We start from the raw sequence: 217,543 nt of genomic DNA on the forward strand, positions 1-217,543 counted from the left end.
CTTCAATGAACGATGATGAAATCCTCATACTACAGGACAGGCTACAGTTTGGCATATAGTAAAAACAAAACCAATACATTTTGGTATGGTCAAAATGGGTGGATACAAACCAGTTCCTGGGTGTCAAATGGCGTCATTAGGCATATATGGTCTCTAAAATACAGTGACACCTGCCTGAACCTAACCCCTTTGTACTCTAAAATTAGTTAGGTTTAAGGAGGTGTCCGGTTTACCATGGTTAAAATACATTTAAACTGATAATGAAGGGACAAAACATTGGTTTTAGGTTCACCTGTAGTATCTGCAAGACAACAACCTCAACTGGAATGAAATTTAAAGTATTTTAACATGTACATGTACATAAATCAACAACAGTAAAATAACAAATATTCATTTTTCTAATGAAAGACATCTTAAATGAAAACGAAAAGGATGAGCATACGGTGAAGGAAAGGAATTCCCTGGTCATGAGGGTGATATATAGTAACTACCGATCATTTTTAGGGGGCGGAGCAAGAAAGGAATACGCTAAAATAACACATAATGCTTATCCAATAGAAATTAGATATTTTTGTATGACTATAGTATAGGATATAATTATGAAACGGGCCTAGGGGTGTGATATAGGGTTTCAACATTCATTATACTAATACAAAAAAAGCGTATATTTTAATCTCAATATATGATAATTAGGATTTTTTTTTAAATCAAAGATTCATAATAAACCAACTCAATAAACCAATAAAGACCTATTGATATGAGTTAAGCGGCATACCTCTAAAAATCCGTAACATTGGAAGTAATTTTTCAAGGTATTGACCCTTGTATTACAATGACACACAGGGTCAGCTTGAAAAAAAATTCAAGATGAATACAGCTACGAATTCTCAATGTCATTTTAATGTGGTTAAATTTTTGAGGATGCATTTGGTTTTGATCAATATCCAACACCGGAACTAAAGCTAGACTTTCTTTTGTAGTATGTAACTTTAGTGTTAAAACATTATTGACACAAATAGAGTAATAATTCGCGAAGAAATGGCCTACAAACTAACAACAATTACCATAAAGGTCTCTTAAATCACGAAATTAGGGAATACCCCCTTTCAAAAATAAGAAAATACTCAAAAAATGCTAAATAAATATTTTATTGAATAAATAATATCAACTAAAACAGTGGTTAATATACAAAATATACCGTACAGCAAATATGAACATGAGCGACACTAAAATCCATTGTATGGCTTGTATTACGTACCTACACGTCAGTAAACCATTACAGTCAAACCTGCCTTAACTCACCTTCTAAGGGAGGAAAAAACCTTGGTCACAATAAGGTCTTTATATACAAGTTTATTGTACAAAGACTGCACTAATTATCGATATATTAAAATGTATGAAGTTTTTTTAGGACAGGTGGTCTTTAAATACCTTACAAGTTAATTTGACAAAAACTTCACTAAATTTGGACAGTTTAACATATATATATATATATTTTAGGACAGGTGGTCTTTTCAAATAGGTTAATTTTACTAAGATTGCAATGAATAAGGCTGTTTCAACATACATGTATTTTTTTAGGACAGGTGGTCTTTAAATACAGGTAAGTTTTACAAAGATTGCACAAATATGAATAGATCAATATACATGTATTTTAAGGACAGGTGGTCTTTACATACAGGTTAATATTACAAAGATTGCACTGAATACTGATATTTCAACATACATGTATTTTTTAGGACATGTGTTCTTTATATACAGATTAGTTTTACAAAGATTTCACTAAATATGACTAGTTCAACATACATGTAGCGTTTTTGGACAGGCTGATGCTGGATATACAGGTGCTGGGTAAGATAGTTTTGACTGTAATAGAACTTACTGCCAGCTTCAGCATCACAGGGGTTTAAATATTGTACATGAATACATACAGGCTTTCCTTATAAAATCACTACCTAAAAAAAGACAATCTTTAAATAGTTTTTTCCCTAAGTATCAGTGGTTAACTATCTGTCCTTTATTTGAAAATTCAAATGCATAAATCTTTTCATCCATTCCAATTTTTTCCACTTGAAGCAGATTATTTTTATCTTGCAACTACTGAATCTAAACATTCTACACAGATAAGTTATCTCCATGAAAAATATCATAATTCTGGGATACCAACAGCGTTAATAAATTATATATCTGTATTCAACCTTTAAAATAATTCATTAACATTGATAAAATCATAAAATATATCCTGATTTAATTGAGCAATTATTACAACCTATAACAATGCATAGCAGTATTCAGAAACCACTTGATTTTCAAATTATTTATATTTATTCTTTTTCTTTTTCTTATGTACAAGGCCTAGTGTCATCTGAAATGAAGAACTTCTTCAGATCCTTTATCAACTTAAAAACTGGACAATTCAGATCTTCTGAAATCAATTCAAAACTTGAAAACTGTAATTTGACTTTTTATATATACCCAGGCTACGTCAGCATAGTAAATGTTAGACTGAGAAATTTTCCTCCAATTTGAGTGACAAACCAACTTATTTCGTTTCTGAAGATTGTTATCATACATGCTTTAAAATATGTAAACATTCAATTTTAAAACTCTTTATGTTCTCAGTAGAACTCTAGCAAAAAGTCAAAAGCATGGTCAGATCAGAATTCAAAGTAAACATGATATTTCATGCAGCTTCTCTCAACAACGTTTAGCAGTAAAAATAAAACCAGTTTTCATTGGCCTATAGTTATAAAATCTAGAACTATATCATCTCTATAACCTAAAAAAGCAATATCTACCATGTAACTTGATACTATGTCTATCTTTCCATATAAAAATAATCTCATGCAATTTCTTACAGTTAAGGAGGTAGACCTTGTATTCAGCATTTAACATCAATGTCATGTAAGCATCAAAGTAACTTAGATTAATTTCATTCCGTGTCAAATGAAAGTTCGATAGCCTTTGGTAAAATTGAATATGATACAAACATATCACTGACTTCATGAGTTATGTCCCTTACCCTAGGTCTACCTCCTTAAATTAATCCAGTATGTATGACCAAGTTTATCTTAGTTCGCAACTTTGGTTGTTTTTTGTTGTTGCTATTTTCACAGTCTTTGCTTACAAGGGTGGTCACAACTGTATAGTCTTTTCTAAATATTTTATGAAAAACTTGCAGTATTTTTCAGCAATAAATAGTATGAGTAAAAGAGAATCAATATATTTTATTTCTAAAATAGCTGACTCATTAACCTTTGCAGATCATTCGGTTAAATAAATGAATATTTTTTGTTATAATGTCATCTATTAAAATTACAGGTCAATTTTTCATTAAATATTTAGAATAGACTATAGAAAAGTAAGCACATGTATAAACAAAGCCTACTGTCAACAGTAAAACACCAAAGTTAGTTCACTGTGGTCATACAAACTCAATACTTTAAGCAGTAATACAAAATACATTTTTGTAGAATATAATATGTGCAGATAAACAACAGCTCAATTACACTGTAACAAATTACAATATTGTGTAAACTGTCCAGTTGTTCTTGTTCATCAAGTTTAATACAGTGAAACCTGTCTTATCAGTGTCATTTTAGAATACAATGTAGTAGTTTGGTTTGGTTTGGGCAGTATGTTGGTTTTGTTTGGGCAGTAGTTTGGTTTGGTTTGGGCAGTATGTTGGTTTGGTTTAAGCAGTAGTTTGATTAAAGCAAGTAAAGTATTAAATAGACACAAAGTGGTACTAGGAAACTTCAGAATATGATTGTTTAAGACAAAGTATGTGGTAAGTTTTCGGTTCAGTTTAAACAGTTTTCAGTTAAAACACTCTTCTTGGTGGTCCTTGTTTTGGTCTTTAGACTTTTCTAACCAGACCAATCTTAATATAGATATCCTACACAGAGGAAAAATGAAAAATCATAGTGAGCCCATATTATGTCATGACTATATGCTGCAGAACAATAAAATGCATAAGGTACTTTCACAAAATTATAACTTTTTTTCAAAATGAGATGATTCCAGCACAGTCAAACCTATCTGAAGGGACTATATATAGGACAGCAAAATCATGGTCACAAAGTACAGGTGGTTTTTATGTACAGGTAATTTTACAAACAATGCTATAAATTGAAATACTTCAATCAGTCTCTAAAGATAGGTTATTCCTAATACAAGTTTGACTGTATTTTGTACTCAGAAACAGAATGAGAGGAAAAGGCATAATTCGGGTATGATTTTACGAGGTCAACAAACAAAACGAAGACTGGCAAAATCAGGAGTAAAAAAAAGAATTGTAACAGTCAAATACGGATTTGAAATAGCAGAATTCTGCTAAAAGTGGGAAAAATCATCCCTGATAATTATAAACAGTAAAATAAAGGTGTTAATAAAGCTGCCATTGCTAAACTTTTCTCTTTAAGTTGAGTAGATTAAAGTAAAATTTAATAACACAAACAAAATTGTTCATTATTCATTTTGTTCTTTAAGAACAGCTCAAATCTGGTACATGATGAAAAAATAACACAACAGCATTTTTGGGGGCTTTTAAAACTTCCTTCAGAGCAAAACTAGTAAGTCAATTAAATCCCTCTCAGGTTTACAATGGTACATCATAAACAGATCACACAGGAAAAACGGCAACACATGTTTTCATATGTTTTACAGAAAATAAGGACCAAAGTGGAACTTTGTTTTTCAGATTTTTGTGCCTGGAAATCACGTTTTTAAAAATCATACAAAAAACTCTTTTTTTTTACATAAAAAACTATTGAAAACATAAAATAACCAAATGACTTGCATTTACAAGATTTTACTTTTACTCCCTAAACATATGTTATTATGTGTTTTCAAAAACATATGTTGCAATTTCTCCTCTGTAATCCCTCTGTACAAAGCTTGTATTTAATGCGATTGATAAAATTAATACAACCAACAAGTTAGATATGATATTCAGCACAACAAGGGCTAATTTACAGCAACACATGATATTAGCCAAACAAAACAATGTATAACCACTATTGCACATAGCCAAGGCAAGCATTGTTACAAGAGGATGTTTACGGTGTAGAAATGCTGGCCTACTATTAATTTGCTTTAAGGTACAGTGGCATACTGTAACACAGGAAATTTTTGCTGCAGTTTTGTTTTTGTGAGTTTAAGAATTAAAGTAATGAAACAGTCACATGTAAAATAAGGTTATAATATGATTATAACCAGCCGTCATGAATTTTAGACATTACACAAGTTGACTGATTGAAAACCCACCTAGCAAGACTTTGGTTTTAAATTTCCAAATTTTAACTCCATAGAAATACATGGACAGAGACTTAGAAGTGAATGCAATGAAATTATGAAGCATCGACAAAGATAAATAACTTTCTTTTTTTTTTTCAGACAAATTTGATGCAGAAAAAAAAACATAATCAAATTAAAAATTTGAATGTGGTTGAAAATACTGTAGTCATACTTATTTTCAGGAATTTCAAAATTGGTAATTATTTGCAAAAGAATGTACCGGCAATATGCATGTAAAGCAAACCACCATTCGCAAAAACAAGTTCAACTATAATAAAGGAAAAATGTATAGAAATTGGAAAACACAAATAAAGCATTAACAAAATATATGTTTTAAATATGGAAATGAATACAATGATAGATAAATAAATTACATTAATGTTACATTACAAGGATACACATTAAAATTGAAAAGAAAAGGAAAATTAAAATGTTTACTAGCAGTAAAGGTTAAAAAACAGAGAAATACCAAAGAAAGATGGAAAATAAAATTTACTTAATAATCCAGTTTTAAGGTACATCATATCTCATATTTTTAGCATATAGATTTTCCTAGTTCTTCTCAAAGACAACCTTCAGCTCTCATGACCTTGACCTTTGTAACCATTACTTTAAAATTTTAATACAAAAAAATACAGGACACAGAACTTGATTTTAACTTGAATTCTCAATACATTTCTATAGAACATTTCCTAGAAACTATTGCCACTTGTAATAGGCTTTTTACACTTAATGTTTGTAGTTTTACCATACAAAATTTATTGTAAAAAATTCTTTTAAAACAATTTAAACATATTACATTGATTCTAATACTAATATATTTCAGTTTGACTTCTCAAGATGACAGAAAAACTGCTCTGTGTGATAGATATGATCCATCTTAAATAACTTATAAGAACACATTAATATATATATAGTATTTTATAAGTCTTATATAAACATTATATTCTACATACATGAATAAAGAGCTGATTTTAATGAAAGATCTTGAAAGACATAAAATTGTAAAGTATCCAACATGTAAATTTATAAAGAAAAATAAAACAAAATGATAAATAATAAAATGAAATATACGAGTACATTCAACTGCTAACCCACATACATACTAAAAAATATACAATAATAGCAAGTAAAAAATAATTAAGAAAATGCCACTAATTAATGAGCTTAGACCAACATTTGATATTTTTATACATAGAATATAATAAATTCATATTATGAACAGCTATGGTTAACAAAAATGTAGTATGATACGCATAATAGTATTTTTTTTTGTGCTATGCCATTGGTGGAAATTGTGGAGGGGGGGGGTGAATTAGTACTGATAGCCACAATACAGGATAATTGTTCTAATTTAGTAATGAGCAAAGCAGTCCTAGTTTCACAAAAACAAAAACAAAAACAAAAAACAAAAACAAAAACAACCATCTTGTACATACCCAAGCCAAATATAAAGAGCATTATTATTTCTGTTTGAAAATTAGTGCTTACCTATTAATCTAGTGGACTATCTTTCATGCCAAGACAAGTAAAACTTTAAAACAAGTAAAGAAAACATACATTGAAAAGATAAAAATTGTAAAAAGAATTTTTTCACCACGAACAGCTTGACCACATGGAACTTCAATAATGACAAAACTATAATTTCTTTGCTGTAATATGTTAAGGCCATCCTTAAACTTTGATTTGCTGCTTTTCTTCAGCTAACAACCTCAGGATAATTGAACATGTGTAGATAAAAAGCTGAGAAGTAAAAGAACAGAGCTAGTTCAACTGGAAAACTAAGTAAAAATATATTTGCTTGTCAAATAATTAGGATTTATAATAAAGCAGGCCACTATTTTTTATATAACAGGCACTGTTTACTTGTACCAGTAAATGTTAACAGACGACTCTAAATGACAGTACCAATCATGACAATTGCATTACCTTTAAATACTGTGGACTCATTAGGAAAGTGCCTATTGGTCTTAATAGATTTCTACTTAATTTCTAAAGCAACTATCCAGTTAATTGAAAAGTTCACATGACACCCCTGAGGAAGTTGGTAAAAAGCAGCAAAACAAAACTTATTGGAGATTGGCCATAGAATTATATGAATACAGGCAGAAATCAAGGAATTTGATTGACAGGGAAGACTAGTGAGGTAAAGAAGTTATATAATTCAAGCCACAAGACTACCATCAATCACACTACCCTCTTATTATGCTCAATTTTAAAGCACCCTAGTGACTTAGACTTTGATCAAACACTCTGAAGATCTTGACTGCCGAAGCATCTTGGTGACTTAGATATTGATCACAAATACTCAGATGACCTAAATGGCATTGAAGTTCCTGCTCTGCGTGATCATGACAATCAGTTTTCCTGGCCGTTGTTGATCACCCTGTTTTCCACGACCTTTAAGATCTACGGTTTGAATACTGTCTCTCAAGTCCTCTGTGCCCATAAAAATATGTTTACCCATGTAGGTATCTTTTAAAATATTGTGATTCCAGATCTGTAAAAAGAAAAGCATAAATGATGAGTTTAATTTTCACACTAAAAGATAATATATTATTATTTCTGGTCTGATCAATCTATTTTATCCTGCTTATGACCAAACGGATGCTTCTATTTGTATACAATAGATTATGTAACATAAGATAAAGTGGTTTCATTATTTTGCTGTGAAGAAAGTGATTAAAAAATCTGATGTTATGATGAATCACTTGATATGACTAAAGTATGGAATAATCTGTACTTACAGCTTAGTAGTAATTATGTTATTTGATAGTAACAACATATATAGGATTATTTTGAAACATTCAGCTTATAATGGTTACTGTTTTTTTTTAATATATTGCATGCTGATGTAGACCTAGGGTAAAGGAAATAACTCTTGAAATCAGTGATATGTTTGTATCATATTAAATTTCACTACAGCCTATCAAGCTTCAATTTGAAACAGACTGAAATCAGTTATTTTGATGCTTACATGAGATTGATGTAAGTTGCTCCATACAAATGTTCCAATGATTTGTAAGAATTGTGTCCCTTTCCCTAGGTCTATTTCTTTAAATAACTGTTCAATGCGATTTTTTATTCTTTGACATTTTAAGTACAATTTTCATAAAGAGCTCTCCTAACAAAATTATGATTAGTGTTCTAGAATTTTAAAATTTTAGGATTCCACTGGGTAACTCCAAATGAAGATTAACTTAACCACACTAAATGTCTACTTTCCAAACTAAATAAATGTTTCAAAATTAAAGTTTTCTACTTTCAAAATTGTGCTTGACCCTGGAGATGGAAAGTGGCAACCCTAGAAAAACAAGCACTCTAAATCATACCTGTATTTTGAGTGGTTTATTTGGTGAAGTTCTAAAGAAGACTGCAGATTGATTCCATTCTGGTGATGTTGTATCAGAGGCAGTTTTTGTCCTCACTTTTTCTCCCTCACAGCTGACGATACAGTATGGATCAGCACCTGCAACATAGATAGATTGATTGGTTGTAAGCTAAACATACCATGCAAGATCTATAGCTGATAAAAGAACCAGTTTTTGAAGTGCTCATGTTTCAGTGAAACTAAAAAAATCCACTGAACCCATTCAGAAATTCAACTTCCCTCCTCATAAACATTGTTGTGCTGTCACAGTGTACTGGTAAAATATGTCTTGACCAATCAGTAACAAGCTTGCATTATGATATGGGTTTTGTCCATCATTGAAGACCGTGTGGTGACCTATAGAAGTTTAATTGTTTGTTGCCTGGCTTTTGGTGGATGACTGTCCCATTGGCAATCATCTAAATCTCCTGTTTTATATGAAAGATAGCAATCCCAGAATACCATACAATTTCAAAAAAATGTTAACCTCACACCTTGAAGGGCCTTAATTCTTTAACTCAAAATTTTGATCAGGCATTTTACACTGTTATACATGTATATATATATACCAGATCTTTCCTGTCTTTCTAGTCCTTCAGCTCTCATGACCTTGACCTTTGTAACCATTTGAGGGGTGCCTCCACAGCAGTTCCAGAAACTCTTCTGTGGTTTGTCATGTTGAAGTGGTCTATAAAAAGATCAACAAATCACAGTATCAACAGAATCAGCAGAGGTTCACCAAGGGTTCTCCATGGATAAAAATTTAACCATGAAGGAAAATTTAACAGCGTAATTTTTGCTGACATGGAAGCATTCAAGATATAACAATTGTTCATTTTTTGTTCTGGGGTTTTGTTAGAAGTATGATCTACTCATTTCATTAAGTCCATTCATAACTAACTTTTCAAGTTCACTAGTATTTGTTAATTTCATCTTTTAACATCTTAAAATATTATGTATATGTATTACTCCATCCTCCCAAGTCAGGGTTTTGAGTCCACCATCGCTCTCTCAAATCCCTGAGATCACTCATTCATATTTAGCGGGTATCGTCCAGTACCATCTAGTGAGTTACTTAAATTTACCTCGTATTATTGTTTAACTTTCCACAGACATTTTATGTTCAATCAATTTTCATTGGTGCTTCTCACCCGGAGAAGCAACCAATCGGAATTGGCTGGACGATACCCGCTAAATATGAATGACTGATGTCTGGAGTTTGAGGGAGCGAGAGTGGAGTCAAATCCCTGACTTGGAAGGATGGTATTACTCTGGCCTTTCAAAATATGTTGCCAGAAATAATTACCAATTTTCATAATGAAACAAGCATACCGGTACATTCAGGTGAAAAAAATACATTCATAACCATGTATGTGCATGAATCAGAGAAGTTGACATGGGGGAGGGTTTTTAATAAGAAGTTTACTATTGACAGAATCCCCATTTACAATCATATCTATTTTCCAAAAAATACACATGTTCTCCTGACATTAGAAAGATACACAACAGGACAACAGCATGGCAGTGTAAACAAAAGCAACCCATTTTGTTTTAACAAGTATAAAATGGAATAAAAATTGTTTAGGGGATACTATATGTTCCTTGATTAAGTAAATCAGTTTCTTTTGGTTGAAAATGCTTTAATATTCAACCTTCATTAAACTTTGCATTTAAAAATAGCCATGTGCATTTGGCCAAGATTGATTTACCTCTGAACTTAGTCACTTTCAATTGACTCACTATAAATATTTTCATCTGATTGACACTTTAAAATAACTAATTAAGAATCTTATTGGCAATCGCATAATTATTTTAAGATTTGCTTCAGTCGTAAATTTGTCATGATTAATTGATTTATACAATCTGAGTCAGTAACTGATGGGTTTCTCAGGCATTGTAGGCCAATAACGTTACATAATTAAGTTAATCATGGTGAATGACAATTTAATCGTGGTGGCTGTCTTGCTAAAACAGCTCATTGAGAATCCTGGGTTCACCACAGATTCATGCAGAGTCATAAGTCCTAAATTTTGTCAACTTTCTAAATAGTATAAAAGCATCCAGTATGTCACTTAAGTAATTTAAAACCCAATAAAAGTGATAAAGCAGGAAATGGAGAAAACAATAAATGGTTGTATACAAACATCAAGTGATTAAAATTTGGTCTAAGACAGCAATGGGTAGGTTGCTGTAAACAAAAAAAAGAAGTGTGACAGACCTGAAATTGCATCCAAAGATATGAGACCCATACTGAAGTTGCGTACCAAATATCAAGTGGCTGTAATTTACAGTTGCTGAGAAAAAACGAAAGAAATTATTTTCCTCACCTGCCCCACCAACATTGATCATTCTATAAGCCGTTTGCATGTGCTACCCCGTCAAAAAAGATAGAAAATATGTTTCACTAGATTTCATCTGAACTGTTGTGACTAATTCCATTATTTCCCTAACATTTGATACATCATAAAGGTGACTTTCTGAAAACATTTAGGATATTAAGAAAGTTGACATATTTTGATGTATGTATTACCCAGTACTGCCCTTTTCTTTAATTTACTTGATTCTTAAAAGAAACTGCTAATGTAAAAATTCAGTAATTTAGTGATTTTACAGAAAAAAAAGTAATTTTAACCAACAACCTCCCACATTTTTATGTGGGAGATTTTTAATTTTTCTTTGATTTTGTGGGAGTCCCCCCTAATGTGGGAGGGTTAACATGTATGAATTATCATATTCCATTTGCTAATTGTAGAAAAATGAAAGCAAGCTGGCAAGATTTTTTCTCTCGAGTTGGTTTTTACATTATTTTCTCTTCATATCATTGTTCACATTTGAATTTGAGTTTTTTTAGTATTTCTATCCATTATAAGATATTGCTTTGTTTGCTCACTTGTCAGGTACTAAATTTTGATGCTACATACACAAAATTGTTTGCACTACCCGAGTACATTCTGAACAGGAAGTTTTCCTCGAGTCCTGGATCAAACGTACAGGTGATGGCCACATATCTTCCCTGTTTTAGGCTATGTTTAAGGAAAATAGAACGCTGGTTCTTAAACACAGTAGAAGTAATGATGTTGTGCTGCGTTAAATCATGGATTCTGTATCGACGATTCTCCTCGACCTGAAATAGAAAGTTAGACACAAGTTAAAACAGACACACCACACTTTAAAATGACCAAAGGAGGAAATCTCAGTATTGGCAAATTTTTTCACATGGATATTCTGTATTCAAGGCCATCCTCATTATTTTAACATGGATTAACTTATGTATTTATTCTACAAATGGTATAATCGATAATGAAAAATGAAGTAAATTATTTCATGTCTACTTGTATTACTGTAAAACAAATAATGAGATACTTGTTTTCTACATGTTTTGTGGTAAAACATATAGTGAGATTCTAATTGCCTTTCTGTTTTATGGTAAAACCAATAGTGAGATTCTTGTTCTCTAGGCAACTTGGCAGGTGATTCTATAACAAAGGATGCTGCACATGGTCCATGCTCCCAGCTTTTGTTACTTTGTATGTATTATTTTAGTTACTTTTTGTCCTTTGTTGTGTTTGTCTGTTTTCAGTGCCCTGGTCTTTGTCTCTGGATTTTTGTCCCTTGATTACTCTTCTACATTTTTTGTGGTAAAACCAATAGCAAGATTCTCATTGCCTACTATATAATGGTAAAACCAACCGTGATATTCTCATTGCCTACCTGTATAATGGTAATACCAACAGTGAGATTCTCATTGCCTACCTGTATTATGGTAAAACCAACAGTGAGATTCTCATTGCCTACCAGTATTATGGTAAAACCAACAGTGAGATTCTCATTGCCTACCTATATTGTGGTAATTGTGAGATTCTCATTGCCTTCTTATATTATGGTAAAACCAAAAGTGAGATTCTCATTGCCTACCTGTATTATGGTAAAACCAATGGTTAGATTCTCACTTCCCCCTTGAGCTCTGGTAGTTTTCTGTAAAAGGTGGAACATGACATCATCTTCTGTGTCAGTCACATCAAACAGGAACTAAAAATATAAAGTATGGCGTGGTAAATAGAATGGAAATACTGTGCATTATAAAATGAGCAGTCAATTCACATATTACTAGCCAGTATTAGGGAAAATGTCAGCAATGCCATACATACATGTATGTAGAGGATCTGAAATATGAATGGCTCAAAATCATTCTGTCAGAAATCATGTACATATAAATTAAGATAAAAATTGTTTGAACTTTTTAAACAGGTGCTGAGAGGGGGTACTACAAAGTCTTGCATATTACCATAGGTTGAGCCATCATTCAAAGTAACATGGGGCTGCATTAGAAACAAAGGTGCTATTTGAGTATACAAATAGTTCTGTCCCCAATTGGCAAAGCCTAAAATCACATTAACATGGGATGAACAGACCACTACGAGTCTCATTTCCTGTTACCTTCTATCCCAAGGATAGTTACATTTGTAAGCTTTGCCAGTTGATTTTTGTTTATATTGGAAGACAATTTCCTTCATAATCTTTCACAAGGATAGTAGAAAATAAAGTTCTGGAGGAAAGGATGACCATCTACAGTCAAACCTCATGAAGCTGAAGTCAAATGGACCATGCAAAAATGTTTGAGTTATTAGAGATTTCGATTCATCCAAGTTCAAGTCATCAGAGGTAAATTGTATTGGAGTAAGGGGAGTTTTGATGGGACTATCAATTTAGTTAGAGTTATCCAAGATTTTGACTCTTCCGAGTCAGACACATTGAGGTTCGACTGTATATCTAAACAGCACAGTGACTTGTTCCCTTCTTGTTTTTCTTGTATTTTGAACATTTAACAGGTTGTCTTTGTCAAATGATGGCTGTATTTTTACAGGTTAAGTTTGCTTTTGTTTTTGTTTTGTCAACAACCAGACCATCATTTTACCATGCCATTTAAATAGTGGAAATTAACAAAATCAGAAGGAAACATGTGGTAAAATTAGAAACACCATGGTAAAATAAGAAACACCATGGTAAAATTAGAAACACCATGGTAAAATCATAATTGAAATAGCAGAATTCTGTTTTAAAGCAGAAGAAAATCATGTCTGAACTGAAATTAGTTACCTGTGGATTCTGTAAAAAGGTGTCCCTGTTATTGGCACAACCTCCAGCTCTGTCTGGTTTCTTCCATGCCCCGTGAGAGCTGCCTTCATGCCAGGTTTTATTGATAGTAAAAATAGAAGTATTGACAACTCTACAGACAGCAGTATGTACAAAGTTCTGACAATAGTCATCAAAGGACATCCTGAAATGAGAAAATTTGTTCTGAACACAAACTCAGAACATGCCAACTATTTTACTTACTACACCCAGTTGCTATTTTTTATTCTGATTTGTCACTACTCAAACGGAAAGAGCTACAAAAGCAATATAATAAACAATCATGTTAAGTTTGAATCAATCAGAAAAACAAGACATGAACACAAGACATTGAAGTGATCTCTATCTGTATTGGGTCCATGCTCCCAGCTTTTGTTACTTTGTATGTATGATTTTAGTTACTTTATGTTCTTTGTTGGGTGCGTCTGTTTTCCATGTCTGGTCTTTGTCCCTGGATTACATTCTTTTGATTACCACATAACCTTGGTTCCCTTGATTACTCTTTTCACTCCATATTCTTACCAAAATTCTCCATCTTCTTCAAAAGTCAATCCTACACGTTTTTTCTCATCCTCAGGTATTTTGTTCCATTCAGGTGAACTGCAACAAAACACCGTATCATTATTCTGGATGCACTTAATGCAAAAATAAGGAACTGGCAGAGAATATCATTTTAAAAATATAAGTATATGAAGTAAAGTCAAAGAAAAGTTCATTTCCAATACTCTGGAAATCTTGCCATAATTTTTTTTCTTCAAAATCATGATTCCCTGATTTTTTTTTTATTTCAAAGGGTTATAACTGACAACACAATTTTCAAAACTATGCAGATACAGAAAAACATATCCTGAAACAAGTGGACAATAATTTACCTGCATAGTAATTTTTTTATAAAAGCCCCACTTCTCATTCTTCAATTCACACTATCCTAAAATCAGATCATCCAATTAAAGCCTTATTCAATCATCACTGAAAGAACCCTTCCATTCAAACTTTCCCCGAAGGTTCCTCAAATCAACCATTTGGAGCCCCAACTGACCTATCACTAAAGGCCCCCTTGCATGCACAATGTCCCCATGGGTTCCTCAAATCACCCATTGAGAGCTACAACTTACCCATCACTAAAAGCCCCCTTCCATTCACACTGTCCCCATGGGTTCCTCAGTCTGATCATTGGTATTTTGTTGTCAGATTTGAATAGTTTGCTAAAGAAGCCCTGGTTTTCAAGGTGTATGTTTAGGACGGCAGTAATTCCATAAGCATGACCTTTGACCAAACCGGAGTTCGTGGCAGCCTCCATCTCATCACTGCTCAAAGCCTAGAATAAAACAAGATCAAATTTGAAAACTGCTAAAACATGAACAAGAAATTTGCTTAAGGTATCACTATGTATACTCTACAATTATATAAACTTATTCAAATACATTATACAAGGCAATGCACAGATAACATATTTAACTACTCATAACATGAAACATAATTACCAACTTGAAACCAAAATAGAAAATTATTTTTTTTGTAAGCAGTGTTCTAGAATTCCCATTACCCGTTACCCGTGGTAAGTGAGTTTTCAGGTTGGGAACGTCCTTTGGGAACCTTTGGTTACCCATAGGTAAGTCAGTCATAAAGTTTGGGTATGATGAAAACGAGTCCTTACTTTCCTGACCAGTGGCAATTATTTCTGAATTTATTTCAGCAGAATTTAAGTTTTATTCTTTAGAAAACATGATTGTTTTGTTTTGCTTCTTTATGCATCATGATCCTATCGCTGCTTGTAATTGGTCTCTTTTTTTTCCCATTGAACGTCTAATGCGATCGCGATGCGAGAACAATAATTTTTCAATACGAAAACGGTAAAATAAGAATATCTGGATTTCAAAATTCATAATTTTGAATAGATGGATAGTTTCTTTCGTTATTATATATTTGTTTGCAAATAAATATGAAATGTATTGGGGGTAGAGGGGGCACCTGAGTCAGAGAAAGGTAACTATAGGATCAAAAGCCATAAAAATGTGGAAGTTCCCATACAAGTTTTTATCATAGTTATGCCCAACAATGTTTTTTTTAATACAAAACTAAATGTTTGAATGGTGGGAAATTCAAAATGAAAATGGACCTCCATAGTTTCAATGTGGGTAAGTTGATTTAAAGTCTGGGTGAGTCATTTTTTTGGAGGCCACTTACCCATGGTAAGTCAAGTTGACCTAAAAATCCTGGAACACTGGTAAGGCGTCTTAATTCTAGGTTTTTTTGTAGGCAGTTCATTAGACTGTAACAGTTTGAACAGTTCAAGTACACTATGTTTACTTCACACTACATGACCTCTATTGTAAACCCAGAAGAAACATAAATTCAGAATGACTAATCCCCCAACCAGGCATATTGGTCACATTTGTTTTCATTTGGAATTTCCACATACTTAATGGGGATTACAGTGTAGTGTTTTATCTGTTCAATTATATAACATTTCTGGTACAAACTAAATACAGGAACATACAGGAATAGATGCAGCCATCAATGAGTTTCTCTCAATTTCTTTGGCTAGTTTTTTAAACAGAACAGCTCGCTCCTCAGGGTTGTCAGCCACGCCAAGTTTGACAAGGTCAATCTGTTCAGACACACCTCCTGTGAAATCCTCTAGAGCCTCACCAAGGTCACCCCCATCAAGAGCCTCATAACATCCAAACAGTCTGAAAAATTATGTACAAAACTTAAGCTGACAATTTTCATCCTTGTGGTTTTTTTTATACTAACTCAACATATCCATTCTCATTATATTAACTAATAAAATATTTAAGTAAAGTAACTATAAAAAACAAGGAAATGTGCTTATCCAAGACTGACATTGCAGTAAGCACTTCTCAAACCATAATATGGCACAATTTTTGTCTTAAGTTTAATTTTATATAGTATTACTTCCATTCATATGTGTACAAAGTTTCATGATGATTGTGATCCTTTACAAGGAAAATAAAATTAAGTATTGTATAACTTCCAACTATTAGCAGACAGAAATAATGATAAAAAAATCTATACATGTAGATCTACCAAGTTAACTTCATATTCAAAAAAAAGATTTTGTTTTTTTATTAATTAAAATGTTAGATGCAATGTAAATGTCAGAAATAACCAGGGATGATTTATGACGAACATAAGGAAAGTGGAAAAGTGGGTAAAAGACAGAGAGACCTGTACTTGATACTGGATACCTAATATCAAGAGACTGCGATTAGTAGTTGCTGAGAAAAGTGTTACAAAAATAATTTTCCCCGCCCACCCAACCAACATTCACCATTATATAACCGATTTTCACTATGTCAAATTCGGCAAAAATCGGAAATAAATTACATTAAAAAAGAAAGAAATGTTACGATAAATTTTTGACTTGAAAGCAGTAAAAATCCACGAACTGTGGAAAAATCACATCAATGTGCATTTACAACATACTTAGCATAAGCTTTTTCAAGTAAGGCACTCCAGAATTCATTCTTGGACTGTGAATGTATGAAGATCAATTCATCATTCACTGTAGGTAGGAAATCATCAATAACAATCTCAAGCCATTCACCATATCTCCAGAAACGGAAATAAAATATTCCTTGGTAATCATCTGGCTTTTCTTCATTCCATTCCTGTTCCTTTACATTAGGTATGACCTGTAATTACATAATTGGAAATATAGGTACAAGCTGGATTACCAGTCTGTATATACTAGCTTATCACCAAGTCTGAAAATACTAGCTTGATCACCAGTCTAAAGATACTACCTTGATCAACACCAGTCCATCTGAAAATACTAGCTTGTTCGCCAGTTTGGAAATACTAGCTTAAATCGCCAGTCTGAAAATACTAGCTTGATTACCATTTGGGGAAGGACTGATTAAAACTTAGAAAATTTCATTATTACTTCAGGAAAAGTGTGAAATTTCTCAGCTTACAGCAGGTTAAATTTTAAGTGTAATAATTCAAAAAGCACTTAAGACACCAAGCATTATTTTTCCTTTCTTAGGGAATGCAGAAAAAAATACAAGGCCTTAGCCAAATGTGGATATGAGACCATGCCTGCAATCAAAGGTTATAGACCCTTTCATGCTTAACTTCTGAGTAGGTGCAGGCTCATTTGGTACTTTCATGAGGAAGGTGCAACACTTTCCTGTAATAGTTTGGTTGGAAAACTGTTTTTATTGGAAAGTGTAGCAATTACAATGTACCTCACAAAAGTACCAACCAAGCCTGCTCAGAAAACTAGCACAAAATGGTCTATTGGTTCAGTTAGTTCAAGTACAAGAAATAAAATAAAAAAAAGTTTATAGATAACTAAAAACATGAGGATGCACACGTTGTCCTACCGTGCATACCCACACTTGTACAGGAAGTTGATATTGTAGAGCAACTAAAACTGCTTACAACATATACCGGGTAACCCCATCTATATGAAGCCCCACACATCAATCCATCCATCCATTGGGAGCTGAGATAATTGCAACAAAAATTCGGTTGGACCAACAGACAGACAAGTTGATTCCAATAATAATTTATCAGGCCCTTCCTCATCTCTTTTAAGGATACCATACCTCATTTCCCATTTTTATTGCTATACATGTATATTGTACATCAAAAAGCAAAAATTTCACAATTTTTTTCTACAGTCAACACAGTAAAAAGCTCTTGGTACAATGAAAAAGTAAAAAGATATGACTTCCTTAATGATTTCCTCAGAACCAAAAAATTATAATTGAATTGCCTAAGATTTACATTTATGCATGCATATGCAAATTTAAGATTTGAAGGATTAACAGTGTAGGATACTACTATATATCAAACAAAAGTATCAGGGTAAAAAATAACTACAATTGATAGGCAATTAATTCTGTACAAATGTCATTTCAGAAATACAATATGCATCACATCAAAGGCAATCCTAAACAATAAGACAGTATTGTAACACCTGGTGCTACAACACTTCAACACTTTCATTGATCTGTGAAACCTGATTCAAAATTGTAATTGCCAGTTTCACCAGTTTTTTTTTCGGAATCTTTAGACAAAATGATAGTTTATCAATTTTAACTGAACTAAGGTTGAACACTGGCTCTGTTAACTTTCAAAAAAGATATTTCACTAGGTCTTTTTGTGCTTCTTGTGATACAGTGCACTTCATGGTGAAACGAGATGTTCATGAGACAAAATCTCTTGTTACAATTGAGTTTTCTTCAGCACAGGGGTTCAAATTAGTGGTGTTGTCAGGTCCAGGCCCTTGATTTCAAACCTTAGAAAGACTTTGATATCAACTCATTTTAATGACACTTGATTGAGGACTAATGATTTTAATAGATGCTTTCTCTTTTAGTGAACTTAACACTTTCTTGTAAAGGACCTTTCATTTAGGATGCAATAAAGTCCTGGGTATTTTACTCTTGATAGTAAATCTGAACTCTGGTAGAGTGGTAAGTTGAAAAAGCCATTTGTAAAAGTAATCTTGAATTTAATTGAACCAACAGAAAAGCTTTTCTCTCATTTAAAGTATGTGATTAAAACTACATATGCCCTTTAACTCTCATAGACTAAATTTCTGCAAAAGGTTTGCTAGCATTTTACAATTTCCAAGTTTTCTACACATTTTATGAGAGAAACCAAAACTCCTTCAGCCTATTCTTAATTTAAAGAATTCTCAACTCTGTATAGCCAAATTAAAATTTAAACATACTTACTGAAGCTCACTTGTTGAAAATCTTTATATCACCATCATGAGTAGAGAAATAATTTGCACTAATTACTGAAGAAGAATCTATATGTCAGTATTTTAAGTACTTACTCTATGCCAAACTTCTTTATTTTGAGCTAAACAGGAAGCTGCTGACACAAACCAGCAATTACCAATGCGACCTTGAGTGACATCACCAGCACTGGCACCCTCTACAAATAACTTAGGGTTTTCACAAATTTGCTGAAAAAAAATTACATGTATATTAAAAATAGATTTATATGCAATTCAATCCAATTTTAATAGCTGCTACCTCGCTCTATAGGAAAACCTGTCAAGCTAAACTTAACTAGAAAAAATGCGTGCAATGCTTACTAAATTGAAACCTTCAACACCCCGATATTTAATTATCTTCATATTGACTTGGATCAAAAACCATAAAAAAGGTGCACCATGGAAAAATGTAATAAATATTCAGTACGTTTTATTAAATTCAGGCAAATATTTTAAGTCCATGGCCTCAAAAATCTTCATTTTAAAAATTTGAAATAGAAGGAAACATATTCAATACTAAATAAAGATTCTGTGAAAGTTTCATGAAATTCTATTCAGTGGTGTAGGAGGAATAACGGATAAGAGATGAATCTCCCTTGTAATAAATGACAAGGTCCATGTTTTGCTATGTGAAACCCCCAAATTTATTTGGATCAAGGTGCACAAAGGAAATATGGTAATAAAGATTCTGTGAAAGTTTCATTAAATTATATCGAGTGGCGTAGGAGGAGTAACTAACAAGAGTTGGCTATCCCTTTTTGCTACAGAGGGAAGAAAGGATGGACACCCCTATCACTATACACCCCAACAATATTTCTGTTTGTCATAGCCTGAGCACTCATATAAACACTAGAGTAGTAGCCCATTGAGGTATATGCCAAACAGCCATGCGTATTATATTTTGGGTGAAATATTGATAATACTATTTTACAAATATCGGAAAAAGAAATTACGAGGCATCAGCAGTGGGATGACTCAAATATGTCGAAATCCCAAAACATGGCCTAAATGTGAACTGATGAAACAGAGACAATCTATATACACAATGTAGTGAACAGAATAAATAAAAATACACATAAAAACTAAAGATAAGGTAAACAAGACATCACACAAAAAACTTAATCATTAGCAATATGAACCTGCACAAAAAAAAACAAGAAAAAAAAACAGTCTTAACAGGAGTGAGATCATGTGCTCTGGAAGGGTAAACATGCCCTGCTCTGCTAGTGGCACCCGCCATATTGCAAGTGAGTATAATCTGGTAATAACCTACAGATAGCAACAATAATGAAGCTCCCCTACACATGTCAAACACTTTTTCCTTCACTATTTCTTAGTTTTTAACATTATGTCAATGTATATGCAATCCGCCTACATTGACATTAAGGTGAGGTTTATTGACCAGTTAGTTTCTAATCTTCAGAGTCGTTTCCCATCACAGGACATTTTCAATGCTCTTTCTATCTTTGATCCCAAGTTGATTCCAGAGAAGGGTAGTCAGGAGCTTGTTTCCTATGGCAGTGTTCATGTGGATTTTCTTTGTAGGCATTTTGGACAGGACAAGGGTGAGTACAGTGCTTTGATCAGTGAGGTGCATTTTAGAGAGGAATGGTCTATGATGAGGCATGTTCTTGTAGGGTATAGAGGTTTGAGTATGACAGATACTCTGTCTTCTTTGTTATCCAAGGGCAGTTTTTCTGATGACTATCCTAATGTTTCGAAGTTGCTCTCTGTTAGTCTTCTTTCTGCTGTATCTTATGTGGACTGTGAGAGGGGCTTTAGAAGGTACAATCTGATCAAGACCAGTCTGAGGAATAGGTTGAAGGTGGAATCAGTGAACACTCTTCTTAAGGTTTGTCTCCATCCTTCTCATATGGGTTCCTTTGATTTTAAGAGGGCTTTCACTTTGTGGTGCATGGCTAAGGACAGGAGGTTTATGCATTACTGATCAAGTAAACAGTGCTTTACATTCTTAGACACATGCCAACAATAGTAGCTGATGTATATAATTTTTAGATTTTTACACACTTGATATGTTTGACACAGTAACAAAGTATTTTTTTGCATTTTTTATTCATGAATAGTTGCTAATGTAGAAACTGTATGTTGTTATAGATTTTTTATTAATATGAATTATCTGTTATTTATATACCAGTGCTGACATAGAAATAAATATGTTATTATTTATAATATAGTTGTCATAAGTATATGTATATACATGCATGCTGATAAATTTGCGACGCGAAAAGAAAAAAACAGTTTTGAGATTTAGTCTTACGCAAAAGTGACTAATGGGTTGAAAATCCTGGCTAAATCCCTGTGAGGTGGTTGCTATACATAACCAAGAATCTATGAAAGTTTATGATAAGACAAAATATATATAATTCTTAATCCATTATCCTTATAAATATAGTTACACATCAAACTGTAGGAGGGGCTTGGGCAATACATCCCTGTATTAAAGGGTAGTTTGACCATTTTTCTATAAGCATATTTCTTAAACTATCACTCTTTGCAAGTGAGGGGTATAATAAGGTGTTAGAAAACAGTTTATAAAATCTCATTGTCCGACTGGATCTGAAGTCGTTTGATTTTGAAGACATGCTGCAAATATTTCTGTGATAATGTTCCCCTTAAATTATATCCTCAGAAAAAGTCTGTTTATTTCCCCTAGTAAAAGTTTCCCAATTTGTCCAAAACATGGCTAAATAATTAATCTCAAATACGACAAATTAAATCTTAATTAAAAAGCTAAGACCAGACTTATGTTGTCTCTGTTCAAATTTACGCTTATTTGTAGTATACATGTACGAGTTGTCTTTTCCTTCTTATCCTCAATAAGATTAAGAGGCTGTCCATGTAAAAATCAGGCAGATCCTATGATATGGGTGGCACAGGGTGCATTTTGAAATTTCATCCCACTGATTTTTTTTGTTTCAATTTAATGTGTATATCATACATTCATGTATGTCAAAAAGTATAAAGTTTTTTTTTTTATTAAATCGACAATGGATGGCTCAGAAAATGCTTTTAAACTTCCCCAACATAACATCAAAATTTTGCTCAAATTAAAAAATTATCTCCCTTTTTGTAACGAATTTCAATTTCTATGCGATTTATTTCCCTTTAATTGTTGTAGTTAATCAAAAATCAACATTTGACTTTGAAAAAGAATACATTTGTGATATGATATAGGTGGAAATTTGTTTAAAAACAATTTTGTCATGTGCCACCCACTGCCTGGTTTTTGCATGGACACCCTCTAAATGTTTTAAATACAAATTTAAGGTTCCGCACTATTATTCAAAATTTCCCAATTTACAAAAAGATGCATATTTACATAATAATAAAGATGGGGCATTTTTTAAGAAAAAAAAACACAATATCACTGTTCTTGATCACTGTTACAAGTACTGCTTAAATTTCCCCTTATCAGTATAACTGTTTAAGCATGATTTAACTTTTTAACTAACCAAATATCTAACGGAAGGGAAGTTTTTGACAACATGCACCTGTTCAAATGGGAAATATTTATCTGATTCACTCTTTGTTAACAAGAGATTTAATTCTCAAATTTCTGAACTTTCCAACAATTAGAATGAACAGTCTAAGTAAAATTTGATGTGTGGATATTTACAGATTTTCATTAAATGCCAAATTTTTTGTTCTTCCTAAATTTCCACAGAAACTGAGGTGCTACATGTATACCAGCTACATTTAACAGGGTTTCAAAAGGGTATTTCACATAGTACAAAAAAGGGGACCCCTAAGGTCTTATTGCATATTTTGTGTACTTTTATATGAGATTTCATAATCATTTCCAGAGTTTTCAACAATTCGAATTTTTTTTTAAAATCAATTCCTTTATACATTTATGTACATGTACTTCCATACAAAGTTTCACATAGAAATTCAAATTAATTCCTTATGTGACCCTCTCATTATTGTGCTATTCAATTCATATCTTTAATTTAAATGGGATCATCTTTTAGAGTTTTTTTCTTCACTTTTTTCATTTCAAACAGTTGTATTGCCAATATAGAAAGAGGAACTAGCTAAAACCTATAGTATGAATACAGACAGCTTTCAAATTATAGAAAACTATTTCCAATTGTGTTCCCTACATGAAATACTTTAGTTTCAATTCTAATACAATTTGCTTCAAAACTGATAGAAGTTTTCGCACTTCAGTCATGGTGAAATGATGATAATCATATGAATCAGAAAAGATTTTACGAGGTCTACAAACAAAGCAAAAATTGTGAAAATCAGAAGTAAATATACAGTAAAAAAAGATTTGTAATGGTGAAAGCCGGATTTGAAATAGCAAATTCCGCTAAAAAGCGAAATGTTAAAGCCAAATGAGAACTTATTTACATCATAGATAAGTTTTGCTAATTTTTCCGACATCACTGTAGAATTTTGTTCTATAATGGTTGTTATCTAATGCGAAACGCAGGCTGCATAGACACGAAGGAACGGGGTTAAATAAGACAACATAAATGGCCAGCCCACAGTAAAACAATGATAAATTAGAGTCACTGTGGATAATTTCTTTATTCTATTTCCTTCTCATGTTCATAAGTGAAATGTACAGCTTAAGTTATTCTGTCCAGCAAACCATTTTAGTTTTTTTTATTTTAAAAATAAGAAACTGGTGCTATACACTTACAAAATAACTATAAAGTGAAGTATTGCTGAAGGAAACAGCTTTTTACTATCAATAAAAATTGGAAGTACAATACAATACTTAAGAATCAATAATCCACAGGTGAGAAAAATACCTGTGGTTGAATCGCTCATGCATGAACAAATATTTTTATTTAGGATTACTGAATTATATTAATACATGTACTTTATCACTTTGCTACCATTTAATCTCCCACATAAAAATGTAAGATTATAAATATACCATATTTTCTGCAAAAAGTACTAAAATTTGATTCAACATTAAATTCTCCAGTGTTAAAGCGGGAGAATCATCGACATGAACTGTTTTAAATTTAACAGGTACAATGTATGACCTCTTTACATCACAGCTTTCTCTCATGTCTTACAACGATTTTTTTTAATTTCATTTTCATGCATATTCATATTCATGTATTGTATTTTGTAGATTTAACTTCCAAAAAGGCTAATATGGTGTAAAAAGGTATTAAACACAAGAAATATAAATATACATGATCACATGTTTTATAAAATTTTCTATATTTTGTTGGTCCTAACAACTTCTTGTCAAAACCAATCTTTTTCGCGAACAAAGAAATGATAAAGACCAAACATCTAAAATTAACAAAACAGAGGTATCCAGAATTTAAAATATTCTTCATAAAAATAACACTTCTGACAGGTTTAAGTTAATTTGATCCACAACCATAACTGACTTTTAAAATATTGAATAACTGATTTGTACAGCATATGTAGACAGTATGAGAATGTCACTAAGTATACATGTAACACATTTTACTACAAATGAGGTTATTTAGTATATTATTCTAAGAACAGATCATCTTTACAGTCTGTGCAAATTACATTCTCAGCTTTAAATATTTTTATTATTTGTTTCAACAAAGTTTTGTTTTCTTGAAACGACGGTATCAAATTTTCATCCACAATATCAGGAGTATTTTTTTAATCACAGGCTTATGACCTAAGACTAACATTATTTATACTACAGTATCTAATTTAAGTTCTAGTAAAACATCTTGAATTGTTGAAATGCTTGTTACGCTGAAAAGATTTTAATTTGTAAAACACTTAAGTTGGATTATCTCCCATAACAGTCATCAGTTCTTCATGCATATTTATAATAGGACAATTACATGGAAAGATTGAATAACCAAATTATGATCACGAATGCCAAAGAACTCTTTGATTTAATGCACGAGTTAAATCTTTTTGCATTCTTGGAACGAGTGATCATATGTTGGTTATTCACAACAACCATCTGATTATCCCACTTGTTATATAGATTTCCTCCATTATTCATTTCTATTTTCAACATAAATTTAAAATTTTGTGAACGAATGGCAGATTAATATTCGTGTTATGATGTTTTGGAGAGAGTGAAATCACTTAATTTATTTCACAGAGTGAATTCTCGATTTTTTTTTACACTGGGAACATTCCGCAAATCACTAATATCTATGATGTATATAATAATCTACATTGCAGCAATATCACCTTAACATTAAATTGCATCAAAGTCCCTTCATCTGAGAAAAGCTCCTTGTTTTAGACCTATTTACAGAATACACTGATTTACAATATAGATTTCAGGCTTCTATGGAAGGGCCGAGAGGATGACTTTGTTTGTTATCAGGGATATAATTAAATATAAATGTATTACAGGCCAACATTCACATAATATATAACTTTCATCAAAAGTATTGACGGTCTGCAAACCATAAAATGAAGTGAATACATGCAGTAGCAGATTTATGCTATATGTAAATAAATATGTAATTCCATATTGGCCCTGTTATAGGTTTGAGATCTGTCATATTGGTCGAGGCGGTCGTACTAGTCACGAGGTATTGTGGAGGGCCAATACGACTGTTGAGGCCAATATGATTGACTGAAACCTACAATGTATAACAGGGCCAATATGAAATTACATATTTATTGACAATTTTATTAACCAAATAAACTATATGATTTGTAGAACAATTGTTTTCGTGTTTTACCAAGAACATGTAGATTTATTTGCATTAATCAGTCTTAAATATCCTTTTTGTATAAAATGGAAGATTTTTTGTGTTTCTGCAGCTTTTAGTCATGTGATCAAAGTTCATAAAATCCAATTCTAAGTGAAAATGACGGTGTCATACGACCAGAAGTTATAATGCCATATTGGCCCTCTTTTTTCAAATTGGCCCCCTATAGATGCCCAATTTGAATTCATATCAATTGGTCAGTTTTTGACATATTTTAACATATTTTGGGTAGTTGGTTAATAAAGAATCATACATGTACAGTAAATCCCACTATTACTTAACAATATACAAACCTTTGGTCTTTTCCACACAACATTTGCCATTTTCCCCTGGGAATAGAACACTGATCTATCATCTGGGGGAAATTCTGTGTCAATAAACAAATTTCCTTTCTTTTTACATTCATCTTTCAAGCTGCTGTAGTTCTGACCTTTGAACTTTCTTGTAGAATTGAAGAATGGCAGTGGCATCTTGAAAGACAGTCAGCTACATTGTAAAAAACAAATTTTATTTATAAACATGAAAATTTAACTCAACCAATGATAAACTTTATTCTAAGTGGAGTACATCATTAGTAATGGGGAATTAGTCTACAAAACCAAGTACATTTAAATAAAATACCAAGATTTGATTTTAAAACAGCTGAGGTTATTTGCTTGGCCATTTTTCCAAATTAAATCTTTGTAGTAATAATAATAATAATAATAATAGTACTTTATTTCAAGGGGGTAACACAGTTAGTAAATACACTAGTCTTCACTGAGGCCCTCAACAGTAAACAAATACAAAAGATCAATATTACATATTTTTTTTTAAATACACACTAACATAAAGTCACACAAAAACATCAACTCTGTTTGCTGAGTAAATAGCATCTTAATCTGTTTTTAAAAATTTGGCAGTTTTTGGAATTTCTAACTATTGTTGGTAGGTTGTTCCACAGAGTTGGACCAGAGTAATTATCACAGTGATTTTCCAACCCTAATTTTAGGTCCGAATTTTTGGCCCCATTCCAAATGAGAAAAAGGCTCTAAAAATCCAAATTGTGGGTTGTAAAATTCCCTTTTGTCAATAGACGTCTGGTCGCCTCGAGACCGTGATTGTGTTATTTTTTTTCTTCTGTATCATACTTTGTTTAGGTCTCACTAACCACTTCCGGGTCAAATGGCCACCCCCCTATGTAGTACCAAAAACACACTGAACCTAGACATATGCATTGTAAGTGCATTATTTGTGTGTATTATGATTAAAAGTAGTCAAAATGAAGCTGAGAATGTGTACTTTAAAATTATATATGTAATTAACTACAAAAGTGTATGAATATTGTTTACATGTGTGAGTAATTTGCCTCCATGCTGTCAGTTAGCAGAACAGGTAAAAATGTGGATTTTCAGTATTATTTATTCAAGTAAATTTTGTGAAGAATTTCTACTATCATCATACCATTAGCATAATGATTTTGGAAGCCTTATTTTCCAAGCTTCGCAACGGTATGCAACTTTAAGATGTCATTTGTCCTGGGAATTCACAGTGAGACTTTGAAAATTACTTTTTTAACATGTAAAGTAATGGAAACGTTAGAAATGGTTAGTGAGGTCTCACTAACCACTTCCGGGTCAAATGGCCACCCATGTAGTACCAAAAACACACTGAACCTAGACATATGCATTGTAAGTGCATTATTTGTGTGTATTATGATTAAAAGTAGTCAAAATAAAGCTGAGAATGCGTACTTTAAAATCATATATGTAATTAACTACAAAAGTGTATGAATATTGTTTACATGTGTGAGTAATTTGCCTCCATGCTGTCAGTTAGCAGGACAGGTAAAAATGTGGACTTTCAGTATTATTTATTCAAGTAAATTTTGTGAAGAATTTCTATTATCATCGTACCATTAGCATACTGATTTTGGAAGCCTTATTTTCCAAGCTTCGCAACAGTATGCAGCTTTAAGATGTCATTTGTCCTGGGAATTCACAGTGAGACTTTGAAAATTACTTTTTTAACATGTAAAGTAATGGAAACGTTAGAAGTGGTTAGTAAGACCTGAGACCTTATTTACATTTGGATTGTCTTTCTGGGTGTTTTGTTAGTTTTCCTTATACTATCAATGCCATTATGATTGCATTGCAATGTATTTGATTCTATGTCATTGTGCGCTTGAAGGGAACTAAACAAAATTAAAAAGACAAGTCGAAAAATGACCCATACCATATGTCAACAGAATATTTCTGACTGGGCAATTCTATGGATGGCACAGCGATGTCTCATAATTCCAAGTTCTATTAAAAAAACAGAGCTCAGCTGATAGTGCTAAATGTCAAAAATTAGATTCATTTGGCTTAAAAAAATCAACATGAAAGAAAACTTGAATGTTAATATACTATTAAATGATTTAAATGACAAATGTTTTATTTATGTTTGAAACTAATGAAAAAAGAAAACAATATGCATTATGAAGATGAATTTTTGAAGAGAGATGTACATGTACATGTACAAACTTTTCTTCAGTCTCTGTTGTATCCAAATTGTCTTCCAAAGGAGATCTGCACTCTTCAGTACTGAGGGAACTGTGGTGTTTCTCATTTACATGTATATATCATTTCCATAAATTAGTGATTTTACACATTTTTCCCATTTGCATGGGCCCCAGGCCCCTTCCCAAAAACAGTAGGAAAATCAATGTAAAAGATCTATTGTAGAGTTAAGTTTTCGTTCTAGAAATTGATAAGTTACCCTTGATTGTGTCTCGTAATGAGTAAGAATTGTTATCAGACATATTCTTTATCTTATTAAAGAGATAAGATGGAGCTTCATTTCTTATACTTTTAAAAATTATAACACATTTGTGATATAACATCCTATTTTCAACCATCAACCATTCTAGTTGTTTGAACAAAGGCACAGATCGTGCAAGGAAATCTGTATCAAGGATTTGTCGTGCAGCCCTTTTTTTTTGTTAAATGCAGCTCAGATTTTCAAGACTACAATTTCCCCAAATGACTATATAATAACCAACAAGATTTAAAAATTTCTTTATCTTAGATAGCAGATAAATATGACTGTACATTTTCAGACATACATCTTCTATCTGCTTTGACCAGCCTAACTGAGGATCTATCATAACACCAAGTAACTTCTTACAATTGGAGTTTTGAATATATTAGAGTTTATTGTAAATGATGATATCTGTAAGTCATTTCTAAACATTCCACTTAGCAACTTGAATAGTATATGGATGGTCAAATTAAATATAATGTATGTAGTTTGAAAATATAAAATTCAAATAACATTCCCATGAAAATTCTTTACAATTGTTTCAAAAAAGTACATTCAAATGAAATGTTTCACAAATGCTTTTTTTTTAAATGAATCACTAATTTATGGACATCTGATATGGAACAAGCATACTGTCCATTACCGGTTGGTAGAATTTTTTTTATGTATATTAAAGGTATATGCACATTTGAACTCAGCATAGATAAAAACTGATTCAGCAATAAAAGGAAACTATAAGCAGATTACTCAATGAGATTAGTTTTAATGCAACAAAATTACATGTAGATTAATTTTCAAGAACATTTTAAAACAGGAGATGCACTAAATTGTAAAAAATGTACATGTGTAAAATTAGTATCAATAAAAATCCAGATGTACATGTAGTTTCACATTACTTGGATGTAAAACCATTACACATGTAATTAGGACCATTACGGCTATACCTTGATTTTATGCCTATCCAGTGCCTTCAATGAAATCTCAGTTGACTTGAATTACAAAGGCAGTGCTAGCAAATAAATGCAATGATGTATACATGTAATGATATATTAAACAGATAAAGCTTCAAGTTATGCTTAAATGCTTACTATGCCGGCAAAGATTTTTTGTTTTATCAGTTAACAGTACATAGTTCACTATAGTCTGAATTTCCTCTGACCCAGCAACCCTCAACTTTTTTATTTGGATATTGATATGTCAGGTTGGGGTCAGAACGAAGTGCCATACAAAAAGTTGGTTTGTTTGTTTGTTGGGGTTTAACGTCCGAGCAGCAATATTTCAGCTATATTCAGACGATGAACATGAAATTGATGATAAAATGAACATGAAATGATGATGAAATGAAAAAGGGATGGGACACAAGGACAATGGGGTTGACAAATTTTGATTGCCACTGGAGGTTACAGACCACCAATTCAACCAATGAGCATTTGGAACGTACGCAAAAATAGTCCTACGCAGAAATTACCCCTGTTCCTCATAGTGCTGTGAAAAAAGTTCTCATCTTATTTAAAAAAAATTAAACAGTTTCTGACAGGAAAAACATTTCTGTACATTTTATAGGTGCATTTTGCTTCTTGTGATGTGAAGCCTAATCTCCATAATGATTTTTAAATATACCCTTATCTTGTGAAAACACTGGGATTTCCCATGCTATTTATAGACCCTTCACTTCCGGTGACCAGTACTGCACTGCAAGTCTGCTAACCCCACATGCCATTCTGAGGATTGTGAGCTGACATATGTAGAATCATGCTGATATATAGTCCTCTGCAGGTTAAAGTTAAGGTAGAGTCCAGAGAAGTCATTGAATATTGTGAAATTAGCATAGAAGCCTATGGAAAGTGGAATTAGTGGTTTTTAGCCTGGAAATAGGGAGAGGTGGGTAGGGTGGGGCAATTTAGCCTCCTGTGGCGGAGCCCTATGGTTCCTACTCTGGGAGAATACCACAATAGGGTTCTTTAACGTGCAAGGAACGTGGCATCTTTCCCAACACGGTGCATCACAATGGTTTGCGGTCAGGTTTTCCGTATTATAGCCTGACAACCCCAGCATGTAACACGCCTGGGGTACCCCATTCCATCACCTGGGGCACACATTCCAGTTGCTCTCTATTTTTTTAACACCCGGACCTGCACAGGGCTCAAAAAGTTGGAGATTCAGCGGTAAAGCGGAGTACCACCCTTCAACTGCTTGTAACGATTTTCAAGTTGAAATTGTGCATGTCACACCTACCTAGTTCGATTCTGGAATCATTTTCCTGTATGCTGATACCTAAGTTTTGATCATTTTCAACAAGAGACCCTGTTTTGTTGACATGAACCGTAATAGAGAGTAGGCGGAGCTTGTCACGGGAAATTCGGACTAAGTTCACTATGGTTATCGGTGGTTCGGGTTACACTAAATACAACTTTCCAGAAATAAAAATTATCTTTGACAAGACACTCCTTTCTAAGTCTGGGTACTCACTCTGAAAAGTAAAACGTGCGAGTTCCATTTAAACCCGCTAAGTTACTGCTAAGAAGCGAATTTAAAAGCACATAAGTTTCTAAGATATTTTGTGAGTTTTATGGTTACCGCATTTTTAAACAAATAATTTGAAATTAACATCGCAATTAACTTTACCTGCCTACTTGACGGGATTACTCAGGGTAAACAAGAATTTAGTGTTGATCGATCAGTGACCCCGCCTTTTTCAACACGTCTTTCGGAAGTCATCGGGACTTGTCAACAAACACGAAACAATCTATGCAAATCGTCAAAATGGTTTTCCATGACTCGAAATTTCCATGCGACTCGCGTTTTCCTTCCTAGTTGAGTGAGTGGGGTATGTCCTTTTACCTTGTGATAAATTGTTTGTGACAACCTATTTTTCACAAAATTCTCACAATACTTTAAAAGATTATCCTATTACATCAGTTGAAGTAAAGTAAATGTTTTCCGTTTCGTTTTATATTTTTAATTTATATATATTGTATCGTTCTTGTTTTTTTTATATAAGGCCACTAAGAATTTTCAAGTGAACGTGTTTGGTATTTGTTTATTATCTTCGCTGATATTATTCACTATTTGAGTGACTGCAGGGCATGAAACAGATACCAAAGCAGATTGACTTAGCACAAGTGATTCGTGTTGAACAGATCCAATAAGAAGACCGTGACTGAGGGGGGAGGGGCATATACGCATAAAATGGATACAGAATTGATATGTGCTTTGTAGGTGATGCTAATGCAGCTGCATACCAAATATGACTGACCTAGCTCAAAGGTTTATTTAAAGCTGACCTTATAAGAATTTGAAATTTCTGTCAAATTTTTATTTGTTTACTTTCTTAGACGTAGAAAATAATAGCAGTGATAAGACCTATACTGCTACCACACTCTCCAAAGAAGAGATTGTGGAAACCATAAATCTGTGCTATCCTCTTTTGATCTCTCTACTAAGGACGATGATTGTGGCCCCGTGCAGGTCCGGGTGTCAAAAGAATAGGCCTGAAGCAGCGCTAAGCTTGTCGTAAAAGGCGACTAAATAGTGCTCAGAACCCTAGCCGGGGGCTAGGGCGCTCTGCCCACAGAGCAACTGGATTGTGTGCCCCAGGTGGTGGAATGGGGTACCCCTGGTGTGTTTACATGCTGGGGTTGTCAGGCTAAAATACGGAAAACCTGACCGCAAACCATAGCGGTGCACGGTGTTGGGAAAGATGCCACGTTCCTCGCACGTTATAAAGAACCCTACTGTGGTATTCTTCCGGATTAGGAACCATAGGGCTCCGCCACATGAGGCTAAATTGCCCCACCCTACCCACCTCACCCTATTTCCAGTGCCAATCAAATATGTAGACCCCATTGTCCTTGTGTTCCATCCCATTTTTCATTTCATCATCATTTCATGTTCATTTTATCATCCACTTCATGTTCATCGCCTGAATATAGCCGAGATATTGCTGCTCGGGCGTTAAACCCCAACAAACAAACAAACAAACAAACAAACGATGATTGTGATTTACCGTCTATGTACTAGATTCCTAAACTCCACAAGAATCCATACAAACAACGTTACATAGCGGGATCTGCAAAATGTACCACCAAACCTCTTTCAAAAATTTCAACTTCTATACTCGCAGCTGTCAAAAAGGGTTCAATGTAGGTCCTAAACAATTCGAAAAATCTTTTGGAGACAATCAGTTCAGGACTATTATCAGAATATAATAGTATTAAAATCTTTGATTTTTTAACACTGTATACTTCTATTCCCCACACTCGATTTAGAAACATTATACATCGTTGTCTTTTTTTCGAAAAAAGATGGTACACCTAGAGATTCCTCATACCTGGGTCAAATGGCAATATATGGACCGATTGGTCGCCTTAAGTATAGGCAATACATTCTCGAGGCGTCTAGACCCTTCATAAATCACACTTCACATACCGGTTGGTCGCCCCCACAAATATAATAGACCTCAGCTACGCTTCGGTCTATATAATTTTTTGGGGCGACCAATCGTTCCATATATTGCCATATGACCCTTAGCATCATGCTAAATAGACCGAGAACGCGGAAACTATGCATAATACGATACACAACTGACCTTGTCAGAATCCTGACGTGGACGCCGCCTTCTGCGACTTCTGTTGCAGGCAAGCCAAAAAATAAAATCTCAAAAAAGTTATTGTCTCTTAATTATAGTTTGACACTGAGGTCGATGCATGGATTTAATTTTTTTAAAGTTTCAACGGTGCAAATTTTACTAATACAACGTACAACTCATTTCTTCAAGTCGTGGATATTTTTACTATAGTCTGGGACAGGACAAAATGACAGGTAGTCTTACATCTTACAACCGACACACTTACATTATTTTTTGTTATTTTCTTGAACGAATGCATGCTGGTTCTGATTTCACTTCTACGTCCCCTCAATTGGAAACCTAGATAACAATTAAATGAAAAAAAATGCCTAATACAAATACTGCATAATTACAAGGGTTAAAGTTGTGAACTAGTTGTCAATGCAGTAAAAGTGGTGTTTTTTACTGAATATAGAGTCCTTAATCGGAGTTTCGCATCAGGATTATGTGGATTCCTTTTCGATTACGCATCCCATTTAAATAAGGATAATTATTAAGGATTTTTTTAGGTAGGACCGTTTTGAATTGAAAATAATGGTTTCTACTTATTAAAGTAAAATAAAGTGTACGCACATCCACAGAGACGAGTCCAGGATTTCAGGATAGGAAGGGCCGTCTATATGAATCCACGAATCTTTTAAAATCAGAAAATGCATGCATGAAGGATCGATTTTCACCAAGAATTTTTAGGGCTTTTATTTTAGGATTTACAGGCTTTATAGGAAAATAGGAAAGTCGAAAGAAAAACAAATAATTAGGAAAATAAGGTGTCACCCTTTGGATCGAAATTTTGAGTTTCAATAATCACTTGAAGACTGCAGGGCAAAACAAGGATTTAAGACTTGGTCGATACCAAAAACCCGTATTGACTTTTCGACAAGAAAACCCAAATAGCATGCTTTAAGTTTAATATAAATAATGAATCAACGAGATCGTTCTTACTTCAAAATTCACCAGGACAATATTTCCTGAAATTTGAGGCGATGATTATAACTAACTATACAGTATTTCAACCAGGAAGCAATCACCATATATATTCCTTAATTTGGATATGTAGAAAGTTTAGCAGATGCAATTCAATTTAAATTTTCTCATTTAAGAAAACTGTTTGGCTACAGAAATTTACAAGAAACGAATCTCACGAGATAGTTATTTGAATGAAGATTTGCCTAAAAAAGATGATTAAAGGTTGACATTTAGCCTTTACTTCGTTTGGTCTCGTGTTGTTCTAGACTAGTTTTCATACCTTGAAGTATGTGAAGTGTGATTTATGAAGGGTCTAGACGCCTCGAGAATGTATTGCCTATACTTTAGCTCGTACTCTCTGGAGAGTAAAATTTGTTATATAGATAGCTATTGATTAATGAATGACCGGTTAACACAGCGTCTTGACTCCATTCAAATTCGATTAACTTATCAAAAATCATTTCATTTAAAAAATTCTTTCAACATCAACTAATCGACCAGATTAATCAATCGATTAATACACCATTCCATTTGTCACCGATCAGTTATGATGCAATATCAACTTAAATACTTCAACTTTTACTGAAGTGAGGGTTTCGATAAAATCACGACTCAACTTTCATTTTCCCCAAATATCAATATCCTTAGTCTGTAACGACTCCACAAAGACTTAGAAAATGCTCCGCAAGCTTGGTTCCCAAGAAGGTAGTACAACTCACGTTTTCATGTTGGCGCCTGGAACGTTTGGTCTAGGACTATGCAAAAAAGTTATACATGTATTTGATAAAACCGTTCTTCTCCGTGCGTTAACTAGGACTTTCAGAAGCAGACGGCTGTGGTAGATTTTTGTGCGCATATATAAGCACCATATTGATATATACTGTATTGTTGACGACTGTAGACGATAGAAATTTGTGGTATACTTCTCTTCGATTTTGATATAGAATTTCAAGACTTTTGTGTGGCTGTGTTATATAAAATATAATGTCATATTTAGATTAAACTAAACATTGGATTAACAGGACTTCTACACACCGGCAGTCTGTAGAACCCTGTACATCTGAGGACCAATATGGACAGGACACAATTTTTATGGTGGATAGACTACGCCCTTTTGCCACCAAAGTTGCTGATATTCTAAAATACCCAAATGAAAACAGCAGGCAGTTCTATTTTTAGTTAACAACACAATAACAGAATGACTTATTCCCAACAATATTCTCATCTCCATTGAGTTTTGTAACAATCCTGCAAGTCTACACGTCAGACTAAATGTTGCTAAAAAATGCTGAAGTTCAAACGGTTATCATGTCAACTATTTTTGCCAAAACAAATTCCACACAATAAGTACATCTCCATATGGTAATCTAATACCCCATCAAGTTTCATTTAAGTGGGGAAGAGCTGCAGACAACCCATTAGACGAAGTTTTGCTGAAAAATGCCTAAGTTTCCACAATATTTGTCCAACAGTATGCAAATCTCCATTCAGTTTTATTACATTATCCTTTAACAGGGGGAATAACTACAGTACTAGACCTATATTTTAGTTCAACGAATACTGTGCAAGTTGTATTTTTTTTTCAGTTAAGCTCAAATAGTACCAGCAAAATCGATATTTCACTGTACAAGGCTAATCATTATTTCATAAATGCCAGTCTGCAAATCTGATCCCTTGACAGAATCCACAAAAATTTTTAGGATGGCAGTACTTGAATTGCCCAAAAATCACCAAGAAACATGCCTGTGTTCTTTGTATATCAAAATTTTAACAATGGTGCTGCCTGCAATTACATTATAGCAATCAATGAACATGATAGAAGAGTTGCTGCAAGGTTCCAGTAACCTTCCCCATTATTTTTCTGGTTAAAATGACCTTGACCTCAAAATTGTGTGTTAAGATTACATGCATACTTAAATTCTGCTAGAAGAGACAACAATTGAATCAGTTTTAACACATTTCTTTAAAGGCCCCTAAAGGTCATATCTCAGTATAAAGTTTAGACATAATATACTAACTGAATGTATAGAAACAATCTGGTAGTGGTAACTTATTAAAAAAAATCCTGAGTCAATCATTGTTTATCCTAGACCCACATTCTGCTGAAGACATACTTGTACAATCAGATATTAAACCTATAATCATCCAATTCACTACTTGAAAAACCTCAAATAACTGACATATTTTATAATCCTAAAGCATGTAAGCTGCATGGAGTGTAATTATGGTTAACTTCCTATCAATACTTATTCAAAATATTTTCCCATTAGGATAACTGATCACAGTCAGCCATAGAAAGTACTTGTATCTGTACAGTCATATTCATTAAATGATTGTATGCAACAGAATCTATAAAAATGTGGGTTCAATGGGAATATTTTTTACATTTATTCTGCATTTTATTCTAGCTGAACTTGAAAGGCAAACAATTCAATAATTTTTGGTATTTCTTTTTTTTTAATTTATTGTATTCAGTCCCATTTTATTCCTTGTCTCCACCTTTAGCAACAACTTTCTTTGTACCACGGATTCTTCCTGTACGACGGGCAGCAATCAAACCGACCTGTAAGAAAAAGGAGTGGTTAATATAATACACAGAAAATAATCATCAACACAAACGTTTACTCTAAATCAAGAAGGAGAACTGAAACAGTACACGATTTCCAAACTATATTAATAATAAATCTATACCTGAAGTTGTGAACCAGAGATTATATGAATTTACAGAAAAGGAGAATGTAAAGCAACAGAAATTATCGGTTAATAAATAGCCATTTTAGCATAACTGCTTTTAATTTTTTCAAAAAGTACTTCAATAAGGATTTGATCACAATGCCATTTAAAATTTCAAGAATATAAATAAGGTATAAAGCATGGTGCAGATTTAATCATCAGGACATGTTTTCATCAGACCTGTTTTTACAGAAACAAAACATGTATAACTTGTGAACATACCTTTCTACCAGCTGAGGTGTCTCTTCTGACAGTTGAGGCTTTACCAATATGTTGATGGTTACCACCACCATGAGGATGTTCTACTGGCTGTAAAACACAACAAAAATTTTTCAATATATAATGAATTGCTGAACCACAACCAACTTTCAGGAAGTGTAACCAATTATACTATATGTAATACAATACATGCAATAAGTGGTTAATTTCATGTTGTTAGAATTATGATGAGCCACTATGGTATACGATACAATTAAAATAGCTTTGTCCAGGTTTTTTAGATCTTGCCTCATGGGTTAATTTCCAACTTTTTTTTGTTATCATTGTCCATACATTTATGCTTTAAAAAACAAGAGGCTCCCGGGAGCCTTAATCGCTCACCTTGTTGAATTTTGCCTTTCAGAATAAATTAAACAAGTTGTCCAACAATTTTGACTCAAGCAGTCTTTGGAAGTACTATTACAAGATCTTTTCAACAATTAAAAGTTTCTTTTAATTTATCATAGTTTTAAAGGTATTGAGTGAAAACTGTAACAGTTTAGGAGATATATGTGAAAAACTACTGTCTGACCCCTATGTTCTATTTTTAGTAACGACGGCCATGTTTTTTGACGAATCAAAAATCCCCATATCAGTTATATGCAGGATACTCCAAGGAACATTCATATCAAGTTTGGTTCTAATTAGTCAAGCAGTTTCAGAGGAGAAGAGTTTTGTATAATTGTTGACGAGGACGAGACGAAGACGGACGCCAAGTGATGGCAATAGCTCACGTGGCCTAAGGCCAGGGAGCTTAAAATTGGTAAATTAAGATGGCAGTTTATAAGCATTTGATAAGATCATAAGATGTATATTTTCTTTTTGTGTAACCCTTAATGTTCTACCTTTATTATGATCTTTATTTGTATTAAAAGTTGTTTTTTTTAAATCAAAAATATACATGATTCCCTTGGTCTCACTTTCAATCAATAACAAGTGGAAAGATTATAAACTCCTACTCAATGTTAAAAAGAATTTACAGGTGAAACATGTATACATACATTCATAGCAACACCACGAACTTTAGGCCAGCAGTTCCTCTTTGCTTTGTATTTGAAATATGCTCTACCTGCTTTAAGCATAGGTTTGTCTATTCTTCCACCACCAGCAACAATACCTACAATATGAAATAGATATACTTGTCTTTTTAATTCATGTTCTGTGAAATAACTAAGCAAAGATATCCATGATATTTGATCAATGTCTTAGAAATTTGTGATCATATTTTTCTTACAAGACATCACTTCAGACTTTAGAACATTGTCATCAACTTTGATCAGGTCAAAGTGAAGAAATTATGATTAATCATCATCAGTAATGCCCTAAACCATTGTTATTGTTCACATTTTGATTTCAAGATAAGTCATTTTAAGACAATTTAGACATTCCAACATCAAAATCTGTCTTAGAATTCCAATTTCAAGCATATCAGCTCAAGTACAGCACTAAGGGATAGGTCTAAGAATTACAATACTACCGTTTTTTGGTGTGTATCATGCGCGCATTCTTACATAGAAATTATTTGCAGAACATGGAGTGCCTATTACACACCAATATACAAGAATTGGCCATGAAATAAAAGATTTTGGTACGAGAAAAGACATTGCATAACATAAACAAACCAACTGGAAGTGAAATGTTACTGAAATAAATTATTTAATCATCAAATACATATGAAAGTAATGAATTTTTAGTGATATTTCCTTCAAATCATGTTCAAATGTCTTAATAACATGTTTCAAACGAAAGTTGTACAATATTTCCTTCTTATAAAACATGGTTAGAGATTGAAATGCAACAACTAAAAACCAAAATGTAAGAAAGGGCTTTTTTGTCAAACCCTCCTTATCAAATGCTTTTGCAGCTGAAAATGATTATTTTGATTGTTTCTTACAATTTTATTTCTTAAAAGTATGTTTTTAAATGCAAATTTGTGAAATTTTAGTTACAACCAAAACTGGAAATGTCTGATTTTCCCAACTTTCAATTTTGTTTTATAAGCCATTACATACATCCTGTGTCAAATTTATCAAGCTTCAAAATTAAAATTATTCAATTTATGTAGCTACTGATCTTTACATGGTGTTTTAGTCTGCATATCAGTTTCTTTCCTTCACATTTATGTAGGAAATACCGCATTAAGGTAAATAAATTAACCGATCAAGTGCAAAAAATCAATCTTTTGTCTTACAAAATTTTAATGCAATCAAAGTCTACAAAACTTTTTTTCACACATTCAGACCCTCAAAATTGCACTGCACACAATACATAATTGCATATTATTCAAACCAAAATAGTTAACAGTTAATAGTACCAAAATAGGAAGTTGTACTACGGGTTCTTTTATAAAATGATTAATGATATACTCCAATGTGATACCAATATTTGTTTTTTCCAGACGTAAGAAGTATTTTCTACTTCAAACCAGGTGTAAATCAAATCTTTGATATTCTTTAATTTGTATTATGAACATCATCTAAGAAACAATTTCCATGACCATGTCTTCATAGGTTGAACTGGTGTTAAACAAGCAAAACATTGAAGAGTGTTCAGATTCCAAAAAACTTTTTGAACTCATAAAAATGTTTACTGAAATGCAAAGTCCCATGTAAATAAGATGAGTAGCATCTTCTCATGTTTCTTTTAAAATTATCACAAGCACCTGATCCTATGCAACATTTAGCAAACTCAATTCATCCTCTCCTTTTACAAATCATTAAAGACATTTTTTCAGATACTTTAAAGGTTGTCATCAACTTAGATCAGGTCAAAGTGAAGAAATTTTCAACTCATCATCAATAATGTCAATAATGCCAGGTTTATTCATAAGAAGTAATACATTTCAATTTGTGATTATAAGAAGTGTTACCAATAAAGCATAATATCAACCAATAATAATTACAGAAATCCCCTTCTTACAGAAAGTTTGACCCTTGAATCGTGGACATCATGTAACCATTATGAGGCTGCTCAACAGAGGTAAATTCAAGGTTTTCAAGAACAAAACTCATCATTTTTTTTAAATCCCCATAATATTTGCCTGTTATAAGTTCTTTACAGCCACATAAACAAATAGGTAGCCAACATTTTTACCTCTACAAATATGTAAGTACATGTCAGGGTAGGAAACTCACTCAAAATTCTAGCCAGTCCAGAATACAATTTTTCAATATGTTTACTATATAGCTATATAGATTTTTGCTTAAATTAGCCAGCCCTGCCATAAAATAGCCAGTCTCAGGCTGGTGGGCAGCCTACTATTTCTAACTCTGGTACATGTATGCAGACATGCATCCCTTCAACACTTACCAACCATAGCTCTATTGGCTGATGGGATAACTTTTTTGGATCCTGATGGCAATTTTACTCTTGACTTCCTTGTGTCAGGGTTATGGGAGATGACAGTGGCATACCCTCCAGAAGCTTTAGCTATCCTTCCTCTATCGCCTGTTTTCTCCTCTAGTGAGCAGATAATTGTACCTTCTGGCATCACACCAACTGGTAAAATGTTTCCAATTTGGAGAGCGGCTGTAATAAAGGTTAATAGTTGCATATCATCCTCAGAGGTTTCATTATTTTTTTACAATGCAGGTTTTGTAGGTGGCACTTGTCACCATTATGTTTAATAAAAATGTACAAAATTTTAAAATTCTGGAGGTACAGTTGAGAAGGGTAAAAGTACCTGGTACTGCCTCTTAATGAAAGGCCTGCATCCTGAAGTTGTACAAATTACAATGTTTTATGAATTCAAAAACACAATTAGAAATATAATTGGTTCTTTTCTTTCACTTTAATATAATAGTTAGAAAACAGCCAAGGGGTTGAAGGCAAAAAAATAATGGTCTCAGTAACCACTTCTAAATTTCCATTACTTTACATGTTAAAAAAAAGGTATTTTCAAAGTTTCACTGTGAATTCCAAGGACAAAGGACATCTGAAAGTTGCATACCACTGTGAAGCTACGAAAATATGGCTATCAAAATCATTATGCTACAATGTAATGGTAAGATGAAAGAAGAAACTTTTCACAAAATTTACTAGAGTAATACTTAAAATCCACAAATTTACCTATACTGCTAATTGACAGCATGGAGTTAAATTACCCACACATGTTAAAAATATTCATACCTTTTAGTAGTTAACTATAAATATGACATTCAGACCAGCATACAAACAAATTATGCACTTAAATGCATAAATCTAGCTTCAATGTGTTTTTGGTGCTACATAGAAGGGTGGTAAGTGAGACCACAAGTATTTCTGATTTCCCTACCATTAACATTTCAATAACCAGTTTGCATATGCTGTGATGTTAACAAAATGATTGCAACATAGACACATGGTAAAAATTTTCAGCATTAAAAAATTATTTCCTACCATAATTTTAGAAAAATTAAATTCCAAGCAAACATTTTGTTTTCCTCTAAAAATGTACTTAAACATTCATACAAACCCAGAAAAGGAATTGCAACATTTGTTTTCTTCTTCTGTATAAAGAAAGAATCATCCATAATTATAATTATAATAATAATTTGATAATTTTCCTAGATACTTTTTTTCATGTTACCTTTTTTGCCACAGTATACGAACTGTCCTGTGTACATTCCTTCGGCAGCAACGAATGTCTCTGTTCTTTGTTTAAATCTGTATGGGTCTCTGAATACAACTTTAGCTAAAGGTGCACCACGACCAGAATCGTGGATAATGTCCTTAAAATAACCAATCAAATATTTGCGAATAATTTCACAAGTAAAAGCATTAATGCAAGTTGAAACCAATTTCCCCTTCTGTTATGTTCAGAGGTGTTTGCATTCTTTACTACTGCAAACATTTCTTAGTTTTTTTGTCATGCGTTCTTGGGTCTGTTTCTATTGTTTGTTGTAAAGGTTCCCCTCCTTTGAACCTACAGTACTGTTACTTATTGCATAAAATCACCAAAAATGAACAGCTTTTGAGATACTACTTTAACTTGAACATCAATGAATGCAGTCTTTCTTGTACATTATGAAACATGAAAATAAAAGCACATTCACCTTAATACATCCTTTGATGTAACCATGACGTTCAGCAAAGTCTACAGGTCTCAATGCAGCTCTACCCTTCCTGTTTCTTGTATGGGCTTTGAAGACACTTCCAGGTCCTTTTCTCTGGGACCTAATTACTCTTCCCATGACCTGAAACAATCATAGAATATTAAAAACTAATAGATGCAAAAATTCTCACTTTTTCAGCCTTGAACAGATAACACATCTACATACTTGAAGTGTTAACTTTTTTTCTACTACAACAGCAAAATAGATAAATCAAGATCTATGTACCAAGTGGCATAGACCGAGACAGGGAAAATACGCAAAATAAAAACTTACAAATAAGAAGTTAACAGCTAACAACGTCCATGAATATACTTATGTAGTAGCCCATGCATTTAACAGTATATTAAAACAATGTACATGATTTATCTCTTCCACTATACCTCACAAACCGTGATGCTATCCAAAACTCATAGGTAAACAGTAGTACGTTGTAGGTAGGACCTCCACTCCGATCAACTGATACATTAAATATATTGGTAATCATGGTTTAAAAAGCAATTAAAATAGTAAATATAACTATGAACAATTTATTAAAAATAATTATTTCATTAAAATATGGCTAATTTCGGGGGATTGTGGCCGATTCTGACAAAATAATCGACAACTCACGAGTAATGGATGGCAATTTACCGGAAAAGGAAGTTGTTGCCGTTTGCTGGTTCCAATAAACCAGAAATTTGGAGTCATTTCGTACCAGAACGATTTCGCACTATAAAATTTCCATTCACTTAATTCTACCATGTTCATGTAAGGCACAATTTCTTTACCGTTATAGGGGCGTGGCATAAAAAACTATTAGACAATCCAACATAAAATTTCTTAACTATTTTTTTTACATATCATAATGTGAGATTAACATATATTATTAACTTATTTCGCACTATAAAATTTCCATTCACTTATTTCTACCATGTTCATGTAAGGCACAATTTCTTTACCGTTATAGGGGCGTGGCATAAAAAACTATTAGACAATCCAACATAAAATTTATTAACTATTTTTTTTTTTTTTTTTTTTTTTTTTTTTTTTACATATCAAAATGTGAGATTAACATATATTATTAACTTATAGTCGCCCCGTGCAGGTCCGGGTGTTAAAAGAATAGGCCTGCAGCAGCGCTAAGCTTGTCGTAAAAGGCGACTAAATAGTGCTCAGAAACCTAGCCGGGGGCTAGGCGCTTTGCCCACAGAGCAACTGGGATGTGTGCCCCAGGTGGTGGAATGGGGTACCCCTGGCGTGTTACATGCTGGGGTTATCAGGCTATAATACGGAAAACCTGACCGCAAACCAAAGTGGTGCACCGTGTTGGGAAAGATGCCACGTTCCTCGCACGTTAAAGAACCCTGCTGTGGTATTCGATAGGAGTAGGAACCTTTGCGCTCCGCCACAGGAGGCTAAATTGCCCGACCTTACCCATCCCTCCCTTTTGCTAGTGGCAATCAAAATTTGTCGACCCTACTGTCCTTGTGTCCCATCATGTTTTTCATTTCATCATCATTTCATGTTCATTTTATCATCCATTTCATTATCATTGTCTGAATATAGCTGAAATATTGCTGCTCGGACGTTAAACCCCAACAAACAAACAAACAAATTAACTTATAGTCAATAATACTACACCCATTTTTATTATTAAATGTTATTTTTGCACTGTCCTCTAAAAATCTACCATTGCATATTCTTAACCCAGTTGATGTACGTAACTGTAAAACAGCAAAAAGAAAAGGTGACAATTTTTCTCCTTGCCTGAAGCCTACATGTCAATCAAAATGGTCAGAATACCTGGAGTTCTGTCTTACTCAAGACTTGATATTTGAAAGCATCTTAAATATTTTACCACTTATTCTACATTGTATAAGTTTTGGTTTTGCAATAATCCTACACGTCAGATATATAGTATGAAAGGCTTTACGGAAATCTACAAATGTACAGAGTAATTTCTGACCCGACATTAAACAGATTTGTATTACACCGTAAAAAAACAAAATATATTGTCAGTTGTTGAATAACCTTTTCGGAAATCTGCTTGCGATTTCGTTATGAGCTCTATTGTATCGGCAAAAGTGTTTAGCTGCTCGTTCAAAATAGCTGTGTACACTTTGCCTAGACAGGATATCAAAGTAATTCCTCTGTATTAGTCGGGATTCATTGAGTCATCTTTATTCTTGTACTTAGGATAAACAAAAACCGAAGGACCATATTTCTGGGAATATTTCACTGTCTATAACAAAGGGTTAAAGAGTTTGACATATGATTTCATACAGATGTGGATTGTGTTTTTACCATACTCATTTATTATATGGCCAAAATGTTTGGTGTTTTGCCTCGTTTTGGTTTGTTTGTTTTGTTTTGTAATATTATGTTTTGATTTTTGTTTTTGTTTGTTTCGTATATTAAGTTGATATGATTTTAGGCTATGAATATTATTGACGGAGCTCATTCTTTGTTTATGGTGCACCGTCATGATGTATGGGTGAAGTCTCACTCGGGGAGGAGATTCCTCTACAATAACCAACATTAACATTGGGGTGAAATCATTCATTTCTAACCAAGTATAACGAGCTTTAATTAGCGCTCCAGCTAAGAATCACGCAAAATGTGATTCATGGCTTAAAAGCCTACATATTTTTTATTTTTGATATTTTGTATGAATTGCCATAGTAAATAGAAATAAACATTCAATTTTTCATATAACCCGTGTTCTTAGGAGTTAAAAATTATATGCAATGTACTGTATATTTCAAGATTAAGGGAGATAACTCTGTAAATGACACTCAAATACAATAGAATCTATTGGATTTTCAATATTGATTATCTTCTAAGAGCATGCAGGCAGATTTGAATGAATAATTACACATTTCGTAGTATACAGACCCATAAAACAACTTTATTACAAAAATAAAAAATATGTAGCCTCTTTGGGGTGTATCATATTTTTCAGATTTTGCATGACTCTTACTAAGACAGCTACTCTTTAAAAGAAAAAGAAGTATGATGTTGAATAAAGTCATTGTTAAATGGAGTACATCCCAATAAAACAATAAACAAGCCTGTGAAGAATAATTAATTAAATCACTTATTGATTAGGAGACAAAAGAACAACCGAAGAAAATATTTGTTTTTTTTTTCAACATATTACATACTACAATTGACAAGATAAAATAAACAATGAATAAAGATGGTGCCCTTGTCATTAAAATAACATCGCAAACGTGCAAAAACTTAAAATTTAAAAATGTGTATTTGAACCCATCATAAAACATTAAGATAATTCGAACGTCCTATACAACAAAAATATACATGATTTTTTTCATAAAAAACCATCTTGTTGAATAATATATCACTGACTCCTCCGTTGTTTTGTAGTATCATGTTCATTTTTAAAATGAAAGCCATTGCTTTTCTACAATTCACTCGGCATTTGGGTTGAATGACTAGCATGAAGTCAGACTAATATGCTCGAGTCGGTAAAAAGGCTAACATGCATGCTGTTGCTTTCGTGAATTTACACAAAAAAATCCGCTTAAGAGGTCGGTCTAGTACAAATCAGGGGTTGTCCGAAGTTTTTTTTTCGCATTGCATGAAAATCTGTCATACCAAGTAAAACTACAATCAATAAAAAAAGCAAACAAACAAAAACAAAAACACTATCAAATCAAAAGTAGAACATAGTTAAAACGTTTACAAAATCAATTGAAAAACTCTTGTATTAATATAAAAAAAAACCTTAATAAACACACGCCCACACAAACACACACACACGCATTTTCTAGGGTAACTAAGAAATAGCAACTATTATATATGATTTAGATTCAATAGACCAAAGTAGGCCAAATAGAGTTATACATCTGTTTCTTGTTACCCGACCAACTGATGCCTGGATGTTTTGTACGAAATTGGGAAAAAAATAAGTTAAAAGAATTAGATAAAATCCCGATTTACCGATCCATTTTTTTCTGTCATGTAGCAAAATCGACATATTGAATATTGTAATGCTTGTATAGTATAAGAATAAGTAGCTGTGATTGTAAATTAACTTTACGACTGCATATGCACCAACAATGTTGTGTGACACATAAGCAAACGTCATTATATTTATTTTTGTCAGTTATTGAACTTTTTGTTTAAATCTAACAAATTTACAAACTATTAAAACCCTTCATTCCGTTTCTTTCATTTTGTGGGATTTTTTTTCTTTGGTTTGAGTATAATCGGGAAGAAATGATTCAAAACATATATTATAGTATAACTTTGAAACTTTTGAATTTGATATCTGGAAACGAGCACTAAAATATCACGAGGCCCAGTATAATCCCTTGAGCGAAAGAGTAATCAAAGGAGCCAAGAGTCTAGCTGAAATCAAAAGAATGCAATCCAGGGATAAAGACTAGACAAGGAAAACAGACACACACAACACAGAACATGCAATTACCAAAATAACACTTACAATGAACAGAAGTAAATGAGCAACCCGAATGGAGGAAGCTCTGGCATAATGTATGAGTGGTGACATGAAAACTCCATTCGCTGGTGCTGGAGGGATGCTGCCTCAGATGAATGCAAAGTTGACAAAACGGAATGAAAAGTCATTGCATTTATCACATAGTGTGGCCAATATTTCTCCTTTTTCATCGATCGCAAAGTGTAGGTCAATATATGAGGCTGACTTCGCAGTGTCTGTAATATATTTTACCTAAAGTACTTTGAGGTAGATGCGATGAAGAAAATCCCCGAAACTAGGATTGTTTAACGATAGTACTTTATCTGTTTAACGGAAACTGAGCTCAAGTGATCTGGCTAAACGATGTTCCTTCTTTTTCGCTCAGATCAGCTAGAAAGTCAGCCTTATAAGAGTAAAGGAATAGGTCAGCGAGAAAAGGAGCATATTTTTTCCCATTGGAATGCCGACCGTTTTTTTAAACGCGTTCTCCACAGTGCACACATGCTTTTCGATCAAGCATTTTAGCATTTTTGAAAACATCTTCGGCATATTTTGAAGACGATATAGAATTTTTTTTAAGTATCTCTAGGAATCTCTACCAAGTACTTGTTTATCTTTATCTAGGTGTACTGTCTTTTTTGAAGCAACAACTATGCATAATGTTTTGAGTCGAGATTTTAACTAAGTATATTATTTTTCTCTGAAAAGGAATAAAGATAAGATACTGTATTATTTTCCCCCGAGAACTCATACTTCTTATGGCGTAAGGGTAAAGGTTAGATTTTCTGAAAAGTCGAGAAAAAAAATATAGCAAACCATTGTTTTATTTTTTGGTCACTTTTATACCTCGTTTAGGCATAAATCACAAGTTTTGACGTTAGATTTCTAAAATTTTCAGAGTTCAAAAACTTTTTAACTTATGTACATTTTTTCAAGTTTATGATGCAACGCAAGTGCCATTTTTATTGTCTTAATGAACTGAAATATTATTTTTCCCTGAATATATACTTCTACTTTTTATGGGATACTGGTATATTGTCTGACGAGTCAAAACAAATTCAGAGCATTCTGAAAATCCCCTTTGCGATTATGGAACCCCACACAGAAAACTGAGTGTCTAAATATAGGATATATATCTTGTAATCTTAATTCCTAATGCCTACAATGTGCGTTTTACAGTGTACGTATGTTGTAAATGAATTTATTACTTCATACGGAGGCCTTTTACATTGATGTAGGGATGATGTTTTTGATTTTTGTAGATATACTTTGGGTTACTTTTTTCGTAGGTTGCCTATCAAACGATACCGAATTCGAGACGCTTTCGTTTTGCAATAACTTTATGAGTCAAAGTGATGAGAAAATCTGATCTTCAGCAATTTTTGATAAATTCCTGCTAGGAATATCGCCAGAAACCAACGAAAGAACCCAAAAAGTGTAAGTTATTATATAAATGTACTACTAAACAGGACATATTGTACTGATGCATATATACTCTGAGGATTTGACATTGAAATAATTATATGTCAATTCATACGATTTTTGTCGGTATAAGGTACATTTGGTATAAGATATAGGGTAACCGCAACTTTGTTGATATCATTCGAAGCCATAACAAAATTAAAACAAGAGGTTCCCAGGAACCTGAATCGCTCACCTTGTTAAATTTTTGCCTTTCAAGGGTAATAACTCTTAACAAGGAGTTGCCCGACAATTCTGACTCCATGAAGTCTTTGGTAGAACTTATCATAAGGATCATTTCATCATCAGAAACTTTCATTGTATCTATTATAATTTTCAAGATATTGGCTGAAAACTGCTAGAAACATTTTTTTTTTGCCTTTCAATGGCAATAACTCTTACATGGAGCCTATCATAGTTTTCAAGATATTAGCAGAAAACTGGGAAAAAGGCGATCATTATTCTCCTCTTATGGGCAGTAACTCTTAAATGGAGTCGTCTGACAACTTTGACCCCTAAAGACTTTTGTAGGCCCTATAATAAAGATCATTTCAGCAATTGAAAGATATAAGCTAAACCTAAAGGTTTAGGGAATATATGCACAAAACTACTGTCCGACCCCTATGCTCTATTTTTTTGTAACGATGGCCATGTTTTTTTTTACAATTAAAAAATCCAAACAAATATTTGTTAAGGATACCCTAAAAAACAAGAATACCAGCTTTCATTGAATTCTGTATAGTAGTTTCTGAGGAGAAGAGTTTTGAATGTAATAACAGCAAAAACAGCAAAAAAACTCCAACATGGATCAAAGATTTTCACAAAAATTTGACCACAGATAGATCTCATCATACTAAATACTTTTTACCCATGCCCGACTTTAGTTAAATCTAACGGTTTTGGAGATATATGCAAAAAAACTACTGTCTGACTCCTATGTTCTATTTTCAATAACGACGACCATGTTTTTTAACCGATCAAACTGTCATTTTGTTTAAGATCCCTTAAAAACAAGATTACTAGCTTTCATTGAATTCTGTATATTAGTTTCTGGGGAGAAGATATTTTAATGCAATAACATCAAAAAACGGCAAAAAACGTCCAAAAAGGGCAACAACTCCAACAGATTTTCACCAAAATCTGTTGGCAGATAGATCTCATCATGCTGGATGCTTTTACTCTCTGTCAGAATTTGGCTAAACCTAACGGTATTGGAGATATATGCTAAAATCTGCTGTCTGACCACTATGTTCTATTTGTAGTAACGGCTGTCAAATTTTTTAACCGATCAAAAATCCAAACGGTCATTTTGTGCAGGATACACTAAGGAACAACCATTATAAGTTTCATGCAAATCTATTCAGTAGTTTCAGAGGAGATGTTTGAAGAAATTGTTAAAGACGACGACGACGGACGCCAAGTGATGGCAATAGTTCACCTGGCCTACTGCGAGTTAACGAGCCATAGGGACACTTGGTGATCCCATGATTTACTTCATTTGGTATGTCAAAGGGCGACGTCGACGTAGACATTCGAACAACTCTGTCAGATCCAGGCTTTAGTCGATGTATTCCGAAGATATAGACTAAACAGCGAAAACAAACACACACAATAAAGGACATAAAATAACCAAAATAACTTATACAGAAGTAAATGAGCAAACTGGACGCGACTTAAAACAGGAGCATGGAACCGGTGTAGCGGTGGAGGAAGCGTCCTTTGCTTATCTAGAAACACCTGGAGAGTTAGTTACATGTACCCATAAAACGTCACGTCCGGCGTAGACGAAAGAAAAATGAAAAACTTTGACATAGTGAGAATATTCAATGGCAACAAATTGATTCGAATTTGAAGTTACCTGAAAATCATAATGAAGTTGGTGAATGAGGGGGTGGAAGGTGGACCATGATCCTCCCAGACCATGGTCTATAAAAGTGTTTGTTATACATTTTAATTACCATGACAAACAAAAGCGATATATTTCACTGAAATAAAACACTTTATTTCATTTTGTACAAACAACACAAGTAAATTCTCGATTGTTTACATATGGTGGACATGGCAACGAGCCACATTGAGCCTCCACCATGTACAAAAGTTTTCCATTGTGATTAGTTGAATAGCCAACTTTCTTAGCGTTCCTATCCACACATATATATTCGGTGGCAGACTGATGGGTGTAATGACCAGACATAAGATAACCATTGTACTCTATTGTCCAACCTTTCTGGCACTTCTTCTTACCTTTATACAGTAAAACAAAACATCAATGTGCAGATCGGTAAAGATATTTTTTATTTTCAATCAAGGATAACAATATGGTACATGCTATATCTTAAATTCACAAGTCAAGAATAATGAATATAAGCAACAACTGAGACAAATATTGAGAAAAAAAATAAACATCATTTAAAGTTCATGTGATACCAAAACTTAAAATAAATATTTTCAATGTATCACTAAAATTCATCATCTGAGCAAACTTAACATGATTAGTTAGAATTTATGAACATTATTTGATTATGAATTTAAATATGGAATCAATCACAATAAATGCTGAATCAATCAAGCTGTTACTATAAACACGTTTACAGTATTGTTCAGTCGTACAATTTCTGAGAAAACTTCCAAAAATTAAAATTGAACGTGCCATCTATAAAAATTTTAAGATTCTACAAATCGTACCTGGTATCATGATATATCTTGTTCGTCCAGTGACATCACACACAGCACATGGGACTTCTTGCTCGTTGAGTGATTGATGAAAAAATGAGTTTTGATTTGGTTGATACTCAGCACCATATATTAGCCCACCTCCTTGCATTCCTTTCAAATACAGACCTAAATCTGGTTTTTTGGGGAGACATATAAACTCAGCAGCTCCGCCATAATGTGAATAATGGGAACCTCCAGTATAACCTACAAATTTCCGTTTTTTTAGTAAATGCATGAAATATAATATGATGAAGGTGAAACCTTTTAACGCTGCCGAAGAAACATTAATAGAAACAAATTTTTTGTCAGCTCTTATTTGATATGTTATACCTTCAAGTATGGTAATTTTTGTAATGATATATATTTGCCCTAAAGCATTATACTAATTGTCATGGTCTGATATGTCTATTGGCCGAAATGTCCGGCATTCATAAGGACTCACTGGTTTTCGTGGTCCGAAATGTGTTTGGATCGAATTGTCCGGCACTGGTTAACAATATGGTTCTTTAAAGTTGCGAAACGTCTTAAAGATTTCTTTTATTGCATTTAGTTTCGCTGCATTCTGTTTCATTTGGTATAATTTAATTATGTTTTTATTACGATTTGATTCATTTTATCGAATTGTTTAGTTTCAATTCTTTCTTTTATCGATAATTTTCGTTCCGTTTTGGTTCGTTTTCGTTTCTATGACCCGTTTCTATTATTTTTATGACCCGAGAATTATGGGTCATATTGATGGCATAATTTTCGTAAACATCCGGGAACCATACTGCAGACTATAAGGCCAACCCTATTTTGGAAAAACTATGATTCGATATGTATTTAATTATCGAAACTAGCAAATATTTTCCGAGACTGGTTTGGCGCTCAATCGCACATACGCAGGCATACGCAAATGAAGCTACCATTATGCTGTTTTTCAGCTCCTGAAAATGCAGGTTCAAACCGGATATTGATGCTTTGCCAGCACTCCACAGTTTAGTTTAGTTTCGCACTTTTGGCTAGGTGAAAAATGACATAAATGGAAACCGGTGGTTGCTATAGTTATTAAAAATGAAGAATCTATTGTTGATAAAACATTTTCTGAAAAAAGGTGACTTTTAAAAGTATTTTGCAATGTTTTATATATTTTCAATGTTGAAGGGGCTATTTTCAATGACAATTTGACTTCATTGTGAAAGTGAAAGTAAGTCAATTTTTTACCATGCTAAATTTAAAAGTTTATTACAAAGTGAAATAGCTCAAAATCTAACCGGCGATGCCCATATGAGGAAGGGGTTTTCGAAGGAAAAAGTTTGAACAGTTTCAGGGCATGAAATAAGAATTTCAGATATTTTGAGAGAAATTTGATATTTTTAAACCTGATTTTATTAACTTTTTTGCAAATTTTTGCACATTTTTCATATTTTTGCATGGTTTCTATGGTAACCCTATATGCTGTGGGTAATTTTTTTTCAGAAAATTTTTACTGCATTCTGAAGGCCTTGGCTTGAGCTGTTACTAGATCTATAGATTTACAGATGCTTGACAATTTTTTAAAGTGATAAATGTTACAAAGCATCAGATTACAAGACCTAAATTAGGCAGTTCTACAATACTATTGAGTGCTGGCTTTTTCTTGCCATAAGTATACAGAACCAAGTTGATAATACAACCATAAAAAAAAACAGCAAAGAATATCGTATGAAATTTGAAAGTACTCTTGTGGCCTTTTAAAAAACACGAATCGCAATAGTAGAGACTTGAAATGATTTCAACATTTTTTTTTACAAATAACAAAATATAATTTAGCTTCGTCGCTTGTTTCGTCGTATTTATACATGAAATGGACAAGAAGGGAGACGTCCTTTCACTTGTCAATGATTACAAAGTTTTTTGATTTTTTGTTTGATAATTTGTTTGTTTGGTTTTTTTTTATATTAAATTCAATGAACAGCCACTTAAAAGCAAATGTATGAAGAAACAAATTAATAGATATTGTACGTAATACGGAAACCTGCGTAAACAAGTCTGGCTTCTTTGGTTCCACATGATGAACGACCCCACCTAACATAAGTTGTTCCAGGAATAGTGGTGCCCGTTTGTCCTAAAAATAAAGTTCGGTATCGGGTAAACAATAAGTATACAGATTTCATCTTGTCTCATTGACAAAGAAAAAAGACAAGGCTGATACAAATTGATTGATTGATTGTTTGGGGTTTAACGCCCGAGCAGCAATATTTCAGCTATATTCAGGCGATGAACATGAAGTGGATGCTGATACAAATAAGGAGTTCGTGCCAAATAGTTATGTTTAAATAAATAATGTAACTTTTTGTCAATTGGAAATGTTGCGTCGTGAACATGAATAAAACTATCCAATTAAATACATCATTACCGTGGGTAGGATATCCGTTGCATTTCCTGCTATCTATGGATTTTTCTAGTTTGGTCAGTCTCTGTCTGATGTCTTGAAAAATGTCTTTCTCCTTCTTCAGCAGTTCTCGCTCCATCCGTTCTTTCCCAATATCTTCTACGCTTGAAACCCCTCGTATTACAAGTATCCAAAGGATAAGCATGGTTGCCTTGATTCTTCTCTTCCATAATTTATCGCACAATACATACCAATTTTTAAAATATTTTGAATGTCTCCGTGTTTAAGCATGCAATGGAATCGTTATCAAGCAAATGATATCTGATGAAATGTGATAACCACATCTGTCGCATTGCTACATACAAAACAAATGTATTTCTGATTGACGGCATTTGTAGATAATGTACTGAGGAAATTTAACATTTTGAAGGGAGAGGAAGTTATGGGCGGAAGATAGGGCAAAAAGACATCAAAACGAAACAAAAAGATTAATTTAGAAACATATTAAAATGCAAATCAAAGATCAAGTACCGTGAACCACGCTCCATATATTTGATTTATAACTTTAAAATTCTTATGAATGCCATGAAGGACCACGCAAGAGAATGGATAAAACGAGAACAAGAAGACATTGATTCGCTGTCAGAGTGAGTGGAAGACGTGAAGTCTTTAATTTTGAAATGTATCAAAGTTTTAAGTAGGTCAATGAGTGTCAGTGCTACATCAGTTTTCAAAAACCCCGATGTAGCAAAACATTGTCTACTATACTCGATAATTATGTTGTCGTTCTAGCAGTCAAAGCTCAAAACAACATTGTATTTGTCTGCAAAACGCAATGCAAATAGTCTTTTGGAACAAGGTTATATTGCTACAAGATTGAAGTCATCACTATAGAAGTTTTATGGTCGTCATCATGAACTTGTGGGTCGTTACGGTGTATTCATCTGCGCCACGAAAACTGATTTGTTCAACGTGTCATTGTTTCCCTTTCCTCTTTCGTCTACCCCGGACTTGACTTTTTTATGAGCAAAATGGTGGGTGTCTTGAACAATATTGCTTTCAGTAGGAGATTCCTTTCCGAAATTGCGGTGTGCCCACTGTATGCCATAAAACGCAACAGATACGGGACTCGCAGTGCGGAAACTGAACCAATGTACAGAAAAGAAGAGGACGCTTACCCTACCGATGCACCCGGTCCATGTTCCCACTTTTTAGTGGAGTCCGAGTTCCTCATTTGCTTTTGTTGCTTGTTATGTGTTATTTTAGTTACTTAATGTTCTTTGTTGTGTATGTCTGTTTTCCATGTCTGGTCTTTGTCCCTGGATTACATTCTTTTGATTACCGCTATAACCTCGGTTTCCTTGATTATTCTTTGATTACTGCTATAACCTTGGTTCCCTTGAGTATTCTGAAATGATATACTATGATCTAGCGACCATCTCTTCCAACCCATATATAAAAGCAGAATAATAGGATTTTAGAGAAGAATCACCTCTGGATTGATTCAAATAATAAATCGGGCATTAGTTCAACTGAGTCCAACAATGCTGGCGGTAGGTTAAAGACCTGTTATGAAATCATGCAGTTCCCTTTTGATGATGTTGGCTGTGGCATGTTGTTTGGTAAAGGACAGATGGACCTTCAGTGTTCGAAAGAGCCGCAGTTATGACATGCACCTCTCCGGTGTCTGCCAGCTGTCCGTCCTTCTTGCATAACTGGTGGGTTGGATACCATGGCAGCTGGTCATAGTAAAGAGTGGTTGTGGATCATAAGGATTCTCAGGGACTAGATAAAAGTTCTAACGTTTAGAAAACTTTTTAGTCTTTTTCTCGCGCAAAGCCGTGTTATCAGCCCTAACTATTTTGGAATCATCATCTGTATCACACACTGACGAGCAGTGTCCCAACCTCCATCAGAAATATCAACTATGCTGTGAGTTTGTTTCTATGCTTCAAAAGTTCAATGCATCCAATAATCACAAATCATGCACGAGCGTAATCCAATTTAGAATTATCTAACGCCCACAAACACTGTCTTAAACCCTCCAGATTTTCTAAATTTCCAGTGTACTGAATCTTGTTACCTTCAGACCGCCACTTCAATTGTGAATTCGTTAATTTTCAACGTTTTAACTTGTGACTTCATTGACTAACTAATACCGTTAATTTCTAAGAATGCCAATTTTTTCCGATTTTTTTTGCATCAACTCTACATTCAACATCATTGGCTCGACGGAACTGTTAGTAAAAAAATAGCCTCAGGGTATTGAACAGACGCCATGAAACCGGAGATTTAAAAACATGTATGGACTTCGTCGTGCTGAATGAATATCCGTGACCCAAGTAGCTATGGGAGATAAACCAAAAGAAATCAAATCCGTGGCTCCTCCTACAACTGAATTTAGAATTTAGGAATTTAATAAAACTTACCCAGAATCTTCATTACGTATTCCAAATGTGCATTTTCTATCTTTATATTTTGAAATCGGTTTGGAGGTTAAAATAGTGCAAGCCATCAAATGGGGGGGTTGGTTTATCAAGTTAGTGTGTTTGTTTGTTTGATCATGCTTGCCTTGATAATCACCAGAAATTTCAATTTCAATCTTATTCAGTACCTTCAAACGATTGAAATTACATGAATACTTCTATTTCATGTCATTAGAATCACTTGGTGTATGAATAGGATTAATGAATTGATAAGTATACTAAGTGGTATAACTCTAATTTAATGTAAGCTACCCCCATTATTAAATCAAGTTATACGTGTATAAGCTGAAAATGAGTTGTTACCATTATGTCATGTCGTTCTCTGCTATGGGCAGTACTATATACGCAGTCTTAATTTGCAATTGTTACTTACAGTAATCACAATTGCAATGACAGTAAAGTATCTAAATTTATCGACAGCAAGCTTCCAGTACTATAAAACAAAAACTGTTGGCATTGCTATATAAAAACTCCGTCATGTTTATAAAAACTTAAGTGAGATTGAAATAACCGATTACCGCAAATATTTTACCTACTACTTTGAGTGGGGATTATATAGTAATAGGAGTGTGTCTGTATACTTCCGTCCGTACTTCCTACTTTCCGTTACGCAATGGGGTACACCCGCCCACCTCTTATCCGTGGCTCCTTCTACATGTACAACTGAATAGAATTAAAGAATTTAATCAAACTTTCCCACAATCTTCATTACATATTCAAAGTGTGCACCTCCTATCTTATATTTTGATTCAAATCGATTTGGAGTTCAGGAAAGGGGGTGGGGAGGGGGGTTGTGGGGGGTTGGTTTATCAAGTTAGTGTGTTTGTTAATTGTTTGATTATGCTTTTCTTGATAATCATTAGAAACTTGTTTTGGATTATCAATAAATACAATTAAGAACTTTAAAAAAAGTATAGTTTTTTTTATAGTTGCAAACATCTCTCATATATATATATATATATATATATATATATATATATATATATATATATTTGTCGCCGGGTAATTTCTGGCATTAAGAAAAATGTCGTCCTATATATTTTGTTATTCTGAAAATACAATTAATCAACTTTGTAATATAAACTTACAATAGCGAGCTGAACATTTCTCGTATTGAACTATTCAATAATTCCGAACATTTTTATATTTATAATTGACTAACCTGAAAATACAGGGAACTGTTGCAAAACAGTCAAATCTGTTCCACGTATGTCCATACAATCAATGTAATGACTACAGGTGTGACATATGGAGGCTTATTTCTGCCATCAAGATGTTGAGCTGTCGAGATAATTATCGAAACATGTCGACATAATTATTTCGACAAGTCGACTTAATTTTCTTGGAAAGTCGACTTAACGCCATTTTTATGTCGATTTGTCACGAAAAATATCTAAACAAGTCGACATCAAATATCTCAAATTCTCATCCTGAGGTCGAGATGTTGCTCGTAGCTGCCACCGTGAAGTTGCGTTGTCCAGATAATCATGTTAACTTTTCGGGATTAAGAAGTCGGATTGTCGAGATAATGATCTGAAAAAGTCGATTTCAATCTCTATTTTCACAACATGTCTACATAGCTATCTCGACAAGTCGACCAGCTCAATTATTTATTATCAAGACATGTTTACATTTTAAGTGTACATTTTAACTTTGAGTGTGCAATTTCAAATTTTGAGTGTTGAATTTCATTTTTGAGTGTGTAATTAGATTGTTGTCATACGTTTGACTGAAATGGCGTGCCATAGTATATATATGGGATAATCACTTTATGTTGAATGTTTTTGAGAAAAAAAATATGATTGAGATTCGTCATAAGTGATTAGTTATGATACAAGAGACTCCCAGGAGTCTGAATCGCTCACCTGACTTTAATAGCTATATTTAATATGTAAATGATAATGGTCATTTCCCACCTTTAGAGTTGTTGTAGAGCTCACACAGCTGTGCATTAAGCAAACTAAAGCTTTACCTACCTTTTATGCTTCACAATCTACCATAAAATGGCTGATTTTTTATGGTTAACGAGCCATAACTCGTGTTAGCGGTCATCTGACAATTTCGAATAAATGGTAAAAAGAGTTATTTTTATATGTTTAAGGGGCCACAACACCAATAAGAAGTGATCTGACAAAGCCGAACAATAGACAATTCTGCAATCTAATTAAAATTAGATCCCACACTCAGCTCCCACTTTTTCTCTGTCACTACGTGGGTCATCTAACGACATCTCATTAGGGGTCATGTTCTATTACTTTTGGCCAATAAAAAAGAGCGTACATGATTGCACTGGCGGTATGGATGTATTAGAAGTGTTCCGAATTTGACCTTAGACATAACCCCTAATAGGATGTTGTTAGATCTCCCAGGCAGCGACATAGAAAAAAGGGGGAGCGGAGTGAGAGATCTAATTTTAATTAGATTGATAATTTTGTAGAGTTCAATTAGCTGCATATTTCAGCAAGCAAAAGTTATTCCCTATCTTCTATGGTTCACAATGTACAAGGCAAAATGACTATTTTTGACTTTAGGGGGCCATAACTCCTATAAGGAGTCATCTAACAATTTTGAACCAAGGACAAATTTGTAGAGCTCAATTAGCTGAACATTTAAGCAAGGAAAATCTTTCTCTATCTTCTGTGGTTCTTTATCTATAAGGCAAAAACCACTATTTTTGACGTTTAAGAGGCTAAATCTCTATAAGGGTGTCATCTGAATTCGATTCAATTAAAATTTTGTATAACTCAAATAGCTGAACATTTAAGCAAGCAAAAGCTTTTAACCTTCTCCTATGGTTTAAAATCTATATGGCAGAAACAACTATTTTCGACGTTTAAGGGGTCATAACTCCTACAAGGTGTCATCTGACAACTTTGACCCAATGTAGACTTTTGTAGAGCTTTACGAGCTAATCATTTAAACAAGCAACAGCCTTTCTGTATGTTCAATAGCTTCCTTTTTTTCTTAAACCACGAAAAAACCGTATTTTTACCTTAAATGGCCATAACCCTGATAAGGGGTCATCTGACAACTTCGACCCAATGAAGACTTTTGTAGAGCTTAATGAGCTGGACATTTAAGCAAGCAACAGCTTTTCTGTATCTTCAATAGTTTTCATTTTATAGAGCAAAAACATACAAAAACGCTATTTTTGACTTTAAAGGGCCATAAACCCTATTAGGGGTCATTTGACAGCTTCGACCCAATGAAGACTTTTGTAGAGCTTTTGATGCCTAAGAAGAAAGATTGCATAAGATTTTCTCCATCTCTTAGCCATGGCTTGCATTTGGCCCAGCATTTTAAGCGGAAATTTTTGAAAAGTTGAACTGACGGATGGACAGACGATTGACACCAAGTGTGGACAATAGCTCACATGACTCTTTGGATCAGGTGAGCTAATAATCTACATTTATTTATAGCCGGCCATTTTTACTCGTTCCATTACTGAATCTAAAATGCATCATTTGAATATTGAAGAAAAATTATTTCTTTAAAAGGAAAAAAGCATGCAAAATCGTGTATGCTTTTTCCGTCGGTAATAATATGTTGATCAATCAAAAACTCTTCGTTATAACTGCACGCACTATACATCAATGGTCCCTGATTCTATTTTGGTACCAGAGGTGAAGAAAAGAAAGGATTTCTGTCATACAAAATAATGTTAAAAGTAAATAATTTTTTTTCGCGCTCTGCGCGAAAATAATTCTATCCAGACCAAAAAACAACCCCACTTTTCAAGTCATATAGTCGGCCCCTTAGAAACAGGTTTACCATCCTACCTTATATCATCATTTTTCATGCATTGATATTAATCACCCCTTTCATGTTAATCTACAAGATGTAGCCGAAATGCACTGTTTGGGAGTAAAGCAATAACTAAGCTTTGAATTCCTAATTGTTATTTCTTAAAATGTCGTAAATTTAACACTAATAGTTAAATACTTTAAGAATATTTATTAGAATAAACTAATCAACCAATCACGTTTTTTTCTGAAAACAAAGAATTATCAGACATGACAAAACAATATGCATTTGTAAACGCTTATATAATAACTCTGACAACGACATCATCTAAAATCAAGCAGCGATGCCATTGATAAATTCTTTTAATGAATATCATTTTGCGAATACAAGTAAAATAACAGTTCTTTGAAAATACGTTTTACTGAATGTTATCCCTTACGTAACTGATTATTTCATAATAAAGTAGAGCCGCTTCATCAATGGAATTCGGCGGGTATGACAGTCCTCGTTGACGAATGATATAATTTGCTAACCACTCAAATTCTTGACACACCCGTGCTCTCTGGGTCGTTGGCAATATTCATTCTGAAGTATGTCAACGTTTCCTTGAAGCATCATCTTCTGATCCACAGTTCCAAAAGTTTCAGGTTGAAAATATAGAACATCAGGTTTTCCAAAGGGGCCGTTGCTTCTAGGGTTGTATCTAATAGGCTGCTCATTCCACTGACGCACAACAGACACTAAATCTAGATTTATTAAATGCAAGAAACAATACCGGATGCACTCCAGGTGCAAATTATCTGATGTGTCTAAAGAACCATCATCTGTCATCAGTTTAAAAAAATCCATCCATGTGTCACCACACATCCTTCTAAAATCTCTCCAAAACCGCTCGATCCTGGTATTTCTTGTTGAAGAGCCATATCTATAACTTGACAAACCCTGATACTGGTCATTATGGTTCCATATAAGAGTGTATTGTAGATCCCTAGTAATTGAGTTTTCTGTTCCTCTGTCGCTATATACCAAAACTGGTACCCCATTTATTTCTCTGATGTAGTTTAAATAAAAGAATGCGACGTAATGAGGGTTTTTGTTCGAATCACAAGCTCTAAGCCAAATAATTCTTCTAGAAAATCCATCTATAGCGGCATGTATTGACACACCGTACGGTTTCAACTTGTCCCAGCCATCCATGTGAATTGCGAAATTCGGACCTGGATTACTATAAATACGACGTCGAATTGAACGACGACTTCTCAGCGCAACACCTTGCCTATCCAAGACACAAAGTACCTGACGTACAGTTTCGGCAGTGACTGTTAAATGGTGCGTTGATTGTAAACGCCTTCGCATCAGGCGATAACCAATATGTTGATCCTGACGAGCCAACTCGTGAGAAACAGCTAGAATAATATCTGCAAGAGGAGATTCATTGCCCCTCCGAAGTAGATTCATGCCGCGTAATATACGATGAACTTGTCTTTCGCTGATGGGACTATCATGTCGAAGAGTCATAAAACCTATTATTTCTCTTATTCCGTAACCATTCTGATAGTATATTCCAATCAACTCGTTTCTGCTTAACCTTTGGCTTGCAATTTGCTGGTCACTGAGGTTTGCAGGAGTATAAAGATCCATTCTGTAGATGAAATATGTTGTATAATCGACTATATCATTAATCTATGATGTACATATAAGTAATAAATTTCAAATATTCTCTCAGACTAATAAGATTTTGAACAAATAAAAAGAAATGTGTCCATAGTGACAATAAGTTACTGTCAAACGGATGTAAGAAAAAGTCGCTTAAAGTAGTTGCCACTTTTAAATCAAAGTAATGAGAATTTTATGAAAGTTTGATTTATTGATAGAATATAATGAAAGATTGAAATAAGCATGAAAAAATTATAGGTTAATGCGCTTGATATTGAGACATAAGCAGATAAAAATTTGGCGGGAAATATGCATTCTCTATATTTTCCATAGGCTTAATGTGTGTAGAGCTTTTCAGTCCGCCATAAATATATGAAAGTAACGTTATTTTTTTGAACAATTTTGTCTAACGTTTTAAGACACCTGCTTTCGGAATATGAAAAGAATACTGAGTAGATGTTCATGGGCAAAATATTTTACAGATTTTGGAATGGAAAAAGGCAGAGGAGCTGGCATATCCGTTTGACAATGTCTGAGAAATCAAAGATGGCAACTTTCTTAAGCATACAATACATTTAGAAAAAATGTGTAAAACTAAATCCTCCCAACCCAGGAAGATGAAGTGGCCATGGCAAATTAATATTTCAGGAAAATATATACTAGTATATCTGAATCATTACGTAATTTCCACAATAAACCTTACAATTTATTTTGCTAAAAATTAAATCAACATAACTGGAAAGTAATAGATAATAACGAGATGTGGAATAAATTTACATCACAACGAGAATTTAAAAAAAGCTGCCATGTAAAAAGCCAAAAGCCTACAACGTATATGTAGACCAGCGATCCCTTGCGTGCGGTTTTGAAGTTGTTCGAGTTAATTAAAATACATTTTACTTTTTAGTTCTATGGCCTTTTTTTCAAATCTATGGTTACAGTTGTTTTTCAGTGAAGTGTCAGCACACAATAAATCTTAAGCTTGAAATATCCATAAATTCTAATTCTTTTTAAGGATTTTTAGTACAAAATTAAAATCGAAATTGGCCAAAGTAACCAAATACCCGATATATTTATACTCCAGGGTAAGAAATGGAGATCACCAATGTAATACAGTTGAAGATAAGTATCAATTTTTATTGTTATGTAAATGTAACTCAACAATCAGAGATAATTTCTTAGAAAAATTCAAACAAGACATTTTCGAAGAATTGTTCACCTTATAGGTAAACTTGATGTAATATTATGCCCATCAACGCCATCACAAGTAAATAATCTAGTTCCTTCATTAAAAAGTCTTTAGCACTAAGGACAGGGGATTCGCAGACATTTACTTGTTAACACCGATTTACTATGTTAATACATGTAACTGAAATATTGTATATATTTTATGTATAGTACAATTTGAATGTATTTTTTGTCACAATCACTTTTTGTTTAATAAAGTTTTGATTGGTTGGATGAAAATGTATAGAAAATCCATATCATTCCTTAGGGCATGATGTGGATTTCTATTGAAAAAGTTTTGTACATCCATCTCTTACCGTCGTCGGGGTATATGCAAAAAATGCCAGTTTTGAGACTGATATTTTTTGCATATACCCCTCCATCACATTAGATATCTGTTCAATATACAAGAAAATTTTCCCTTGGTACCTTGAATTGCATTTAAGTGTGATATTACCCTCCGCCCACGTCGTTGGGCAATTTAACAAACATGCAATTCAAGGTACCTCTTGAAAATATTCATGTATATTGACAATAACATGGGATATTTGTATAATAAATATTTCAAAGAGCAATATACACCGTGTTTTAAGTCACCAATCAATAAATGACAGTAAAATCTAGCTACATTTGACACGCGGAAACTGATGATAGAAGAGTAAATTGCCTGCATACTTTCTTTTTTGGGGGAGGGGGGGGCGCAGCTTTAATATATTTGTTGCCGTTTTAATTTTCCACATCATTTCTTAGCTAAGCTTACCTGATTTGAAGCCCTCCAAATATTGTGCAGAGTGGTCCTATCTGGTTTATTAATATTATAAAATACAAAGAGCTCCATTTCTCCGACGCTAGTCCGTGTGCCTCCTCGGTCCACGTGTAGTATAAAATTACTTAAATGACTGGTTGGTCAAATGCCATGTTAACATGTGATAATTTTATAATAAATGATTTAGTTTGTCGACTTGTCCACATAATTATGTCGACATGTTTTGACAATACATGTATAAATCAATGAAGTCAACTTCTTTCGATTATTATCTCGATAATACAACTTGATGAAGTTGATATAATTATCTGGACAACGCAACTTCACGATGACAGCTACGAGCAACATCTCGACCTCAGGATGAGAATTTGAGATATTTGATGTCCACTTGTTTAGATATTTTTCGTGACAAATCGACATAAAAATGGCGTTAAGTCGACTTTCCAAGAAAATTAAGTCGACTTGTCGAAATAATTATGTCGACATGTTTCGATAATTATCTCGACAGCTCAACATCTTGATGGCAGAAATAAGCCTCCATATCAACGTCACATTTAAAAAAAAATAATGCTACGAGTTTTCGATTTTCAAATTTCTCTATAAACAAAAGCCTCCGATCAAAATTAACAAACCCCATATATTTTTTTGTTGTTATTATGTTACAATTGATGCAGCCATCGTTATCTAGCTCGACTTCATAAGATTGATAGATTATGGCCCTGGACAAGTCCTGTCATTATTTCTCTACCCTGTACTGACTTTACAGTCCCTATCCACATCCTAAAATCCAAGTTTTCATCCTCTCTTTCATATTTTTTCTTTTGGCCTTTTTGCGTTTTCTTTATTCCCTGGCTTCCAAGTCATAACAATTCTTGCATGGATGTGTGGTGTTATTTGTCCTTAGAAATGATCTCACCATTTTCTCGTTTTGATCTTCATTTGAAGACTGAGGTTTTAACTTTTGCCATTTCTCGCAGGTTTTCATTGATTTTCGCTGCCAGTAGATTTTAAATTTTCTTCTCAAACATTTGTTTTTGGATATGTTTAATAATTTTTCATCCCCCTTTGTCATCTTCCATGTTTATCAGCCGTATTTATAAGAGGATGGACGTTACGTTAGATTTGGAGAGTCTGATCTTGATCTTTCTGTTAATTCGGCTGCTGCTCAAGACAATCTTCAACTCACCTACACATTTTTTTTTATAATCTGAAGAGGTTTCAGAGGAATTTGCAGATGCATGTCATTTCTCGTTTCAATGAACTGGTGAATATAACTGAGCAATCTGAACTTAAATTTTTGAATTGATTGGTAATCAGGGACGTAGCTGCCTATACGCAAATACGCAGTTGCGTACTTTCGGAAAAAGTAAAAAAAAATAAAAACACACATTTTAAAGATGAAATAAAGGTTATTTATCACATATGCATACCATGAACGTAGTATAGGCTCTGAAAAACTGGCTTCAAAATCGTTAAAATTCAGGAGTTTCCTTCAGGGCTTTGCCTTGCCGGACTCACTGGGGGCCTTGAGCCACCCCACCCCCCAAGACCCCTCGCCGTAATTTTGCGTACAACTATGAAATATGAAAAGCACACAGCTCATTTGATTAGCATCCACCCTGTTTATCTAACAGCTAAAATGTGTAAGGGCATTGAGTGTTTTTCTATTCATTATGAATGTTCCTCGTTACAATGAAAACCTGGTAAAAGTATTGGTCTAATATTTTGCTTTGAAGGCTATTCCTTTTATGCTATACTTATCTGTAAATTCAAATTCACATTTTCAAATTGGATCTAGTAATGGTAATCTTTCAATCGACTTATTTCAATACACTTTGGGTTTTTTTTCTTTTTGTTTTATTGTTTGCTTTACGCCTGTGTGTTTATTAGATTTGTTAGGTTTTTTTTGTATCGTTTAGTTTCGTTTTTGTTTAATTGTTTTTTTTTTTGTTTTGTTTTGTTTTGTTTTTTTTTTTTGTTTTTGTTTTTGTTTTTTTGTTGTTTTTTTTTTTGTTGTTTTTTTTGTTTGTTTGGTTTTGTTTTGTTTGTTTGTTTTTTTTTGTATTTGTTTTGTAGAGTTCACTCGTGTGAACAATGTTTATATTGAAACTGATAGATATATTAAATAGAACCAAAAAGATAGCTTATCGTCAGTTAAGTGTCAGTTTGTGAGAATAAGGCAGTGGCCTGAGTTGGTGTAAATTACCCATCATTATGATAGTGTAATTTGACTATTTGCACCATCAGAATCAAGGAGAAATGATACTTTTTTCCTTATCACGTTGGCGCATTGAGTTATAATTTCATTGAAATGCACTGAAAATGAACATTTCAAGGGCAGATTGAGCAAAGCCAGTGATGCAGAGATCACATAATGGCATTTCCAAAAAGAGATTTCAAGCGTCCCTGAGTGATAATTCATTGTCAGATCGGTGGGGTTTTGACATACATGTACATGTTTCTGATTTTTTCCCTTTTGCTTGATTCTTACAAACACTTACACTTTAAAAGGTTGAAATATTTTCCCAGTTATTATTGTTCGTGGGTTTTTATATTTTTATCAAATTTTATTCGTTGATTTTGAGATGAATGTACTCCTTTCGATTTGCTTCACTTTATGTCGTTTCGTATTTCGTAGGTACCATAATAACATGATGCCTATAACTTATATTATAAGATAGGGTGACTTGCGTGAATATTGTTCCCCTGTTAGAGTCATAGGAAGATAAAATGGCATTGAATCGCTTTCTGAATAACGAACTTTTGCAAGATTTTGGGAGTGATCTTTGGCTAAATCCCTATGTTTGCCTTGGAGTCAGTAGCTGTAATGCACATAGATTTGCAAGTTTCTGCCAAGACATTGTGTAGATCTAATTTGTGATAGAGCTTGAATTTAAATCTAAACTTCAAAACATTGTCGGAAAATCACTGTGTGAAATCTTCAGAGGAACACTTGTTGAGTTGCTTAAGACAAAGATTAAAAACCGTGATATCGAAAGTAATTGTCAAAAGCTAGCAATAGAGTGTCTTGAAAACTAAATGATGGCCTGTGAAGGAGGTAATTTTACAGCAACCAGTAGCCAACTTTCCAATTCAATTTGAATTATCTTTTTTTATCAGGACTATCAGAGAGAACTTATTTTCCAGCACAACCACTTGTTTTTATCAATGCAGGGCTGGGACTATCCTTGTATATGATGAAAAAAAGAAGGTAGTCAACTTTTTCTGACTTCACATCCTGATTCACTTTGAACTATTTCTGCATAATTACTTTGTTTAATATTGTCAAAGCGTGTACACTCCAATACTTCTTTGATAGTTGGTGCAGTTTTATTTCTGTAACTCCACCCTATTTTTCTATTTTTCTTTTGAAAAAATGTAGACTTTTTCATATTTTGTCAGAAAAGAGCGAGCTAATCCCATGTACATGTATATATGGAGTATTCCCTTGATAATGATACACTAGGACATATAATAACAACATTCATCATGCAATCATTTTACAAATACAAAAATAATTACAACAGATGATAGGACAAGAATTTTTTTATTATCCATATATTTCGTAATGTAAACTTTATCGACTTAACATATAATTATGTTCATTATTTCCACCTATTTACTTACTTGCCAGCTGGAAAATGGCACCTATTCCATGTCCTATCACCTAATATATATGAAGTGGTATAGGAATGATTTTATCAGTTATCATTGATTTCTGTCCAATAATTTCCAAGGAGAAATTTTTTTAAAGTAATAAATATAGCATAATTATGTCGAAGAGTGGCAGTAACTCCAACATATTTGAACAGATTTACATGAAAATTTTTACCATAGACAGATCTTGTCATTCTGAACATTTTAATTGCTGTCAGAATTTCGCTTAACCTAATGGTTTAATGAGTTGGAATAATTCGTGTCTGATCCAAATTTGTTTATTTGCAGATAAAATATGTTTAAACTAAAACCTAATGGTTTGGGAGATAAATGCAGAAACAAGTTCCCATATTAGCTCTCGGATGTTTTTTTTTTGTTTTTGTTTCTTTTTTGTTCTTTTGATATTACAGCTTTAAATATTTTTTCCCCAAAAACTACTGAGCAAAATTCAGTGCAAGTTTGCATGATTGTTCCTTAGGGCACCCTTGCACAAAATTGTTGGGATTTTTTTTCCGTGAAAAACATGGCTGCCATTATTAAAAATAGAACATTTTTGGTGCAAATCCAATAACTGATGTTAGCATTATTATTCTTTTTGGATATTTTTGTTGCCTCTGAAAGGGCTGAAGATCTTATAGAGCAGGTGAGCGATTCAGGCTCTCTAGAGCCTCTAGTTTGGATTGTCAGTGCAAAAAAAAGACAAAAATGAGGATATGTCAGATTGGATACATGTTTGATTCATAAGAGTTTTGGTCGAATGTTCAGAATGATTTTTTTAATGTCCTTCATTTTTCAGGAATTGCCGATTTTCTATGTCTCAAAAACATGAAGAAAAACATGGATGAGCAAGTAAAAATGAAGGAATCTGAGATCCAGGCAGTTTTGGCTTGTCATCTGTTTTCTCCACTTGTAACTGATTGTGAAGTAATTTCTGACTTAATGAGTTACAGCAGCAAAACTTCATCTTCTGAAAAACAGTCAGGTGGTAGTGCAAAAGTTCATTGCCCATTTTGCAAAAAAGAAGTAGTTATAGGCAATACAAATTTTGGTAGGTTGAAGCAGTTTTCATAGCAGAGAAATAAGTTCAACCATACATTAACATTTACTGTATATATTTTTCAAAAGATTAGGGCATATTATACGATGTATTATGTTTGTCTGTCAAACCTTTCTAATTGAGATGATTGGAAAGCTTTGAATATTAAACTTCAATCTGGCAATTATAATAATTTTTTTGTGAGGAAAAAATGGAGGATAAAAATATTTTTAATGTGATTTTTTAGCTCAAGAGGCCCAAAGGACCATGTCAGCTATTAACATCATATGGTGTTCATTGTTGATAACAATTTGTCATCATTGCTGTCTTTTGCTAGAGTTAATAATTTTAATACACTGCCACAGGAAGTATTATATGATGGCCTTTGAAAAAAAAAGGTCTATCCTTCTTTCTGTCCCCTGACGGCTTCCAGATTATATCTTTATAGCATTTTGAAAGGATCTTTTTTTTTTTAACTTATACAAGCATTAAGTATCATAAAACACAGATCAAGTTCCAATTTTGTTTTGATCAGGTAATTTTAACTAACTTATGGCCACTGAAGTTGTTTTAAAATAGTTTCCAAATAACTTGAAAAGATATTGAAGGATCTCTTTTCAAACTTTGTAAATATTTTGAAATGCTAAATACAGAACAAGTTAAAATATAATTTCAATCAAAAAATATTTTTGCAAAGATTGTTATGGCCATTTTCAGTTATTTTTACCCCCCCCACCAAAAAAAAAAATAAAAATAAAAATAAAAAATAAATAAATAAAATAAAAAATGATGGTTACCTGATCATAACTTAAGAAGCTTTTGTAAAATATTTGAGTCTGTGTTCAGGTTTTTTGTATGATAAAATTCCGATCATATGTGTTTAATTGAATAAAACCCCACTCCCCCTAGAAAATAAAAACAGTTTCTAAATGATAACTTATAAAGTATAAAAGAATCTTTTTTCATGTTTAATACTGCTATTAATATTATACAAAACAGATCAAGTTTGGATTTCAATTTGATATTGCTTAATTGCTCTGAAGTTATTGGTATGATACCATGTGTCTGATATTGAATGTAACAAAATGTGGTCTGGTATCATTTGATGTCTCATTAACAGTCCTTTTTCTAAAATATTTTCTCTGAAACCGAAACTACTGGACCATTAAGGACCTCACTTGGTATAAATGTTTTTTAGGGTATCCTTTCTAGAACTGCTATTGTTACTAAAAACGAACTATTCTTTGCTTTCTAAATTTCAGACAACAAACCCCTAACCTTAATCTGAAAAAAAATTTATATACCAATACATACATTGGCTTGGAAGCAAAATTTCTGCAAGTCTGACACTTTTTATGAAAGTAGAAAAGCGTCATCTCTCACTTAATTAGAGAATGTAGAAAAAGTGTTGCTTCATACTTAGGCAATGCAGGAGAGCTTTTCAATGTTATATCAAAGTACTTATGTACTGAATCAATTTATAATTATTTTTTGAATTTTTACGCCGCAAATTATCGTCAAATTGCAAAAATTTGGCCGGATAAAATGAAAATATGGGGACAGAATTCAAATGTATCAAAGAATAAGCTTATTGTTGGAAATGGTTATTAATATTGAACTCTTTGATTTATTCTTAAATTCACCATTTCTGTTTGGATCCCCTTCCCCTTTTGTAAATATTTGGATCTGCCAGGGACTTCTTGAAATATCTGATGACAGCTTCACCATTCCTCTTTATATTTCATTTCTATGATCTAGGAATATTTATAGCCTTACAGGTTTTCGTTTCTAGCTGAACATTAAATAGTTTATTATGCGTCCAAAATAAATAGAGAACTTGAATATATATCGGTAGTGAACAACTGGTTGCTTAGAAATAAACAAGTACTAATAAAAGGTTGGAGGTTAACTATTTTTAATTGGATTATTGTTAATGCAAATGTACAGTCCTACTTAATCAGCATATTTAGTTCACAGTAAAAATTATTTATTGGATTTGTTTATTTGCGAAAAAAAAAACGTATAATTAAATTTGATATATTAGAAATACCTGTAAAATGGACCTAACTATCTGTATTTGAACCTAAATAGGGTATGCCAATGGGACTATTTTACTGCAGTAGCGTAGGATAATTCAGATGCCATCAAGCTTTACAAATCTAAAGGCTCTGGCAACTGCTATATATATATATATATCAGTTGAGTTCTTATCTTCGATCTAAATAGATTAAAATCAAATAAATTTTTAATAGGTTGTAAAAAGTTATGGCATGGAAGAGCAGATATAGTTATTAAGACCAAAGACCTTAAAAAGATACATGTAGTAACACTTGCTGCAGAAACTGAGGAAGAGGTTGGGCAAGGAGAACCTGCTGCAACGAAGACAAAGCAAGTTAGAGATGTTTCGTATAGTGAGGATTCTCAAGAAGGATCTACATCAACCTTGGTCAGATTTCAGAAAAACTTTGACTTATGGTATAGTTTTGCTGTTGCTGGAGGCATGGTAAACCAAATTCTAAGTGAAAAAGCAAACAAGCAAGCAATTAGCCAGACAATTGTAAACGCATTTCTAGCAGTAAAACAAAATGGAAGTTTTGAAGATCGTCTGATTCCCTCTTTTTTCACAACTGGTCAATGTATTTTTATCAATTTCTATAATGTGAAAAAAGATATTTTACTTGTACAAAGTAAACCTTTATTTTTCTTCAAGGTTGATGGTATAAATTTTCACACAATTATCACCCTGTGGATGGCCTTGAACTTTGAGAAGTTTCATAGTTATTTTGTTGACAGTGATGTTTACTACGAGAAGTCTGGATTTAAAGATCATTTAATAGAACTCAATGAGATGGAAGTAGAGTATGGATTTTCCTCTGTGTGTGAACCTGAGCAAACTCTGCATGATTTCTATGTTGACCCTGCTAACACTGTCAGACTGTTATCTGAATTAAAAAATCAAGCAGATATAGACTGATAGCTGATTTTAGTTACTGGATTCTTTTTAACATTTGTATAGTTTTAATTTTTGGTTTTTTTTTCTATGGAATCTCGTGGACAATCATACCATTTTTTAGCACACCTGGCCTTAAGGCCCTGTTAGCTATTGTCATCACTTTGCATCAGTCGTCGTCTTAAATTTTTTTGATATATGAATAAAAAATAGGACATAAGGGTCTTAATGCACATTTATACGGAAGAGAGCAAAGGGTCATTGTGAATGGGCAATATTCAGATTGGAAAAAGGTGGAAGCTTTGGTGCCCCAGGGATCAATATTAGGGCTTCTTTAATTTATTATCTTTATAATCGATATTGTGGAAGGCATCACTCCTTCTATTAAGCTCTTTGAAGATAACACGTGCCAATATTCAAATCGATGATCCTTGTGCCTCTGCAGAAATTCTTGAAAGTGACATGACAAAATTCATACATTGTCAGAATAATGGGTGGTGAAGTTTAATCTGTTAAAGACAAAAGTGATGGTCATGTCACCGAAAAGCATTAAACCTGTACACCCACCCCTTACTATGAGCCAACATGCTCCCAGTTTTTAGTGGAGTCCAAGTTGCTCATTTGTTTTGTTACTTTGTATGTATGATTTTAGTTACTTTATTCTTTGTTCTTTGTTATATATGTCTGTTTTCCATGTCTAGTCTTTGTCCCTGGATTACACTCTTTTGATTACTGCTAGAACCTTGGTTCCCTTGATTATTCTTTTAATACTCGCCAGACTCAAAATGTTATTGTAGGCTGTCCAGCGGCCCAAAAACTCTTAAAAATTTTTAATTTTTTCAGTTTGGCTAAAACTTTTTCTATAAAAGATTTGAAATTCAAAGGGAATTCATAAAAAAACCCATGTTTTTAATTTCTTGTCAATTTCTAAATTTTCATGTTGCTTCACTGCTGTCTTTTGTTTCTTTTTCTTCGGTTTGGCTTTTTTTTTGGGATATATATATATTTTCTTACCTAATTTCAGTTCTTTGATTGATAATTGTTTTTCATTACATTGTTGAATTCTTTTTTTGTGAAGTTGTTTTACTAAAATAAAATCACATTTATCTATCATTTTTTTATGGTATACTGTACAAGTTTTTAATTTATCGAGCATTGTACAATAAGATTGAGTCAGTACAACATGAAAGGGAGATGGCCTGTAAAAGCTCAAACAAGATTGTTGCCAAATCCTATTGATTTTTATGTAAATTGTATATTGTATTTTCAAAATGTATGTTATTTTCAATAAAAAAAAAAATTATTAGACATTTGGAAGATATTACATGTTTAGTTTTTAGGTAAGTAAAGTTTTTCACTCTCTAGAGTAATTGGAGATGTGAAACAACCTTCAATAGAACTTGTACAGTTAAACCTGTCTTATCTGAAGTCCTTGTGGACTTTAAAATTGGTTCCAAGTAGACAGGTGTTCGGTTGCTAAGGTTCAAGATACATTCTTAAATTGATATAAAGGGATTTAAAAAGTGTCTGGTTCAGGTAGGTTTTTGGATTGTTCTGGGTTCTGTTTTTTTGTAGTTTCATTGTATTTTTTGTATTAAATAGTACATGTACTCCAGCTAAGAATCATGCAAAGTGTGATTCATGGTTGGAAAGCCTACATATTTTTATTTTTGATATTTTGTTTAAAATGTTATAGTTAACAGAAATGAACATGTGGCTTTTCATATAACCCGTGTCCATAGGAAATATGAATTATAAAGAATGTACTGTATATTTCAAAATTAAGGGAGATAACTATATAAATGACACTGCAACACAATAGAAACTACAGATTATCTCCTTAAAGCAGACAGATTGGAATGAAATATCTTGATATTTAAAGAAAGACAGAGTCTTACAAGATTTCACATGTATGCTCATCCTGTATTCACAGAGAGAAGTAGATATAATATTACTCCCTGACATAGAAGGTTCTATCAAAAATATAGTAATGATGTTGAAGATGAAATACATTTTCTTTTTGACTGACCAACAAAAAGATTTTATAACATGTTGAATAATTATTGGAAAGGTTTAAAAAAAATCTATACCCTACTAAAAAATGATATGATTAATGCATAATTAAGATGAGAAATTATTATCAGAATTGTGCATATTCATCAAGAAAAAAGTATAGATGCCATTAGCCTTTTTTATCACTTGAACCTTATAATTTCCTCTTCATGAGTTCTAGGGAACTGCCCCTTGATAAATTTTGTACAGTAGCAATGGTAAATTCTTGCTGAATTGCATCATTCATGAGGAAAACCACTATTAGGAATAATCTTGTAATATTTGTAGCTGGTTCTGAATGGCCGCCCCATGACAGCCTCTGCATTGTGGTGATAAGTTCCTCGCTGCTGTGCACATATCATGAGGATTACTGCTAATGAGAAACAATATTTCTTGTTTCCTGTTAATATATTTTATATCTACATGTTTTTTTTATCTTGTTATAAAACCGACCTCATTACACTTAACACATCATAGCCCCGTGCAGGTCCGGGTGTCAAAAGAATAGGCCTGCAGCAGCGCTAAGCTTGTCGTAAAAGGCGACTTAATAATCATTTCATGTTCATTTTATCACCCATTTCATGTTCATCGCCTGAATATAGCTGAAATAGGGTGCGTATAAATTGAGAGACATTGTCTTTTCAGCGACTATCTTTTGAGCGACACTTTTTGAGTAATTGCGTATATCATTTGAGCGACATCAAATCAATACAAAATATAAAAACGGCATATAAATTCAGCGACATATTTTTTAATTGATTAAATACAGATGTACATAAAATTCACATAAACGGTCCACCAGTTCGCACTGGTCAAAACTAGCCCTTTCTCGAATGTATTAGTTCAACTTCAGTGAATCGACCAGTACTTTTTCCCTTCTGAATATCACTCAAAAGATTAAACGACAATAAATAAAGACAAAATATATTAGTGAAATACATTTAAAATAGAGATTGAGATGTACACAACGAATCGAGGGAAAGAAGGTATAGTTGTTGATGGATTTAAGTATAGGCTTGACAAATCAAATAGTGCCACACATCTTTGGAGAAGTATAAAAGCCAAATGCAAAGCCCGATGCAAGACAGATTTAACGGATTTGATGATATTGGATGGACGTAATGAGCATAACCATGAAAAGGAAGAAGAAAGAAAGATACAGAGACACAACATCAGACAAGCTTGCAAGAGAAAAGCTGAAGACAGCATAACAGAACGGCCACACAAGCTAATAGTACATGAAGTTGGGAAAACAGAGAACGCTAGTTTAGTCCCAGAAGATGTTGGCCTCATAAGACAAGCTGTTTATAGAGTAAGGTATGTTCAATAAAAGTATTATAATATGATCATGATTACTAAAAATGAAGAAAACAACAAAAGTGTTGTTCCATTGCTTATCTTATTATTAAACATATGTAATGATTTTGTGTCATGTAAATTTATTCCATATCCTATGAGTTCCTAATATTATTTATTTGTTTATATTTTCAGGAGAAAGACAACGCTAAAGCTACCAAAATCAAGAGAGGAAACCCACGAAAATCTTAAGGACTACGATTTGATGTCTACAAATTTAGAGAAAATGATGTACGTCAATGATGCTGAGACGGGTATTATTATGCTGACTACAAAAAGCAATATGGAATATTTTTGTGAGCCCATTGTGGAAATTTTTGGTGACGGGACATTCAAATATTGTCCAAAGTTTTTCTACCAACTTTACACATTGCTTGGATATAAACACGGACGCTACATACCATGTGCTTTCTTCCTGCTTCCTTCAAAATCAAAGGAGTGTTATATCAACATGTTTCGTCATCTTATTACAGTAGTAACAGATTTAGGATTGAACTTTACACTTACCTCTATCCACTTGGATTTTGAAGATGCTGTTTTTGAAGCTGCCAGAGAGTTTTGGCCAGAAGTTTTAATTAGAGGTAATTTTTTAAGCATAGTTTTTATTGTAAGATAAGACAGATACATGTAATTTAAAATATTAACGACAAATATATACTGATGTTATGTACGTATCAAATTTAAAACATGTACATCTAATTTCAGGTTGTCATTTCCATTTGTCCCAAGCTTGGTGGCGTAAAATACAAAGTCTTGGACTTGCTCAGTAATACAAATGTTCAGAGTTAAACGGACAACAAACGGATGCAAGTCTTTTCACAAGCAGTTTAGTGAAATGTTTTATAGCCATCAACCGAACATTTATGATTTTTTGGAGAAGGTCAAACTTATCCAGACATACAATAGTCTTAAGATAAGAGCTTCTATGCGACCAATGCTTTTGACTATTAACGAAAAGTCAAACGTGCAGCAGATGCGTGAATTCCAGGAACAGTACAGAGCAGGCGATATCTCAAGACTTGAGTTCGTTAAACTTATGGCATACAAGTCTCAGCCGGTCATCAATTTATAACGATTGTGTACATAGAAGTTTTTAATAGTACATTATTTTTAACAATTGTAAAGTATTTTATATAAACTATGTGGTTTCAGTGAACAATAAACAAACACTATATCCTGCTCAAAATCCTACTTCCACCTCCCCGTGGAGAGCAGGGGACACTGACTAACGGAAGAGGTAATAAGTATTTTTCTCAGGTAAATGTCGCTGAATTTAAAAAATAAAAAGTCGCTCAATTTATGTGTTTTGTCGCTGAAAAGATCATGTCGCTCAAATTAAAAAAATGCAAAATGTCGCTCAATTCATCATCTCCCCTGAAATATTGCTGCTCGGGCGTTAAACCCCAACAATCAATCAATCAATCAATCAAAGCTGTATTGCTCGCATTCTAATTTATTTCTTTGTGTATTGTACACTAAAAACTTGCATCTTTATCGTGATTATTGTATTACGATATCTATGTATCTTGTCTGACAAGGGCCCATGATTGGTAAAATAGAAAGATATATAATGTCCTGTGTCTTATTATGCATTTCTTTACCCTAATCTTAGGTTCTGATCTAAAACCCAGTATATGAAAGAGTAATCAAGGGAACCAAGGTTATAGCGGTAATGAAAAGAATGCAATCCAGGGACAAAGACCAGACATGGAAAACAGACACACACAACAAAGAACATAAAGTAACTAAAATCATGTATACAAAGTAACAAAAGTAAATGAGCAACTCGGACTCCACTAAAAACTGGGAGCATGGACCCGGTGCACCGGTAGGGTAAGCGTCCTCTGTTTTTTCTAGAAACACCCGCCGAGTTGCTCATAAAAAGTCAAGTCCGGGATAGACAAACGAGGAAAGGCAAACTATGACCCGTTGAATAAATCAGTTTTCATGGTGCTGATGGATACATCATAACGATCCACGAGTTCATGATGACGACCATAAAACTTCTGTAGTGATGACTTCAATCTTGTAGCAACATAACCCTGTTCCAGAAGCCTATTTGTTAGACTTCTAGCCGATACAAAAGGTCTGCGTAGTTTCGGCAAGCTCTGGCTCAAAATAGGGGGTTCAGGTCAATGCTAAGGTTTTCCAAATTGACTTAGCTATTGGTCCGAGGCTAGCCAATATGGAAAACCTTAAGCAATTATACCCATACCCTTACTGACTATCTAATCCAATACGTCTTTAATCAGGTCAGTATGACGTATTAATAAAACGGGTACAAGCCGTATTAGACGGCTAAATCCCGTAATGGCGCACTTTTGTATGTTGTATTGTTTTGGCAGTTTTGTATTTAGGCTGATATTCGAACATTAGTCAATAATTGTTCGTATTTGCCCGTGCACATTTTTCAGCATAAGGTACTGGTTCCAACCTTAGAGCTGCGTACTTATTTGCACCATGTACGTGCTGTTAAAATTGTTATGAAAGCAAAGTTCTACGGAAATCGGACATCCTCATACTGTTGGAGTGAAATTCAAATATCACAACCCAGGGAGCTATTACAAGAATAAGTAAAAACTTAAGCAATAAACTACTTAAGCAACAAACATATATGGTGAAAAGGTCTATTTAAATGGTTGAATGTCTCCTATTTTTAGTATTATGGAAATATTACTAATTTTAAAAAGTTTGCGTTTCGAAACGTGTGACATGTCACCTCCCGTACACACATTGCCTCGAAACAAAAAAAAAATCATCGGGTGATTCTTGAAAAGCAGAAGATGTTTACCCTACCGGTGCACCTGGTCCAGGCTCCCAGTTTTTAGTGGAGTCCGAGTTGCTTATTTATTTTTGTTTCTTTATAAGTGTTATTTTGGTTGGTTAATGTTTTTTTGTGTCTGTGTCAGTCTTCCCTGTCTTGTCTTAATCCCTTGGTTGCCTCCTTTTGATTTCCGCTAGAATCTTGGTTTCATTAATTACTCTCTTTCATGTAGTGGAAATATCAAAGTCTCGCGAAGCAGGAAGTTGATATCAGGGAACAACAAATATTGCTTACAACATATGCCCCATCTAGTAGTATATGGAGCCACACACCAAATTTGAAATAATCCATCGGGAGCTGAGATTTTTGTGACGAAAATCTTTTCTAATATTAGTGAAAATGGCCCACGAAACAGAAAATTGATATGAGGGGGGCAACAAAAAGTGTTTCAGTTTAACATATACCCCATCTATATGAAGTCCCATGTCAAATTTGAAATCATCCATTGGGAGCCGAGATTTTTGTGACGAAAACGGACAATGGTAATATTCCAATATAGGCTAAAAACCACTAATTCCACTTTCCATAGGCTTCTATGCTAATTTCACAATATTCAATGGCTTCTCTGGACTTTACCTTAACTTTAACCTGCAGAGGACTATATATCAGCATGATTCTACATATGTCAGCTCACAATCCTCAGAATGGCATGTGGGGTTAGCAGACTTGCAGTGCAGTACTGGTCACCGGAAGTGAAGGGTCTATAAATAGCATGGGAAATTCCAGTGTTTTCACAAGATAGGGGTATATTTAAAAATCATTATGGAGATTAGGCTTCACATCACAAGAAGCAAAATGCACCTATAAAATGTACAGAAATGTTTTTCCTTTCAGAAACTGTTTAAATTTTTTAAATAAGATGAGAACTTTTTTTCACAGCACTATGAGGAACAGGGGTAATTTCTGCGTAGGACTATTTTTGCCTACGTTCCAAATGCTCATTGGTTGAATTGGTGGTCTGTAACCTATACCGCCCATGCGTTGAGTGGGGTATAATAATATAGACATCTCTGCTAATGGTATATGTGGCTAGTGGCCATGTGTTATAATAATAGAAAATTTACAGCTGCTTCAGGGACCTAAATTCAAATCGGAAGATCGAGTTCAACATTAAAAAGTTACAACAAAAAACTTGTTTAGATTTATACGTTTGAAGTCGATCTTCGTATGAATATGCTCTTAGGTCAAATGAAACAAGCCTATTTCTAAATTTAAGACAAGAAAAGACAAGACAAGTTAATTGCAACTTAGGCACTTTACGTGCTACAGGAGGTGAATTTACAGACTTAATATAATGGTGCAGGTTAAGCAGGCAACAAAAACAATATAATCAGTTAAAGTATAAGAATATAACCATTCAACGGAAGATCAATTAAAATATAAGAATATACACAATCAATGGAAGATCAGTTAAAATATAAGAATATACATATTCAATGGAAAATCTATTCAGTTTGCAATTGTCTATGACACAAACATAATTTTATCAAAACAGTAATGTTACACAAAGATAAAAGCCTTTTCATTTTAAGAACTATATGGTGTTCTATTTATTAATACTTATATGTATATACTTTTTTCTAAGCCTCTAATATGCATGACAGCAAAATGCGTAACATTTCCCTCTAGTGGAATTTTTCATGTCTGCAAAAAGTCTCTGCAGGGCAGGCAGAATTAATCTTTGTTTTATTTGCGAATTTATTTCATTATAACTGATTGAGACTACTGGCAATGTCATAAATATATGGGAAACCTGTATTTTCTCCAGTATCTTTTTTTTAAATAATCTACAACCATTTAAATGTATATCTCTCGGAATCATTCAACCTTAATATTAACTGAAGTAATAATTCAGACAGCTTCTCTGTGCCACTTGCAATGATTCTAAAATCCTGGATCCGCCCCTGTTTATTGTTATTTGCAAAGGAAATATGCCTGTTTCTCCATATACTATAGCATTTGGCGTGGCTGTACTGACATTTAAGGATTTCTTCATAAAGTTTATATGTAGTTTTTCAACCAAATTCAATAGTTCATACACCTTGATCTTTGAAGCATAAAGAAGAACTGGAACAATCATACATTCAAACAACAGAAATTGTAAATCAATCAGAATGTGTAAATTTCTTACTTTATCATACAATGCATACAATGCCCTTTGCGATCGTTCTACAAAATTCTTGATCGACATACATGTATTTAAGTTACAACTGTATCTAAGCATTAACCTTGATTAATTGTAGCTATCAGTGAAATTAATGTTGTCTTCTCGAAAATTTACACTTTCGTTTTATTTATACTGACAGAAAATTTCCGCTTAGTTTATTATACTCGCCGAATTTTATTCAGCATTATTTACATTTGTGTTATTTAGCAGACTTTTGGTTGAAGTCATCCCATACCTCACAACTATATGTCAGATGCACAAAAAATGTATACCCAAATATTTATATGAACTGTCACAGTTTAGTTTTACACCATTTGAAATAGTATTGTATTAGGTAATCAATCCACCTGCCTGGTTAAATATAAGAACCTGACTTTTGTTTGTCTTCACACTCAGGGGCGTAGCTGCCTATACGCACATACGCAGTTGCGTACTTTCAGAAAAAGTAACAAAAATAAAAACACACATTTTAAAGATGAAATAAAGGTTAATTGCAATGACTCACTGGGGGCCTTGAGCACCCCCCCCCCCCCAAGACCCTCGCTGTAATTTTGCGTACAAATAAAACAGGCCTATCTACGCCCCTGACACTTATGCACCAGTCATTGCAGCAATTATGTTCATTTTTGCAAGCCGTTTGGAGATAATAAAATATACAATATCATCAGCATACATGTACATAAGACAGTGTAAATTCTCATTATTTTTCGAAACTGGGTCATCGAGTTTTTAAAATAGTTTGTCTAATCGTTAATAAAGATCTTGAAGAGGTTCTGACTAAGGTGGTCTCCTTGTAAATACCTCATGGTATATTGAAAATACACACGATTTGCTTACTTCATACATGTTTTTAGTGATTTAAATTAAGATCCCATCCCGTTGACCCCAATATATACATGTAGTAGATTCAGTAGATTGTAATATTGTCATTCCAAGGTGATTTGTTCCATTTTAACTTTGAGAAGGCTGTGATACGTAATTTCAGTATCAGTAATTACAAAATCTAATTCATTAAAACATTTTTGCATGGGATATATCAGCAGACCCTATCTATATAAAATTATCAATAACCTTAGTGATAAAGGCGGTCAGATGGTGATATTTGTCCTGTAACTTATTAATAAAGTTTAGGATTGTCCTCAGAGTTCCTAATTGTTCTAACATGTCCGCTTTAAACAGTTTTTAATAGTTTTCTGCATAATTTGCGATTGAATGATCAATATCTCCGTCTGTTCTGATAGAACCTAGTAGGCCATTACTTTAAGTGATATTCAGTGCCTATAGTTGAACTGTTTAATTTTGTAGAGTACATCAAATAAGTTAGCTTGTTATAGGTAGTCAAGAGATAATGCATAAATCATAATGTCTACTCTAATTTGCTCAGAATGCTCCATTCACTTGTAGCTGGAGCAATTTTTTTTTTTTTTTTTTTTTTTTTTTGGCATTGGCAGAATTCTAGTTTCGACATTAAACACTGACCTCCGTTCGTTTGTTGGAAAATGTTAACATCAGACACCCCCTTTTTACTTAAGTTTTTGGTCTTAGTCGAGCTGCACATTAATTTGATAATTGGAATAAGTCTCTAGAATTATAACTTTAATATTTTTTTTAAAACTATAAAGCTTTTAGAACTGTATACTAAATAATTTATAATTCTTTTTCGCAAGGGACTATATAAAAAAAGTAAGTATTGTCAAAAATAGTTCTGTATGTATTGTATAGTCCCTGACATTGAGTACTTTGTAATACTTTATATTATTTAAATTATATTAATTGATGCTACAATTATAATTGTAAATAGTATTTAATTTTTATAGCACTTTGATGATAGTATGATCGATCATCAAATGGGCACATGTCTTCCAGGCCGGCAAATTCCGGACTTACCCGATAATGTCGTACGGTGGAGTTATCATTATTTAATAACTGAATGAATTTCTAGGTCCTTACTTATGTTTCTCTTCATAGTATATAAATAAATAAAAGGATAATACAAATGAATTAAGAACTTGTTATTGTCGTATTTTGCCTAATAATGTGTGCTAATGTATGAAAGAAAATCTGATTATTTTTCAATAGCAAAGAACTTCTCCCAAGTCACGTGATTGTTCGGCACTTCTGCATGACCTTGTCCTTTTCCACAAGCAAGAGGCCTGTACACTGTCACGGAATAGAACATCTTAATTTTCTTATAATATGTCCAATGCTTCCAATCAAAATGGACAGGGTCTAGATCAGCAGGTAAAACAAACTTAGATGTGTCATTCTTTTCACAAAAATGTCCCTTTGGTGCTTGAAAATTCCCATCGTAGTCGTTTTAAAGTTCGAGCAATGAAACACCGGAAAAATGGCCGAAATAACGGAGACTAGCTCGCGCTCACAATTTTTTCGAAATGATGAAATGTGTCATTACGGCATGGGCGAAAACAAATTTCAGTTATTATTCTGTTTATGAAAAATGGCTGATAGCTTTTATCTGATACAGCCTAGTCTTTGAATAATACAAATTCGTTGAAAATTACAAAAAATTTTGTCTGTGAACTTCCACAGTAGATTGTTAGATGGTACAATGCTAGCCATGAAATGCAATAGCCAATATTCATTTCAGAAATTTAGGTAAGGTTCAACCATAGTTTAAAAGAATAACCATGCCCTTTTTTCTTGCATGTATTTTTACATATGTGTGATACATGAATTCACACTTGTCATTTTGCTCAGAATGAGCCCAGGTTGTCACCAAATAACTATTTGATGTCGATGAAACAATGTAATTTTAAATTTTGACATCTTTGATCTTTAAGTTGAAAGATAATTAAGTTAGAAAACTATAGGAAATAATATTTCCGTCAGTGGCATCTCACAGCTTTTTCTGCTTTTGGTTTATCGCTGAATGGCCTTATTCCCAATGACAAAAAGTCCTTTTTTCCCTAAATTTCTCATGAATTTCCCAACTGAAATAAGCAATATGAAAGTTATCAATTCATCTGTTGGTTGAATAAAAGTGACGTATTATTGACGTGTCTTCAAATCTTTATTGTTACACATTCTCAAGAACAATTTAAAGATTAGGGAAAAACAGCGTGTTCTTCAATTAACAATTCTTTAAGGCAGCCGATTTACGATAATAATTTTTACTTTTATCTTCCATCAGTTGTAAAATAAAAGGTGCCGAAGTAAAAATGGCATTGTTATGTCTCATAATAGTAAATGATTTTATTTGTTAATTTTTTTCCAAAATGATAAAAAATGTTATATCTTGGAGGCAGGGTCCTTATTTGAAAAAGGTAGAAAAAGCTCTGCGTCCGCAAGTCTAGATACATCTTATTTTTTTCCTATGTCCACTTTTTCCTTGATTCCATTTTTGGCTAAGCACTTGTTCAACACCATTTCATTTTCAGACTACGCTGATAGTATTTACTTATGCAACATTTCTGACAATAACTTCAAATTGTATTTTTATATTGTAGTTTGCTGGTCTAGGCTTAGGAGATAACAGTCGTCCATACAACAATTACAATAGTAAGTAATAATAAAAAAAGAGAATTTATATCTGTGTTGTCCCAACTGCATTCACTTTTGTTTTATTGACTTTGCTTTGTTCACTTAAAAGGCATGTAATTTGTGAAGAGATTTCAAATCATTGTATTTTTAAGGTGATAAATGAATGTATTATTTAAAATATGTGTGACTTGTGAAAAAGTATGAAGTTGTATTGGAATAAAGAATTAACTGGTTTTCAGTAAATGTTATTGATTTCTGTTACAGTATTTATAGTAGTACCAACCTTGTTAATCATAATTAGAAGCAGTGGTTTTGATTTTTGTATATTTCTGTGACACAAAGGTCATTGTCTCTGTTTGCCTGCTCTGACTCATTCATTAAAAGGAAATGTTCTCCAAAGGTATTTTCATTTACTGTTAAAGGAATGTGTAATTTCTTTTTTTTTTTATGACATTGTCACAATTTTTACTTAAAAAGAATGGCTTGTTCAGAGATGAGCTACTGTAAGAAGTCTTCATATTGCAGCCCAAAGCTAGGTGATAAATTACATGTATGGTTTCAGTTTATGAATGTTATCCTTGTTTCTCATTACATGTATATTATTTGTATACATTATTTGTTAGTTTTTTTCTGTGAAAAAATGCTTATTTTGAATATTGGTTTGGCATTATTTGATCTTTTAGTAAATGTTTGTTTTTTTTATTGACAAAAATATGCATCCAAAGACCATATTTAAGCATCATGATGATAATGCATGTATAAAAGCCATTGTGAAAGCACAAATCTGCTAAGGATTACTTGTACATATACCTTAGGTTTAACACCAAACTACGTTGTACATGTTTATCTCACTTAGCTAACTGGATTAATGGTACATTTTGTTACCTAACAGATTTTTTCCCGACTGCTTTGCAGAAGGGTCATAGAAATACTGATGTCTGTGGGTCCATCAGTCACAATTGACTTTGTGGATGCAATTCCTCAGAAACCGCTCAACACTTTTGTTATAAATTTGGTTGGATTGTTAGTCGCCATATGTAGTTTTTTCATATTGTGCTGCCATTTTGATTCAACAAATTTTGCAGGAGTTTTGGAATTTTTGCACTTTCATCTTTTTTTGGCAGCAGGGGACATGTGGCTATGCATAGCAATTTTGTTTTAATAGTAAATGTTCATTTCATTTTCTCTCCTTAACTGGGAGGATGTATAAGGAAAAAGTTTTTATTTAGACTGGCAGTATTCTCCCGAAGATTTACTGAGAGCATCCTGGTAACCCCTGAATTTCAATACTACATCTAGCCTCTTAAAATTGTTTGTTACATTTGTATTGGACCCTGTGTGAAGTTCTTTTCAGATAGCATCCTGGTAGAAAATACATTCAATAAAAGACTAAAATGATTACTTGTGGTTAGGTTAAGTACATATGTAACTGATGCGTTTGACACACACTTTCAGAGTTGTTTTGTAGCACAGTTTGAGTTTTACAGGGTATTGGAGACAGTAAGTATGATGGTAATAATAGTCCTGATATAACATTGGAGTGTTCATCTGGCCCATGAAAAATCAGGATGAGAATACTTTTGTTTCAAATGGCATTAAAGTGACATGATGCTAGAAACTACCAAGTAAATCTACATTTAGGGTGTTTGTAATGATTGCATCTTCTTTTGAAGTACACCAGCCCTTCCAGTGATAAAATATTCAGACAGAAAGAAAGTTATATTACCCTTGTACTAAATAAAACATTCTAAGGACAGTGGTATAGTCTTAATACACTACATAATGTTTTGTAGATGGACCAAAATATTGGCCTAACCAAGCCAACAGATATCAAGGACCACCTCCTAACTTTAAAGGTGGGATTATCAACATAGCATGCACATTGTTGTTATCATTCTCACAAGCTGCATACTAAGTCCCAAACTGGTGATCTCTCTGCCCTTAGTTGTGCTGTTCTATAGTAAACTTTTTAGGGGTATATTGTCTAAAAGAGGATGCATGTTATTATCACAAGCACCATGCTTAAGGTCTTATTCCTAAAATGTATGTATAGTTATTACTTGTACCATGCTTTAGCTTTATACATGTAGTAAATATTGAGCAGTAACATCCTTGATATAAAACTTACAGGTTTTTATGTAGGGTAATGAAGGTACATGTAGGAGGACCAATTCTAACCGGGGCCAAATGCTTTGTTACCAGGTACCCTGAAGGTCATTTGGTACTCATTCATTGAAAATGAAATCTTGGGTCACAAGTCCTTGCATATTATTATATGATCCCATCAAAGCATAGGTGCTCAATGCCTTCTTGATCAGTGCCATGGTCTCGATATATTTTATGGAGGTATTAGTAGGGTGTGTCTGATGTACATTTATAAATGCTTCCTTAACATGAAAGTATGCATTTATTATTTGTACACATACCAAGTTTAAATAAAGCATGCCCTTGTCAAATGCCAAATGTCTTCCAAAATTGAATTGTTGTCGAAAACTTATTAGGAGAACTTTGTAGAACACTTCAGTGAAGTTCATTGTGCGAAAAGGGATGTTGACATGATCTACTTACGTAGGTAGTTAAAATCGTAACAGATGTCTTGATTTAGAGCATGTATGTTCATAATTGTTGGTGGTGGGCAAATCTTGCTTCGAAAGTTAACGTCCATGATTGTTCTTTGCAGAACAAGGACAAGGTTCCTATGTCCCACCCCATATGAGAAATGCTGGACCACCGCCCAATGTCCCTCCCCCACAGAACGATCGTAGAGGTTTGTATCGCTGGTACATTCTGTGGAAATTTTCAGGCTAAAATTTGTTAAGAAATTTCTCAGGGTAAGAAAAAAGTTTACCTTGATTTTAAAGTGTTAGCAATCTGTACATGCTACATGTACGATCTGATATATTATGGCATGATAAAGGTGATACTTATGCAGTTTATTGAAAAAATAATGTGACGAAATGCTTGTAAGAAATTGTAGCATTTAACAGGAGAGTGAAGTTCTTGTGTCATTTACGAATGTAACTGCAATATTCATTGATATAAAAACAGAAACTTCACAAAGAGTATATACTAGTACATGTATGTTTCATCAATCATGTTAAAGAAATAAGATTAAATACATGTAATAAATGTCCAGCTAATGATGTTTTATTTATTTATTTTTTTTTTCAGAGGGTGGAAACAGAGGTGGATACAACAATTATAACAGAGGTGGAGGAAGAGGCGGTGGATATGCCATGAATGGAGGCCCTCCCCAAGGGGGATATAACTCTAACAGGAGTAAGTAAACAAAATAAAATTTAAGTGTAAATGAAAAAGTTATTTTAGGATATGGTAAGGACTTCAGGTGATATTATGTCAACTATTGAATAACTGAAAAGAAAGAATTTAAATGTGTTCATGGTTACCTGTATGTTATTGATTGTCTTTGAGCCCCACTCCCCTTAACATAATTATGTGCCAGACTCTGTCAGTGAAGAATGATAGTTCATGTATGTATATTGAAAGTATTGAAATAAATCATTATAAATTCATGCCGAGTACAGTACACACCTTAAAAAATTATGTTGATGTCGAGTTAATGTTTATTCATTTTATAGACATGGGAGGAGACCGAGGTGGTTACAACAACTATAATCGTGGCGACAGGGGAGGTTACTCTGGTGGTTATAACCAAAGTGGTTACCAAGGCAACCAAGGTGGTTATAATCAGGGCGGTTATAATCAAGGTGGATACAGCAACTACAACAGTCGTGGAGGTTACCAAGGTAACCAAGGAGGGTAAGTTAAATGAGTGGTAGGCTTGACTGATTAGTAACGATTTAGGCGTATAGCTGTTTTGGTATTGGATCTATAAATACTGTAAAGAAGGATCTAGGAGAGTCAAGTTGTTTTAAGAAGTTGATTAAAAGTGTAATTGTTTGGAATGATGTATATGTATTATGTCTTGAGCAATTTTTACATTTTATAGGTTTTGTTGTCAGGCTTTTCAGAGCTTACTTAAGGGTGTGTTTACACTTATTGAAGACCTTTTGGTGATCTCTGTAAGTATTTTCATAAAGGGTATCCCATGGTGCATTTGTTGCATTTTACCATATCTTTTCCTTTTTCTACTGTAGATATGGCCGTGGAGGCGGAGGTGACAGAATGAACAGACAAGGCAGTGCCCCACCTTTCTCAGGTGGTTATAGTGGTGGAAATTCTAGATGGGACGCCCTCCGTGAGGACAACAGAGGAGGATTTAATGATAACCGTGGTGGTGGTGGTGGTGGTTATAATAACTTTGATGGAAACAGAGGAGGTAGTGGTGGTGGTGGCTACAACAGCTACAACAACCGAGACCAAAACCGTGGAGGAAGTCAAGGACGGGACACATGGCAAGTGAACAACCGTTGGGACAACAGGACTGAATACAACAACCCAGAAGGAGGGTATCCTGAGGCTAACAAGGATAACTGGACCATACCTCTGCCTAGGAATGACCGCTTGGAGAAGTAAGTTCAGGTTTTATTTAAGGGAAATGATTTTTGTGTCTTTTTAGCTCACCTGGCCAAAAGCCATGTGAGCTATTGCCATCTCTTGGTGTCCGTCATCGTCGTTTACAATTATACAAAACTCTTCTCCTCTGAAGCTACTTGACTAATTAGAACCAAGTCACGATTTTTGATTAGTCAAAGACCATTGTCGCCGTCACTAAAAATAGAACATAGGGGTCAGACAGTAGTTTTTCACATATACATGTATCTTGTAAACCGTTAGATTTATCCAAATTCTTTCAATAGCTGAAATGATCCATATTATTAGTAACTACAAAAGTCTTCAGACTCCTTGTAAGAGTTAAACTATGGCTAACGACCATTTTGACGATTCCCTTTTCCCACGGTGGGCGTGGGCAATGGTGAACACGTGGTTGGTCGCTGTCCACGTTGCCCACGCATTCTGGTGGTCAATTTTAAATCTTGTTTCGTTTTAACAGGAATCGGAGTTAAAAACTCATTCTTACGTAATAATTATTACGGTTCTGTTGTATTATAAGAAGCATATCTAATTGTATGGACTATCGGTAACAATATTTCACAGGTGTCAATAGAGCTTCTTTATAATTGACAGTCATCAATTACCTGTGGGCAGGATTAAAGCAGAGAAGCATGAGCATTTGCCATCAAATGGAATAAATACAGGAAATCGTGGTAACCTTTGATAGGTGCCATTTGATTTCTTTAATTGACAGTTAAGGTCTCACTAACCACTTCCGGGTCAAATGGCCATCCCCCTATGTAGTACCAAAAACACACTGAACCTAGACATGTGCATTGTAAGTGCATTATTTGTGTGTATTATGATTTAAAGTAGTCAAAATGAAGCTGAGAATGTGTACTTTAAAGTCATATATGTAATTGACTACAAAAGTGTATGAATATTGTTTACATGTGTGAGTAATTTGCCTCCATGCTGTCAGTTAGCAGAACAGGTAAAAATGTGGATTTTCAGTATTATTTATTCAAGTAAATTTTGTGAAGAATTTCTACTATTATAGTACCATTAGCATAATGATTTTGGAAGCCTTATTTTCCAAGCTTCACAACAGTATGCAACTTTAAGATGTCATTTGTCCTGGGAATTCACAGTGAGACTTTGAAAATTACTTTTTTAACATGTAAAGTAATGGAAACATTAGAAGTGGTTAGTGGGACCTGATCAATTAACGGTAGCGGTAGGTTTTAATACAGTGCAGCACTATCACTTGTCAAAAAATAAATTGTGTTAAAGAAGAATTTTTTGATTTAATGTTATTCAAGTGTTACTTGTTGGATTAGAATATTTTCAGAAATACCGAATAGTTCAACATAACTTATATGAATTTGGAAACAACAACAAATCTTGTAAGATGAATTCATGGTCGAAAAATACTTTAACGACCATGTGATGGAAAAAGTGCAACCTCCTTTTGCTTATAATATTTAAAATTCTTAGAGAAAATCAGCTAAGATTAGATTTGCAGTCCCTTTGAAAAATGAATCTATTTACAACAGCATCCCCTTTTATGGCACTGCATTATTTTACTATGAATTTCTCACGGTGGCTAAAGATGCAGGTATTCTATCTCGGACCTTTGATTGACAGGTAATCAATTAATTAAATGTCAAGGGTGTGTGGTTTTAAGTAAAGATGCAGTAATGTTGATTGACAGGTAATAATTATAGGAATATTGAGGGTGTGGTTTAAAGTATTGTGAAATGAAACTGGACAATTAACCGGCACGTATTAGGTAACGACACTTACATATACCTTAGAAGACGTATTCATGTAGGTGATTTAATCATGCACATGTGTACTAAGATTGAGGAGTAATGATAATTATTAATTTTTTTTTGTCATCAACCGTAAAGGAAATAAACGAGATATACGATGAGTGCAACCTTCATGAAATTCGAAAATAAAATCGAAACGACTGTGGGCTGGTGTTACGAATTTTAAATATGTTAAAATTTGAATAATACTCTCTATAATGATTGATTTAATATGTATCCATTTCAATAACTACAGGTGGAAGGCAAAATAATGCAAAAATATGAATTTTCAAACTTAATTTTGTCCCGTTTTAGTATTGAAATATATTGGATATTTTCAGAAAAAAGGCCTACTAAGTCGGCACACCAGTGTAAATAAAGATACCAATTAGTTTAATTTATTCTATATATAGTTAGTCGTAAAATTCATACTAGAAGAATTTATCTTTTTTATCAGATTATATATATCTGGGGGATTCTAACGCTATTTTATACGGGATTTTTAATGGCGAAATTGTGATTTAAAAATATAATTTTGGATGTCCCCAATACGCTTCTGTAATTATAAAACATTAAATTCGGTTTCTTTTTATTCTTTAATCTAAATATTATTTAACGATTCCTTCTCGTTAATTAGCAGTTAATCCACCACTTCCTGTATATTGGCTGAGTGTGACACGCTCAGGTATTTAGGACTGACATTACACTAATAATACTGATTTGACTAATTAAGTTAACGTTGTAAACACGTTAATTAATTTTATTTCTAGGTGGCTATCATATGAAAATCACAAATGCTGTACAAGATTGTTACGTTTAGAAAAAGAAAAAAATGCTTGTATTGAGCATGATTTTACAAGAACACTGAACATTTAATTCTTGAAATAAAAATACGATTGCCCTTGTGTCATTCACCTATTTGTATATTCAATAACTAACAATGGATATTTTGAAAATGAAAGTAATAATGTTTTTGGAATAAAGTTTCAGAAGATTCTAAAAAATTATAAAATTAAAAATTCAAAATAAAACACTTTAAAAGAAATCCATTTTCGGGAATTACATGTAAATTAATTTTAATTAAAAAGTCTGACACATAAAATGAAAAGTTATGATTTAACATCAATGGTATGAAAAATTTAAGACAGCATAATTTTACATTTCTATATGTCTCTTAAAGTTACATGTTTTTTGAATGACGGTGTCGAATTTTAAATACTTTCAAGTATTATTACTCTTCTTATTATCTATGCAAGTAAGGCACGTTGTTCGTCGATCAATAATTGTCAAGGAAATGTTAATTTACCTCATGCGATGCTCAAAACACAGGGACACACCTTTTAATAAAACGTGAAACACATTGATTGGTCGACGATATTACAAAGGTGTTTATCCAATTTACATAAGAAATTGACACACTCAAAGCATTCTAATAGTTATTGGTCTAAAATACTTGGTTCTTTTTTTAGAATTATTACATAAGAAACCCGTCAGTAAAGTTCGCAAGTACTTGATTTTCTTGAACATTTTAATTTACAATTTATATGCTACTGTTATTATATAATATAATATAATATAATATTATATAATAACGGAACTAATCGTAGTCAAAATTGTTGAACGAAGAAAAAAAGAAACGGAAGAAATACGTCTTTCAATTGTCTATGGTGCGCTAAATCTAAAAGAACTAACTGCATATTCAACTTAAGAGGGGAAATTTTCACCCATCACTATAGTTGGCTAACTTGTGATCGGATAATATGCGGTTAAATCCGTTGCCATTTGAAAACTCATGAAGTACGCAGTTCAATAATTCTGGATCATATATTATCTTCCAATGATGCTTCCCGCTCACAAATTTTGTTGAAATGACACGATATCGAAATTGGTTATTTATAGACCGTAAGTTAAAGTTGCACATGTCTGCTTCAAATCCATTCTTTCACTTAGAAAATACGACTGCGTTAAATAGATTATAAGTAAAATAAGGAGTTCTTGAACATAGTAATTTACAATTCGTAACAATCTGGTGACAGGTCAGGTGTATAATATTATAACATGATACATGTAGCAACTGGAAATGATAAAATTAAGGCCTTATGAATTTTTTTAAAAATTATATCAACTTTGGTTTCCGATTTATCCAGGTTTTCATTTTGATGATACTAAATAATGGTAGACTTAAGTACGATGTGGGCCGTAAGAAATAGAAAAAAAAAAAACAAATACAAAACAAGACAAAAAGACAAGAGTTTAAAGCATTTAATTCATATAAATACCTAATTATATCAAATCCTAAGTAAACACCTGGTGCTGTCACAGTTTTGGCTTGAGGCCAATAATATGTGAAAGAAAATTGATTCTCACGGTCAAGGTAATGATTGACACATTGTTCATTTATTTGTCAACCGTTTGAACATTGTAATAAAATTGCCATTCATGGATTAAATCCAATCAAAAGGTTATCATGCATCCACTGGATACCGTGGGCGTGGACGCTATACTGTCCACCTGACACGATGGGCACATGGACATCTGTCCACCGTGGGCATTAAGGGTGGGCAAAGCATGGACAACTTGATTTGTCCACCGTGGGCGAGTGGTATCGTCAAAATGGTTGTTGGCTGTAGTGTATTGCCCTTGAAAGTTGAAAAATGACTTTTTTTTTTAAATAGTTTTCAGTCAATATCTTGAAAACTATGATAGATGAAAAGAAACTTTCAATTGTTGAAAAGTGATAGCCCTACCAAAGACTTCTTTAGTTGGACAACTTTTTGTTTAATTTATTGCCTTTGAAAGGCAAAATTCAAGAAGGTGAGCGATTCAGACTCCTGGGAGCCTCTTGTTAATGTTATTTCTTTAAAAAATCTTCTACTCTGACACTACTTGACCAATTGAAACCAAATTTGTTATGAATGTTCCTTGGGGTAGCCTGCATAGAACTGATGTGGGGATTTTTGATTCATTGAAAAACATGGCCTCCGTTACTAAAAATAGAACATAGGGGTCAGACAGCAGATTTTTGCATGTATCTCCAAAACCTTTAGGTTTAGCTAAATTCTGACACAGGTGAAAGTGTTCAGCATGATGAGATCTATAAATGGTCAAATTTTGGTTTTAATCCGTTAAGCCATGTTGGAGTAATTGCCCTTTCTCAAGGATTTTTGCTATTTTTAATGTAATTTCTTTAAAAAATCTTCTCCTCTGACACTATTTGACCAATTGAAACTAAACTTTGTATGAATGTTCCTTGGGGTATCCTACATAGAACTGTTGTGGGGATTTTTGATTCGTCGAGAAACATGACCGATGGCAAATTCTTTCAGTAGCTGAAATGATCTTTATTATTAGGACAGGTTTAGGCAAATTCTTTCAGTAGCAGAAATGATCCTTAATATTAGGACTACAAAAGCCTTCAGGGATAAAAGTTGTCTGATGACTCCTTGTGAGAGTTATTGCCCTTGAAGGGGGAAAAATGACTTTTTTTTAACAGTTTTCAGTCAATATCTTGAAAACTGATATATTAAAAGAAACTTTCAATTGTTGAAATGATTCTTATGAGAAGCTCTACCAAAGACTTCTTGAGTCAAAATTGTTGGACAACTTTTGTTAAATTTATTGCCTTTGAAAGGCAAAATTCAACCAGATGGGCGATTCAGGCTCCTGGGAGCTGCTTGTTTTTGCTAGTAAATGATGTTGTACAATGATGAATGTTTACTGTACATTTTCTGTGTATAATTTTAATTTGTGTACCTTTATAAATTTAAATTTCAAACATGAAGAAAGATGACTGGACCGCAAATGCAGTCAGTAATTACATTATAAGATTAAGTATTTTGTGTTGAATCTATGTTTACATATGTTTATTTTTATTGCATTGTACATATACTAATTAAAAGTGATGTTAAAATAATCCTGGAATAACATTTTTGATATTTTTTTTTATTTCAGCGAGTTGTTTGGTGGAAGCAACAGTGGTATTAACTTCGACAAATATGATGACATCCCAGTGGAGGCAACTGGAGAAAATGTTCCTAAATGTATATCTACAGTAAGTAGAAAAGCAAAGAATGATAGTTTTAAAAATGGAAAATTACAGAACAAAATTGATGCTCCCCTCTATTTGCACTGCAACAAAATATAGATCAGATTTTCGACTGATAAGATGGTATTGCAATAATTACTGTACGTGTAGTTAACAAAATTAATTTTTATCTTGCCTGGCCGAAGGCCAAGTGAGCTTATGCCATCACTTGGCGTCTGTCGTCGTCGTTATTGTGAACAAATTTTAAAAAATCTTCTCCTCTGAAACTACTGGACTGACAGGTTTTAAACTTGGCATAATTGTTCCTTAGGGTGTTCTGCACAAAATGACCGTTGGGATTTTTGATCCATGAAAAAACATGGGCACTGTTACTAAAAATAGAACATAGGGGTCAGATTGCAGTTTTTTGCAAATAACTCAAAAACTGTTGCCTTTAGCAAATTTCTGGTATAGTGTAATATTGTTCAGCATCATGAGACGGACCTCAGCCAAAATTTTCAAAATGATTGGTCAACTGATGTAGGAGTTGCGGCCACTGAAACAGTTTTTTTTTTGGCATTTTTTGCCTGTGCAACTTTGAAAATCTTCTCAAAATCCATTGCACAGAATTCAATGAAAGTTTGCATTTATGTTCCTTCGGGTATCCCACACAAAATGACCATAGGGATTGTTGATTCATGAAAAAACATGGCCACTGTTGTTGCCGTCAACAAATTTCTGGCATGTGGTAATATTGTTCAGCATCATGAGACGGACCTCTGCCAAAATTGCCAAAATTATCAAAACGATTGGTTAACTGATGTAGGAGTTGCGGCCCCTGAAACAGTTTTTTTTGCATTTTTTGCATGTGCAACTTTGAAAATCTTCTCAAAATCCATTGCACAGAATTCAATGAAAGTTTGCATTTATGTTCCTTCGGGTATCCCACACAAAATGACCATAGGGATTGTTGATTCATGAGAAAAACATGGCCGCTGTTATTAAGAATAGAACATAGGGGTCAGGTTGCAGTTTTTTGCAAATAACTCGAAAACCGTTGCCGTCAGCAAATTTCTGGCATATGGTAATATTGTTCAGCATCATGAGACGGACCTATGCCGAAATTTTCAAAACCATTCATTGACTAATGTAGGAGTTGCGACCCCTGAAGCAGTTTTTTTGTTGTTTTTTTTTTCATATGTACAACTTTGAAAATCTCTAAACTCATTTAAGATCATTGAATGAAAATAAGCATAATAGTTCTTTAGTGCTCAAAATGACTGTTGTGATTTTTAATCTGTGAGTAGATATGGCTGCCTATACTAAAAATGGAACTTAAGAGTCATAGACAGTTTGAAAAAAATTCAAAAATTGTTGCCTTTAGCAAAATTCTGGTTCAGGTCATGAAAATGCTATGAATAAATATACTTGATTTTAACTTAGCCTGTCTCATTCCTCAAGTTTTTCAAATAAGCAAATGGTTAAACAGGTGAGCGATTAAGGCTCTCTTGAGCTTCTAGTTTACATATTAAAAGCTTTTTCAGGACTTTCGTTCAAGAAGTAGGATAGATGCAACCCATTTTGTTATCAATTTTATTTTGCACTACTATTTGCAATGCAATTTTATTGCAAAGGGGACTATTGTAAAGAAAAATTTCTGAAAATAGCTGTCTTTTGTTATTAATCATTTCATTTGTAGTTTGAGGACACTAATCTTGGAGAGATTATCAGAAACAATATTGTTTTGAGCAAGTACGCCAAACCAACACCAGTGCAGAAATACTCTATCCCTATTGTATTGACGAAAAGAGATCTGATGGCCTGTGCACAGACTGGTAAGTTGTGCACATCTAGTGTTAAGTTCATTGTATTCGTCTGTTCTTTTAACCTAGGTCACCAACAATGATAGGTCTAGTAGCCACACAACTTTGTCCAACTGCCCATCACACTTAGGGGTACCTACTTCATGAATCTGTAACTCAACAAAAATTAAACCAATTATTTTTCAACATATATACATTGTTTATATACATATTGAAGATTTCCACCTCACATTATTGACAAATTTGACTAATATTTAACATGATTTTTTTAGTATAATTTGTCATTTTTTTATTTTTTAGGGTCTGGAAAGACAGCTGCTTTTTTGGTGCCAATTTTGAATCGTGTTTATGAAAATGGTCCTGCAGAACAGTCTCAGCAAGAGGTATGAGTCATAGTAACAGCAATTTTATGTATGAATTTGAAATGAGAACTACATTGTAATAACTAAAAGAATCATAACCACACATTTCATTACTACAACCCTCTATAGAAGTGAAATTGAAATTAACATGGATTTTGTTTTTTTTTATTAAGACAACAGACCATTGAATTGTTTAAATTTAAGGTTCTGTAAGAGCCCTAAACAATTTTGATGTTTTAAAAATTACTGTAGTCATGCATTCATACATGATTTTCTTCAAATCCAGATTTTACTTAACCCATTCTTATTTTACTGCAAGTTGGCTTTTATTAGCTCTGTAAAATTGTGTTTGTGCATTATTTGTAAATTTATACATAGAATAAAATGTATTAAACCTATTCCCCCCACTGTATTGTAATACCACATTTCTCAAGCTGTTTCAATGCCTAGTGAGATGTTATAATTTCTCTTTTCAATGTAGGGAAGGCAGTATGGTAGAAGGAAACAGTTCCCTCTAGCTTTAGTTCTGGCACCAACTAGAGAATTAGCCTCGCAGATTTATGACGAGGCCAGAAAGGTAATGATTGATTCATCCAGGTTTAATTAAGGGAAATATAATTTAGAACTGATACATGATACAGACTCTGTATGGCTCTGGCTTCATAGGCCTGTTTTTCTTAACGAAAAATTTCTCGCCTTTGATTTTGTTTTTTTTTTTGTATGTTTTTTGGTGGGGATACAGTATGTTGATTTCATAAACATTTTCATGTACTAGTTAACTAATTATATAAAGTTTTATTATTGGTCAAGGAGGTCATTTCAGAAGGGACTGCTGTAGTGGTATTTTTTCAATTTAACATATCAAATGGTATTGTCACCTGCGACGTGTCGCGAGGGGACATGGAAATGCTGGGCGTCAGTCCGTCGGTGTTTTCCTCACTTATTTGTAATGCTTTTTACCAGTTGATTTTATATTTTGTATGTAGTCTTACTATGAGACGTTACAGATTAAGCTTGACTCTGGTTATGGTTGAATGATTTTTACTAAAGGGACATAAAATTACATGGGAGACATTGGAACACTGTTCTTTTATTTGATTTGAAACACAGAAAAAAGAAGGAAAGTGTGTAATTGGATTAAACACTCCTGTTTATTCAATTTTAATTGCAAGCCCTTTAATCTGTTTTCAATCACTTCCTTTTAAAAAAAAACATGCATTCATATAAGCTAGTGTATACGTTTTAATTTTCACTGTTTTTGGTGGCAGACAGGAAGGAGTGGATAATAGTACCTGCTACTTGATTCATAACACTATTTCTTGAAAGTGCGAAATTTGACACCTGTGAATATGTTCACTTGACACAATCTGCAAAAATAAGAAACTGTCAAAATTAATATGTTAACAGTACTTGAAGAGCTAATGCTGTGTTAATCTTTGGTAAGGTGTACATTGTATTGAAATACTCCTGAATCCACTTCATATTTTTGTGAATTTATTTTTTTTGTAGTTTGCCTACCGTTCTAGAGTAAGACCCTGTGTTGTGTATGGTGGAGCTGACATAGGTGCACAAATGAGGGATTTGGATAAGGGATGCCATTTACTGGTAGCTACACCTGGTCGTCTTGTGGATATGATTGAGAGAGGAAAAGTTGGACTTGATCACTGCAAGTAAGGATTCTAATTAGTAACTACTTTGTGAGGCTGGTTGATCAGTAAATTAAATTTGACGAACGACTGTAAGCTGTATTTGGTGTGAAGTAACTTTAAAAGTTATTTAAAGTACATGTGTAAGAGTTATTTGTGTATGCATGTTATGAATGACCATTGAAAATTTTTTGTGATCCCTGTTTTTTTACTGCAAGTTGGAAGCAAGTAATTGTAAAAATCAGATACAAATTGTGTTTCTGCTGATTGCGTCAATAAAATGTTTTTTTTTTCCAGATTTTTGGTACTTGATGAAGCTGACAGAATGTTGGATATGGGTTTTGAACCACAGATTAGAAGAATTGTAGAAAAGGATAGTATGCCTGCTTGTGGAATCAGACAGACACTCATGTTTAGTGCTACCTTCCCCAAGGAAATACAGGTAAATTCTTCAGCAGAACATAAAATAAAATATTTCTGAATCTAAGGTAAGAATTGAAGATTGCAGGTATTTAATTGTCAACTTATCAATAAATGATTAAGTTTATTTGCTGTTTTCCTATAAATTTATTGTAGCAAGTTTTTTTTTTCTTCAACTGGTAGTAATCAAATTGTTTTGTCAGAATTTAAATTCTAGAAACTCTCATTTCAGATCTTGGCCCGTGACTTCTTGGACAATTATATATTCTTGGCGGTCGGTAGAGTAGGTAGTACCAGTGAGAATATTACACAGAAAGTTGTATGGGTAGAGGAAGGAGAGAAGAGGTCCTTCTTACTGGACTTACTGAATGCTGCAGGTATGAAGCGAATTACCAGATTAAGGGACAGTTTTGAAAGGGTTATGTGTTAAACCAATAAAATCAGTTCTGAATATAGGAGTGCAACAGTATAGAAAGAACCATAATATATATTGCAGTATTTTGCCTAACTATAAGATACACGGTAGGAGTGTGGCTGCTTACGGTACTGACTATTTTTTTTAGAATGTTCAAAATTATGCTGTATCATTTATTCAAACAGTAATACTTAGGTAAATATTGAATTTGAAAGAAAAACCTTTGTTATGATGTATGTGAAACTCTTGTTCTGTGTTGTTTATGTTTATTCACATAAGCTGCGTTAATTGAAAAATTGGAAACTGGCGTGAAATTCTGACATGATTCACTTTCACTTTAAAACGGAATTCCACTTTTTTCTGGTGTATCGTTGCAGCCCTTTCTGAATATATGTACTCATTCATTCTAACTTTACTTATAACTCATTTTACCGTTTTAAAAAGACATTCAGATTGGGTTTCAGAGTGAAGCCCTAACATTGTCAACCTGACACATGTATATGGATATATTTGTATTTATTTCTCCTAATGATTGCACATTGTAGCTTCAGTTGGTAAAGGTGCTACATGAAAGTGTTTATTTAAAGATATATACTGATACAAATTTCTATTTCATTTCTAAAGCTGGTCCAGATTCTTTGACCTTGGTATTTGTGGAAACAAAGAAAGGAGCAGATGCTCTGGAAGACTTTTTGATAAGAGAAGGTTACCCAGCAACGAGTATCCATGGTGATAGGTCACAGAAGGAACGTGAAGAAGCATTAGCCAGCTTCAGGAGTGGAGATAGGCCTATTATAGTTGCCACAGCTGTAAGTTAACATCCATTCAGTTCAACCATGGTTTATAGTTATTATCAAGTAGTAATTAGTTTTAACTCATCTCAAAAATGAATATTTAGATACATCTAGATGCATAAATTTTACATGTAGTCTGTTAATGTAACCTTTAATAAAAACTTTAATAAAAAAAAGGGACGTGAATTTTGAAGTGGAATGTTGGAACATTTTAAGTTTTTGACATACAGTAATTAAAACCTCTAAAGTATCTGATTTACTTATTTCACTGTATTTTGATTCTCTGAACATGAATCTGCATGGATCTTTTTTTTTCTGTTTTTCCTTTTGGCAATGTACAAATGAATATGCAGAAAAAAAGGTGTTCAAGTTGCAAATAACATGAATAATAGAACATTTACATGTATCTTTTTTAAAGGTTGCTGCTAGAGGGTTAGATATCCCTAATGTACGTCATGTTGTAAACTTTGACTTGCCAAGTGACATTGAAGAGTATGTTCATAGAATTGGAAGAACAGGAAGAGTAGGAAATCTAGGTAAGAATTTTGTATCATACATGTACTGCATTTCTTACAATTTTTTAATGTCCATGTGGCTTGTCACTGGTTTTGTGATATTACTTCAAGTGTTGGAAGTTGTTGGTCAGATACCATTTACCTTAAAATTATTAATCAATGCTTCACCTCCAAGGATTCAGCATACTTAAGAAAGAGGAAGTATGATTGGCCTTTCGCCTTAATGATGTGTCTCAAAGGTTTGATATGGGTTACTGTTCTTGCCTTAATGATGTGTCTCGAAGGTTTGATATGGGTTACTGTTCTCGCCTTAATGATGTGTCTCGCAGGTTTGATATGGGTTACTGTTCTCGCCTTAATGATGTGTCTCAGAGGTTTGATATGGGTTACTGTTCTCGCCTTAATGATGTGTCTCAGAGGTTTGATATGGGTTACTGTTCTCGCCTTAATGATGTGTCTCGCAGGTTTGATATGGGTTACTGTTCTCGCCTTAATGATGTGTCTCGCAGGTTTGATATGGGTTACTGTTCTCGCCTTAATGATGTGTCTCAGAGGTTTGATATGGGTTACTGTTCTCGCCTTAATGATGTGTCTCAGAGGTTTGATATGGGTTACTGTTCTCACCTTAATGATGTGTCTCAAAGGTTTGATATGGGTTACTGTTCTCGCCTTAATGATGTGTCTCAGAGGTTTGATATGGGTTACTGTTCGTTTATATATTAAAAATCCAGCTCATCATATTGGATTTGTATAGAACAGACTTCACAAAATATTAAAGATATAGCATTGATTTTTCTCCACTTTTTAGTGGGATTCTGCTATTTTAAATATGGATTTTATGTTAGGATTCTTATTTTACTGTATTTTTACTTCCGATTTTGCCAATTTCTGCATTGTTTGTAGACCTCGTAAAATCATCCCTGAAGATATCTGCCATAGGATGTTGAACTGCAGTTAATGCAACTGGCAGACATAATGATTAATACAGCTGTTGAAGAAGTCGGGTGAAATGATTCTATATGCAAGAGCAAGCTTTTTTTAACTCGATAAAAAAAAAACCAGAAAAACAAAAAGACATTATAAGTTGAGTTTAAAGCATGACATTTCTTGATTGCATGATTTCTTAAATTCATGTTTGTAGGTCTTGCTACATCTTTCTTCAATGAAAAGAACAAGAATATTGTGAGAGATTTAATGGACCTGTTAGTTGAGGCCCATCAGGAAGTACCCTCATGGTTAGAGTCCATGGGATATGAGGCTAGACCCTCTGGAATGGGCAGGAGAGGAGGTGGATCCAAAAGGTAGAATCTTATATTTGAATGAGTTATAAGTGATCCTTTTCAAGACTTACAAATATTTAATGAGACATCTTGTCTTTGAACATGGGTTGAAATTAAGTTAACCTCTATAGAGGTGAAAGAATACTAATAATAGGGAACCTCTATAGAAGTGAAAGAATACTAATAATAGGGACACAAGAGACTTGTAAAGAAATAATTATGTTGATTCATGTCTTTAGGAGATTTGCTAATTGTTCAATACAGTGGCATTGAACTCCGAATTTATCATTTAAATAAAACAGATGCTCATGAAAACCATGAATATATGTACCCCTCAAATAAAAATGCATTTTTAACACAATTCCTAGATTATAAGATGAATAGTAGTACAATAAGACTTTAAACATAGTTATGGAGTGGTTTAGAAAAACTCTCGAAATGATTCTTACTCAAGTGGAATTGATATTGATATCATGGTGTCAAAAAGTAGTATTTATGAACATGGTTGGTTAAATTATTAAATGTTTTTTTCTTCAGATTTGGTGGTTCAGGTTTTGGTTCAAGAGATTATCGTCAACAGAACAAACCCAAGCCTCAGCAGAACATGGGTTATGGTAACCCAATGCCCCAGCCTGTCTATAGTAATTATGGTGGATCTTATGGTGGTTCGTATGGTGGAAGCTACAACAACAGTTCTGGACCTGACTGGTGGGGAAACTAAATCACAAACTTTTTCTATGACAACCACTATTATTTGTATTATTTTGTGTAATTATTAAGGGTAACTTTTGAGGGAGAACCGGTGCTACAATTGTTTAGTCAAGACATGTAATTTGATTTAAAGTTATGGTACTCGAAATATATGGAGATAAACTGTAAGCTTTGGTAGATGTTATGCCTAGTATAAAAATGTTGAAATAACTTGACAAAAACACCATGACCTAAATGAAACATTGAGGACAATAGAATTATTTTAACACCAGAGTTTATTTTTATTGAAAAACTAAGTAAATGCAGTAAACTGTAATATACATGCCTTCGTTTGAATAATTTTTTCAATGATAGCATTCTTAAAGCACTGGGAGGATAAATTGAAGCCTTATTGTTTCCCATTCATACTATAGGCAGGACTTGCTGTTAAATTTTGCCATTGTGTTCACAATTTTTAGAAAAATGATCAAGTCATCATCGATATTTTTGACTGAAGTGCTTCATTGTGATAAAATTGATCTCAAAGTCTAGGGGTATTTAGAGGCAAGAAAGGGAAATTGCACATTTTTTACTAGAAAAATGAATGCAGTGTATGTGATAACAATTGATAGTTAAATTTATGTTTTGAGCTAATATAGTCCAAACTGTTAAAAAAACTGTTGTAAATGCTCAATACATTTGTATACAAGGATTCCATGACCTGATTTGGTACACACCCTTAACATTCCTTTTTATAATGAGAAACCGAGCACTGACATCATATTTAAGTGCCTTTGGCTCTTTTCATAACCATTGCATCAGTTCCATTTTGCCTTGAAATAATTTGATATGGTGATTTTTCATGTTTTGACCATTTTTATGGAGCTTACTCTTTCAGAGTGTTCCTGAAGAGTGAAAAAATTTACACAAATTTTGTTTAGGAATGATTCAATGTTAGATGATGAAATATGATCAATTCTAAGGGTATTTTATCACTTTTGTTCCAAGTGATATCGTGGTTTTTGGAGAGGTTTATATGACATGCATAGCATAGTCTTGTCTTGTCCCTTCAAATGAGCAGTAACATGAATATTTAAACATAGTGAATATATATTGCATAATTAAAGAAGGGATGAACCTAGAAGTCAATACCAGTGCAATCATTATAACATATTTATTTGTCATGTTTCATCATTGAAATCCATTTTATTTGTTTTTGATATTTATTGCATTTTTACTGTCTCAGTATTCAGTGCGTGCAATTAATATTTTGAAGTATACTTGCCAGGAGTATTGAGAACAAAGGGGAATTGAAAAAAAGATGATTTGTGATGTTAATTATATATATATATACATATGTACAGTACAATGGCTCTTTTAATTACCATATCAAGTACAATCAAAATTTTAAGTGTGAGCGTTGTTTTGCTACCCCTGAAAATGTTAAGTTATATCCCATATTAATTTTTTTTGTCCCTGATTTTGATATGAATATATTTAAGTATGTGTTAATACCAACCAGTGCTTCTTAGAATGTACTTAATGCTCATATGCTTTTAATCCCATGGTAATGGGGGAAAATATTAATTATTTCTGAAAGAAGGAACCCCCATGAAAATAAATATCAGAAAAATTGGGGTAACATTTTATTCACACAGTGCAGTTTGCAAGCAATGTTATTTTTGTATTATTTTGTTGTCTGATAACTATAAAGGGAAATATCACAGGTGTGCAAAATGTTTATTGTTTTGCACTTGGAACTAGTATTTCTCTCAAATTGAGAAATATGTCTCTGAGATTTCAGCTCGGTGCTACTTAATTGTATTGAACCTTGAATAATAGAGTGCCATACAATGATGAAAAAACTTTTTACTGGTTCTGCCTCATGTTACTAATAAGGCCTGACATTTTTATTGTGTAGTGTAGTCTTCATGCCGTCCTGTTTTGAGATTTTTTTGACAATTTTTGGTGTGTGAATTAGGCACATTTGGATATAATCTCACAAAGTCACAAGTTTCATGATATATTAGCAAGAATACTATTGTAACTATATCTACTGTTGTTACTGTTATGCCCCAGAAATCATTGTATTTATGGGAGTGGATGACTTTCTCTTGTTGAGACAAGCAAGCAACACAAATTGTTGGTGTTCTGTTTAAGCCATGATTGCATCCCCTCAAATACAATTACATGTATTTGCAGAGCAGCTGTTGTGATTAAAACAACATCATTATTTAGTGTATTTCAAATTTGAATGCTATCTGGCTATTCACTAGATTTAATGAAATACTTGTGATTTGTGATGTCTTCAGATTAAAGAGGTAGCTATTTCATGCGAGGTGTGAGGAGAATTCACATTGGTTAGAAAGATATACAAAATAATGACAGAAAACATCACCGAGAGCAAGATGTGATGTTCTGTATAGATGTTAAAAACTTGTGTTATTCTGTTTATCTGTGATGTCTCAGTGGATCTGACACAACAGTGTCATTTGAAATTGCAGATATTTTAAGTATCACAGCAGTATTCTAAAAAGGTGCTGATCTTCTTGAATGTATTTAAGGTTTTATTGTGGTTAACAGGAACAACAGTAGAAATTTTATGGTAGTGAAGTATTATGGCATGTAGTGTAAAACCAAAGTGTCTTTCAATTTTTGTTTTGTCATTTTATTGTAGTTTTATGCATTGCAGTTTTTGACCTTGTGATTTGAAAGCACATTTAGTCAACCTAGTCTTATATAAAATTGTACAAATTAAAGGTCAAGCATTGTGATATATTTGTCATGTGTTCACTTGTCAAACTGAAGTCTCATTGCTGGTCAGGATCTTCCAGTGAAAGCTGGCATTTAATGGGGCTCTCGAGCTTTATATTCAGTGAACTTGTTTATATTAGATGTTACTAAGCATTGAGCAGCATTATTGAGGAACACATTAGGATAGTATTGGGGCTTGTTAACAATCTTAGAATATAATGCTTAAATGTAATATTTCAAAATTTTGGTCATTTTCCATGTTAATACACAATAAAATCATTGGACATTTATTTATTTGTATTCTACCTGCATATATGTAAGACTAAAAAAAAATATATATATATATATATATATATATATATATATATATATATATATATGCATATATTGCACAATTAAAAGTCCTGTATGTATTAGGTGATATGCTACAACTTTTCATAATGGCCTTTTAGATAGAATATTGAGTTTCGTGGTGGTAAATATATATATATATATTGCCTTTTTTAGTGTTCTAAGTTCCTATGTGTTCAATAAATCAGTTATGTGCAAAATAATGATCTTTTTAGACCATTGAATTTTGAATGATAAGATGATGTTGCTGCCTTGATGTTCTTTTCAAAGTTTTAATGTTTGAAGTCAATTAAAAGCTGATATTTGAATTGACATATCTTATGAAAATACATTACATGCCATTTTATGAGATTACTAGCTCTCAATAGGGTGATATCATCTTGTTAAGTGTGTTGGGTTGATATACACATTGTATACATATCGTTTGTGGGTTTGTTTTATTATGACTAGAATTGAACCATGTAATATGTATTGTTTGTCTGGTGGGTTCATTTTATTTTCAATAGAATTGACCCACATTTTATTTGCTATAATGAGAACTGAAGTCCTCATTCCAAGAACAGAACCTTCATCTGTCCTTAAATGTTTTATGAGTTTGCTGTCGTGATTTTATTATTTGTGGTATTTAAATGATGACCTAAAATAATTGAAGTCTAACTAATGCCAGGTGACCATTTTTTTTGTTTGTAAATTTTTGGAGGACAACTGATTTGCTGTTCGTTAAAATATATACATATTTGTAATGGAAACATGTTTTCTATTTTGATAATAATATAATGAATCTCAATCTAGTTTTAGTAGCCAAGATTTGATATTTTATTGTGAAAATATCTTTAATATTTGATAATATCACTAAATATCAGGCGAACTTGCAGGTTGTGATTAGTTTTGTTGTGTCTCCTTTTGTCTTCAATCATAGCCTCCAAACAACACAGAAGTGCAAATGTTTTTACTTAGGTACAGTTCATGTAAGACATTCAGGTAAAGTTAAAAATTGGTTTATTTTGTATTTTGAAGAAGCCAGGCATTGCCAGTTTCTGATTGTTAAATTTAAGATATGGATATGTAGCCATCATTTACACCCATGAATCATCGTCATGTTATGGTGTAAAAGTTACTTTAAATTTCCTTGAAGGATTTCACTTGAAGTCCTAGGAGTAAAATTTATCTTAAGTTGTGACGTCACAATGCTATTTTCTGTTATGATGTCATAACTTGTGATCATTTTTACACTTGCAACTTTTTTTGAAATCAATGTTCAACATGGAAAAATATTTTGTAATTTTATTTTTTTCAAGTCCATTCCAGAATTATTGACGTTTTGTGAAATTAAAATGTCTTTTTTATAAGTACATGTATAAGCTCAGTGATATCATGACTTGTGAATGATAATGGTACTGGTTATTGTTTTTATCGAGTGCCAAAACTTTGTATATGTTCTTGAAAACTGATATTGTTGTATTTATTACATTTTCTCATCCTCTGCTCATTGAACAATTTCCTCATATTCATGATTTCATTCAATGTAAACAAATTCCGACAGATCTGATAAAGATATGGTGCTTAATGTATGCAATTGATACAAATTAGTGCTTCCATGTAAGAAAAAAATATCATGATTTTTTACTTTGCTTATTTTTTATTAAAGAATAAAGTTTTTTTTTCTCATTGTTGAAGATGATTTAATCAGTCTTAGCTGTGATCTTTGTCTCAACTTTTTGTGCAATGTTTTTTTTTGAAATGTTCATTTATTTTTGTTGTGAATGTTTTTTAATCTCAAAAACATTTTTACTTCTAACAATAATAATTTTGCAAATGGCAATCTTATTTTTTTTTAATTTTATCGTTTTTATGGAAGGATGGAAGCGTTGTTGTTTATTTTTTGTTTTTTTGTTGTTGTGAGTGTGGGGAAGTAAACATGTGGCAGGGGATGGTCTGATTGTAATAAAAATGGTATAGAATTTTGTCAAATAGATTGTATCTCTTGTTTAATAAGATCCATGTGATAGTTACTACCCCCTTTTCCCTTGTTTCTTAAAATTTCTAGATATATATTGTAGGAGACAGTCATAACTAGATGTGTTGGAAGAAAGTTTTGTATTTAAATTGACTCATGATGACACTTTTTCTCAAAATTGATTTTTGGAGTTTTCTTACAATAATACTGAAACCAAGTTTTTACATGGTATATTAATACAACTTGTTAAAAATAGTTACTTTTTTTTTTCATCTTCATTACTCTGAAATGCATACATAAAAGACTGCAAAAAAATTAATTACACAGCTTTTTTTTTATCAGAACAAAATTTGGATTCTCTGTTGATAACATGCTATTAAAGCATTATATTAAGTGTCCTTGGTTTTATGTCTAGTCTTCGTCTGTCATTTTCATTATTTGATTTTTGTCTCACAATTTTTTTTAATGATTATCCTCAGATAAAATTTACCTTTTTTTTTTCATAGGGATAATACTTACAGTGCATACATATGATTGTTTTGTCTTTTTTTTTCAGTATCTAATGTGTAATATTCTACTCAACCATTGTGCCAAGTGTTTCTACTGTGTTATATGACTATGTACTTATTCTTTTCAATTGCTGGCCTCACTCTCATGATTATTTGTTTCTTTTTCCAAGAATTTGAGAGCTTTTTTATTAATGTATGCTGAAAATAAATTTGGGAAGTAGAACTCAAATGCTACAGTGAAAGTGAGGCTTGTTCAATTTCTCCGACATTTTTTCAATGGGAATGTAATTCAATTCCTTGTTAGATGTCACCTAAAGTTAATATTTGGGACCAGCCTATTGTGTGGATGGATATTAACCCACTGTATACTTGAAAATATGTATGAAGAGAGCTATGAAAATAGGGCGGCATTTATATGTAATATTTCATGTCAGGCCAGAAGGTGTTTGTTTTTTTAAATCTAGATCAAACATCTGTTTAACTTGTATTTTTTTACTTCTTGAATGTGGTTGTTCAATAAAAACATTCATTTCTGTAACATTCGTGTTCATTTCCATGATAGATAATTACATCAGACTTTCAGTCATGAAAAGTAGAAAATATTTTAGTTGCCAGTCAAACCAAAAAGTAATTTCCATTATGGTCTTTATCCCACATCTGTCATATTACATTGTTCCTGTTATGATGTTGTAAACCGCTAGTATAATAAAAGATGTGTTCAGTATATGCCAGTGGTACCCAGGGATTTACATGTATGAATTAAAATATGGATTGTGTAAAAGATGCTGACCAGAAACCCTGTGCTTTCCAGAGGATAGTTTATCATAAAAATTATTTTCTACAGATTTTGTCTGGGAGTAGAAAAAAAGAAATTCATTTACATTCTTTCCAACTGGTCAATATCTAGGTCAAATTTTGTTTTAACCATAATAGATCACATAGAAACTATCTTATGATATCATAATTCTGACATACGTATCCAGTTCAGTGCAAAAACTTTGATAAAACCCCACATTTCATTTTTTCTGTTCAGATCTGTACTTTTCAGAAAACCATACATTTGTCTCTCACTAAATTCAACGAGATCAAACAAAATCAAGAACGATAACTCTTTCAAAGTGCTAATTTCATGTACAATCTATATAAATTTTATCTTAAAAGTGCAACATCCAAATGAAAATTAGTGTCTGGTTATTTTGTCCGTAACTTTTTTAAGATTAGAAATAAAAGTGAATTTGTTGGGTTTTTGACACACACGAATCGCCTCCTGCCTGATTTTTACAAAGGCTGCTTCTTAATAGCTTAAAATATGTAATCAAATTTGTGTCCCCTACCACCACATGGAGCAGTGGACATACAAATGTCAGGTGTCTGTTTATATGTCCATCCCACCACTGTTTGTGCCCTCACCCACATTTCTTGCTTAAATTTTATATTAGATTCATACAGAATGTTGCTACCACTAGTAGCTGACTGATAACTTGTTAAGAGTTATTTCCCTTTAAACTACATGAAACTTATTTGTATCCCTACAACATGGAAAGCATTGCGAAGCCTACACTTACTGATGAATTAGTACAATTTATTTATCTTCAGGTTGCCATCGCCATTAGCATGGACTAGTGGGATGCTGCAAGCTGACTGATAGTTTTTTTTTTTTTTTTTTACAATAACTGTTGTTGCTCTTTGAACTTAGAAAATTATTGTAAGTGACATTGTATCATCTGCATTCGTTACATACTTTAATAATACTTTCCCCTTCATATTTTCAATTATTTTGTTAGAATGTCACAGGGACACTGTTCTTCAAGTGGTTGTCAATTTTTATGATTTAAATCTGACATTTTATAACAAAATCCCATCTCCTGCACTTAATAGTTATGTAACTGAATTTATTGATGCCTAAAATGAAAATACAGTAAAAATGGAGATTCATTATGAATTTATTGTTGATCACATTTGTAATTCATAAAAAAATATGAACCTTAAAAATATTTCCCTAAAAATTGCAAGTGCAGATGCGTAAATTGTCATCTGTTGAAGCATTATGCTAAGTTTCATAGCTGTATCTTATACAAGTACATTTAAAACCAAAAAATATTGAAGTCTTGATAATTGCCCAGGTTGAACAAAGCAATCTGTCAAGTTATTAAGTAGCACCCCAGGTAAAAATCATGCAAAATGTGGAAAGCCTACATATTTTTGAAATTTTGTTTAAAATGTTATAGTTAACAGATATAAACATATGGCTTTTCTTAGGAGATAAACATTACAAAGAGTGTACTGTAGAATTCAAAATTAAGGGAGACAACTCTGTAAATGACACTGAAATGCAATAGAAACTATTGGTCTCACTAACCACTTCTAACGTTTCCATTACTTTACATGTTAAAAATGTAATTATCAAAGTCTCACTGTGAATTCCCAGGACAAATGACATCTTAAAGTTGCATACCGTTGCGAAGCTTGGAAAATAAGGCTTCCAAAATCAGTATGCTAATGGTACGATGATAGTAGAAATTCTTCACAAAATTTACTTGAATAAATAATACTGAAAATCCACATTTTTACCTGTTCTGCTAATTGACAGCATGGAGGCAAATTACTGACACATGTAAACAATATTCATACACTTTCGTAGTTAATTATATACATGATTTTAAAGTACACATTCTCAGCTTCATTTTGACTACTTTTAATCATAATACACACAAATAATGCACTTACAATGCATATGTAGACAGATTGGAATGAATGATAATACATTTTATCATAGACCCACAAAACAACTTTATAACAAAATTAAAAATGTGTAGCCTATTTAGAGGTGTATCACATATTTCAGAATTTGCATGATTCTTACAAAGAGTAATCAAGGGAACCAAGGTTATAGCGGTAATCAAAAGAATGTAATCCAGGGACAAAGACCAGACATGGAAAACAGACATTCACAACAAAGAACATAAAGTAACTAAAATCATACAGCTAGCTGGACAATTGGCAAGGAGATAATTACTCAGATATTTTAATCTAAATTTGATAGAAACTTTTAACTTTGTCAATTTTCCAGCTAACTACTTAGGGAAGTTAATTGGGTGATTTATCTTTTAATCAAGAGAAGACCCAACTCTATTCCCTGAATTTACCTATATTACTCACTGTAAAGTATATATACTGGTACAGTGGTACTTGATTGTTGTACTGGTACATAAGGATCAATCTATTAAGGAGTTTACTTATCTTATTAAAACACAAATGGAAGAAAGTACATTTTCAGAACTACTGTACAACATACATATGTACATACATCACTTGCTTTATTCAATTTTCATCAACTCCATTTTGATGTGTTGTATATTTTTTACACCGAGTCCATGCTCCAAGTTTTTACTAAAGTCCAGGTCGCTCTTTTACTCTAGCGTCAATGAGTGTGATATTTTTGTTATTTCAATTTTTTTTATCATGTGCGATTATTTTCTTGGTTTAGTTATTATCCTTGGAAATACATTCTTTATGATTATGGTACAAACCAGTAGAATCCTTGTTCCCTTGGTTTCCCTTGCTCATATATGACTTTGGCTTGACCCCTGAATATTTTAAGTTTAAAAAAGAGGTGTAAATGTAAATTTTGATTACATTTTGTCCAGATTCTACATAGCAGAATGATTTCATATTTAGTATAGGTTACAAGTCTCTTCCTACTAGAAGTTCTTTGCTGTTTTAACTAAATAAGTTAAGAAATATATGAGGGAAAACATGAAGAAAAAAGCTAGTAGATAAGAAAAATCCAGTTCATCAGACAAGGAGAGAAAAATCATGCAACAAGTTATAAACAGAAAGGCATTCTGCACCTTGGCAGGTATTGGGATACCAAGAAGCAGCTATTACCAGACAACATTACGACTAAGCAGAGATATGGTTTGCCCACTTCAAGACATTAATAGCAGTTTGGTGGCAATTCTTTTGAAAGATACCATGGAAGTGACTAAGCTTACGAGTACCATAGAAGTCAGATGTATCCAGAGCCTACAACTACCGCCAGTCAAATTGGGTTGCAAGTGATTTCCTCCATAGTTAGTACAGAAAATATTCCAATCAGAGAAAGGGAGTGAAAATAACCAGAACAAGAAAAACCCATTTATTATTGCATTCACAATTATCAATTCCAGTGAGAATGGGTTTTTAGTTTCATTTTTATTCTATCCAATCATTTTAGACAATTAAAAATTTAAATATCAAAATTAACTGATACATCTACCTAATCCAATACTTTGGTAGCATTATGTCCGGAATTCCACATGGAAGAATGGTTTCATATCAGGTCCTGTATGGTTTTATCATTTTATACAAATTCAGGTAGTGTATTGGAGGATTCACATAGTTTTTAAATAGAAATCTTCCATACATTATCAGTGGTAGGGAAGAAATTTTTGAGATAGGACCATTTTCAGGTTTTTTCAAAGATACTCAAAACTTAAAGTGGCCATTTGTTATCAACCATACACATTTCTTTTACATGTAGGGGCAATTTTCTGTCAGAAGGGGTAAATGGCCTATGGTCCCTTACCTTTCCAACACCTGCATTATATGTCTTACTTTATTACCAAAGAACCACTATATGTCACTTTTTTCGGCAATCTTTCATTGACAACACCTACAAAAATTTTCCATTTCAAACTATTGAACTATGCATCCTAACTTTATTGCCAAGGCTTTAAAAATTGCAACTGAACTACTGCAAATTAAAAGGTATAAATAATTTTACTTCATTTTAAAATATAAGAGTTTATGTACAAATAGAATTGCTGTTGATTTATCACAGAATAAAATGCTCTGGCGGTACTTCATGCCTTTTAAAAATGTTTTATTTTAGTATAACCTAACATTTGTCCTTTGGTGGTAAAATGTCTTTTAATTTATACAGCACTGTTTTGTCTATCAACGATCCAAGATCTTGAAGAAGTATTCAACCTGAAAAACACAAATACATTCATGAGTGATTGTAGTACTGTGATTTTTCTCTGAAAGTTCTCTTTGATAAGTTGATTATTTCTCAACACTAGAATAGTGTGAGCAAACTCTGATAGTAACTATATTCCTTTATGCATATCTACATCTGATGCCAAACCTTCCAATAAAGTTTTATTAAAATGCATTGAGCAGTTTAGGAGAAGTTGCACTTACATGGTTTTAACATGTAAAACCCTTAAATAGGATAACCTCCCTTTTGAGTACTCCAACTGTGGCAACAGTAAGCACATTTACATATGATGCCTAACCTTCCTACACAATTTTATCGAAATCCCTTTAGTGGTTTAGGAGGAGTTTTCTTACAAGAAATGTGGACAGATTGAAGTACAGACAATAACAGACAGCTATTGCTAAATACTCCATCAAACTTTGTTTGCAAGGGGGGATGGGTTATAATTATCTGCATTTGAGTGATATGCTTTTACTACTTTTTTTATAAAAAAAAAATGTTCAGGCCTTGGGGCCATGAAGCTTAAGAGTGAAGAGGATTTTAAAATCAATGGAAACACAAATAAAATTGTCTATATTGTATAATGTCACAGTTACAAAACTTTTCAGACCTATGCTGTACCAGGGTCTGCAATAAACAAATTCTAAGGCCATGAAGATATTCATTAGAAGCAGAGATGGAGTGGATATAGATGATCATATAAAGACTCTAACCTCTAATAATCCATCTTCTGGTAAGTCTGTACAATGGACACCATTCTGTACCTTGTCCATACCATATTTGGCTCGAAGGGTTCTTGGTCTTAAGTGACGAGCTATTTCCTACGAAATATCAAAACATTAAAATGAAATGTCAGTTGATACTAATGGATAACCATTGATCACCTTCAATTAAATCAATCTTGATGATAATGATCAATGATACTCAGTTAATATAGATATTGCTGTTGTGTCTTTGTGTCATTATTTGACTTTTTAGTTCATTTTGAAGAAGTGTCATCTTTCTGTTACCGTAAATTTTATTATTTTTTGCTGTCAGGGCATTTCAGATCTTATTTAAAGCTGTGTTTCCACTTTTTGACGACCTTTTGGTGATCTCTGTAAGTATTACCTGTCTTTATAAAGGTTATACAGTGGTGCATTTTTCAGATTTTGCATGATTCTTACAAAGACAGCTACTTAAGTTTTCCATTAAAATCTTTTATATTGACATTGACACTTTTAAAAGCCCTTAAATTAAACAAATGAAGTCTATGTCCTTCTTACTGTGCTGAGAACATATGGTATATTAAATTACAGCAAAAACAAAAAAAAATTGTGAAAATATATGAGGTCTTCAAAACATAGTATTGATTAGGTAAGGCAAATAATTGATTTTTTCTAAGAAGATGGTATGTGTCAAGTTTTCAGGACATTTTATTCAAACAAAAGAAGAATAAAGAAAAGAACTGAGTATTGATTGATGAATGATACATGTAGATTAATATTTCAAAATACTAAAATCTTCTTGTATTCATTCTAAATTACTGTGTATGTCAAAAAGAGAAAAAAAAAAATTTATCAAAATATACCATTAGTAGCAGTGAAAATAGTTCCTTTTGATTGCAACTGGTACCCCATCGCTTTTAAAAAAAACAACTTTTTCTGAAATTTGTGGTAAATGTATTCAGATGAGTACCAGAATAATCTGGAATCTATCTATTGCTATCAATTAAATTATTAAGTTCATTCATGTCAACTTACTGGATCAACTGGACCAACCATTTCTCTGAATTTCTGAGGTGCATCTTGTGCTCGTACTTCCAAGGCAATACATGGCCCAGATATAATCTCAGCAACCATGGAGCCATATTCCTGAACAACACCTTTATAGACCTCATAAAACTCCTCGGCATTTGCCTTCTCCATATTGAACATTTGTAATGCCGAGATTTCAAATCCAGCCTCGGCTATGTCACAGATGATTTTTCCTGCCAGTCCTATAGTACAAGCACAAATATTTTATTAATTTGTTATATGAAAGTTTCTTTTTTCTTTTCTGATTCAAGGCAGACATATTTACTAGGTATGTTACACAATGGCCTTTTCAAATTTTGAAAATGATTAAAAATGACCCATTCTAAAAACTTCAGTCTAAATCACATTTTATCAGCCTCGTATATTTTGTACATATATCATACCTGCTTTCACAGCATGAGGTTTGATTACACAACAGGTACATTCACTGAACCTTGCAGTATTCTGTTTACTGGGGCCACTTGAGGGGAAGAAAAATTCAATTTCTCTTGCTGCTGATGCTGGACTGTCAGATCCATGACAGGCATTCTCTGTTTTATCTGCAAATACAATCAATATATATGTATTATATATTGTTACTGCATAGATCAGACAATGTACAAAAAGGTATTTTTCAACCATGACAACTACAAATTTCAGGGTGATAATTGTTAAGTAAATTAACCTTGATATGACCTAGTTGTTATATATTTATGGTGTACAGGAGGGGGGCAACATTCATAATCTAATATCAATTTCATTGTAAATCTTTAATGCAACATTTAATGATACACAGGATCAAGTTGTCTTGAATATTTTTGACAGACACTGCCTCATCAAGTTAGCTATACCTTTTCCAAATCTGGCCCTGATAGACTGTGGGTCAGATTGTCTGGCTTGTGTGGAATCTGTTGGACCTAACAAGTCTCTCCATGCTGAGATAACTCCAGGTCCCATCAATTCAAATGCTATCACTGGTCCACGAGTTACAAAGTTTAACAAATTACTGAAATACAATACAAAACAAAAGGTAAGTTGACTGAAATAGGCAAAATGAAATGACCTGAAGGAGACAGACCTAGGCTATGGGACATAAATCTGGAAATCAGTGATATGTTTATATCATATTGAATTTCACCAAACCTATCAGGCTTTCATCTGAAACAGAATTAAATCAATCCAAGTTACTTTGATGCTTACATGAGACTGATGTAAAATGATGAATACAAACGTTCCAATGATTTCTAAGAGTTGTGTCCCTTACCCTAGGTCTACCTCCTTAATTTCAACTTACAAATTCTGTTGTCATTAATTAAAGAATGCTGCTGAATTTAACTTCTTCATAAGAGTATATAATAAGATCAAGGCAGAAACATAACACCAAAAAATCAGCTCAGCATCTCCAATTATTTTCTAAACAGTAGGAAAGTGCAATGAAAAATTCTTTAAGATAATACCTGTCATAGCCATTCACTAGTCACTATAAGGGCATAAAAAAGCATAAGCAAAGGCAATGGTCACCTGCATTAATATGCCATTTTAAGGACCAATCATAATTACAAGGGAACTAGAAACCCTTTGCTTAGGTCTCACTAACCACTTCGGGGTCAAATGGCCACCCCCCTATGTAGTTGGGGTTTAACGTCCGAGCAAAATGTACCAAAAACACACTGAACCTAGACATATGCATTGTAAGTGCATTATTTGTGTGTATTATGATTAAAAGTAGTCAAAATAAAGCTGAAAATGTGTACTTTAAATTCATATATGTAATTAACTACAAAAGTGTATGAATATTGTTTACATGTGTGAGTAATTTGCCTCCATGCAATCAGTTAGCAGAACAGGTAAAAATGTGGATTTTCAGTATTATTTATTCAAGTAAATTTTGTGAAGAATTTCTACTATCATCGTACCATTAGCATAATGATTTTGGAAGCCTTATTTTCCAAGCTTCGCAACGGTCTGCAACTTTAAGATGTCATTTGTCCTGGGAATTCACAGTGAGACTTTGAAAATTACTTTTTTAACATGTAAAGTAATGGAAACGTTAGAAGTGGTTAGTGAGACCAAAAATTAAATTATGGCATATTTCAGAGAAATGCATAATTTGAGGAAAATTGCCTTTCCTGGTCGTTATTTCCATTTTCCCATAAAATCAGTATAGTGATATTGGTAATCTGGCTATATTTTAAGAGGTGCATTGCGCAAGGCATTTTAAAAAACAACATAGCAACAAGAATTTTATCAGTAACAGTGACTCATAACTTGACGTCATCCATGAAATATACAACGTCACTGCTTGGGATATTCAAAGTACTCAAATAATCACGCAGTAATGAAATAGGTATGATATAAATTGTTGAAATCTGTTTTTTTTTTCATAATGATAAATGATATTTACTATTACAACTTCTTGAATTATCATAGGTATCAATTTGGTGTGACAAGTTAGTTAAAATTATAATTTTTTAGTAATTTAGGGAAAATATCACTGTGGGGCATGATATAAAAATGACCATTTCTTTGTAGTCCTATGTCTGATTTTGATAGTTTTGGTCATATTAGACTCACAATACCACAAGCTTTCATAAAATGTAAAAAAAGAAAAACATAAAAACTAATAAAATGTTTTTAAGGTCTCACTAACCACTTCCGGGTCAAATGGCCACCCCTCTATGTAGTACCAAAAACACACTGAACATAGACATATGCATTGTAAGTGCATTAATTGTGTGTATTATGATTAAAAGTAGTCAAAATAAAGCTGAGAATGTGTACTTTAAAATCATATATGTAATTAACTACAAAAGTGTATGAATATTGTTTACATGTGTGAGTAATTTGCCTCCATGCAATCAGTTAGCAGAACAGGCAAAAATGTGGATTTTCAGTATTATTTATTCAAGTAAATTTTGTGAAGAATTTCTACTATCATCGTACCATTAGCATAATGATTTTGGAAGCCTTATTTTCCAAGCTTCGCAACGGTCTGCCACTTTAAGATGTCATTTGTCCTGGGAATTCACGGAGAGACTTTGAAAATTACTTTTTTAACATGTAAAGTAATGGAAACTTTAGAAGTGGTTAGTGAGACTTTAGGAGCACCATCTCTTGTACATTACTTCCTTTAATTTGTAAGACAGGGTTCCAGGGTTAAGACTTTCCAATCTTACTCTATGGGAAACTTACTCTAGAAATGGTTTTCCTTGGTGTTCTTGGTAAAATTGGAAAGCTTCATTCCTTGTGAGGTGGCACATCTTTAACTGTGTGACCATAAAACCTCTCTGGTAGATAACATCAAGTATCTGACCCATCTTGGCAGTAGCATCAGGTTTAATCATACCAAGAGTCCTGTATTTACAAATGAAAAAAAGTTGAGTTGTTATATTTACTTATGAACCATAGTAAAAGAATTGTTTTTAAGATTCCAACTGAAACTTACCAGAACCTGTTAAGAAGGATTCAAATACTATGAGATAAAGAAATATCTAACAGTAATAGTACTTTTAGTTATATTCCCAAAACTATTTTATTTTTCCATTATTGTGAAAAGTAAAATAAAAACATCATCCTTATATTAAGTTTAAGAGATTTAACTGCAACTATATGGCAGAGCTACAGAACAGTATGATATTTGCATAGACAAAAAACCAGTGTATGATGATTTGCCCATACTGGTATACTCCTAGTAAAATAAAATTCTGGGAATAATTTTGTAAACCTGTTTTAAGAGACATTTCATTAATTGCCATTTCAAGGGAATATATTGTCTCATTTTTACAAAATAATCTGGGTGGAGAACACACTGGTACATGTACAATTACAGATAAACAGGCCATTTGAACATAAATCACTGAAAAAACTTCAGACAAAAAGTCATTTTCATTCTCTCAATAACATTAATGTAACAAACCAACACTGTCACAAGCTAAAGACAGAAAATAAGTTTCAAATTATACATACATGTATAACACAGAAGAAAATACAAAATAGCAATGCCATGGCATCTATACAAAAGAACAATTAATTTAGTCTAACTCCATGTGTATAAAAATTTAACACTGTAGAATTAGAACTTCTTTATAAACTAAATTGACTAAAACTTTACCTCTCTTTCTTGTTGGAAAGTTTCGACCGAGTGAAATCATCCCCATAATCAACAAACTTGAGCTGTCGAGACAGAATATTAACTGTGCTGCCTATGTACATATCTTCTAGTTTAATTTGATCAATCACTTTTGTCCTCTTTAAAAATATTCTGTGATTTTTAATATCAAACTGAAAAAAGAAAGTAAACAATGGTAACATAACAGACTAGTATCCCCAAAAAAATCATAACAGACAGGCAGTGTACACAATAGGTAAACTTTAGGTTGCACTGTACAAATGGGATATAGGTGCACTGTTTCGTACACAAAACTGACACGGTCTAATTTTGTAAAACTTAAAAATAAAAGGTGAAACTTGGTGGAAATATTGATTGTGTATAGTAGAGCAATCATACATAAATAGATGCTATACTTGTGAAGGTAAAGGGGTGTAAAACACGCGATTTAAGCTATGTGGAAAGATTCAGGTCCTCACTGGATTAGATTCTCTTCCCTGCAGCAACAGGCTGTTTTTCAAAAATGCAAAATTTCGCACGAATTTTAAGAATTAAAATCATGAACAAATGAGCAGAAAAAGGTACATTTTTTTTATTTGTTTTTTTACAATTATACCATGCAAACTTACTTTTTCTGGCAGTTTTTAAGTGTCTGATATTTTAGGAAACCTGTTTTTTTGACAATTAATTTTGGGAGGGCACCCAAAATTTGTTATGAAAACTGATGCATATTTTTATTATGTTACCATGGCTACAGTTTTTCATAACAAAATAGAAAAGAATATCTATATTTTTTAAGGATCTCCATAATGTAAGATTTTGAAAAATATATACATTTTACAGGAAAAAAATGGATTTACTTGTTTAAGTGTCTTAATATACTGGTAGATTTATTTCCATAAATTGTCATAAAGTTATCTGCAGTGACCTACCTATATAGTGGAACCTTATTTTTAATTAAAGACAAAAATAATTATAGTTTACAAATGCAGTTAAATGTATTTAGTTAATCAGAATTTAAAAACACAGGTGACTCTTAAAGGTAAGTGTTGATGATATATGAGGGACTGGAATGGAGCAAATTGCACTAAAAAAAACATTTGACTTCATTGATAATGTACCGCTATATTGTTATATTACTGATGCTAGACCAACAGGAATATGCCAGACTTTATACAACACACCTTATGTATCTGTGTTAAAAGTTAAAATGATCACTTCCTTCCTGTATTGTCTGTCATTTCAAAGAGAATGATTAAGGTATAATAAACTTTTTTTAAAATGTTTTATGTGTATTTACATATATAAGACAGTGCTGATGCTCTATTCCATAATTGTTAATAATATGGCTTACCATTTCTGCTGTTCCATCTTTGACATAGTACATAAACTGATATCTACGAATGAATGCTGCATGAGGGTCATACCACTCTGCGATGAAACAATAGCGATCCTCTTCCTGAAATTAAATGCCTTAAGAATGATAATTATTTTTGATAATTTAAAAAATAGTTGTATATATAACCAAGCATCACATGCGAGGCTAACGATAGACATCCCATCAAACCTGGAATAGGAATCAGACAGGCCTGCCAAAATGGGTCAGGAAAGTGAATTTAAAGTAAAAGTAGCCTTTAAATTCATTTAAAATTAAAATATGCAATTCAAAATCAAAGGCAAAATGAAAAAGAATTACATATGTATTTACAGTATTTAGATCCGGTATGCTGAATTAATCTTTTTAAAAAAATGCACAATGAATTACGTATCCTATTTCATTCCTTTCAGCTTCGTTTTGTATCAATTCCCTTTTTTCAATGATTTTACAAACGTAAGAAAATATATATGTGCAATGCTCGAATGTACATTGTAGGCTGTTGCCTAACTCATTTCACTTCATACAAAGAAATGATTTCTCCCTAGCTAACAGATGAAAATATTCATATGAGTAATCAAAACAAATTCAATTAAAAGAGTCTCACAGAAAATTAGTTAAAATTCTCCTGATCATATGTGTTTATATGGAAACAGCAAGACTAAACAGATCGAGCAGGATATTGAAAACCTGCATGGCAGTTACTAGACTTTCCTGAATTTTCCTTCAGATGAAAAATTAATACAGATGTCACAGTTTTTAAATTGCATGTCCCTTAGATGATAGAAAGTCATTTAGAGCAAATTCTTGGGTCAGTTGGTGAAAAATGTCAAGTATGAATGCTTGAATAAAATGTGGACAATTAAGGTACACTAAAATACAATTGTATGTCTTCTCTATCAACTCATTTGTGCCAGTTATATTATTTCTCAATATTTATGCATATACAGTTTGTATTATGAATTGATGTTAATTATTCTCTTTTAATGCTCCTATTCCTATACGTTTTCTTTAATAAACTAATTTGAATTATTTATAGGCTATATATAACACTAAGAATGTTATCGATAAAAAGTTATAATAGGCAGATTTGAAGGAAATTACTTCTGTAATGAAAATGGCAAGCTTTACTGCTTTACAAGTAACTGGCTTTGCCTTTCCTTGTTTCCCTCCATTCAAAACCTCTCTATAACTAGTATCAGTGGGTAAAAGAGCTTGATTGTTTATATCGGTTTACATATACATTACAACTGGCACAAAAAATAACCAATTTTTGTTTTTAAAATGTAGTTCTTACCCCCATGACTGTGTAGAATTGTGTTGGTGCCTTTGGAACAGTTCAAATATTGTTACAGTCTGGACAAGTTGTTGTTGGCAACAAAGGTCCAAGCTGTTGAGTATTGGCTTTTCTGATTGGACAAAGGGCTCAACTTCCGTCGGCTTGTTTTAAACCGGAAGTAAGATTGTTTTGGTACGTTTACTATTCTGAGTTTTTCCTCAAGATATTCAACAGTTATTTTTACCAATCTGGCCTGTGTAACTTTTTACATGCAACATATCTTACTCGTCTTTTACACCACTACCAATTGTAGTCTGGTAGGGAACAAATTCCCAAATTTCTATATAGATTATAGTCCGCGATGGACGTGAACTACACTACAGTAACTGTTATGGCTAAAAGGTTCCTTGAGTGTGACTGTCTTATTTATTATAGAGTATACTAGTTATACTGAATATGATGAAGGTGAAACCTTTTGACGCTCCCGAAAAGGCATTAATTAAAAACAACTTTGATAATTTTTGTCAGCTATTATTTGATATTTTATAGTACTTATAATTATAAGTTGTAACCTTCAAGTAGGGTAAATTTTGTAATAATATATATTTGTCCCAAAACATTATACTAATTGACATGGTTTGATATGTCTATTGGCTGAAATGTTGGGCATTCATAAGGAATTATTGGTTGTCATGGTCTGAAATGTCTTTGGGGCGAATTGTTCAGCACTGGTTATGGTTCTTATAATTTGCGAAACTTACTGAAAGATTTCTTTTATTGCATATAGTTTCACATCATTCTGTTTCATTTTGTATAGTTTAATTATGTTATTATGACGATTTAATTCATCTTATCGAATCAATTCGTTTCAACTTTTTTTTTTTTATCAATTATTTTCATTTCGTTTTGGTTTTGCAATTTTTATGACCCGAGAATTATGGGTAATATTGATTACAGAATTTTCTTGAACATCTAGGCGCCATACTGCAGACTATAAGGCCAACCCTATCTTGGAAAAGCTATGATTCGATTTGTATTTAAATATCGAAACTAGCAAATACGAAGGGAGTGTATATGAAATAAGTTGATGTCGCAAATGCTGAGTTAGTTAAAATGATTTTAGGATTTGTCTTAGAGGAATGAAGTTATTTGTACCAATGTTACATTTGACTTTAAATTATGTGAGAACACGATGGCAAGGTGGCTTAGTGTAACTCAAGGAACAGGACTTGTGATCAGGAGGTCAGAGGTTTCACCAATTTTCCAGCCTGAAATATCAGGCTTTTCTCCTCACAGAAACCTGGTTAGCAGGTGAGAAGCATTTAAATAGCCAGATGGGTGATAATTTCATCTGTCTTCAAAATTTTTAAATGTTGACTTGTACAAGGTACATGAATGTTATTCACAATGCTACACATGTAAGTAAAATGTCCCATTATTTTTTATGTTATTGAAAATGCACTGATACGTTGTTATATGGCTGATTTTTCAACCAGCAGGAACATGCGAGACTTCCCGTAACACATGCATGATGCAGATTTGTCAAAATGCCTCCGACAACAATTAAAGCAAGGTCTGATAGAAAGTTCTACCTGTTAAAAAGACTGTATTGTCAAATTAATTGTGGAGTAGAATTTAATCTTTAGAAAATGATTGGATGTTGAGTGGTAGATCCAATCAGGCTTCATTTTCTAATTGTCAAACCCTGATCAGCTGATTGCTCCTCGGAAGTTATTTACCGGTACCTGTCATAAAACGTACCCATACCTGTTTATACAGCAATTAACACCTTTTGTCAGATTAATGACTCTTATAATTAAAGAAATGAGATTGAAACGCAAATTAGAGGTTTGATTTCGGAGTTTTTAGGTGATTTTGACAAAATCAGGTTTTGTGTCAAATTTGACCTAAAAATTGTGTTGGGTAAACAGCAAAAATGGCGGCGTGGTTTCGAGAGGGCTAAAATTTCAACAGGGGCACATTTTTGCAACCAGAAAGGGCATTTGGCATGTTGGCAAGGGGCATGGCGTCCTGAAAAAAAGGGCATGCTACTTTGCTTTAGATTTAACTCTAGTCTAACTTGCTGTCTGGCTGGTTGTTTGCACAGGAGTTTGGTCCAAAATTAATGGATCAGTTAAACATACCGAAGTTACAAACATATATTTGTTCACCTAGATGGTGATTTTTACTGTTACTCCTGATCTGAATGTATACTGGAAACCAGAAATTTGTATTGTGCATATTGATATTATGCTACTTTATCCCTTAAGCATTTTCTCCCATAAAATTTCAGTTGTGATTTTTTTGGATAAAATAACAAATTTGGCATCATTGAGAATTGCAAGGCATTAAACTTTATTAAATAATGAAATAAAAGTGTATTATCAGATACATGTAAATAAGATCAACAGGGTAACAATTACCTTATTATCAACCTTGTATCTTTGGGGCGAAATAATGACTTTTCTGATGATTAGGAAGAGGATCAGTTTGACTGTGAGGAAAAATAATTGCTCCTTTTGGAAAGATATGCTGCAGATGAGTAATCTGATAATGCATTACATTGTCGCAGGACGGCCTACCTGCATTTTAGTAGGTAGTGAGATTTAAATAGGCAGTTAATTGACTTCACCAAAGGATTAATTCTTTAGCCGAATTGGTTTGTCACTGGCTTGTAACTAAGCGGTCTAGGGTTCGATCCTCAGTGGCGAAGTATAATTTTTTGAGTCAAATCAAAATCATGCTCTCCTGTTACATTTGGCGCCCAACTAAAAAACCCATAGGGTTTGGTTTGCTAATGAGCTAGTGTTAGAATCGTTCGTGGTACGAAGACTCTAAAGGTGGGGGAAATGTGGCAGGACGGCCTACCTGCGTTGTAGTAGGTAGTGAGATTTAAATAGCAGTTATTTGACTTGGCTGAAGGATTAATTCTTTAGCTGAATCAGTTTGTCGCTGACTTGTCACTGAGAGGTCTAGGGTTCGATCCTTGGTGGCATAGTATAATTTTGTGAGTCAAATCATGCTCTCCTGTTACAACATCTAGAATTTTTAATTATAAATAGTATAAATGTATATTAAATAAAATTACATGAGTTGTAATTAGTTATAAAAGGGCATGTCCAGGATTTAATTTATTTGGCGTTTTCATATCAACAGGCTCATGTAAATGTGCAATTTCCATCCCCATTCCCATGGTATAGAGCTACATTGTAACAATTTACTGTTACAGATACTGTTGCAATCATGATATGAGAAGTATGTTTTATCTCAACACCAAATTTAATTATAACTGGGAAGAAAGGTAAAACATTAGTTTTATAACAAAATAAAACTTTTTGAAGACTTAATCAGTGATAAGTATTACATGTAGTTATATAGTAAAAATCATAGAAAAAAGTGGATCCAGTCAGAATTTGATGGGTCCTACCAATTGTCATTGTTGGTAGGACCTATTTTCCGGCCAACATGAAAAAGATTTCTACAACTCTAATGATGTGAATCTGCTTCAAAAGTCCAAACAATCACATCAGTCTTCACGGTTAACTTTTCAGCTCACGCGGCCAATAAGCCATGTGAGCTATTGCCATCACTACAATGTATGTGTCCGTTGTTGTCTGTTAACTCTTTCAAACATCTTTTCCTATGAAACTACCTGACAGAATATAACCAAACTTTGCATGAAATTCCTTTGGGTATTTTTAATAATCCTTGTGTGGGATTTTTGATCTGGCAAAAAAGACTGCTGCCATTACTGAAAATAGACCATAGGGGTCAAGTTGCAGAGTTTTGCACATTACTCAAACAGAGTTTGATGTATTTGAAATCTGGCTGGGAGTATTATTGTTCAGCACGATGGGATGGACACATGCCAAAATTTTCAGAAAGTCTTGTTGATGGATGAGATATGGGTCCTGAAATGGATTTTTTTTTCTGAATTTTACATTTCTAACTTTGAAAATGTTCTCCTCTGAAAGATTTGCTTTGATTGAAACAAAACTTAGCATAGATATTACATAGAACAACTTTAACAATCTATGTGTGAGGGAAAAAACATGTCAGCTGTTACCAAAGATAGACCATAGGGGTCAAATTGTAGAATTTTGCACATAATTAAAAAAAAACGTTGAGTTTAGCTAAATCTTGGCAGGGAGTAAAATTGTTTGACATGATAAGTTGGACCTATGCCAAAATTTTCTGAAAGATCTTTTGACGGATGAATGAGTTATGGGTCCTGAAATGGATTTTTTTTTTCAAGAAATTTTTTATTTCCAACTTTGAAAATTTTCTCCTCCTCATGGCATGAATGTATCTTTTGATATCCTAAACAATTTGTGTAGGGGGGAATTATGATCTGGTAAAACCCTCTATTCATTCAAATGTAATTAAAACTTCTTTTTCAAATACTGTATATAAATCCTTGTCCTCATTTTCCAAAGTTGCTATTTTTAAGCTCTTTTTCCCAATTGCCTGGGCCCCTAGCCCTTTTCCTAAAACAGTAGGAAAACCACTGATTTAAGGTTATATGTATTAACGTTGTAATATTACATGTACCAGGATCTGACAATAAAGGCTGTCCTATTGCCCAGGACAAGTAAAATTTCAGTTAGGGCAACTAGAAATCAAATTAGATTTGTCTGATGATTTTACAACATGCATCAACCTAATCACTACCTAGTTTTCAATTTGGGCAAGATGAAATTTCATCAACTTGCCACACAACTAAGACAAGGTTCACAAAATGTTAGTGTCAGAACTTGTACCTGTGTATATTTTCTGGTCATACTATCATGATACTGGCAAAAAAGTAATTCAGCTATACCATGTGCGTAATATGATTTGACATTAATACAAAATTGCCAGCTTCACTGGCAAAACACTTTAATATGAGGCAGGTGTATCGTAAAATGCTTTTGAAGAATCAAAAGTGTCTGTTTAAAATTCATGAATTAGATAAACTATAAAAAAAAAAAAAGAATAGGCATGTAATTGTAACTATAAATAAACTAGTAATTTCGATAACGTGCATGATTTCATGACTTATTTTGATGAAGGAAATGATTGCCACATCATGCCCACATGTGCCAACTTAAAATTTCAACAATGAAGGCCTATTTTATCTTACTTTTGACCAAATATTTATAACGAGAATGGAAGCGGTGAATATGTCACAAAGACAACAACCATTGTAGGATAAAAAATGTTAGCTCAAGACCACCCATGAGTCGTCAATTAACTCAATATAAAACAACTTAATAACAAAGATAAAAATGTATGGCCTTTTTTTGGGTGTATCAAGTATTACAGAAATTGCATGATTCTTTCAAAGACTACTACTTAAACATTTTAAAAGTTGCCAACGTCTCATTTGCAGGTCAGTAAATATTTTCACTAAATAACAGGGCCTAAATGTGGTATATGCTCTTTTAAATTTATGAGATTCCAGACAATATCCCATCAATGCAAGGTATGACATTGAAGATTTACCTGTTGCCAAGGACAAGTGAAACTACCAATTGGACAAATTAAAGTTTAATTATACTTGCCCAGAGTTAAAACAAATCTTATTCATTTTTCAACATTCATTTACTAAAGGACAACCTAGATTTAAATTTGGGCTATTAAAATGTTCATCAACTTAACCAATAGGAGAAGGTTCATACAACCATGCAAAGCTTAAGAAAACAAAAAACGAAATGGAAATAATGTTCCACCACAAAAGCTGTAATCATTCACTTTGGGAATGCAAGATCTGCATTTATGTTTTAAATTATGATGGAGTAAATGTTAATCTGAATATTAAATAACCATGCCTGGTGGCTGATGCATTTAGTCTAAGTGAACTGTTCAGTTCATAGTAAGTCTTTGATGGAATTGGAAATGAAATATTTTTTTTGGACCAACCTTTGAGGATCTTGGAAGAAATTGCCTTACAATTTTACTGTAACTGTCATTTACTAATTTTATACTCTTTACTTATAATGAGAAAAGGTAGGTCTGTAAAGTAATTTTAAATAGACATTTTTTTATTAATGACATGATCGATCATGTGAAAAAAATGTACATTTTCAGTCAATAAAATTGTCTTTCACATACATATTTGTGAAACATGACAACTATTAGCTAAACATTAGAATTCTGATTGTCAAGTGAAATAATGATAAATGACCTGTTCTTATAATACATTACCTTGACCAGGTAAGAACAGGTAAATCAGGTGTATTATTGTTTTATTTGCTCAGGTATGTAGATGTACTGAAGGCTACAGTTTTGTTTGAATAATTAGGGCTAATTTTGTAAATTACGATACATGTATCTACTCTTAAGTACTGTACTTGTATATGTGTATTGAAAGACTTGGATAGATTACATATTTTACTATTCACTGCCTAGATTACTTTAAATTTATTTTTTAAGAACTAAAACATAATTTTTGGTTAATTATTGTTTTGTTCATGGATGATAGACCTGATGCCTCTGGCAAGTCTATACTTTCATGATTATATAGGAAAAACAATTACAACAACAATGTTATGTTCTAAGTATTTTTTCTCTATACTCACAAGATGAAGTACTCTACGTGCAATTATGACCTTATTTTCTGTAAAATATAATGCCCATGTAAGTATTTTTTTTTTAAAACAAAATTTGTTTTAACAGACAATTTTACTTTTTTTTACAGGCTATGGCAACTAGTATTCCACCATCTGCCAGAGTGTTAACACCTAGTAAAAGTGAAATACAGATATCCCATGATTCCACATCAAGTTTGAAATCTAAAGGGAGACAACTACCTAAAGCACCTTCAACATCTGAAGAAGTACCAGTAACTAAAGGAACAATATTAGTTAGGCAACCATTGCCAAAGTATAGCTTCCAAACTTCAAAGAAAATTAAAAAATCAGAAAAATTAAACAATGACTCAAAGAAAAGTGATTGCCCGGACAATGCTCAGTTACCCGTAGGGACGGTGAAACCGGTAAGCAAGGTTGAACCTAGCATTAACCATAATGGAATATTAAAGGCTGATATGAAAACACCAACTGAGGCACCAAAGTTAGAAGTTGTTCTTAGAAACCCTTCTCCACTAGATTGGCCTGGTTCAGAGGGTGAGGTCAAAAGATTAAAAGATGAAGTTTTGAGGTTGAAAGGTGAATTGGATGTTCAGGTCAAGGTAAGGAGCTTTTATCCTTGATTTTGCTGTTCGATATTGATATTTAGGTGATTTTGCAATGATTGTTAAATCTAACTAACTCCCAATTATAGGTACTTTTATGACAATTATAAAAAAAAATCATTGGTATAATGCTTACACTTGACTATAGATCTGTTAAAAGAAGTTGCTTGAATTAAAATCAAGGTTTGTTTATAGGGCTAGTATTGGTATTTTTTAACTTTGAACTATTAAATGCAATTTATTTATAATGCATTTTTTAAAACTGTCAGGTTGCAAATACAAGTTCATGAAACAAATGGATATATTAGTACAGGTACATGTATTAGCCTGAAAATACAATTATATAACTTTATGACTGTATTATTTTAACTTTTTTAAGTGCCTATCTAGTTGAATGTGTTTGTGTTGTTTTTTAGGTTAATTCTGAGTTGAAGAAATTATTAGTAGCTTCAGTTGGAGATGATTTACACTCTAGAGTTGAAAGGCTTGCCAGGTAAGTATGATTATATGATCAGTAATTGGGATAAAAATTTAGAGAATGGGCAAAAGAACTAATTTTATTGGAAAAGTTTCTGCTGGAATGTGATTAACTGCAGCAATATCACCTCTCATCTCAATCACTTTTTGAGTAAAGGACATTTTGTTATTAGTTTTTATAAACCATTTATTATGATAGATCAAGGCACACTAATTAAACAGTCAATTAAATCAGAAATACATGTACATATTAGATGTATTAAAAATTTAAATATGATGTGTAGAAAATTGTCAACATTTGCTGATACTCCAATGTTCTCCCTAAGATTTACAGAAAGCATCCTGGTAACCCCTGAATTTCATTTTGGCATCTTGCATCTGCATTTTGTAAAAATTATAGCATCACATTTGTATTGGACCTTATGGAAGTTTTTTGTGATAGCATCCTGGTAAAAAAATATAGCATCAGGGCAGTGTGATGCTATATGGCTCTTCAGAAATCACTGACTGGGACATGAAGTTACATACCGGTACATACCGGTTTGTTCATTTAGATGCAGCTGTGTCTTTTTAAAAGACTTGGTGGCATCTATTCAGAATTTGTGCATCTAGTACATTCAGTAAATGTAAATTAGTATGTACTTACAGTTTTTTGAGTCCTTAATACTTTCATTTGAAATATAATTTTGGAATAAATATATACATGTAATAATGGAGTACATGTATATTGTAAAAGCTCAACTGTTTCATCACAATATTATTCAGTGTACATGTATATAACAAGAAAGATGTGTATGGACATTAATGGAACTTATTGTTCTATAATTATAGAGACAGAGCAGAATTGACACAAGAGTTAGGATTTACAACTCAACAGAGATCTGAAGACTATGAGAATTTGGATGCTGTCTCTATACAAGCTGATATGTGGAGGAGTAAATACCTAGCAAGCAGGTATTTGTCATTACAATATATAGATAGAAATATTATACATCATTGAGCGTGAGGATGATACATTGGAATCACCTTGTCAATTGTTCTGTCTGTCTGTCGGAATTTATTTGGAATTTTCTATTCTACCAATGGATGGGTTGATTTCAAATTTGATATATGGCTTAATATACATGTAATCAATTTTGGTTGCTGTCTGATTATGACTTTCTGTTTCATGGAACCTATCCATTTTTCTGTGTATGGAATGATAGTTTTCTTGCAAAAATCTTAACTCCCACTTGTGGGATTGACTTCAAAAACTGTATGTGGCTTTTAATATATAGATGGATTGATGTTGTAAGCAATTTTGGTTGCTGTCAGATATCAGCTTCCTGTAATAGGGGGTATATCACAACAATGTGTGCCACTTCATGTTTCTTCAACCAATCAGGGCCAAGTTTTATAAAAAATCTAAGATGAATTCATCAAACCCTCATATTTTGTTATAAGAAAAAATTTGAACTTTGTGAATAGAGGGAAGAATAGGTAACAGTATGAATGATGATTGGTCTCCAGCAATAACAAGAAATTGCTGAATATACATGTTGATGGTTGTACCAATATTTTCCAGAACCCATACAACAATAAAAAACACTGCTACTTACAAGTGTTAAGCTTTGATTTGTACAATGTATATTGTCTCTTATACTTAGCTTTGATGGACCCTTTATATTGTTAGTTAAGCTGTTTCAATCCTTTTTGATTTGACAAGTGATACATCGATGTTAAGGAAATGTTGATTAGACAATTCCCAGTGGTTGGGAAGGTCATTTTCAGGATTTTTCAAAGATATTTACAATCTGAAGGGGCCATCTGTTAAGAAACCATATAGTTTTATTATAGATGATGGAGGCCATTTCTAGCCAGAAAGGGCAAATGGCCCATGGCTCCTTGCCTTCCAACTCCTGAATTCCCCTCCAACCATTTACAAAAATAAATAAACAAAAAAAAACCAAAACAGTGCTGTCTAAATTTCAACAATACTGTTGAACTAAACAGAAAGGTTTTATCAATCACTATAAAAAAAATTTCATGAAGCCAACTAAACTTTTTAAAAAAATGCCATGTTTAATCTTAGATTTGGTTACAAAACATAATGAAAACCAATAATTTCTTTATATTGTGTCATACTTTCAGAGTAATGAGTGATGAGTTAGCTAGTGCTAAATCTTTCTTTGCTGTCCAGTACCAGGAATCCCAGAATGCATTAGAACAATTACTGGATGAAAGGCATGAACTTCGAACAAACTTGGTGGAGTGCAATAGGTAACTACATGTACATGTATGGTGTCAAGATGTTTTTGATAAACATTATATAAAGATTTTATTTACTGATTATTTGATTTAGGTTCAGAACTAACGCATAAATATCAGCAGTATTGTTATACAAGTTATAGAAAACATCTTTTAGTTTGGAAATCACCTTCTTTGGTACTCCGTCTTAATCTTTGAACTTTGGATTAATATTTCAAAGCATTTTAACTTTTATTTAATTAAATAGCATTTTCAGATTGAAAAAAAAATTAACGGTATTGACGTTTCAGATGCTTACAACAAATCAGAGCAGCCTTTGACCCTTTGAACTCTCAAAGAGTTATACCCCAGAATGGTAGTAATAACCTTGACCTTGCCACAAATAGTCACAGTCTGGCTGAAAGTATCAAATATAGGTTGTTGCCTAGTAACATAACACCTGACATTACTGTTGCTATGGATGCCAGATTTGAGGATGCTTTTACCCATGCAGAGGCACATGCTAATGAGGTGAGATAGAATTCAAAAGAGAAAATGATACAGAATGAAACTATGAAATAAACATGGATTGTTGTGTCATAATGAAAAGAGGAGAACTGAAACTTCATTATGGAGCTCACTTCTAGAAATTATAACCTCATTGCATTTTTTTTCTTGTCAAATTTGTGGCTATGTGAAAAAAAAAATAACAAACAAAAAAAAAACATGGGTGATAAATTTATGTCAAGGTTGTATTTATGGCTGTCAGGTTAATGAAAAAAATTAGCATATCTTTTATTACAGTCAAACTTCACTTGCTTGAACTCAGAGAGCTGGAACTCACTGGATTATTCAGACAAAATTCAAAGTAAAAAAATATTTTCCAATATAGTGAATATAAATATCCTTAGACTTGTGAAACTTTTCGAACTCTTGCACTGACTTGTTGGTCTGCATGGTAATATATCTTAAAAATAACCCTCGCTAGCATGAACTTGTCAGCCATTTAATGATTAGGTAATTACAGGTTATTTTTTTTTTTGTTATCCCTAATCAGGTAGCTAACATAGTACTGATTGCAGTTCGAGAGTGCTCCATAGTGGGTATGATAAAACCGTAAAAAAATTAAATGAAAATGAAATTATTGACCCAAGAACTGGACTTCTGAAAGTTCTTAAAAGTAAACAAAGCATTTTTAATGTCTACAAATCAGCTTAAACTTCTTGAAGTGAATGAAAAATCTCCAGAAACTAAAAAACATAGTTAAGTAAGCAATTTTTAACAATAAAGTTTATTAACTTCAATTTCTCAAACTCCGGATAACTCAAGCACACATTTGAATGGTCCCTTGGAGTTCCAGCTACCAAGGTTTGACTGTATTTCCGTTTGTTATTTTCACTTGGTCTTTCATTTTAGTTACTGTCACGCAGAGTAACATCGAATGACATAAGGACTCACCTACCAACAGCTGTATGCAACACAGGATCTTCAGTAGCGGCCAGATACCATCCTAAAACTAAGTTTGACAACCTGACCTTCAACTGCTGCCCTCATTGTAAAGGGGAGATTCATGCTCTGTAGCAAAAAGGAGATAACTGCTGAGTGGTTTATAATCAACCATATATTTGTTGATATCATTTGAAGTGCAATAATATCATTGGATCGGATATAAAGAAAGCATTTTGGTTTTATGATGCTTTAAATTAAACTGTGTTCATTGAATTAAGGATCAAAGTTCAGAGATCATTGTTTATTGGATAAGGGATCAAGGTTGAGAGGTCATTGTTCATTGGATAAAGGATCAAAGGTTGGAGGTCATAGTTCATTAGGGAAAGGATCAAAGGTTTAAGGTTATTGATGAATCCTTAAAAAATTTTAAAATTATTTTTCCTATATAAGTTCAATTGAAATTGTGTCCTTCATATTTTGCTTAAATGGTACGATGCCAAAAATTTTTTTTATTAAATTATTCAGCATAATGGAGTTGGTTAGGTATATTGTGGATTTTACAAATAGGTGTCTTAAATGTTTTATTTCAAAGTGCTTTGATTAAAGGCCATAATTAAAGATAGCATTAAACACAAACATTGTTTGTATGATTATGGTTTTTTTATATTTTCGTTGATATTCTACTATTAACTGATGCCTTGTAAGTGATTTAAATGTTTTATGTAGTTTAAATGTGTATTACATGTACTGTTTTATTATTTAGTTTCTGGTACAGATTTATGTGTTTATAAATTATGATTATATTTAAAATAGATATATTGTGTGCCATATAAGAATTAATTTTAAGAAAAGAAAGAGGAAAGACCTGTATCATTGTCATAGATTTATATTCTGCCTCTATATGATTTGTCACAAACAGTGTTTTATATTTTATATCTAGTTTTTTTTAAACTTACTGTGTAAAGTGTATATATAAATGCTACTGTTTAGCTACATACATACTAGAAATATTTATATAAATACATTACGTATATCTATTGTGTGATTACAGTGTGAATAAATGTGTAGACTGAAGTTTAAGTCTTTTTAGCTCTAGTATACAATATACATTCAGCATTATTTTTTGTAATATGTGCAAGTAATAATTTTGAATATTAAACAAGAAGAAAACCAAAGACCTATGTAGAATAGTTAATTGGAGATCTTACAATTATGACATAGAAACGTGAAACTGCTATGACATTTTTTTGCAAGTGATTAATTTTTGTGAGGACAAAAATGTTCCTAAATAAATCATTGACAGTATCTGACAAAAACGTTGTAAAAATAGATCATTGGTACATATCTGTTCTCCTTATCACTTATTTAGGGCTATTCCAGAAAAAAAATGTCTCCGCAGGAAGAACAGTGTTTTTTCATTAATGTTATTTTTTTTTGGGGGGGGGGGGCCTAAGTCCTACCAAAGTCTTGTTGAGTCAAAATTGTTGGGACAACTTCTTGTTAAATTTGTCGTCCTTGAATGGCAAAATTTAACCATGTGAGTGATTCAGGCTCCTGTTTGTTACAAGACAAATGTATCACATCTTAATTTTAATGTGTTAGTAGTACCCTTATATATCATGGACGTTCAGCCCCAGGACACAGGTTTTTTATGGAAAAGTCCTTGCTTATCAATTGTCTTATCATGGAGTACATGTAGGTATTGAATTGGAAGTGGCATTAGCTGTATTACTTGTCTTATAAACTGATACTCTTTTTTAAGTGTCAGTCTTTGTAAGAATCAGGCAGTGGATGAAACATGGAAATAAAAAAAAAACACATCATTTTGATAGTGTAATTTGACTGTTTGCTTGATCAAAATGAAGGGAAAGTGTTTTTCCATATATTGCTGCATTAAGATATAATTTCATTGAAATGCGGTGTAAATGAACATTTAAAGAGCAGATAACTTTGTCGAAAACATCATTTTTCTAACATTCTATTGAAAAATTTACGAGCTAATCCAATGATGCAGAGATCAAATAATAGTCTTTTCAAATAGAGAAAGCATCCTTGAGTGAAATTATGTTGTCAAATTGGTTGGGTTTTGATATGCATGTATCTGATTTATCCCATTTTGCCTGATTCTTAAAAATACTTTCACTTAAATATTCAACATTTTAGCAAATGTCTGTTCCTCAGTTAAAATCATATGGTATTCTGTAATTTTCATTTCAAGATACGCTGATTTTGCTATCATATGAAACACATGCCACATTGTGGTTTTTCAATGATTTCTCTGTATTGTCAGATTATACACTATTACTTACATATATATGTATTTTGCCATTCCTACTTTTTAGGTAAACAAATTCAATTTATTGCAGATGTTTTAAAAGGCCTTGATTACTTGCAAATTCAGTCTAGTTAAAACTGTTCCATTCAGTCACTGCATGTAGGATCTAACAACACTCAATTTTACTTTCTATTCTGATGACCTTTTCAGAATCTTTGGGTTTTTCCCTTTGAATAATACTTCCAAAATCATGAAAGACTAATCTGATTGGCTGATCAGAAAGGTCATCAGCACAGAAGAAGAATTTAGTGTTGTTAGGTCCTACATCTTGTGAATTGCTTGGTCTTATTTTAATTCGATTGCTGCAGATTAAGATATAATTTGAATATTTTCATAAGAATATGACTATTATTATCAAGGTAAAATGGTCATTTGGTGAAGTGTATCTCATTCATATCTTGTCTTGTTATCATTTGACTGTTTATAAATAAATTGTTGATCATTTTCTTTTATTTTCCTTTTACTTGTTCCGAAAATGAATGCAATTATGATAAGAACTTCTGAATTTACTTTAAATCTTGCTTGAAACCAGTAGCTAGCTACAGATCTTTGGGTTTATTCTTTTGTTATTTTATGTCCAATTCAATAGAGCATTTGTTCTCAGCTGCTGATATGTAGATCATGTCTATGACCAGTTGGATTTAGCACAGGAGCCTGAAATCTTATCAGTATATGCTGTAAATAGCTCTAAAACAAGTATATCTTATAATAAGGAGCATCTCTCCCATGGAAGTATGATTTAGTGATATATGTACCAGTACATGGAACCTTACTTTTGTCCATTATATGCTGCTGTGTAAAGTAGAAACATTTCTCTCATATTGTGCAGTATAATATAAAATTCAAAAGGGGTGTTTCAGGAAGACAAGTGCTCCTTAGCCATTTATAGTTTGCAATTGAAATGCAAAAGTTTTTTCTTTGCAAATGTTGATTTTAGCAGTTTGCCCATTAAAAGAATTGTAGATTAACCATTTTACAAATGACTAACATTCAAATAAAGCTTACCTAATCTTTAAATGGTCAGTTTAGAAGCAAACAATGTATCTGTGAGTTAAACAAATCAATTATCCAGCAGACATATTCTATTTGTCGCATCTGAGAGCTGTTATGGGGAAATCAGTATATTTAATCGAATGAATAGGCAGTCCTGCATTATCAAATATTTTGGAATAAGGTTAAGGGAGCAACCATTTGATTTCCAGGGGGGATTAAAATATGTCCTGGGATTGTTTTTTCAGTAAAAATTCTGGCCTGACTTTTTATTTTTTATTCTATTCTGTTCTGATTTTTTTTCGAACCAGATCCTGATTTTTTTCTATCACTTGTTCATCCTGGATTTGTTTTAACCATGTATCATTGTCCTGCCCAATTATTTCAAATTTGATCATAGCCCCCTCTAAAAATCAAATGGTCTCTCCCTAACTGGGAGAAATTGCAATAAGAAATGCCAATTACAATACTTATAAAACCATGGATGATGGCAGATAACGGGTGATGGTTTGGGAATGACACACCTCCTGTTTCGTTGGAGAATTTGTAGAATTTTGTGCATATCTGTAAGTTAAACATGAGCAAATGATGGCCTAATTTCATTTTTTTTCTAAATTTCTGGGCTAGAACCACTCTGGATCTGTCCTGAACTATGAACCACACACTATTCAGACTATTAGTCCATATAAGCATGATGTCTACACAACATAATGAAACGGATTATCCGTACAAGCTTAGATGCACAAGAAGTTTGGTTGATTATATAGTTAAGACTGAAAATCAATAGAGTGCACCCTGGCCCCTTTAAGCCAGTAATGTTCCTTCTGGATCCAACCCTGACAAATCTCTTGATTCAGAAGGAACTTTTTCTCATGTATAAAAATACAAAGCCCCTTCCCCCTTTTTTGAAGTCAACAGAGCTCCCTGAAAAGAAATAATACAATGCCATGGCAACAGACTTTAAATACAATTCATAGTTTTTATTTTACAAAAAAAAAACTGTACTTTGGTGTGCACGAGACAGTGGACTTGATTTCAGGTTCACTCTTGCCCCCCCCCCCCCCCAAAAAAAAAAAAATTATTTGTGTAATCCGTACCCGTACCAAATTTCTCGTAGTCTTAGCCCGGCCTTACTTTCGCGGGAAAATGTAACAGCCGAAGAGAAGTCTGGTAACCCGCACGCGTTTCTTCAAGTTATAGGTATTGACAAAGTATTTTGTACTTCGCTAATTACATTATTTGTCGATTTAGAATTGTAGGAATAGAGAGTTAATGAATTACACCCTGTTTAGTTGAAATTTCAGGCTACAAATCAGCCTCATCACTGCACCAATCACATGAATCGGAATAATTATGCCGTCTTTTTATTTTGTCTGGTCGGCTCAGTGAGGCATAAACGTCAGATTTATAGCGAGCTAGATCTATATTTTTATTTTGAAAATCTGCTTTGTTTATTAATGGCAGAAATTTTTTTCAATGAATGAGTTAAAAAATGTTTTTCCGAAATCCCAGACCCAACCCCCTTTCCCCTTGCTTTCAAAATGGTTGATAACTGTAGCACCTGCATATTTTACAATTTTTAACCCTGAAGAGCATCTCAAGCAACACCCTTTTAAGTTTCAGCAGGTCAGTTTTATTTATACAGATACAGATACCGGTAATATAACACTACCAGCGAGTTCTCCACGGATGGTGGGAATCGGGTCAGGGAGAAACACTAATTGATATATCTCAACGCAATTTTTTTTATATGTAGGATAAAAACAGACTATTTTTTACATGAACAAATGTGATTTAGCACCAGCTTTGAATGAGTCTAGGTCTGGACTAGTTGCCACCTGATATGGTACGGAATTCCACAACTTTAATGAACAGGGGAAAATTGAGTTTGAATGATAATTTGTAGGAGAGAATGGCTGTAAAAATTTCTGTTCTCGTGTTGGTACTAAACAGTTAGGTGGTACAATGATATTTACAAGTCGGTGTGTGATTTCATAAATCATGATGACAGATGTTAGGTCATGTCTTTGCTGTAGTGTTGACCATTTCAGTTGTGTAAGCATGGCACTTGTGCTTCTTTGATAGTCGTACTGATGTAAAGTGTACCTTGCAGCTCTTCTTTGTATCATTTCTAATTTTTGGGTAAGTTGGTTTTGCTAGGAGTTCCAAATAATGCTGCAATATTTAAGTTTTGGTCTTAAGTCATTTTGTATGCTGGTTCCTTTGTTTTGATGCTGTTATTTCTGATGTTACATTTGATGAAGTCTAAAGTGGAGTTTGCCATATTTGAGATTGTGTTAATATGGCTGTTTCATGTGAGATCTTTTGTTAATGTTACACCCAAATATTTTACTTTTTCAGTTGTTTGGAGGATCTTATTGGGAGAAGTGCAGTTAAAAATTACTTGTTTTTGCCTTCTTGTGATTCGTATAATTTCACATTTGTCTGGATTAAAAGACATGAGCTATTCATTCTCCCACTCTTCCAGTTTTTGAAGGTCGAACTGAAAGGTATTGCAATCGGCTATGGTTGATATGGTCAGATCAATAATTGTGTCATCTGCAAAGAGATGTACATTGCTTTTGAGGGTGTCTGGCATGTCATTTATGTAAATTATAAATAGAGCCTTGTGGTACGCCTGACAGTGCCGGACAGCTGTTTGAGGGCTGACCATCAACTACCACTTTCTGTGAACGGTTTAACAGCCATGCATGGACCCAGTATGCCGTTTTATTCATTTCCAAGCGTTTAAGCTTTAAAACGATGGTCGACCTTAACAAACGCTTTGCTGAAGTCCATTACTGCAACATCTGTTTGTTTGCCATTGGCCATTACATCAAATATTTGTTGTGTAAATGTAAGGAGTTGGGTTTCACAGCTGACTTTTGATCTGAAACCATGTTGCAGTGGATATAAAAGGCTACGTTTGTCAAGGTGTTTGATAATTGATGATACTATTATGTGTTTGAGTGGTTTTGATTTTGATCCTTTCTTGAAGACTGGTGTTACTAGTGCTTCTAGCCAGTCGTTTTGTACTTGAAGACTGGTGTTACTAGTGCTTCTAGTCAATCGTTTGGTACTTGAAGACTGGTGTTAAAAGTGCTTCTAGTCAGTCGTTCGGTACTTGAAGACTGGTGTTACTAGTGCTTCTAGCCAATTGTTTGGTATTTGAAGACTGGTGTTACTAAAGCTTCTAACCAATCGTTTGGTACTTGAAGACTGGTGTTACAAGTGCTTCTAGCCAATCATTTGGTACTTGAAGTCTGATGTTACAAGTGCTTCTAACCAATGGTTTGGTACTTGAAGACTGGTGTTACTAGTGCTTCTAGCCAATTGTTTGGTTCTTGAAGACTGGTGTTAAAAGTGCTTCTAGTCAGTCGTTTGGTACTTGAAGACTGGTGTTACTAGTGCTTCTAGCCAATCGTTTGGTACTTGAAGACTGGTGTTACTAGTGCTTCTAGCCTGTTGTTTGGTACTTGAAAACTGGTGTTACTAGTGCTTCTAGCCAGTCGTTTGGTACTTGAAGACTGTTGTTACTAGTGCTTCTAGCCAATCATTTGGTACCTGAAGACTGATGTTACTAGTGCTTCTAGCCAATCATTTGGTACTTGAAGACTGGTGTTACTAGTGCTTCTAGTCAATCGTTTGGTACTTGAAGACTGGTGTTACTAAAGCTTCTAACCAATCATTTGGTACTTGAAGACTGATGTCACTAGTACTTCTAGCCAGTCATTTGGTACTTGAAGACTGGTGTTACTAGTGCTTCTAGCCAGTCGTTAGGTACTTGAAGACTGGTGTTACTAGTGCTTCTAGTCAATCATTTGGTACTTGAAGACTGATGTCACTAGTACTTCTAGCCAGTCATTTGGTACTTGAAGACTGGTGTTACTAGTGCTTCTAGCCAGTCGTTAGGTACTTGAAGACTGGTGTTACTAGTGCTTCTAGTCAATCGTTTGGTACTTGAAGACTGGTGTTACAAGTGCTTCTAACCAATCGTTTGGTACTTGAAGACTGGTGTTACTAGTGCTTCTAGCCAATTGTTTGGTACTTGAAGACTGGTGTTTAAAGTGCTTCTAGTCAGTCGTTTGGTACTTGAAGACTGGTGTTACTAGTACTTCTAGCCGATCGTTTGGTACTTGAAGACTGGTGTTACTAAAGCTTCTAGCCAATCGTTTGGTACTTGAAGACTGGTGTTATAAGTGCTTCTAGCCAATCGTTTGGTACTTGAAGACTGGTGTTACTAATGCTTCTAGTCAATCGTTTGGTATTTGAAGACTGTTGTTACTAGTGCTTCTAGCCAATCGTTTGGTACTTGAAGACTGGTGTTAAAAGTGCTTCTAGTCAGTCATTCGGTACTTGAAGACTGGTATTACTAGTGCTTCTAACCAATTGTTTGGTACTTGAAGACTGGTGTTACTAGTGCTTCTAACCAATCATTTGGTACTTGAAGACTGGTGTTACAAGTGCTTCTAGCCAATGGTTTGATACTTGAAGACTGGTGTTACAAGTGCTCCAACCAATCGTTTTGTACTTGAAGACTGGTGTTACTAGTGCTTATAGTCAATCATTTGGTACTTGAAGACTGGTGTTACAAGTGCTTCTAACCAATCATTTGGTACTTGAAGACTGGTGTTACTAGTGCTTCTAACTGATCGTTTGGTACTTGACCTGTGTTAAGAGAAGAGTTCAATAGGTCTGTTATAACTGGTGCGATTCATTGCATACCTCTCTAAGGAAATGTGGTACACAAAACTTTTTTCCTGGTTTCTTGTCTCCTGTTTGCTATCCTGTGTTATAATTTTGTCAGTGTGGTTCCTATATGACTGAGTTTTGTCGTACTTGGTGTTTGATGGATTTGTATTTTTTCTCAAGTACTGTCTTTTTCTCAGGTTTGCATGTTACATACATATACAGGGATAGACCATTTGACATATAATTCACTGTTTTTTTTCAAAATTAAATATTGGTTTTAGAATGGGGCATTACTTTTCAAATCAAAACCAAATATATGACCACTATCGAGCCCCAAAAATATTTTCTTTTTGTTGAAGCATGCTGCATTTCTTGAGCCTGTCAGTTTACAATATTTCTTTTGTTGTTTCAATTGTTCCATTGACCTCCATTAATGATGATCAACTATGTAAATAGGGTCAGTATGCACCTATCTGATTGAACAATACCTGGCTCTTATCTGGTGAATTAAAACTCATGTTCACTTGACTTCACACATTATTGATTCCATTGACTGGTAATTAGGGTCAATAAAATAGAGAAAATAACAATAGGTGAAAATACAAATGCAATTTTCTTTTAAATGCAGCATGATGTGTTAAGATTTTGAACCTGGAATGACAGGAATGTCCTCACACTTCAGCATGGTTTCCTGAAAAGAATGCTCCATTTTCAATGAGAGATGTTTTTGAGAAAATTGTGAATTATGTGTCAATTGGTCTTTCCTTGTACAAAAGGGGGAACCATATGTACCGAAATTGCAGTATTTTTCAGTGATTTAGATTGGCGTCGGACATTAGTCAATGACCTATCGAAATTGTAAATGTCCGGTTGAATAACTGTCATGGGGGTCCTGGGTCCGATTAAAATTTCTGGCCGTCAAATTTAGATGTGTGGTATTTTGATATTCTCCTGCGTTATATTTAGAATTCATGTAACTCAAACCGAATCATTTATAAAGGAATGTATCTGATTGGTCGAAATCCAATTTCCGATTTATTCAAACCAATCAATTGATTTCTTTCAATCGAGGGTTTGTTATTGACGAAGGTCATTCACCTGCAACATGCCACCAGCAAAGGAACTAAAATTAATAGAAGGACAGAGAAGGACAGCAGAAACTGACATTATTTACAACCCCTAAAATAGATGAAAATCGAAATGAGACGCAAAATTGCGACAACAATGTGCAGGATACAATGTTAATTAAAATGTCCTATTAAATATCTATTTCAATCTGCAATATATAATAACCAATTCCACTTGTTGAGGATCTTACTGTGACCTCTGAATGATTTTTTGCTGCTTAACTGGTTAATTGATGTTTTTGTATTTATGGCACTTCCCCATATATCCTTGCATAATTTTATAATGATGATTTTTGGTATGGAGTGAATGTGTGTAAGATCAAATGAAACAGTCTGAGGTTGTTTCTTTGTCTTTCAATCTGACTGGTTTCAGAAGTTAAGTGTACTTTATTGAATAATCATCTGTCAAACAATTAGGCTGACCTGTGGAACATGTATTTATTCATTGAAGTATTAATGTAGTCTTATTTGTAGGCAAAATTAGTATTGTATATTGTAAACAACAATTCAAAATGGGTGTCAATTAGATGGTCCTGCAAAAAATTAGCAAATATTAATTCAGGCTGTACGGATTGGAATTGCATATTCTTACACAATTGACAAAGTAAATGTCTCACCTGTCGGAAAGCAAATGAACGCAGGGGGATGCTAAATCATCATGTAAATGCAAACCAAATTTCATTGACTATAAATGATAGTCACAAAAAGTTCTCCACCAGAAGTGAACAACAATTTTTAAATTTTTTTTTCCATTCTGAAGTAATATTTTGATACTTCTTCAATGCCTAGAAGTGTGTCAGGAGAACCCTTCCAGAGGGGTTGGAAAATCTTAAATCCATTTTCGGTCTGTGGGGGGGGGGGGGGGGGGGTTGCCCCCTGGACCTCCCGCCAGACAATGTCCTGAACCAAGAAATTTCAAGCTGAATAACTGTTTTGGGGGACGATTTGGTTCACAGTACATCAATACTAGTGGTGCTATTTTTAAATAAATTTATTGGTATTAGTGTTATAGCTAGCATTGTTTTAATGACCTAGAGAAAAAAATAAAATTTTGCTTTATTGTTTTATTTCTTACGGAATTATGGATCAAATCCTTACTTTTTTATTTCCTGTCATGCATAAGCGGCTTTGCTTTGTAAAATATGGCGGCGCCCATGAAAGACATGTCTCTAGAAATGTATTGTGATACGTACCATCAAACATATCCAGTATCACAATATGTATCGTTTGAGAAAAAATGTATCATTACACCCCTACTTGTACGTAAATGTATATGTCAATTGGTGGATTATATGTCAGTTGAGGTATAATATATCAATTAGTGGTTCTCCCTGACCTGGGAATATGTACATCCATGTTTTTCCCGAACAAATTTTTAAAACAAATTCACTTCTTTTAGTAAGTAAAAGAAAATAGAAAAGGTGAAGTTACTTTTACTGTAACACAATCTCTACCTTTATAATTTTGTATTATGTAACGCTGAATATAAAATGATTGAACTGCTTTAAATGTGGATAACCACCTGGTATTGAAGTAAAAATCCAAAGGCTAGTCACTTTGCAGGTTAAACCATTATAATAATTGAACAATTTCAGTTAAAATTATCCACTGTGTATGACTTTACTTATAGAACTGAATTTGCAACCTGATGGAAATTTCCTTTTTTTTTTAAAGATGTTTATATATTTCTTAATTTTAATTCTAGTATTTTATTGTTAAATGATTTAGACCTAAAGCAAACACATATGATGAGCATTTTTTTCTTTCTTTTTTAAACTTAATTTGAAAACTAATGTAGAATTTAATACTTAATTAAGGTCTTAATTTTCTCACAAATTTTGTTGCTGAAAATGTCTTTTTTTTTATCTAGATTATGCTCAGTTGTCTGTGATATAAGATGGCAAGAACAAAACAGACATCACACGCTAGTACATCATCCAAATTTCAAAGAGCAACATTTGGATCAGAGAGGAAAGTGAGTAGAATGGTTGTACCAAACTTTTTTTTGTCAGGGATGAAATTCATCATCAGATTTCTTCATTTCAGTATCCAGATTTACCTGTTGAAATTTGTTATTTACTGATTATGTTCTACTGTTTTGCTAATTTACATTTCTATTCTCTTGTAAAATCGTCCCAGTTATGCAAACTGTGGAATGCAGTTTTATCTGGACTTCAAAGTTAAATCTCAATATACTAAACTTCCTGCATTTAATTGCATCTGTACTTTAATATCTTACTTTGAGTAATGTTCATGTAATATAGTAATGTATTTTTTGCAATATTGAATGTGACAAGCCTATAGGAGAGTTCACCAATCTCATTAGTGACGTCATATTCACTAATTTGCATATCATTAAGTGTCAAATTGTTTGGCAAATAAACAACTAAATAAACAATTGACAATTTCATGATTAGAATCCCAATTTTCAAAACTTAATAACTTTTTTATTTTATATCCAATTTTGGTTCTGTAAAATGTTCCATTTAGATAAAATAATCTCATATTTTTTATGCTAATTTATGGCTCTTTTACTGGAAAAAATAAATTTGAAATAATATTTGCATGTAAACATCATTTTCATATAAAATTATTTTTAAAATTTTATGCTCATATAGTCTTATTTAAAAATTCCATGGGTAAAAAGAGTTTTATTGGCAGTGTAGGGAACCAAAAGAATTTTTCAATTATCTTAAAAGATGAAAAAGTTATGATGATTTAAATTGATGTCCCATACCACTCAATGGATTTTTTGCCAACCAAAACCAACTCACAGGTAAGTGGTGACATCACGAAGAACTCTCCCATAAAAATAGGAGATAATGTAATGATTGCCAAAGAGACAGTCATCCACCAAAAGTCAAGCAACGAACAATTAAATTTCTACAGGTCACCACACAGTCTTCAAACCCATACCATAAGGCAAGCCGTTAAAGGCCCAGTGCTTTCATTAAAAGCTGGTACCCGGTACTTTTACCTGGCTACAGTAGCATCTGGTACCGGCAGAATAAAATAAAAGCAAAAAAAATCATGAGGAAAAATCTAGTAAATAGATATCTAAAATAGTTCCATCTGTAGGCTACTGGTATGTCTCCAAAATCACGATCTTAAGTGTTTATTATTGTTTATATAATTGGTGTCTTGGTCGAGGTCCATGTCGGAATCTAATCGGTAAAGCACTTTAACCTACGAATATTTAACATAGTGTCAATTTATAGAAAACATGTGGTGACTTAGCAATCACCAATTATTTTGTTCAGAACAAAAAGCTAAACACAGGTGAAGATTCTATGAAAACGTGTAAAAAAATGCCGTTTGTATTTGGAATTGCCCCATACCCATCATTTTCCCTGATATTTGTCGTGATTTGCGCAGACGAGTCCATGAATTTTTAGTGTTGACAGTGGGTCAACATGTGAAACAACCTTTTACACAATATGATTTAAGGGAAGACCATTTGATTCGGCGGGGAGGGGTTTTGGTAAAAATGTTCTGGCAACCGTAAGTTTGAAAAGAACATGTTTGAACTTTGCTCACAAGAATATATAAAAAAAAATATTGGATCCGAGATTCAACACTGCTATAGATAATAACAGAAAATAAATACATTGTAATGTTTAAAAAATTTCTGTCCGTCTAAAAGTCAACCAGACTAAAACTGCCAGCCTTGTTCTTTTTCTGAAGCAAAGAATTTCTTATCAGACTTTTAGACCAACATTCACAATGCCACATATGCAATTGCTCTACATGTCACAGTAATAATTAGGCAATAAACAACAACAAAGTTTTATTTTGAAAATAATCAGCACTAGGTACCACCACATGTTATGGAATTTCATTTAATAAATGTTTAGTTTTGTTCCTATGCTTTTATTTGCATGTGTTAGTGTTCAAATTATGTAACAAGTAAATAAAAGCCTAAGAACAAAATATGACATTTATCAAAATTTCATATAAAATGGCATATTATTCAACAGTAAACAAAGTTTATCAGCATTAGTGTAAAAATGGATCTGGTGGGAATCATGGGGAGCTCCTGGTTTTCAGGGTTTTGAGACTAAATCATATATCTTGATTTCAAATTCGTATATTTTAAACAAAACTGAAGCAAATATTGAAGACTTTTCATTCAATATTTTCAAGTCAAAATTTAAATCTCAAAATGGCTGATATCCAGGAGCTTAAGCATCCCCCAGATCCCTTGCTGAATTTATTTGGTACCTCCTGCTTTCTGTAAAGTACCCCACTGCCTGAAAAATTAATGAAACCCCTGAAGGTCCCAAAATAAATGAAGTGAAACTTTTCATAAAAGACAAAAATTGACCTAATCTTTTGAAAAAACCTAAAACATGAAAAACAACAACCGCTGGACTACAGGTCATATTTTAGTTTTCAAAAGGAGTTTCAGTATTTATCTAAATATCTGTTTTGAATTTAAATCTATCATTCCTTGTTTAGTCAAAAAAGAAGCCAAAACAGAGAAAAAGATGGATGTCAGCTACAGAGAGAATGGGAGGATATTCTGGTTGGGAGTATGATCCATTCTATAGAATGGCGAATAACCTGAACCATTGGCAAGCCTCTAGTCCTCCCATAAGTACTGCTCCTGTTATAGATCTGGATGAAATGGGCTATGATGAACTAGATGAAGAAGTTATGCTTGGGAGTATTAGGGGAAATATTGTTGGAATTCAGTACTATCATGGCACTGTAAGAAAAATAAGGTTTTTAGACCCTTCATAGTTAATTTCATGGTTCTAAGATCATTTGTCTTGAAAACCAAAAGGGAAGGAGGCATTTTGTGGAGCTTCTTCAGAGGTTGGGCAGAAAATTTAAAGAAAGGGGCCATTTTCAGGTTTTTTTTGTAAGTTGAAGGGGACATTTGTTAACTCACCATATAAATTTCTTTCACGTGAAGGGGCAAATGGCCTTGCCCCTTGCCTTCTTAAGCTCTGCTTCTTATTTTATGTAAAAGTGTGGAGGGTACATTTTGTATCATTCATAGGCAGAATAGATATGGCAATAAAATTGCCTAAATGGGTAAGGAAGTACCCCCAAAAGAATCGCCGTTTATATGAAAATATTCTTCATTAAATTAAACTAAACGAATAATATGAAATAGGCTTGATCTAGCTCTCACCTAAACAACTTGGGTTCTGTGGTCGTGTGGACTCCGATTAAGCACTAGAGTCTAGACAATACATATATATAAAAACTGTAGGAAAGTGATCTGATGTGACAATTAATTGACATTGACATATGGTACAGTTATATACAATACTGAATAATAAACATTTCAACTCTTAATGAGAAATTCATCTGCAGTGTAAATTAAAGTTTGTTTATGCTACATTGTACATTTGGTCTGAAATATTTATACAAAGCTGGCCATAGCTGCTATTCCATATTTTGTCCCATGGTTTTTTTTTAGGATGGCCCATTAAAATTGAAAATGTCCCATTGAAATGAAGGTAAGGGGATCATAGTCCCATTGGCAAAATTTGAATCCCAATCACTGTTTGTACCAACCAATTTCTGAAAGAATGTGATGCTAATTTTTAATCATTGGTATTGAATTAATTTGAGTTTACATGTATTTATAGGTAAACAATAATGAAATGGTAGCCTTGGTGAGAGAGCCTAACAACAAATATGACAAAAATGCTATAAAGGTTACCAACGTAGATAGAATTCAAGTTGGACACATTAAAAGGGAGCTAGCAAAACCTATAGCAGAGATAATTGATAACAACTTAGCAAGACCAGAAGGGTATGTAATGCAAAGATTAACTCAATATAGAGAAACCTATTCATGACTTCTCACCAAATTGATGAGTATGTACCAAAAATAGAATTTCACTTTCAAGCTTGGTTTGAAGTACAACATTGACATTAAGTAAAAAGTTGCTAGAGTAGTTTTTAGGTGTTTAACCTTTTTTCAGTGCAGCACAGTAAATACTGCTGAATTTTTCCAATATTTATATGATCAAACTGTACACTTAATTTTAAACTTTTTTGATCAGAGGGGATACAAATAAAGTTAATGTGTCAAAGTTATCTATTGATGCCAAGATATAATCATTTTTCTTTAATTCCGACTTGTATTGCACATTTGCACCTAAAACATGACTGCCAATGCTACAAGGTTTTAAGAAGGTTTGGTATCTCGTACATGTTGTGCATGAAGAAAGATTATTATTGTCTGATGCTGGAAAGGAAGTTAATTCAACTTTTTTTATAAAACATAACTCCTAAAACACTGAAAAGATTTTGATGAAGTTTTATAAGAATTAGTTAATGTGCATGATGCCAGATGGAGGATGATTAATGAATGTATAGTCACTGTGAGGGGAGGCTACTCGACTTACGACTCTTGAAATGGAGGATATTCCATTTTGCTCACAGTTTTTCTTGTTTTTATCATCATTAATAAGAGTATTAAATTTTCGTCCCTATTCTTAATTTTGGAGTATTTTTCAGACAGGAAGTGTTCATATTGCAAATTATAAAATAATATCAAACTCATGAAGAAATATTTATTATAGTGTAGTTCCATTTGGAGCAAAGAATGCCTTTTCCATGCCAATAGACATATCACTATGGGGTAAAGTGGAGAACCAACAGAGAGTGATGTCAATGTTAAGGATGTGTGGGTTTAATGGATACATGCCATCATATGACCAGCAACCATCTACATCAGCTGGTATAGGATATGCACCAGTTAGAAGAACCTTTCTGTCTCCCTCAGAGGTATGGTGTGATTTTTATTGCATTTTAAAATTACAGGCAATCAGGGCCTTGAGTCCTAAAGGCAATGGGAACTACTCTGTCATTAATACTCAAAAGTTTATCAAATTTCTTAATAGTTTACCAAAAATATCTAACTGCAAAAGAATTATGTTTAAAGTTTATTAAACAAATACTGGTAATCCGCTTAGATACTCTTAAACTTCATTTGATCAAAATGAAATAAAATACATGTTTAACCAATTAACCAAAAATGTGTAAAGTCGTAATAGCAAGAAAATGTCAAACAAATATCACCATTATTAAGGCAAATAACAAAACCAAATTAATAGCAAAGTAAAATGATAAAAAAAGTAATCCAAGCAATGCGTAAATTAAAATTCAACAAAGCGCAAAATTAAATACACCAATATCCTTACCCTACATGAGGTGTAAAGGTTTCTTCGTGAAACATACGTCAGCTCATGCAGTTATATACAGTGTACAGTAACAGGCCACTGTTTCCAGTTGAAAAAAAAATTACAGAAATATAACTACGAAATTCAACCTGTGCATTCCATGCAGCCCAGACATAAAAATGTTGTTTTAACAAAATATCCTACTTGACCTTTCATTTCATTTCAAAAGGAAATCTTTCATGCTAAACACTTGTATGCTAGTTGCCACTATGAGAAATAAATCATGCGTAAAATGAAGAAAAATGTGTATTGACAAATTAAACAAAACAGTTAGTTATGAATGAATTGGGATACATAAATAGTGAATCCATGATAATGAAAACTGGATAAATTCTAAGCAGATAACAAACCAATTGAAACTACAACTGAGACACAAACATTATAAATGAAATAGAAAATAACTAACCTTATACCGCTGGTGTAAAAACTATATAAAACTATTTGACAACTCCAGCGAATGTCTAGCCAGAAGAGGTTTCAATCCAAAAGTGATGAGTAAGGACACACACAGGCAAACGAAAAGAAATCAAGCATAACGAAAACCAAATTCAAATTACAATGTGATAATAAAATTAAATCTTACTAGTCATTCCTAACAGCAGGCAGCACTCGACCTAATAGAAATGATAAAACCTCGTGTACATTAATATTATACAATACACAAACAATTAAAAATACGGACTACCACACCTACACTTAAAAGCATAATCTCAGATTCAGAAAGGAGAATTTCTTTTTGAATTATTTGCCACAATTGTAGTGTTACAAGAGGTAACCCGAAAACACTAGTGAAGTAATTCTTATATATTATAAATGCCAGGTTTCTTTTTTAATAACAGATAAAAAATGAATTGGACCAGTTATTTGAAAATTTGGAAGAGGGAGATAAAACCAGTACTACCGAACCAGCTAAGGTATGGTGTTTTCTTTGTTTGTCCTTCAAATGGAGGTCATGGAAAACTAGAAGAAAGTTTTAGTTCAAAGAAATCGTCTGAAGACAAGAGAAATACGACTATTAAAGGACATGTATAGCAATTGACAAGAATCACAGTAAACTCAAACTTGATTGATATTAAAAAACTAACTCTGCTGAATGTGCAAGACAAGAAATCTCAGATACCCAAGGGTAAGATTTTAAGATCTTATCTGAGGATGACGGAGATTTTCTAGGCTTGCATTTTCTGGTGGGTGGTAGAATTTTTCTCACTTTCATAACTCGTGATGTGATTGGTATGTTGATGCAGAATGCCTTCCTTGTGCAATCGTGGAGATTCCTCTACTTTTACAAAACACCATGCAACATTCTACTGTGATGTCACATACATTGCATGCATGGATAAGATAAGGATTTCTGACTAAAGAGAAAGGAAATTCCTACTTTAGGCTCTGCAAGATTTTTTGATCTCACCCATGAGTTGAGACAGAACATATGCATTTTGCTGTAAAAATATGGGCTCAGTTGAATAGAATTAATGAAGGATCATATCCTATCAATAATGAATATGTATTTGAATAAATTCTTTTAAAATAATCATCTTATTGAGAGTAACATGTGATTGGCAATTTCTTTTAGTCAGTTTATGGTGTTTGAAGTAACTGAAATTTTACAGTTGGCAGTGATGTATCATTGGTCTGATATTTCACAATCAGCTGTTAAATGCAGGTCATTTCAATTCAAACATTTTATCAAAAAACATATTTAAGTGATTAAAAGAATCAAACGCTTGACGGAGCCTCATTAGAGAACGATTAAATCTTACCCTCGGGTGTCTGAGATTTCCCTATCGGAGCCTCATTAGAGAACGATTAAATCTTACCCTCGGATGACTGAGATTTCCTTATCGGAGCCTCATTAGAGAACGATTAAATCTTACCCTCGGGTTTCTGAGATTTCCCTATTGGAGCCTCATTAGAGAATGATTAAATCTTACCCTCGGGTGTCGGAGATTTCCCTATCGTAGCCTCATTAGAGAACAATTAAATCTTACCCTCGGGTTTTTGAGAATTCCCTATTGGAGCCTCATTAGAGAATGATTAAATCTTACCCTCGGGTGTCTGAGATTTCCCTATCGGAGCCTCATTAGAGAACGATTAAATCTTACCCTCGGATTACTGAGATTTCCTTATCTGAGCCTCATTAGAGAACGATTAAATCTTACCCTCGGGTTTCTGAGATTTCCCTATTGGAGCCTCATTAGAGAATGATTAAATCTTACCCTCGGGTGTCGGAGATTTCCCTATCGGAGCCTCATTACAGAACGATTAAATCTTACCCTCGGGTGTCGGAGATTTTCCTATCTTACACTCATACAGGTGTCTCACATGGCTAATATGGGTATCCTTGATTTAAAAGTGAGAAATTATAGACTCAACTCAGGAGTTACAAGTACTTAGTCGTGAACTTTCATGTGGTGTGTGATCATTTATGTTCCAAAGTAACAAATTTCTAATTGCTTCCTTTTCTTTTTTTTTTGAGATATTTCATCAAATTGAACGCACAGGATGTTGAGAAGTTAAATGAAATACTCCATGACATTAAAACGTTACTGGAATTTCTGGATTTTACCATAATAAAAATCGCAGATGTGGGAGGGTTTTTAGGGATGCGGCAGTGCCCGAGAACCTAGCATATTTTTTTTTAACCTCAACAAATAGATTTATAAACAAAGCAGTTATTCTCACAAAAAATGCTACTTAAGGTTAGGCTGCAGTGATGCATCAACATATTTATGGTTTATGGACAAATTATTTATCATTGACCCATTGTCTTTAACCTATTAATTAATCATGATTATAAATTTATATGAATGACTGAAAACTGGAAGTACTTTAAAATCCAGATGAAAATTACATTCTAATATGACGTCCTTAAAAGCTTTGAGACCACAACTGTGGTTGATTTTCGATTGTTATATGAGGAACTTATTGGACGTGGCTTGCGTGTGTGTAAATTACTGTCCACCTTATATCATGTAAACAAACACGTAACGTTCTGATGTGTATCACCTGTTTTCATTGTTTTCATTTATTTCAGTATCTTGAATGAACATATTTAATAAAAGTATTGAACGTAATATTTTAGAAAAGTTTTATTTTATTCAGTAAAAATCACTGACACATGTAAACTGTAGCATTCGCCATGTGACATGTGCACCATCATGTATGAATACAAACGATAACAATCGTCAATGAATGAAACTTTGTACTTGTCCATGTGTGAACACTCTGACCATATAATGAAAACAACTATTGCCATATCTAACATCGTTCTATTTTATTTGCCTTTTCCTTCATTATAAAAAATACAAAGTTTCACTAGTGACTATTTCAACTGACATAGCATAAAGTTTACAGCCAAATATGGACAAATACCGGAGGGGGTGGGTGGTCTAAGGTTACCATAGTAGGTCACGAAAAGGTATAAAATTACAGTAATTGTCCTATTAAAATGGAAACAAATCACAGAACTCCAGTTTGTCAGTGTTTCACCACAGGCTGACCATTTATGCTGATATTTTACCCCTCGCTGTTGCTTAGGGTAAAATTATGGGGCATGAATGGATAGGTGATTCAAAGGATTGTACATGAATATTTGGACTGAGGAAACAAAAATCTGTGTTCACATGATTACAATTTGTTGGTAGTCTTGTTGCATCCACTACCATTTATTTGTAGGCTGTATGTACAACTATGTACACGCATCAGAAACAAGCATTGCATTGGATGATACAGAGAGAAAAGGGCATACATTTACCACCATTCTGGGAAGAAAGAAATGGGAAATTCTTCAACTCTGTCACTGTTTTTACATCAAACTATAGACCAAAAAGTGTAAAAGGAGGTAAATCATTGAATTTCTTTATAGGTCCTTAGAGTTTCAATTTTATAAGAGAGTAATTTTTTGTCATTTGTCAGGCTGTAGTATACTGCTGTCCACTTGTCATACAAAAACTTAGAAATGCTTTAAGGAATTTTAATTGCTGTTTTGTACAAGATTACAGAAATTATTGTACACCCCAATCCCACTTAGAGTGAGGGTTATTGAGATAGGGGAGTCCCTCCTTCCGTCCGTTACATAAAGGGATACCCATCTCTTACGTGTTATAGCTACTCCACTGAATGGAATTTAATGAAACTTTCTCAAAGTACAGAGAAACTTTATTACATATTCCTGTTGTGCATCTCCTGTTTTAGATTTTGATCCAAAAGGTCACAGGTGCATGCTATCAAATGGCATAAAGTTAATGAGTGTTGCTCATATTTTTCTGTTTTTTTCTGCCTTTATGTAGAATTATGCTTTTTCAAATCTAGTTTTTGACATAATAGTTCTTGTTTTATTGGTAGATATTTTAATGCGAAATTAGATGCCTGTCACAATGTACTGTGAAAGTACTTTCATTCATGGATACCAATTTTTGTGGATTAGGGAAGAAACACAAGTTCATGGATTCTTGAATTCGTGGTTTTGAGGTTTTCAGTATACACTTCAATGGAAATCTCCTTTTCGTTGGGAACCAAATTTTGTGGTTTGGCCTTCCCATGAAAACCACGAAAGTTGGTACCCCACGAACAATAGTACTTTCACAGTAAATGTAAAGTAAGAGAAAATAGTGTTGTAAATACAAACATGGTTTTCCATTTACAATGTATAGTTGTTTTACCCGTGTGGGTTTTATTTTGATCAATACTTTTTCTTGTAGGAATATTAGCAGATGACATGGGTCTTGGAAAAACACTTGAGATGATAGCCTTGATTATAACAAACTTCAAAGATGATAAGCCCTTAGCCTTACCTGTTCAAGGTACTGTTAGAAGGTCTAAAAAATTGAGAGCTTTGAAGAAAGAACAGGTAGGTACAGAACTTTTCTTTTTCTACTATATATTTACTTCTTACTTCATCAATTTTTTTTGTTGGCTTAATGGAGACATATCTGCATTTGAATTTACCTTTACAGTTTTCAGGAGATGTTTATGGAAGATCTCTATAAACGTTTCTGATTTAAATTGAAGTACTGTAGCATTATTGAGTTTGAAGAACTATTGGTCTTTTGTCTTTTCTATGAATCATTTTTCCTAGTGTCAGAATAATGTGTATTGAAATGGAATGTGGTAATCATATTTATTTTGCAGCTTTTCTTGTATCAGGTTTTTTTTGTTTGGAGGTGGTTGGGGGGCATAGTTTACAAACAGATTAGAAAGTGGTGGTTATATTGTGTCATTACCACTACAAGTTATTGGATAGCATTTTGGAAATTACTTGCAAGAATCTCAAGTAATAAGATAAATAGTATCATTTTGAGTAATGAAATTATCAAGTACTTATTTTATTAGATGATTGAAGAAGGTATGAAGGAGGTAAAACCATCCTACAAAAAACTGAAGCTGAGGTTTAGTGAAGGGGAACCAGGATGTTCCCAGGTGTCACGTAGCCCTGTACCAAAGACATTGTCAAAGAAGAAAATTTTGGGTTTGTGTCATGATACGAACCTCCCTGAGAGCACCGATGCTGACGAGGAGGAATCAGATAGTGGTCTAGGTAGTGGCATAACTCTCATGATAAGTATAACCATGTTTTTAAAATAAAGTACATGTTAATATTAAGGGTTGTTCCAGTAAAAGATACAAGTAATAGGGGGGAAGGTACTTTTATTCTTTGTATATTATGGGTGTGTGTTCAGGTCTCCTGACAAAATATAAAGTTAAACACAAAACATCAGTAGAACTTTTATAAGTGGCACCCTGGTGAAAAAGTGCCTTCCCCAGTTACCTCATATATTTTAATGGAACAGCCCTAATACAAATGTTCATAACAATGTAATTACTTGAAGTAATGTACAAATTGCCATCCCTAGTGTCCGTTGCCAACAATTGTACAAAGCTCTTCTCCTCTGAAACTTGTTATAAATGTTCCTTGGGGTCTCCTGCATAGAACTGATATGGGGATTTTTGATTCGTCAAAAAAAAATAGCCGCCATTACTAAAAATAGAACATAGGGGTCAGACAGTAGTTTTTGTCCCCTTTCGGCAAATGCCGGAGGGGACTTAGGTTTGCGCTCAATCCGTCTGTCAGTCCGTCAGTCACACTTGGTTTTCCGGACTTTTTTTTGTAATGCCTCATCCAATTGATTTCATATTTAGTATATAGTCTTATCATGACAAATTACAAGTTAAGTTTGAATGATTTTACGGTTGAATGATTTTTACAGAAGTTGTGTCCCTTGGACATAGAAAATTTCAAAAAATTTTATGTTTTCCAGACTTTTCTTTGTAATGCCTCATCCAATTGATTTCATATTTGTTAGCTAGTCTAATCATGACAAGTTACAAATTAAATTTAAATATTATTGCGGCAAAATGGTTTATATGGAACTTATGGCCCTTTGACATAGAAAATAACATAAAATTTTATGTTTCATCATTTTGATGCAAATTGCTGCTGTCATTCTAGAGTTATTTGCCCTTTAATTCATAATATCGAAGTTTTTTTTCAACTTTCCAGGTGATAGAAGGAGAATGTCTTTATGCAGCTTTCTGTAATGCAAAAATGTTATTATCTACTGTAAAATGAAGCTCAGGTTTGATTTTGATGGAATTTGCTTTTGCTGTTCATGAGTTATTTTCTCTTGATTGTTAAAAAATAACACTGTCCATTGTTAGTTCACATATATGAAAAAAAATCTCATAAAGACAATGAGTTGAAAGGCCGAAAGGGGACACTGTATTGCATCAGTAATACTGTCAGAATGCTTGTTCACATATATCTACAAAACCGTTGGGTTTGGTTAAATTTTGACATAGGGTAAAAGTGTTCAGCATGTTTTGCTTTTAATCTGTTCAGCCATGTTGAGTTATTGCCCTTTTTAACGATTTTTGCTATTTTTAATGTTATTTCTTTCAAAAATCTCCTCTGATACTACTTGACCAATTGAAACCAAATTTGGTATGAATGTTTCTTGGGATATCCTGCATAGAACTGATGTGGGGATTCATCGAAAAACATGGCCACCATTACTAAAAATAGAACATAGGGGTCAGGCAGTAGATTTTTGAATATATCTCCAAAACCGTTAGGTTTAGTTAAATTCTGACATCAGGTTAAAGTGTTCAGCATGATGAGATATATCTCTGGTCAAATTTTTGTTTTAATCCATTAAGCCATGTTGGAGTTTTTGCCCCTTTTCAACGATTTTTGCTATTTTTAATTTTATATCTTCCAAAAATCTTTTCCTCTGACACTACTTGACCAATTGAAACTAAACTTGGTATGAATGTTCCTTGTGATATCCTGCATAGAACTGACATGAGGATTTTTGATCTATCAAAAAATATGGCCCCCATAAAGGTCAAACAGTATTTTTTTTTTCGCATATATCTCAAAACCGTTAGGTTTAGCCAAACTCTTTCAATTGCTGAAATGATCCTTATTATAAGGCCTTCAAAGCTCTCCAGGGATCAAAGTTGTCAGGCGACTTCTTGTAAGAGTTATTACCCTTGTAAGATGATTATATTTTTTTACAGTTTTCAGCCAATATCTTGAAACCTATAATAGATAGAAAGAAACTTTCAATCGCTGAAATGATTCTTATGATAGTCCTACCTAAGTCTTCTTGAGTCAGTATTGTTGGATAATTCCTTGTTAAATTTATTGCCCTTGAAAGACAAACTTTAACCAAGTGAGCAATTCAGGCTCCTGGGAGCTTCTTGTTCTTCAAATATATACATTACAATAGAAATAAAGGAGATTTTAACTGCCTATAACAAGTCCAAGAACCCTTAAAAACTAATAGTGAATATAAACAGTTGTATAGTTTTTTTAACATACATGTCAGCATGGACAAAAAATCCTAAAATTGTATGGTGTCAAAATCAATTCTTATTCTTTGTTGTAATTAACTGAAGCCAATGTCCTTTTCTCCAATGAAACCATTCTTCTACCTGACTAAAGCTGAAATATTGCTGCTTGAGCGTTAAACCCCAACAATCACCAAAACCCCATTTGGACCAAAGGTTGAGGCAGCTATTTGATTTGGTAGACAGATTTAAAATGAAAGAAAAATTGATTCAAATACTTAAGAATTCATCTAATATAGGAAAGTTCCCAGTTATTTTAAGGAATCTATTTAGACAGATTGATTTCACTGTATATTGCAGTTACAGAGGCAAGAGATGCTGGCTCTTGTATGGTGAAAAAAGAAGACCCAGAATATGTTCCACCAGAACTCAAAGAAAAGAAAGAAAATATGTCCCCAATGAAATCTGGAAGGAGACCAAGAAGGTCTGTTGTTCAAACGGAAATAGTAGTGTGTGTTGATTAAAATACAGAATTAACCTTTATAGATGTAGAAATTATTTTATGAGATTTTGGGAAGATGCCTATAAAACAATGACCAAAACACACACTAAAATTAATAGCAGCACTAATACTGCAGTAAATTATATGGAAAGGCATATAGAAAAAAACTTTTTCTGCACCTTCTACTTTCAATTTTGTCTGCTAAAGCCTGAAGTCAGTAAACAGTTAATGGGAATTTCAGCTTGATGAGTTATATAATATTTTAAACTTGTATCATTATTGAAAATCAATTTCCTGTTGACCAATAGTTTTTAGGTATCATATAGTTAGTAACAAAGAATGTTAGAAATATTGAAATGTTTTATTCTATCTAAAATTCCTTCATGCTTACTTGAAGAGATAGACCTAGGGTAAGGGACGTAACTCTTGAAATCAGTGATATGCTTGTATCATATTCAATTTCACCGAAGCCTATCAAACTTTCCTTTGAAACAGAATGAAATCTGTCCAAGTTATTTTGATGCTTACATGAGATTGATGTAAAATGCTGAATAAAAACATTGCAGTGATTTGTAAGAGTTGTGTCCCTTACCCTAGGTCTACCTCCTTAATGTTTTGTTTTTGTCTTTACTCTAGGGATGTTAAAAGACCTGCAAGATATGTTGAAAGTGATGTCTCTGAAGATGATTTGGAAGATATGGAAACTCCTAACAAGAAATGTATGTTTAAGTCTTTACAAAAGTTTTGATCAATGGAATTGTTTGTACTATTTAGCCTGCATAGATATCTTCAGACATATGGTTAAAATTGTCTGTTACTATTTGTCCATGGTTATTACATTTTGCTGTACTGTAAATAGTGAAATTTCCATGGCAGTTTTATTTCGTTATTTTTGTGGCAAGATCCACAATACGACAATACAAAATTAGACTGTCGTGAATATATCCTTTATAGAACATTACAGTACCATTTGATGAACAATCAGAAATCTAAAAAGCGCAAAAACAAAGGAGTTTTTTCTCAAGTTTAGGTTTTAAAGTCATTTTCTGCCTCAAATCTCTTTGCAAGATTGCAATTTGTAGATTTATTAGTCATTTTGTATGCTGTTTTTTAACTGCTGGTGAGCTTAACAAATTTGTTTGCATAATGTTTCAGAGTGCAATTATATGAAATTGAAGTTTTTAGTCCCAATTCTTGGTAGTTAGGACTTAACTTTGTAATAATATCCTTTGTAATGGTATAATGTTACTGCCGAAATTTCACTTTTTACAGTATATTTATCAGTGTAGGGAATTGTTGATAGGATCCTTAGTTTCATGGTTCTAGACTACCATAGAAAGCTGTAGCTTTCCTGTTGTTCTAGGGAAGGTGCCTGGGACCAATGCAATTGTGAAAATTGTGACATAGGGAAATGAGGGAAGGATTTTTATGCAGTATTTTTGAACTCTTTTCCTATAAACATTTTTTGTTAAGACCATTGCAGTTTCCATTGTATTGTAATCCATAAGGTGACTTCTGGATGACAAATTTGATACAGTTGAGTGGAGAGAGTATTTTGTACATCTCATATCCATTTCAATTGTGTACAAATCTTGAGATGCTTTTTTGAGTCACAATTTTGAATTTCATTGATGAAATTTGGAGCATATTTCTGCTGGAAAGGGGCCTAAATTTGGATCCAAAGTGGTTGAAAAATTACTGGAAAGACACAAGTGGATAGCTCACAAATGATAGTGAAACCACTGTATATTATAAAACTGTAAAAAAAAAAAAATGCAAACAAAGTTAAAGGTTTTATTATGTGCATCCATTTAGCTTGTTAATGCAACTTTTTTAACTGTTCGGGATTTTGAACAAAAAAAAAACATTAAATGAAGGTTTGGTATCATACATGTATGAAAACGTGTAATAAGAAAATTGAAAATTGTCAGATGCTTGATAGGGGAAATAATTCTACTGAAGAAGAGGTCATCCTTTCATGAATCTCCTCGCAGTTCTATTTATGATTTCTGTTCCAGCCAAAAAGAAGAAGATGTCAGATGACAGAGCTTACCATCTACCAACTGGTAAAGGCAAAGGCAATGGCAAGAAATCTGCCTGTAAAGTTAAACTTGAAGGCACAAATCATCATGGTGATGAGACAGTCGGTGTGGAAGAAGTGAAACCTATCATTAAAACAGAAGGTCCAGTATCAGTTAAAATTGAAAAAAATGCCTTGTTTATTGAGCTGAGGGGCATTATGAAAGGTTTTTGCCTGCCTGTTTGTTAGTCTATTGTTCCCTAAATGTCAGGTTTGCACTGTCAGATTTTTTCATAAAACTCTTGAAGACATGAAGTCTGGTACACCATGATATTTTTTAGGAAGATATTTTATTGTTCTTACGAGAAATAACTGGCACGATGGACTTGGGGTAGTGTCCTTGCCTTGAGTGGGTTTCTTCACCAAGCTTGTATTATTTAAGGGATAGGTGCCAACTGGTTGGCTTTGGAGTAAGAAAAAATGTGTCCACGTGGGTGTGGGGGCTGTTGTTTCTGTAATACATTTGAAAAATCTACTATAGTACATAAAAACCTCAACTAATCGAATAGGCCTAATCCATCAATTTTACCAAAAATTGCTTTGCAAAGTGCATGTACATGTATGAATATTTATATGGTATGTATTTTGCAGACAAAAATGTTGCTGTCAAAGTGGGGACCTTAGTTCTTCCACCTAATCCTATACAAGTACTTGAGGCTAAAGTGAACCCCATAGAGTCATTGTTGGCTAGTGTTGAGCTTTCATATCTGAAGGGAATATTTGATAAGGAGCAGATAACTCTAGATATCCTTGCTGAAATGGGTCATGATGATCTAAAAAGTATTGGTATATCGGCATTTGGTTACAGACATAAAATCATGAAAGCTGCTGCTAAGTTTGTTGCTGATGCTTTAGGTAAGATATTTTTGCCACCTGTCTCAATACAATGACTGGACCTAGTAATGATCTACATCTGTATGTCAATCCATCTGCCCGTCACAAGTTTTTGGCTCTTACAACAATAGAATGACTGGACCTAGTAATAGTCTACATCTGTGTGTCAATCTATCTGCCTGTTGCAAGTTTTTGGCTCTAACTACAATACAATGACAGGACCTAGTAATAGTCTACATCTGTGTGTCAATCTCAGAGTCTGCTAAAACTTGTTTTGCCCTGTCAGTCTTGGGACTGGCTGGTTAGATGGTCCAGTCAGTCCCACAGATATTTAGCCAGTCCCACTCATTTTCGTCAATTTACTGTTAGCAAATTAAAATTCTTTAATGACTTTATTGGTTCCTTTTCCTTGTGTTGTTTTGACTTGGTTTTGGATTTTTTTTTTCTCGGTCTGTTTTCAGAAATGGCTTTTAATAAAGATTTATTTATTTCCCATTTTGCATGTGATTAGTTTAGGGCTGTTCCAGTAAAACATACATGGGACCTGGGGACGGCATATAAAAAAAAATATATATACTTGGTTGTGGGTTGGTGGAAAATGCATCTATGGCATGGTACTGGGCTTGGAAATTTGCATCTGTTAGTGGTTGTTGGGAAAATGAAGGAACATTCTGTTGAAAGTTGTTTACTTTCTGGAAATGGTCCAAAATGAATCCCTGTCACTGTTTAAACCTTTAGTATAGTTGAGTTGTGCGCTTTTGTTGCCGGAAATTTGCGCCATTTTTACAGGTGTTCCGCCCAGAAATTGCCCAATTTTTGTTTTGACACTATTCTTCAGGTAATCTCAGGGTTTTGCTGTGGAGCAATGGTGCGACCCTAGACGCCCGAACATCAGAAAAGGTGTCAACTTCCGTCGTTTGTTGATGGCACGAGACCACAATTAATTTTCAAGTACATTTCAATATACATATTTGAGCAGATTAAAAAAATTCCACCGGCACAAACTGAATAAAACTTTTATTTTACCATTATTTTCTGAAATTAATACATATAACTCGGAGATGGGGTAAACATGACAAATGAACTGAGTTAAAAGTCCTAAATTTTAACCTTCTTCCACTGAACCAAATCAGAACTTTTAGTCAGAATTGATTAATGAAAAAAAATCCCATGTAATTTTAACCTATTTTCTACCAATTAGAGGCAAAACTTCAGCAAATAAGTTTCCATTAAAAATATGAAAAAATGGGGATGGTACCTACTACCAAAGTTGGAACTATATTCAAATGCAATGAAAACCAAGGGGAATTAATTGTGTTCTTGTACCTGATGCGGTTCATAAGTGTTCCTTGTCTCTCGAATTTTATGTAGATTAGACTGTTGGTTTTCCTGTTTGGATAGTTTTACACTAGTAATTTTTGTGGCCCTTTATAGCTTACTTTTCGGTGGGAACCAAGGCTCCGTGTTGAAGATCGTACTTAGACTTATTATTATGGTTTATACTTTAAATAAATTGTGACTTGGATGGAGAGTTGTCTCATTGGCAGTCATACCACATCTTCTTATCTCTATTCAGTGTGTTTGAATTATCAAAGCAACTCTTCCACAATTAAACTTCTTTTCAAACTGAATTTGAAAAGTTGTTAAATCACTATGTGTAGTCATTGCATATTGATATCAAGAATAACCCATTCCAAAACTTCAAAATGAAAGGGTATGGACTATGGAGTGAATGTGTAGGTGACAAAAACACCAAATTATCAAAGAACAGGGCTTTTACTTCTGTTCTTCATCTTAGAAATTGTCAGTCAGTCTACAACAATGGACAAGATTTCCATACCCTTGAACAAGATAACCCCCAGTGTGCAAATGAGCAGAATTTTCCATATTGATAAACATCAATATTACTTTATACTCTCTTTTTCCTCACCTGCACAGAGTGCATGCAAACTTGAGTGATGCTTAAATACAGCAGATTTCTAGCTGAAAGGTATACAAGAAGAGAAGCTTTCTTGAAATCATTGATCCCCGATAAAACAAAATGGATTTTAGGAAACTTCACACAACTATCAAGGCAATCATATGGATACACACAGAAATTTCAACTGGTTAGATGAGATACAAAATAGTTCATGGTAATACACCAGCTTCATATACAGTCACTGTTGTACAGTGTGGATCAATAAAACTTCTGCATTATCTTCTATTTCTCTTCACATACCAAATATCATCGACCTGTGATATAAAGTGGTTGTTGAAAATTTGCTATGGACGAATACTCTTACAATTGTGAATACCAGAAAGGCTATCCCTATATTCTGACCTTCTTCGAATTTGCTCTTAGGCAAGACAAAAATCAAGATTTAGCTATGCATTGAAAAGAGGATATGTGTGCATAAAAATGAATGTTAATATATGAAATGATTTTAATGTACAGATATATGAATGCACAAAAGGGAAAAGCATTAGTCTATACATGAATATATGCAGCATGCAAGAAATAGGCAAAACAGCGAATATATATGTTTTTTAATCAGTGCAATAGCTAGGCAAAATGGAGGGGCGCAGCGACCCACCCCTCTGCTATATTACCCCCTTATTGCCCATTTATAATTATCTGAAGATTACACTTTTGTTAATAAATTACACCAAGCCAATTAAGAAGTGTCACCTTCATTTATCACATCCTGTCGTAATTAACCCCCAGGTATACCTCAGATAGTTATTGGTTATCATTCAGCTGATCAGGGTTGTCAGATGATGATCATTTACAAGTAGAAATTGGATCCCGATTGGATATATCACCATCTGAAGGACAGCCAATCATTGGTTAATAATTATTTCCTCTTGTATCATTAATTTTAGAAATATTATCAAGTTGACAGGTCTATGTTATATAGAACCATGGGTGTAAACAATTGCATGTTACAAATGTTTGTTTATTCAATATGTCAGTTATCTCTGTTAGTTCAATTCTTTTTAAATTTTTCTATATCGTCAACAGAATAGGTAGTTTTTCAAAAGTTATAATTACATTAGTTAGATAAAATAATATGGTTTTGAAATTGAATTGGAGCAATATTGAATATTTGTTACATTTCGTGCAACATTTTGCCTCACAGTATGTCATAAATGTTAAGAATCACTTGCCCTTAATCTTCTTTATGGTGTGATAGTGTACTGCTTTAAATTCTACAACAGTAATGTTAATTTTTGTCTACACATCATTCTTGTATTATTTAATAAGAATACATACATACAAGAAAAGCAAAAAAAAAAAAAAATGAATAAAGATATTTCTGACTTAATGGAAACATAAATTTAAAAAAAATAAACTTCAAATACTCCAATGTTCTTTTTTTGGTTGAAAAAATACGCTACGTGTTGAAGTGCCCTCTTCTCTACACACCCTCTATTTTCAAATCCTAGCTAGAACACTGATTATGTGTAAATGGAATCATGCAATGTCTTGCTATTATCTGTATGAAATACATGTATGTCACATGCAGCTGAAATATATAAAAAATTAAAGAATCACCATGGGAATATTGTTGAAGAATATATATGAATTTTAATATACAGATAAATGAACGCAAGCAGTAAAAGTGCTTGTCTATACATTAATATGTGCAACATGCAAGTGATAGGCAAAACTACAAAATATGTATAAATGAAATGCAGCATTCATGAAATCATGCTATGTCTTGTTATTATCTATATGAAATGTCTCACGTTCAGCTGAATTATATAAAAAAGTAATGTATCACCATGGGAATACTGTTAAAGAATATTTACAAATTTTAATTTGCTTCTGTTGGTGCCTATAAAACTTGGGTTTTTGCCTCTATGGGTGGGTAGGAGTGGAAAAATATCACTTCAATGGGAGATTACCCCAATTTTCAAGTGCCTTCCCCCGTCCCATGTATGTTTTACTGGAACAGCCCTTAGTAACTTTAGTTTGTATCAACATAATTACCGGAATATCAATAATTTTATTTTATCGTAATCATTCTTCAACCGCATATTTTATAATCCATGAAAAGTTTTCTGCTTCAGTCTGCTTTAAGTCCAACTCGTTACCACCGTCCATTTCCCCTTTTGCTGCTAAATCGTAGCTTTTGATCTTTTTCTGTTTTCTGTTTTTGTGATTTAACCTTAAAGTTAAAACCACAAAAAAATACTTTCAGCTATGTTTCGCAGCTATTTCCCCATGATCATCATCATCTTTTATTGGCATTGTATTATTAGTCTGAACATATGACAGTTGCTTAGCTGGCCGTATGCCAGAAACGGCACTGGTAAAGTGTTGGAATAGGTCACACTAGCACGATGTCGACAATTTGGTACCCAATGTTAAACCGGAAATGGAATTACGCAAACCAGTCAACATCTAATTACCAAACAAATGATCAAACCAACAAAGCACTGTGACGGCCATTTTTTACCGGCGGTCCTTGGGCCTTTTCACACGATAAAAATATTGGATAAAACCCTTTTTTTTAATGGTCAGGATCGGCAGGACTGACGAATTTCGTGTACTCTGCAATCTATATGCTTGTCACAAGTTTTTGGCTCCTACTACAATACAATGACTGGACCTAGTAATAGTCTACATCTGTTTGTCAATCTGTCTGCCCGTCAGAAGTTTTTGGCTCTTACTACAATACAATGACTGGACTTAGTTATGGTCTGTGTTTGGGGTCAACCATTGGTCACAATTTTTTTGTGAAGACAGCTACTATGAGGCTGCTGATTAAACTTTATTTAAATTTTGCAGGATTGTTTATCACATACACTTGTTCTTAAAATGCCATAATTTTATTGGACAATTATGTGCAAATTGTTAGACTTAAAATATTTCTCTGCTTCTTTTTTTTTTAACAGGTTTTCTGTTTGCTAAAAGGGTGCACAGTATATTTTATGAATAAAATAAAATTTAGTTCATAAAAGTCAAGACATACATTATGGAATGTTTTATTATTTTTTAGGTCCAAAGAACACAGATGAAGTTACAGTGAAAACAGAGATAAGTGAAACAAAACCCAGTGTCGAGGCAGAACCTAAGATGGTGACAAAATCTTCTGTTAAACAAGAAGCCCTTGAAGAGATAAAACCTTTAGTGAGGCCCATTGACTGTGATGATTTACCTGATCCGTCTCTCAACCCTATTGTTGTCTTAGAAACGGGTAACTGACTTATATTGATAGATATACTTGATTTCAGGTAAAAATAAATTTAGAAAGAACACCTGATTATCTTTTTCTTGTGGTTGAAGATCTAAGGACCGAAGGTATTTTTATGGGTGTATTGGTCTGTATCCTCCTAGGATATTTTACTGGAATACTTCAGTGCTACATGTTTATTGGCTTAGTGTATAATACTGGGTCTAGATAGATAGATATTTATAAACCTTTGCTTCAGGAAGCTGGTGGTAATGTATGATCCTCGAGTCTGTGTGTCTGTCACACTTTTTGTCAATGGATGATATTTGAAAACCATAAGGACATTGACCACAGATTAAAATGTATTATGGTATGTTATTCATTTACTATGTAGTAGTTATGAGCCATTACCATGTGGATAATTTGAAATAGGGGTGGGGTATCAAATATCAAGTTCTACTTGTCTACATTTAATCCATAAAGAAGACTATAATCTTTTAAAAAATGTTGATCAAAATAATTCAAAATAAATAAATGTTTTGATAGACCCTCTAGATGACCTTGAAGAGATAGGCAGTCAGCTAGCCCCAGGTGATTTTGGTGAAGGTACTGGTAGAACTGAAACAACAGGGGCTAGAAGTACACTTATCATATGTCCTCTGTCTGTACTCAATAACTGGCTGGTGAGTAACATCTACACTTATCATATGTGCTCTGGATGGTGAGTAACATCTACATTTATATGTCCTCTGTACTCAATAACTGACTGGTTAGTAACATCTACACATATCATATGTCCTCTGTCTGTACTCGACAACTGGCTGGTGAGTAACATCTACACTTATCATATGTCCTCTGTCCATACTCAATAACTGGCTGGTTTATAACATCTGACATTAACAGTACTTTATGCTTATTATATTACCACTTATATATGTTGGTAGTATATAGTGGTCATAAATATATTTCTATCGCCCATCCGTCCACAACATTTTCATTTCTCTGCAACGATTTGTTCAGTCAATTGATATTTTGGTAGAAGCTTTACATAGCTATAGGTATGCCTATATGGAAATTTGATTTTAGACTGAAGTGATATCAACTTCCTGTTTGCAACTTGATACTGGCGTGGGGAGCATGTGAGCTTTTCAGATTTTCTAGTTTTCTTGTAACTTATCATATTTTTTCTGTTGTTCCTCACCTTGTATCTTTCAATTTCAGTCTTTTGTTTTAAAGCTAAATTGCTATTGGTTATAACTATACTAACTTCAACAAAAAAAAAGTTCAACACCAGTCTTGAATGTATTGATAGGAAATATTGCTAGTGTGGCAGGATAGCCTTCCTGTGTTGTAGTAGGTAGTGAGATTTAAATAGCCAGTTAATAGACTTGGCTAAAGGATTAGTTCTTTTGCCCAATCGGTTTGTCGCTGGCTTGTCATCGAGCGGTTTAGTTCGATCATCAGTGGCGGAGTATAATTTTATGAGTCAAATCATGCTTTCCCTTATATTTGGTGCCCCAACCAAAAAAACCCATTGGGTTTGGTTGGCTAATGGGTTAGTGTTAGAGTCGTTCGTGGTATAAAGACTCTTAAGGTGCAAGAAAATGTGACAGGATGGCCTTCCTGCGTTGTAGTAGGTAGTGAGATTTAAATGGCCAGTCAGTTGACTTGGCTAAAGGATTAATTCTTTAGCCCAATCAGTTTGTCGCTGGCTTGTCATCGAGTAGTCTAGGGTTCCATCCTAGGTGGCGGAGTATAACTTTGTGAGTCAAATCATGCTCTCCCGTTACACTAGCATCACTTTCTTGCAATTTTATAATTACGACAATTATGTAATGCTGCAATCCTTGTAATACTGATGCAGTGTCAGCAATCAACAATGTTGTTATTTGAGTACATATAGCTCCTTCCCTCATAAAGCCTAAAAATATATTATTTATATCCCTGCTCTGAATTAGAGGGGTATACTGTTTTACTCTTGTCGGTGAGTCTTTCCGTAACATTTTTTTTTTTCAGTTGCACTTTTCTCAGCAATTATTCATCACAGCCACTTGAAAATTAAATGCAGCCTCTCCTGTCAAACAGTTTAACATGTCTGTACTAAAACAAATCTTTTTTTTTTTCTTCACATAAATAGTCCTATTGTATAAGCCCTTGTCAGCATTCACTAACACCTTCTCTTGTTGATTAAATGCCTCTTTTGCATCAGTAAAATCAAAACACTTATTCAGTAAGATTCATAACAATGATTGAACTTTCTTAGGATCAGTTGGAAGACCATGTCCATGAGCTTGTACACCTGGCAGTATATACTTACTATGGACAGAGTAGGACCAAAGATCCTAAGGTTCTCTCCCAACAAGATATTGTTCTGACAACTTACTCAACTGTCACTGCTGATACTAAGGTATGTATAGACAGAATAATTTCTTTCAATTTTATTTAGGCTGTCTTATCCAGTTGTGAATGCCCTGTAGTGATTAGTCTGTAACTTTTTTGTCTTTCATGATAGGCTTTTGATACTGACAATTTCAGGAACACATGTTGTTTTGCAGTTTTTTCTTTTTTTAATTTGCTCAGTTGTCCTAGTAATTATTTGTCTTGCTTCAGAAATGGATTGCCATTAAACTGCAAACTGTGTCATTCATAGCAAATATTTTTACAGGGAAAAGCTAACCCTTTGCAGAAGGTTGACTGGCTTAGACTTGTCCTAGATGAAGGACATGCTATCAGGAACCCCAATACACAACAGACTAAGGCCATTTGTTCTCTCAAAGCTGAAAGAAAATGGATATTGACTGGTAAGAATACAAAACCTGCTAGTAGGATGTTGTATGTAGAAAAGGATAAGTAATCATTAAGTTTAGTGTTATATTGGTCTTCAGTAGAGCACTTGTGTCAAATTACATTTTATACCTCTGTTGATAGTCCATTGTCATAAAATTTTAGGGTTTTCATGATTATTATACCCCTGCAAACATAGTATAAGGGTATATAGAAATCACCCTGTCTGTCCACATTTCTTAGTGCAGCTCCTAAACCACTTAAAAGATTTTGATGAAACTTTATACATAGGTTAGGCATCATATGTACATGTAGATGTGCATGAAGGAATATAATTGCTGATGGGAGACTCCATAGGGAGGTCATCCAAATCAAGGTTTTACATGTTAAAACCTTGTGAGCCCAACTCCTCTTTAACCATTTGTAAATCAGACATGATTTTTTTTTCGCTTTTTAGCAGAATTCCGCTATTTCAAATCCGGATTTTACTGTTATGATCCTTTTTTTACTCTATATTAACTTCGATTTTGCCAATTTTTGCTTTGTTTGTAGATCTCGTAAATCATGTCAGGTAAATCCATTTTAACTGTGGGAGGGGAGTATTTACTGTGTGAACTTGCTCACAGTATTTCCATTTTGATACTGGAGGTTAGTGAGCTTGGGATGGTTGAGGGATGTTAAGATTGCAAAGTTCAATAGTATTTTTGTTCTTTCTGCCTTTCAGTCCTTGTGCATTTTAAGTGTAACTCCTCCTTTGTATTGATTGTAAGATGTTGATAAAGGGAGAGAAGTATCTGAGGATACTAACAAGGGGAGCAAATCTTATCTGAGGTTTACAAGTTGGGAAATCTTTTTATGTGTTTCTAGTTACTGTTATTTTGACAGATAGTTTGTTTTTACTTTTAAGTTTCAAATTGGTCAACATTTCTTTTTGATAACCGACTTGAAATTCGTGAACTTGAGTTACATTTTCAAGGATTCGGGTTTGTGGCTTAATACAAAAAAAAAACAAAAAACAAAAAAACAGCAAAGAACAATTGAATGTTTCAAGTAAATCATAGCAGAATTTGTTAACATGTCATGGCTTATATGATTTGTGCTTATCTATTTTCAGGTACACCTATCCAGAACTCCATGAAGGATTTATGGTCTTTGGTGAACTTCCTACAGATCAGTCCTTTCACTGATAAGCAGTGGTGGAACAGGACAATAGAGAGACCTCTTAATGATGGCAATGAAAATGCCCTGAGGTATGTCAACCTTTCTTTATTAAACTGATATTGATAAAACTGCTTTTTCACGATATCTGGTATGATGAATAACAGTCTCAGATATCATAGGTTGGTGTGTCACATTTTCATTGAATTTTCCCACCCACATATATAAGAATTTTTACTGAAATATTATTGATATGCATGTTTTTTTTTGCAAGCTAGCCAGGTGCAGATATAAATGTGGTGTTTGCAAGTCTTTCTAATTTAGGTTAAAAACTGTACTCTCTGGTCACGCTGAGGCTTCCCCAATATTGCAATTTGCGATTTTTTATTTGATCTCGCAACAAAAATAACCAGTTGGCGATTTTCTTGGCGCCTAAGTATTGTATATTAAAATTGACAGGAAGTTTATCAGCAAGGGATATTTTCTCTAATTATTAAATTACGTTGACACCTGGTCAGAGTTAATTGACCATGACCAATTTACGACTGAAGGCAATTAAGGGTGATTAGACCAGATGACCGTGACTTCCAATATCCTCATGGGAGGTGTCAATCAAATGTAAATATATTATTGAGCCAATCAAAACTCTCATCATCTGGTCAAAGGTAAACACAATTATGGCCATGTGCACGTGGCTACATACAAGCTTCACAGCCCTGTTTAACCATGTGATACATTCAGAAGCAGACTTACCTAATAACAGAATAAGTTAAATCCAATTAACAATGATCATCCTATCAGGAAGTGTCTAGAATTGATGAAAGAAAATGGATGACATTTGTTTACACTTTTGCCATGTGACTTTTTGGCGGGAAAATCAGTAAACAAATAGAATGGGGATTCCCAAAATCTAATTAAGGAAATATTATTCAGATACCAAGATAATTATACAAGGACACAATTAATGGTCCATGGTACAAAATGTAGTTTGTTAGAAATTTTATCACTTGAGAAAAAAAAAAGAATCAAGTTTGTTCAATTAAAAAACAAATCAAATTATATTGTAAGATAAATTAGACCATAAAGGAGAAAGGTGAAAATGCTTTAAAATCAGGGACTATGTGAGAATAGTAATAAAGTCCTGGGTAGAAATAAAATATCTGTTTCTGGAGTAGTACTTCGTTATTTTATGTATATGAAATAGATAGACTAGAGCTAAAAACCTGCTTCATTCATGTATCAAAAGTGTGCTTCATTCATGCAGCGAGAGTGAATCTTGTGTACATGTATGTCATGATTGGAGAGGTTGTTTTGATGAATTGACAAAGATAATTCATCAGTGGACTTAATACTGTCATATTTTTTTTAATTTGCCCCTCCCTGGCTCTAATTTCTGAAAATTGGCGTCATAAAATGGCAGCTGGCGATTTTTCTTGCGACAGAATTTTGGAAGCCAGAGCAGCCCCTGGTACTTGATTGTTTCCCTCCAGTAAATAGGCTTCTTTAAAACATTATAAACCACTTTTTCAGGAGAGTTCAGCACTTGATGGGTGCTATCTCTATGAGGAGAACTAAAACCATGGAGATCAATAACAAGCCAATAGTAGAACTTCCAGAGAGGAATGTTTTTATAGAACACGTCAAAATGTCAGAGGAAGAGAGATTGGTGTATGAAGCAATGCAGAAAGAAGGCAAACTTATTGTCAGCAGGTAATGAAAACAATGAAGATCAACAAAAATCTAAATTACAGAAAGACATATAAGGTATAAGACAGTACTGTAGTAAAAAAAAAAAGACAAGTGATGCTGCAAGTAATGAGACTTTGTTTAAGAGAAGGTGGGATGTCACAGTTTTCAGATTATAACTCAGGACTGGTTGTACCCATTTTCATGAAACTTTAGAAAAAAAAGTTGCTAAATATTGCTATTGATGTTAGCTCCCTCTTCCATTTTCATGAATTTCCGATTTTCCAAGTTTTTGGAAAAATGGGTTTTCCATTATGGCACAGTAAAATTAAAGCAATTTCATGGAACTTTGCTGAATTGTTTTGTTTGTTGAGTTACTTTTGGTGTATCCTGATTGGAAAAGTGGAGCTGGGTTATTTGTCAACCAAGGGGGCACCACTCTGTAATCCACAACTCCTCTGAATCAGCTGAATGGAATTTAATGGCATTGTTTTTTCAAATAAGTTGATAAATTGAAACATGATGCCATTGTACACCTCCTATTTTGTTCATCCCTCTGAATGACTTTTACGGTTTCCTGATGCAAAACATTGAACTTCATTTGTCAACACTCTTGGCAAATAATTTATTTTTCATCCCAGATATTTCAATCAAGGCACTTTGCTTCACAACTATGGAGATGTGTTGTCCATTTTGATGAGATTAAGACAGATGTGTTGTCATCCATTACTAGTGGCTAAAGCTGCTGCTGCTGTACAGGAAACTGTAGGTATGTTGAATGGTGTCGGTAATGTCATTCAGGTGTTAATATTGTTAATGTCAATGACAGATTAATGTTGATAATGTCATTACAGATTAATGTTGATAATATCATTTCAGATTAATGTTGATTATGTCTATTACAGATTAATAACAGATTAGTATTTACAATGTCAATCACATGTTTACTTTATTGTTTAAAAGGTTTATCATAATGTCAATCTGATGTTAATGTTTAGAATGTCAACTAGAGGTTTATATGTAATGTTAGTCGAAGGTTTATGGAGGATTCATCAGAACCTTTATGTTTGAGTCATTTAAAATATGATTTGATGGGTATATAGGAATCTTATCGTTCATTTGTCTAACTATCAGTCTGTTTGTTTGTCCATGAACCTATGACATCAAGTTCTCCTACACTGATAATGGTTCTGATTTTGATGATCAAGGAAGATTATACTGCATATATAAATACACAGACAATTATTGACAGATGCTTACAAATAAATTTCATCTAGCTGAAGGATGTACATTTTTAGCTTGTTGTGAAGGATGGTAGTTAACTTATTAAAGTGAGTTCTGGGCAGTGGACAGACCTTTTGTGAGCAGTGATAGTAGCAATTTTATGTAATAAATTGAAATTATTAGTGTTTTTTGTGAGCTATTTGTAGGCCATGTGAGCTATTGCCGTTGTCATCCGTCATCATCGTTAACAATTTTTCAAAACTCTTCTTCTCTAAAACTACTTGACCAATTGAAACCAAACTTTGGTATGAATGTTCCTTTGGGTATCCTGCATAGAACTGATTTAGGGATTTTTGATTGGTCGAAATAGAAAAACAGACAGTAGTTTTTCGTATATATCTTCAAAATCGTTAGGTTTTGCCCAATTCTGATGGAGTAGAAGTGTTCAGCATGATGAGATCTATCTGTGGTCAAATTTTCATTTTAATCTGTTCAGCATGAGTTATTGCCCTTTTTCGACGTTTTTTTGCTATTTTTAATGTTATTTCTTTCAAAAATCTTCTCCTCTGACACTATTTTACCAATTGAAACAAAACTTGGTATGAGTGTTCCTTGGGGTATCCTGCATTGAACTCATGTGTTTTTTTTTTATCCATTGAAAAACATGGCCGCTGTTACTAAAAATAGAACATAGGGGGTTAGACAGTAGTTTTTTGCATATATCTCCAAAACCATTAGGTTTAGCCAAATTCTTTCAATGACTGAAACGATCCTTATTTTTAGGACTACATAAGTCTTCAGGCATGAAAGTTGCCAGGTGCCTCTTTATAAGAGTTATTGCCCTTGACAGGGGAAAATGACAGGGTTTTCTGTTGTTTTTTTTTTTTGTTTTGTTTTTTTTTTTACAGTTTTCAGCTAATGTCTTGAAAACTATAATAGATTTAATCTTTCATTCGCTGAAATGATCCTTATGATAAGTCCTATCAAAGTTTTCTTAAGTCAAAATTGTTGAACACTTCTTGTTTAATTTATTGCCCTTGAAAGGCAAAATTCTACAAGGTGAGCGATTCAGGCTCATGGGAGCCTCTTGTTTTTATCAGAGGAATAAGAGCTTGCTATTAATTTTAAGTCTTTATTATAAACTAATTACTTGCTTGAACTTGACTACTTGATTAATTGTGTCATGAAAATTGTCTAAGATTTGTCTATTAATATCATTAAATATCTGCTTCAAAGATCATTTAGAACCAGGACAAGCCATACCAGATCATTTGAGGGAGAAGTTGGTCAGTAAATTGTTGGAAGTACTACGTTCTGGATCTGATGAAGAATGTGCAATTTGTATTGATGGTCTGAAGGAACCAGTCATCACACACTGTGCTCATGTCTTCTGTAAAAGGTGTATAGAGGCTGTCATACAGTCAGAAAAGGTATGAGTTAGATAGTTTCTGAAATGTTCACCTGGATCTTAATTTTTTGTGTTGATTTTCTTTGCAAATAAGTGAATAGAGAGTGCAATTCAGAATTCAAAACTACATTTACAAGGTGTGTTGTGTCACAAAATTCAAGATTAAACCAGTGTAATGTCTGAAGGTCGAAATTAATAAACAAGATTCTCGTAAATATACCTTAAATTTTAAGACGGAAGTTAAAGAAAAATTTGCTGTGAATTGTAGTTCAGAGAAATTTATGCATTTTGATTAGGATTTTTTCAAAAAAATGTACTGCAAATACAGTTTTGAATTCTTGTTTATCGTATTCTATCTTCCCATATTTGCAATATTAAAAATATTGAACAGCTATAAAAGTTTTAAAAAGTTAATAAGAAACCATAATTTTGCAGTCTAGAACTGTGATTTAAGTCGCAAAATAGAAAACATCCATATTGATAACAAATTTGTTGTGATATGACATTTTAAAATTTTGAGATAAGTATGACTTCAAGTTTTTAGATTGAATCTTAAAAATAATGATTATTCTGAAGCCTTTTCCCCGCTGCCCATTGTGTAGAGGGAATGTTGATACTACCAGGCTGCTCCAACCTTCCCCAGAGGAGCTAAATAGACAAAAGGATGAAGACCAGACAGATATCTCCTCTGACACATGGAAATCTAGTGCTAAGGTTTGTTAAGTATTCTTTAGACATTTAAGTAGCACTCTTTATAAAAAAAAATGGCAGGAGTTGATCCAGCGAGTTCACTTTTAGTTTTGATTCAGAAACCATTACAGACCACATAGCAATAAAAATTACATAAATTGTTTATGAAATTGACACTTACATGCAGCAAGAGTTATTGTTCTTTATTTGGTTGATTTATATGAGGGATGCATACATGTGATAAAGTCATTCCTTCAAAACTAGAGATTTGGTTTGAAAACTGGAGGTTTTTTATTGGCGGTTTTTTTTTGTTTTTTTTTTTTTTCACGGTGTAACTAGTCAAATATGTGTGAAACCTAAGGAAAACCTTGCATTAAGTCTGTTCCCATGAGAAAAAAATGCTGAATACTCAATTTGAATAGTTGGAATGACCCTTTTGATGGATTAACACTTGAACATTTTAATAATTTTATTTATTAATGACAATATTTACATGACAAGAACAGCATAAACATAAATAACTTTCAATTTAAAGTGTCATCATTACTTTATAGCTTCTATTAATTAAATCATTTTCAATTAAAATTGTCACTACAGTTGCTACTATTGCATAAATATGTGTCAAAATGATTACATTTCAAATAGTCATTACTGGCTCGGCACCACTTTAACTCTGACTTCTATGCAGCATTGAATTTGGAATAATACTTCACTTTCTTGGCAGGAGGTGCTGAAATTGAAATGTTACGTTTCGGCATTTTGACTTGGATTAAAAAAAAACGAGCCATACTTTGAGTCAATTTAAGTTCAGTGGATGCATGGTCAATGTTTCCGTAACTGTCAAAAGATCAAATGACCCGCATCAATATTTATAAAATGAGTCCCAATCATCGGTAATAAATTGTTTAATCATTTAAGTGTGTGCCACTTAAACTTGGGATAATTGTCAATCATCTCCAGTTGTTTTATAATCATCACATCTTTTAAATTACATCTCGTCAATAACCACTAAAGCTCTATATTACTGTTTATGACCCTAATTAACATGTTCATCTGTCTACCTGAGATAACCAGAAATGTCGTTATTCGATCCCCTAGGGTTTTTCGTTCAGTAAATAAAAAATGGCTTCCAAAATTTGTTGACCATATAAAGTTTGGAAAGTAGTAGATTTTCTGTTTCAATGATAGAACGGTAGGAAGGTTCTAAGTCTGGTAGAATTGAACTACCGCCGGTAGGTTCACATGTATGGGGATGAATGTATGGTTTTTTTCAAAAGTACAGGTCTGAATACAGACAGGACTATTGTTAGGTAAAATTACGGCATTTATAGAGTGAAAAAAAACTGGTTGGTTAGCTGTACCTTATGTCACCTCTACGATAGGGAGTCTAATTTTATATAGATTAGCACTGATAAGTGATTTGTAGGGTACTTGTAAATTTTTTTTCAATGGATGCATAACTTCCCTGATTCAGTAATGTCCAATTATTCAAATAACAAATCTTTAAAGAATTACCCTCACTATATCAAGCTTAACTATTTTGTCAGCTTGGGTAATCAAAGATGTGAAAAACAAAAGATCTATCATTAAACAAAGTGTCATTTTAGGGTAATTATGGGGGAGATTTATGTCATCACTTATTATAGGTTATTTTAATTTAATATAATGCAGACCAGTACTGATTGGATTTCAAGAATGTTTTGAAGTCAACGTGATGGAAGCATCAAAGAAAATGTTAAGAAACAAATTATTGACTAACAAACTTGAACTTCAAATTTTTTTAAAGCAAAAACAGTGTTTTTACTATCTACAAATAGACAAAACCTTCTGAGAGGGAATAAAAAATTTCTAAGAAATTATAAAACTTCTTACGAAGTAAGTATATTATAACAATAAAGTTGGACTCGGACCGACAATGAAAAAAATCTGAAAATATTCCAACTTCAATTTATTGTACTCCTGTTAACTCTAACATATTTGAAGGATCACTTGTAGTTCATGCTACTGAGGTTTGACTGTACTTTAGATTTCACTGCGTCAATACTTTTTATACCCCACCACATGAAGGGAAAGAGATATTGTGTGATAACCTCCGAAAAGTTGTGTGCCTGTCCCCCAAACGTTTAAATATGATAACTGGGGAAGCGATAAATGAATTTTTTTTAAACTTTGCACAATTGTTAAGTATCATAAAATAGTTTTAAGTAAAACTTATAGCTAACAAGAGGCTCCCAGGAGCCTGAATTGCTCACCTGGTTAAATTTTTGCCTTTTAAGGGCAATAACTCTAACAAGGAGTTGTCAGACAATTTTGACTCTGTTTGATTCATTGGACATATGTGTAAGCCTTATAATAAGGATTTTTTCAGCAACTGAAAGCTATTGGCTAAACCTAACAGATTAGGAGATGTATGCAAAAATCTGCTGACCCCATTGTTCTATTTTTAGAAATGGCAGCCTCGTTTTTTCAACGATAAAAAATCTGTCATTTCGTTAAGGATACCCTATAAAACGAAAATGTCAACTTTCATTGATGTCTGTAGAGCAGTTTCTGAGGAGAAGATTTTTTAAAGTAATAACATCATAAACAAAAAAAACGTCCAAGAAGGGCAACAACTCCAACATGGGTCAACAAATTTTCACCAAAATTTGACCACAGATAGATCTCTTCCTGCTGAATAATTTTACCTCAGTCAGATTTTGGTAAAAACCTAACTGTTATGGAAATATATACAAAATACTGCTGTCTGACCCCAATGTTCAATTTTTAGTAACAGCGGCCATGCTTTATAACGGATCAAAAATCCCAACGGTCATTTTGTTAAGGATGTCCTTTAAAACAAAAATACCAACTTTCATTGAATTCTTTAAAGCAGTTTCTGAGGAGAAGATTTTTTAAAATAATAACATTAAAAACAGCAAAAATCGTCCAGAAAGGGCATGGGTCAACACATTTTCACCAAAATTTGACCACAGATAAATCACTTCATGCTGAATTATTTTATCTCATGTCAGAACTTGGCTAAACCTAACGGTTTTGGAGATAAATGTGAAAAACTACTGTCTGACCCCTATGTTCTATTTTTAGTAACGGCTGCCATGTTTTTCGATGAATTAAAAATCCTCACATCAGTTCTATGCACGATACCCCAAAAAACGTTCATACCAAGTTTGGTTCCAATTGATCAGGTGGTGTCAGAGGAGAAGATTTTTTTTTAAAGAAATAACATTCAAAATAGCAACAAAACGTCGAAAAAGGGCAATAACTCCAACATGGCTTAACATATCAAAATGAAAATTTGACTGCAGATAGATCTCATCATGCTGAACACTTTTACCCTATGTCAGAATTTGGTTACTCTATTTTTAGGTGGATGCATTAATCAATGCCCTGGTGAAGTTACGACAAGAAGAACCATCAGTGAAGAGTTTAGTTGTCTCTCAGTTCACATCTTTATTGTCTCTTATAGAAATTCCACTTAGGTAAGTACCCTTAGGTCATTCCTGCCCATAATAGAGCAGAGTGTACTTGGCTATTACTCTTTTGAAAAATAAACCTACACTAAATAAGTGGATGGTAAATTGCAATTACCTTGTCTGTTAGGCCCTCCAAATTTTTGTCACAAATAATCTTGACTTCCCATGGATGGATTGATTTTGTATTTGGTGTGTTGCTTTATTTAGATGGGGCATAAGTTGTAAGCAGTTTTGGCTGCTTTGTGATATCAACTTCCTATTTTTTTGGCACTTAGTTATTTTTGGCTATATGGAATTATAGAAAAATTTTCACCACCAGACAAAATAAAGATAAAAACAAGTCATAGTCATGATACTATATAATGTATTTGTCTTGATTTTAGAATGAACGGCTTTAACTTTGTAAGACTGGATGGTTCTATGAATCTAAAACAAAGACATGCTGCTATTGCCCAGCTGAGTAACACATGCCTTGGATCACCATCTATCATGTTACTATCACTCACAGCAGGAGGTGTTGGAGTCAACCTTACAGCTGCTTCCAGAGTCTTCCTTATGGATCCAGTAAGATTTTTATTAGTTGTTCATTTCCTCTTCGAAAAATCCCTGCCTTTGGGCATTTGAGGAATTAGGTTTACCTGCTATCAATATGACTGTCTCAATTGTTTTTTTCATAGATAGCATTAGTTCAATGTTGAACCATTTCTTGAGTAAGAAAAGGGAAAAGACTAGAAATTCTGGTGAAATGAAACCTTTACATATTCTGCATTGAAAAAATGACATAGAAATCTAGACATTGTTAGTGAATTTCCTTTTAAGTTCACAGTTTTGCATGAAATTGATGTGGTATTTGATTATATCTTTAATTAGGCTTGGAACCCAGCTACAGAAGACCAGTGTTTTGATAGATGTCATAGACTTGGCCAGACCAGAGATGTTATTGTAACAAAGGTAATAAATAATGTTTATACTCTGTCGTGGAAGTATGGTAGCCATGAAAATAAGTAAAATCATACCATACAATAATTGCATTTTGTATAGATGAACAATATTTTATTGACTAAAACATTTTCCATTAGCCAGATCAAACCAAAAAGTGCTGATAGCACCAGTGTCCCATGGAAATATGTCTTAAGAAATGAAAGGAAAGGCTAAAAAAAATTCATGTATGTGTTGGTGAGCTTGAATCTTTAATTTATTGCATTCAGGTTCAACGATTCCGAAATTATTGTACACAGTTATTTACGATTTTTTATAAAAATTATTAGAAAAATGAATTTTATTTAAAATATTTACAGTTTCATTGCAATTTAAAGTCAACACATTGGAATGATTTATGAAAAGACTGCAAACAGTTTGAAGTTTTACCATTTTTCCTATAAAAGTATCAACCATATTCAGAAATTAGCATGGTTTTTTAGGGTATTTAATGTCCCCATCTGCAACATAGAAGGGGACATAGAAATACCAGTGTCCTTTCATTTGGTCGCAAATGTGAACGCAACTCTTCAAAATTGAATCGGTGGATTTTGTTCAAATTGTGTAGGATTGTTTGTCACCATTTGCAGTTGATCTTAATGCACTGCCAATTTAATTAGAACAATTGTAGAGCTGTTATGGGACTTCTGCAATGGGGTACATATGGCCTCTAGTTGCTTGTTAAACTGTCATGTACTTATTTTTAAATGCAGTTTATAGTGGATGACTCAGTTGAAGGTCGGATGATGGACTTACAAGAAAAGAAACGGACCCTCATGCAGGGAGCTTTTGGTAAGAAACAGTCGGCTGAGGAGAAGAGGGCTAATCGAATAAAAGACATCAAAACCCTCATGGATTTGTAAATTAGACTTCTACATGAAAATGGCGTTTGTGCAGGAAGCACACTAGTCAATTGTTATAAAGGATAGTGAACAGAACTTAGTTTTGGAATTGAGATTATACATGTAGCTTGTTCAAGATTTGATAGAGTTGGTTGATAAAAGTATGCAATGTATGAGATATGTATGGTAAACAACAAGTTGTTTGTATTAAATTGGAATAGATTTTGTATATGATTTTATTAGGGGAGGTGTTGTGATTGTTGTTTCTCAGGGATTTTAATTTGAAATCAGATGTGATACAGGTAATGTTTGTGTGAAAGTTGAATGATGTTTTGAATGTGGTAGAAAAATGAGATGATGTTAACCAGATGTGTTCATAGTATACTCTGAAAGTTCCTGTTTCTATTTTTCTGTTTTTTTTGCCAATGTGTGTTCATATTTTTCTCCCTTTGTTCAAATTAAGAATTTGATTCTTCAGTTACATGTACCAGTAAAATTTTACAGAACTAACTTTAGATAGAAAATCAACTACAAACAATGGAGTTGTTTTGCCAAGCTCCATAAATTCAGAAAAAAAATTCCACAAAATATGCCTCACTCTTTATCTTAATATTCCTGGTGCAAATGAGAATAAAAAATAAGTATTTCTTAAACTTTCTAGATAGTCAGTTTTAAAAAACCATAAGTGGAAAGTTATTGAAAAATGTTTTTGTCACCACATTTATATCTTATTTGTAGTTTTGAAGCAACTTCACATTTGAAACTATGTTATAAATTTCTATCACTTACTTTGTTTTATATCTGTCCAGAGAAAAGGCTGTTATGAAACCTGAGGATATTGTAATGTTACTGTTTAGTTTTTCTTGATAATGCTGTCCACATTTGGTTGTTCAGAAATATTTCTAAGGCACAGCTTTGATTAGACTGAATAATACGCTCAATATATTATTGATTTGATAAGAAATTCAGACAAACATAAATTACTCTTAAGTTGTTGTCTATTTTGATGTAAATGTATCCTGAATTTTCCAAATCATGGGACCGTAATCATCTTTTAATAATAAAGAAAATGATTACAAACCTGCCTTGTAGCCATTTTGGTAAGTTTTATTTTGAATCTTTTCTTTTAAAGATCATCAGTATCAAATGCTGTATCCTTGCCCATCATGAAATTAGTGCTGTTTTTATCAAAATACATGTACATATGATCAAATGGATATTTGTATCCCATACATGTAGATCTGTTTTGTTTTACCAATTGTTTGAAATAAAACATGGGTTTTATTTCTTTCAATTTTATTGCATTTTTTGACATCATGTTTTCTTAAGATGAACATGTATGTTGTGATATTGTTGAAATTGTAGACAATTAGTGCTGTTTTATGTTAAACTACATGAAGTGCAGAATTTTTTTTTTAAACAAGAACTTGCATGTTTTTATTGTAATATTTTACTCCCATTCAGTGAGTTGGCAGTATATGGGAATCACCTTGTCCATCAGACCCTCCCACTCAGGGAGTTGGCAGTATATGGGAATCACCTTGTCCATCAGACCCTCCCACTCAGGGAGTTGGCGGTATATGGGAATCATCTTGTCCATCAGACCCTCCCACTCAGTGAGTTGGCAGTATATGGGAATCACCTTGTCCATCAGACCCTCCCACTCAGTGAGTTGGCAGTATATGGGAATCACCTTGTCTATCAGACCATTTATCAAATTTTTCATCACAAATATGTTAGCTTCAACTTGACTGGTTGATTTAAAATTAAAATTTTGGCTTTATAGTGATGGGACATGTGTTGTAAGCAATTTTGGTTGATGTCAAATATCAACTTTCTGTGTGGGACTTTTCTTTTTTTTTCACTTTATGGAAAATTTTTGACACCAAAATTTCAGCTCCCACTGTACAGATTTATTTCATATTTAGTCAATGGCTTTATACAGATAAAGGATTTTGGTAAACATGAACGTTTTATGTTTGTTGCAATATTTTATTATGACTAGATGAATGAATGCAAAAACAAGGATGAAATAAAGTTAAAAATACTAGGGTTAATTGTTTGTAACTTACTGACTTTTTGTTCTCACCTGAAATGAAGTAAGCTTAAAAGCACAGGTGCAAAAAAAGGCAAAAGTCATTTCCCCAATCTTTAGAATTACAGTAAACTGAAAATAGTGATAATATTAGAGTTCCTGATTCACTGTTTTGGGGATGAATGGTTTTGCTTTGCATCATCAAAATCTTTGTTACAATATTCAATGCTATTCTTGAATATTATTACACATACATGTACTATAAGTACAAATTTAAATTTTATGAACATGAAGTGTTACTTTTTTAATGTATTTCTTTTAGAGATCACAATGCTAATTTTTCCTTTTCCAAGCCTTGTATGAAAATTATTGAATATCAACCTTTATTATCTAGGGATATTTTTAGAATGGAACATCAATGTTAAAAGTGTGGGGTTATATAATATACTTGTATAATGATATATTTATGAAAGCTAATTCATTTATAAAATTGGCTCACTTAATAATGATCCCTGCTTGATTTTATGTATTTTATTTTTGATTATTTAAAATACATCTAGATTTTGAATTTTAATGGTTGTTCAATACTTATTTGATACTAGTTATGAATGAATCCATTATATTAATTTTAAAGTGAAATAATTTCAATCCAGTTAGAATAGGTTTTTTTTCGTGCATTATGATTGGTTGTTCATCTTCTAAGACGTCTACAATGACAGTTTTCACAACTGTGTAAATTTCATGTAGACAGTTTTCACAACTGTGTAAACTTAATGTAGATTTTGTGAAGAAACATGGCTACCATATCGCTTTGACAAAACTTAGAGCTGATTGAGAAGCATGAAACATTTGCTTTATTCCATTCATTTTTTACACCATTTATTTAAATTAACAAATTTTGGATGTCAGTTTCACAGAATGCGAGTCTACTAGAAGAAAAATGACCAATACATTTCAGATATTTTGGGATTGGAATTATCAGGATTATACATTGTTTTTCCTGAATTTATGAATGTGTAAAAATGGACCTTTCACTCACAAACCTTACATGTAGTCTTACATGAGTAATGGTTCTGTTTTACACATTGATAAGTTCTAGAAAACCTGCTTGAATCCTTTTTTTTTTTATATATATATATGCTCAGTATTGAATACCTATAGCTGTCCATTCTACATGTCTTTCTACAAGGCCAAAAGTTGTGGACAATTTGATGTAATTATTTTCTAGTCTTTCCAGTTACAGTAGATTTAGATTAGACAAGTTGTTAATTAATTAATGATCAAAATAAAACTTCTGGGAAAAAAAAGCAGTTCATTGTATTTTTTCATCCTACAAGTCAAATTGCCCTTTTTTTTTTTTTTTTTTTTTTTTTAGCTCACCTGGCCTTTTGCCAGGTGAGCTATTGCCATCACTTGGCGTCCATCGTTGTCGTTAACAATTTTTCATAACTCTTCTTCTCTGACACTACTGGACCAATTGGAACCAAACTTGGTATGAATGTTCCTTGGGGTATCCTGCATAGAACTGTTGTGGGGATTTTTGATGTCAAAAAACTTGGCTACTGTTACTAAAAATAGAGCATTGGGGTTAGACAGTATTTTTTCGCATTTATCTCCAAAACCATTAGGTTTAGCTAGATTCTATTTTTGGCGAAAGTATTTAGCATGATGAGATATATCTGCGGTCGAATTTTCATTTTAATCTGTTAAAGTTCTTCAATATTTTGGAGAGAGTGTATTTTGTAAGTGAATTTTATTGTTTTATTCAATGGTATATCAATTAGAAATTGTAATATAACGAGAATGGAAATGGTGAATATGTCAAAGAAACAACCTCACTGGTATGAAAGATGTCTGATCAAGCCACCCATGGGTCTTCAATAAATGAAGAGGAAACCCTCACACCACAGGGTAGACTGCAGCTGGCTCCAAAACAACATTATACATAGATACAGTAAAAAAGTTGCCCCTACAATATATACTCCAGCAACATAAAAGTAAACATACATAGGCCAGAAATTCCTGAACATGTTAAGCTTAACCTCCCAGTTGTGAAATTAGTCTGGTGAATTGGTTGTAATTAAAACCAGTAAGTTATAAACAATTCACTCTAGTATTTTTTAACTTCATTTCATTCTTGTTTTGCATACATGTAGGTATATATTATTCCATTCTTTCCAGTCCAGTCATAACACCCAACAAGCTGACTTTGACCTGACTTCTCATATTTATCTCAAGAAATATGGTTTGAAAAGTTTCTCCTCATTACTTTGAAGAGTAAGTGATTGGTTGGCTATGTAATGTATTTGGGAATACATTCAAGTTTTGCCATTCTTCATTGTTTTACTTTTCTGTTATTAATATGACATAAACAACTGTGTTTCTGAGTAATCACCTGGACCTTTTATAAATTGAACAAGCATAGTCTTAAGTCATATTTATTACAGATATCGTAAAAAAGCCAAAACATCAAAAACATTATAAAAGCTGGTAAACACATATTAACTTTGTATTTGGTGACTACGGGTAGCAGTGGTTTTGATCTAAATGTGAAAGTTTTATCTTTTAAAAAAAATGACATATATAATGCTAATAATTATTATGACACCATGAGTATTGCAGAAAATCTACACAAAATATATGCACAAGTCCTAATATTTACAACACAGGATATGTTTTACTGGATGAATATAATTGCATGAGGGTTCTAAAAACATGTTACATGTACTTGTTTTTTTATTACATTTTTCAATTGTAAGGAAAACTCATTGTAACATTTCTTCCTCTATAACCCATCTTTTTTCTTTAAAAAACTTTTGTGAAGAATTAGTTTTCAAAACATCATGTTCCTAAAAGCACTTGAAATTAAATGGAGTGAACCCTAAAAGGATAAATAAATCAAGTTTAGAAGACAGCTTGTTTTAGTCGTGAACCAATCTTTGAAATTTGGAGAGAAAAAAAATCAATAATAAAAATACCATCACCATCACCTATATGTTATAAATTGCACAACCATTTAACAGTGATAATTGAAAGTAAAGAACAACACCTAAAAGACTATATCTCCTTTTTTCAGTGCTACTCCACATAAAAAGCAGGTAGAGGTTAAAATATGGTATATAAAAAAACATTTTTTCAGCAAGGACATCATTTTATTACTTACTGTCACCTTTTGCAATGTTCAAAAGACCAAGTTAATAAAAATACTGAAACATGCATGTTACAATCACTTGTACAAATTACCTGTGTAACATCACCCTCTAATTTGACTGCTTAATGTATATTAACTGGAAGACATTCAGAAAAAGACCACATGTCAAGATGGGAAAAAATCCTCATTTATCAAATGTAAATATCTTCAAATGTACAAAAAAACATTTAAACCTGGATCAGTATTATAGACCTATAGTAAATTTTCATGAAATTTTTCTGACGAATGTATATAAATGGATTTTAGTGTAGACCTGCATGGTTTTTCATACACAATGTTTATCAGTCTACCATTAATTTCAATAACTGACTGGATTCACTCTCCAAAAGCTCCTTCAGAAGATTTTATATATAAAGTAAATAAAGAAGATTTAGAAAAAACTTTGGTAATTCTATGTACGCATGTCACCTTGCTACATCTTATAGAAGTGCTTAGGTGTTCAAATAGAATGATACATTTACACTAAATAACAACCCCCTGTATTAATAATGAACATTGGCAATATTTTTTCTGTTGAATATTTAAGGAGCAAGTTCTTTTGGACAGAGTTATCAGCCCTTTAAGTAACCATTTATGGCGCATTTAAATGAAACTTCTTTTACCAAAAAGAAATGGCAAACCTGGCCTTGATATATAAATTTTTATGGTATAAAAAGTCAAATTACTCCAAAAAATACAGACTGACATCTAAAATTCAAGGGCAGATAACTATATTAAAAAAGATTATGATAATTGAGCATAGAGTGCTATGTGAATGAACAAGTGACAAATTAAAACAACTTGGATTGATTTTTACCTATATATATATCCATAGGTTTTTATAATAATGGCATTGTTTATTCTCAAAACCTCCATGCAGAATATATTATAACTGATATGCTGAATATTTCTAAGCCTACAACAACCTCTAGATTTATTATAAGTATACAATAAATATACTGCCCTACATATTACTATTAAATTCTAGTACATACATATATTACAATGAATCTAAACTATAAATTGGTGGAGACAAAATTCAGATTTTCTCTTGCGCCAAAACTGGCAAAGCACCACAGAAATATTTTGATCCAAGAATATGTCACATAAAATCCTTTGATTATAAATGAGTTTAAAGCTTAATCTCAAAACTTGTAAATTTTTATTTATTGAAGTGCTTAGACTAGCTACTTCCAATATCTAGCACTGCTATACCAAGACCACAATGGAAAAATTATACATACATTGTATATGAAAATATAAAGAAAAAACAAACAGTAATGCATTTTTGGCTGACTGTAACCTGTTATTGCATGTTCAACACAATCCATACTTTCTGCCTTATTTTATGAAAATGGTCAGTAAAATCATAAATTTGGTATGATTTTTAACACAGGTACTATGAAGAGATTTACAGTCTGTATGGTGCAATTCAAAAAAAACTCCTAGAAACTATGGAGAATCAGTTAAGGTTAACACCTCTACTATATATTACATTTATCACAAAACAAACAAGCAAAATAACAAAAAAGCTAACTAACCATGCAAAATATTCTGCATAGGTAAAACAAAGAATGGTCATTATGAAAAAAAAACAAAACAAATAAAAAACAATTTTTGCTTTCTGCATTTTTTAAAAGCACAATGTTGATGGGATAAGTGTCATATTAGTTTTTTTTACAGCAAGTAATATAGTCAAGGGAATAAATTTGGTATTCCCTTGATAAAATGCACTTCACCTGATAAACTTCCTTAGGCACATGTAGTTAGCTGGAAAATTCATTAAAAATAAGATAATTATAATAAACTTGTGAAAAGACCATTGTCTTCTCATGGGGGGGGGGGGGGGGGGGGGATGGGACTGGCATTTTATGTTAAGTTTTTTTTCCATGCAAATGCATTTGCAAATTTATTTTCTGTCAATGAGTAAAATAGAATTTCTTCTCAAATTGGAATGCTTTCATTTTTTCGAAAAAATTTACAGGGCCTGGTATCACTTAATAACCCATGTTCAAGCAGGTTTCAAGCAATTGAATGATCAGCCAAAAGTACAGTTGCGGAAGGATTTTGAAAAACTTAGCATCAGATTTATTTATTAAATTAGGCCGTGAATTTTTTTTCATAAATTTTTAGTAGAAATTTAACTTAAAGTCCAACAGCCCTGACCAGTAAGACTTGTTTTGGGCTTCTGAGATTTCACCAAATTGTGGGGTAACAAGCCAGTTATATTTAGTAAAGGAAGATGTCATAAATTTCAAGTTGAGGGCTTGTGCTCCAAACAGTTAACCGTGAAGACTGAACTAGCCTATCCACTCACAGTACATCAGATAAAGGGTGATACAATATACTTAACATTTGTTCATATCCATAGAAATTTGATAAACTTTTTTTGAAATGCACCTAATGTATTCAGTGAGTAGTTAAAATTCTTCCCAAATTTACAATATTTTCTAACAAACGGGAGGGGTCATTCCCCCCCCCCCTTTGGATATGCTACTGTGTAACACTAGTCTTATGTTTGGGACACACTAGTAACTATTAGCACTAACTGTGACCACTATCTAAATTAACGCAAAACTAAAAACTAAAATTGTATGTACATCATACTGTCCATGTCGTTCATATGCATAAAACCTACAATGAAAACCCTGAAAAAAACAGATACTTCTCTATACCAGACATCTTATTAGGTTCCATTATTTCAATTTCATCGCATTTTGAACTCTCTGCAATCAGATCACCTGCCTAAACTGAACACAAACCTTCAGGTTAAAATTTGATCAGTTCAAACACATTCCACTGTATCATAAAAATGACCATTTTATATATACATGTGTGCTGCCTTTTAGATGGTAAGTCATGATAAAAATGAGGTTTTGACAAAGCTGCTCTTACATATTTTTTGTAAAATGTATAACTCAATTTGGGACTTTGCATAGATGAAAACAGGGACTGCCATGTTTAATATACTATCTGTCTATTGCAAAAATAAAATTAGAAGTCTGATTTATTCAAAGACTTCGACAAAGTTGTCCTAATAATATTACTATTTGCTACAACCACCATTGGGTTTGGAAATTGAAAGAATTTGTTTCCTGCATATTATACTTTATTTTCAACTTGACTTCCCTGCTAAAAAGGCACCATGGACATATAGTTAGGGAACATTTTCTTTGAATAATTTAAGACCATGATTTTACCTGAAAACTTTGCAATATACAGCTATAAATAGAGTTATCACCAATATTGCCTTGAAAATCATTCTGAGATTTTAATAGAGATTAGTGTGTACAGTTTCTTGATAATTACATGGATAATTTACAATAAATACATACAGCGAGATGGAAAAAAATAAAAAATGTCAACATCAAAGTTCTTTTTTTTCCTTCAAAACAGATGTCGCCACCTGTTCAAAAATTCAGTTAAGGATTGTTTTAATTAAGTTTATGGATTATAAATGACTTCAGGTCGGTATATGCTGAATGTTGCAGTGCAAAATGACCCTACATCATGTACATTTTGTACATCCCATAATCTAACCAACAATTTAAAACAATCCTTAAATCAACATTTTTTAACATATAACCATGCCGGCAACTGTCAATCAATTGTGTCATTTGTAATTTACATGAATGTTTTTATTGTACTGGTATACCCAATTAAAGTAGTTCTGTAGTTTGGGGCGTGGTTAAAATATCAAGTCAAAATATATTTCATGAAATTTGGCGCAGTAGTTTTTGAGGAGTTTGTGATGGCCAAGGGCAAAAATAGTGAATCCCCTCCAAATCCCATGTACTGTAAATATACTATAAATACATGATTCTAAAATATCATTATAAATAATACAATATGAAATGTTTATCTCAACTTTGATTTCTATTGTTATATGCTTGCAAAGGGCAGATAATTCTACAATGGCACATTTTATGGGGATTTGAAAGGGATAATGAAAATGCCAAATGTTCACTACATGTATGGAGAAAAAAAAACATACTAATATACACTGTTTCTTTCAAGTCCAAAAATCATTTGGACATTCTACAATGTATCAATATTCTTTAGAAAAATGAACAGAAAAAAAATAATAATAACTGTTATTTATCTTTCTGTAGTTAGCCACCAGGGATATCTAATACTATTTACAGTCACAACTTGCACCTTTTTCCATAGTATATCAATAAAACTTCATAAATATTCCCTTAAAATTTGCATGTTGTAATAAGAAAATTAGTTTCAGGCATTTGAAACAATTTCTCCCTGCTACTATGAGAAATAATTGATTTCTCCCTAAATGCTGCCAAATAAAACTTTATTCTTGTTTCTGTCAGAAGAAACAATTCCTTCCAGACAAATCATGTTCTATCTTTTGTATGAAACTGATTATAATCAATCTGAAGTAGCTGTAAAGTCATTTCATCAGCTAAAGTCTTTACAAATTTGTAAACTTGATCTATGATGCTGCCTGCAGCTCGTGAGGTGTTGTAAATACTGCTAAAGTTAGGTAAATCTTCAATGGAGAGATGACCATAGTATGTTGTTTGGTTAAAGTAATGAATATCTTTCTTTTTAAGCTCTTTGACAACAGCAGTAGGTGTTACAACATATATCCTGCTTTTTTCTTGATTCTTTTTAAAGCTCTGATCTCTTCCTAATCTCTCTGGTACAATACGAAGGAAATGGTCCAAGTCCCCACCTTGGGCATCAACAATTTGCGATTTTGCGGCTTTACTAAGCAGTAACGAGTTTGGTGGCATATAGGTTCTGTAATATACAAATCTGTCGTGGACATTATTTTCAGCAGTTTGGTTATTAACATGTCTTTCAACTTGCAGTAAACTTTGTGTGACTCCACCTTGATGCACAAAACCATAAACTAATGCCAGCAGTAAGTTAAAGATGATCCAAACTCCTATGAAAATAGATTTTCTTTTTCTCAATTCATCCAACTGTTCTACGCTAATCAAGGCAATCAAGGGCAATACAGCAATTAAAAATCTGGGTTCTTGGTGTGGAAAAATGGACAAAAGTAGAACAGGTACAAATACCATCACAGCTGGGAAATTACTCATACAGAAATGTTCCCGGCGCCATATTGTCAGAGAAAGGTTTAAAAACTTTCTATAAAACAGTATTGTCACTGGTCCAAAAAGCAAGAAGAGATTGACGATGAAATGAAGATATCGAGGATGGATCCCATGTTCAGTAAGAGAATGGGGATTCATATTGTAAATCAGAAAGTTATATGGTGTGATTACAATCCATTGTAAAGCAGATGTCAAATAGCACACAATGACAGATGATTTGTTCTTGTTGCACTTGTCTAAAAGCTCACTGAAATTTTCTCCGAAGTACAAGGTATCTACAACAGTAAAAACAAGGACAGACAACAAAGCCCCTACACCTACATACAAGGCATGAGAGTATATCTTCTTTGATTTAGCTTCACAGTACATCAGAGCAGGAAAAATTGCCAACGCAGCAAATGTTGGTCTGTTGTACAATCCTGCTGCGCCAATAACACCAATCAAGGTAGCATTGAGTTTAAAAGTAATTGTTGATGACCTCAAAAATTTCAGCTGTTCCTGAGCAGATGTAGCTTTCCGGACATCATCTGGGTTATTTTCATCTTCATCAACTTCAACAAATTTGAATTTTGTATAGGACTCAATTGTTGGATCGCTGTACAGTAGCAGTAGCAACAGCGCAAACAATACAGCTTCTATAGAATTTGTGAAGGTTCTTGTCATATAGGTCAGCATTATGTAGGAAGATGCCAGCAATCGTAGACCAAGTTTCTCATTCAAATCAAAGCATCTGCAAAGCTTAGTTAATGTAAAATCTAAAACTAAACTCAGTATGGCAGTGATCAGTCTTGGAACTACAAGCACCCAGTAAGCTGAGATTAGGTAAGGATAAAATTCTCCCAACATCTTCAGAATTTTAAGTGGAAGACCATATAGGATGTATATTATAGAAACACTTCGAATAGGAAACTTGGTGTATTCCCATGGTTTGTTCACTTCAATGTCAAACACATCCCCTACAAAATGATAAAAGATATTGTGAGCTACATAACATTTAAGTAACCAAGTTGGTATATTTTGAGACTGTTCATGTAGAAACCAGGAAGATACTACGAAATTGGTAGCACAGAGTACATTTTATTTCATCATTTTTTTTGCCCGAATATAATGTAAAACTCATTTTGATTTCAGAAAGACCAGGGATTTTTTGTATCAAAAGTGAATGACTCGAAATCTGTGTTCAATCAACTAAATCATGAAAAAGGCAAAGAGTTATTTCCCTTTATTTAAATTTTTTTTTTTGGTGCTTTCTATTTAATTCATTTCACTTTTCTTCGGCATTCAGTAAATTACAAAACAATTTTTTTTTACAGAAAACATGACTGAGTTTGTGTTTTGGAAACATATCCTTCAAGGCACTGTGTTAGCATTAGCAGAAATTTTGTATTGGCCACACTTAACAGGTTACTACTACTGTGAAAGTACTTATATTTGCTAGTATTAATTTTCGTGGTCACGGGCAAAAGCACAAAGTTCATGGATTCTTGAATTCGTGGTTATGATATTCCTGTCATACAATTTAAAATAAATAATTCTTTTCATTGGGAATCAAATTTTGCGGTATACCTTATCCACGAAATCCATGAAAATTGGTACCTCACTAACAATACAAAAGTAGTATTTTCACAGTAATACAATCATATTTTTTTCAGTTTACATCTGATTATAATTTCCATTCGCTATCAGTGTACAATCTGCAACATCTATTGCAAACATAATCAATACCTGCAATAACCTCTGTGGTTTGGAAGAACTCATCGGGATGTATGTATCCATACTGTGGAATCAAAACCAGGACAAATCTTAGTATTAACAAGGCTATATATGTCACATCCATGTCTGAAAAAAAACCAACTTCATTTAAGTAGCAATCCATGTTTATTCAGACACTGCAATTAATGGTTGAGGTGACTCAAGGTGCCAAAAAATATCCTATGAACAAATAATGCTTTTTAAATTGAAATTTGGAGAAAACCATACAATCATCAACCAAATCAAGAATGATAACTCTTGAAAAATACCACTTTCATGCAAAATCTATATACATCATTTAATTATCTCAAAAGTGAAACAACAGAATCACTAAGACTGGTTATGAGGCCTTTATTTGTTTCTGAATTAGAAATTAAAGTAAATTTGATGGGTTTTATATATACAATGTACAATAATCATCTCCTGTCTGGTGTTTATAAAGACTAGTACTACTATATTGAATGCTACTTAAATTTGAAACAGCTGAAAGGAACTCAAATTTAAAGGATTTCTAAATTTATAACCATTCTCGGTTATTGGTATACATGTACATGTACAAAACGTATATTTGTACTTAATGTGAAAACATCCTACATGTATATCTGAAAACAACTACTGAAAATTATTCATATTATACATAATGAAATAGGAAATCCTCTAAAAAGCCTCATTGGGCCTCTAACCCTCACCTGGAAATTAGGAGAACTACATGTTTTGTTATACTTGCCAAAATAAATGTAATGGGTATATTTGGATACAGTACAAAATGTTCTACCCATACCAACTTTTCCCTGTACCCAAATAATGTTTTGTCTGACATCATGGAATAACAAGTTCTGAAAAGTACATGGAATATGCAAAAGTCTGTTTCAATTCACTCCAAGTCATGAAAATTATGTACATATTTTTCTAATTATTTTTTGTTTGACTGGTTTTCAGTTTGCAAGAGGTTAAAACTTCTTTTTAAAGGCTTTGAGTAAAACTTTGAAAGATTTTATGGTATTTTTAAATCAGAGACTGAAGTCTTCAAAGTGGCTAATTGTCAAAAATTCACTTGTCACTGATTTTGGCTTAATACTTTCATCAGAAATAGTACAAATGCGATGTGCTCTAGAATCGGATGACTTCCACTAAAATCTTTGTTCCCTTGATACTTGCATACTCTTTCATAACCATTATTACCCAAATGTTTTCAATCATCCAGAACAAGATTAAACAACTGGCAATGGCTATCTATAGATATCGGTGTCCTGATAATATATGACCTTTATTTATATAATCAATTGTAACAAACGCCTGTGTATGAATCGGAAACTGGGTAATATTACATAATTTCAATGCTAACCGATCATTTTATCCTTAAATGTAAACTTCCTGTTCTAATACAAGCAAAAAACACACACAGACATGTGTAAGATATGTTTTAAAATGGGTAAGTTGTAGCAATCTTTGTGACGCTTATGATATTGACCAGGGAACCAGTTTAGGAACCTGATTAAGCAGCTGGCAATTAATATTCATAAATATCGGGGCATGCTAAAGTATAAGACCTATATAGGCTGTAAAGAGCCTTAGCACCTGAATCGGAAACTGGGTAACGTTCAAAGCTAACTGATCATTTCATGTAAACTTCCCATTCTCGTACAAGCAAAAAGCACACATAGAACACACGTGTATGATACTTATGAGGTACAATTTTATCTCGTATGAAGCTAGAACTATGATGTTATGGTGGTAAACACAGTGAGGATCTGTGGCATTACATGGCTTATAAATACATATTTATGCAAATCATATGCAAATATTAAGTACTGAAATTACAAGTGCAAGAAGTTGTTCACAATATTAGAGACTTAAAAAGCATCCAAGTTGGAAATCTATAATATTTGTGTACTTAATGTCTATTCCTGTATACCACATTTCACAGAATGAAAAAGAAAGTGACATAAACAGAATCTTATGCACTTTCAATTTATCTATGAATATTTTGATAAAATTTAATGGTATTCCACTCAGGCTAATGTAAAATACATATTTAAACTGTGCAGATAATAAAAATATCAGACTTTGATTTGAGTACAGGAATTTTTGGGTTAGACATTTCATACCTTTAGAAAACAGAAAATCAAACTTTCGAGAAACTTTTGAAAATCAAGATTCTAGTAATTTTGTAAATGTGTACATGTTACTGAAGAAAATTAAAGAAATCAGCAAAATAGTATTTGTACTGTACCAATTATTTGTGAAATTCTAATGTATTTTAGTTGGTACAGATTTAAGCTTTTTCATATACGGACATGCTACGATGAAGAAATTTATTTCAATTTTAAAGAAAAAATATTGAAGTTGAACATGGCCTCATGATCAACTTACTCAAAATTCCAAATCCACTTATTTCCTGAATATTACTGCAATAATTGGCTAATCAGAGGAAGCTCCAAATCTATCATTCAAGCCAATCAAGGAATTGAAGGATGTAGCCAGAAAAGGCCACAATTTTCCCGACCTTTGAACCTGGTAAACATTTAAAGGAAATGTACAGCGTATGCTATGGGTTTGAACATAGATTTTGTTTATATCAGAAAGAAGATAATAGATCTAATTGGGTAAGTACTCGGAAACCTGACCGAGTGAAGCTGAGCCTGAGGCTGTGATGCACGATGAAAGACAAGATTTTCAAAGTTTTCTTTAAATATCATACGTCTGATAGCACCTACAGAATAAATTATTACAGTGGGTATACTTTCTGTTATTATTACCGATCAGATCGTTATATATTTGTAAAATAACTTGAGCTGTCAAGCTGTCAACTAACAAGACGCTACTTTCATGTCCGTATTGAACTCGGTTCTAAAATTATTTATCTCCAATCAACTTCCGGCTTGTGGAAAACATGACCACTTCCAACTTACCTTCTTTGAAGAGAAAATTCTCACAATCTATCGGTTTAAGCTCTTATAGAGACCAACATTTCAAGGTAGAATCGGGTAGCGTAGAGTTCACATCACTCTTGATTACATGAACCATTTTAGCTAAATGAAATGGCTTTGAGCTGTTGAGGATCACTGAAAACGCTTTTCTCATCCATTAAAACATATTTCACACTTGTAAGGTTATTGGTCAAACATTAAAACAAGGAAAATATCATTCTTGCCCATGTGGTGTGTGGAATCACTTACTACCGCACATTGTGGAAGTAGGCATACCAGACGTGCTGACTGCATGTGTCACTATTACTATTAGTGAGTGTATAACTAAAAATATTGGTAAATTTATCTCTGTCAAACAGCTATGGGTTTAGCATAAAATGAAGGATTTTATTACTAACTCATCAAAATGAAGTATTTTTTTTTAAGATGTCCGAGTAGTTCCTATAAAATGACATTGAGGTCTTTGAAATGTTTCGTCTAGGCAGCATTTTTCTACTATTTCTAAAGCTTCAATAGATCACAATGTAGTGTTTCGCTTTTTTACAAAAGTTTCTCAAGTGTCAGTATCACAAATTTTTAGACAAATTTCTATACATCTTAGCTCGCTTATAAATTGCTTATATTTCATTTTTCTGGACTTACATACATGTATATATATGTAGAACAAATTCCATTGTCTTCAAAATAATGCAGGACACAATGTTACATGGCAAAAGCAGGCTTACTGCTTATTCTATAACGTAAAAATATTCATATGTTTATGATTATCTTTACTGTTTTCATTGTACATGTATAATTTCATTTTTTGTTCATAGACAAAATACATTTTAACCATTAATAAAAAAATGAAAATATTCAATAAAAACATGCAAGTTAAACCTGTGGTTTTACATGTATGTTAAAGAAATTAAGTCTGCCCTGACTTACTGCTTATATCAATCTTTCTTGTCTTTGTCTAATTTTAGTTATTATAATATATAGGACTTAATACTAGTGTGATGTTTTCTTTGTTGATGTCTATAGGCAATACACTTATACATATGTAATTTTATGGCAGAAACCAAATTGGCTGTAGCACTTTCCAAGGATAATCTTGATAAGAATTTTTTAACCTGGGTTTCAGGTTTGGTGGTGGGGGGAGGTAAATACATATAGTATTGAAGGCTAAGCAAAGTGAGGTAAGAACATTTTTGGGGAAGAATTTGTGAAAAATCATTATTCTATTTTATAAAATTACCTTTTCCCTAGTCTGCTTTTCTACTCTTATAGTTATTTTTAATTGTATATTTACTTCTGAATTTGCAAATTTCCACTTTTTTGTTGACCTCTTAAAATTACGTTTGCTTATTTTCATGGGTTTTTGCCCAATCAGCCCCCTTATGAATCCATGCCTGGTACATGTAACACTTCAGATCGAGTTAGCAGTTAGCTTAAACAATATTTTTTTCCTTCTAATTTAGTCTTCTTTGAAGCAAATGGCAAAGAAATTCTGGTTATACATGTACATTGTCCATGTATAATAGTATGGTGCTGTCTAGTGATGTTCTGATGATTGATTTCAATCACAAATGAAACAATTTTTCAATGACCACCGACAATCAGTTTTTTTTTTTTTTTCAGAACCTATTATCACAAATCCAAATTACAAATCATGCCTATTGGTTGTGTACACAATGTAACTTAAAAGAAAGATACATGTACAAGTATAACATACAAAATTGACATTTTTGTATGTTATACTCGTACATGTCTTTCTTTTCTCTATTTTTCAGGGTAACAGACAAGAACAGGAGAAACTGTTGTTGGTAAGTACAACCCTTTATGTTGGCAATTTGTCGTACTATACTACAGAGGAACAGATTCACGAACTCTTCTCCAAATGTGGTGACATCAAAAGAATCATCATGGGACTAGATAAAGTCCGCAAGACTCCATGTGGATTTTGTTTTGTTGAGTATCCTTGTTTAAAGTCTGATAAAATGATGTTAGGCTTTGCCTATCAGGAACAGAACTATTTGTACTCAAATAATATTCACTTTGTCAATAATTATAAGCCATGTTTTTATATCAGGGGTGGATCCAAACACTTTGATAAAGAGGGATGCCAGCCAGGGTTCCTCAGAAAAGGTGGGGGTGCTAGGATATTATTCACCATTTTTTGTCAATTTTACATATGAAAGTGACAAATTGTCCAATAAAATGGAGGGTGTTAACACCCCCCGATCTGCCACTGTACATGTATACGCGTATATCACTGTATATCCATAATTTCCAGTATGTATCTAAAGGCCAATTCCATACAGAATTAGGGCACTATATTTCCATTTCTTATTGCCATACTTGTATCAGTTGAATGAAAAAAAAAACTTGCAGTCATGTACATGTACATTTGTAGTTTAGGCCAATTCAAAATACATGTAGTTTGATAGGTTCTCATGACCCAATTTGATTGCCATATCAATGAAATAAAAAGAGAGCAATACCCTTTGTTTATCATTCTGGCAATGGAGGGCAGAAGTAGAAAAAAGACAATTATTTATAAAAATTGAAAAAATTAAATTATAAAAAAATATTAAGGATTGTAAATTTCAGCTCTGTGAAAATATCTTGACATTTGTAGCATTATTTTTGGCTGTTCAAAGTTTAATTTTCATACATGGAAAACCACATGTACAATTTAAAAAATATATATAATCCCCTTGGCATAAATTGAAAACAAATTTAAAATGTCTTATTAAATTAAGCAGACTAGAGTAATACATGTATGTGTTACCCAGACTCGAAAATGACAGCGTCAGCTAGATCTCTAGATAAAGTTGCCTTTTGGATAAGTAATTAAATATGTTTATTTACAGTAAATATGTTGAAAATTTTTCACTGGAGCAAACACAGACTGTTCACATTCAAATGAAGACATAAGTAAATTTTAGTGCTGGATAATTTCTAAAACAGCTTTTTAAAGAATCATTGGTATATTAAAATATATATATGTGTGTGTGAGTGTGTGTGTGTACTACTTTGAAATAAATATAACCTATGTATTAATATGCTTATGTATTATTGTTAATGTTCACTGTTATGATGTTATGTGACTTCCAGGAACATTTTTTTTAATAATAATTTTTTTCAATTCACCAGTTATTGTTCCGTATTGAAACTGGGGAGAGAAACAAAATCAGTTCTAGAAAGAGAAACAATAAGTACTAGAAAAAATACAATATGCATGTTTGGTTTATTGTACCTTAAGAAGGAATTAGATATTACACACGAGAAGATTCTGAGAATGCTGTGAGGTATATCAATGGAACACGACTGGATGATAGAATCGTCAGAACTGACTGGGATGCTGGTTTTAAAGAAGGCAGACAATATGGCAGGGGCAAAAGCGGTGGGCAGGTTAGTGACTACAGTTGACTACAAGTGAATGAATTGTACTACATGTACAAGGTATCATACCACAAAAGGATTGCTTAGTTTGATTTTGGGGGGTTATTATTTTAATTGTTGATGAACTAGGGACCAGAAACAAGCATTTTCATGATGTCCAGACAATAACTTCAACATTTTGAATACAATTAAATTGGTCTCATTGATTGTACTACAATGTGCCATACCAAAAAAGGATTGCTGGGATAGATTGTTGGGGTTGTTACTTGAACTGATAAGGAATGAGGAGCGAGAAACAAGCATATTCCAGATGTACAGATAATAACTTGAGTTAAGGTGAATGGATCTCAATGAACATGTTGAAATGATACCCTAAGGTGCCATACTACCCAGAGAAAGGCTGACATTGATTTTGTTTGTAAATATTTCGAAAGAAGGGGCCACTTTGATTCATGTGGAATTCTTTTCAAGTATATAATCACAATCAAATTCAGTGTGTCCTTGCTATCCTTAATTGTTTGAGGCTCAACTATTGCTGTTATATCAAGCTGCTCCATGTAAAGTATTTTATTTTAACCCATTTGCATTTAACGACACATCATGACTCAAGATAGTTCACTTGTTTCTTGCTTATGAGAGCAAAAAGTTCCTATAAATGGAGAACTTCCTTGAAGTTCCACATGCCTTAGAGCATATCTGTATGCAACTGTTACTTGATCAAATTTCACTCAAGTTTAGTGAAATATTACATTAAAATACGAAGAGATTTTGGTGATCAAATTTCTGTAATATACAAAAAATATGTACAATAATTAAAAAATATTTTTTGCTACCACTATTTTAGGTGAGAGATGAATACAGAACTGATTATGATGAAGGCCGAGGAGGTTATGGAAAAATTGTTCAAAACAAAATCCGAACTCGTGACTCTGTATAGACTTGCAGCATTGATTGGATGAGATTGTTTACAAACATTGTTTTATAAGTGTACTTTGAACATGTACACCATGGACATGTGCAAATGACATAATTCTCATGAGCTGTAGTGTAGCATTTCATGGTCATTTCAGTGCTTGAACCTTGCTTTGAAAAACCGTTTGGTTTAAAAAAAATTCTGGATTATGTCATTAATGTTATCATTCAGAAGTTCATGTACTTCAAATGATTGTATTGTTACTTCGAATTCTTTTTTTTTTAATTCAGAACTAAAGAAAGCTCAACATTTTTTTTCTACAATTTTGCAATAGAGAAAATATCAACATTAAAAGGTTGGGGGACATTTTAAAACAGCTTTTTCGTCTTTGTTTTTATGAAATGCATTATCTCGATCTTCATTTCATGTGTTATATCCTTTAGAAAGGATATGTGTTGCTTAGGAAGTTTATACCATGGGTTTCCTTGGATAGATGTTGGCAATATGATGGCTGGTGTTATTTCAGTGTGTTGATTCTTGTAGTTGCTTCCAAGAGCTTGCATGCTAATTTAAAAAGAAATCCTAATTAAGATGATACTGAAATATATTTTTTGTTGGTATAAGGCCTTGGTTTCATAAAAAAAAATTCTCAAATTGGGATTTTCCTTAAACCCTTGAGCTTTCCTCAAATGTTCAGTTTCAAATGATTTGATTGGTCAAAATTTGAATTGAAGAATTACGACTCTTTATGAAACTGAGCCCTATTTTTTTTTACCTATTTCATCGAATCATATTATTGGTTCTGCACAATTTTGGTACTGGTAATTTTTAATAGGGCTTACCATTTCAGTAGCGTGTGGTTGGAGACAGTGCTCCCTCTTGGTTTTTATGTTTTTACAGTAATCTGTACTTTTTTCCTTTGATGTTGTAGACAGATATCTTTCTATCTGGTAGAGGACAAGATATTTGAAAATATTAGTCAAAACGTTTGAAGTGATTGTGACATCATCATATTTTGAATGAATGAAAATAATGTTGTACACCATCAGTGTGTATGTACTCACATCTTTTGCATGAGTGAGTAGTCTGAAAACTCGATGTACATTTAAAAATTACTAAAAAAGCAATAATTGGATTAACAATATACATAATGATAATTACTTTCAATTTTAATATTGACCATATCATTTGGAATATCCAAACTTGCGCTCACATGCATGTCGAGGTATTCCACATAATATGGTTAGTATCAAAATTGACAGTAACTTATACTCTACATACAGCTGCTTTGGTATTTGCCTCATATATGATTTATTCACGTCTTTACCTTTTTTTTGGTACACTATTGCTCTTTCTTTTATAAACAAAATGTAAACTATTGAATATATCCATTGTTATTGTTATATAGTAATTTCTATCCAAGGAAGCTCATTCCAAAACTACGGTAATATAATTTGCATCTGTCATTATTTTTCATTGTCAAGTCATCGAGAAGAATGAATGTTTTTGTATGAACATTTTTAATGTTATGTTTTTAATTAAAAAAAAAAAAAAAAAGAGGAAGAATTTCTACTTGTAAATCTGTAACTGCTACTTGTATCATATTATGAATTATGAATTCACAAGTCAATCGTTTATTGAAGGCAGGTGGTATATAGTGATCCTGCTGTCCATACATCCATCTGTTTCCAGTTCAAATTGGCAATTCACATGATCAGAAACCGCTGAATGAAATTTGATGAAACTTTCACACATTCTGTATCACATGATTCCAATGTGCACCTCCTGTTTTGCTTTTCCATCTGAATGTCTTTTGGGGTTTCTTGGGAAGGGAAGTCGGGGGTCAACAAATGAGACTAGTTCTTCGGCTTTTTAAACCATTAATCAATGTTGAGAATATTGGATGGGTTGAAACCATTAACCATGGTTACCGACTCTTCGTACTGAGAATATGTTGTTTACCATGTAAATGAAGAAGCAGCAGTAAATATGGTACTAACAACAGAGATTCTACTGTAAAGTATTTGTTAACAAGGGGAAAATCATGGACAAAACAATGCGAAATGGACAACAGATGAAAAACAAGTAAAAATGATTCAACATACCAGGTTTTAAAAAAAATGGAAACTAAACTCTGAGAAAGAGTAATCAAGGGAACCAAGGTTATAGCGGTAATCAAAAGAATGTAATCCAGGGACAAAGACCAGACATGGAAAACAGACATACAAAACAAAGAACATGAAGTAACTAAAATCATACATACAAAGTAACAAAAGTAAATGAGCAACTCGGACTCCACTAAAAACTGGGAGCATGGACCAGGTGTACCGGTAGGGTAAGCGTCCTCTGCTTTTCTAGAAACACCCGCCGAGTTTCTCATAAAAAGTCAAGTCCGGGGTAGACAAACGAGGAAAGGAAAACTATAACCCGTTGAATAAATCAGTTTTCATGGTGCTGATGGATACACCATAACGATCCACGAGTTCATGATGACGACCATAAAACTTCTGTAGTGATGACTTCAATCTTGTAGCATCATAACCCTGTTCCAGGGGCCTATTTGTTAGAGTTCTTGCGCGATACAAAAAGTCTGCGTAGTTTCGGCAAGCTCTGGCATAACGTATGAGTTGTGATATGAACACTCTATACGCAGGAGCCGAAGGGATTTTGCCACAGATGAAACTATTCAGGCACGGATCATTGGAGTATACCCACACCCTAAAATTAGAAAGAAAAAATTTTGAGAGAACCTAGATCTTCTATATCGAACGTAAATGACTCAGGATATAAGTTCCCTAACAAATCAACCAAATTTTGATCATATCAAAGTGTTATTTCCCTTTATATTAAATGTTCTAGTGCTTACTATGTATGTTTTCTTCCTTACAGTCTTAACATTTCAGTAAATAACATGCCACCATTCATCTTTTTGAGAACAGTGGATCTCTTACGGGTGATTTTGTTTTTTAAACACATTTTGACAAGTTATATCCCCTGCCAGTGTCTCTACAGACAGGAGACCACTATATATTAGTGAATGAATGCATTGGTGGGTTATGTCTCTCTTGCATATATATACCACAATACAAGACTTACTAGTACATAAATTTCTGAAAAGAAAACAAATGTTTGCGGTCATGAATTCAATGAGATTATATTAATTACTTCAGTATTAACTTCATTATAAGATGTGATATAATTTATCAGTTAAAACAAACAATTATTATGACAATTTAGATATAACGTCTCATTTTCTTAAAATAATTTGGAAAGTAGCTTAATTATCGAGAAATACATGACAATTATCAGTAATTTAAGTGCGCCTGACATTTCTAATAAACAGTTATTGACAAGTAAGATTAAAAATATATACTGCGTACTCTGCTGAAAATGATGCAAAAGAAATGAAATTGTGCACTATTTTTTTTTTTACAGTTTTCAAATTCATATAATACATATTTCTAACAAATCAAGAAGGATTTGCTTTGATCAGACATACAGAGACTGACTAGGACTTACACCACTTTAGATCGCGTCGTTGTGTTTCTGTACATGTATGTCTTTATTACGGTATTTGATTCAGTCTGTAGTTAAGATGGTTTAAACAATGGAAATCTAGATTCTTTAGATGTTTCACTTCTGTCAAAACTGGATGCACCATTAAAGGCGACGTTGGACATAACGGAGCTGGGTAAACAGCTTGCCAGGTTGACTGACTAGAAAGTGAAGCTTGGTGTCGAAAAGGCAACGGAAAATCGATCGAATCTCGATTTAAACTGACACAGAATGAAATAGTTGCATGGAATAACAATACACTGGGTAGTTCTCGTCAGAAATATCTTGAAGGTCAGGCGCGTAGCTGCCGTTAGGCAAAAAAGCTTTTGCCTGCACTTAATTTTGCCATTTTTTTTTAGATAAAATACATCCAAAAGAGGCATAAATGATGCTCTAAAACGTTATCTCCGCGGAGCTCCGCCATGGACCTCAGACCCACTGCCGTAATTTTGCCTACACTTCAATTTGGCCTCAGCTACGCGCCTGAAGGTAAGAGATGACAGTTTGATGCATTTTAAATAAATAAATTGACAAATATTATTCGACTTAAATAAAACAAACAACTAAAAGAAAAGAACAATTAATGCACTTGTTTACCAAATTATAAAATTATCAAATTAACAGATTCTTTGTCGCTCCGCTCCCTTAATAAGTGTGCGCCACCACCATTTCACATCCAATGACTAACACTAAGTTCATAATCCACTGCACTGTATTTTTTCTAAAAGGGAAGATATCACCGTTAACATGCAAGTTTACGACAAGCCAAAATGGACAAAAATTAGTATTTTCTAATATTAAAAAATGATTTTTTAATATTACAAATTCATTTTCTAATATTGCAAATTATATTGTTTATATCACAAAACACTTTTTAATATTAAAACATCAATTTTTAATATTAAAAATTTAATTGAATTTCTAATATTAAATATTATATTTTTAATATTAGAAATTGCATTTGTTGTAATCAATTACGATTTTTTTTTAATATTCGAAAATCATTTTGTAATATTAAAAAATGTGACCGATTTTGCAATATTGCAAAGTGATTTTCTAATATTACAAATTCATTTTCTAATATTACAAATTAAATTAGTAATATTACAAAATGTGTGATGTTTTGTAATATTACTAAATCAGGATTTTTGTAATATTACAAAATGAATTTCTAATATCAAAAATATTTTTTGATATTAAAAAATGATTTTGTAATATTAAAAAGTATGTTTTCTAATATTACAAAATAAGTGTTTTTTTAATATTGAAAAATGATTTTTCAATATTTACAAATTCATTTTCTGATATTACAAATTAGATTTCTAATATCACAAAACACTTTTTTAATATTAAAAAATTGATTGAATTTCTAATATTAAAAAACAACTTTTTAATATTAGAAATTGATTTTCTAATATTAGAAAATGGATTTGTCGTATTCAGTTACGATTTTTTAGAAAATCATTTTGTAATATTACAAAATGTGTGATGTTTTGTAATATTACTAAATCAGGATTTTGTAATATTAGAAAATGAATTTTTAATATTACAAAATGAATTTTTAATATTACCAAATGAGTTTCTAATATTAAAAAATGATTTTGTAATATTAAAAATTCGTTTTCTAATATTACAAAATATTGATTTTTGTCCACTTTGGCTTGCCATACCAGTTCTAATTACACCGATAACTTCTCCTCTCATAATAATCGATATTGGTTATAGCGAAATAGGTGGTTTCGCATTTTACGAATTCGCCCTTGTGTACTTCAAAGCGACACGTACAGTATTATTTAATTTTTTTTCATCCAAGATGTGAAGATTCCTCGAATACAAGTGACCTAGAGGTTACAGACCACAAATTCAACCAATGAGCATTTGGAACGTACGCAAAAATAATCCTACGCAGAAATTACCCCTGTTCCTCATAGTGCTGTGAAAAAAGTTCTCATCTCATTTAAAAAATTTAAACAGTTTCTGAAAGGAAAAACATTTCTGTATCTTTTATAGGTGCATTTTGCTTCTTGTGATGTGAAGTTTAATCTCCATAATGATTTCTAAATATACCCCTATCTTGTGAAAACACTGGGATTTCCCATGCTATTTATAAACACTTCACTTCCGGTGACCAGTTCTGCACTGCAAGTCTGCTAACCCCACATGCCATTCTGAGGATTGTGAACTGATATATGTAGAATCATGCTGATATATAGTCCTCTGCAGGTTAAAGTTAAGGTAAAGTCCAGAGAAGCCACTGAATATTGTGAAATTAGCATAGAAGCCTATGGGAAGTGGAATTAGTGGTTTCTAGCCTAGATGTAATTTAAAATGTGTGTAAGTCAAACAACAAATTGTATCTCAAACTATTTTCTAAATCTTGCTTTCCATCTTTTGAATTTGATAATTACGAACAACTTAATTAGTATTCCAGACGCTTTGTCCAAATTGAATAAATATACAACTTTGGCTTTCTACTTTGCTACTGTTATATACTTACACAAATATGCTGAATATTCTATATAGTCTGTTCTAAACATCTGAGAAAATATTTACTACAGTTAATATCAGAAATAAATTGTAGTAATTAAATAAATTCTTTTCAGTTTTTTTTCTCTTTTTTTGAATTGCATATTTATTTTTAGACCAATTTAAAGGCTACTTTTACTATTAGTTCACTTCCCTGACCCATTTCTGGGGGCCTGTTTGATACCTATTCCGGTTTGACTGAACGTCTATCTTGAGCCACGCACGCGATGCTCGATCGATATAAGTTTAAAAGAGAGTTTGCTTTAATGCAACCAACAATGGTACACTACAGTCCAACATTGATAGTCAACAAATTAGTTGTATTTTTATCAACAGCAAACTAGAAAACCAAAGTTGCAAATTCAATTCAGAGAGCTAAGTAAAATGTATAGAAATAGTAAAAAAATCTATACTAAGTAGAGACAATTTGAGGGAGTTATTTAGCAACTTTAAAGAATATAGCAAATTCTCAAAAGTCTATTACATTTCACTTTAAAAATTGAATTCATTTCAAGTTTAGCCATGAATTTGTTATGCACACACTATGATAGATGTACCTTGATATTCTAGACCTAGTCTGATATAGTCGGCTCATGTAATATTTGCGACTTATTCCAATGATAGAAAACAGTTCTTCTTTTAATTGATTTAATATTTTTGTTTTGATCGTTTCTCTCAAACGAACAGTATGATAATATATTTCTTTTTCTGTTTTTTTTTTCTCAAGATGTGAAGGGCCAGTTTACTGTTGTTGCCTTCTTTGCATATCTTGGTTCAAACCTGCGGATAACTTCTCTGACAAAACACAAGGTTATTGTCTTCAACGTTGTTGATCTTAATCCTGGAAACGGTTACAATAAAGATACTGGTAAATTCACTTTTCCGTCCGACGACCTGTATCTATTTCATGTATCCATTGGAGTGATAAATCGATCCCATGTCGTGGTTGAACTATCGCTAAATGGAGATATTAAAACATTGGATGGTCAGATTCTATACATTCTTTTGATCAGCGCTATAACCTTCGTTCCCTTGATTGTTCTTTGTATGAATTGCATACAAGAAGTATCATCAAAACGAATGTGCAATATATCTCTTTCACCAAATGTTAAGTAGAAGCCCAGGTACGAATCACACAAAATATCATTCATGGGTGAAAAGCCTACATATTTTTATTTTTGATATTTTGTTTAAAATTTTATTGTAACAGAAACTAACATGTGGCTTTTCATATAATCCTTGATTTTAGGAGATAAAAATTATATAGAATATACTGTATAATTCAAAATTAAGAGAGATAACTCTGTAAATGACACTAAAATACCATAGAAATTATTGGATTTTCCATGTGGATTATCTCCTAACAGCAGATAGATTGGAACGAATAATTATACATTTCATCATATAGACCTTAAGCAACTTAGAACATAAATAAAAATGTGTAGCCTTTTTCGGGGTGTATAACATATTACAGAATTTGCATGATTCTTACAAAGACTACTACTTCAAATAAAAAATGTGCGTACGGATACAGAAAGTGAACTATATGTCGTCCTATACTTCCATTTGTCTGGTTTGCACCTGACGAAGAACGTTCGCCAATTGTAAAATCTTGTTTATATTGTATTTTTGCTCCATGAAGAGATCTTTTTAAAAATTTATAGACACATTAAGTTCATAAACTTCTGCCGTACATTCGTCAAAAATCCAGACTTATTCAATTAAATAATTGCATGTTTTATATTTCATGTTCCTTTCCACAATTAAATGTTACACACTGCATATTTTAATACATTCTATGCAAGATTACTAAAAAGATAGGTAAACATAAAAATAAACAGTCTGTCAACAATAATGAAAAGTTACAATTAAAATAATGATTAACTTTTGACATGTTAGCAGTAAATTTTCAAATTTCTTGCCGATATTGCTTTATAGTAATATCATATACATTGACTCTGATAGATAGTTTAATAGCTACTGGCAGCTTCATATAGTAATATGAATAACAACAGATTTGAAAAAAAGAATTGCAGTGCATTTTAAGGAGGTAGACCTAGGGTAAAGGACACAACTGCTAAAAATCATTGGAACGTTTGCATTCTGTATTTTACATCAATATTATGTAAGCATCTAATTAACTTGGATTCTGCTTCAAACAAAAGCTCGAGATGCTTTGTGAAATTGATTATGATACAAATACATCACTGATTTCATGAGTTATATCCCTTACGCAGATTAAAAAAAAGAAACAAAAACAAATCTATATTGTATAGTAAATCAAGTGACCTGTGGTACAGTAAACAAGGCTTGGATTCTACATTATAATCGGACACCAGTCGCCGATTGTAACGGCCTTTCAAATATAAACAAATAGTTTCTATCTGGATTTGCCTTAAATTTTTATACATGTACATGTATATTTATTGCTTTTTTATACTCCTCTGATGAAATTCATGCTAGTACAACTTAAGTATCTTGAATTCATCATCTATATACATGGCCCTTCTATGCATTAATTATACATAATGATATGACTTAAGGTGAAAATGTACAATTAAAATTATATGTTATATAACAATGTTTGCCAGATAAAGAATAGGTGCAACATTTGAGTTAATTCGGTTTGTAAGTCTCGTTCTAGTTTCAGTTTTCCTTCTGGAATTTCCGATGTAGAACGTATTGAAAACGGAAGACCGGTCTGTACTTTGTTGTTTAATTCCGGGAAGTCGAAAAGCTGCATCACAGGGCGAAATCTTCTATTTTATGCTTTTCTTAACATTTTTATCCTCTAGAACTAGATATTTGTCATTTTGTATCTGTATTTTTACACAAAAGGATAATTTTCTTTTAATATTAAACCCAATGATATGATAATGCATTTGAATGGTAGACGAGGACCCGTTCTCATGAAACCACGGCATCATGTGACACCAATACTTACAACCCTATTACAAAGTACTAGTATAAGCACAGGGAAAACATTTCAAAAGTATAAATCAATCATATATCAATATTACAAATTAAATTATGCTGTACACGTGTTTCAAGGACTAAATTCTCATCAAGAGCATTGAAACATAAAAAGATCGAGATCCAAAAATGAACTGCTTACCAAAAGTACTCGAAACAAATATACTGCTGTAGTAAGGAAAATCCAGCACCGAGACCAGTTTGACCATGTGCAATACAAGAGATAACCGGTACAAATGGCACTACCCACGAATCACATCTTACGTCTTACAGAAAACAAAGAGTAATCAAGGGAACCAAGATTCTAGCGGAAATCCAAAGAATGTAATCCAGGTGCAAAGATCAGAAACGGACATACATAACAAAGAACATAACATAACTAAACAAATATATACAAATCATCGCCTGGTTAAGAAGAAGTTGTTAATATCAATGAATACCCTCTTTCCTCTTGGGGCCAAAAGCAAGGTCCATGTTATTCTACTGGATACCTAAAATTGATAAACATCTCGATTTATAAAACCATTGTCTGAAATATTTGTGAAAACCTTTCAATCAGTTCAAGAAAATTTGCAGGATACAAATTCAGTTTTCTTTACTCATATTTGAAATAGCAAAGCCTGTGCTATGTTAAACTTAACTCAAAATTTGTTTTCATAATGTTTTTCCCAAAATAATCATTCTCCAAAATTATCTTAAAAGGCCAGAAACCTCTAATTCCACTTCCCATAGGCTTCTATGCTAATTTCACAATATTCAATGGCTTCTCTGGACTTTACCTAAACTTTAACCTGCAGAGGACTATATATCAGCATGATTCTACATATGTCAGCTCACAATCCTCAGAATGGGAGGTGGGGTTAGCAGACTTGCAGTGCAGTACTGGTCACCGGAAGTTAAGGGTCTATAAATAGCTTGGGAAATCCCAATGTTTTCACAATATAGGGGTATATTTAGAAGTCATTATGGAGATTAGGCTTCACATCACAAAAAGCATAATGCACCTATAAAATGTACAGAAATGTTTTTAATTTCAGAAACTGTCTATTTTTTTAAAATAAGATGAGAACTTTTTTCACAGCACTATGAGGAACAGGGGTAATTTCTGCGTAGGACTATTTTTGCGTAGGTTCCAAATGCTCATTGGTTGAATTGGTGGTCTGTAACCTAAAAGTTCTGGTCTGACTTTTTATTTTTTATTCTATTCTGTCCTGATATTTTTTCAAACCAGATCCTGATTTTTTTTCTATCACTCGTTCATCCTGGATTTGTTTTAATCATGTATCATTGTCCTGCCCAATTATTTCAAATTTAGGTCTGTAACCTAAAACCCATCAAGTATTTTTTGGAGAAGAGAGGCGAGAGCAGGGAAGGACGACCGGATAGACGGGCATCCTTATTGCCATATACCAAGCATGTATAATAAGAAAACACATGTATACGATCTTTGTCGTCTAAAAAAATAAACGGAAGTGTCGGAAAAAAAGAACGACGCACAATATTGTTATCTTGCTTGACGCATTTTCTTTTCGTTATACTTCCTTAGGTTGAAAGCAATTATGTCCATGAGATATAAAACTTCAACTCGAGTGTCCCTACTACTAGCTTTCTTGGTATTGATATCAGAAAGTCTTGAGGATGTAGATGTGCCACTACTTTCACCACTTGATGCACCGCTGAAGGCAACATTGGATTTGACAAAAATTAATAAGCAGCTGACTAATTTGATCGACATTAAAGTGAAAGCTGGTATCGAGAAGGCTCTAGAAAATCTTGTTGAGAACAAGATCGAGAAACGAGTTAAACTAGCACAAAACGCGATTACCGCATGGAATAACAACATACTGAGCAATGTACAAAATAGGTTTGAAGGTAAGGAAAAATAGATTTGATAATTAAAAATTAAAAATAAGTTAAAATACATTTATCAATGTACAGAGTAAACTTGTATGTAATAGAATTTCAAAATACTCGGCAATATTTAGTTAAGATTTAAATTAATATTAACACAATTTCAGGTTTTAGATTTAATAATATTTTTGGTGCAAAATTAAATTTTATGATGATAATTTATGTATCCATAGGTATCAAAGTCTTGGGAGTTTTAAAATCGGGCGTTCATGCTATCTTCTAGACGACGAAATAACTTAATGATAAAAGCAAGATCAATGATTTAGCAGCGAGATATGTTTCTATTTATTATATAGATTATAAAGCAGTGATTTATTTAATGATTAATGAAATACAGCATTTCACAGATTGAAATAAATTGTGAAATTTCACTCTCAAATTTCTCCCCCCACCCAAAAAACATCACTTTACACATATCAATCCACCGATCACAAAACTGTAAATTATGAAGAAAATCTAGTAAATAAGATAATCGGTACGTGAATTTTAGAGTAAATCATTATGTCGGGTTGGAAAGTTACTCCCCTTTACTAAGACTTAAAAAAACAAAATCAAAGTCGAGAATACGACAAGAGGATCGTTCCCCTATTTTTGGTCAATATTTTATAAAGACAAATCGTTTTTTTATTACTTTGGAATTTATGAGGTCTATTGACTTTACATCTATATATATATTCAGTAAAAACAAACGAAATAAAATAATATTCATCTTAACGTGTAGTGGTGTCTTAGTTATGGACAATATCGAGCTATAAATAGTTTTGATTCGTGGTATGTATTTGTACAATGCAAGAAAGTACTGGTAAAACAATTGATAAATTCTAACAAATTCTTCTGAAACTTAAATATGCTTTTGATCTGAACCATAAAAACTGATTTGTTCAACTTTTTTCAAGTTTTCCTTTCCTTTTTCGTCTACCCCGGATTTAACTTTTTATGAGCAACTCGGCGGGTGTTGCTAGAAAAGCAGAGGACGCTTACACTACCGGTACACCTGGTCCATGCTCCCAGTATTATTGTAGCCCGAATTGCTCCATTTACTTTTGTTACTTTATATGTTTTAATTTAGTTACTTTATGTTCTTTGTTGTGTTTGTCTGTTTTCCATGCCTGGTCTTTGCCCCTGGATTACATTCTTTTGATTTTATTGTTGCTATAATCTTGGTTCCCTTGATTACTCTTTGAAAAACAGAGGACGCATACCCACCGTACCTGGTCCATATTCCCAGTTTTTTATGGAGTTTGGAATTTCATTTTATGTGTAGTCTTTGTCATTTCATTTCCTTTGTTGCGAGTGTCTATTTTTCCTTGTGTTGGAAGTTGTTCTTTTTGATTACCGTTCGAATTCTTGTTCCTTTAATTTCCCTTTGATTAATTTGATACATATGCAACACATTTAAAATAAAAATGTCATGTTCGTTCCTGTTGTGAACTAACCTGAACACAAATAAAAAAATGTAGATAAAATCAGGAGCTTCTAATTTCTCCTAGAGATATTTTTGTGTGAATCGAAATAGATATGTTAAATCATTTACTTTTGTTTCTTTGTATGTATTACTTTAGTTACTTTAATTTTCAAATTTGTCAAAATTTGAGCTATTTTTTTTAGTGGAGTCCGAATTGCTCTTTTGTTACTTTGTATGTATGATTTTAGTTACTTTATGTTCTTTGTTGTGTATGTCTGTTTTCCATGTCAGGTCTTTGTCCCTGGATTACATTCTTTTGATTTCCGCTAGAATCTTGGTTCCCATGATTACTCTTACTATACATACAGCCATTTTCAATCACTGTTTAATTTAACTATCAAAAAAATGTATACTATTTTTAAAGTATTACTCAGGTATTTTTGAGTTATGAAATATTTAACATTTGTCAACAACACCTTTCCGTCGGCGGCGGAAATAAAAATAATACAAACAAAAGAACAATATAAATCTTCTTACTTGAGGTAACTCAACGTAGAACTGCAAAAATGCACTTTTTTTTTGATTTTTGAGTTATGAAATATTTAACATTTGTCAACAACACCTTTCCGTCGGCGGCGGAAATAAAAATAATACAAACAAAAGAACAATATAAATCTTCTTACTTGAGGTAACTCAACGTAGAACTGCAAAAATGCACTTTTTGATTATTTTTTGCCTCGTCAAATTTTAACACTAAAGCAGAGTTTGAGACATCTAATTTCCTTTTATGGGTCTAAATTTCAAAACAAGACAATAAATATATAGGCACTCCCTACTATCTGTAGGTCATATTAGCTATTTCCACATGTCAGTGGTCTATGGTGTCATAAATTTAACAAGAAAAACCTCACGAAAATTGAAATAAGCCGTGATATCTAGTTTCCATCTCTGATGCAATCTGGATAAGCTGAAATCAGACGTATTTTTACAATATATTTACATGATTCTATCTGTCTTGTCGTAATTTGTGTGTGGGACCTTTTAGTCCTCTCCAAAGCGGTGGTCGAAATGATTGTTCGTTTTAATTTCTCTTTGATAGAAAAAAAAATACAGAATATCGATAACAATTACGCTACATGTACAATTTATGCATATTGATATGGAACAAACGCTTTTAAGAGACATGTACTAATCATGCTATAAATGAACACGTATACAATGTACACGAAAAAGGTATTCAGAATCCGATATAAAAAAATGAATATCAGTGAATTAACCAAACATAATTATGTGACGATGATTGATTCGATAGGACATCATTAATAAAGGGACGAATTGACCTGCTATGCATGGTAACACACTGAATCATATAGGTGACATAAACTAAGGAAACAATTAAACTTAGTGTGTTCCTCGACTTCGATGGGCCTTCACAACATAATTTGATATCAGTGCTTCTCATTTTTTCCACATAAACTTGCAACTTTTGGTCTATGCTATTGTTATGATAAAATAACTTGTTGATAATTAATCAAAATTATGTTCTTTGAATGTCCATTGATAATACTACAGATATTATTGACATTATTATATACTTGTTAATCACAATAGCAAAATCCCGATAAAACGATCCTGTAATAGATTCTTGTTTTTAACTGACATATACTCATTTTCGGAAATAAAACTGAAGAGTTGAGAAGTTAACTCAAATGATATTGCACTGTCAACACAAAATGGCAATCATTCCAAAATGAATTTTATTTGTTGTTGAAACTGAAAAATGGATACAAATTAGATATGAATAAAATAAGTTAACAGCAATTTCAGAATAAGAATAAAATATTTGATAAACAAAAAGTGAAAAATATATTGAATTAATTCAAATATGAAGTTTTGGTCGATATAAGAAAATTAAAATTCAATATGAACAAATATTATGTTATAGAATGCATTATATCTATAAAACAAGGGTGTATGAAATATTTATAACTATATAATGAAAGGGTTATTGCATATATATTAGTGAATGTTGTCTCTCGCAGAGTATAGTACTACACTAGCAAGCACGTACGACACGATTCATTCGCCGACATAAATGCAACACCCCTAAAAATTCTGTTAATAAAATATTCAGTGGCGAATCCAGAGGGGGTGAAGGGTGGTACCCCTTTTTAATGGGTAAATGTCATTTTCATGTGAATGATTGACAAAAAAAAATGGCATATAATGTCCTAGCACCCCTCCATTTCAAAGTGTCTGGATCCGCTGGTATTACTCATGTTATCTAAGAATAATTAAGGAAACCAAGGTTATAGCGGTAATCAAACGAATGTAACCCAGAGAGAAAGACCAGGCATGGAAAACAGACATACACAAAAAAGAACATAAAGTAACTAAAATCATGCATACAAAGTAACAAAAGCATGAATGAGCGACTCGGAGCATTATTATAGAATGATTAAAATGTTAGATCGTTCAAATGTAATGTTTGCAATCATTTTTGTTTGCTTATTTTTGACAACCCAATTGGAGCCTCAACAGTACGAAAGATTGCTGTCATCTGATCAATGTAATCTAATGAATTATTCATTAGTATCTTACACAAATCGCTGGCAGTGCACTGGAGATTTTTGCAGGAATTTTTAATCCCTCCGATCCACCCAATCTCCACCTTTAAGGATTATCTTTGTAACAGCTTTTAATTTTGTTACATGTACTCGAACTGTAGATATTGGGGATTATTGATCCTCTTTTTTATGCCAAGTTTTGTTTTATTGTAATATTAGTAAATTTATATTCTGCAATGTACAAACTTGTTTTGTTACGTGTATCTTTCATGTACATGTATTTTATTGAGTAAAAATTTCGCAATATACTTTTATTATTTAGCAAATTGTGCAGTTAGTTTCAAATATTGACTGTGTTTATATGTTAGCATAAATGCTATTATGGCAGAATGACGTATGAAAAGGTCATCAAGTATGTAAAATATATTTCTTTTATGTCATTATAATTGCATTCATATCTCTGACCAGTATGACATATGCATTTGTTCGCTCCATATTTAAAATAAACAATAACACATGAACAACTCGGCAGGTGTTTCTAAAAAAGCAGAGGACTCTATCATAACGGTGTACCTGTCCATTCTCGTAGTTTTAATGGAGTCCGGGCTGCTTATCTACCTTTGTTTCTATGTGCGTAAAATTTGGACTATGCATTACCGTTCTCTTAATTTCCCTTACAGTATACTATTCTTTATTTATAAATGTCATAAGATGATGCATTTGTTGCGTTTCACCATATCTGTTTCCTATCTGCGAAATGTGAAACACTGCAATGTCTGTCTTATTTTGGACACATAAATATCACCCGGACTCTGGTTAAGTTTAAAAAACTGTACCCCCCACAAACATGATTTAACTACAAATACGTCAAACCTGGCACAGGTTAACATTTAAACATCTTATCTATTTTTAATGAAATCTGAGGTAGGAAAACAAAACAACAAAATATCTTTAAATGAAACGTGACTTTCATTGCAATGCCATGATTTGCAATTATAAACTTACGTGCAAAGTTGTTTTGGGAAATTTAAACTAAAGTCTTCATTGTTTTACCATATGCTGATAAGTTAACAGAAGACTCATAATAGTTTATATTAAGTAACAATTTGTTTTAAATCAGTTACAAAATGGGGTGCAAACCTTTAGGACGAGTCTTCTTAATGCTGTATGTCTTGGTTTTGATAATTGAGTCAGTTTACACACAAAACGGGTTGGACAAGGAAGATCCCGATGCTCTAGATATTCCACTTCTTTCAAAGCTGGACGCACCACTGAAGGCAACGTTGGACATAACGGATTTGAACAAACAGTTAATCAGCATGATTGACAAGAAAGTGAATGATGGTGTCAAGAGATCATTTGAAAATATCATGGAAAAAACAATAGAAAGACGATTAAAACTGGTACAAAACGAACTAACTGCATGGAATAACAATATCCTCGGTACAGTTCAGAACAGTCTTGCAGGTAAGACTAAACGAGTCCTATCAATCATTGAATAACGATATTCTTGGCACCGTTCAAAACAGTCTAGCAGGTGAGAATAAGGGAGTCTTATAAAACATTGAATAACGATAGTATTTGTACAGTTCAGAGCAGTCTTGCAAGTTAGACTAAGGGAGTCTTATCAATCATGTGATAACAATACCCTTGGTACAGTTCAGAGCAGTCTTGCAGGTAAGACTGAGGGAATTTTATCAATCATTGAATAACAATATCCTTGGTACAGTTCAGAGCAGTCTTGCAGGGAAGACTAAAGGAGTTTTATCAATCATTGAATAACGATAATATTGGTACAGTTCAGAGCAGTCTTGCAGGTAAGACTGAGGGATTCTTAATTCATAAAAGTATAAAGATATTTTGACAGGGGAGGACGCAATCTATTCGAATTTAATCTTTGACCTCCGAATCATTGAGAGGTTGATTTCAGCCTAACATGAAAAGATAAACACGATTTTCCCCCCAAATGTGAATAGGTAGCTTAGGGAATTGGAAAACCATTCAAAATAGACTTGTTATCTCATGACAATGGATATCACAAGTAGAAAAGAAACTTCTTGAACCAAGACATAAAGTTATACGTCATGATCGACTTCCAAGATGTTACCCTAACTTTTTCTGTTCATAATTAAAGCCTAATATCTTCAAAGATTCGTCCTAATTCAGGTTACAACTGCCTCAAAATATGTTTACTACTACTAAATTGTTTCAGGTCTTTAGGTTTAAGATTTTTTAAATTAGAATTTCGTAAATGATAAATGTTTAATGGCTGAACTCAATCTAATGCATAGAGGGTATACTCGACATTTCAAAGCTTTACACCTCTGCCACACTCGGTGTAAAATCAAATCCGTTTGTGAACTTATACAGTATTCCGGAAACAGCTTTGCAGATTGTGAATAAATAATGCTCATACCATGTGAATGTTTTCAGATACATAGCAGAGCATATAAACTAACGGAGTGATACCTAATAAATCAGGAAGCAGTAATAGGTCTATGGCTGAGATTGGGCTGATTTTACTCCATTTTGTAATAGACATTTTTTCTGTATATAATAAAAAAATAAAAAAAAATGCTGTATTTCTTTCTTTTCATATTATATGCTATATTTGTGCACTACTTTTTGTATATTAAGATATGTTTTTTTCTTGTTTCTCGGTCGAAGTGCAAAGTAATGCTTAGAATAACAATAAAAAAGACAATGTAATAATAATAACAGAAATTCTGTAGAAAACTTTCACCCGAAAAAAAAAACCAGTTCTTCAATTCAGTCTTTTTACACAAACCACGTGAATTTCAAAACTTTTACATAGACAAATGTTTTTCACGTGAAATTCATGTTAATCGAATTTCACATGAAATTAACGTGAACTTCACATGTTGTTAACATAATTTCACGTGAAATTCACTTAACAGGAATTGCATGTGAACAATTCACGCGAATTTCACGTGAATGCTCAATTAACCCGAATGTAACGTGAACTCAAAGTTTATTTGCTCAATTCGGGTGAAAATCATATGAAATGATTTTGCCTGTGTACGATTTTACTGTTATAAACCAAAGTATTAACAGCTAATCAAATGATACTGCCCTTCCTGAATAAGAAAATAAAAACAATTATCGGATGTTTCAAATTGAAGAATCAATTAAAGGGTAAAGATAATTTTCGGTTTAGGAGTGTAACACAGTTAATTAAAAACAATTTTAAGATTTTTAGAGGACATTTAATTATCTTGCATGCGTATATTTAATATAATCATCCAATCATCCAAATGCAGCCATCATGCACTGACAAAATTTGTATAATAAATGAATAAAAGGCTTAGTGTTTTGGATATTAAGGGTTGTTTTTTTAATTTCAAAAGTACTACATCTTAAGGTAATTTGCCAAACCTAAAGAGAAAGACGGCATTTAAAATTGATGTTTCAAATTTCACAATTAATTGCTTTTTATACAATATGACTTTAAAACATTTGCGCTTGTTAGAGATATTCTTACAGCGGGTGTGACTAAATTAACACTCGATTTCTGATCAATATAAACAAATGTTTTGTTTAATGTTTCTTTCGGATTCATGTTCAAGCGCGCACTTTAAAGTTTCTTTTTAATTTTAACAACAAAACATATAAATAATAAAAACTTTTATTTCCCATTGTAGTGCTGGAGCATCAGTTGACTCCTGTTGCTTTCCTTGCTTATCTTAGCTCAAGCTTAGGATTAGGCCCTAAGATGAAACGCAAAGTCATTGCTTATGACATGGTCGATCTTAATATTGGAAACGGATACAACACAAATACTGGGAAATTCACTGCTCCGTCCGACGGTCTGTATCTCTTCCATGTTTCAACTGGAGTGTATGACAGGTCTCGTGTTACAGTTGAACTGGTCCTGAATGGAGTAATTAAAGACATTGGGTTTCCCGACTCTTATGACATTTCAGTCAGAAGTCAGGTCAGCACAGTTACCCCACTTTCCTTGAAGAAAGGGGATATTGTTTGTGTAAGAATGGGAAATGTTAATCGCGGACACTATATAGAAAGTAATAGCGTTATTAGGACTAGCTTTTCCGGTGTGAAAATCACGTGACATCATACATACTCGACAACTTCCTGTCACTTGAATCGACTGAATATAAACAATAGTTTGGACGACCAATAAAGTAATTTTAGCAGGAAATTTGAGAAATGAACAAAGAAGAAGATGTTATCATTTTTAATGTTTTCTTTGGGTATAGAGTTGTTTGGTTATGTCTTTATAGAAATATAATTTTAAGCCTTTATCTTTGGAAAATATTCTTTTGATTTCCGTTCGAGTCTTGGTGCCCTTAATTACTCATTCCCCTTTTCTACAGAAAATGTCTAAAACAGTGTCTGCTGAGAGAAGTTTCCCCCGTATATACCAAAACCAAGATAAAAAAAAACGACTAGTGGTCTTCGTGTTTCTCAGGTAGGTCTTCACTCTTCTATACTATAAGACCGCTCTGTCGAGACTGGAATACAAGCAAATTATCACTTGAATTATAAATAGCATAGTTGAAATTTCAAA

General features: G+C 32.9%; 12 protein-coding genes, 1 non-coding gene and 1 pseudogene across 27 annotated transcripts; 7 read left to right on the forward strand and 7 right to left on the reverse strand.

Moving 5' to 3' along the window:
• Positions 1–6,609: 6,609 nt before the first annotated feature.
• LOC148626590 (calpain-5-like) lies at positions 6,610–31,783 on the reverse strand. Of its 3 annotated transcripts, none has more exons than XM_088570718.1 (13): positions 31,685–31,783; positions 26,572–26,764; positions 19,620–19,751; positions 17,252–17,460; positions 16,302–16,494; positions 14,917–15,119; positions 14,324–14,401; positions 13,766–13,946; positions 12,584–12,697; positions 11,590–11,792; positions 9,238–9,356; positions 8,631–8,767; positions 6,610–7,798 (listed from the first exon to the last, which is right to left on the reverse strand). In XM_088570718.1, exons 2-13 carry the CDS (start codon positions 26,746–26,748, stop codon positions 7,616–7,618), a joined length of 1,929 nt encoding a protein of 642 aa, XP_088426844.1. In that variant the 5' UTR covers positions 26,749–26,764; positions 31,685–31,783; the 3' UTR covers positions 6,610–7,615. The 3 variants fall into 3 exon arrangements, with proteins under 3 accessions (XP_088426844.1, XP_088426847.1, XP_088426845.1); XM_088570721.1 differs by lacking the exon at positions 31,685–31,783 and adding an exon at positions 31,295–31,434; XM_088570719.1 differs by lacking the exon at positions 31,685–31,783 and adding an exon at positions 28,493–28,590.
• A 5,306-nt stretch (positions 31,784–37,089) lies between these two features.
• On the reverse strand, positions 37,090–43,358 carry LOC148626591 (large ribosomal subunit protein uL2-like). Its single transcript, XM_088570722.1, has 7 exons — positions 43,346–43,358; positions 42,677–42,817; positions 42,211–42,352; positions 40,953–41,171; positions 38,645–38,760; positions 37,608–37,694; positions 37,090–37,215 (listed from the first exon to the last, which is right to left on the reverse strand). Exons 2-7 carry the CDS (start codon positions 42,812–42,814, stop codon positions 37,135–37,137), a joined length of 783 nt encoding a protein of 260 aa, XP_088426848.1. The 5' UTR covers positions 42,815–42,817; positions 43,346–43,358; the 3' UTR covers positions 37,090–37,134.
• Positions 40,372–40,443, reverse strand: LOC148626592 (small nucleolar RNA SNORD37). Its single transcript, XR_015920501.1, has one exon. It is a non-coding gene; the product is annotated as a small nucleolar RNA SNORD37 (small nucleolar RNA).
• Positions 43,359–50,618: 7,260 nt separating the features above from the next.
• LOC148626593 (uncharacterized) lies at positions 50,619–53,982 on the reverse strand. Its single transcript, XM_088570723.1, has 4 exons — positions 53,731–53,982; positions 53,350–53,439; positions 51,324–51,557; positions 50,619–50,882 (listed from the first exon to the last, which is right to left on the reverse strand). The coding sequence occupies exons 1-4, from the start codon at positions 53,909–53,911 to the stop codon at positions 50,644–50,646; spliced, it is 744 nt and encodes a 247-aa protein (XP_088426849.1). The 5' UTR covers positions 53,912–53,982; the 3' UTR covers positions 50,619–50,643.
• Positions 53,983–60,354: 6,372 nt separating this feature from the next.
• LOC148626594 (uncharacterized) lies at positions 60,355–61,700 on the reverse strand (annotated as a pseudogene).
• Positions 61,701–66,451: 4,751 nt separating this feature from the next.
• LOC148626595 (uncharacterized) lies at positions 66,452–71,252 on the forward strand. Its single transcript, XM_088571123.1, has 3 exons — positions 66,452–66,643; positions 68,039–68,290; positions 70,531–71,252. Exons 1-3 carry the CDS (start codon positions 66,625–66,627, stop codon positions 71,250–71,252), a joined length of 993 nt encoding a protein of 330 aa, XP_088427249.1. The 5' UTR covers positions 66,452–66,624.
• A 2,986-nt stretch (positions 71,253–74,238) lies between these two features.
• On the forward strand, positions 74,239–75,934 carry LOC148626596 (uncharacterized). The gene is made up of 3 exons (XM_088571124.1): positions 74,239–74,597; positions 74,772–75,217; positions 75,342–75,934. The coding sequence occupies exons 1-3, from the start codon at positions 74,239–74,241 to the stop codon at positions 75,404–75,406; spliced, it is 870 nt and encodes a 289-aa protein (XP_088427250.1). The 3' UTR covers positions 75,407–75,934.
• Positions 75,935–81,747: 5,813 nt separating this feature from the next.
• Positions 81,748–107,496, forward strand: LOC148626597 (putative ATP-dependent RNA helicase Pl10). Of its 4 annotated transcripts, XM_088570729.1 has the most exons (18): positions 81,748–81,868; positions 83,095–83,146; positions 84,922–84,984; positions 85,809–85,895; positions 86,300–86,407; positions 86,728–86,908; positions 87,247–87,621; positions 93,370–93,469; positions 95,142–95,277; positions 95,566–95,648; positions 96,109–96,204; positions 97,137–97,297; positions 97,571–97,715; positions 97,926–98,070; positions 98,733–98,917; positions 99,321–99,438; positions 100,559–100,718; positions 101,235–107,496. In XM_088570729.1, exons 1-18 carry the CDS (start codon positions 81,824–81,826, stop codon positions 101,416–101,418), a joined length of 2,424 nt encoding a protein of 807 aa, XP_088426855.1. In that variant the 5' UTR covers positions 81,748–81,823; the 3' UTR covers positions 101,419–107,496. The 4 variants fall into 4 exon arrangements, with proteins under 4 accessions (XP_088426855.1, XP_088426857.1, XP_088426856.1 ...); XM_088570731.1 differs by lacking the exon at positions 85,809–85,895; XM_088570730.1 differs by lacking the exon at positions 84,922–84,984.
• Positions 107,497–111,700: 4,204 nt separating this feature from the next.
• On the reverse strand, positions 111,701–120,644 carry LOC148626598 (nucleoside diphosphate kinase 7-like). Its single transcript, XM_088570737.1, has 9 exons — positions 120,495–120,644; positions 119,177–119,281; positions 117,826–117,995; positions 116,907–117,068; positions 114,566–114,720; positions 114,119–114,274; positions 113,682–113,917; positions 112,653–112,760; positions 111,701–111,929 (listed from the first exon to the last, which is right to left on the reverse strand). Exons 1-9 carry the CDS (start codon positions 120,498–120,500, stop codon positions 111,897–111,899), a joined length of 1,131 nt encoding a protein of 376 aa, XP_088426863.1. The 5' UTR covers positions 120,501–120,644; the 3' UTR covers positions 111,701–111,896.
• LOC148626599 (golgin-45-like) lies at positions 120,641–134,584 on the forward strand. 3 transcript variants are annotated; one of them, XM_088570733.1, is made up of 7 exons: positions 120,641–120,793; positions 127,156–127,647; positions 128,067–128,143; positions 128,959–129,081; positions 130,258–130,386; positions 130,665–130,884; positions 131,770–134,584. In XM_088570733.1, the coding sequence occupies exons 1-7, from the start codon at positions 120,746–120,748 to the stop codon at positions 131,932–131,934; spliced, it is 1,254 nt and encodes a 417-aa protein (XP_088426859.1). In that variant the 5' UTR covers positions 120,641–120,745; the 3' UTR covers positions 131,935–134,584. The 3 variants fall into 3 exon arrangements, with proteins under 3 accessions (XP_088426859.1, XP_088426861.1, XP_088426862.1); XM_088570735.1 differs by having other exon boundaries at positions 120,641–120,668; XM_088570736.1 differs by lacking the exon at positions 120,641–120,793 and adding an exon at positions 121,474–121,787.
• Positions 134,585–135,907: 1,323 nt separating this feature from the next.
• Positions 135,908–182,111, forward strand: LOC148626600 (DNA-dependent ATPase/E3 ubiquitin-protein ligase HLTF-like). Of its 5 annotated transcripts, none has more exons than XM_088570724.1 (26): positions 135,908–136,327; positions 142,817–142,921; positions 145,405–145,656; positions 146,550–146,716; positions 147,492–147,696; positions 148,991–149,065; positions 151,827–151,992; positions 152,852–153,000; positions 153,483–153,687; positions 156,303–156,426; positions 157,081–157,163; positions 158,463–158,627; positions 159,116–159,379; positions 164,347–164,544; positions 165,067–165,203; positions 166,784–166,927; positions 167,186–167,321; positions 168,419–168,554; positions 169,993–170,172; positions 170,790–170,917; positions 172,609–172,802; positions 173,357–173,494; positions 176,840–176,952; positions 177,330–177,510; positions 177,817–177,897; positions 178,638–182,111. In XM_088570724.1, exons 2-26 carry the CDS (start codon positions 142,844–142,846, stop codon positions 178,785–178,787), a joined length of 3,849 nt encoding a protein of 1,282 aa, XP_088426850.1. In that variant the 5' UTR covers positions 135,908–136,327; positions 142,817–142,843; the 3' UTR covers positions 178,788–182,111. The 5 variants fall into 5 exon arrangements, with proteins under 5 accessions (XP_088426850.1, XP_088426854.1, XP_088426851.1 ...); XM_088570725.1 differs by lacking the exon at positions 135,908–136,327 and adding an exon at positions 136,378–136,753; XM_088570727.1 differs by lacking the exon at positions 135,908–136,327 and adding an exon at positions 141,846–141,901.
• A 1,114-nt stretch (positions 182,112–183,225) lies between these two features.
• On the reverse strand, positions 183,226–193,665 carry LOC148626601 (GPI alpha-1,2-mannosyltransferase 4-like). Of its 3 annotated transcripts, none has more exons than XM_088570738.1 (3): positions 193,587–193,665; positions 190,801–190,914; positions 183,226–190,031 (listed from the first exon to the last, which is right to left on the reverse strand). In XM_088570738.1, the coding sequence occupies exons 2-3, from the start codon at positions 190,910–190,912 to the stop codon at positions 188,344–188,346; spliced, it is 1,800 nt and encodes a 599-aa protein (XP_088426864.1). In that variant the 5' UTR covers positions 190,913–190,914; positions 193,587–193,665; the 3' UTR covers positions 183,226–188,343. The 3 variants fall into 3 exon arrangements, with proteins under 3 accessions (XP_088426864.1, XP_088426865.1, XP_088426866.1); XM_088570739.1 differs by having other exon boundaries at positions 193,545–193,658; XM_088570740.1 differs by having other exon boundaries at positions 193,643–193,657.
• A 30-nt stretch (positions 193,666–193,695) lies between these two features.
• On the forward strand, positions 193,696–199,574 carry LOC148626602 (nuclear cap-binding protein subunit 2-like). Its single transcript, XM_088570741.1, has 4 exons — positions 193,696–193,804; positions 195,530–195,711; positions 197,015–197,153; positions 197,989–199,574. Exons 1-4 carry the CDS (start codon positions 193,721–193,723, stop codon positions 198,079–198,081), a joined length of 498 nt encoding a protein of 165 aa, XP_088426867.1. The 5' UTR covers positions 193,696–193,720; the 3' UTR covers positions 198,082–199,574.
• Positions 199,575–208,561: 8,987 nt separating this feature from the next.
• Positions 208,562–217,277, forward strand: LOC148626603 (heavy metal-binding protein HIP-like). 2 transcript variants are annotated; one of them, XM_088570743.1, is made up of 2 exons: positions 208,562–208,983; positions 216,657–217,277. In XM_088570743.1, the coding sequence occupies exons 1-2, from the start codon at positions 208,671–208,673 to the stop codon at positions 217,082–217,084; spliced, it is 741 nt and encodes a 246-aa protein (XP_088426869.1). In that variant the 5' UTR covers positions 208,562–208,670; the 3' UTR covers positions 217,085–217,277. The 2 variants fall into 2 exon arrangements, with proteins under 2 accessions (XP_088426869.1, XP_088426868.1); XM_088570742.1 differs by lacking the exon at positions 208,562–208,983 and adding an exon at positions 213,970–214,461.
• The last annotated feature ends 266 nt before the right edge of the window (positions 217,278–217,543 follow it).

The sequence above is a fragment of the Perna viridis genome, chromosome 2, assembly GCF_037379345.1.
Source record: "Perna viridis isolate PV_CMFRI_1.1 ecotype Kerala chromosome 2, ASM3737934v1, whole genome shotgun sequence".
NCBI classification, from domain to species: Eukaryota; Metazoa; Mollusca; class Bivalvia; order Mytilida; family Mytilidae; genus Perna; species Perna viridis.

Coding starts and splice junctions, on each gene's coding strand:
- LOC148626600 (XM_088570724.1), top strand. CDS start 142,844: ATGGCAAGAACAAAACAGACATCACACGCTAGTACATCATCCAAATTT. Junction 167,322..168,418: donor AAGAAAATGGATATTGACTG/GTAAGAATACAA, acceptor ATCTATTTTCAG/GTACACCTATCCAGAACTCC. Junction 170,918..172,608: donor TGCTGTACAGGAAACTGTAG/GTATGTTGAATG, acceptor TCTGCTTCAAAG/ATCATTTAGAACCAGGACAA.
- LOC148626603 (XM_088570742.1), top strand. CDS start 214,122: ATGGGGTGCAAACCTTTAGGACGAGTCTTCTTAATGCTGTATGTCTTG. Junction 214,462..216,656: donor AGTTCAGAACAGTCTTGCAG/GTAAGACTAAAC, acceptor TTCCCATTGTAG/TGCTGGAGCATCAGTTGACT.
- LOC148626597 (XM_088570729.1), top strand. CDS start 81,824: ATGTCCAATGCTTCCAATCAAAATGGACAGGGTCTAGATCAGCAG. Junction 97,298..97,570: donor GTTGGACTTGATCACTGCAA/GTAAGGATTCTA, acceptor TTTTTTTTCCAG/ATTTTTGGTACTTGATGAAG. Junction 100,719..101,234: donor AGAGGAGGTGGATCCAAAAG/GTAGAATCTTAT, acceptor TTTTTTCTTCAG/ATTTGGTGGTTCAGGTTTTG.
- LOC148626599 (XM_088570733.1), top strand. CDS start 120,746: ATGCAACATATCTTACTCGTCTTTTACACCACTACCAATTGTAGTCTG. Junction 128,144..128,958: donor AGAGTTGAAAGGCTTGCCAG/GTAAGTATGATT, acceptor CTATAATTATAG/AGACAGAGCAGAATTGACAC. Junction 130,387..130,664: donor AACTTGGTGGAGTGCAATAG/GTAACTACATGT, acceptor TTGACGTTTCAG/ATGCTTACAACAAATCAGAG.
- LOC148626601 (XM_088570738.1), bottom strand. CDS start 190,912: ATGGATGTGACATATATAGCCTTGTTAATACTAAGATTTGTCCTGGTT. Junction 190,032..190,800: donor AACCACAGAGGTTATTGCAG/GTATTGATTATG, acceptor ATCATTTTGTAG/GGGATGTGTTTGACATTGAA.
- LOC148626591 (XM_088570722.1), bottom strand. CDS start 42,814: ATGGGAAGAGTAATTAGGTCCCAGAGAAAAGGACCTGGAAGTGTCTTC. Junction 42,353..42,676: donor ACATCAAAGGATGTATTAAG/GTGAATGTGCTT, acceptor GGTTATTTTAAG/GACATTATCCACGATTCTGG. Junction 38,761..40,952: donor AGCCAATAGAGCTATGGTTG/GTAAGTGTTGAA, acceptor TTCATATTGTAG/GTATTGTTGCTGGTGGTGGA.
- LOC148626593 (XM_088570723.1), bottom strand. CDS start 53,911: ATGCTTATCCTTTGGATACTTGTAATACGAGGGGTTTCAAGCGTAGAA. Junction 53,440..53,730: donor CAACGGATATCCTACCCACG/GTAATGATGTAT, acceptor CTTTATTTTTAG/GACAAACGGGCACCACTATT. Junction 51,558..53,349: donor AGCCAGACTTGTTTACGCAG/GTTTCCGTATTA, acceptor GGAAATTTGTAG/GTTATACTGGAGGTTCCCAT.
- LOC148626596 (XM_088571124.1), top strand. CDS start 74,239: ATGTACACAACGAATCGAGGGAAAGAAGGTATAGTTGTTGATGGATTT. Junction 74,598..74,771: donor CAAGCTGTTTATAGAGTAAG/GTATGTTCAATA, acceptor TTATATTTTCAG/GAGAAAGACAACGCTAAAGC. Junction 75,218..75,341: donor GCCAGAAGTTTTAATTAGAG/GTAATTTTTTAA, acceptor ATCTAATTTCAG/GTTGTCATTTCCATTTGTCC.
- LOC148626590 (XM_088570718.1), bottom strand. CDS start 26,748: ATGCCACTGCCATTCTTCAATTCTACAAGAAAGTTCAAAGGTCAGAAC. Junction 17,461..19,619: donor ATAAAGAAGTTTGGCATAGA/GTAAGTACTTAA, acceptor ATGTAATTACAG/GTCATACCTAATGTAAAGGA. Junction 12,698..13,765: donor CCTTTTTACAGAATCCACAG/GTAACTAATTTC, acceptor TTATATTTTTAG/TTCCTGTTTGATGTGACTGA.
- LOC148626598 (XM_088570737.1), bottom strand. Junction 114,721..116,906: donor CAAGGAAAACCATTTCTAGA/GTAAGTTTCCCA, acceptor ATTGTATTTCAG/TAATTTGTTAAACTTTGTAA. Junction 112,761..113,681: donor TGGTTGGTCCAGTTGATCCA/GTAAGTTGACAT, acceptor GATATTTCGTAG/GAAATAGCTCGTCACTTAAG.
- LOC148626595 (XM_088571123.1), top strand. Junction 68,291..70,530: donor TATAGGCAATACAAATTTTG/GTAGGTTGAAGC, acceptor AATTTTTAATAG/GTTGTAAAAAGTTATGGCAT.
- LOC148626602 (XM_088570741.1), top strand. CDS start 193,721: ATGACCACTTCCAACTTACCTTCTTTGAAGAGAAAATTCTCACAATCT. Junction 195,712..197,014: donor TGTGGATTTTGTTTTGTTGA/GTATCCTTGTTT, acceptor AGAAGGAATTAG/ATATTACACACGAGAAGATT. Junction 197,154..197,988: donor GGGGCAAAAGCGGTGGGCAG/GTTAGTGACTAC, acceptor CCACTATTTTAG/GTGAGAGATGAATACAGAAC.